At 35.9% G+C, this 288,358-nt stretch overlaps 2 protein-coding genes across 4 annotated transcripts; one reads left to right on the forward strand and one right to left on the reverse strand.

Annotated features, from left to right (window-relative positions):
• Positions 1-5,802: 5,802 nt before the first annotated feature.
• thumpd3 (THUMP domain containing 3) lies at positions 5,803-12,081 on the reverse strand. Of its 2 annotated transcripts, none has more exons than XM_015347072.2 (10): positions 11,973-12,081; positions 11,044-11,286; positions 10,872-10,949; positions 10,046-10,600; positions 9,536-9,666; positions 9,310-9,379; positions 8,653-8,768; positions 7,980-8,087; positions 6,845-6,968; positions 5,803-6,317 (listed from the first exon to the last, which is right to left on the reverse strand). In XM_015347072.2, exons 2-10 carry the CDS (start codon positions 11,242-11,244, stop codon positions 6,144-6,146), a joined length of 1,557 nt encoding a protein of 518 aa, XP_015202558.2. In that variant the 5' UTR covers positions 11,245-11,286; positions 11,973-12,081; the 3' UTR covers positions 5,803-6,143. The 2 variants fall into 2 exon arrangements, with proteins under 2 accessions (XP_015202558.2, XP_015202559.2); XM_015347073.2 differs by lacking the exon at positions 11,973-12,081 and adding an exon at positions 11,696-11,877.
• Positions 12,082-38,006: 25,925 nt separating this feature from the next.
• Positions 38,007-139,384, forward strand: srgap3 (SLIT-ROBO Rho GTPase activating protein 3). Of its 2 annotated transcripts, none has more exons than XM_015347226.2 (22): positions 38,007-38,603; positions 73,028-73,223; positions 83,109-83,271; positions 96,203-96,265; positions 102,791-102,976; positions 105,752-105,880; positions 109,319-109,540; positions 110,090-110,191; positions 111,044-111,241; positions 111,725-111,809; positions 114,295-114,322; positions 116,288-116,390; positions 117,910-117,970; positions 119,135-119,212; positions 120,357-120,491; positions 121,427-121,532; positions 122,541-122,768; positions 123,371-123,450; positions 127,355-127,535; positions 128,822-128,971; positions 130,509-130,836; positions 132,032-139,384. In XM_015347226.2, the coding sequence occupies exons 1-22, from the start codon at positions 38,516-38,518 to the stop codon at positions 132,446-132,448; spliced, it is 3,327 nt and encodes a 1,108-aa protein (XP_015202712.1). In that variant the 5' UTR covers positions 38,007-38,515; the 3' UTR covers positions 132,449-139,384. The 2 variants fall into 2 exon arrangements, with proteins under 2 accessions (XP_015202712.1, XP_015202713.1); XM_015347227.2 differs by lacking the exon at positions 116,288-116,390 and adding an exon at positions 117,398-117,428.
• The last annotated feature ends 148,974 nt before the right edge of the window (positions 139,385-288,358 follow it).

Consider the following 288,358-nt stretch of genomic DNA (forward strand, 5'->3'; position numbering starts at 1 on the left):
CTGCACTGGTAAGATGCGACACCGAAGATATGATTAATAACCTTTTAAATCTGAAGGGAGATCTGAAGGGATCCCCCCCCACACACACACACAATAGAAGCAGGAAGCAGAAGCAGGGACCATTGTCAGAGGGGAAGAAGATGACTATTCATTCTTATCAAAAATGACTTTGATTTGATCATGTTGTGATATTTTGAAATATAAAAGTCAATTGATTGTCCATAATATTGCTATTCTATTTTTTCGAAGAAATGTTTGTTAAAGAAAAGTCACAGCACCAGCTGGATTTGAACACACAACCCATGAGGTGGTAATCAGGCACATAGACCAGTGGGCTACAGGGGAAGTCCCACGAGAAAAGAGGCGAAACAGCCCTACACAGCCCTGTCGCAGTACACGAATATAATCATATCGTTATTAATTTCTTTAGATACGCGATTCCATATTATATTAGCAGAAAAGCTTAAAACTACCACTTTTTTACACGCTATTTCACGTTAGTTAAATACTTCGATGCTTAAAATGTTCCATAATATCTGGTATACGGAAAAGAAAGCGTTGATAAAAAAAGCCTGGATTCTCATGTATCTGATACAAGTATCTTTTAATACAGTCTTTGATGTGCTCTTGAGGATCCTTGTGATATTTTGAGCTCTTGTTGAATGATAAGTGTCACATTTTAAATAATTTTCGTAGTTAGAAATTATGAAATGCCCTGTTAAAAGCAAGGGAGTTTTTATGTCCGTTGAAGGAAAAGAAAATGCCTGACAAAGTAGGGCTTGGACAGATTCCAAGTGCTTGTACAAATGTGCTAAAGAAATTATACTTTGAGTATACAGCTTGTCCAAAGTCATTCATTATTAATACTATTAGTAATCTCTTCAGTAAAGGCTTTGATGCATAAATATTTCTGATAAAGATAGGTTGTGTACTTTTGTCCAACTAAGCAATCTTGCTTTCATAAAATATACCAACATTTTAATGACTGATGATTAACATGCTGTTATTCACAGTTTAAATTTAAAAGCTCAAATGCTGTACATGAGAGGTTAAGCTCCTCCTGGCGGTTTTACAAGGTGATGCTGGATACTTTCCGGCATGACGTCAAATGACGCGATTAACCCCATGATACTGCGTGATACCGCGACACGCCCACCGGGGTATACCGCAAAATACCCCACCCATTTTGAATGGCTGCATCTGCATGAAAAAAAATTGCAAAACTACTGTCGCGGGTCTGGAGGGGACAACAAATGTGTTCTTTGCATCCCAGGTTATACAGATATTAAAGTCTTATTTTATTGTATTTGTTTTTGAGTCTTTATAACTTCTGTTACATTACACATTCCTGTCAAATCAGAAACAATCCGCTCCTCTAATAAATATTGCAGAAAATGATAAGTTGTTACTTTGTTACGTTTTGCAGTATAAATAATACATGTATTTATGATATAATTGAAATACAGCAAAAACAAAACAAATGTAATAGTATGCAGGAAATGATTGTTAATTTGCCTTATTGTTGACTTAAAAGGTACAGTAGTGAGCTCAGAAACATAGCCTTTCATTTCAGATAATGGCCTGAAAAAAATCCACCCAAATCTTAGGTTAGCCAGGAAATCTGTAACAAAAAGCACATATTGAATATTGTAAAAATTAGTAATACATGCTGCGTATAATGTAAAATAAATACAAGTTGATTTTCTTTGTGTACAGTATATGTACTGTACTACATGGAATACCTAGGGCTGTATTATAAAAACTACAGTATATACTGTATATCAGTGTATTGCAGTGAGTAAAATATGTTTTTATTTAATAAACCTAGCAGTAAAACTCAGTATGTTATTATTTAGCAAGGGCAGTATCTCCATTTATTGTGCTTCTACCTGCTTGTATCTTTGTCTTCACAAAGTCCACGTGAAATCAGAATACCACATACTGTAAGGAGTAGTTTCACAAGCCTTTTTCAGCCATGGTAGTCCAGGGGTAGTGATAATTAGGATCAGGGAAACCACAATAAAATGTAGAAACTCAAAAGTTACATTTTAATTTACTGAACATACTGTAACTTGGTTACGTTTAAGCAAACCTAAATGCCAAATAAAATAGGCAAAGCAGCTAAATAAAAGCAATCTTGTCAATAGAACCAATGGAGATAGTGCTACTAAATTTTGAAAACTGCAAATTTTAAAGGTGACGGCTATTAATATACAAATGAGCAAGATAAGATTTTTTTATTATGCCACAGTGCCAATCTGGTGACCAAAATAGTACATAATATTCTAAATGATGTCTTACTTGTGCAGTATAGTTTAAGCATAACATCACTAGATTGATTCAAATTTAATGCTTTTAACTTTTATACTGTATGTTAATATTTCAGGTGGGTAGCTGCATCAGCATGCGTAGGCTGCAAAGGAACAAGTAATAGGTTTATTCCATGCTGAAAAAAAGAAGAAAGAGAACACAACGTTTCGGCCGTGGAGCCTTCTTCAGGTGTGAGAGAGACAGGGCAGTAGGCAAAGGTAAAGTAGCAGGAGAACAAAGGTTGAGAGGGAGGAGGAGTGAGAGGCGGGAGCAGGGGACAGAAAGAGAGGCCAATCAAGAGGTTTTCAGCATGGAATAAACCTATTACTTGTATGTTAATATTGTTTGCTTTACGTAATGTCCTAAGCAAAAGGCTTTAATAATTAAGTGTATAAATCAAAATGATCATTTAAGCTTTATATGCAGATGATTTTTACTTTGAAAAATACATTTTAAAGTATGTTTCTGGTATTATTAAATAAATCCCAGTTTGTATATTCTACATTATACTGTAGCTTTAAACTCTACTGATAATTCATTTCTGGAGTGCATGCTGTTGCTGAATGCAAGTGTTTTACAGTTTACAGAATATTTAATATATAACATTCATAAAAAAAAAACTTTGTAAAGTTTATTATAAATTCCCTAAATGTAATAAATTCATGCAATTACTGTGGAAAACATTCCAGAGTTACAAATAGAGTTCACAGATATGCCCAAAGTGGGTTACCATTTAAGATTTTCCACCGTAAATTTATTTAGGTAATAATTAAAAATGTCTTTGTATTATGTAAGGCTTTTCATCCCAAAGGATCTCAAAGTACTCTATGCAAAATAATAATCTGCTTCATCCATCACAGAAGTGCTACACCCACCTGGTGACACGCAGCAGCCATTCTGGGCCAGCAGTCCCACTAAACTTCAGGTAAAGAAATGAGAAAATGCTTCACTAATTGAATTAAGGGGGGAATCTGGATTTGCTGTGTTGTACATGATGAGGTTTAAAACCCCTACTCATCTGAAGCACTGGAAATCCTATATTGGAGTGTCCTTGGTATGTGTTTTTAGTCTATCACTTAAAATTTTACTGTGTGTGTGAGACTGTTTAAAATCCCCTGCATGTTTTTTAAAGTACTTAAAAATCCACTGTATTTTGCATTGATTATCATCATTCTTATATTACCAGATTATTTATTTATAAGGAAGAGAAATCTGAACTAGATGGTTACATAGGCATATAAAAGAAAACTTGTGACATTGAACTGGTTTTGCATCCCAACTGTGTCTGAGACAAACAGTTGCAGTACTGGGAACAATTTGATGGCTCTTTCAAATTACTGTATGATAAGTTTATACTCTACAGCAAAAGGCCAAATTTAAGTACAAGTCTCCTGGGGTTTGATTTTAACCTGTCACACAAGAGGATGCTGGAGCCATTGTATTTGTGTGACATCTCAAAGGCAGCATGAACATCAGCTGGCTGATTTCATGCTGGCATTAGACCTACTGTATATGCTAACATTTTTTCTGGTATTCAGAAAAATCCCTTTTATCTTTCTCATTTCTAACACCTTCCTAGCAGTCTCCCTTTTAATTAAAGATAAAAATACCTCAACATATGGCTTTTAGAATTGCAGTTACCTACACATAATTATGCATATGAGCATAAAATTAATATATCCAACTCTCAATAATCCTTATTAAGAGGCATTTTAAATATAACAATCTTTTCTAGTAATTCGACGACATGTAATCAAAGATAAAGTTGACACAAAATGAACAGCATCGAATCTGGTTTCAAACCCAAGAAGACTGCTTTTTGAAAGTGACTTACAGAGAAACTGTTAAAAACTGGAAAATACCAAAGCATAATTATTTGAAAAATTATGTATAATAATAATAATAATAATAATAAACTTTTATTTATACAGTAGCTTTACAAACCCCAGAACAATGAAGTGATTGCATTTGCTTGGAACATAACCCAACGGTAATGCTTTGACAGGTATATGGTACAGACACCTGTACCATATTACATCTTAACAGATGATTCTTAGCTATCAATTAAACTATCATCTAGCTAAAGCTAACCATCCATCCATTTCCTAGCCACTTTATCCAATACAGGGCTGCAGGGGAGCAGGAGCACAAGGCAGGAAACACCCTGGATGGGACGCCAGTCCATCATGGGCAGACACTCACACCACAGGACCAATTTTCCCAGTACCCAATTAACCTACCAGTATGTCTTAGGATTGTGGAATGAAACTGGAGAAAACATGGAAAAACAAATTTTTATGCAGATGGCACCCCAGAATGTCAACCTAGGGCTCCAGTGATTTGAGGTACTGTAACAATGCTCGACGCTATCTCAAACCAATGCACATTCTTGTTCATTTCAATTAAATAACTTAGCAGAAACAGAACTACTGCCCACTTACCGTTTTAAAAACAATAACAAATTAATGCTGCAATTCATGTTAATCAAAACAACAAGTGAGGACAAAGCTCATTTTATTACGTCACACTGTTTAATGTGAACCTTTATCATTTAATCAAGAAATCTAATCATTTGTGCAGCGGTCTTCAATTCTACGCTTTAAAAGAACAGGCAAGTACAATTTAAATGCAACAAAGTATTTAGCTTAAAGCATAAGCAAAAAAAGAACCTGCATGGTATTGATGTTTCTGAGTACGTTTCTGAAGCACACTTCAGGTTTATTTGATAAACTTTCAACTTTCAAGATTTATGTCTTCCAAATTAAAGTTCCTATTTGTTGTTAATATATTATGTTAAAAGGACACTGCAATTAAGAGAATGCTGCAGGTAACGGTCATTGTGTGCAGCCATGAACCTGTATGTTAGTATACACACATCTCACTGTTACTACAAGTAACAAACCAATAACCAAAACCATATTCGGCTTATACTGAATATAACAATTCTGCATGCCCTTGAGTATAGATAAGAAGCCCAACACTATAAATATTTCTTTTAAAAATAGTTAACATCTGATATATTTGAATCCCTCCAAAACGATTTTCTCGAAAAAAAAAATTACACTACAAAATCACCACTTTTATGAGCAGAAAACTGAAACAAGCAAAGCCATAAGATTTGAAAGCCATAAGAAAACATTGTTAAAAATCGAATTACCATAGGTGCAGGTTGTACTCTGGAAGCAAAGGAGGATTTCAATGGAGAAGATAAAAGAAGCTGTTCTTTGAACTTATTTGTTAAGCATGAAGAGATAGAGGCGTAAGTACAGAACACATAAATTATTTTCAATCATAGCAGAGAACAATCATGACCACTTCCACTTCAAAACTAAGAGAAACTAGTTCTAACCACAACTGTTCCAGAGTTCTAAGATTTATTTAAAAACTTTAATTTTTAACCTTCAATTACTGAAGGTAATGGCTTAGGTGTTTACAAAGAAAAAAAAATAAAGTTGTGAAATAATTGAACATTTAAGAAAAGGCAGACCCCAGTAAAAAAAAATCATTTATTCCACAATCCTCTATATCCTTAAGGTGTCAATTTGGAAACATATGATCTGAACTGAAAAAAAGTAATATAAATTTTTAGAATAATTTTAAAATGACAGACCTCACTGAAAAAATATGCCAAATTATAAGGTCCTTTATTAAAAATTAAAGATATTAAGAAGGTGTATATGAAAGGTGAAAGTGTTTAAATGCAAGGTGGATCACCGTTAGGCTTTAGACTTCATTACAGCTATTTTTGTAAGTGTATAAGATCACCAGGCCTTTTAAGCATAAACACATCACATCATATCCATTTTGACACTTGAGAAACAGTTGTTTCAAAATTATTTTTCTTCACTTCTGGTTTCATCAGCTTCTTCCTTATTCTCACTTGTATCTTCAGCATTTCCATAGCTCAGACCAGTACGTTTCAGGAGATAAACAGCAGCGTGAAGCCCACCGACATTCACCCACACAGTGTGGGACTTCCGCCAAAGGTATCCCATCTTAGACACAGCCTAAAAAAAAAAAAACATGCAGTAAAAACAATTAGATAGCATCTACCTCCTTTGTCTTAATGCTGTGTTTCAGTAATTCCAAAGCACCTCTATTTGTCCTGTTGAATAACCTATTTCAAGATAACATCAACTTCCTCGGGTGGCACGGTGACACAGTGATTAGCATTGCTGCCTCACAGTGCTGGGGTCCTTGGTTCAATTCTGACCTGGGGGCCCAATCTGCACAAAGTTTATATGCTCTCCCCAGGTTCACATGGGTTTCCTTCCACAGACCAAAGACCTACTGGTAGGTTATTTGGCTTCTGGGACAAATTAACCCTGGTGTCAGTTTGTACACTGTGTCTGTGTGTCTGCCCTGCAGTGGACTGCTGTCCTGTGCAGGGTATACCCAGCCTTGTGCCCATTTCAATGCTGACAGTACTAGCTCAAGCAGAACAGAATTTCCTTTTTACTTATAGGTGCAGTAACAAAAAAAAAAAAATCGAAATATTAAAGGCGGTAAAAAATTGAAATCATAAGGTCACCACCTTAGCAAAGCATTTCTTGTCTTGAGTTAACAGCACAGCCTTCCCTGATCCTGGTCTGCAGACTCGTCCCATTTCTTTCAGGCAGGAGGGATATAAATCCCAGTTCTTCTTTTTAGAGCCCATTCTTCAGTAATCAAATACAATAATTAGTCAGATAATAGCATTGTAATTTCATAATATTACACGTATTTTCAAAGGGTTTCAAAAATATTCCTTTAATAGGGGATTTTAAAAACATTTTATTCTAGGGAGGGCAAAATATACCCACTAAAAGTATTTTTTGGAAAATAATTAAAACAATAACCATATACTATAGATACAGAACAACACAATGACGATATTAAATATAATGAGTGACAGACTTTTCTGTTAAATTAATTTTTTAATATTATATTATATTTTAGCTCAGAACCCATTTATCATTTATGTATTTGCCCTAGTGCTTAGGTGGAGCATAATGTCTTAAATATTGTCTTGCTTAATGCGCAGTTACAATCTGGCACTCAATGCCAGCTGAAGGAAGGACAAACACCAAAGTTCATAATGCATAATTACAATATACTGATGAGCCCCTGTCGAGATACAATTTGAAGTGCTGGGTACTGGACCAAAATAGCAAAAAAATCTTCCTTTTAATTTTCTTATCACGGAGATTTATAAGTTCATCAGAAAAGTTTAGATAATGTCACTGGAAAACATTAAAGAAACCTAAGACATTGTGCTGTACATTTCATGTGTTGTTTCAACCTTTAATTGAGAAACAAAGCTATTGCCACCTGCTGGCACTCTCCTAAACCAGTAGTTAATCATTTATAATTCTAACTCAACTGTGTGTGTGCGTATGGCAACACTGTATGTGGAAACTCTAATACTGAATAATATTGAAATGACTATTACCCTGGGAAATAAAGTAGATCTTAAAAAGCTGTGGATCTTTTTAATAACTATAACAAGTAAAATGCATTTTTTACTGTTTTTGGGCAACTGCAGGTTAATCATGGTTTATTAAAAGGAGAGAGAATAAATGCAAATTGAAGTGAAAAACCTTATTTGAAGCTCCTGCTTTAGACTAAGAACCTAGAGGTTTAAAGCTGTTCTATTTTTTTTTTAAAGCAGCAGCAGTCAAGCACTTTACCTTTTCCCAAAAGGCATGTCCGTTATGATAATATCCACAGAGCCAGTCTTCATAGGAAGATTGCACAAGTCCCACTGTACAGTATCTATAGGTAGACCCCAGGCAGTACTGGATATAAAAGTACCAAATAACATTTCATACCAAATAATGCAGCAAAACACAATTTGTAGTATAGATCACCAAGTAGAGAGATAACCATGTAATGGCACATCGTACATCATTTTGAATTGTTTTCCTCCATATTTATCACATAGCCACACAGCTTTTATTTCTTATTTTCAAAACTCCTTCAGATGCTCTAGAGATCAGGTATAGATGCAAACATCTTAAGCAAGTCTTGTTCTGCACCCTGCATGCTCCTTTCTTCTGATTATTAGGCCTCTGTTTCAAAATACTACACAGATTTACATTAACAGGGACTTGGGTTTCAAGAAGCAACACATCCCAAGTGCTTCTGCTCATTCCAGCTAATCTCTAAGGGTAGAGCAACAAACTGTGTGGGCTAAATCTAATTTCATTTTCAACTGTTCACTGACAATAAATGTGCTGCCCAAGTAAAAAAACAGAAATGCAGAAATTAAAATCTACCTCAGAAATTAGGTAGATTTTATATCCATTTTAAAAACAGATTTACTAGTTTTAAACATTCAATATTTAAATAGTGTTCCCTTACCCTTCCTTGCTTTGTCTTTTCTTATGGATATGATTAATATTATTCCCAGTCCGGTTTACAGCCATTCCATTGTTGTCTCCAGCCATATAGAAAGAATGTGGCCATTCAAGTGCCCCCTGATCAAACAGCATATTTAATTCAATTAGCTGTCACTCTAGTATCACTTTTACTGCTGTAATTTTCAATAGTACTTACTGAAGTAATTTTCATCAGTGGAATTTATGTTGTCTGAAACATTAAGCCAAGAATAAAATAAAGTTTAAACTGATATATTCAACCTTAAAGCTATATTGGTCAAGTGCGGATTGTCGCACGAAGATGAGAATAGGCTGAAGCTAGAAGTGACACAGTAAGGCAAGTTTCTATAATGCACCCACACTCCTCTTTTTCTATTTGAATGTCTCTTGGTGGATTTGGAATTATTTCTGGGAACTAATGTTTGAAATGCGTTCAATGTACTTCATTGTATGCACCAAACAGAACTGTGCAGTACTTCTAGCAAATAAGGAATACAATCTGGATTGTAGTGTAAGAAGCACCTTCATCTAAAGCGTTACAATTGTGCAAAAGCAAAATGCAAAAACACAGGACAGCAAATATTGTAATTAATGAAAATATAACAAATGGCCTAGAAGGCATGTAGACAAAAAAACATACCTCTAAAGGTATTGCTCCACTTCCACACATTGGATCAACTATAACATCTGATATTTGGGGATTACAAAGCCTGTATTAAAGAGAATGAAATAACAATCAAAGCCTGCACATTACTCTGTGGTAAAAAAAAAAAGTTAGTCAAACAAAATCCACAAAAACAGTTTCCACAATCAAAACTCAAACCCTACAGCTTTGTATTTTAAAATATGGTTTACTTGTAAATAACCTCAGCATTCCATAAGCCAGAGTGGATCGAAGGGTCGTCGGCCCAAAATGAGTTATGTTTCTTCTGTGAAGGCTCTCTTCGGTTAGGGCAATGCCAACCACCACCTCATTATTATGGATATTTAGCAGAACCTGAAGGAGATGTTTTTTAATTAGAAAAAGATCTACTGGTACTTGCATTGGAACAAATGTTTGTGGGGAAACAAAAGCTTTCATTTTTGCTTTCTAAACTACAAAAGATCGGTCTTCTAGGAAAATACAAACTACATGCTATGTTCCTTAGCTAAGAACATGACCTGTAAGTTTTAGTAATCTTGTATTTTCAAAAAGCACCAACAGTTTTTGGTTAAGAAACACTGCATGTTTTTGGTGATTTCTATGTAATTAAATGGCATTGCAGAAGCTAAGGAATATTCTAATTAAGTGAACAGGGACCACTGTAATTTATAAGCCTTCAACTTGTGTACCTTCATTTTACTGGAATGATGATAATACAAAAGCATGAGGATACCTCTATGTCAAACCTGGTCATATCTGGTTTCCACTGGAAAAGGTCTTGTACAGCTCCCCCAAAGTCTCTTGCAGCATCATTTGAAGTAAAATTGTGTTTGTCACCAGCCCTGTTACAAGTCACACGAAATTTAAGCAGCTTAGATGAGCCCTCTGCCTCTGGCCCTTCACAGTCTTTACCACCTTCAACCACATCACCATTCCCTGAGGCTGAAGCAGTTTCTGCAGATATCATTTTCTTCCTATCTTTTACATCTTGAACATCATCTTTTTTCTCATCAAGATCACTAGAGATTTCACTGGATTGTTTTGACTTCGTGTGGCTGCCTTCTGCTTCTGTATGCGAGTCCTCCCTCTTGACCTGTGTTTCAGAACAAGAATCTTCACTGCCATTTTCTTGAACTGCAGCAACCGAGGCTTCCTTAGCAGATGCTGTCTGACTTATTTTCTGTCGAGATCGCTTTTTCTTTAAAGAATTATTTATTTTCCACACTTCCAAAGGCCATTTCCAAGGGAGTTTAGCAGCAAGCTTCTGGAAGTCTTCCAGAGTTTCCTCCTGTCATGAGGAAGAATAAAATGAATTGGGCATACCAGAATCTACTAGATCAAATGCTTTGTAACAAAACATAGTGAAGGGTGGGTCATGCATTTTTTCCCCACTCATAAAGGAATGTTCTTAGTAGGTACCATAAATCACTGCAGAGTAGGGCAGTATTAAAATAAAACAAATGACTGCAGGTTTCAGATTAAGCAATCCCTACATACTAAAATCCATCAAAGGGATTTTTTGTTGGCATTTGGAAACTACAACATCAGACCAAACATACCTTTGTGTCTTTAAAACAATAATCTGAAAACTCCTCCACCACAACGAACAAATTGTCGACTGATCTCAGGCGATGAATCTAAAAACAAAACGAGATGAAAGGTGAGAAATCAATTACCTTCGTTATTAAAGTACCGGTTGAAGAAGTAATGTATGCAAATCACAGTTCTTACCTGAGGCAAATTTACATGAGTGGTTTTGAAGTATATCCTACCACGGTCCTTACTTATTCGAACATCAGTGCCTATTTTTTCCCTGACTTCTTCTGCGGCCGAATGCTCAAATCCAGTAGGAACTGTGGCCCCAATCGTTACGGTTATTGGATCTTCTGGATCAGGGCCTTCACCAGCACGTTCTAGCCCTTCTGCAGACATTGTAACTGATTTACCACCTTCCTCCTTCAGTGACTATGATTGCTGAGTAACAAAGGAAGAAAATGCCAGTCAAAGTGCACATGAAATATAGCATACATTTAAACAGAAGATCCAGCTACTGTTGCACTCCAAATGGATGTAGAATCAAAACCCAACATGAATAAAGGATGGCTCATCATTCCATACGTTTTTTTCCCCGCTTCATTTTGTTGTTGGATGAATTAAACTTTTAATTTATTTTCATACACATGCAAGATAACGTCACCAAACGTGAAAGCTGTGTACATTCCTAACGTAAAGCACTAGTATTATTTAGGTACTCCCGGACTGCAAGTTTTGTAAATAAAGGTAAACAGGTGACCTAACAGAAAATAATATGTAGCAAAAAATAACACTTTTTTTTGGTGACTCAAGTTTTTCCTTTGCTGGCTGGTTACTTGCCGAGTCCTACCTTTCATTTTGTGACAGCAATTTAAAAAAAACGATGCTATGTTAATTCGTAAAACCGGATGAATTAAATTCAATTAAGCCTGTTTACCGTTAACGAGGACAGAAAATAATTAAATATCCGCATTCCAAAATGCACAGTATTTTGAAAACGCAAAAGAAAAGGTAGGAAGATTGATTCATAAAGTGAGTGATGTTTGCGGCGATACATTAATATTGTTTTCAAAGAAATAATCTTTTTAAAACTTATTTAAAAACATGCTTTCATTTCATCGACTCACCTTCCTCTTCCTCCGTCCATGTGCGCAATGAAGGAAGTACTTCCGGTGTGAACAAAAATAACACGCATACCAAAGCGCACCTTTTTATTTGCGTACACCCTTACTTAATATAGTCAATTGATCACTAAATTGTTTCGTTTTTTAGTTTTTGGTTTTATGTTTATTCAAACAGTGTGTTTCTGTCTACTAAAATTCAAACTTATAACACTATGAATCCCATGCCTACCGAAGATTATCTCATGATCAACATAACATAGAAACTGTAAATCCAGTTGTATTTTTGCAATCATAGTGATCACGTTTGTCTTGTTTTTTAAAAAAATCCACTACTAGACCAATTCAACAGAGCTGAATACATCTTGCAAATAAGACGCGGTAATAGTAACCGACCGGTAGAGGGAACTGTTGCTCGTCAAATCGAAATCAATTGCGGTTGTTTACTACATGGTTCTTTGATTAACGATTAAATCTTTACAAAGTTAAAAAGGTAATATTTTTAATGAAGGAACTTAGAGATCATTTGGGACCAAAAAAAGAAAACCCTTCTGCCCCTAAGAACTAGAGTTGTTTAATTGAACAAATTGCTTGCTGAAATGATCAATAACTCGCAAGTGTTCCTGATCTTTAAAAACAGTAAAATTATAAATCAAAATGGATTGGGGATCTCCAGACCCAGGGCTGTCACTCTTACGTGCCTCTTTTCATTTGAGAGGAAATCTTAAAAGACACCCAAGAATAAAAAGTATTTACTTACACAATCAAAAATGTAAACTGACTTTTCTATTATTTTCTTTCCAAAAAAGCTAGTTCAGACACTAAAGAATCTAGCTAATTGAAAATCTTGTAGAAATTCTGTTCATTTTCAGTCCTGTACTTAATGTTACTAATACCATCACTAGGACAAGTGGACTGAAAGGGAATGGATGTAACCAATGTATTACGTTTTTCAAACTCTTTAGGCTGAATATGCATAAGCACAATCTCTTTCTTTTTCTAGTTCATGGGTTTCCTTGGAACTATTAGCATATAAGAGTTCAGTAGGCTCTTTTAAAAACAATAAGTATTGATGGATTCCATACTAACAAGTCCTACTCCACTGTTGACATTAATTTGTTCTAACGTTAAGCTTAAATCTTTATTTAATTAAAAAGAGCAAAGCTATTTGTTGGGGCTTTAAGTTAGGCAAACATTCAAGAGAAGAGAACAGGGGTATTGATCATTATTTTTCACTAAAATGCTAATGCATTATGCATAATGTTCCCAGTTAGCCTCTGAAACAACCTTTAAAGCACATTTTTATGCCGTTTGACCACATTCAAAGCCATAACGTTAGCAAGCTCAAGTTCAACTTCAAGTTTATTGTCATTATAGTCATATACAGGTATATGGTATATGCTATTTAGCTAGCTCTCAGACGATAAGTAGTACAAAAAAAACAATACAATTGTATAATAAAAGAAAGACAGAGACAACAGGCAGTGTGCAAAAACAACAACAGGCAATGTGCAAAACAACAAAAAGGTAACAGGTAATGTGCAAAAACAACATCAGATGTGCAAAAACATGCATCAACAGAATGAAATAAAAGGATAGAAATTGTGGGGAGTAATCTTTTTTACATGTAAGGTAGAGGGAGATTTCAATGTGTGTTTGAGTTTTTGGTAAGAAAGAAGGCACTGTGAGGTTTAGATCATAGGTGAGAGGTGAGGTGAGAGTGAGAGAGGCTGGGAGTTTAATAGTTTGATAGTGTGCGGGTAGAAACTGTCTCTGAGTCTTGCAGTCTGGGCCGGAATGCTCCGGTACCGTTTTCCAAATGGTAGAGGGTCATACAGTCTGTAGCTGGGGTGTGTGGGGTCTTTGATGATGCTTAGAGCTTTCCTCAAGCACCATCTGTCATAAATGTCCTGTATAAATGGGCGGGCAACCCAGGTGATGGACTGGGCATTTTTCACCAACCGCTGTAGGGCTTTGCAGTCAGCAATACTGCAGTTGCCATACCACACTGTAGTCCATATGTGGAATGTCATTGTAGTTAAAGGTCCAATTTGTTTTTTCTCTTTTTTACCTTGGTATAAAATGTCATCCAGGACACTTTGTAAAGTAAATCTCATTAAACATTATAGTGGTTTTTAATTTGATAAGAAGTAGGATCAAGAAAAGGTTATACACCAGTATGTTTTGCTTAGGGATTTCAAATTGTCAAGCTGAAAGGATATCAAATTGTCAAGCTGAAAGTTTTCACACGAGGAAATAATGTAAGAGGCTACACAAGACAGCGGTGGACATTCATTCTCTCAACGAATGGTCAAAATAATGCAAATGTAAAAATCCTGAAATCATTCTGTTATATTATTTATTTCTTTTATTTTTTTTCAATGCTGCCACTCAGTAGAAATCCTGAAAAAATTCCAAGTATATTCAAAATAATATTGTATTACAATTCAAATACTGGACAGCGGTTTTGTGACTGATCCTTCACAATATTTTCAGAGGTAATAACTTGCCTTTAAACTAAGACAAAGGTGTGCATATGTGCGTAAAATATACCATTGTTATAATGTTATTTTGTTTAGAAACATAATAGACCTCTAAAGTTTTATCAATTATAAAACTATGACAATGTTATATCATAGAACTGTACACAGTACAACCACTGGGTTACAAACTAAATGTTTTTATCTTATCGCATACTGTATATTCCCAACACACCTTTCCATAAAAGATATTTCTAAAATGCAACTATAGTTGACTATAGTCATCATTGACTTTGTAAAATCCATATTGATATCATATGTCTGGATTAAATGTTATTCTAAGGAAAAGACTGTAACATCTCAATTATTTCACAAATTAGGCAAAAAAAGATATTTATATGCAACAACTGTTGTCATTGGGTGCTTTCAGCTAATGGATTTTCAGTTAGCTAAAGTAATTCTGGCTCGTATGACTTCAGCACAGTTGCCTTTTTGAAAGTAACGTGAAGAATGAGAAATAAACAAAAATTTCTGCTGTTTTTAACATGCCAGTGTGTCCTAAGAAACAGATTAATTGAGTACCATATATATTTAGGGAAAAAAATCATCATCTTACAGTGTATGGACACCAGGATCTATCGTATTTATTTTCTGTAACTCTTGGAATTCTTATTTACATTAAGGTAAAGGATAACCTGGGTTAGAAGCCTGGAATACAAAATATTGATATCAATGTTTCAATCCCCCCCTTTTTGCCAAACTGTATTTGTAATGTTTTTCTTTTTGTTTTGGTACAAGTTTGATCTTAGAAATTGAAAATCTTCAATCTACACTTTAGAATCATGGCACTGCTTATTTATGTCAAAGAGTGCGTTTCAATAAAACGTTCTCTTGATAATAGATGTTATACAGTACAGCAAAACAAACTGTTACAGAGTCTACTATCAATCTGATCAACACATTCCTGCTATTTTCTAGTATTTTGCCCAAATAAGACAATACCGGAGAGACTTTTGATGTAATTTATGGGTTCTGTGTCAGCACAATATTTTCTTATTTGGGATCTGTCACTATTTTTGCCATATACTGTATTTCCTATTTTTCAGCACAATAATAAAATTATTATTAATCAGCACAGATTGATTTTAATAGAATATTTCTCTGTCTTGGGGGGAAGGGAGGTTGACGATGGTTGTGGTTGTAGTACAGTATTTGCCTGTTTGATTGCAAGCACATCAGCTAACTATTTTTAAAGAAAACTGGAACAAAAAGAAGAATATTTTACAATGTAACAAACACTTATTTTACAAAATGTATCTTCTAGATTAGCTGAACATAGTTAATTTCTTATTTAACACATTTGCTTTGTAAAATATTACTTGTGTTCTTGGTATACCCCTATCTCAATGTAGTTCAAGCTGGGGAGAAATTTGTTTTACAGCACAATCCAGTACAACAATACAACAAGGACAGAACAAATGTTACCAACAGAGAACATGGTACAATGGTACAATGGTGTTACAGGAGGTAATACTTTACATGATTTGCAGCAGGGATTAAAGATTTCCTGAGTCTGTTTCTTTTACTTCAAGGGAAACAGAGACACCACCCAGATGGGAGGAGTGTAAATTCACAATGGAGGGAGTAAGACACACACTCCATAATGCTCTTGGCCTTCTTTACAGCCTCCTGTTTGTAGATATTTTGGTTAATTTGATTTGCCTCAGTTATTTTTTCTACTTATCTGCACTAAAATACTCATTAAGAAAACTGTGTATAATGTTATGACTCGATGAACAATTCCAGACCTTAAACATTTATTCTGTATGTACAGTACAAGGAGGAATTTAATACTATGCAATGAAGTTGTTTTATTTATGTTGATGTGCTTCAAATTAAGCTGCACTACCATGCTTTAAAACATTAAAACAAAAGCTGGGGGTTTTAACATGAGTGTTTTTGACTGGAAGGAATCTCTGCAGCCAATTGCACCAAACAGTAATTTAAGATACTTTGGCCACAAAGTTGATATATTGGAACCCCAAAACAAATGTGTGATCTTAGAGAACAGTTAGGAACATACAGGACAAATGACTCCTGAATGGCTTGATATATTACTGCATGTTTTTTAACACGGCTCTAAAAGGCATTTCAGCCTGCACAGCGTCTGAATACTGGAGTAATATGTTGATTAACACGCATCCATAAGGAAAATCATTTGCAGGGTAGCCAGAAGATGGCACCAAAACAGCAAAAACAGTAAAGTGTATCAGCATTTTCTCTAGTTATGGCTATTACCTAAAAAGCAAAACTGGAGTTCAAATGATTTTTTTTCCCATCTGAATATTTTATTTATCCTTCAATTCAACACTGATAACTGATGCCTTGCTTGTGACCTCATTATATTATGTGTACTGTAGGTACTGATATTTTGTGTCCTGTTAAATATCAATATAAATGGATAATGTAAAAAACAGACCAATTTACTTATTAGAAAGGCTTTGTATGTTGCCCGCCTACCTTTCTCCCAATTAAAAAAGTGAATTAATCAAGATAAACAATAGTTATGTACACAATAGAAAGCTCATATTACTTTTTATTTATTTTTTAATGTAGAATGTGTATTTGAGTAAATATGTAAAGACAAAGACTGATTTGCTCAATAGCAGAATGAAAGTACAGTTATTACTTTCTTAGGGCTATGACTGAATATGAGGTTGATTAGTATGTCCATATTAAGTTTTGTAATTTGCAGATGTCGCCTTGTAAACATTCCAGATTTCAGATCAGATCTCAAAGTTTACCTGTACATCACATTTGCTAAACATACTTATACAGAGCACACTCAAACTCAATACATGACTCGATGGCGCACAGTGAAGCATAAAAAAGATTTTGAAAATGTATGATATACCACTCTAAAATCTGTGCTATAAGAAAAGTTACTTGTATACGCCATACTATGGTTAAGAGTCAGAAATATTTTTAAAAGTTCTTCAATAAAACTAGTAATTCTCTAAATCTGTTATCAGAAATAAATGCATAAGTCATGCAGAAATTAATTAAACTATGACATTAATCATAAACTCATGCTTCAGTTACTTAAATTTTTAACAGATATTGTTCCCAGGGAACAAATATTGCATTTTCCAAATGTATAGTATAAATAAAATTAAACATGCTCTGCACAAGTTCATCACTCGTGGCAAAAGGCTGGCATGCATCATTAAATAAATATGTGTATATCTTCAAAGAAGTAAAAGCAGATTCATTTCTAGAGGAATACTAGATTGTTGTTATGGTAATAACGTAGTATATTACTGTAGCTTCAGGCTAAAAAGTAAATTGGAGAATGGTGTCAGGGGTTATTGCGGTGTTCTATAATTGATGGTTTAAAGATTATGTAAATGGTACTACATGTCATGTAGTATATTGCAGTGGGAGAATAAAACAGTTCCTGCAAGCATGCTCTTCAGCCTCAATTCTCTTTTTAAATGATCTCTGAAGTAATTGAATGCAGTGCATAGCAAGCACTCAATTTTCAGGCAAATGTGGCAAACCCATTTTAGCAAATGTGACAAAGCATTTTAAACATTATGCTATTAGCATCTAAATAGGAAACAGCAATAACATTAGAAACACCACAACACCCTGATTATAAACATCGTTATGGTAAGTTTTCTAACTCTTCAGCTTAAGACATTTACAATTTAATTCATAATAACAAAAATGCCAGAAGGGCAAATTATGAAGCAGAAAATTACTGACTTTGATGTAATAGACAAGATATATTGAAACCAAATATTTTCAAATTGTAACCAGGTTTGCTGGTGGAAATTCCTTTGATGTATTGGTCATGGCAACAGCAGACCTGGCTAATGTGTCTTTTCAGGCAGCCCATAGGATTTATAGCCAGTTGTTGTCAAGAAAAACAATAAGCGCAAGTCAAGTAGGCAGAAAATACAGGGCTGTTACCCTGATACAGTAACCAATTGCTGTTGGTTAATAGATCCACTGTCCCCAAGGATGTCTCACTTAATCAATGTTGCAGCTTGTTTCAGTTGTAATAATTTCTGGAGGTGTACCAACTTGTTTAATTAATACCCTAATATTATGGTACAGTATATACAGTAAAATGTAGTATATGTGTGTGATTTACACTTATTAATGCTGTTCATGTTCATACAGTGTTTTAACCAAGGTTTTATACAGTACATATTAAAAACACTATTTCCTGAAAAGCTTGAACTATTACCTCAGCAACCTTGTATTTATTTGTATTTATCCAGTTTTCCATGGGTTTTATGATAACAATTCTCTAGCCTGTTTTTTAATATGTTAATAAACCTGTACTTCTTTGAGTCCATGACAGAAAAGGCAAAAATGAGTTTCGAACTGTGTGAAACTTATACAGCTGTTTAAACAAATTCTAACACTTGTAAGAGCTGTGGGTCCTGTGGGACGATGCAGAATTTTTATTCAGAAAGAAGCTGAGAGTCACAATGCCCCCAAGGTGAAGTAATATCCCATTTATTGCCCTGTAGACATATATGTTAAAGGTACTCATCTAATAACTGGGTCATAACCAAACAGGAAACCAAATATAACAGAAACAATACTGCACAAACAACAAAGGCTGAAATAGAACATCAGGGAAATCCAGTCCTGTCTTGGCAGCCCCTAGAATAAAAGGGGCTGTATCATTGCATTACATATGCATTACAGGGAAGCATGGTCTGCGTGCGAAGTCAGCCTCGGGAGACCGAGACTGATGTGGAAGTGGTGGGATGCCTTAACAGCAGGATGCCATGATGTGATCATGTCAACTGGTAGCATTTCTCCAGGTGAAGCTAAGCTGAACCCAGGAGAAGGAGTATATCGAGTATACAAATGAAGGAGTTCAGAGAAGTATGATTGCCCTAGATTATTTGAAGCCTTAAAAGTCCGAAACCAGATCTTACATTGAACATGTGACTACAGGTAACCACAGTAGAGATTTAAACATAGGAGTTACATGCTGTCAGAGTCTGGTATGAATTAGAAGTCTAGCTGGAGAGATTCAGACATATTGTAACTTACTGAGAAGAATGTTAGAGAGAGCAGAAATCAAGTCTTGATGCTATAAATGTGTGAATCAAGCACTCAGCATCGGACATGGATAAAAATTGCCTAATGCAGCTAATATTTCTAAAGCGAAAAAAGATTTTTCACATGGTGCTCAAAAGACAAGTGAAGGGAAGTCTGACTTTATTCCTATCTACAGCTAACACATTAAAATGGAAGCCATCCACTAACACTGTGAAGCTCTCTAGGTTTTGTCTCTGACTTTTGCTGTCATTTGTCCTCTTCAGAACAGTAGCCCAAGTAGACCATTCTGTCCTGTCTGATGGTTCAATTATGTCGGCAAACATCAGACACCGACTCGACCTGTCTACATTCCCCATTTGTAGTCGCAAGATGGTGGGGAACAATCCCGATAGACTGATCATGTTCAAACAGTACACCAGAACAGTGAAGTTCATGCATGTTAGTCCCAGTCTCAGCAACCTGTCCGGTCATACTTTCTCTATTCTGTCCATTAAAATAAATAACCAAGAAGCCTCCTGGCATAACAATATTTACAACTCTGTTGGTTGGGCTGTTTTTTAAGCACAGCACTATCATATTAAATCTAAGCGGATTTATATAAGACAAACCATGAAGCTTTTAAATCAGTTCTAACATCTCAATGACAGAAGCATTACTTACCTTAAAGTAGTTAATTTAAAATGGATGTTTGGTAAAATTACTGCTTGATAGATCATGCTAGACATTTATAGGAAATCCTTACCACATCGCTGATTTGAAACTACTGCTTTATGAATTCATGATAGAGTAAGAGCAGGGAAGGATTTTAAATATTAATTGGTTTCACTTTTTGGATCCAGTGAAGCAAATTATTAGAAATGTTCCAGGATGTTCCACACATTCTACTGTGGTTCTTAAAATATTTTTCTTTGGGATTAAAAAAAAATCAATTTTAACTACTGATAACATGTTAACAGAGTTTTAAAAGCAGTTTTTGTTTTAAATATTATAGTACATATACAATATGACAGAAATGCTTACATATGTTTTAGAATAAATGAAAAACATAAAACTAATTCCAAATAGGTGTGTATATTTTCCATGCATGCTGTTTTTTGTAATGTAACCAACTCTGTTGTTTAAGCAGGGACATAAACATATTACTTCTAGTATATATTAATATATTTTCTAAAAGAATATTGATTTATGGCTGTGATTTAGGTTATGAGAATAGCTGTTAAGATTTGGTAAAAATAGAAATAGTTCTATGTGCATTGCGTGATTTATCACACAGGTGAGTGCTTAGTTCAGCTACCTCCTAGAGCTATAAATACCTCAAGACAAAGCTGAAGAACACATTACAGGTTATTACAAGTTAAAGTATACAGATTTCCTCTGAAGATCACAAGCATTGATTAATGAACTTCACAAATTGAATAAGTCCTCAGTAATTAATACTGTAACTTTAGGTTTGTTTAGCAATCCTTGAATGGGAAAACTTGCTTTACTATCTCCTTTAAACCTAAATTAATTCATACAGAAAACAGAAAGGACTCACTTTGACCTGCAAATTGGTCCCAGATGGCTATCTTCTTCCACAACATGAACACATACTGTTCAACCCCTAGCAATTAACAAGCAATAACTTCATTAGTATTTCATGTACAAACCTGAAATCATTAGACCCTAAGTTACCAACAAAAAACAAGTTGACTTACTCTACTTAACAGTCACAAACTCCAAAATTGCAAAATTATTTCTGTGGCAAACAGCTCTTGAGTGTGTTTGATAGATGTATATGTAGAAACAAAATAATTAAACACCTTCAGTATGCTTCGTACAGTAAGTACTTGATGAAGAAGATTCTGTTTAAATCAGTACATCTGTAAAAGGCTTGACTTTCTTAACAAGTAGTCAGGACAGAAAATGAGCAAGAAATGGTCAGTGACCCAAAAGGCTTTTGGCAAGGCTGAGGTGAAGGCTGAAAAGTAATTTCCATTTTAAATTGTGGCTGCTGGTCTGGTTTTCAAGGGTTGATGAATAGCTCTGAAAACTATTGTTTACCAACTTTAAATCACTTTTGTTAGTTAAGGTGACTGTGAGAGAACTCTGAAAAAAAAACCCAGGGAAGAAAAAAATGTTTTTCTTGGTCATGTGACTCCTGTCTGTAGTCCAGATGGAAATGTTGGCTGGAACTAGGCCTTGAGCAGCCTGTAAGATCTGTAACACATGACTTTCACTCTGTTGTGTTTATTCTTAAATCCTGGCAGCCGTTCACGTTGCTTTCTGCCAGACTCCCTACACGTGCTGAGACTCTTGACGCTCCCCCTCCCCCCACAAAAGACTTATCAAACCTACAGTATTTATTTGACATTATTCTCTCAGATGTGCTTTTTGTGTTTAATGGCTTACTTTATGTTTATAATAAGGGAAACAGCTGAGGTTTGCCAGGCAATCAGGTCTCCTTGGCAAGACTGTGAACTCTGTATTTCCGCAAGATCTTACTTTTAGCTGAAGTAACCACTGTTTTGTTTTAAAGGACGAGGGTGTAGTTTTTCAACATATTCGTACAAACATGCCTCAGATAATTTGGAAAGCTAAAAAAACATTTAACATTTTCCTCAACAAGTACAAAGTCTTATTATTTAATCCCACAAGGCTTGTCATTTTCAAAAACAGGGAACATAGCATACTACAGTATAGGCACATTTATCAGAATCATAGTGGTAAATGAATTTAACTATGAAGACATGAGTAAAAAAAGTATTTTTTCAATAATATAAAGTTTGCCATGGTTCCACAGTGGCATTTTGATTAATTGTTAATTCTGTTAAAAACCTGATAAAGAAAAAGCAGTGAAGCTTGGCAGCATTCAGGGAAATGGTGAAATTTTTCAAATAGTGTTCAATTTACAGTATTTTTAAACATCCATCGCCCAAAGTGAAAAATCATAAATGTACCATTTTTTTTCAAAGCGCTGTTTACTGAAAACAGTGATTCAAGTAATACCCCCCTAGCTTCCAAAGTGAAATGTGGTGTGTGGCAGCAGTGTGAAATAATGGTTATAGCCCTGGACTCATAACTGGGACATTGTGGGTCACTGTTGTTGTACCCTTGAGCAAGGCCTGTCACTCAGATGGCTTCAGTAACATTCTCAGCTGTATAAATGGGTACAAGTATAAGATGCATTGGATAAAAGCTCCAATCAAATAACTTAATATATTAACTTCAATTTCAATTTGGTGTGCAATCCTATGACACATTTCTCTGCTTATTAAGGATTTATTTTTCTGAAATAATGCTTGTCCATGGAATCTGTGGCACCACTAATTCTAAATTCATTTGGCAAATGCCCCCACAACATAGCAGATTGCAGTATTTATGGTGTTAAAGTAAACAATACTGTAATCTAAATAATGAAGACCAAGATAGCGTAATATTGTAGTTGTGCATTTGTGAAACAGTTGCAAACTGTCAGGAACATTTATTAATCAGATCTTTAATGCTTTCAGACTGTTAGACCTAGAAAGTATGGATTTGTTTTGGTGCCAACGACAGTATATTCCAAAGTTGCAGGTGGTATCTGTTTCAGATTTTCTGTGTTAAAATTATTGCTCTCTGGGCTTCCATAAGGTTCTCAAAGACATTTTTTCCCTTGATATTAAGAGATTTGGCAAAAGAGCAAACGCTACCTGGCAGGCTTCAATAGATTGTTCCTTGGTTTTACTACTCTTTTGATTTTATTTTTTTTAATCTTTTTAATATAAGGAACTGTAACTGGGAAAATACTGACTGTCACATGGGGTGTGATGGAACAAATGTTTAAAACAATTAGCAACTATAATGGGACAAGGAACTTAAATTTTGAGATACTACACAGTATGTGTTTCCTTTAATGCCTTATTTTTTAGCTTATTGACATGTTTATATATTATATATTAGCACATTTTCAACAGCAATCTCCTGGAATCTGCCTGGTGTTTTCTGACAGAAAAAAGATATGTCTGTTTATGTGGAAATAAATGTCGCATTGTACTTTTGCCTATAGGGCTGAGATATTAGTACAGATATAAGTACTGTATACAAAACCTTAATACTGTACTGTAGCTATGTAAAACTTAAAAGACATTTCTCACTATTAGTTCAGGTGGGTAGCTGCGTCAGTATGCGTAGGCTGCAAAGGAACAAGTAATAGTTTATTCCATGCTGAAAAAAAGAAGAAAGAAAACATGACGTTTCGGCCTAGAGTCTTCTTCAGGTGTGTTTTCTTTCTTCTTTTTTTCAGCATGTAATAAACCTATAACTTGTTCCATTTCTCACTATTGTCTCTCAGTTAAAGACCAGGTAAAGGACATTTTTAGAAGAGACTATGACTCTGTTATTCTGTTGACTGATTCATCCAAGAGGAGGCCCATTTGTCCAATCCCAGTTTAAAAAATGTTTTCCATTCTTCCCTCTTCCACTGAAAATCTGGGTGAGAGGAGTTCAGCACAGAACATTTTGCTTTTATTCTTCTTTGCCTTTCCTGTCAGGAAATGTGACATTTTCAGTTTTAACATGACTGCAGCAACTGACAAATTACTGGTGTTTGTAATACAAAGCAGATTCATGGCTGTTGTTCAAAGAGGTGACTGGCTGCTTCGCTGAAGGTTTTGAACTCATGTTCTTTAAATGTAAAACAACCATCAACCATGTGGTATAATGGTTGGGTTCCCCTTGGATTTTTCAACTGACGTTTCCACCTGGAGGACATGAAAAGCCCTATAGCCTGGAGATTGTATGTTCTTTAAAAATGTTACCAATACTTTTATATCAGGGTTAAGGATTTTGCACTCCAATTCTGATTTCCTGACTCCAATAAAACCTCAATAATAACTCAAATATACAATAATACTTCAACTGTAAAATGCAATACTTCATGTATTACGTTAAGGAATGTAATTCCTGCTTTTCTCTTGTTAGTTTGTTACATTTGACTCATTGAAATGCCTTTAATGCACCTCTGGTTTGAGACATTAATTTTGATTTGCATTATCCGAGCTGTTTGAAAATAAGGCCATTGTTGTACTTTGTACTTTGTACTGTCCTGTACCTATAGGTACTTAAAGTCAAAGGTGGTATCTGGTTTGGAAGTTCATTTCTGTCATGTAAAATAGTTAAATAACAGTATCTGTGCTGTCTGGTTGGAATTCAGCTGTAGCCTAACATTAGTAACTTGAGTCACAAAGTCCCTGTGACCTAGTTGGAAAATTTATATCAATGAGTCATAATTTGAAATCACTGAACAGCAACAGGGCATTCTCCTTTCACTGCAGGCTGCAGCTGAAATCCAGATGTGTACTGTAAAAGAAATATGAAGGCTACAATAACAATACAGGAAATATTTAAGATGGCTGAATGAACTCATAGATTTGATCATATCTTTTGTGCTGCTTACAGTTCATATTTGGTTTGTTCCAAGCAGTGAATATAAACTGTTGACAATTATCTCTTAATAGCTATGAAATAATGAAAACCGAAAACAACACTTTTGATAAACAGACAATTATTTTCCCTCTAAAAACATACACAACTAAGAACTCATTTTTTGCTGAAAAGAACTGAGGTTGTTCACAAAAGACATTTGTCTTGTTTCCTTTTCTAGAGTCAGGAAAATTATTTGTGAGCAAGTTTGTAAAAATACATTTTTCTTAGAAGCAAACTCGGTTCACTCTGGTGGTAAATACCAGTGGGTCACTGTGCAACATACAGTTTACAGTAAGTTGAATAATTGAGATGATTGAAATGTCTTGAATTGGAAGAGGAGGTTATATACCAAGGTTAGTATCACTACCCTTACAAAAAGTGCTATTTCTATGTTATGCATTCCAGTATATGACCAAGTCTTTTTACTACATAATTCTTTTGCCACTCAAACTGTTGCCCAAAAATAACAAGCAGGTCTGTGTCATCATCATTTGTCACTCTTTGCTATTTTACTAAATAATGATCCCTGGAGTTTTACTTTAGATATTTCACAATCTGTTTCTCATCATCTCGAATTTGAGATCGTATAGGTGGAGCTGGAATGTACCCCCATAACTCATCTAACAGGGTGGCATTTTTAAAATGTCAGCACAGCCTGGGATAAACATCTGTTCTTGCATTAAGGAAACTGTCAAATTCTGAGTTTCCAGAGCTAAGCACTAACTTAAAAAATGTAAAAAAAAAGAAATGACTTTTCTTGACATTTATTGCAGATTGGGAACTTGTTTTTCAGAGCTAAGCAATGTACTTCTCTAAAACTTGTACACATGGCACAAACATTTTTGCTTTGGAGTAGTGTTTTTAGGGTATCTATGTTGTTTCTCAAATTATACAGTATACTGTAGCTTGAAATGTTATTTTTATAATAACTCATGAATTGGTGAGATTAATTTATTGACGAGCTCTATAATTGACAACCTGTTGTTGTGGATGGCCTGGGATTTGATTGTTTAAGACCATTGGTTACTGGCTGTAAAGCTTTTTTTTCCTTCCAGTATGCATGTCTTTATCTTACATCTATTTCTTTTAATTTCTGACATGGCTCGGTTGCAGCCAAAACAGAATGCGTTTTGGAAGCAGGCTGCAGCTTTGTGGATGTGATGTGACTTTTGGGGGTTATCATGCACTCTAAGGAGAGAAAATAGTTGTCCCAGTTTCTTCATGATGAACCTGGTGACTTAACATAATGATTAAAAAATTTAATCTGAACAGCATATACAGTAGGAAGGTGGATTCATGTGACAGTGTCTTTTGAGTGGTGTCCTTGTCACATGCTAAGGAGCTTTGCAGTCACTTGATTGATGGCTTGGACTTGTGTGGATGACAATATACAGAACTCCAAACCATAGCCTAGGACTAAGACCTGCCAGACAGGTTCTTCTTTCTAAAATCATCCACGATCATGGATGATCAGAGTTGTTCCTTGCAGCTATATGATTCTTTTCAGATAAGCTTTCCACCTTTCAGATATGATGTTGTTGTCAGAGATGAGTCATTGGATGTGTGCTGTTATAATTTGAGGTCAGCATTTCTTTGGTAGGTGGCAGACAGGTGATGCAATTCTAAGGTAAGTTACAGAATTCTAATGTACAGTAACTTATACCAGGATTCTATGGTGATACTGTATAAATATGTACTGTATAAACTGTGAGTCATTTAAGCATCTGGGAGGGCATCATAAATATTCTCTGCATTTTTCTGGCTAATTCCTCATGAGGCAACATTAATTTCTTTAACCAGAAATGTGGAAGGTTGACAAACTGATTCAACACTTTCCCCAGTTGCGTATTGCATGAGAGCTTTCTTCAGGTCAGATGTTGTGAACTCATGTCACGAGAAACTATTTGCTTTTCTTTCTGTTTGGGAAGCCAGTTGTTTGCGGTGTACTCCATGATGCCTAGCCTCCTCTTTCACAAAACAAGTTGTTGTGTCATGACATTTTTAGTGTGCTTATGCTTCATTTTGATCTTTCAAGACATTTTCTTCCCTGATCTTCTATAGGCTGCTGAGGTCACTCTGCATCGATTCAGTGTGAAAGATGTTTGTTCTATCATGGAGTCAAGGATGCACATTTATGATTTATGAGTTGTCTTTTTTGATGGTTGTCATTCGTAGATAATAAAAAGACTATTAGATACAGTATCTCTCTAGTAGTTTAACAGACTCCTGGCAATTTGCATACTGTAATATTTGTGCAAACAAACTGAATATATTTCTTTTGTACTTATAATTTTTTTCATAGCTCACCATGCTGAGGCTTGGGTTCTGAGAATATCAGACAAATACAGCAGGTGCTACTCTCTAAATGCAGAGTTGCACTCTTTATTGAACAGAAAAAAAAGAAATTGGCTGAACAGGAACATGAACAGGCAGGTTACAGAGACAGCAAGCACTACAGACGGTTATCTCATAGACGCCCCAGTGCTGTGAAAGGCATTTCTATTTATGCCCCCCGGGTTGGGTGTTGTAATTGTGATGTGTGTGCTCTTATGCTGGCAGACGTTTGCAAGGTAACACTCAAAAGACATGTCCTGGGGTCCTTTATTTCCCTGAAGAAGCTATCCTTTTTATTAAATAGTCATTATATAAATCTCCCAACCCTGGGGTTTTTGTGTCCCACATATAACACAGGATCGCAAAGGAAAGAAGGCCATTCCATCCTTCTAGTTTGTTTGTAAGTAACTAATTCAGCACAGCCACATGGCTGAGTAGCTTGTTTCAGATTCCTGCAACCCTTTGTAAAAAAGGTACTTCCTCTTCACAGTTATAAATGCACTTCCCCATAGGTTCCAGTGGGTTAACTCCATCAGTGCATTTAATTTGAACGCTAGAATCAGAACCCCACCATGTCCTCTGCTCAAGACTAAACCAGTTAAGCTCCTCATTCTTCTCTATGTAAGGCATGACTTCAGTTTAGTTTACGGTGATCTTCTCTGGATTTTTTTTTTGTAATGTGGTGACCACAATTCTGTACAGTATTCTGAATGAGGTCTTCTTAGAACACTGGAACATTTTAACATAAAATCCATTGATATACATTTCATACGTTTAACTCGACATCCTATTATTGTTTTCATTTTGTATTGAAAAATGAAGTGTCGGCATAAATCTAAGACTTTTCCCTCAGAAACTTTAAAAGAGCTTTGTATTACCCTTTTTATATTTGAAGCCTAGTTTTGCTCTCTATTTTGCTATACTGCCTGGTGTTTGCCCAGTCTTTAATTCTGTTTAAGATTTTTTAATAAACAATTTTATTAATATTTTTTAATTTACTTTGCAGCATTAACAGTGTCTGCTATTCCTCCTATCTTAGTATCATCGATGAACTTGACTGCTTTACTGGTTATACCAGAATTTATCTCATGGTCCATAACTTAATACTATTAATTTCCTTAAAAGTTGAGAGAATACCATATAGATTTTTGTCTATAAGCTTGTATTAGCTGTAATATTTATGTATTTTCCACGACAAAGCATTTAATTTAGAACTTCATCAATTCTTCTTAGAATTTTTCCATTACATTTTCTAACCCTTGAGACACTTTTCACCATCTATAGTCTTTCTAATGCTAGAGTATTTCCTAGTACTAGATCACTAGTTTTGCTTTGACTTTGTTACTCATAATATAAATGTGTACAATGTTTCAAGCAAAATATGTTTAAACTGTTGCCATTCATTCTGTAATGATTTCATATTTATCTTATTGTATTCAACTTCCCTTAAATACAGTATAATTTCTTCATAGTAGTCTGCTTGCCTAATTTATTTTTACAAACCAGTATCAAAATATACTTTCAAACATAACATACAGGTACAAAATGCACAAAAAGACATCATCAGCATCATCAGCATCGGGCAAATGTGGGTAAAACCGCAAACTCCAGGATTATACTATGTGTGTATTTGTCAAAGTGTAGGGCAAAACTGCAGACCAATTGACTGCAAATTTCAACCTAGGGCACATGGAGGGAGTTTTAACAAAAACAGACTTCTGAGAACTCCTCTAAGTGGGATACAGAAAACTAAAGCCTGCTGTAACAAATAAACTGTATACTGCAGAAAGCAATGGGAGAGATTGTGTTGGTGCCATATACAATAATAAACTCTGACATTAATGCTGACAATGTAGTGTGGGTGCATGAAAAGTTTTGCACCGGAAATACTTAAATTCTTTAAAATACTTGTGAAACATTTATTTCACAAACTTTATTATATTTATTTAATTTACTTCGAAATTAAAGTTTGTGTTACCATTACTTACCATTGATTATGGATGTCCATTTTTGTTGATGCATGCTATCTCCTTCAAATTGTCTTCTGATTGAAACAACTGCACAATGGAAGAGCAAATACAGCCAAAGCTATGTTAGAATGAAAGTGATGAACATGAGTAATAAAGTTGATAAGTGATGCTAAGACACATTTTGAAGTGTCACAAAAAGGCTTCTAATGTGTTATCTTCAGTCTTTAAAGATTTTAAAGTAGACACTGTCAAACACTAAACAATGGTATGAGATCAAGGTGTATTACTCAGAAAGACAGTATCCACACTCCTGAAAATATGTCGTTGGTAACAGGATGTCATTTATGTAATTAATGCTGACAATGTAGAGAACAAAAATCAAAGGAAAATAATATATATTATGAGTCTAAATAACCCACAAATAATTATTTTCCTAGATCCAATTGCCTGAAGCTATCTAGTGCATATACAGTACTGTAGACAACGTGTTTCAAGAACGAAGGGATATTAACATTGTAACTTGTGTGATATAAAAAATCTAGAACTATGCCCAAACAACTATAAAAAGAACTACATGGCAATGGTATTGTTGATTGGATTAGAAGCACATATAAGCCACATTGTTTGTCATGGGTCAGAGTACGGATCAGAGGTCAAGCTGTGTTTTCAAACTTTCTTGCCCCTGTGGCTCCTAGCTCTGCACTCAAAAAGTTTCCCCTGCATTTTCTATTTTCACAATGAAACTGCAAGAAGTTTGGGGCTGTGCATTTATTATAGAGTCTTGGGTTATAAAATTAAAGTACACACTTCATAACCTGAATACTGTTGTTAATCAAAGATAAGGATAATGCCATTACAACTTAGTGGAATTAAAAATAGAATAAAACTATCCTCTAAGCGAAAACAAAGATTTATGTAAATGTGATTTTACACTTCTGCTTGTTAAACTGTTGTGCAGTGTGGATATTGTTTCCAGCAATTGTTCAAGATTTTCATCATGTGTAAATAGTATATAATACAATGAAAAAAATATTTTTTTGCTTGTTTGTTCTCATGTCGACTTTGTGCTAACATATTTTCCTGAAGTATTTTGACTCAACAGACATACTTTTTTATAAAACTCGACAGGAATACTTTGTTAGTACATACAGACATAAAAAGTATCATATTTTGTTCAGATACCTCTGAACAAAGTTATCTGTGTGCTTATACAAACGATAAACGGAGTCAATAAAAATATTTTACCATTATAATCCAGCATATTTAATTTTATTTTTTATGAAAAATCCTTTCACTAAACCTTTTTTGCACGAATAAAATATCATTATTCTTCTGTTGTGGTTGCCAGGCTGAAGCCCTAGATCTGACATTGTTTTCCCTGAGTATCAATTTGGTGGAAGTTAGTAGTGCCTCACACTGAGGCCTTAAGAATGAATTACTGAGAAATCTGGACAATAGGGCTTTGTACCTCAAAAACAGTGAAGTCATAGTTTCCCAGGCTTTTTTCCCTGAGACGACTAGCAATGAAGGGAGAAGGAGGTGGACTTCACTGACGTTTTGTTGCAAACAAAAGAGAAAAACTTTTCCGAGTGTCTCAAAGGGCATCGTGAGGCCTCCATTGAGCTTTTAGAGTTCACTACAGCTAGATTTTGTCACAGGTGAATTTAGGGGGATAATACCACATGTTATTAAGCACAAACTAAATATAAGGTTACACAAGACTTTAGAGTTATGTGAATGTTCTAGATGACATAATGCTGAAGACAGACTTACTTTACATGCACATGGCAAGACAAATGCTTCCAGAATTCAGTAAGCTCAAAATCTTTTTAGACAAGACAGCTACAATGTGTTACCAGGGGTTTTGTCCTTTTATTATACAAATTCTCTTTCAGTGTCTGCACTAAAATTGCACATCTTTCCTGAACAGACATAACCACATCCAGTAATATTAATTTAATTAGAAAAAATGTATGGAGATAATAATTGGTTGGTAAAGTTTGCAAGTAGCACCTGTTTATTTTGAGTAATACAGTATACTGGACTGCAAAAATATGAGTCTGGTTAATGCTTTGTAATATTACCCCTCATTTTATGTGAGGAAGCAACATTCCTATTCGATGTGTAGATGAAATCAATAGGATTACAGCTCATTCACTGACCCAAGATCTGGATGAGTGAGCTTTAAGAGTTATTGCTTGAGGAAAGCCTGTCCTTTGTCAATAGTGTTCTGGTGCCCCTTTAACTTTTCTGAGAAGATCATTGACACAGACAGTCAGATGTCCCTCAGTCTAAACAAGTTTTTACTATCTTCGATCTAAAATTAAAGAAAACAAAAGAAAACAAAAATTAAAGAAAACAATCAAGGTCTCATAACTATGTTACTTAATGTTTATGAGTGAAGCATATTGAGAATTACCCTCCAAATCCTTCGTTTCTTAAAATATATTGGTTGGATTTTTTAAATCCAGAAACTTTGCTGTGAAGGGGTAAGAATAAGAAAGTGTGGGACAGATAAAAGAAGACGTAAATTAGAATGAGAACTTACAATAAGGTATTTTGGATATAATTTCTGACTCAGTGTAAGACATTTTTCGGTTAAATTAAAGATGATTAATAAAATCACTGATTTAAACCTAATCTTAATTCATTTTCTTTCATATTAAACATTTATTTATTACATGACTTTAAACAAATCCATTCTCTTAGCTTTAAATGCAGTCTCCAAAAAAGGATAGAAAGTGTTACCTTTAAAATGGGTGTAAATGACTCAATGACACATGTGAATTGGCAAAGATGACAAAACTAAGTAGTTCAGACAGTGCCAAGAGTCAGTATGATTTCTGGAGGGTGTCCTTTTCTCAATTCCATCATTTCCTCTCCTCAGGCAGAAGTTCATCATCCATAAAATATCTTGAGACAGCATTGTGTTCTAAAGGAGCTGTTAAGCCTATTTTTATATTCAGTGTTATTCAGTATCTCTGGGAAACTAGAAAACACGAAGAAAGGCACTTCAGAAAGGCAGATTAATGTGAAAAAAACATACTAAAGAATCAAGGTTTCAAATCCAATGTACAGCACATCACTTATAGCACCACTTTCATTAAAATTTGATTCATTCTTTAATTTCAGTCTATGTACAGTACCATGCATACTCAAAACATATTTTTACTTAAGAAAGGTCTGAAGTAATTGTTCAAAAGAATGGCTCCAACCCAGAGAGGCTATGGGCATTGTAATTTGCAGTAATGCATTAAAGTTACCCATCATCAGTTTATTTTCATCACATGAAAAGCAATGAATGCAGAATAACAGTAAAACAGTTAGAATTCAAGGCTATGCACTTACAGTACTGTATGTCAAAGATTAAAACATATCTTTTTAGATATGAAAATCAGAAAAAGGAAGTGCATTTATTTGAATTGATTTCCTAGTCTTAATTTACATCTGTTTTTACATTTATTAATCAAACTCTGATAAAATATAACATGTGACACACCCTTTTTCTTTTATCTAGTAAATGATGTGGTTTTGGGAGTGAATACACACCTTTCCTAAATCATAAAAGAATTACATTAGTCATGTCATTGGGTCACTGATATAACCCAGCTGCTGGATAACTCTTCCTCTTTTCATTCCTGTTAGACTTCTGTAGAGGGTGGAGTTGAAAGAAATTGAGAGCAAACACAGATTGAAGAAATGCTTCAATATGTTTCAGTGATTCAACTCATCTCCCTCTATTCCTCAACTGACAAAGGAAAAACCAACATGAAACATGGAGTACCTATATAGCTCCCATAACATTGTAATTGAATATTTAGCTTTTACAGTACTTCCTTTATTCTTTTTGAAACAAACATTCTTTCATTTTTTCTCCTGCAATGTCTGGTATTTGCATGTACTATAGTCTATAACATAAAGAGAATCCATGAATCTGATTTGGACTTACAACTTGAATATTATTTGTTTTAAATTTTTCTCAAACCTCTTGACTATTTCTTCTAAACAACTGTATCTTAAAGGGTTAAGAACTACCTTAATGTGAATTTAACACAGGCCTCAGACAATCATCCTGTCGTAGTAAATTTCACATTACACCACTTTGCACAATTTCACATTGTATTTATCATTCTGTTTGGCATTAATTTTCCTAGAAAGAGCATTAGTAAAAGTAACTCGAAGGGTGTGGTACATTTTTCAGTTAATAACTCACTGTGTACTGTATGTCACAGATATACTGTAAGGATGGCTTGCTCATTTCTTAAGGCAGGAGAACATTTCAATTTCTGAAAACTAACATATATATTTACAGGTTTTAGAGGATAACTCTCCAGATTTAAGAAAATCTAAAAAAAACATATTTTTATAACTTCAAACACTACACTGGACACATAGAGTGCATTTTCTCTACTTCACAATGTTGAATTTGGGCCCTATATACAGTATGAGGAGATAGCATTAAGAGCATTATCAATTCACTGCAAGAGTTTTCTACCTTTGTTAATATAGGTATGTTCCTTTTAGAAGGGGAGGGTATTTACCTTTAATATGCACTGACAATTTTTTTTTATTGTTTTTTTACCTATAAACAGTATTGGGAAAAGTAGACAATTACAAGTTACATGTATACATGATGATCGGTTTAAATTAATAAGACATTCAGGGATTTGTTCAGGGAAATTTGTTTTAAAATGTATGTATTAATTTGCATGATAAAGCAATGCCTCCCTCAAGTAACCTCTAATTGTAATGCTTTATACTGTACATATCTTGCCCAACACAATCTGTAAATAATTGTAGCTATCATAAATCTGTGAAGTGTATCTATCAGCAGGGATATCCTTTTTTTCCCCTTTAGTTTTTCTAACCACATTTGCTCAAACATGTTCCTTGTTGACATGGTCATGTTATGGCTAGCATCACTACCAGAAAGAACAATAAATAAAGCCACCCAGGATTCTGGGTGAACATGAACAGTGATTCTGGGATTTCTTGTCAAGGTGTTTTGTTTTAATGTTTGTAATGGTTTCACTGTTCATATCTGCCTAGGACAATATTATATTTTTGCCTTAGAAATGTTCCTGCAAAAGAACAATGCCACCCCGATGACTTTTCTTGATTTTTTATATATTTAGCTTGGCTTTGTTAATGTTGCTTTTGCATCATTTCTTCTGTTCCAGCCATTCCAAATTAACATTCTTAGGCAGTCGAGCATTATAATAAGACTAAATGCATCCTTATAAATAATATAAATACTAAATGAATTGAGTCCGGACAAAACACTAATCTTAGAGTGTGTGGATTGGGTTTGGATTTTAGAACTCTATACTGGCAGCTGATTTAAAGTTTTAGTCTCTGCTGCACTTGGAAATCTGCTTGATGGAAAATAGATACATTTATGCTGTGCACACAGACCTTAAAATTCACATCTGAGTTCCTGGAGGGCTGATCAGTCACAATGTGTGTACAATCTCCAGACTTGTTAATGCAAATGTTCAGATGAGCACAGGCAGATGATTTTTTTTTCTTGCTTAGTTACTTTAAGCAAACATTACATCTGCTTCCAGGGATGCAGAGGGGGCCACTGTCATGGAAGTAATGTGTATTAGCATTACCGGAGTGGTTAGGTTGCTATGGTAACTATATGGAGAATGTTTACTGTGCTCTTAAAGAGCATAATTCCACTGGAGAATTCTTACTGACCAATAGTTTTTAATGTATCTAGACTTAACTGAATAATATTGTTTACAGTTTCAAAAATCACAGTTTTTTCTCTATGTTTCTTTTTCTTCTTCTTTTTCACAGCCTTAGTCCCAGACTGTCCTGGGGTCAGCTGCTTTGGTTGCTCCTCTCCACTTGTCTCTGTCGAGCACATCTTACTCACTGACTTCACATACCTCCATATATTTTCTCACACAATCTATCCATCTCTTTCTAGGCCTGCCTCTTCTTCTGTTACCTTCCACCTCAAATTCCATTACCCTCTTTGTTACTTCCTCAACGTCCCTCGTCATGATATGTCCATACCACCGTAACCTCGCCTCTCGCATCTTCTCAACCACATCCACCACCCCACATTGTCTGCGGATTTCTTCATTTCTGATCTTATCCTTCATTGAAATCTGTAGAATCCATCTCAACATCCTTATTTCAGTTCTTCTCATCAGGTTCTCTTCCCTCTTTCCAACTGCCAAGCATTCAGCTCCATATAGTAGTACAGGTCTAATCACAGTCTTGTACATTTTGCACTTTAACTTTCTAGGAATTTTCCTGTCACAGATTATTCCAGTTATTTCTCTCTACTCGTTCCATCCAGCTTTCACTCTTTGTTTTACTGCCTCCAGTGTTTCTCCTCCCTTTACCAGTTTTGATCCAAGGTATTTAAAGCCATCAACTTGTTGGCTTTATGTACAGTATGTTTTATGTTTTATGCATAAACATATAGTTTTTTCTCTATGTTTATACATTACAAATTACAGTAGGTATTTACCGTATATCTGTATGATGAACTTACTGTACCTAGCACTTTTCAACAAATTCAATAAGCCCCAAAGTTACCACTGAGATTGCACTTGATTTGCTCTTAAAACAGACACATAATGGTTTGCTGAAGATCATCACTGTTGAGATTTAATTCCTTTAAATAATAATATAGTTATATATACTTTTAATCATTCCTTGATAATGAGGTCTAAAAAATTAATAAAACTAATGAAAATCTAAAACTCCAAAAACATCATACCTTAAGATAGTAAATTAGATGACAAGTAGGAAATTCCTTTTTTTTTATTTAGTTCAACATCACTACAGCTAGTATATACACTTTAGAATGGTATGGACACCTTTCTGTGAAATTCTCTTTTCATCACTTAGATCTTTGAAGCTACATTACTTGGACAAAATATTAGGAGCTCTCATCTAGCCTATGGAACATGCACCTTAATCCTGAAAAATGAAGGTCACCCTGCTAGGGGAATGGGATAAAATAGTGTGGCAAGCTTTTGTTGTTTGTAGAGGACCAAATGATATTCTGTAATATTCCCTACGTTTTGGTCCTTGAGTGAACATTACACATGCTGGCAGGAGGAAGGTCAGAGTAGTTTGGATCTATCATCTTTAATCCCTAGACAGACATTGGAAAGTGAGCTTCATTTGAGGAGCACTTTTTCAGGCCTATAAGTAAAGACCTGCAGGAGCAGCTTTTAAAAAAATGTCTGTCTCAGCCAGGGTGCTGAAGCTGTAGTTTTGGATATTGCTCTCTGCTGACTTCTTGCAGTTTGCAGTTCAAGTTTTTTTTTACAAATACATGAAAAAAAATAGTCTCTGCAGGGCAAAGGTGTTTTACAGAGAGTTCTGGAATACAGCGATTGTGTCATCAAGCTCTGCATAGCAGACATTTTCTTTTTTAATATTTCTCCCCTTCAACAAAAGGTGTTTTTGGCTGAACAGCAATACACACAATTCAAATCAAATGTAACATTTTTCTGAACCGTAATTATTAACACTGTGGTACTTGTAAAAATTAACACTCTAGTAATTTATAAGATTAAACCATAACTTTCACTACTGCTATGTAGTGTACGGTGCCACCAACTGAACAATTGAAAACAAAATCTCTTTATTATGGATAGATGACTTGTTGTTTGCCAAAGGATGCAACTTACAGAACAGGATGAAACAATAGTCCCACCTCACTGGGCTTGAAAAACAGGTCATGTAATGACTTTCTTAAGATGCCTCCATCTTGAATGTCACACAGTATCTCAAAGACATTTCATACTCCTGTTGACAGAGTTCTGTCATTAACACCTCTTTCTTCCTGCTAGCCTTTTAAATACAATTGCATTGTTCCAAGTCTTTTTTTAATGTATAACCCCAATGAACTCTTGATGTGAAAATTGATGTACAGACCTCATACTGTACACAAGCTTTTTTTATTACTTTTTGCTTGCAGGCTGGAATTAAGACTCAGCATCAATATAATGCTTTTAGAGTCGTTCCAAACAGAATTACATGTGAACAAAGTGAGAAATGGAAGTCTGAAATAACTCAATGTAGCATTAAGCTTGCTGTGACTCGGATAATTTGATTTTTCTTTGGGTTCTAACCCTTCACAATAAAGGAAATTAATAGATACAAAAAATAAGAGTTACAGTTACTATGCTTTGATTATTAGTGACTATTATGTTCTGTGCTTATGAATGAAAAATCTTAAGACACATCTTAATATTGTCAAATAAAATGTTCTTGCCTAAACGGGTCATTAGATTTGAGCCTAGTAACCAGACCGCACTCAACCCAAAGTCTTGATGATTTCTGCATTAGTTACAAGAAGGTTTTTAGATAACACCAACATAAATTCCTCAATACTTTTCATGTATTAAAGTAACAATACACGCACTAACCGTCCAATACACGGCATCTCTTTAGGATTTTTTTTCTCTTATATTCACGCTGAATAATGATTGAATGAAAAAAGGGCAGAACTGCTCTCATCTATTAACTCTTTACAAAATGGAAGTTATTGTTCTTTATTTATTCTGTGCTTTTCACCTTTCAACATTTTTCACTTGAATTATATATTTTAGAAATAGTTTTTTTCTATATTGCAGAGCATATCCTTGTTCCCCTGAGACTACAATGACTCTGTGATCACAAAAATAAAAAATAGAGGAGAAAAAAAGATGGGAGGAGTCTGGTGACGTCTGCTTCAATTCACCCTGCAGCAAAAAATCTTCTGTGTGCACAGACTTATTCAAATGAAGCAAGGCGATTGTTTTGCGCACTTACACAGTTCGTTTGAGTCTGTACTTCAAGAAAATGAACCAATAATGGAAGGACATATAAAACTGGATTTTTCGCAACCCGACTCTGTTTTGGGTTGATATAATCCACACGGCTTTCTCCCGGTTTGCAGTTAAGGTTTTTGGATGTCACGTTTATCACAAGAAAGGAGGAGTCGTTGTTTTTTTCATTGTAGCTTGGTGGTGCTTTACGTTTGAGAATACAGACTGTTAAAATCTTCAACACAGGTGAGCAGTTGTGAACGTCTTTAAAGTTTTCACTTGAAGCACCCTGTTTTGCAAACAAGAGTCTGTCTTTCGAGGGGTGCAGAACACAGCAAGGTTTTGCGCTTCTCGGGGGTGTTAACTGAAAACAGGACAATCTCAATACTGTGAAGCTGAATTTTTCCAACTGAAGTCGACCGAGCCAGGACATCGTAGGGCATCGTATGCTTCATACTTCCAGAACCATGTCTTCTCAAAACAAATTCAAGAAGGACAAGGAGATCACAACGGAATACGAAACACAAGTGAAAGGTCGGTATTTTTCTAAAACATTATTTGACGGACATAGTAATTCTCATGTTGTATCTTTGCATTGCAACTTTCCCATTCACTGTTTGTTTATTATTTCAATATTAAAATTGGACTCTAGTGTCATTCCCTTTCTGGAAAGCCTAATAAAAAAAACTTGCCGGTGGATATGAAACGCACATCTGCCGTTGGTGTGACTTTGCGCTGCATTGCAGCGGAGAGCAGTAAAACAAGGTTGGCTAGAGAGTCATTCCTATTGAGACACGTCCTTGTATCATTTTGACAGTTTCATGTTATCTGAAAGGTTGAATATTTTGGTCGATGGGCCTCCTTCATGTATTCTGTGTCTTGATTTATGTTGACACTGCCATTGGGTTACAAGGTGAATATCGCTCGTGATCTTGCGTAATATTTTTAGGCAGTTGTTACTGTATATTCCAGGTTGTATTAGATAACTGGCTTTAAATCACTTCTTGAATAACTATATTATCGTGCATGTCATATGATAGACTAAGCATTTCTCTTTGAGGTCGTTCTGGATGTACATCTAAAAGAATACCATCACGTTGACCATTATTAACAGTAGTAACAATCCTTCATAATATTAATAATTAACAGTCATAATAAAGTGGCAGACATGCCCCCTCAAGTAGTGTGACGCATGCATGAGTCAGTACGTGTTTAAATTCATATTTCACAACTGGGTTTTAGGGTACTCTACGAAGTCATGGTAAATTTGGGAGTTATTTTTTCCCCTCGTATCTACTTCCGTGGAAGTGTGCTGAATGTTCGTGTTTTTCTATCATCTCCGTGAATAGCATCTCGCGGCTTTGTTGCTGGGTAGACTGATGCTTGAAATGCCGGTCCATTTCTGCGCGAGGCTCCGAAAGCAGCCAGATGGGTGGAATTGGAGGGGGAGCTCCTTCAATTGTTTGCCTTTGTTTACGCTTTAAAGCCTTTGTAGTGGCTTTCGAGAAAGGCGGAATGAAATAGAAACTAAATACCCCCCCCACCACCACCCACCCTTACACACACACACACAAACGAGTGTTAGACTAGTGGAAACGTCTTTGCACACACATAAACTCCATTGTGAAAACAACAGCATGAACAATCTTGGAACATTGACTGAAATGTACAGTAACATCTGGGATACTGGTGGTATATTGAACCACTTGGCTGATGCACCGGGCAAAGCCTTTCTAAGCATAAATGGAGAATTGCTTTTAAAATACAGATAAGGTTTAGAATATCTCACAATTGATTCCCTGATAGTGAACAGTTCTCAAAGCTGTGTTCACTTGACAATAAAGACTGCAATAAGAACTGTGTTCCATTAAGTTTAAGGGAAGGACTAGAGAGGAGAGAGTTTGTGGGTAAGAACACTTTTGAACACTGATTTCAGTAACTCATTCCAATAGAAACTCATTCCAATTACAGACTCGACTGGTATGGCATATTCAAAAGAAAGGAAAAGATAATCCAGGCCGAGCTAGAGTAATCTGTAGTCTCCTATAGTCACTTATAAAACCCACAGGACAGCATTCTTCTCGAAAGCAGGTGTCTGTCAGGAAGTCACAGACCGCTATAGAAGCCTAGCACCAGCGAGGACATCTATCACCATTGAGATTGAGAACACCATTCACTCTTGCTTTACTGCTGTCAGTGGCAGTCGACTCATGAGAAATGACAACCATGCGTAATGGGCATTGTGCACCCTAAGGGTTATTACACAGCTCGGCCTATCAACTACAGCAGTTGTCAGGTTTGGCCACGGATCTGTTATTGCGGTACCATGCACAAGGAGCCTTAGAATGTTAATTAAAGTTGTGCATATAAAAAACAAAGGACTTTAGAAGACTTCATCATTCCTTTAATAAACAGAAGTCCGGATATTTTATTTTTTCTGTATACTGTACCAAGTATATAAGTGAAAATTTTTGCTTGCAACAATTTAGACAGCATGGGCACTTATTTCTCCTAAATTTAAAAAACGAGGAACAATTTCACAACATGGTGTGCAGATGGGCAGAAATCGGAAATTATAAACAGCTTTGGAAAGTAAGCTGTTTGAGTATGTTGCCATACTTCATAGTTAGCATACTTCATACAGCTTCATACTTCTGTTTTTTAAGCAGTGATACTTGTGGTTAAAATGATTGTATTAAACATATTTCACTGTTTTTATATGTAAATAGTAGTATTTTGTCTCCCACTTCACGTAAGGAGTTAATGCAGCGATTGATTTTGAAGTGACCTTGAAAGATGCTTGTCACAGCTGTAAAAAAAAAAATCATGTTCATTTTCACTTTGTTGTATTTCAGATTAGTGCTGATATGCAACATATATGAAAGATAAAGTCATAGGTTGTATAATTTGTCTTCATTATCTAATTATCATTGCAAGGCTTCACCTACTGTATATTCTTTAGTATCTGGCTACATGTTTTGATGTATCATGCATGTTTAAAAACAATAGGCTAATTGTTTTCTCCAGGAGGACGATAAGCAGTTTATGCATCATAACAGAAGTGGGTCTTCCTATGTTTTATCAGCATTATCTGGAAGACCCATGTTGCTGTGCATCTGTTTGAAGCAGTAGTGTTTTTTATTGCAAGTGTCCCTAGAGACAGCTAACACAGAAATGGTCCCAAATCTTTTTAACCTGCTCAGCCATGAGATAGGTCCATACAGAAACTGTTTCAGAGCTCGGCAAGGTCCAGAGAACCAAAGTCTCAACTGTTTTGTTTGATTCATTCAAGTTTCATATTTTCTACTGGGAAAAAAAGCCTGAAATAATCAGTAAAGGAAGGTAGAAAGAGAAAGAAAGATGTCATAGGTTTTTATTTTCTGTGTGATAATATTATTGTAAAATGACAATATTATTTTAGTTTTTCACAAGCTGTGACAAACAATAACCTTTGGCTGTGCCCATGGATAATTTTTAATGAAAATTATTTACAATTAACCAAAAGTGGTTAAATGTAGGAGAGTGTGTTGTATGTTTAGAAAATGTGGCTGTCTTTAATGAGGTTAATAAGGCTGCATTCATATTGTTTCCACTGAAGTATAGCTAGGTTAAAGTCAATGACAAACGAGATTTTTTTGTAGTTATGTGGGTTGCAAGTGTTCAGTGTATGATTTCTGTGGTCCTTAGCTGGCAGAATGGGATCTGTGATCACTCAGTGCAAGAATTCCAGTTTACCATCTGGGGAAAAGTTGATGTAATAATTACCAAGTGTCCAAAGGACTTTCCATAAATGAGAAGAATATGGAAAGAATATGGCATCCTGGCAGACTGCAGAAGAATGAAGAACAATGCACTTGCATAGTACATGGATCTTGTCAGATCTCGGAGGCTCAGCCAAGGTCTTTCCAGTCATTTTTGGGATTGGAGAGCTCTGGGGAATGCCAGGTGGGTCTTGTGCTTGTGGACCAGTAGGTGGTGCTTTTTCCTCTGTATTAGATTTTCAAAAGTGATGACCCAATATGGTGAACAGAGACACGGATAACGGAGATAATGCCCAATGGATATTTAACCAAGTTCCCTACTTCATGGCCTCTAAATATTCCGTGAAAATGTTTGTAAGAGGAGGGTTGTTAACTCCAGTGTCTTGACTAATTTCTGCCCTGAACTTGTGTAGTCTGACCTCCATAATCTCTCTTCTTAATTGAGTTGGTGAAGTAATTTCTAATTTCTCCATTTGCTCTGCTGTGTGGTGGGGTTTCTGGTGAAAAATAATGTTGTGCGATTTCACATAAGTGAGTGTTATACGTCCGTGACAGATGAAGTGAGTTCCTTCCTAAAGATTAGCACTTTTTATACCAAAGTGCCGTTATAAATGCAAGAAATTTAAATTCTTATTTATTGAAATATTTTAATAATAATAATAATAATAATAATAATAATAATAATAATAATAATAATATAAAACTGAAATGTTTTACTGCCTTTATTAAGTCCAATATGGTTTTATAAAAGAATACATGTTTAAATTAATTCTAACATAAAATGCTATGTGTAGTATGGTCAACTTTACCTTTGTTTTGTTTTGTTTATTAGTATTAAAATTGGGTTTTAAAATATATTTCAAATAGTAAATGGAGGCAAAAGACAGTATTGGCATTAGGTTTGATTAGCTGCTGTAGGAAGTTCTCTAGCCCAGCATGTATTAAAAAAACACCTTTTTAATTTCCTGTGCTGTACTTGAGCCAGATTATTTGTTTTTTTAACTTATAACAATTTTTAAATTAACTTTTCAGTCAGGAAGTAGGTGCAGTTATCTGCAGGCACTCCAATATCATTCTGAGTTACTGTGCTTATCACAGCATCACAGCAGTAATAGTAAAGTAACTCTTGCTAGTCTTTTGTTAATACTGTATATCTTGCTATGCAGTATGTATTGCTATTGAATTAAAGAATGCATTTGTTTTCAAAACCTGCAAAAAGCAAGCAAAATATATCCACCATCAGGTTATGCTGTGTGCTGTATTGTTTTGCTTTGAAAAACATTTTATTTTGTATAGGAGGTTGGAAAGTAAACAGACCTATTTATCCTTGACTTTAAAATGCCTTTTTAAGTGAGGAAATTAAACAGCATATTTGGTAAATATTTATCTTCTGAATAAAATAGTTTTTCTGACAGCTTGTGTTACCACTTGACTTCTTCCATGGCATGCTCAGATCTCTTGAAAAATGAATTGATTTATTCATTGATCAAATTATATTTTCTTTTCTTTTAAATGCAGCACTGTGAGGATTTGAAAAGCATAGCAGCAAGGATTGATACTTACAATTTTTTTTCAAATGTGTTACTTCAAATAGATTGAGCTTAAAATGTGGTATTGTAGATAGGGAGAGACATTGGAGCTGGCTTTGTGGTGCAGTGCTAAGCATAGCTGCCTTGCAGCACTGGGGTCCTGGGTTCAATACCTGAGGAGCTATCTGTAGGTTTTTACGTTCTCCCCTTGTTTGCATGGGTTTCTCCCAGGTGCTTCAGTTTCCTCCCACAGTCCAAAGACTAGGCCTATTGGCTTCTGAGAGAACCTGAACTGTGATGGACTGGCATCCCATCCAGAGTGTGCTCTGTCTTGTGTCCTGTGCTTTCTTGGATAGGCTCTGGCTCCTCTGCGACCTTGAATTGGAGAATTTGGTTTGAAGGTTAATGTTTTGGGTTATTTCTAGAGTCTGAGTTGTTTCCAGTGATATAAGGCAGATATGCTTAGAATCTGCAAGAGTTTTGCCAGAATGAAATGACAAGTCTAATGTAGAAGCATTCCAAGGTCATTTTCAGGATTGATGACAACTATTTCAAAAATTATTTTGTATGTTTAATTAAATAAAATTATTATCATTATTAAATAAAATTGTAAACTGAATTTGAATAAAAGACCGGAGACTAGGGTAGTAACCTACAAATTGGAATAAATTGAAAAAAATATCAGCTCCAGATTCAAATGGCAATTTTAAGACCTATACTGTAAGTTGTTTTTGTGATGATATATATAGATGTGCTATAACGTGCTATAGATGCATTACAAGTGATGTTTGTTATACAATGAAATACTGTTAAAAATAGCTTCATCTGTCTTCACAGTATGTCTATGAGGCATGCTTTTAAACATGATTAATGGGATTACAGTGCATTTAAATATCATGTAGTTTAACAACAGGGGAAATGTTCATTCAAAGGTCATAGTACTTAGTATAGAAATCATTCTTGAATATTTTAGTTAGCACTGTACCATTCATCACCAGCTGGTAGCCCCCAATTAAACACTGACAATCTATTAAGGTGCAGGTTTTTTTCAGTTAAATGATCACAAAAATGCCTGTTGATACCTGCTTTCTTAATATAGCATCTGAGTGGCTAATATCAAGGGTCAGCTTGTTTTAGCACACTGAGGAACATCTTTTCCTACTTAGAATTACAATTACACTTTGAAATTAATTTAGGAAAAGTGAAAACAGCAATGCCAAAAATAGAAGTCATTACTTGTAGATTTATTTAATGTATCTACCCTTGTTCAGTGACTACAGTGCAGCATTACTGCAGAGGTACCAGTTGCTGTTTACGGAAAGCATTTAGTCTCTGACTCTTAAAACTGAGCATTAAGCTCATTACAGTTACTTTGTGTAATAGGTAAAGCTTGTCTGCTTTAGTGGGCATGTGTTTGCTACCACACTGTTTTGCTGACTAAAAGTCCTTTTGTGCATCCAAGCATCAATTATGCTGTTTGCATAAAGTGCAGCTAGGGGTTCAGTGAAGTTATTTAATAAAACAGACCACTTGGTAAGCAGTCTTGACCTTTACAGTAAGAATGAAAAAAGATTAATGTCTCTGTGAGAGGAACCTGTTTTTCTCGTAAGGCTTCTGCAAACAAAAAGCACGGTGTCTTTGAATTAACAGACACTGTCTGGTTTCATTAGCATTATAACAATGCATCATTTTGAAACCTGAAGTATGCCATTCAGTATGAATCTGCTATTTGATGTGAAAGGATCCCACGGGGATAAAAGAAAGTTAAAATGACTTATCTGTGCATATGCAAGGGGCCACATCAACACTAAGGCAGCATCCTTCTGAAGTGCTTTTTGCTATTTTACACACAAGGTTAGTGTGATTGAGGGTTCTCAAACAATTGGGGAATGAGGAAATAGAATCAGGAGTATGTTTGAACGCGTCCAGAAATGAGTGCTGTTTCATTTTTAACATCCTTCTGCTGTCTCTCTTATTTTTGTTTTGTGGGAGGTGTTGTAAAACTGACAGGTTGGACAGGTAGGTCTCCATATAAGCTGAATGGGATGGGTGCAAGAAAGCTGCCTGGAATGTAAAAACAAGACAGTGTGAGGATTTATTCAACTGATTGTGAACTACAGCTTATATGTTTTTTTCTAGAAAATTGCACTTATTTTTCACCATTGTGCAAACATGAAGACGATAACGCACGTGTTGATATACATTTCTGTGCATCGTTGCTAAAATATGACTAAAAGCATTAAATTGACTGAACTGTACTGGATAATGCAGGCAACCACTCACATGATAGATTGATTCTCAGTCAAATTTGAGCATAGCAGGGAGTCCTGTGCTCATACAAACCTCTTCTGACATAGAACCCATGAACATGCAGATGCATAAAATCAATGCAGTGTTCTGAAGCAACACTAATTTATTTTAATGATAGAATGGTGCATTGCCTCTGACTGAATATTTTTCACATTTTCATCAACTACGCTAAAGCAGTCCACACAGGGTTACAGCGATAACAGTACAATATGTAAGTGAAAAACAGAAAAAACGCATGTACAGAATAACTTGATATATATTTGTGCACTATTGTTTAAAATATTCTAAAACACATTTTGGATATTTAAAAAAAGCAAAGCAACACTACTGTTGTAGTCAAATTAACTCATCCTTTTATTGATGCCTTTGATTCCTGAGAATTGGTTTAATAAAGAAAAACAAACAAAGCCAGGTAGTTACAGAATTACTGGTTAGTATATAAATAGACCACTGCACATATACTGTAGGATCTTTCACAATAGCTGCCTTAAAGCCTCTGCCTTACACTGTTTCCAAATGAATGGATTTAATTTAAAGTCTCTGATTTCTCACAGGAGAACAAATCAGCTTCTTGGTTAATTAAACCAGTTCAGCCATTTTCTTTTCCCCCCACTTCTTACACAGCAAATAAACAATTGCTCATCTCATTCATAAAATGTACTTCTGTGGATTTGCCCATCTGTATTGATTTGGTGGTCTTGGGTGGTGTCAGTGAGAATGTACTTTTTAGTCACTAAAGGGCTTCTACAGAAAGAGAGCTCTAAACTGCTGAAGAAGACTGCGTAGATAGAGGTATTAACCAGGCCATGTCACCTGCTTGGAGTACTAGAGCACTATTAAAGGAAGGATCCATCCACAATACTAATTTTCAGTTGAAGTTTTTATTTGTAAAAGCTGTTCTCATAGTTAAGACACAATATGTGTACAACAAAGGGATTATATATAAAACAGATGGTAATTATCAAAAATAACTTATGTGAGCCGAAACATCACTGAGTTAAAAACTGTGTTTTAGTATTGAAGCAATTGCACAAAGAATCTTAGGAGGCTGAAAATGTCAAAGATCTCAACACAATCAAGAGTTGGGATACCCAAAGTAAAGGGAGATCAATAGTAACCAGAATATATATATACAGCATAAACGTACAGGAGAGGTTATAGTAAAACAATATGAAAAGTGATTGTATTTTCAAAGATATTTCAAACAAAAATGTTGTCCCTTGCAATATTACTAATATTAATTAATCACAATACAGTATATGAAAGAGACTATCATAACTTTGCCCTCACTTGTGAGTGTGTTCAGAGCGACACCTACAATGTGATGTAATAGCATTCATTTAGATCTAATCTTTTCACAGCTATCTCACACATTCATGTCTGGGTCTTGTAAAACTAATTTGCTGCTTAAATGTCATAATTTTATTGTTGCTAACTACTTCAGTTGAAGCAGGGTGTAAGAAAGACATACTTGTGAAAATATTTGCAATAATGTGTATATTGAAATAATTTATATCTCCCAAAAGCCATTATATTTGGAGCTTGACCATGGTATCCTTTTTTTCCATGAATATTGTACTAGTGATAGGACTCTAAAGCTAAGATTTAAGTTTTTTGTAATCTGATGAATAACAAGAGAAAAAACAATTTAATTACCGGTTACCTTCTTAAATAACTGCTTATTACCAAAAATGTGAGGTTTCATCCAAAGAGAGTGGAGATTTGCTTCGTCTCTTTTGCAGTGTGTTCATGCCAAAAATTCAGCTTAAACTTAATATTTGTAAATGATTTCTATAGCTTTAGATTTACTTAGTAAACCAGGTGCCTTGAACAAAAAATAGGTGTGATAATCATAGCACAGCTATGAAGCACGCCCCTTGTGAAGTGTCACAGCATGGTTCATAAAAACAAATGGAATCACTTAAAAAAAAAAAATAAGGCCCTCCATGACTTTGCGTCAGCTGTTCTTCTTGTGTTTTCAAACTGCTCTGCAGACGAAAGGCCTGATTTGCATTTAAATGGAGAAATGTTAAACAGAGTAAAACCCAGGAGCCTCAAAAGCACGAGTTTTAATTTGCACAATGAAGGCTCTAAATGAAACTTCTCACACGCAGTCTAAATTCAGCCTCACGGAAAATAAAAAAGAGCTGTGGGTAGCAGAGGGCTGAAAGGATCCGAGCCATGCTTTTAGCCAGTGTCTCCCTTTCTCTCTCCCCTTCATTCAGAAACCCCTCTGTGGATTTTGCTTAAGCTTTACCAAACCCCACATCTGCAGATGCTTTAATCTAGTGAGCAAGAACAAAGTCGAGAGTAATTAGGAATCCCACATGGATAAGCAGCTCGTACGGTCATATACACACTAACGGGATGACAGCAGCACACATGGTCTTTCTCACATGGACAGTATAACTGCAGATTTCTGTTTTGACTCAGGCACAGGACTGTCTTTTAACAACCACCGGGGTAGACTGCATTGATGGCTTCAGCTTTCTAATCTGCGGTAGATTGGCTAGATAAAGCCTAAAAACATTTGGAATTTGCATGCCCTGTTTTTTTTTATCTGTCTAAGCCATTCGGTTGTGTATTGTGGCCATATGGTGGTGTGTGCATGGCGCGATTGTCTTTTGAATTGCTCATTTTATTAGATTTGTCTATTATTTATCTTCCGGCTGCTCTCAAAGTCTCTGTGCCCTGCTGGGCCTGGCATCAGGACAGCAGGTTGCTTGTCCTCTTGGCTGCCTTCCTCAACGTAGGCTTGTTAAAACAAGTTACTGGGAGAAGGGCAGTGTGATGTTTCCCATTTTCCCTCCCTGTTTATCTTAGACCACTTCCCTAATGAGTATCCTGGTAATTGCACAATGGATGTGTTTTTAAACTCTGGCTTTTATTAAATAGCTTGCAAATAAAGGACAAATACACAAAGTACTACTTATGCTTTAACAATCTTAGTAATTACCATTTTAGCTTTTAGCTTCTGAAAGCTTGTCAGTAATTTACATTTAGAAAAATGAGATTGTCTTGTAACAGTTACACTTTGAAGAAACCTGTAATGTTACAGATATTATAAGCAATACAACATTTTGATGAAAGTAACTGAATTGTGGTACAAGGCAAGATTTAATTAAGATCAATTGCATTTGCCAGCACTCCTGGCATTTCCCCTTTGATCTTTTCATCTCTGTCATTTCTTGAACTAGAACGTCTTCCTTTCATTAAGCTTTTGTGTTTTCTGAAAGGAAGTCTGACTCTTCAGAGTCATCTGTTGCCAATGAAGAAACATACCAATGTGGTAATTGAGAACAGCCAGTTATAAGAAATGTGTTAGAGATTCACTGTGCAGACACATCTTCATTTTTAATTATTTAGATTAGAACCAAACTGTTCAGGATGGGGGTTTGCCCATTTCATTTATGACCGTGTGTGCTAATTTCTAAACTATAAATTTGCAATAAAAACAGTGTACATTGGCAGGCTGTAGTTATGCACCTCCTGTTACATGCAGATGACATACTTAAAATGAAGAATATTCATGATGGAAACAGTGGTTTCATGATCAAAGCCAAACTACTGTAATTCTTTGGCTGAATTTGTTAGATGATGGAGAGGAAAAAGGCTTAGTTTTCTATGCACTGTAATTGTGTGCAAAACCAGTTATTTACAGTCATTCCTTCAAGTAAACAAAGCTCCCTTCTAAAAAAGTTATATCCTCATTTACCTTGCATTGACTATTAAAAAAATAACCAGACAAATAACTATTCATACATGTGCATGTTAAATCTGCTGCTTGTATCTGGGAAAATCCTGACAAGGGTTTTTGGTTAATCAAATATACACAGATTAGTAGCCACCCTATTTCCTGATAGATCAAAACTGAGGAGTATGTAGTGGGTTTTTAAGTGAATAACATAGAATAAAAAAAAACATTGTAATCAGTTTATTTAAACATGTTTAGAAGGGCTTTAACATCATGTGTATTTTCTCAGCACTTCTCTCTTTCAGTTTTCTGTATCTTTAAAATTGTATTTAATATAAGCAAACTGCTTTCTGCTGTCTTACTTGTAAATCCCAGTGGTGAGAACACAGTAAATGTAACTGGATATTATTTGTGAAAGTCTGTTCTATACTGTCAAATCTTACCATCAAATGCGAGGGATAGTGGTGCTTCCTATAATCAAATGAAATGTCAGATAAAAGTCATTTTTACATATATGCAAAGACATCTCATTCTTTCAGTGTGGTTTCAGTTCCAAGAGGCTTAGTATAGTAGTATGTGCTGTTTAGATTTGATACTATGCCCTGGGTGGGGCTGTGGCGCAGGGGTTAGCATAGCTGCCTCTCAGTGCTGGACCCCTGGGTTCAGTTCCTGGGATTCTGTCTGCATAGAGTTTGTATGATCTCCCCATGTTCATGTGGGCGTCTTCCAGGTGCTCCAGTTTCCTTCCATAGTCCAAAGACATGCTGGTCAAATGGTCAACTCAGTGACTCAGTGACAGCTCAGTGGTCAGTGGTCAAATGGTTAGCCACTGAATGAAAGGCCTTGTTCTGTGATGTGGTATGGTCATTTTAGCAAGAGCAGGTGTGATTCAACCTCCAAAATGCAGGTTATGTGTTGACATTTATAAATCATTCAGTTAACCCTGCAGACTGTTTTTCAGGTTTTGGAACCAATTGAATCATCTGAAATCTTTTGGGGATCCTGACCCATAAAATATTTAATATTATATCCTTGGTTTGTAACACAAGGGGAAACAAGAGTGCCTGAAAATCATTCTTATGCAGAAGAACATGCTGGAGAGAAATATTGTCTGGTTTGGAAAAAAAAAAACTGTTTTATCAATCCAAGGCCTGCAACTTAGACCTAATTTTTAAACCTTTTAAAAAACGTGTAAAGACGAGCGTTGGGCTCAGACTTAATATGCAGCCTCTTATGTGTAATATGAACTTCAAACCAGCAGTGTTCAGCTTTAAAATAATAATCCATAACATGCTGGTTATGTTCTCAGGAGGCATTAGCATGAAAGAAAAGGCTCTCCTCTTTGATGAAAACTTGTGCCTGGATGTGTGCCAGGCTTGTGTTCAGTTTTCTTTAATCGGGTGGTGGAGAGAGCCCCTTGAAAACGAAAGCTTTGTGTTAAGGAGGATGAAGACTTTCTAGCTGCTGCTGTCCCCCACCCCACCCCCCCATTTTAGTGCTTTGTAAGGACAAGTTGTGCCTTTTCCTTTTGAGTGAATCTTAAATGCATCATTGGATATCTAGTTTCATTTTGCAGAGATTTTTATTTTGCCTCCTGCAAGCTACCGGCCCTTTTAGGTTTAGGTTTATCCATAACCTGGATAAAAGAAAGATAAAGATTGTATTTCACACAAGACAGAACAGACCTTTAGATTTAAAAGCATGTATTCATTTGTCACTAACCTGTCTAGTTCCTTTTTTTTTCCACATGATCCATTTTACTTTAATCTGTTCTGTTGGTTTTTTTTTTTGCTATTAGTCATGTAAAGGTAAAGGAATTTGAATCCAAATGAAAACTGATCCCACCTCACAAACTACATGTCTCGGGAATTCACAAAAAAAAATCAAGATGTGGTATATACCATATGTAGGCACAAGCTCTAGCTTTGTGCCAAATGTGGTAAAAATGATTCAGCCACTTGTTCAGAAAAGACTGATAGTCCTGAATCTGTTTAGAAAGATATTTGAAGGTGTTCTACTACTTGGACAGTGGACTGTCAGTCAGTTGCAGAAGAAAAAAGACGTGATAACATTAAAAGATGTAGTATACAGTATAAGATGAAAGCATGTTAGTAGTATATGTTTTGGCTCTGATTATTTTGTCCACACCTATTTACAGTAAATCAAACTGGACATGATTTTAATCCACTTTTGACACATACCGTAGTAGGCAGTATGCAACTGACGTTAAAACACCGAGTTTCAAAGCAAATGTAACTTTGCTTTCTTTTTAAACTCTCATGTCAACCTTTTACTTTATTTTGAATTTTGACAATTACATAGAATGGAACAGTGATAGATGCGTTGGTTTTGTGCAGTTATTAGTCCTTGTGAAGCACTTTAATCTACTCTGTAAAATTATTTTTTTAGTGGATGTGTTGCCAGAGTGATAAAAACTGCATGAAACCTTAGTGTCTGAAATTATTTGATTTTAGAGAAGATATTTTTGCACAGTATGAAGAGTTTATAAGGCTTACCGTCATAAAAATGTTGTAAGTTAATGAAGGTAATGAAATTTAAATTAATATGCCCTAATTTTGAATCACAAGGAGATGAAGTGAACTCGCAGAGCAGCTTAGAATCATGATAATACCAGAGTTGTTTTGTGAAGACTAAATGCAAAGACTAGCTATTTTCAAGGATGTTTAAATAAGTAAAAAATAAAGCTCAGAAATAGTACTTTGTATTTCAAAATCACAGTATTATACCTACAGTATGTTTTTACCATATTCACTCTTTATTTGTCCCATTTTGAACTGGGATTTTGTATTCCTGCAGCAAAGAATTCTTTAGGTTAATGTTACTACGTCAGTATGGATTGAGGAGGTCATGAATGATGGAGTGGACTTTTCTAGCATTGGCACTGATTAGTCTTTGTGTTACATATCAACACTCCTGTTATCCAGCACCAGCTCCAGTTGCGCAGTGTAGGCTGGTGTGGTGACATCATATGATCTTTTTTACATCCACTTTTCAGACATTCTGCCATTTTGTATATTTTTCTTTTGGGTCTGCAGTTATGTCCGTGCAGCACAGAGGTGTTCTGTATGTTTTACTAGATTGCAGTCCAAAACAAAATGCTGTGTGCTGTTCCACCAGTTTAGTTTTCTAAAGGAGCCACCAAATTTGCCTATTAACCACAGTCTAACTAATCTGTGGGATTCCTGTTAATTTCTTTAGCAATAAATTGCCCAGGTAACAATCTCATGTTAAATTAATCTTTAAAAAGAGAGTTAATAAAGTACATTCAGTATCTTATTGAAATAACTGTATATTGTTTTATATAATACCAAAAAGTTTGTAAAATGTCAGTCACCCTTACAATAAGAGGGTCCAGATTATTTGTGTACCTTTGAAAAGCCTGTCTTTCAGTTTCTAAATTCATTAAGATCTTGTTTTTGTTTTAATTACTACAGGATTGTAAAAGACTGGTATTTTATTCAAAGCAGAATCTAAGTAGCTTTGATCTATATATTAAAAGAGATCTAAAAAAATTACTATGCCCACAGTTTTTACCCATACATTGTTGTCTTACACGGGCTCTGTCCTTGAAATTCATTCCTCATTTTTTACTGAGGATGGATAGAGTAAACAGAATCATAATAAGACACACATCACATTAAAAGAGTAGAAATGAACATTTCTTGAGTGTGTTTATTTAATTTGAAATGAATTTCACCCAGAAAAGAAGAAAATCAATGAGGTTAACCATCCATACAGACATCACAGATAAAGGACCATAGCATAATGAAACTACAGTATTCTATCACCTACTTTTTTTCATAGAATGAGATGGTGTTTTTCATGTTGTACAGCAGGAAGGCTTTAAAATGGCTCCGGCTGGAGAAAGTGATTAAACTAAACATTTGATATAAGGTCTTTAGTCTAAATGTGTATGTAATAAAGTATTTTGATTTGAATGTATTGCTTTATAGTTAAGTCCTTACCCTTAATATTGCTTTTCTGGGTATTCCACAGAAAGTGCTTTACAGGTAGCAGGGACTCTCCTCCATGTAGATGAGGCGGTGGCCGCCATACAGTAGTGTGCCAGTATGCTCACCACACATCATAAGTCAGTGGGGATTTGAACATAGTGATGAAAATGATATAATAGATGGGATTATTAGGAGGCCATGATTGGTAAAGACTGGGAGGGAAATTAGACCAGGACATCAGGGTTGATACCATTACCCTTTCGGGAAATGCTGTGGGGTTTTTATTTACTATGGAGAGTCAGGACCTTGGTTTTACATCTTATCCAATGGACGGCGTCTTTTTACAGTATAATGTTCCTATTACTATACTGGGGCATTAGGATCTACACAGACCACAGGGTGAGCACTCTCTACTAGTCCCACTAATGCGTCCTCCAGCAGCAACTTTAGCTTTCCCAGGAAGTCTCCCTTTCAGGTATAGACTAGGCTCACACCTGCGTAGCTTCAGGTTGCAAGTTGTGAGTTCCAGGGTAATATAACTGCTGTCTTAACAGTGTCTTGGAAAGGATAATCCTTTTTTAAAACTCAGGAGAATAAACCATATTAAAGATCTAGTATTAATTTGATGAGAAATAGGGCCCAACCTACCTATATAACTACCTGTAATGTATATAATGTAATTTGCTGTTTAGAAAGTAAGTTGTAATAGGGAATCCAGTTGCTTTGATTGTAAATGACAAATGGAGCAATGAATGTAAACATATTTAAAAAAAAAACAGAACAATGTTCTTATCTGTCCTTTACATTTCTGGAGGATTTGCAATTAAAGATTACCATTACCAGAAAAAGGAAAGAGACAGGCCAGTTGGCAAGATGCGGTCTCCACAATTTTTGGTTCACCTGGAAACTTCTTTTACAAGTTTTATATGCCAACAGCTGAAAAATGCACATACAATAAATTAAAACTGTAGAAGAATAGTGGGCTACTAATTTAGATGTTGAGCTATACGCTATATCAGGGGTGTCAAACTCATTTGTAAGGGGGGCCAAACTAAAAATATTTAATCATGTCGTGGGCCACACATGCAGAGATAAATACTGATTAGAGTTTTATTATAAATTTGTCCACATATGCAAGTGAATGTAGCCTATACAAACAATATTGATTCAGTATTCCTCTATTTAAGAATATGGTTGAGCATTTCATCAAATAATTTAGGTCGTTTTTTAAGAGTCTGTTTGGTTGGTACAGGTCTAATATTGTTGTCCTTTCACAATACACATTTTCCACTTCTATAGTGTGATTTTTGTCATGGTATCGTATTGTCTCTATTAAAAATGAAAATGTTATGTTATCGTAGAATGGGAGTGTACGGTGTCTTGCAAATGTATTCTGATCCTTCCTGTGGTGTCCCACTTTGAGAAATTACAAAATGATGTGCATTTTATTTAAGTTTTATTCAAAACCTGAAAGCTCAAACTGAAGACTTGTAAAGGTAGCAAGTTACAGTACATGTCAGCAAACTCTAAAGAGAAAAAACTGAAATATGTTGGTAGCATACGTATTCAGACCTGATGGTGATGTTGCCACTACCATGCTTAACTGTAAGGATGGTATTGACACATACCTCACACTTGACATTTAGACCAAAATGTTCCACATTTGCTTCATCTGACCACAATACTTTTTGCCACATTTTTGCAGGATCACTTGGATGTTTTGTTGCAGACTTCATGAAGGTTATAAGATGAGTTTTCCATTCTACCATATAGGCCAACTTTATGGAGTAACCTGGATATTTATGTCTTACTTTTTACATCTCAGCCATTGAACTCTGGTAGCTCTTTAAGAGATGTTGATGGCTTCACTGTGGCATCCTTCATTTTCTTTTTGCCTGGCTGCTTAATTTGGAGGGACAGTCTGATCTTGGCTGTGTCTGTGTCTGTGTGGTACAAAACATCTTCCATTTCCTAATGATTGAGTAGAAGCTCTCATGAATTTTGGGAGACTTTTTTCTACACCCTTCTCCTGATTTGTGACTTTCAATGAAATAGTCCTTTGAAATGATATAATGGTAATAATAATTTCAGTGATCATTGCTGATATATATTATTTTCAGATAATCCTTTGAAATCCTTCTTCATGGTTGAGTCTTTACTTGAAATTCACAATTTGACCAAGTTACCTCGCAAATACAGTTTATGTGAACCACTATTATTTCACAACTAATTACAATTTGTGGCTTCTTAAGGTAATTTTGTGCACTTAAATTAATTTAGATTTGCTCCAGCAAAGGGGTTGAATACCTCTGCATCTGTGGCTTTTCCATTTTTCTTTCATATTTCCAAGCACAATATGTGAAAACCCTGCAAGGGTCTAAAAACATTTGCAAGGCACTGTGTGCGTTCATGATGCATGTTCATACACCTTTTACATAACAAACATTTCAGGCCCCTTTAAAGCAAAAATCCATTGTGACTCAAAGCAAAGGTTTTTAATTATGGTAATAAAAAAGCTGATAAATGAGCACACTGGAAACCCTTTAACCAAAATCTGTTCCAATGAGAAAATCTGACACAGTTGGAAAGCCATACAAAAAATGATGTTGTGTTCTTTTTGCCACATTAGTCAGCTAGCTGAGGAGTTTCCATAGGCAACCAAAAAGGTTGCTCAGTTTCCAAATTTATTAAACTTATGGTAATCACAAAATGGTGGGCAGTCTGTCGGCTGCGAGGAACAACTGAAAACTATGATTACGTTCGTAGAAGATGGTAACATTTCAGTGTCATTGTGTGTTTTCTGGAGTAGCCTGACTAGTACATTTCTGCATAATAAATAACTAAAGAAAAGCAAAAGGAAACTCTTTCATTAATCACCAGTGTAATTAAATGTTGTGTTCTTCTTTATCTAACACAAGTTCAAATGGATGACTGCAATTAAGTTAAAGACCTAGCTGTTTAGACAGTGATTAGCTCTAAGAGTTGAAAAAGAGAAGTGTATTCCGAGTCCCCTTTTCCAAAACCTCAAAGGATGGTGCAAGGAAAAACCATATACTGTACTCCATTTCAGATAGAGATGTTACTGGATAGGAAAACATAAACACATAAAAGGACAGAATGTGGAAAAAAAATTGAGACAAATGCATGTACAGCATCAGTGAACCCCTTACGTTTGCAAATAGTTTTTTTTGGCTTAGAAAACATGTTCCCCTTTGAATGCTTGTAGTTTATTCAGTTAAATTAAGCAGTAGTTTCAGGTTCCCATTAGCACTAATTACAGACTGCCCTGCCTAAGATTGATTTAGATGATCGAGTCCATGACTAGTGCTAATTGGGGTGTATGGATGCAGGAAAAAAGTGTTAATGAACAATTTAGGTCCCATGGAGCCTTTACTTCAGCCCCCTTTAGTCAGAGTTACATTTGGTCTTTTCTTGTGTGGTTGACTGATGCACTTTAGCTATACTGATCTGTCAAAACCATCAGGAAGAGACAGCAGTGGATTTCCTATTTTAATTTATCAATTGCTCTTGTGCTTGGTTTGTGTTAAACCACTGTTGTGTAGCACACTGTTGTGTTGTTTAGTGGTTCTTGCTCATCAAAGTAACGGTATGGTACACTTTTCTCTACTGGTAGCTATTGGCTTTACAACAAAGAAAAAAGAGTTCTAAAACAAACTCCAAACATAATTTAAAAAAATCATATTTTTAATTCCTTAAAATAAAAAAGAGCACTAGAATACTTAAGCTGATTTAGGCAACGTCATAAACATGTACTGATTCTTTTGCCAGGCACAAAAAATTAGCTTGTTCAATGAATATCATCTAATATCATTCCTCCCTCTGGATATTACACATTCAATTGTTTTGTATATTTGTAATGATAATGCTTGTAATCTGTCAGAGATAATTCATTCCATACAGTAGTTCGAGCTTTTTAAAAATACATGAAAATACAGCATTAGCATTTAAAGAAGTAGGAAAGTGATCAGCGTATTCTTTCAAGTTTATTATTTTCTCAGATTTACAAGTTAATATTGTTTACAGGGTTTTAAGATTGTATTAGCTGTCAGAATAAACGAGAAGTGATACAACAGGTTCTTTCAAAGTTTGTCTCGCTTTATGTGAAAAGATATCCAAATGAGGAAACTGAAAGTGGGTTAAAATAAGAAACGTTTCACAGAAAAGTGTGAACATTTTACCACACTCAACTTAATACATATAAATATATGAATATATCAGTGGCAGATCTTTACAGTTATAACTGCTGATGGAATGTATTCATTTATGGTGGTAATCATAAGTTATATTATATATCAGTCTGTTTTGTAACTGCTTCATCCAATACATGGTCACAAGGGAGCAGGCGCAAGGTGGGATAAACCCTGGATAAGATGCTGGTCCTTCTCAGGGCACCCACAGACACAAACACCCACACTCTCACCAGGGCCAATCTTTCCAGAAGCCAATTAACCTACCAGTATGTCTTTGGACTGCAGGAGGAAATTGGAGCACCTGAAGGAAACCCACATGAACTCAGTGAGAACGTACAATATAGTATACATAATCTAATATTATTAAAGGTTTTCCACGGGAAATTAGCAGTGGTCCTTAAAATAACCTTCATACAGTGGCAGTAATTAGTAGTGTGGTGGCTACGGTATCCGTGCTCTGTTTTACAGTCATACAATGCAACAGAAAAGACCCCACAACATATGTTACAAATCAACCAGTCAATCCAGATTCGAGCAGAACTGGTCTCCCTCACTAATATGCATAGACGGGACTCAGATGAGATGATACATTCCTGGAAATTAACATCTGGTCAGAGTTTAGTTGAGTTAGTGAAGGCAAGCATATTATAGTGATTCTCATCAAGTTCTCTATTACCTATTTCCTTAGTCTCAATATTATATTTATAATAAATGATGCTAATGAAACTTTTTTTTATTTTATAAATTGAAAAAAGGTTTATTTTATGTGGTGCAGTTATAAAATAATCTCCATATAATGTAACTTTAATTAGGTAATTATTTCTTCCTATGGAAATATACTATTCAATACAGATTACTCAAGTGCCATGACTGAGTTGCTAATTTTGTGTACTTTATAATAAAGCAGGTTTAGTCATAAACGCTTGGTTTGAGTGCATGTTAAAATGTTGGGAAAAAAATCTAATATGTGTGCTTTAAATTAACGTGTCATTTTGGAATCAATAGCCTTTCCATTTTTTATCTGAAAATAATTTGTCATTTCCAATGGTGTAGGCAACTGTAAATAAAATGCCTTGATATAGCTCATATGTTCATGTGACACAAGGTAGGACAGTGGCCAGATAGTTGATTCTTCAGAGATCCCGGGTTCGGTTCTGGCCTCAAGTATCACTCTGTGTGGCGTTTGCATGTTCTCTCTGTGTTTATATTGGTCCCTCCCACTTAACCATGTGATACTGTCTGGATTTTGCTCGGTATTCTAAAGTGTTCCTTTTTCTGTGTACCTGTAATTCACTGGCATCCTTTCCAGAGGGAGAGCAGTCATGCATTCTCTATCCCATTTTGCACCCTGTGTTTTTGATACAGTATATGCTTTAGCTTGCTGTAACTCTTCAGGCTAATAGGTTTTCTGATAAGGAAATAGAAGGACTCCTGATAAACAGTGGATGGATGTAATGCTTTGGTAAGCTACTAACAGAACAAAATAAACCACTGCTCTATATGTCAGCTTTGCCTTGTGTATCATGCATGGCTTAATAATGTTGCTTATGTGAAGGGTTTGCCTAGTATTTTAATTTACCTGTTTATGAGAAAAATGTTCTCCTGGGGTGTGATCTTAAGGCTGTTGCTGTTTTTCACATTTTAGCTAAGCCTGTATCACTCTGTGCCATGTCAAATGACTGCAAACGAGGCTTTGTTATAGTCATTAACAAAAGAATAGCAGTTCACGAGGAAAGCTGGCAAAGCTGGTCTAAGATCATATTCACACATTACTTTGCTGTTGCTCCTTACTCTGATCAAAAACAGCTCCTTATTCAAAGAATAGAGGGAAAGGAATGTTTCTTTCCATATATTGAGTCTAATATACTGCATGTACTGTACATTTATATGTAAAGGCAACATACTCCTTTTTTAAAACAGGCACAAAATGCATATAATTTCAGTTTTCTACTGTATCTACTGTAGTTAAATGTTCCAAGTACAAATTACATGCAGTCATTTTAAGAAAAATATAGTGCTTCTCCTCAGGGAAAATACTGTATATCCCATTTAAACGTCTGTTGAATTAACTTTTATTGGTGAGCAGTCTGGTACTCTGACGATCTGGCCTTTGAATTTCATGTAGGGAGGCTATAAGGGTCTTAAGGGTGGATTAGCTCGGATTTTGAAGAGCATTACACCTGTGATGTTTGTTGATGGGAAAGACATACAGTCATACAACAGTCATATTCTCTTAATATTCAGCAGCAAGTCCAATAGTTCCAGTGGAAACATTTCTGCATTTACTGATCTTCCTATTTGTTAGAAAACTGTTAGGCTTATAGCTCATTGTTTTAAAACCTTCTCATTTTTGCATTCTGTAATGCACATTGACAAGTTGGCAAGCCAACAGAGTGGTATGAAGCATACTGCGAGTTTTAACAGATGGTATTCTAATTCTTTAAAGGTTTCAAATGCAGTCTCCTTGCTCTTGCTTTCAGTGAATCGCTTGTCTTTTCCTTGGACAGTATAGATCACAATCGTATTACTTCCAGACTGAGAAGAGGTCCCTGCTGAGGTATTTGGTTACTGTTGCAGGTGATCCTGCCCTTTTTTAAAAAACAGAAATGAATAGTGCTGTTATATATTATTTTCATTGAATAGTGCCACCATGGAATACAAGGTGATTTTTTCGGAGGGTGTGATGGTTAAAACACTTTCTCTGGCAAAAATTGTGCATGCAGCATTTTACTGAAATAGAATATTTTACATGTGGAGAAAGTTATTCAGACATGCCATGATTACAGTAGAAGGAAAATAATTCTATACAGGAATGTAGTATACTGATTTGTATAGTTTCCTGACTGCATTTGAATAATTGTTGCAGAAGATATCTTGTCTTCTCTTTGACAGTTTTCTGCTTTTTTAAACTTTGCTTATGTGTATATTTATGTAAATAAGAATGTAATAATGAACAGCAATTGCCCCTCCTATCGCCTTTTTTGTTCTAGATGATGTTTTTGTATTTAGCTAGGTTTTCTTAACAAGCAGAATAGTTTTATAGTATGTATGTACTCATTATAGTATGAACAGAGACAACAGATTAGAATCTCTTACAATAGCAAACCATAATGTTGCCTTATAATAACATTGTCTGAGAACAATATGCCACAAACTATTTAAACAGACAAAGGAAGTAAATAAATAGAAATGTTTCAGTATGAAATGTACATGCTGCAATATGATAGACATTATAGAAAAACATTACATTCTGTTTATACTCATTAAACTGTTCTGATCAAAGCTGCAGCATTGAAACAAGAAGCACTGTGGGAAATTCTGTAAAACATGAGTGGAGCACATTTCATTAGTATATTTGTTATTTGTGCTGTAATGATAGCTTATTCTGCTATTTAAGGTGCAAACCTGACATTTTTGAGCATTTTGAAGCTCTTCTTATGATTTCACAGTGCAATAGCCTATGTTTGTATATCAAAGTAAGAGTGGACCCAAAGATAGAGCTTTGATAAAATAAACTTTGATAAAGATAAAATATTTAATTAGCCTATATTTTCTTTATGGGTCACTGTTAGAGATGTGACTCTGGTTTCTTGTGAAGAGAGCAAGATGCGGAGGCTAGACCTCACCGATCATTTAATTTTAAGTGTGGTGAGAATGTTAGGTACTGTACAGTAATGCATGAGTCCTTTCTGTGTTGATATAAAAACAAAGGGATTATTCTATAGCAAGTGATAGCTGTTGTTCACCTGCTCTTATAATGTCAAGCAATATGGCGTTAAAGACTTGTATTCCGTGAAACTTTCTCAAAACAATTTCTAAATTTGTTGCTTAGTAGGGATTCTACTTTAATAGGCCAGAGCTCCTGCAGCCTAGTTGTTTATCATGTCACTAGAAATTGTTGACTAATTGTTTTAAAAGCATACATCTAGCATGTCTGTGCATTAGGTTCCCTGAAGCATTAGGCTCATATAACATGCATCAGCCATAATAACTGTATAAGAAAATCAATTCTGTGGTCAGGAAATATGGAGTAATTCATTGAACTGCATGAACCTGATCTATCTGATACTCAAATTATAATGTTGTATTGAAATTCAAAAGCTCAAATCCTATCTTCAAGGATGTTTCCTTTTGCTTTTTACAAAGCAGATAAATTACATTGTTCATCTTCCTTTTTTTGGAGTTGGGGGAAAAAAACAACTTTAGCTTTATGGAATAGAATGTTTGAAGAGAACAGCTATTTACTGTAAATGCTACAACTAGAGATAATCCCTGAAAAACTCTGTGTCATCATAAGTATAGAATACAGAATCCAATATATTGCCAGAATTTAAAAATGTAATAGTTATAATTTCAAATCATTGTTTTCTGACACTGTTTATTAAACAGCTTACTGTTTTCAAGAAAAATATAGTTAGTTGAATGGAAAAATAAAGTAATGAGAAATCAATTAATATATTAATTAACCACAATTTTATGGTGTTGTTTTTCTCTTATTCCAGTATAGGCTTCATGGTGGTGACTTTTGATTATTACCTTGTTTTAGACGACATAAAACAGTTTTTGTTTTCCTCTTCCAGTATCGTGTAAATTGTGTGGGCATATTTCTACCTCCATGAAAAGACAGAAATCATTACTGCCTGGAACTTGTTGCTTACAGCATTACAGAAGACTGTAGTGTGGAGTAGTGCAGTTTTAATTGATTTAATCTATCCATGAATGCAGGTAATTGTTTTGTAGAAAAACCATATGACATTTTCCTCTTAAATTGAATTTTAACATTTTTTGGATCGTCTTCTCCATATTAGAACAAGTTTTATTTCACAGATGTGCTTACCAAATAACACATTATGAAAGACTAACTGAAAGAGAGCACTAAAATGTACTTTTCAGGAGACTTTCAAGAGAATGTATTTCAAATTTCTATCATATAAGGATATATATCATATCCCACAAACAAAATGCCTATTTTCTTTCAGGAGCATTTAGTTTTAATAGTCTCTTGGTATGCATATTATGTAGGAATTGATTTTAATAGCAGTTATTCACAGAGGGTTGGTAATTGTGCAGATTTCATCTAGCAATTAAACACCAAGGATTGAAAATAGGGTAATTGCTATCTAATTTAAATTACACTTCAAGAAGCATTTCAGCCTTGATCACTTCTTTTTGTGTAATGACTTTGAAGTGGAACCTTGGTAGGGGTGTTCAAATACAAGAATCGTCAATAATAATATTCAAGAAGGGTCTTCCACATTTAAGCATTTTTACTTAAATTTTACTTTGAATGCCACAATCAAACGATCAATGAGCTTGTCTTTTTCAGGTTTCCAGCAGCCAATGTTTTATTGCTGAAAATAACTGTTTATTGGCATATCAGGCTGGAAAATGATCCTGTTTTTCCAAAGCAATAACTAACTGGCACACACTGATGTAGCAGAGGCCAAACCTTGGTAGAGAAAATCCACAAGGAAGGAAAAGCAGCACTAAGAATGAAAGCAGATGGGCTTGGATGGGGAAACACCTTGTTTTGTCTTTGACAAACCAGGGGAATCCATTTGTGCAAAAAAAAACTTGATTAATCTTTCAGTCAGCATGAACACAGATGATTTCTCTGAGTGTCCTTTTAGTTTCACTGATTTCCAGTCATTAATAGGTTGTGTTCTGATTATGACTCAGTGATCTTCAGTCATTGAAAACATTATAGTAATGACAAAGGTTTATATGTGGTTTTCAAAAAACTTTAAGCACTGTACAAAGAAACGCATAATTCTTTAAAGTTCAAAACGTTTGTAATGACCAAATAAAATTCAGTATTTAATGCTATATTAATACTACTTATAGACTATGCAAACCTTTCTAAAACTCTTAACTATTGGATTTGCATATTGAGTTCAATAATTCTGAATCTGTATCACAGATGCCATACTCATTCTTGTCAAACTACAAACAATCACACACGACTTGCCAATAACAACACCAATCCTGTCATTCAATCTGTTGCCGCGACAACTTGCTATGGAACACAATCAGTGCCACCTGTCAGATTCTGTTCTCATCCGGTATTTAATATGCGACTTTGCAATCTCCAGTGCTTAGTCTTAGTCATTAGTTACTAGTCTTATCATTATCCAGTCTCTTATCTTCTGTGTTTCAACCGTGCTTGCTTTCTCTATGTGCTGGATTGCCCCTGTTCTGTGCTTTGTGATTCTTCTTAATTTTGACCCTGGCTTGCTGTTTCTACTTTGCTTCCCTGTTTCCCTGTGGTACTCCACTCTGGGATTTCCTGGTTTTGACTTCTTACTGATCCTGGCTTGATTTGGATCACATTTTTGTTTTGCTTGTGTTCTGAACCTACATCTGAATCTAGTCCCCAGCCTCAGACCACTTCACTGTTACTGTGATTACCGCTGTATTACAGCAAAAGGCTTTATCACCCATTATGTGGAACCTGGTTTGAGGTAGAATAAGATTTGAATCGGCAAGACTTGAATCTCAGATTAATTGTTGGGTTGCACTTGTGCAGTTAGTCCCTAAAGTAACCTGGAAAATTTCAAAAATTCATTGCCTTATATGGAAACTGGAGAACTGTAAAAACCACTATGATGCAATATTTTAAAAAAAATGGGAATACTGAGGATGCATCCTCAGGCAATGGAAAGCTACATTGTGCTTTTCGAGGTCAAAACATCTTTTGGGAGATTAAATAAATTGAAGGCAGTGTGTTGTTCTGTAGTTATGACTTGTTGGTATTATCTCAGTCTAACAAGCCAGACTTTTTTTTCTAAGCAGTTGCTCAAAAGCAAAGAAATCTGCAGTACAGAAGTTTTCCTTTAGACATTTTTCAATGTTTTTCACTTCGTTAGAGTTGTATTATCATACTGTATACAGTATATGTATATGTTATTTTCTGAATTCAGATTTCTTAATGGAATCGAAATAGAAAAAAAGAACTTAAGTAATTTGTACAAAGGTCTGCATTTTATATCTTGTGATTTTGAGACAGTGTTCTAAATATGGTTCATGTTATGTACAGGGTTGTGTAATTCTTAGCCTTTTCTGAACAAACTGATCAGGTGGTAAAGATTAAAGGACACCACTGAATTTTAAATCTATGTAGAATTTAATTTCACCTTGTTTTATTATTTGTGAAATTTTCCCATTATTGTGGGTAAATCAGGTATTTCTGATATTACAAAGTGTTCTTTTATCAGTCTGTTAAATCCTTTAAACTGAAGGTTTACTGTACTGACAATTTAATTACTCTGTGTATAACATTTCCTTGTCCTTGTAATATTGACATATTCCAATTAATAGTGTTCTTTTGATATGTTAATATGTATACTCAATGTAAAGTGTTACTTTGTTTTGTATTATGCATTGCATAGCTGGAACCTATAACTTGTGAACTATTTGTCTTCATCTAATGACAGAGAAAGCATTGTTGTACCTAAAGTGAATTTGTTTCTTAGAAAAGTAGAGCATTGTGCTAATTAATGTAAATGTTTCAACTTTTTTCATCTTAAAAGTTGAGAACTTTAGGATTTCAGCTATGTGCTTTTTATCTGTGATATTAACCACTTTAAGAGCACTTTTAAAAGTTACTAGAGCCCTTCCCTTCACATGGAAGGATTTAACAACAAAACCTAAAATTCTGTGTGCAGAATATTATCTTTTTGAAATAGTACTGTAACTTAAATACATTAAAACTGTAGCAAATGTAGAGGCTAAAATAATAGTCTTCATCAGAACATGAAAGAAGATTTACTGTATTTCATCATTAGTCACAAACAGAATACCATACTGTATGTATTGTTATTTTAGATGCAGCTTACCAGTACTTACTGGTATTTGAGGCAAATTGGATTTTAATTTAAATCTCTATTGTTTTGTCAGTTTGCTAAATCATGGTTTTAAGACTTAGGTTATCCATCTTTTCAGACATGGAAATGCATGCAAATCGTCCTTAACTCTGTGCTTTCCTGTGGTATAAGTTTATGTTTTATATTATATTTTTAACAAGATCAGATCTGTAATGCATAACACAATAAAAGGCTGTGATGAACTATAATGCATAATTACAAAACCTTCTAAAAATGCACTTTAGAGACTGATACACAGCAGTACTCTACCAAGGATCAGTTGAACAGAGTGGTGGGTTTTACAGTCATAAATTGTAAATTGCTGTATATAAAAATGTATTGTAGCGTGAATAGAGACAGAGAGAGCTCATTAAAATCTTGGTAAAAAATGTAAAGTGTAGTTCCTATTTGCAAGGCTGATCCTGACCAAATTTCAAGCATAAATGTCGATTACACTAAATGTCAGTCGTTCACCACAGATCATATTAGAAAGATCTTGTACATATGGATGTCTAAATTGCATTTTCGCAAATCAGAGGTCACAGACATGAGGGGAACTCAAATGACACTGTCATTTGGGGGGAAAAAGCTGTTGAGAAGAGGCCTCTTGTACTGAATGCAGTAATAAAGAGCCACTTGACAGATGGTATGTGGATGTACTGTCACAGCCAAAAAAGACCTTTGATTTAAGGTTCAGCGCTCTAGCCATTTATGGCTTTTTTTTGTCTTTATTCAAGTCAGGAATTCATAGTAAAATTATGCATGTAGCATAAATACATGTACCTTTTTATCATGTAGAGGTTAATTCCTTTTCATTACAATTTACAATTTGAAGCCAAAATATTGAAGTCCCATTGAGTGAAATTGTTATTTCATTATGAATAATACTTACGGTTTTAATGGAGACTTTTACTGTGTTTTACAGTTTTTGATATTGGTTTATTTTTCTATGTCCTGTAAAGCAAAAGAGGATAGAAGTTCTGGATTACTAAATTATGTTAGTAGTAAGAAATTAAATGTCAGATCTGCATTTTCAGTTATCTTTTTTTGCAACCAGTAAAAAGTGCCATTTCAAGGAATTGCCTTTGAAAGGAAGTTTTTTTCTTCAAAAAGCAAAAAATATATATTTTTTCTTTTGTTTCTGCTTGTGACATGAATCTAATGTGGAGTAGTTATTAAAATTGTCTTGTAATTATAAAATGTTACTTTGTTGTATATGAGCTGTAATAAACACATTTTACTGTCACGATTAATCCATACAATTTAGTTAGACATCAAACCAGCTTTTATTGACGAATGCAGCCTACTTTTGTATTTGGTAATCCAAGAAAAAACCTAAATTATTTATAGACTTTTCATCCGTTGTTTTGATTGATTGTCTTATACAGTTCATAGAAATATCTGTTTTCAAGTACAAGTAGAAACATATTGTATATACAATAGTACATAATTTGTGTCCATTCATGTCTCTATTTTTTCATTGAAACATATTTTAATGGCAGCCTCCAAACATGTCCCGCAAAGAATTCAAAAGAATTTGAGCTGCTTCTCAGCACTGGCAGTGATAAGACATGTAGAAACTGCTCAGTAATTCTGGAAAGGAAATGTAAAACAAATGGTTTTTAAGAGTGTGCTTGAAAACCAAGATTGTTAAGGGTGGAAATAGGCTTCAGTAATGTGCAGCCTTTTATGACTGGACTGCATATTTCATATTACAGCTGTATACCATTTTCACTGAAAACTCAGGAAACCACAGAGGAAGATAAAGAACATCTTCGATTATATGAGATTTATTACTTGAGGGAACAACATTTAAAGCCCTGGATTAGTTCCTGAAAACCTGGGATTTGCAGTGTATTTTAATATTGTCCCCTACTTCTATTGCAGTGTTCCTGCATAGTGAACTATGCATCCAGCAGCTGATGTGAGGGTTAAGGTCAGAGGCCTTATGGATCTCATATATCCTGCTATTGTTTTCAGCAATGTTACATGTCTTTGAGAGGTGAAGCCATTCACAGCAGTTTTTTTTTTGATGGGCATAAAAGCAAATTGTGTTATGATGAAATTATTAAAGGCATTTATATAAGGTGACCTATAAAACCAGTTTCTGAACTATCCAAAATAGAGCAAAAGCTGCACAATAGTGTAATAAAAAAATAGAATTCAACCTAATGGAATTAATTTTACAATACATTAATAATTAAAATTAGTTGATTACAATAATAATTACAATAGTTGAAAGATTATAGTACATTAAACTAAAGAAACAAACAGGTTTTGGAAACAAAAGAACAGGCCATTCAGATTTAATCATATATTTGACATCTAAAATGTTACATTTGATAATGTGATCTTTTATATTGTTAAGTATTGAAGACTATAATGGTGAGGACCATTGAAGGATTGCAGGTTGAATAGGTGGTATTGAATAGGCATTGGGAGTTGATCAGAAATGATGCAGTGCCTTGAAATCTGATTCCGCCACAGGGGTTTTGGGGAGGTGAATGAACAGTGCATTATAGTGAAGAGAAGGAACAGTCGAGTGACCAGCATCATCAGAAGATGAACAGAAAGGCAATAAATTGTAAATAGGAGCAGACAGAGCACTTCTGCAAACTGTTGAAAAATACTGATTTCCTATCAGACAGATTTTATACATATATCAATACTGAAACAGTTACATGAGCCCTAAGCCTATTATTTGCCAAGCAAATAGTATTTGAAAGGACAATTTCATCTCTTTGAGAAGACGATTCACTCTTTCATTTAGCATCCTGTTTTGTAGATATTGATTGGACAAATGCATCATAAGCATGTCGAGTCATTGGTTTCTTTTGTGCAAGGCAGAAAAAAAATGTAACTATCTATAGCAATTACTGTCTTTTGGGTACTTTGTTGACGGCTTTTTCTACAGACCCTTATTTTCAGGCTATTCAGAGAATACAGCTGCTTGAAGAAGACAATTAAGCTAATGCACACTGAATGTGGTCTCTTTCAGCGCTGGGAGTATGGAACTCGTAGAGCATGCTAAAGATGTGAAACTTGCTTTCCTGACAGCCACAGGATTACACATGCTCTATGAAAAATAAACCACCCAGCACTGGAAGCAGGGTGGTACACAAGCCAAAACCATTTTCTTTAATAATGTATTATTCGTCAATACAGAAAGGCCATTCAGCTTTGAACAAGTGCATTCTTTTGTGCAAGTGAACTTTTGCCGATAGCTACTTTATACAAAGGGTTGTCTATGCTCATAATGGGTAAAAGCCAGCAACTCCACAAGCTTTTTAGAATGCCTTCCAAATAAGTTGGTAACTGCAATTACTTTAAAAAGTTATAGTATGACTAATTATTAAGAGAATGTGGCATCTGCATTCCAAAAAAACATGCCAGTCTCCAGGAGAACAAGCAATTCCAGTGGAAATATATTTGATTAAATTCTGTTTTGTCTATGATGGGAAATGGACTCCTAGAAATCAGATGCACTTTATTCAAATTCTGTGAAAAGCATTAACAGAGAATTTTTTTTTCTTTAAATTGAACACCTGCATCCAAGTCAATATAATGACAAAATGCCTGTTCAGGACGTTTCTGACTTTTGTAATACAGAAGCACATACTGTCAGGAAGAAATTAGGTCGGCACTGTCATGAGATGCCCACTCCGGATGAGCTCATGCTGTATTTAGTAGGGACATATGATTGCTTTTGTCAGCAGTTGGATAGTAGGGTGGTAAATATAAGGCTTAAAGTGTTGTAAATGCCCACTGTGCAGTTGGGTAGGAAGTGGTGCCTTAGAGCTTTTCATCCTGGCCTTTTGCCTTTTGCTGGCACTGTTGAACTGAAAGAGTGTCATATTCGCAGAGCTATCCAAGCTGGCAGAACCCCAGGCAAAGTTGGGCGGCAGAAACTTAATTGTAGAACTTGGCTTCACCAGCCTAAGGGATCCGACCACATTTCCACCATCAATATTGTCTCAAACAAATATCATATGCCAAGAGCTACATCATCACTAAATTGGTAATAAAAGGATAAAGTGGGAAGTGTGGGAGTAAACAACAGTTGTCAGAGAGAAGTAGCTTTTTTTTTAAGAATTAAAAAAATATATAAACAAGGCCTACCCAAAATTGCAGGTTGTACAAAACATCTAATTAGGTGAACTGTTGTAATTTGGGCATTTAAACTGCAGCTGTTTTCTCTTCCCTGCTGAGACTTCCTATTGCTTAGCCTTTAAGTACGCACATGGCATTGAGCAAATACACTAAATACACTACTTAAAATGATGATTTCCATTACAGAGTAGGGCACCGGATTGATAAACCAATCTTATTCATGCATGTAATTGTAACATGTAATTGTAATGGCAAGTCTATCAAGACAAATAGAGGAAGAAATTAATTGTTCTAGAAGTTGTCCCTGTGTTGTGTTCTTATGTGTTTTACTATAGTATTTTACAATAGCAAAACGGATAATTGTGAGACAGGGAATAAATTGTTCCTGTTAGAAGGGGGTTGTAAAGCAAAATGTCCAGGCACTTTCCTCACAAAATAAATATTGATTCACTAGGCTTAAAGGAGCTAAATCTTTTTTATTGCATACTGGATCGAACCATGTCGAGGTTTCATAAAGGCAAACTGACATTTGCTGATTTTTCACCAAGGTTTTAAAACCTTCAAGTAAACCACAGAGGAATTGAATTCAAGGAATCATAATTACTTCTGAATTGTTTACTTTAATTGTGAAACATTTCTGGAATCTTCCCCTGAGAAAAATGTCATTAAACCAGCTCTCTGAGATACTGAGATAAAATCTCCTCTTTTTTGCAACCTTACCATACGTGCCCTATAAGAAACTGCATGGAATGAAAATCAATAACACAGTAAAAATACTTAATACAGAACATAGTTTAGCTCAGTCGTCCAAGCCTTCATGAGAAATGATGCGTCGTGGTTCAGATATCATCACAAGGAGAGTTGGTATTTGGCATGGTCCATCATTGCACATGAACATCCTGAACGTATTGCCATGTCTCATAAATACACTAATGGTGCTTGTGACATCTGAAACTTGCTGTGATGTTCCAGCTTAAAGGATTGCATGGTACTGGATTATCATCATTAGATAATCTTGGCACCACTTTGAATGGGCTAGAAACTCTCTTGTTACAGACTTACAGGTGCATAGTACATCTGCCTAAATCCTGCACTTTGTAACCACAATTCAAGGAATTCATTGCCATACATACTGAGGCACAGTTCTTTTGAAAAATGTGTATGCTTTCAGTACATATAGTTTGTGAATCACAGATAATAACCAGATGATCTATATGGAAATGTACATTGTTAGGCATGTTTTCCTTTTGTATGCATACAGTATGTTTGGCTGACCAGTTAGCTCTATAGCTGGCCTGTCAAAAAAACAAGGACCAGTCTCTCCTGTATTGATGGTCCTTTTAGTTTGTACTTTTCACTTGACCACTAAACTCATTTAAATCACAAATCTCCTGGGTTGTTTGTACTGGTTTTCTGTTTTGTCACACTACATAATTTCTAAGAAAGCTCTCAATTAAAAATACCATGACATCTCACCAGTGCAGGGCACAGCGGAATGCTTGTGGATGTCGTTAGGAACAGGTAAGATGTGCTGGCTGTCTTGTGTTTTAAGACCACAGATACAGGGTATGAAATGGTGGCTAGGTCATAAGAAAGGGCTGGGACATTGTGGTTAGCCACAGAATGCTGCATTTTGCTAGAGCAATAATGTGACATGTCATGGAAAAAAAAGAAAAGGCTTTAATTTCCAAAGAAATTGGTTGAGTTGTTAAACCATAATTGGCAGTTTCTTTCAGAAAGTCTCCATGCTTAGCAGCCACTTTTATCCCTGTTCCCTGCTATATTTGTTAAAAAAGCATATCCTTGACATTTTATTTTATATTTGCCACGTTAGTGCTTTTCAATTAGCATGTGAAATTTGGTGAAGTTCCCAAACAAGACAAGCTGTGGCTATGCATAATCCTTCCCTATATTATGCATATAAAAATGAAACTCTTTGTGCTTCATTCTGATCAGTGTTTTTGACATACTGTTTACTGCATGTGTTTAAGGAACCTTACTAGAGGTTTGAGAAATGAGACCTGTGGAGAGAGACTTTTTAGTCTGACCCTTAGACAAGACAGGAGAGGCTTGCAGTTTACAAAATATCACTGGTGGATTAATTTTTTGCTTTACTTTCAGTTTTGATTTTCAAACTGTTCTAACTAGCAGGTTTATAGCTTATTTGGCAAGGTACTGATAATCATGAGCATAAATTGCATATACATCCAAAATCTGTACGCTGTTAAATTTGACATAGCAGAACATCACATGAAACCATTCACACACTTCTGTTTAGAGCTAGAACAGCACTCAAGCTTTTTTATGATACAGATAGTGTCTAATATACAAATGATTAATTTAATTGCATTTTTCTAGTGTACAAGTGTACATGTAGATGTGCATTACACTTAAAACAACTCTCATCTGTACTGCAGTTTCTCTTTTTTATGATAATGACTGATTTCATTTTGAGGGCCCTATGCAATTTAATAAAAGCAAAATTTATGTTCTGTTCCTTTAAAGGGGACAGGTTTTGTACAGACATGCTGCAAGCTGCAAATTATGGTACCTATTCATTTACATTTGAGCTTATGATTATATGTCTAGTATTTCAGTTAGCTGTCTGTGTACATGCCCTGGAACTTGTAGCACAGCAAGTTGTAAAGGAAACTTAGTAATGCCCAGTTTGCAAGCCTTCTCTTTTGCTGTTCTTTAAAATGAGCCAAATTTGAAGTTATTATTTCTCAGAAACAGAAGCTCAGGAATGAAGGAAATGCGTTATAAGCCTTTTGGAGCAGGTATGTGTTTTGTCTAAGCTCTGTTCAGCTCACTACACAAGTGAGAAAGTTTTCTACATAAACTTCATACATACATTTATGTAAATTAAATAAGAATTATGTCAACTATCTGACTGGCAATTTTATTTGTGTTGGTTTTCTGTCTATTCAATATTAAATGTAACTGTAGCTGCTGTAACTTTGAAATGCCTTTGTTGTGTTTTGATGAAAATGAAAAAATATTGTAGTTTTGATTTGTTATATAATTGTCTTCAGGGACTCTTATTGGATTATGTAAAGCATTTGTTTAACTTGTTCTTTTTCTCAGAAGATTTGCTGGCAATGTAGCAAACATTAGAAGCAGTATTGCAGTGCATGCCTATCACTCACAGCTGTTTTCAGGGCACAGAGAGGCAGTGCCACAGTGAGCTTCCTTTTTCATGACAAACTTATAGTTTAACACTGTATTTCATCTTCCTTTAAACCTACAATACATGATGTGTCAAAATAAAATATATGGGTGGAGATATAGGTCACACTGTGCCTAATAATGTGAAAAGTTTGTAAAATATGTAGGTAAATTTGTAGCATCTCAGATGAAACCTTGCAAATGTGGGAAAATTGTGCTACTTTTTTAGTAACTGGTCCTGAAACTTTATTTAATTTGAAAAATAAAATAAAGCTACAGTATACAAGTAGGTGAAAGTGAATTTAATCAATCCATTGTTTTTGTCTCTTTGCAAAACAGAGATTCGTAACCAATTACTGGAACAATTCAAATGCCTGGAACAACAGTCAGAGGCTCGTATACAGTTGCTACAGGACCTGCAGGAGTTCTTTCGAAGAAAATCTGAGATTGAACTAGAGTATTCCAAGAGCCTGGAGAAACTCGCTGAACGATTCTCCTCCAAAATACGCAGCTCCAGAGAACATCACCAGTTCAAGTAAGTCAAATTATGTAGACTGGATCATGAGCCACACTGCCTGGCACAAATAGGTAAACCGTATCTTAAAATGTGTACTCAAGATAATTCCAGAATTTTCAATGCTCCTTCTCTTGTTTGTCTGTTTGCACAGTCAGATTCTAATGCTTTTGAAAGCTATTTTTGTTCTTTTCTCTTAATTAATATTGTTAATCTTTTGATATGTGACTATGTTAATTGATATTAAGGTATTAGATGTTAGAAACAGAAAGGCCCACTCACTCCAATGTTTCAGCAAAAGTAAAAGAAAAATCTGTAAATTTCAATATACTGTAGTACTTCTTACAATCTTGTTTAGACTGAAGACTCAGACCATGTAAAAGATTGTCCTTTGAGGCAGGGCAGTACAATAATGAGACCCACATAATAAATGAGTTGAACTTGAATCACGTAGATGACTAATTCACTGTTCTGCGATTATGCCAGAAATATATATTTTTTCACAATATACTGTATTTAATGTGCGTTGGTAGATGAGCTTAGTGCCATGCTAAAGTATTCAGCAGTTTACAGAGTCTGTTGTGCCAAAAACAGATTTTAACCATAGTATTTTAAATGAAAACAGGTTTTATTTTCCAGTGAACAAACAAAGACCAAAAGTCTAGTATAAATTTAGAAACTATGTTGCATCTCCAAGTGTATTGCACAAAAACAAACAATTTAAATGGCTTTTGGTTGTCCAGAGTGTTAAAGCTGTTCTTAAAGCAGTGGGGATTTACATGTATAATTGAGCACAGCTGTTTGAATACATGCAGTCTATGCTAGGATCCTCCAGCCAGGCATACTGTAGGAAGCTGCAGAAGACATAGCGGTGTGCCAAATCTCTTTCAGAAAATTGCCACTGAGTTCCCGAGTCCAACTCTGCTGCATTGAAAAAAATAACAGTACTCCCGAGAATTGCATTATCAGAAACAAATAGTTGTTTATGGCACAGAGATGCACAGGACTTTGACTAATGCTGTTGGTAAATTCTTCATTTTTGATTCCATTACAAAATGTAAGATGGAAGTTTAGCAACAGAAGGAAATGAATAAACCTATGTCTGAGAAAGTATAACTTTTTAAAAGAGAATTCCAGATAGGATCATGTTTTAGTATGATAATGGTAGAATACTGAAAGGTGTCGATTGAGTGCTGGTGGTTGGAAAGGATTGACAGTGAAACATACTGTATATTCTTCTTTCTAAAGCCTAGACTTTCTAGAATTGTTGTCTTCTAAACATTAAAAATGAACTATACTAAAAAGGTAATACAAAATATGTTTCTGATTTTGTAATGTCCGCTTAAGATGACCTGTATTTATCAATAACTGCTGTATTATCTACGTGATATGTGAATATTGAAGTGCATTCGCCCCGGGCAGCAGCCGAAGAGCGCCTGGCTGGGGTACGCGGTGAGGGGCAGTGCAGCTGTCCCACAGTGAAACGGGCGTACAGTCTGGGGAGATCGCCTGTTTCTGTGTAAATAGTTCCCTGGTTCCGCAACTCTGGGTGTTACTCTCTCTTTTCTCTCTCTCGCTCTCATTCACTCACTCTCACTCACTTGGGGTGGAGCTGTGGCTCTGTGGCTGTGGATCTGCGCCTGTGACTGGAAGGTTGCCGGTTCAAATCCCGCGGCCGGCAGAGGAATCCTACTCCGTTGGGCCCTTAACCCTAACTGCTCCAGGGGCGCCGTACAATGGCAGACCCTGCGCTCTGACCCCAAGCTTCTCTCCCTGTCTGTGTCTCCATGGAGAAAAGCTGGGGTATGCGAAAAGACGAATTCCTAATGCAAGAAATTGTATAGGGCTAAGAAAGAAACATTATTATTATTATCATTACTCGCTCGCTCACTCTCTCTGGCAGGCTGTCTTGTGTGTTCCTCTGGGCGTGGGAGTGCTAGCTGGCAGGTGGTGACGGGGAAATAAATAAGGTGCCATTTTTAACTTCACAAGTCTGAGTCTCTGTGTTCGTCCTCACCGAACCCGAATTCATTGCATTGGTGTCAAAAGTGGGATGGAAAAGCCCTTCGCCGAGGGTGGCGAATTAAGCGGGGGAGAGTGTAATGCATATGGCCACCATTGCAGGTAGTTCGAGCCGGCTTACCAGTGCGGTGACGTCACCGCCCTTCCCTGTGAATAGCAGGGACCGCAGCTGTCAGGCTGATGGGAGATTTCCCTTTAGCTCAAGTGGCTGGGTCCCTGTTGAGTGACGCCGGAGGCCCGGGTTCGAGTTCCCGACGATAGGGGGCTGACCTGAGGCGGCAGTGGTGAGGGCGCAGACCCATGTGATTATTAATTACAATATTATACGTGTTACAATATATGTTTATCATATTCTGTATATCTGTTGTAATTCTCAAATTTGTTGTTTGAAGTTGTAATATCAAACAAAAAATATTTTATGTGTTTGTAAAAAAGTATTTTTTAATTTTCTGATTGTTGTTTTTATTTTTTGCTTAGCAGACACCCTTATCCTTAATAACTTTCAAAATGTACAAGTACAGTGTGGTAACAGGCCTCCCATTTCTTATGGATTAAAGTGCAGAGTGGTCTCAGTGCCCCTCTCGTTAGGATTCTTTGTTGTCTGCATTAAATAGACAGCAGTTGGGGCCTGAGTAATAAGCTGGTTGTATAGATTCGAGAGGATTTTAGCAGCCTTGTAGAATCAGGCATTTAGCATGAATTTTAAGAAGACCATGGGTATTTCTTGCTCTGTACATACTGTTCTTTACTTCTGTTTCTCAGTTGTGCATGATAATGCATGCCGATAATAATACAGTATATAGTATATAATAATATAGCATGTAAAAATATATTTTAATAATAATATGTTACTTATTTTACTTCAGTGCTGCTATATCCCCCCAGTTTATTTAAACACACATAAGGCAATAATCTGTGATTTTGACTATGCATCTCGCCCATTAGCTGGATTAACCAGAACCACCTAATCTGTAAATATTCAATGCAATCCTGGTTTTATAGAGGGGCTTTTCGCACTAAACATCATGTGAATTCTATCACTTTTAATGTTAAAAATGCCTAACATGCACTTTGAGTCAGTTTCCTTTCTTTGGTTCTTCAAATCAGCTTAATTGACATGGTTTGAAGTTGAACAGATAAAGTCTCTAAAGAATTGGCACTTTTGAAGTATGTTCAGCATGACACAGACTAATCTCTGTTTTTTAGGTTCTGTTATTTTTGGTTAAGATGTGATAAACCTAACAGAAGTGAAAGAACATCTCATCTTACCATGGCCTGGTGCAATACTCAGTTCTGCTTTTCTTAGAAAACACAATTAGTTTTCTTTTTTGAATTCACCTCCAGCTGTTTACTCTTAAATGTTCTATAAAAAACACTTCCTAAGGTGTCAGTTACCAGTGTGTCAAGTACTGAAATGACTGTTAGTTTTACATGTAAATGACATTCTGTGTTTGTTTATATCTCTTCCTTAAACTATATTCTACTTATTGTACATGCTAGAAATTAGGTAGTACCTTGATATGGAAAATGGATACAAATTAAAAGGTGCCAGTTAAATGAGTCATTAGAGAGAATAAGCACTTAACAAATTCCAGAGCAGTTTTAATATTCCACTGCTGATTATATTATGAAAGGCAAAATGCTGTTCCTGATGTAAAAAATATTTCATAGACATAGTACAGTTCATAAGGAAGGGAAATTGCACTGAAAGAGAAACAAGTCATTCTGTAAATATAGATGGCTGTAAATAAAAATCTGGCTGGAAGGCTGTCGGTTCAAATCCCACAGCTGGCAGAGGAATCCTACTCCGTTGGGCCCCTGAGCAAGGCCCTTAACCCCAACTGCTCCAGGGGCACCATATAAATGGCTGACCCTGTGGAATCCTACTCCATTGGGCCCTTTACCCTAACTGCTCCAGGGGCGCTGTACAATGGCAGACCCTGCGCTCTGACCCCAAGCTTCTCTCCCTGTCTGTGTGTCTCATGTAGAGCAAGCTGGGGTATGTGAAAAGACAAATTCCTAAAGCAGGAAATTGTATATGGCTAATAAAGTGATCTCTCTCTTATTTATTAATTGAATTCATGAATTGAATAGAGACTAGTGGCTAGCCTGTTGTAGGAAAACAGAACCTATTAAATAATTCCAGGCAGCGTTTTACCTCAGGTGTGAAATAGAAACAGGATTGAGCTATTATTTCTCTCAATAAAACAAAAAACATTAATTGTTTATTTGTTACTTGTGCTTGAACTTCATTTTGAGAATACCAAGACCTCTTTCTCTTGGTGGAAGCCTTTTTTATGTTCTTAAGTTCAACATAAGCATTCTTAAATGTGCAAAACTACAAAAAAACAGTGCCTATTGTCCTTTCTCTTAGTAATTTGTGTTTTCTGCTTTCTGAGTTGTCTAGAAAAAAAAAAATTTAATGCCCCTTTCTTCTGTGCTGTAATGGAGTTTCCTGATAATTTAAATCTTAGTTTTCTCAACATGCCCTGTCCTAATCTGTGAAGCCCCTCCCCAAACTCCATTTCACTGTTGATCTTTCATACTGTATGTGCATGAAGACTATTGAAAAGAGATGATTGTCTGCAGTTTCACAGCCTCTTTAAAAAAGACATTCCTGGCTATGTGTACAGATCTTGTCCATTTAACCTGTTTCTCTGGGTGGTGAAGTGTTACAAAGAAATGAGCAAGTTAAGATACAGTGCATTTCAACAGTTTTTGTATTTATAGGGTATTGAGTACTTTCTTTTGCCTCATTAAATAAAAGTTCAAACTTTTAGTTGAACAAAAGAGTTGTTGTACTTTGTAACATTCGTTTGGACTTTTGTTGGCCAAAAAATAGAACATGTTAAAAATAAAATTGTAACTTATTGTAACCAGACTGAATCATTTAGGTTAATGCGTTATGTGTCACCGCTAAGGAGCGACCATGTATTGAATGCAACCCCTCATACTTTCATTTTTGTTTTCACTGAGTCAGCTAAGTGTTTCTGGCCTTAATGTGCAGCAGAAGTGCATTGCTGTGGAGCTTCTGTTTGAAAGCACAGCCATGTGAAGGAGTTAGCCACAGGAAATGTGTGCTAGTTTGTTACTATAATGTGTGAAACCCGTGTGCGGTGTAATGTTCTATAGGTCTGAGGAAGCACTTTTGTTCACACTAATACCCTGTTTTTCTTTCTATGTCTCTCAGTCTCCCTTTGAGAAATTTGATGGGTATGAAACAGAGTCAAAGTGCTTTATTATGCTTTAAATGGTTTCATCCTCATACAGTATAAAACTAACCCCTTGTAGGAATGGGAGAAGCAGTTCACCATAGCTGCCTGACACAATATTGTTCACTAATTATTAATGTATGTTCATGAATAAGAAAATATGGTCACGAATGGCTCCCAGTAGAAAGCATAAGTTATTTATAGTTTTCCACAACTAGCTACTAGAAATAGCTGAGTGATAGCAACCTTCATATTCCTGCTGTTATTCATCTATGATGTGATTTACAGTACTGCACTGATTAATCAATTATCTTAGTATGTTGTAAATGAGGTGAAATGTATAAATTGCTTTATAGTCTGCCTTTTGCTTCATGCAATAACATGCCTAAAATGATTTCTCTGTGGAGAATGCTTATAGATGTGACGTATCCGACACTGGTCAGTAAGCCTTGAGCCAGACATCCAGTTTTCCACTAGATGATTGTTGTTTTTGAATTTGCTCTCCAGAGGAATGTGCCTCAGCCTCTTTCCAGGTTATTGACAGCAGTGGTTTTAATCTGTGCCATCCGTGTTATTTACTCAGTTTAATTATTTATATCCTTTTCCTTGACATCAGTAGCACGGGTAGTGAATTAGGGTCCTGAGCCAGATAACGCATGGCATGCAAGCTAAGTTTTGTACCTTGTGCCTGAGCTGGATGTTTGACAAGACCAAAATAGGCAGTGCCATCGCTGCACTGGCCTGAACATCCACAGCCAGCAGCCTGGTTCTTCAGTTTAGCGCAGCTTCCGCAGATGTTTAAGCGACTGACAGTGCGGAGCTTTGCAGCTGGATATCATCAAATTTTGGCAGGAGCCCTGCGATAAAAAAGAACAAGCTAAAAGTGCCCTAGATGCACAGATTACAGGCAGCATATTTAAGGAGCATATTTTAGCTGTGAAGTTGGCAACGTGCGAGTGTGTTTCTCCCTGGGTTTGATTATTGATGCCATCCTCTTTACTCGTGGGTTCAAAGAAATTCGGGAGACTTTGGCTGTCAAGATGAATCAAAGAACGCCCTAGGTTTCTCGGGATTTGCACTCATTTGCTCACACATTTGGTAAATGCATGCTTCTTGAGGAAGCCGAATAGATTAATATTACATTTGTTGCAATCAAATACATGTACATGTGAAATACAGTACATTACGAAAGCTCAAAATATCTTGAATGGCAGCTTCTTTCTGGGTTTCAGTGCATCCCAGGAAGTGTGTAACTTCTTTCTTGATTGCTCTATATGTACACAGCACTTCTGTTCTGAGACATTTTTATTTGGTTATTTGACTTCCAGCTAACAGCAAAATTGGTATTAAAGTTGGTATTATGTGTCCACAGAAAGTGAAAATCATATGATTGCAGCTTGGGGATATTAAGTAATTTCAAAATGGTTATTTTACAGTTTTTAGCAAACAGTTCAGGGATATTCAGAAAGGTAGATTTATATTATGAGATATTTTTTACACTGCAACATCCTGTTGTTTCAGAGGAGTCATTGTTCTCTAATGCCATTTTCCTCTGAGGTTATAAACTCACAGAAGCACATAGTGAATAACACAAAGAGGGCAGCAAGCATCTCATTTGAGTATGGGCTTTTTACTACACTGTATACTGTATTGTGAAAGAATGATGGCTTCTAAACCTTGAATGCCTCCATGGAGATATAGGAGTAGCTAACCTTATGTGCTAGATATCTTGTTAATAAGTATACTAGTGTTATTTTACTGGTCCTTTTATAAATTCACATAAAAGGATAAAAGTTTTCAGTTTAGCTTTAAAATAAAAAAGCTAAACCAGTAAAACCATATAGATTAGTATTGTATGAATTACTTTAAAATATATATAAATAAATTGCTCAGAGCAGATGTGATAATTATTATTATTTTTATGATTATTGTCACAGGCAGCTTCCACATTATTTGTAATTAAAAATAGAAAATAGGTCTATTAAGATATTGCTTGATATAGGCTAGCATTAGGGTATAAAGAATACAGAAGTATACAGATCTAAAAATGTAAAATACAAGTGCATGAATCTACCTGTAGTTGATGGGAGAGTAGTGTAGATTCACAGGGAGTTGTTTGATTTTGTGTAGTCCTAATATGTATACCTTGTTAGTCAAATCTTATTTATCACTTTGTATTGTAGTTGCTTAAAATAGCTTTGTAGCCGCAAGAAAACCATTTTATGTACAAATCAATATTGAATTTCAAAAGAATAAAGTAAGTAATTTGATGGCTTTGTTTCTATCAGAGTAAGCTGAATGTAGGTGATACCTTGATAAGTGTGGAATGCAAAAAATATTATTTTATTAAGTAAGATGCTTAATTACTTGGGAATGTAAGCATTCCTGAGCTGTAAGAGGTCTGTTTGCTTTCTTTGTGTTCTTCGGAACATACATTAGTGTTAAAGGTACAATACTTTGTATAATGGCAAGCAAAATCCATTATTATGCTGCTCATCTGACATTTTAAAGCCATTATCTAACCAGAAGAGATCTGGGATGGAAAAGTTCAAATCACATTTTGGACGTTTTAATGAAAGAAAAATCCCAAAGAAGTTAAAAATTTAAAATGTGCTCTTCCTTAAAAAAGATTTAGATAATTTTTTTTACGTATTTTTTCAGAGTAATAGCTCTCTAGGGTTTATTTAAAATTTACTAAGCTCATCTATACCAGTGGGAAGATTGCTAATTGAAACTGGCTTGATGCTGCTGCCAAGGTTTCATCTATGCATCTTTGAGTTTTGACTAAATGAGAGAAGAGATAAGACAGTGTTTTAGTAAATTCAGAATTTCGATCTTGCACTTTTCTTACTCACCTGGAATGTACAAAGATAATTAAGGGAAAATGTATCTTCATAGTGAAGTTGTTTTTCAGTAATGTATTTTAGAAGGACACTAATATTTGCTTCCATTCATCAACATGGGTCTTTTGAATTTACATTTAAGAAAACTGGTTGTAAGATAGTGGTATATTTATTTTCATGTCATGTCTACAACATAATCTAATTCCATGAAACAATAACTAATTTGTAGCTTTTGAATCTGTTGTTTTGTCAGTCACATGCTAATCTTAATCTTAAATTTAATGTTAACTTAATTTTTTAATAGAATCTTAATTAATGTCAGGGCTTTTAAGGCCCTTTTTTAATTTATAGGTTTAGGTGTGGTTTCTCTTGAAAAACATTAGTAAAATACTACTCTGTTTCCCTTTTTCAAGAAATCTAAAGAAATAGAGAGTCAGTTCAAGAGTTTATCTCTCTCCACTAGATGTTTATGGCTTTTACAGACCACAGATATGCCTCTGTTGCACAAAATATATGAATAACTGCTTTTATAAAACGGAAATAGCCTAGAACCCGATAAACAGAAGATGAAATAATGCTTTTGTTCAAGCCTTGAATGTTATTGATATTTTCTGTTTTGGGCTTTGCATTTTTATGTAGAGATAGTTAAATGAATTGCAGACAAGGGTAAATGAGCTTAGCTGTCTGGGTCTGTTAGATATTAAATTGATTTTAAATGTTTGACATTTCTTAAAACAGCAGAAGGAATTATTTTATTCTGTTCTTCCTTTTTTGAAATAATTGCATTCACTAACATTTTTTCCTCTAAAAGTCATTTAATTTGAAAACTGCATAGTTTTTTCATAGGAAAGTATTGATTCATATTTGTTTTATTTTCCAGGCAACCTTATCTAGGGGGATTTATCACCTTTACAAACTCTGACATTAAACTTGTAAATGCAGATGCAAAGAACCAAACGGATATTATTCCATGCAAGAGCAAGTACAATAATTCTAGTATAGACTAGTATATGTGATGTAGTACATAGTGCTAAACAAAGACAAAATCCGTAAATTAGGTTGCTAGTATCCTGACATAGCAAGCAGGCACGTGTAGTGCAGATACAAGCTAGTAATGTAGACCCCCTATTGGTTTGTGTTCCACATTTCCAGAGAATTAGTGCAACAAGTGTGTAACATTACCAAATTGAGAATTAAATTGAGTACAGCGTAACGTAAGAGCTGCTGAAGGATGCAGATGAGAGCTAAGAGATCACAGGTGCCAGTTTAACAGATGCATCTTGAGGAGGCACCAGAAGGTGACTGGGGACTGAGCAGTCCTCAATGCTGTAGGTGGTTCACTCCCCCACTGAGCAGTAAGGCTGAGGGAGTAGAAGAATGGATGGGGGTACAGATAAGAGAAACATATATTTTGGCATGACATTCAGGTGGCAAAGACAAAGTTTGAATGCGAGGAGCAATTATACAGTACAATCCCAGACCCTTCCAAATCTGGAAAACAGTTGTTCTGCGATGAGATTCTTCTGAAGCCTAAAACTGAAACCTTAATCAATAATCACATACCACTGACTGCACAATGTCTTTAAACCTGACCTTGTTTTGTAAAGCAGAGTTTGAGTCAAAATTGTGCTTGTTATGTGCAGTGAACTCCACCCGGATGGTGTGTAGGCATGTAGAGCTGTTATCTTGTCCACATTTGGCATGTTCTTGTTGTGAAAAAGCACTGTTCAGAAATATATCTCGGCTTTTTTTTTAACATCACGTGTATATGCACTCTGTATTTGTCTTGTCTGAAGTTTTGATTGCTGTGAACTTTTGCTCTGTTGCAGGAAGGACCAGCACCTCTTGTCCCCAGTGAACTGCTGGTACTTGGTCCTCAATCAGACAAGGCGAGAGAGCCGGGATCATGCCACTCTCAATGACATCTATATGAACAATGTGATCGTTCGGCTGTCTCAGATCAGCGAGGATGTAATCAGGTTGTTCAAAAAGGTCAGTTTAATTATTTGTATATTTTCATTTGTTCTTTTCCTATGTGCCACATAAAGTAAATTTAGACAGATTAACTTGTTTTTTGGAGATGTCATGGACTTAGTAAGGAAGAAAAGACGAGTACTATGTGTTAATTTGAAATATTTTGGCTCTTCACACCTAGAGCAGAACAATGAAAACAACTATGTCACTATTAATCTCCTTGGGAAGTTTTGTATTCCAATACAGTGATATTCATTCGGCTTCCCCACTCTGCAGCCAGGAAGAAAGCAAAGCAAGTGCATTGCAGAGATGTCTGAGGTCTTACCAAAACATTCTTCTGTGTTTGAAGTTACAGCAGTTATGTTTTCTGCAGGGGACTCCTGACATTTTCTCTCTTCCCACTTACCGTGTGTTATAGTACAAGAGCGCATACCCTCTTCCTGTAGTAGAAAAGGAATGTGCTCACAGTACTTACAGCAGTATTACACAAATCAGACATGAAGCCTTGGTTTAGCAAATGCTTACTCAAAGCAACACTCCTACAATTTTGAGGTCATTCAGACTCCTGAATACCTTTTGGATACATCTTGTTGCTTAGCCGCCTAATGCTGATAGCTGATTTCTTAGTGCTTGGGGCATTAAATATGAAAAAGTCTAATGAGCGGTTTGCTCTACAGTATATGCACATCACCCCACTCATGTTTGCTTATTTACTTTGTGTAAAGAAGTGTAGCCACTAGCTAGTTTAACTTCATATTTGTGATCTGTCTTGAATTACTGTATCTGAGCTATCTGGGATGTCTGTTACAGTAGTCTGCAATAGATAATCTGGAATTATTAGCTGTCTTTATGCTCTTACTAGTAAGTTATCTGAGTGTTTAATTTTGCATGCAGTGTTTTTTTTAATTAGCCACAGATTTTCTGTACTATTCCAATCACTCCTGTTTAGGAGAAAAAAAACCTAGTTTCTGAATTTGTGAATTATAAAGGAGATAGTCTTCACACAGATAGTGTGGGCCTAAGTGGACCTGTTGTCTTTTTTTAATAGTTCCATCTGGACCCTAGGCTCCCTCATAATCTTCTCTGTTCCACACTTAAAAAGGTTCAGTTTCTGTTGGCACAGATTTTGTCTTTTCTTCCCAAGAGCTTCTAAATAAAATACTTTGGTGGAATAAACAGCAAGACAAAATAAATATGACTTCTAAATCTCTGGTTAAATATTTTTGATAAATACAATATACATTATACAGTATGTGGTATACATGCTGCACTTTTCAATATACTAGACTAAAATGACATTCTTATGGATACCCATAGAAAGAGGCATAGAAGTGTTTTCAAATTGTGCATTGTGCAAATGTTGAAATGTCATGGTTTATGAAAGGATATAGTTGCAAATACATATTTAAAGGCTGCTTTATTGCTGAAGCAATTTAAATGGCAAACCTGTATGTTTCTTCTCTTGGTTTTGCAATGTTTTTGCTTTTAACAATTAAAACTGAGCTTCAGAATGAGTCGAAATAAACACGTGGTGTAGGGTAATAATACAGATAAGGAAAAGGAGAAGTTAGTGTTGATATTGTTTTAAGATAAAGGGCTTTGTAGCCTTTTGAAACATCTTCTGTAGTTAACATTTTCTTTCATTTGATTTTAATTGATAAAATGAAAAAAGTAAAATGACTACATAATTTTATATTATTGTGTATTGTCACAGCTGTTGAAGATCTGTTTGCCAGTGGTTTTTAGTTTGGTGTAGGTTTATGTCTTTCATTCACTAAAAAAGTCAAAATTTTCACTTCACAAATATAAAATAACTTTAGAATAGGTCACTTGTTCTTCAGCTGATGGTAAATTCTGCTGGAATACTTTGGTTAAATAACCTTTGTTTCTGATAAATAACTGGTATATGTACAGTAGTTTTGTAGCACTGTCGCATTACAAACAAAGGCGGAAATGTCATATCCTGGAACTCAGTAAATTTGTTAAAGGAACAGAAAATTGCCCTCCCATCGTTTCCTTTTATGCCATTATAGTAGACACCCCGTAATGTAAAAAATGACAACAGCTTCAGCGATGCATACTGATTGCCATCTTTGGCTGCCAAGAATTTTCCACAACACGATTTTCTCGTCGTGCAATCTGTCAAATGCAATTTGATATTTGGATAAATAGCGTAAATTGACACGCTTGTTAGGAGTTTGAGGCATACAGACCCAGAGAGGAACAGGAGAGAGAGCCTGCTGGGAGTGTTTTGCAGCATTTGTCCTCCAGCTGTATGTTCGCAGTCTCTGGAGAGCAAGATGGAGCAGGAGAGCCTGAGTGAATCACAGGCTTCTGTTCCATAGGGAGCGGCTCAGTGCCTGGCGCAGAATGCTGATCACCACTTTTGTTGGGCCTCTATATACGAAAAATGCTCCTTCTCGTATTGGGTTTGATGGAGCAGAAACTAAGGAAGAAATAGTCTCGAGTCTTTCCATTTTTTTAAGCGTCAGACGTTCCACTGGGCATAAATGAAATAGGTTATGGATTGATTTAACTGCAGATTGATGGTGTAAATTGAAAAGATCACTGAGAGTGTAACTTGAAACCTCTGTTAAGGGTGAAAAATATTTATGCCCAGTATATGCTAAACCAGCAAAAAAATGAATGCAATTTGATGTGATTGAGGGGGCCTTTTTCTAAGATTTTTTGAGATTTTAAGCTTTGAAATTAGCTCAGAAATATAATTTGCATGTTTATCTACATGAAGTATCTTTCTAGATTAAACAAATTTTGACATGCTTTTCAAAAGGAGTTTAACAATTTTTTTTTTCTTTTACATTCAGTGTTTGGTTTCAATAAATGATGGTACTTTATAAACTGTACAGGTGCTGCACTATCCTATTCAACTTCAGTAACCTTTTAGTGATTCATTTCGATTGATAAAAAGCTTGCCTGGTGCTGACTGCAGAGGACTGCTGTTCTCCCTATTGATCAAATAATATTAAAGTCTACAGTGATTTATGTACTGACATAATTTACAGAAATAATTAACTCTGGTTCCTTGGATGAGCAGCTAGTTAGACAGAGGCCTAACTGAAAGGGTTCTCTTTCAGACAACCAAAATAAATTCAGAGTAACACAAGGATCCAATACCTGCTGAGCTGAAAGATGATGCATATGTACTGTATATTTATAGAAACTTTAAGAATCATTGATTTAGGAGTGGGGAAAAGATTCTGTTATCTTTAGAATAATTCAGTATATCCTTCAACCACCTAAAAAATGTGCAGTGTTACTGTTATATTTTTATTGCTTAAATCATTTTTCAAAATTAAACCTAATTTCTACTTGATTTTAATATAGAATGTACGTTTAAGTTGTTGTTATTGTGTGATATAATACAAAACTTATTGTTTATTGTTTTTTACTGTTTTGTTTTTCATTGATGTGCATTTATACATTAATGTGCATACTGTGCATACTTCCAGTTCTAGCCAATTTCAGGATCTTTGCTCAGTATCAGAGCACAGGTGCTAGTGAGTAGTGAAAATGACATTTTTACCCTTTCCTTCACATTATTTGCACATACCTTCCTACTTCTGACCTTTTACTCTGCCTGTTGTGCCCTGAAAAAAAGACACTGACATTCATATATTATCCTTCATAACAAATGTACAAAATCAATATGTTAGTTTTAAGAGTTATTTTGTAATCACATAGCTTAATAATTGTTGTTTACTTAATAATTAATAATTGTTGTTTACTTCCCCAATGGAAAACACAATTCAAAGTAATGAGCTAGTAGAAGACTTTGTGAAGAGAAATGCATTTTCTCAACTGACTCTGTACCAGACTCCTGTAAATGCTGTTGACAAACCATGCAGTAAGTACATATTGAATATTAATATGGAATTTTACAACTAAAGGGAAATTGTGGTAGCTGAGCATAAAAATAAGAGGAGCATAACATGTCTAATTGTCATAAACAATATTAATTTAGGAATATAAACATATTATATACTCTGTATGTGGCTTGTATTGGTAGTTTAAAAAATACACACCAGTCTTCCACTTTCTTCATAAGCATTTTAAGCATGAAAGTCTTTCATTCCATTACATATTGTGGTTATTTTGGAAAGTTTTTTAAGTGTACCTTATGACTATATTAAGTTTATATACTTAATAAAAAGTTATAGTGTTTTAACCTTTTCTATGAATACTTTCGCTTGTTATCACAGTACAAAAACACATACTTTTTAGAATTTGATTAATAGGGAATATAATATGGAATAATGTGTCTAAAGAAATTAATAACGATATAATTATATTCATATAGTTCAAATTATTACCGTAGTACACTTTCTATGTAAACATCTGCATCAATTTAACTCAATTGACATCAATTCAACTGCGATTACTTGGAAACATTTTCCAGTGGTCATTGTCAAGTGGCATGTTGGTGTAATGCCTTTGGCGTGTGACTCGCATAATGGAGGTTGGGGGTTCCAACCCAGCTCTTGGCATGAGGTTTCTTTTAACAAATAAACATTTATTTGAAAAACTAAAATAGTAAATATTATCGACACTATAATTAATTTGTTGGTATTTCTAAATATCATAACATGTTGAAAGTTAAGTGATTTATTAATAACTAATAATTTCAAACTGCTTGTATTTTAAAATTGTATTTTGTTCGGAGAGATTTGTCACTGTTTTCACAACCTTCAATTTATTAAATGTCTGTTTTTGAGACAGGGTGTTCCAGGACTCTGTTTAATTTCTGAAACTCCCTCTGTTTTCCATGTTTTAACCTTTTCTATGAATATTTGCGCTCATTTTATATTATAATATTTGCACAGTAAAAAAACTCATACTTTTTGGAATCTGCTAAATAGGGAATAAAATATGGAATCGCTTATCTAAAGAAATTAATAATGATATTAATTCAAGGATCTAAATATATGTATTTATATAGCTGGTAGTATTACTTTAATCCACTTTCTTTGTAAACATGTAATTAGAATCGAGAATAACTGCGGTAAAAAATATGCCACAGAAAACATAATATGTCTTGTCATTATTAACAGTATTATTTTAATAATAATAATTTCAAGCTCCTTGTATCTTTTTCAGAGTGATTTTTTTTCTTTGGTTTTCATAACCTTTGCTTATTAAAATGCCTATTTATGAGACACAATGTTTCAGTTGTCAATAACCTTGTGAACAAATAACACAGAGCCTGCAACCTACAGTACAGGTTTAAAGATCGCGATTTGTGAAGAATTTCACAGCTTTTATTTAAACAATATCTAGTACCTGGTTGCATTTTTAGAAACCTTAGTTTGAATAAAGCAGATCCCAGGTGCAAGTGACTTCATAACGCGAGAAGGCATTATGCTATATTATGTATGCATCAGTTGAAGCCTTCTGAAGTCTCTCAAAAACATAAAAATGTAACATAATATTGTGTGGCATGATGGGCAACTGATTCTTTTAATTTGAAAGAAAATCCTAAATAAGAAAAAATGACGTGTGCGCCTAAAATAGACATTTTAAAACCCTTTAAAAAACGGGTTTAGTTAAAAACATGAAATCCACAAAAAAAAATATTCTTTGTGATCATCTTAGAATCTTTGAGTAAGCTGTAAGTTTATTTTCTTTTTAATTAACATTTTAAACACTTTAATTTTGTAAACGTAACATGCATTTCGCATAGATACAGTATAGTCACATTCTCCTGTCTTCCCGTGGTGTGAACCAAATTAGCAGGTGACTGAGAAAATAGAGCACCGTCCACTGAGCTCAGTCAGAGAAGAGACTGCAAGGAGACCGTTCCGCAGCTTGCAGTGTTTATGTATCTGCCTTTAAAACGTAATAATTGAATTTAAAGCCATCGTTAAACAAAGCAGAGGCTTATTGTACTTTCCAATGACATTACACATGGAAAGATTATACATTTTAATCGTTTTTTAATTTTTTAGAAAATTTTAGAAAATACTATTTTTGATTGTACAGACTATTTTTGGTTGTATTCCTGAATGTTATGTCACAGTGCAATATTTTATATACATCTAAATAAAGTCAGGTGTCAGGTGCATAAACTATTAGTAATCAATAATTAGTATTAAAATTCACACTGTGATAAATTGTTGCACTTCCACATCTTGTAAAAACATTAATTTGCTAGACTGTGTTCAAACATATGTTAAATCTGACTACCAAAAAAAGTAAAATACAAACCTATAAAATAAAAAATTAAGCTAAAATATAATTTAAAATTGAACCAGGATACACTTTTTTTCTGTCTCTCCCTACTCTCTCCCACCCACTGCGATTCGGACACAGAATGGTTAAAAATGGGGACAGGTCAGGCAGTCAGAGGGAAAGGGGAGGGGGGAGGCATCTTCCCACCTCTATGGCTAAAGTGCCAAAGAGGAATGGCTTGAACGACATACAGAGCCAAAAAAGTTTGGTGCCGTCTTCTCCGCTTTAAAGGTACACTCTTTGTGGAAGAATTTTCACCTTAAACGTTTTCCCACCAGCTAACACGCACAAGCAAACTGAATGTAAATTGTATTAAAACTAACACTCTATGGGCACTACACTATGAGTAGTGCTGCCCACTTAACTTCTTTCCCACAAATTTCACAGGGGCAAGGTCACGTAGCTGATTGACAGCTGGATACAATTTTATCTTGCCTCATGAAAGCAAAAATTCAGATATTTGTCAACATATTTACTAAAATTATCCATCTCGGTAATCTCACTGTACGCCCCAGTGCTCACTCAATGTTCACACTTCCAGTAAAATAAAAAAAAACGTTTTCCGCATTACCACCTCGCACCAGGGGGGAAGGAAAAGTGCTGGTGGTCATTTATTTCACTCTCCATTGCTCTGCCCAACCCCACTGGACAAATTAAAACTCATTCAAAAGGGTGTGGTGTGTTAACACAAACTCTGCTTAACAGAGCCTCTTGTAAGAGCAAGGTGACTTTCTGCTCAGTTAAATAAAACTATAGTACAGACAGATTTTAAATTCTTCAAGCAAAATTAGCTTTGTCAAAATCAGCTACTTCACTAGCAGTTACACGACTTCTCAAAGGGTACCTTTTGTCTCTCGTGCAAACTCAACAAAGGTTTATTTTTTAGAATTCCGAAATTTAAACGATATGCCTCAGGGACTCATTATAGTATTGTAGCGAAGAGAGTTCACCCCCTCCCTCCCAGCCGGGTCTCCCCTCCCGCTGTTCCAAGGCCGTATGGTTTCAAAGTATGTGTAAAATATCTTTTCTTATTCCAGTTATTAATCCGATCTATTTTTACTCATCCTGCTATGTAAAAATATATAGCCAAAAGGATCGCTGTAAAGCTTACAGTCCAAGCTGAAAAGACAAGAGTCAACGTGCCTTCTATAACTCTTCAGTTTACAGGTCATCCATGGTCATTCATTATTAATATTGTAACAAACAGCAAGCATACAGATGATACAAGCTGGGTGCAGCGCAGTGACAGTACAACCCACTCCTCCCCTGAGCATAATAGGGATGTTGGCTGCCTGGGCTAAAGAAGGTCTTCTGTAGCTCAGCCGGCAAAACCACTGTTTAGCGATGCAGGAGACCCGGGTTCGAGGCTATTTGGTGAAGGATGAACCAGTTCAGGAGCAGCGAGAGCACAACCCCAAGAACCCGAATTCGTTACAATATCATTAATAATATATTCTGTTTTGCATTTAAATTGGAATGTTTTTACAAATATAAGAAGAGGCGATACACAATGTGTAAGTATAACCCTTTTCCCTCCTTTAACTTAAAGAATTCTGTGAAGAATTCCTAAATCACGAAACCATCACTTGTAATAGTTCATCCAGATACACACACTCACACCGTGGCCAACAACAAGCTATAGTGGTGGACTATTTTTATATATTCGGCTGTGTAAGAAACAAAGCAGTTCTCTGATCGGGCTTTGAACTGCCTGGGTGCAGCACACTACATGACTGTCCATTGACTATTACCACTACCAATATATATATTTTTTAAAATGAACATCAAATGTTTCCAAAATGTCCTCTTGTGATATTTTAGCTGCTTAGTTGCACGACTCCATTAAAAAAATCGTTTTGCCCATTTTGTTGATAAGCTGTTCCCCGATTACTGGCAATTGTAAAAAAAAAAAAAAGCCTTCCCCCTCCCTCTTTTAATTAAAAGATTTCCGTGAAGAAATCCTTAGACCCTGTTAAACGACGCTGATGGACCGGGTTCAGTTCCAGGTGGTGTACTATATAGTACAGTTTAAACTTTTTTTTTTATTCCAAGTTAAATTGTTGGCTGATTACTGGCTGCTGACATTTGGATTGAGATAAAATATAGCTTTTCTCCATTCGGATGTAAACCTGAAAGGGACACATCATGTTCACAATGAGCTATAATAGTGGATTATTTTTATGCATTGGGCTATATGAGAAACAAACCGAAAGTAATGTTCTGATCGGGCTTTGAACCGCTTGGGTGCAACATTACAGTGCTCATTACCACTACAAGGACAGTAGAAGTTTTTTTTAAAAAAGAAACGAATGTCAAAATGTTTCTAAAATGTCCACTTGTGATACTTTAGCTGCTTAGTTTCACAATTCCATATTAATATATCAAGTGATGTTAAATCACTACAACATTTATCTTTTTACAATAACAGCATGTAGTGTTCTTACCACATATTCTTAGAAAAGTATAAAACGTTATAACTTTTTATGAAATACAGAATATAAGCCTAATAATGTGAGAACAAGCACGTTAAAACCAGAACCTACTGTAAGTTACCAAGTTAAAGACTGATGCATAAAATATTTATGCATAATTAAATTATTTATGATGGAGGTGGAAGGTTGTGTACTTTTGTCCAATTGAACAATCTTGCTTTTATAAAATGTACTGACTTTTTAATGTTTAATGGTTAACATGCTGTAATACACAGTTTAAAATGATTAAAAGTCTAAAAAGTATACAACTTAAATTCTTAATTGGAAAAAGATTGTCCCTCAGCAGTGACTTTGATTGGAAACCGGACATTTTCTGGCGACAGCTCAAATGCTGTACATGAGACGTTAAGCTTTATTAGCTCCACCTTGCATTTTTACAAGGTACTTCAGGATACTATTGTCCTATTTAGAAAAACATGCAGTATGTTGAATGGCTAGATCTGTATGTAGCTAAAATTCTCCAGTAATTAGAGTGATACACTGAGGGCTAGATTAACTTCTGTCTTCATTCCATTCATTTTATCAGAAACCAAAACTTAACATAAAAGGTTTGCCACTTATTAATCTGGATGTAAGAATTTGCCAACTTTAAAGAATCCAACTTTTAAGTTTAGAACTAGATTGGGATGTAGGAGATGAAAAACTAATAGTTGATACATTTGAACTTTTTAAAGTCCTCACTTTTTCAATTGGGAAGGTCATTAATTTAGAGCAACATCTACTGCACTATTAAGCAGGTCTTTGTCAAATGCAAAGAATGTAAATGGGTCATTTACTGCAGCTAAGCATTAACACCAGCTGTTCTTGTGTCCTTGAACAGATAATAGAAATTTAAAAACAGTATTTTTTAGACAGAATCAGTTTCTGTTGATTGATAATTTGACAGAGTAAGTCTAGCTATAGCCCACATTATTAATGCAAAACAGCTTTGTACAGTACTTTATTGTCCATGTTACCAATTCAGTCTACTTTGTGACACTTTTCTTTGTTGATCATTCAGTAATAGACACCTTTTCATTCATCGTCTATGTTTGATGTGACTTTCTGCAACACTTTACAACTTGTTTTTAGCACAGAACAGTCTTTTTAGGCATGGTGGTTACATTTTAACTGCTTTAAAATTGTTCCTGAATATGCTTGCTTGCAATGGCAGAAAGAGAAAACATCTATTTTTTTGAAAAACAAAAATATGTTGTGTATACTCTGAAACCACTAAATGCTGTGGACTATGAAAGCCACATGTGCATTTCACAATATAGAACTTTAAATAAATGCCAAGAAAACAAGAGTTAGTGCTACATGCAAGCAGACTTGAGCCAGCCACACTTCAACCTACACTATAAATAAAAATAGACAGCTTGTGGAGCTTGTTCCTTGTTTAAAACATCTGGGTAGATACATTAATAACAAATTAAACTTCTCAGACAACACAAAGTATGGTTTTAAAAAGGCTGTGTTGAGATTATTTCTCTCAAGAAGGTTGAGGAGCTTTGATGTAAGCAAACACATCCTAGAGCTGGCTTACACAAGTCTGGGGGAGAATGTGCTCTCTTTTCACATCTCTACTTGGTATGGGAATCTTGGTGTCAGGGATAGAGACAAGCTCTCAAGGATTATAAACATAGGCAGCAAAATTATTGTTCAGAAACGGAACCAGCTGAACCAAATCTGTACTAGGAGTGTTTACAGGAAAGCAGTGTTAATAGTAAATGACGACTCACATCCACTACACTCCCAATTTGAAAAATATACATCTGGATGATGTTGCAGAGCACCAATGGTTACAAAAAACATTTTTAAGAAGTCGTTCATTCTGAGTGCCACTACTCTTCTAAACTCTGATGTGTGAGCCCCTTTAGAGCATTGCATTGACAGCGTATAGATGCATGCAGTTTATGCTTACATATTTGTACTGTATTGTTTTACTAATTATAATGCATTAGTTGTATAAATCTGTAAAAGCTACAGAATGTTTTGTTTAGTTTCTGTTTAATGTTTTTATTATTGTTGAAGTGAGGCCAAAGAAACTTTTTCACTGTTTGTGGACAATAAATTAGATTCTGATTCTAGTCAAGGGTCATTAAATTAGCCTTTCCTACCCATGAAGCCACAGCAATCTACATGAGTATTTTTGTTTACTGTCCAAAATGGCCTGCTTTTTCTTTTTACTTTTCCTTGGCTAAAGTACAGTATTAGCATTATTGGCTAATATATTTCAGATAAGGGCTCTACAGACTTGAGGTCATGGGTTTGAAGCTATTATAGACCTTCATAGAGTATTGTTGCTCTGTTCCTTTACAGAGATAATCTTAATGAACAAGTTGATCTTCAGGGATGCTCGGTGTTCCAGTAAAACAATCCCAAAGAGGCTTATACATTTTTAATATTTTAAAATAGCAGCTAATTGGCAGCCCACTGTCACAGATTCATGATTAAAAGACATCATTAGTAATTTTCCTTTTATATAGAAGGATCCACTTCATACAGTTAAACCTCCTTAATGGTCCTTTAAGTGGAGGGAGCAAAAAGTGTGACACAAAGGGGGTTTTACTTTATCAAAAAGTTAACCACTAACTTCAAGGCTAAAAACCTATCTTGAAAATGTGGATTTGTCAACCAAGATTTCTTGAAACTTGTTAGACCCAGAAATGTTTGTCCATACTGTAATAGCAATTTATTCCTTTCCATTTTCCTGCATGGAAAATTACATCTCATAAGCAAAGTGTCTTGTCCGGAAGAGCTTTGTACAGAAGGTCTGTCTCATCCAGTATTATACGTGTTGTCTGCATAGTACCCATCTAGTAGTAAAGGCAATCTTGTATAAAATTCAGAGACATCATCCTCAAAAACAGATGCAGACTCACCAGCTGCTACTTTGATCTTACTGCTGTCTCTCTTTTTAAAGTGTTCCAAAGAAACACTTTAACAAGAGAAGTCTGAGAGTTCTTGTTCTTGGCAAAATCATCTGGCTTTTCAGCAAAAAGCAGCCAGCTAATAGATATGTTTTGGCCACTCAAGAATTTAAAGCAGTTCAGTAGTGCTTCTTCTAAATACTGATATTTTCCTGTATGCATTCTTTAAGTAGTGGAGGGAACATAAGAATTGTGATAGGAACATCAAATTGCATATCATTTTGTAGCAATCTTTGAAATCATTGATGGATGCCTGAAGAGATTGTCAGCCATAATTCCACAGCAGCCTTTGTGGCTAATGTTGCATCTCTTTACTTAAAAGCTTTTTACATTTTCATCTGAAATCAGTACAGCACTTTATTGGCATACAAATTAGGCTTAATTTGTTTTAATAATCGTGTTATACCAGAAATTATTGTGTGTCTTCAGGTTTTCAAGACCAAGTAAGGCCAGACACAAAATGTTAGTGAAAGATTAACAGTTTAAATGACTTTAAATGGCACAAGTGTTAGAATCAAGAATGTTTCTGCTGACCTTGGGGCACTTTCAACAGATACAAATAAGCAAGTAGCAGTATTAAGTGGATTTGACTGGAATTTTGAATTATTATTGTCATAATTTGAATTTGATATTATTTGAAATGTTCATCGGAAGTCCTAGGGTCATTTTATGTGGTCAGTGAATTAGATTAAATATCAGTCAAGTTTCATGTCTATATGTTTATGCAGTGATTTTTGTAATGCTAAGGTTCTTTGCTTTTTTATGTTGTTGTATAAGCCAAACTAAATACCTGAAGGTTTATAAGTTGTACATTGTAGCACAATATGTTGACAGTACCTGTATCACAGCTCCATCCTTTCTCTTGATTGGCCTCTTGACTATTATTGGCTGGAGTTTTGTTCATTTAAATCTGAGATATTGTGACATTCAGTGGACAAGGGTACAATTGTATTTTCAAAGTCTAGATATTTTTTGTTCAGGTTATGCCTCTACATACAGTCCATCCTCATTGTGGAAAAAAGTTTTAATTTTAAGGTAGCAGGTCTTGTATTGCCACTTATGGGTTATATCTTTCTGATTACTTCTTCTGGATTCTTTTTTTAATACAAAGACAGACTTTGTTACTCAAGTGACAGAAAAGGTTTTTTTGTTGGGGGTGGGAGTCTAAGCTGCTTTCTTATATGTAGAATACCTGTTTCTCTTACATACTGGTCTATGCTTCTGTATTTGCCAGTGAAGTTGAGGTTCTTTAAACTAGCATGATGGAATTTGACTCAGTTGTGTTTTTAACTTTTTCAGAGCAAAGACATTGGCTTGCAGATGCACGAGGAGCTATTTAAAGTCACAAATGAGCTCTACACGGTGAGTAAATTCATTTTGTCTTTTGATTGCCTATAACTGTTTGGAGTCTCAAGTTGTCTTATACTAAAAGCCTGTGATCACAATTTGGCTGATGAGTGTCAGTTTGGTTAGGTGGACTTAAGTATGGTTTCAGTAGGCAGAGAGGGTCTCTTAGAGCAATAAAATAGAAAAGTGTGAGTGTGTGTATGTGTTTGTGTCCCATCCAAGGCGTATAGCAGGATAGACTCCAGTTCTTCCCCGATCCTGAATTAAAGATTAAAGATTAAAGATGGTTGAATGGATAATACAGTACATACAGTATCATAGAGAGTGCAATTTCTTTCTTTATTAAATTACTTTATTTTTTATTAATTTGATTTACATTATCTTTCACAGGATATTTGCACAATGTCCACCTTCACAGGAGTGGTTGTTTGTGTCAAAGCAGGCTGTAGCATTCCAATTGCACAAAAATCATAATGTCCTATACAGCTCTGCATTTTGTTTTGCCATTTTATTTTTTCCTTTTGTTTTCTGCCACATTAAATTGCATAAAAACTTAAATATGAGGAAATGATATTAATAGATCCTGTGCTGTCACTAAGTTTCCTACCAGGCCCATTATACAGAGATGGATGTTTCAACCCATTGAAACCTGTACGTGTGCCAGACATCTGCGCCTGCCTGAGCTGAGACACGAGCGCATACTGAGTGTCAGTGCTTTTAGAGGAGGATAAGTCATTGGCATGGTTCTGTGTAGTGAAGGCTGGAGGGAGCAATGCTGTTTGATTTCTGACACTTCAGAGATTTTTCACAGGCTAATCAGAGACTTGTGGTTCAGCAAATACGCTTCATAAGCATTAAAACTCTGCAGAGATATTCTTTTGACCAGGATGAAGTGAAAGATAAAACCCCTTCCTTTTTTCTTGGAGAAATTTGCATCAAAGGAGATACTGTACTCATTTTGGCGTAGATCCAAGGCCCCTCAGCATTGTATTTAATACAAGAGTACTGAAGGGGGGATTACTTATTCATTGAATAAGCAGAAGTACAGTGTATCTTACTACATCAGTGGCTAGAGTCTGGAAAAGATCAGCATTTTTAACACTAATATTACTTATTGTCTAAGAACTATGATAACATATCTATCCAGTTCTGCCTTGGAAGTACCTATCTTTTAAATGCATGCTCAGTGTGATGAAATAAGCAAAATACAAAAATAGAAACCAATATAGCTACTGTACATTTTTTCTTACATTTCATTCGCCTATAATTATTGCGTTTTTTGTATAGGATTTATAGAGCAATGTTGCATAGATTAAAATTTTACAGTAGAAATACTATTAACTCCCAGATTAGCTGAATTTAAAAGAAAAGCCCAGTGGGCAAGATAGAAAAGAGCCTCATTATCCTTTTCAAAGTCATCCTAGATTGTGGAATATCAATCTCGGCAGCTGCCAAAATGAAACGTTAATTTTTAATGTGTATAGAATTGTATGAATCCCTCATCAAGCTCCATTTCCTGGTCACAATATATCATTCACATTAAACGATTCAATGCCTCTTATCTCATTAGAGTGTTTATGAGTACAGTTACCTGGTAGATACCTCTACTGTAACATGGTTATAGTTTGTTTAATGCTGTTACCTGATATGACTGCAGTAGAAATTGGTTTTATTTAATGGATGATTTGTTGATAGTTTAACTGCATGCTTAATCATATATTTACGATACAAAAACTTAGATGTTCTTCAGCTTGTGATATTTGACAAAATTAAAAATAGCCATAGTTTCATTTCCTTTCTGCCTCTTTTCATGTTCTGACTTTAACTGTGCTTTATTTGGGAAGTGTGAAAGGATTCCCTACTGTGCGATAGCTGAGGCCCTTAAAAAGATCCATGTCCCGGAGCAATTAGAAAATGTAACATTTGCAAAGTTCTGAAAGCATTTAAGGAAAACATGCAGTAGTTTTCTTTCACCTCTTTTCAGATGACCATACCGTTCTGCATAGTTTGCTCCAGCATGACAGAAAACAGACAGTCCACAAAAAAGATTGTAGCTCATTCAGTTCTGGCTGCCCTTTACACATCTGCTTTTGACAGGAAGAGTGATGACTTTATATCCATTGTAAATGTTGATGGAGATATGTTATACCAAACAAAAATGGAATACCAGAAAGCAGGAGGCTCTGCAAATAAACACACAAATATATTATTTCATTCATCAGTCCAAATGCAACAGGGTCTTATAACTAAGTTAAGTTTTCGGTTTTGTTTGAATTTCTCTAAATTGAATGCAAACCTGCTCGGACAGTTCTAATTTCAAACACCTAGCAATGTTCAGCCTTAGGATTCTCAGTGTCTACAAAAATGCACATTGTTGTGTCACGTTGAAAGCTTGAACTTGATGAAAACAGGATTGACCTAGGATTATTGTATATAGTATTGGGACAGGATAAAATGCTGTTTTTGCTTTACAGTCAAGAAAATGGATTTGCGATCAGGAAATTGATATGAATGATATGTACTGTAATGCCCGTTTTCATTTTGGGAGCATCCATGCATTCATTGATCATATTAGATCAAAAAATGTAACTAAAGAACTGGAACACATTCACTATAAGTAAAGTGCATAGTACTGTGCTAAGAATGATGACCTATGATTAAAAAAAAAAACTGCAATAGCAAGTTTGACTCAAGACAAAGGAAGGTTGTGTAGGTAAAGCTGTAAATCTTCACACACCACATGAACATTAGTTTTAAAACCACAGTCCTCAAAGTCTGAACCTAAAACAAAACATACAGAGCCTCATAGAAACATACATTTCTCTGCCACAGGAGCTTTAAAGAAACACTCTTGACCTCAGATCTGCCAATCAAACAGCTTTAAGCTATTTTCCTGTGAAAAAGCTGCACCTATTATTGACCAGTAATGAGGGCAACAAAGCAAAGGTACATTTCCGCTACTCTTGTTGTTTTTGCAAATTTGCTTCCTGTCCTTTGCTGGAGGTGTTTTTTTTTTCTATTCATTTTAGCAGTGTGCATCTAAGTTGCTAGGAGACCCTTTTAGTATGAGAATGAATGAGGCTGACAGCAAAGGATTAACTAAATAGCACCCAGCTTCTTCTTTAATAGTACCATTGTTTTACAATTGTAAAAACATGCTTTTTTTAGTCTAGTAATCACAAAGACAAAGGCCCTGATTTTAACCTGAAAAAAATCTAAATACTCAATGTTCAAACATAAAGTCTTTTTATGCAGTATATATTCTAACAATCAATGTTTTTCCTTTGAGAGGAAGCAGGGTTGTGTAAAGGACATCTTTCTTCCTGTATCATGGTTGATTATACAGCATTGCCGAAAGAAAATACTTTTCTTCTTGTTACTACTTTGACCTACCAAGTTAAACATGGTCTTACCGTGTTACTACTTTGTACCACCAGGTCAAATTTCAGAAACTAAGAAAAGTTATACCCGGCAGTATTGGGGGTATTACTTACTAAATCCAGGTTTCCTGGTGTTGATGGGTCACTTAGTGGCACTCCTCTCTGTGTAGAGGAATTTCCAAATAAATGCATTTGTTTGGTGCTACTGTACCACAGGAGGTGCCATTCTTTAAATATTTCACTGTTCATAAGAGTATGGGTGTTAAACCTAGGGTTCTGGCTAAATTCTTGCTTGGGCTTTCACATCTGGCCTCCTTAAGTTTCCTATTTTTTCCACTACTCTGCCTGATCTACTGTTAAGCGGATAGTTGCATGATGACTGATGTGCATCAATCAGGGGGGTCCTACACTTCAGATGTATGTATATCTTCAGATGTTCTAGCATTTTTATAACTTTAAAGTAACAAGTTTAACCGATTAGTCTTGTTATAAACTAGGATCAGATTCTTATTTTTTTTTACGTTTCTGTATTGTATATATTAAATCTACCTATGTTTTTGTGATGCCTGATATTTTCTTGGTAGAAATCTAATGAGATGCTCTCAGGGACCCACAGTAATAATAATTGCTACTTTCTGTAGCGCTTTTCTGGACACTCCACTTAAAGTACGGTACAGGTAATAGAGACTCCCCTCCACCACCAATGTGCAGCCACACCTGGATGATGCGTCGGCAGCCATAGTGCACACAGTATGCTCACCACACATCAGCTATCAGTGAAGAGGAGAACAGAGTGATGAAGCCAATTCATAGATGAGGATTACTAGAAGGCCATGATTGGTAAACGCCAATGGGAACTTTGATTAAATTACTAAATGCTGCTGTTTAGGTAAAGATCACTATGCCTCCTTGTGGAAGATACTGGATAAATCATCTTTATAGGATGAACCTATTTACACCATGGCATGCTTTCTAATTGCTTCTGTTGCTTTGCCTCATATAAGTATTTCACCCCTTTAAATTTCCTATTTTCAATGTAATATTTTGTTGAATTACAAAGTACTGTATGTATAACAGTTTTCATAGAATATTTTTAATCAGATGTGAATTTTCAAACGGAATACTTTTGTGGGTCAGAGTAATTGTCAGTAAACACTTAAAAGAAAAAGAGAACCTCATTAGGCAGTAGTGGATATTTTTTGCAAGGCATTAAACATCAATGGAGGCAATTTTACCGAAACACCTTGCCACTCTGACCCAATAACTAGAAGCGCAAATAGCTCCTGAAAGCTTTTAGGGGAGATTACTGAGGGCAGAATCAGAGATGGATAATTTGATAGAGGAGATATTGTCAATATCAAACTGTACAAAACATCACATAAAAATGACATTATAAAATTAAATACAAAACAATCCATCAAGATGTTATCAGTATTAGATTAATAATATTGATCAAAATTAATTGACGTGCAAGAATAAAATAGAGTGGATAATGCTGAAACTCTACTACAGTATGTTCTTCTATGTAGTGCATTAGCTTGTACAGTATGTTACATAGGATGTCTAGCTCTATTTAAATTGACTGCATATGTTTAAATGACTTTTTTTGTTTACATTAATACTTTTTAAATAAATATATATTCTTGGCCATTTGTGGGCTACATGCTGTCTAGAGTAGCTCTGATATTACCAGCAATACATCCAAAAGAAGCCTGAGTCTCTACGTATTCAGTTCATTTCTGTTTCAGAAGACCATCTGATTAGCATCTGGTTTCACTACTGTAAGTGAGGTCTGATGTAGTTAACCAGTGAACCTTAAATCCTTTTGTATAAACTGTGATCAAACAGAGAGGGAAGTGGCAAAATGAGCTTTTTAATTCTGAGTTTTTCTTTTAAAATAGTTTTTCCATGTTGTTGGATTTTTTCCTGGAAATATTGTTTGCTTATACCTCCTGTTGTTTTCTCACTTTTCCGTGAGCAACTTGTTCTGTTGTTTTTAGGATCTGAAGTGGTATTGTGTGAGAATGGAAAGTGTGTGAAGGGGAGAAGAGTTTCTGATTTCATCTTAAGAATGTTGACTGTTATATACACACATTCATTGTTCAAACAGTTTATACATTATTAACTATTAAGTTGCCAAGAAAATCCCTTCAGCTTTTTTGCTACTGTGAGTCATTGCCAAAACATGAATTATTTAATTTGATTTCAATTATAATTTCAACATTTATCTGTATTTTTATAGTATATGTATGGAGTTAGTACAAAATGTTATAAATTAGGGATGTATTAATCATAAAGTGTCAATAAATCCCTTATGAATGTATTAACCCATTATTCGTTAATGGGATGTATTAGTCACATTTCTTTCATAGAAAGATTTTTTAAAATCAACATGATGAAGTAAAGACCTCGATATTATCTGTAGTGCTCAGTTTGATGTGGGAGAAAAGCTGACAATTAAAAGGAAGGCAAACTGTTTTTTTCATCTGCATGGACAAAGGTGTTTTTTGTCTGTGAATAATTTTTTGTGGAGTTAAATATTGAAAGGAAATGACACAGTGTCATCAGTGGCTGGCTGAGACCCCACCTTTGCTATGCAAATAGTGTGTGCTTTGTGTTTTACCATGTGTGGTCTGGAGGAGGTGATCCCCCAGAAAGGTCAGAGCCCTTATTTCAATGAGAGAAAGGCTGCCTTCTTATTCTGGGCAAGTGTCCAGACAAGCTAAGGAGACTGGCATACTGTCTCTGCATACTGAACACTCATAAATATTAATGCAGTGCACCATGATTGTGACCATGATGGGAATATTGATGTACAGTATACGTAATTTTAAACTCTGGAGATAATGTTCTGTAACTGCAGTTAAAAGCCTATGCAGTATTCCCAGGAAGAAGAAATAATGCATTACCTTATTTTAGTCACATTTTTTGTTTCAAACAAGTGTAGATTGTTTGACAGTGTGCATTATCGATATGTTTCAGTCTTTGTTACAAATGCTTATAAACCCATAATCATTTAAATAGTTTGGAAAACATTGGTGCATATGTTGTATTATAACAGAATTTTTTTTTACTTTGTATTTCAGTTGCTGCCCTTTGCTCATAGTCCTCTGATAAATAGATTTAGACACTAAATAATAAATATTTCATTTCCTCACAGGTAATGAAAACATACCACATGTACCACACAGAGAGCATCAGCGCTGAAAGCAAACTGAAGGAGGCAGAAAAGCAGGAGGAAAAACAGTTTAGTAAGTCAGGAGACATAAACGTCAACCTCCTACGACATGAGGACCGGCCGCAGAGACGCAGCTCTGTCAAAAAGATCGAGAAGATGAAGGAAAAGGTAAGGCAAAATGGCTTTTAGGAAGTTGGCTTGTGTCTGAATAATTCTTAGCTATCGCATCCTCACATTGTTAAACATAAGAAGTGCAATTTCAGTAATGGATATACAAATGGATTATTATGGATTATTATTTTAGGTTTTTATGGGCACAAGAATTGGCAGATGATCTAAAGAAGTAAGAATGGGTTCTTTCTTTGCTGCTCAGTACAATTGTCTGTTGTCATGCTTACCCAGAATACCCTGCACTGGTTTTCTTCAGTCACTTCCAGTTCATGACTGGAGGTAAGAGGCATCCAGGGCTGTGAGTGCCCCTTTCCTGTTGTGATCTAATAGCACCTGTGATGCTTGAAGGTTCCAATCAGTAAAGTTTGACGGTGGCAGTAAAATGAGATGAGGTGCTCTGGAAAGAGATATGGCATAATTTAACAGCGCAATAATAATGCTGAGAAAAGATGGTCTCCAACTGCAGTTATATCAAAGCCACGGACAGTGCTTTATAGATAAGAGACTGTAAATTCCAGGACAGAGCCTAAATGATGCTGATTATTTGAGAAAGCAATTCATTTTTGCTGGCAGTAGTAATTATATGTTTCCCTTGATACTTATGTGAAATGCAAAGAGTGTGTATTTTTTATGATTTCAATTGTGGCTTTGGTCTTAAGCCAATCATTTTTTTCTTTTCTTAAAGACAAGCATGATTGAATGACAGATGAACTTTGACAAAGTGTGTTTTAACTGTGCATAAAAGAAGCTTAGCAGTTCTTTAAATAAAGCTCCAATATTGAAAATTAGTTTTAACCTATTGTGGAGTAATGTTTCAGTTTAAATAAACGTTCAGTTAATATGTACCAAGTGCTGTGTATCTTCATCATCTTTATTTTTTTGTCTCTAGGAATCCTTTCCACTGTATTTTGATATTTATATATGTGTGTATTTACGTTTTTTCTTATGTCAAATAATTTGAACAGTAACTCAATGATCTTGGGATACAAACCAATACAGACCTTGGAAAACTGCCATTTCTTTTTTGAGGATTAATTCTTATTTATTGTCAATGCAATTCAAATAGCAATCAGTTAATATAAATTATTTATGATTGTAATGTGGGTAAGAACATCTGAACCTGCTTTATGTACTGTACTTCTTAATCAAAATAGAATATTTCCCAGCTGAGCCTTAGCAGCTGTTTCACTTTTCCAAGTCAATATGCTGCATACCGTCTTTTTTCCTTGAACTTGGTTGTACTGCAGTGGTTAGAGAGAATTGGAAAGAGAATGTCTAGCTTATTAAATTAGACATTTTTCTTGAACTTGCCAAGCTGTCCTGGAAGTGTACATACAGTATGAGGTTTGTGTGACTACAATGTGCTTACCTTCCTGAAATGTTATTGTCTTTAAGAGAAAATATATATTATTTTGTTTATGATAATGTCCTTTTTAGGTGATTTTACAAAAGATTCATTCTGGGATTTGAAAGAACAACAATAGTGATTCTAAGACATAGTGTACTGTACAATATATGTCATTGTGTATATCAATGTATCTTACAAGGAATATCCTCTAACATAATAGTAAGTTTATACAGTAAGTGTATGTAGTTCCTAAGAATTTATTAAGAAGTTATGAATGTTAATTAACTCTTGTCATATCTATTTGTTCTGAAATGGAATCATATTACTTCTAATTGAACCTTTTTTGCACATGAAGTCCGGGCTTTTATCTGTTTTGCCCTTGTTAAGACCCACCAGTATCTATCAAGGAACACCCTTGTAATCACAGTACATGTATTCAGTCCTTGTAAAAATATTCATCCCCTACCGATAATCTAACATTGTGACGATAAGCAAATAATATATTGTTTTTTCATATGAACTTTTTGTATTCAAGCCTGAAATAATCGGACTGAGCTCTGTTACATATGAAGGAGGTTATATATCAGAAAACTCTGTAAAGAGTTCTAGACTTTCCTTCCAGAAAGTCAGTTCTGGAAGGAAGTACTTCTGGCAGCAATTACCACTGTCCCTGTTTTGCAATTCCTATCAGCTTAGGAGAATGGAATGGTGTCATTTTGTCCATTCTTCTTGGTATAATTTCTCCAGGTATTACACATTTGTTGGAGATAGCTGATGGACTGCAATTGTCAAACCTTTGCTACTCTACAGATTTTCTGTTGGATTTAAGTCAGGAGTGAGTTTAACTGGGTACCTGAAGGACATTCATTTTCTTCTGGTCAAAAAGCTTGGTGCAAATGTCCTGCTGAAATGTATATTTTAGACAGCTAATCGTATTTTGTTATTTGTTTGAAGGAGACGTCTGAAACAAGTCAGCAGTTACACACTAAATTCAGTTCTTTCTTCTATGTCAGTTTCCATTTGCTTAATTGAACCCATTAAACCCTGGTGGTAGTGACTTGTGTCTAATGAGAAGCTAAACCTGAAGTAGAGAGGTCCTTAGGGACAAGCCTTGGTCTAAAATACACAAGGCAGCTGTCATTATTAAAATAAATTGTAAAGCGCTACGAATTAATGGATGGTAAAAAGTAAATTACTTTATCCATATCATTTTACCATAATGTCACTTACTAAAGTAAATTGTCTTTTGTAACCAAAGCCTGCACACATCAAGGGGCGCAGGTGTGTTGTAATGTAAAACAAGATATTGGTATCAAGCTAGGCACAACCAGTACAGATGCTTTCAGATTACCCCATAAGGAGAGTTTCATTTGTGAATGGTCTGATTTTTTTTTTTAACCTTACATTGCCCTTCTGTTTTTCAGAGGCAGGCCAAGTATTCTGAAAACAAGCTGAAGTGCACAAAAGCTAGAAATGACTACCTGTTAAATCTGGCCGCAACCAATGCAGTTGTGGCAAAATACTACATCCACGATGTCTCTGACATGATAGACGTAAGTAATAAAGCATGTTTTTTGGGGGGGGGGTTGTGATAGAGTTAGAATTTTTCCATGGCAATAATGTTATAACCTAAAAAGATAAATTTTACCACAGTTTAATTTTAATCTGTGAACATGTATAAATTAAGTAGCATTGCAGTGCAACTCTTTTCCATAAATGGAAGAAAACACTAGATTGTCTTCACCATCTAGGTTCCGTGATAAATGCAGCCGTCGCCAGCGGATTGCAACTCTTGTGGCAACTGATGGTTTTAGAGTATATGTCACATTGAGGTAATTTAGCTGCTGTGAATGTAGTAGGGGAAACTCAGAAAGGAGTGCACAGAAAGAAGCCTACATAGTGAATTAATGAATTAGTGCATGCACTTAGAGGAGCCCAATAAGCAAAAGGCTAGTACCCTCACATGCCAGTTGGATGGTGTCCATTCTCCAATTGGACAGTCTGGGCTTGGAGAGCAGTGCCAGGAGTCTTGCCCCAAAAGATAGCAAAAAAGCTGTCTACTAACAAAACAGGTGCTGTGCACATGGGCATGGGCAACCAAGTTTTAAAGAGACTCACAATATAAACAGGAACTTATTTGTTTGAGCACTAAAATCTTTTTTTAACAGATTTAGGCGAGTTCTGGTAACTGAGAGTTATTGAGGCCAGTAGACATAATTGCTAGAGTCCACAAGCCAACAAGGTTGAGTTAAGCCTGAGAGACCTGCAGATAAGAAGCTGTAGCAGTAAAGTAAGAAAGGAACTTAATCAAAAAAGCCAGAGATCATACACCCATGAGAGCAGAGAGAGGTGGCTAGAATCATTCCAATTCAATTTAATTCATTCCTTTTGTGAAGTGTGGTGTCTGGCGAGTTAATATCCAAAACTGAAGTAATCCAAAAAATCAAGCTCAGTGAGCAAATTGTCAGGCAAGTAGTATGGTTAAAAGTAGAGTAGATAAAACTGTCACCCAGTGACTAGAAGAAGAGCAGTCTGGAGAGACAGCATGATCCTTTTGGACTCATTTACTGTAAACTTAGCAAAGTTTAGTGATGTGGTATTTCCTAATGGTGACTGCCTGCCATTCAGGATTGAAGGGTAAACTTTATTAGTGAATGGATCTTTCAGTTTGCATGCCATATCTTGTTCATCATGATTCTCCACAAACAACCTCTGAGAGAATGTCTGGATTTTTTTCCCTTTCACCCATCTTTCTTCTTTTGATAGATAAGGAAAACCATGAGATTGCTTAAGTTTGTTAAAATAATTGCTCATGTGATCTAACCTCTGTTGTTCATGTAGATTTTTTTTGCTTGTCATGAACCCAGAAATAATATTTTCTTCAGTGATAAACAAATCCCTAAGGGGAAATGCATTCAAAAGTGAGGAACCAGAGTCATACACCTCTGTCACTGCTAATTATATACAGCAGTGCATCTGCCAAGCAAAGTATGTGCAGAGTATCACATCCATGACTGGCACAGTAATGTCATGGTCTTAATTTTTTTTTCTGTTAAGTGGTTTATGCATAGAGCAAATATATAGATGCGTTGGAAAGGAAATATATAGCAATATATATATGTAGGAGTAAAGCAGGAAAATGAACTGTCAAGTTATTTGAGAAGGCCTCATTTCATGTTGTGCAAATTCGGGGTACTGTATTAACACCTGTGTTCATGACGCCATTCCATGCCTTTAATTCTTGTCTTGGATGTTGTCCACACAACCTGCTTAGTGTATTCTGCAGAGTAACTGTCTTTTGTTAAAAACAGGATTTTTGTGACATGCAAGACATCTAGGTATTATCATGTGGGGAACTTAAGGAGATGCTGAAGACTAAAAAAAGAAGCCTTTTTAACTAGAAACTAGGCAGCCAGATACAACAGCATCTAGAGGATGAGTGTGAAACGATTTCTAGATTTAGTCAAGTTCTATTATCTATGGAGGTCTTGTGGGGACACTGGGAAATAATAATAATGACACAGAATATAAACTGGGGTTAAAAGTAAATAAATGATGATTGTAAATGTTTTGGCTTGCATTGAAATGTATTTTACACATTTTGTTCTGATACTCTTATCAATACACATCCATTTCAGCTTTGATATTATGTGCCCACATACAGTATATGATTAGTGAGTTACCTATACTTTTTCAGAGCTTGTCAACAGTAATGTGCACATGATGAAGTGACTGTGCTTCTATGTAGGTGGTTTCATAAATTGGCATGACAGTGACTTAGGGTATTAAGAAACATGCATTTTCTTAACATTATATTAAGAAAATAGAACAAATTATCCTGAATATTATTATACACTTTGTCGAGGTGATTTATATTTCTTTTTTAATTGCATACAAATGTTGGCTCCCATTTATACAGCTGGAGCTATTGGGATACAGTATCTGGCATCAGAGATATACAGTAGCAGCACTGTCCTTCTTGATCACGCTCAAACTTAACCAATTCTCCACACTTCTGCCCAAATTACCACACAGGGCTAAAGGCATACTGGGTGTACATTTGCACAGATCTTTGTAGGAAATACTGTTATAATATTTACAAGTTATATGAAATAAATAAAAAAGGAAGTGGTTTCAGTATGAAACAGGCTTGCAAATGTAGAATGTAGTTGGAAATTTTTATTTTATTGAAGAATTTCTTGGGACTGCTTTTATGTCTGGTGTAAACATCAAGAAATCAACATTCAAATCTTAGTGTAGACTAACTGTGAAAGTCTTTTTCTGTTTTCATTGAATTACAAAAGAAATTGTAAATTGAATTTAAAAAATAGATTTGTGCTGTCATTGTGAGTAAATGCTAACGTTTTTTAAAGACTGTATGCCTTTAATAAAATACTAACCGCTTTTCACATTCACATTCCATGTGGTTTTGCTTTGGATTTCTTAATTTTTTTTAAGGATCATTACAAAATATCCTGTTACTCTTTTTAATGTCATAATCTTCCAATGAATTTGAATTATCTGTGTTGATAGAAGTTAAACCTGTTTTGGTTGCATACTTCAGCAAACTTAAGAGAGGTCTGTCTCATTTGTTAGTATTAATCTCAGTAAGAATGTTTATTTTAGTATTAATCTTTGTATGATTTGGCCTGCTGTCTAGGACTTACTCTGCATTAAGGTACCTACAGTACCATTGTGGTTAAAGGAGGAGTTTGTGTTCTTTCTTCTTACCTTGAAAAAAGCAAAAAATTGTATTTTTATCTCTACACTTCACACAATGAAGATCACAGAGAAGATCTCTGAGCACTTCATGGGTTGAAAGATGTGATGGTGGTATGATGGTCTTCCATAAGGAATAAAGAATTTGAGTATTTCTAATTAACTGCTTGACTCACGATAGGTGTCAATTTGAATACTTTGTGTGTCACTCAATGCTTTCCAAGTCTTGAAGACTGAGATCGCTTAACAATGAAGGAACTGTTTATTTACAGTGCTGTGACCTGGGTTACCATGCCAGTTTGGCTCGCACATTCAGAACTTATCTCTCTGCGGAGTACAACCTGGAGACTTCCAGGCACGAGGGACTGGATATCATCGAGAACGCTGTGGATAACCTGGATGCACGCAGCGACAAACACAAAATCATGGATATGCACAACCAGGTTTTCTGCCCCCCGATGAAATTCGAGTACCAACCTCACATGGGAGATGAGGTGACACAACTACCGTTCAGATTTTCAGATGCACAATTTTAATGATATAATATCTTCTCCCTCCCCTCCCCCCCAACAATGAAATATGATCAGTTAAATACAAGAGTCCTTACCTGTTCCTATATTGCATTTGCTCATTTCAGTTCCTTAGATTTTAAAGACCAGTTACAGTGAAAAGTCTCCATGCAATTCTCCAGACCTTCCAAAGTAGAGGGACTGTAAGTTATTACACATAACTTCCACCATCACTGTGTCTATGGATGAAGTGCTGTCAGAAAATGGAAGTGATGCATAATAACCCATATTTGCAGATAATATGTTCCAAGCAGTCTCCAGATAATGCCGATATTTCCTTTTCTTAATAGATTGTGATTTTAAAAAAACATTTGTATGAGATTAATAAATGTGCAGACATACTCAGATATGTTTTGTTTCTGGGGATTTAGCTTTGAAAAGTTTAATATCTATCATGCACAACTATGCTGTGAAATGCTAATGAAAAATGCTCATGAAGTTTACACCTCCTTTTTTGTGGTGCTTTTTTCTCAGGTGTGCCAAGTCAGCGCTCAGCAGCCAGTTCAGACTGAGCTCTTGATGCGATACCATCAGCTACAGTCCAGACTGGCTACCCTCAAGATAGAGAATGAAGAGGTAACACCAAAAACCAGGGAGAAAGAACAAGCATATGTGAACAACTTCAGGCACAGTTTATTGTGGGTGATGATATTAAGCATTGTGGGTGATGCTTAATATATTCCAAAAAATGTTATCGTCCCAAAGAGGAGAATAAAATGTGACTGGAGGGATTTCAATAGTTTTTTCTAATTATGGTTTCATGATTTAAGTCTTACTGATTGGAAATGATTTTAAAATAAGTTAATTCACTTGGTATGTACTTCTGTTTCTCACCCACAGCCCCTTGTCTATCATATGTGATATATAATTGATCATCACCTTCATTTCAGTGACGTGGTTCATTACTCTTTATAGCAACCTGAACCAGCCTAGAGCTATTTTTATGCACAGCCTTTATAACTGTCACACTGCTTTCATTTTCAGCTGTGTTAGTTAGACTAATGTTTGACCTCAGGTCATCTTGCATTAAACCAAGGAATGAGCATCTCTTTTAAGGCAAAGTCGCCAGTATGCAGTATGCAGTATAAAGGTGATGTATTGGCCAGTTCAGCTATCAAATAGATGGGTCAGTACTATCACCTCTAGCTCCAATTTTAACCAAGATTAACATGGGATACAAATAATAATATATCTTTTAAAATCGGCAAAGTTTTCGAAGTACAACTCCTGCTTTGTATTAACTGGTTGAAACCAAACAGCTTGTGTATAAAAAGTCATATACTGTATAGCCATGTGTCGTAACACTAATGGGCCAGAATCATAACAATTTAAATGCATTAATTTCCTCTACTTACAGTACATATATTTATAAACAGCTCCTGTGATGGTTAAAGATGACATGCAGAGAATATTTTTTTTTTTCCACAGGTGAGAAAAACCCTGGATGCAACAATGCAGACCTTGCAGGACATGTTAACTGTCGAAGATTTTGATGTGTCAGATGCATTCCAGCACAGTAGATCCACCGAGTCCATCAAGTCAGCAGCCTCCGAAACATACATGAGTAAACTTAATATCGCCAAAAGGAGAGCCAACCAGCAGGAAACGGAAGTCTTCTATTTTACTGCAAGTAGATTTTTATTTTTATTTTTCTAGAAAATGATCGATACAATACACTAAATTGAAAAATACAATACCATGGTTGACCACTCCTGAGAAATGAGGAAGTGAAACTCAAAATCTTAAACTAGCTTTAAATGAAATTCAAATATAGGATGATTAAATACCACTACTAACCTGAAGCTTACGTACCTGATGGTCATGTACAGTAGCTTTTACATGGTCATCTGTTTTGTAAAACAATATTTTGGGAATCAGAATGAAATGTCTTAAAACTTAAGATTGTGACAAGCTTAATTTTTACAGTAGTTTATTTTTGTGAATGAATTGGTAAAGCTAAGCTATTTTCTTCACAGATTCTTCTCTGTATTGCAGGTATATTTTCAAGAATGAGTTGCTGATGCTTTGTACGCTTCTACAATTTTACACCATGATATTTTCATTTTCATTTGTCATATCAGACTTCTCACCCTTGCTTTTTATTTACAGAAATTCAAAGAATACCTAAACGGGAGTAATCTCATCACTAAACTCCAGGCTAAACATGACCTCCTTAAACAGACCCTTGGAGAAGGTAAGGCATAATGAATTACAGATCAAAGCTTATGGTATACTACAGTAAACTTGGCATGTGCTGTAGCTACCTAATTATACACGGAATTCAACGATTGTCCTAAAGATTTATAAAAAGAACATTGAAGCTTTCTGATGAACAGAATGTAACAGGACAGAGGGGGCATAGGCACTTGCAGGATATTTTAGATAGAACAAAATTTATATTTTAGTGTCTTAAAGAAGTGCCAAAGGAAATGTGCCATTAAATGTCAGTGAGAAAACTACTGAAGAGAGCCTGTGTTGGCCAGTGCCTGAAGTGCAAATATGTTTCAAGGCTGTGAAGACCAGTTTACTTGTGATCTGTCTGCACCATCCCCCAGTATTAAGAATTAAGATTAATCTATAGCCCCTTACGGTACTCAGCCACGCCCCATAAATCACAAAAGCTCCCATGGACACACATACACACTACTAAGCAGCTGTTCATATAACAGGTATTAATCTAATTGATAATATGCCAGCCTTCGGCCAGCTGAGTCCAGCCACACAGATTCAAAAATCCTGCTCAGCAAGACACTATCCCATATGGTCAATTATTGTCCCATTTCATCAGCTGTGAATGTTTTGACATCTCTTTTTTGTGACGTTGTACGCAGACAGCTCTTTAGATACTGTATGCTGGGTACCATTTTTACAATTAGATGTTCATAAATGTAATACAGCATGTACTGTACATGGTTTGTAGACATATTATAGTCAAGGGAACCTGTAGGATTACAAGTTTCAGCACTTGTGTTTCAAGTGCTTCAATTGCATCTTCTGTTGTCAAAAGATTGTTAGCTGTTTAGATTCGCTCTACTAGATATTAGATTCTCTGTATATTAGTCAAAACTACAAGCTTAGGGACAAGAGGCAAGTGAGGCAAGACAATTGAGTGAACAATGCAATTCTGTAACCATTACATGTACTGTATTGTTCAGCCATGTTTTCCAATGGGGGTGTTGCAGACAAAGGCTATAGTATTTTTGGTTTCTGGTTCAGCAGATTGTCCCCCACTGGAAGCCTGTGGTTTATTGCTGTTAATAAAAATGTTCCTTGTTCTTATTTTTCTTCTGTTTACACCATTGTAGATGAGCAGAGTGCGTTTCCCATTTGTTTTGCCGAGTTATATAATCCATCAATTATTGAACTACCAAATCCTGAATAGTTGTGGACTCCTGGCAGTTGAAATAGGCCAATTATAATTTACATATAATTATAATTTAATTTTTGAATGCTTATGTCATTGTAATTGGAGTGCTGTTTAAAACAAACTTTACTGTTTTGAAATTTCATTGCAGTTAATGGACACAGTGTATGTGTGAAATAAAGACTTTGATAGGAAACAGAAATTGCTGTAGAAAGATGTACTTTAGAAAAGAGTTGGAGAAAATAGTCAAAGTTATTCGACACTTTTTCAGTCCTTTGGATTGTGTACTTCATGGTCAAATGTTGACTGAATGTTATTTGTCTGTTATTTCCTTTTAAAATATTCATGAAAAGGCTTCAATTAAAAACTACATTGAATAGGTGAAATACACAACAAAGTAGCATTGTAGTTAATTTTATTAAATTAATCTCTTATGAGAAAATTGGACTTATTTGGGTGCCATTTACTGGAGAAAGTGCATAGAAATCCATCAGTGAAATATCTAGTAGAGCTATTTCAAGAACTTCATTCATTTGCACTTGGGACCACAAAGTTCTACTTCCATGCCAAAATGTTATATTATAAAATGCCACCAGCTTCACTTGAATTGAAAGAGCTAGTGTGCAGTTCTGTATCCTTTTTATTATTTGCTTATTCCTATTTTATTATATGCACTTCATAGGTGTGCTCCCTTCCCAAAAACACATATTTGTGGGAAATAATCTTTTTTGGCATGGAAACTTATATTGAGTATAAAATCTAAAAGACTTTCTATACACAATAGAAATTATTTTTAGATTTTTAGTTTTAATTTGACAGCTGTAAAAAGATATTCACTGTTTAAGAAAAACTGTTAACAGCAAGAGACTCTCATTTTCATTAATTTCATCTCTTCCTGCATTCAGAGAGAAACAGTGATCTGACCCATGCTGACTGACCCAGTATCTTTCTTAGCTTGATTATCAGTAATTCAATGTCACGTGTTGCTTCTTTTTTGAGTGAGTGCTAGATTATTCACACCAACTGAACTCCTACAAGAGGACTAGTGTGCTCTAACAGATATTGCTCGACAGAATTAGTTCTTCTTCCCTCTAGGCTTTTTATTTTCACTATTTTACATTTAATCTCCCTACATTGTTACTTTTGTTTTCTAAGGCTACTGCAAAATATCACTATATAATGGGCCATCAATCCGTTGATATTCAGTTCACATTGACATGTTAAATTGTTTGTTAATCTTTTGTCAATGGTTTAGAGATCAATGGATAAGAATTCTATGCCATCCTAAGGCTAATGCTTTGCTTTTGCTTTTTAGGTGAAAGGGCGGAATGTGGCACAACAAGGTAAAAAATGAAATAGCAGCGCCGATTATTGTGCTCCAAGTAGCTGCTCAATATGAAACAGAAAATAATTGACTAGTTGTTGATAATTTTTATCTCCTCTAGGGAATTTAATCATCCAACATGTATCCAAATTATACTTCGTGTCATGAGAATGCTAAAATGTTATGAGACCAATAATGAATAACACCTGATTTTTTTAATGGAAGTGGAGTGTTGTTGCCACTCTTTAAAACATAGTTGTTGTTGCTAAGCTGCTACAAATAATTGGCCTGATATTAAAAAAAGGTCTCTGTTATTTTCTTGCTGCTGTATATTTCCACTTGGCTTGCTCTAGCATGCCTGCAAGTACAGTGTCAGCTCAATTTACTGAAGTTTTTCAGCTTTAGAGATTTCACTTTAAACCAAAATAAGGTTCCAGGTCTTAGAATACACCATATTGCACCTTTATTAGTGAGGTGAAGTGCTGCAGTTGGAACATTTAAAGCTCATTAAGCTGATCCTTTCTCATAAAGCTTGGCAGAATAGGGACATTCACTAAATCCCACAGAGCCGCTTGGATTACCATCATTCACTGTGCATCTTTTCCTCAGTTAGTTTTTAAAATCCCATTTTTGGAAAACTTGTGACTTTTCCATGTATTCAAGTGAAGGTTTTTTTTTGTCTGTCTTAAAGTTTTTTAATAGGCACTGTTCCGCCCTGTCTTCCTTGTTTCACTTTAATTTTTTTGTGGGGATACAAGAGCAGCTGCAAGTTTACCTACAATAAATGTGTCACAGTGGGCAGAGGGATTTAATAAAGGATTGTTTGCCAATTTGCCTGTGAGTGGCACACACAGCAAAAGTACACAACTGAGTAACCAGACCTCCCTATCCTTTGAGCCAAAACCACCAAATGTTTGTAAAGAATTTGCTAGATGCATATTTTCAACTGAATAGCTGAAATGAAAGTGTCACCAAAATATTGTTTCATGTAAAACTCTTACAGGGCAAGGAGTAGTAAACAGAGAATGCTGTTGTGTTCTTAGTGTGTAGTGAATACTATAGATCGTACAGATTAGATTATCTCTACCTATTCCAAAAATAATACACTAACTGTACATTGAAAATAAACACAATAGTAAATATTAATTTAAAATATTAGTGTCAGTACCTTCTGGAATATGCAAACTTGAATTAATAGAGGCTCTATTGATAATTTTTATAATTAGAAAAGAACTTTTATTTTGATCAGCTACTTAATGTTGTTTAATCTACAAAGAAATTAATGTTACTTTAAGTAGTTCAAAGCAATTCTGTTAAAGGTTTTTCCATCCACTTTGTATAGGTGTGTCTTCTCTAGTTTTGTCTGTTCACTTAATGTTCATAAATATACTTCAGTGTGCATTCAGTTTCACAGGTCATTGGTTTTATGCATTGCATGCAAGTGCAAGCTTGAGCTCTATACATTTGAGCCTCAAATGCTGACTGTACTGATAAAATGGCCAATTGGATTCAAATGGCAATTATTCTAAATCTAAATCAAGCGTACTTTAGTAAATTAATTTTTATCTGTTTATATTGCTGTTTGTTTTGCTCTGTGAACTACCATTATGTGCCAACAACGTAAATCATTTTGAAATCAACTCTGCTGTTCAAACAAGAAATATTTGCTTTCAGTGGCTTTTTTGTATTAATTACATGGCAAATAATGCATGATTCATGCAGCACACACAACCATACTTTTTAAAACTCTTGTTATCTGTACAGATTCATGCAGGTAGCCCAGTCATTCCTGCTTTCTCAAACTAATTTGACATTGACATTGCATTTCAGTCTTAAATCTTCCTTTCATTCTGATCTATTTAATTTTTGTAGGCCTAGCATCACATAGGACAGGCTCTCAGAAAAGGTCTCACCTAATATCTGTTTCCCATTGCAGTAATTGTGTTTTTGTATTTGGTGTTTTTGTTTTCATCATTTTTCTTAGGCCCCCAACACTTCCCCCTAAACCACAGAAAATGAGGAAGCCTAGACCTCGATCAGTGTATAATCATAAACTGTTTAACGGCAATATGGAAACATTCATCAAGGTACTCACTGGTGTGCTTGAGAGTCCCTGAATGCTAAATGGATTGGTGGCTTAGACTTACCCTCACAGCTCTCCCTCATCTTATGCCTTCTGATTAATCTCACTTGCACTTTCTTTCCATGGCTTTTCAGATTCAGGCAGTTGTGGTTGCAGCTGGGAAAGCTTTTGTGCAGGGAAAGTGAGATAACCCAAAATTTGGACTTTTGTTTGCAGTTTACGGCCTTTTCTATACCAGATACTGAACAGGCCGAAAGTATAACTTTTGTCATTCATGAATGTACATTCATGAATGCGACAACACTGAAAATGCATGCCCAGTGTATACTGGAGGGATTTTCAGTTTTAATCATTTCAAGTTCAGAATGACTGATTCCGCATACATAAGACAAGCAATTCTCTGCAGACGCCCTAGCCAAAAAAATAGGAGCACGGGGATGGCGCAGTACAGAGATTAAGAAGCTAGGGAGTGCAAGAGCATGCTGTTATGACATCTTTGACATAAAAATGTCATGGACATTTCCCCATAAGTGGTGAAGTGCAATTAACGATTTGTTTAGCAATGATTTAAACCGTCATTGCGTATTTTATGGATGGAGTTTGTCCATTCCGTTTCGTAAACGGACTTGAACGGTCCAAAAGGTAGATTTTTTTTTTTCGGATTCTGGCAAATTTTTCATGTCTCCTAAGCTAAGGCTGTATGGAAGAATGAGGCCTGTTGGAAACGCGGAAAACCCGTTTCTCTTCTGCATTGAAGAGAAGCCGCAGCAGTGGGCTTTCCTGCACGTAGTTTCCGGTTGACAAAGTTTACTTCCAATTCCGATGATAGCTCTGGAAGTGCAGGACTGGTTTCGATAGCTGTTAACACCTTTCCCTGCATCTCAAGCCATAAAGCTGCCATTGCATTTAGCTTCCTGGCCTCTCTGACGGGAAAGGTCCGTTTGCTTCTTTAACTTTTTTGGTTCTTGCTTCCCCTCTTTTGTTCCCCTGCTGTGCTGCTTTCTTTACCAGAGGAAGACGGAATGCTCGTACCAGAAACCAGGTACTATCTGAAAGAGAAATCTAGTGTTGAAAGCTAAGGTTTAAACAAGGGCACTAAACTTTCTTCTGCCTTTTCTGTGTCTCATTCAAGCATACTAATACGCCAAGTGTATTTTATAATGCATTTCAGCATTAAATTCTCGTCCATTTTCCGGATAGAAATCTGCAGAGGATCTGATCTTTGGAAGCCTGAATCTAACAATAAAATCTATTTAAAAAAAATCCAATATAAAGGTTGCCACAACTTTCATAAGAAAACAAATGCACAATAACTTAAACAAATTTACAGTGATTTTTTTTTACTTTGTATGTAGAACTATGAATGCTAATTGTGATTACTGTAATTAACATTTAGTGCAGCCTGATGCATACAAATGTAAATTATTATAAATTGTCTTCATTCAGCATTAAAAGGATCTGAATAACTAAAAACTGTGGTTTGCATTTCTAGAATAATTGAACTCTTTATGTTTTTATTTAAGGACTCAGGTCAAGTCATACCCCTTGTTGTGGAAAGCTGCATTCGGTACATCAATCTGTATGGTAAGCATAATCAATACCACTATTGCAACAATAAGAAGTTAGAAGTAAATATGTGACATAAGAAGTTAATATTTGAATTATCTTCTATTCTGAATGAATTTCCTTGAATTGTTCAGTAAGGGTTTTTCATAAAAAATATTTTAAAGATACGAGTTACTGCTGGTGGCTTGTATTTAAAAATAATCTATAGGACCCTTTTATTAGGAACTAATAAAAGTTCCTGTAGGATAATAATCAAGCTATTTCAGCGTAATAAAATATTTCTAGTCTACATACCTCGACATCTGTGCTTTTGAGTGTTTTCCATATGTTGTAGTAATGATAGAATCTCTGTAAAGATTTACATAGACTCACATTACTGCTGTCACAAGTAAGTCATAAAAATTTTCAGGCTGTAAAATGACACGGTTCTGAAATTGTTTCCCATTCCCTTTTTTCATTCATCTTCTTGGTGGCAAACTTTTAAACATTGCCTGTCAGGAGTACTCCTTGAAGAAGGTGACAGTCACCTTAATTAAAAAAGTCTGAAGAAGTGGAACTGCTTTTTATATTTAGTTTGTGTTCCCAGCTACTTATTCTTTTCAGCCTGCCAGTTTACTTAATCTTCACATCTATTATTAACGATTATTCATATCTTATAAAGATTGATAAATATCCTTAGTTCCACAACAAGGCAGTTAGTAAATCATATAACCTCAAATCCATATAATTCAAATTAAAACACCACCATCCTAAGTTTTCTTGACTTCATTTTTTTAAGTTGGAGCATGTGTTATGTGTCAGTTGGAAGATAAATTTTGCCCATTTGCCCTTACCTGCATTATCTTTTGTGCATGTATTTTAACTTTGTTATTTAGCTTTAATTTACCTTAAACTATAATAATTTAAGATGATTTAGAATAACCCACCTACAGATAGTAAGAAATAATCAATTAAACCAGAAAGATGTTTTGATATCAGGTGAATATGTTAAGATATTGAGAGGAGCTGTCTCTCAGTTTGATGTAATTTCCCAGCTCCTGTGTGATGTGATTATAACAATTTAAAGCAGTTTTCAGTTCTTGTTCTGTGCTCTGCAGGTTTCTGGATTGATTTCAATTGTCATATGCATCAGTGTCAAGATAATAATCCAGTTGACATGAGTCAATATTTTTCTTTTTTCAGGTCTTCAACAGCAGGGTATATTTAGAGTTCCGGGATCTCAGGTTGAAGTCAACGATATAAAAAATTCATTTGAAAGAGGTTAGTCTGCACTACAGGAGGTTTGTATGTCTCATTTCCAAAACCTGTCTGTCTGAAAAATAAATGCCATTAATGTAGAACAATAGTGTTTCACTCTCCCATGTTATTCTTTCCTTTTTTCTCAAACTAATTTATCATGGGAGATGTTGATGTTAAGAAACAATGTAAAGGAAGGTTAAAAAATCAGCAAAAAGTAGTACATTTACTGTGCTGCAGTACTAATTTCTAAAAGATTTAATTTCCTACACATTAGGCATAAATATTGAGAACCCCCATGAAATAATATAATGACCTGTAGTTCATTCAGCTGATTTACATTTACCTGAGTTTTGGGACCTACAGTAGATGTTCCACTGGTTCCTCTGGTTTTCTGGATTGAGATTTGATTGTTCTGGCTAGGGTAGGAAATGGGATTCTGCCTCATGGCCTTCAAATCAGACATGCACTTAGTCTGTTCATTTGACCAGTGATTCCTAATATCTCAGTCAGTAAGATCATGATTTTATGGGAATATGAATATTAATAACCTCTGTTGTTTTCAAGAGTCATGGAAATGTTAATCAGCTCGGACCATTTCACAACACTGAGAAACAGAGCCATCTAAATGAACTTCCAATTCTGTTTGCAATTGGGATTTCTGCCTCACATCAGTTTTTTGCCCCAGGGTTCTGTTCTCCTCACGTTTCTGATTGGTTTCTCCAGGTGTTCTTCCCACATTTCAAAGACATGCTGGCTAGGTGAATTAATCTCTGAATTGTTGCTGTATGTGTTTGTGTGCCCTGCAATGGCCTGGAGTCCAGGGTGTAGACCAACCCTGTGCCCTCTGTGTCTGGAACAGCCTCTAGGTTATATTGACCAGGAAGGACAGTGGTTCCGGGTTGTATAATTTCTTTTGGGATTGGGCTGTAGTACTTACAGCACCATTTATCTTTCAAGAAGTGCCATTGCTTCCTTCTAAACTTTTTCAGGAATACAGCAGTGTATTATTATATTGTAACACTTTTAGGGCTTTGATTAGTAGTTTCTGATTGGGTTTATGGAAATATACACCCTGCTATGTTGTTGATATAATAAGCAATCTATATATGAACATTATGTTCCAATAAAATAAGACATTTAGTCTGTGTTATTTTGGTTGTCTCAGGTGAGGACCCACTGACAGATGATCAAAATGAACATGACATAAACTCAGTGGCTGGAGTCCTGAAGCTTTATTTCAGGGGACTGGAAAATCCACTGTTTCCTAAGGAGAGGTTCCTGGACTTGATGTCAACAATCAGTAAGTATCCTTCATCTCAAAAAGGAAATCTTAAATGAATTGCTACATTTTCTTATAAGGCCTTAATTGACAATTACTATAAGATTTCTTATAGTCCTCTTATAGTCGTCAACATTTTTTTTCCTCTAAAATGCCCGTCTTGCATTTTCTATACTATATTATCCAGAAAACTGAATATGACTAACATCTGATGATAATGGTTATTTATTTATGTATTTATTATTATTCCTAGGTTTCCTTGCATTTTCATGTCTCTTGTTATAACACTAAGCCTTAATTTCACTTTTCTTTTTTTCCCCAGAAGGTTGAAGAATTGCCACAGTACTTTGTCTCTGTCCGTAACCTTGTGCGCTTAAGGGGTTTTATTTATGATGTTAACCTGTAGACACTAAGCAAAGACAGAACTTTTCAGGATGTCCTTATCACAGTGGAGTCACTAGAAAATCCAGATGCGGTGCAACCCGAAGCTCATGAATACATATTGGGAATCTGCTCCTTTACAAATGCTTCACAGAACCTGTGAAAACTATTTTGAGCCGAAGACCTTTACTCTTGATTTCATATAAGGAAAATTATGATGGAGATTGGGAGCACATCGGTTATTCTCATCTGATCCAGTGCAAGAAATCGTTTTATGGCCCAGCTAGCTCTATCACTTAATTAGCCGTTTGTTCTACAGAAAGGAAACCATGTGTCTGTAAATGATTTGCAGGAGTATTAGTCATGTTATTTTTCTTGACAAGTTTACATAAATCATTCATCTTTCACCCAGCGTCTTATGTGAATGCTGGCATTAGTTTACCCTAAAAGTGTGGTTGTGTTAAGATCATTATTTAACAGTTAAGAAGTAACTTGACTGAATGAAAGCTGCAATATTTTTATAAGACTTTTTGTGTAATATTAAATGAATCAATGGGTATTATTTTGTCTTCTAGAACTGGAATCTCCTGCTGAAAGAGTGCATCATATCCAACAGATTATTGTGACTCTTCCTCGGACTATCATCATTGTCATGAGATACCTTTTTGCATTTCTTAATCAGTAAGGTTGAAATTAATTTCATGTTCTGCAGCTCAAAAACAATTCATTTGTCACATACTAGATTCCCAGCTATGTCATCTTATTGCTGTCTGATGTGATTTTGTCTAGTTTTCTTTGGCTTCCAGGGGATACGATATGATGGTAAATGCAGAGAAAAATGTAACATAAAGATTTCAGGCCACTGCATTCCATCTGGCATTGCATTTTATCAATGCTTTTGAGCATCACGTTGAAGCCCCAGAATGATCTTATAAATGAGAAAAGATTACACACTTCATTCTTGATGAAAATGTTTTGTAGAATTATAAACCACAGGGAAGATCAAATTATAAATAACACTTTCTGCTAAGTACAAATACAATAACTTTCAAACTATAAAGAAAACAATTGCAGAGAAATGGGTGTTGTAATCCATGCAGAAAACATAGTAGACCTTCTCTTTTATATTCTATTTTCATTGACCTAGTGCTATCTGTGGTTGACTGCACAGCAAAACAAAATGATTTTATTTCCACCCTTATTCCTTACTTAAAGCTGTCAAAGATAGTGCATTTCCCTCCCTGTTTAGCTTTTTTCAAAGCTATCAATTACAGCCTTAGAAGACCTCCTTATTTTTATTACATTTTCATTGACTTGGTGCTGTTTGTACTTGTCTGCACAGCAAAAGATGATTTTATTTCCACATTTTGAGTCTTATTCCTTACTTAAAGCTGTCTAAAACTCAGTGCACATTCTTTCTTATCTGGCTATTTCATAAATTTGATTAAGAGCTCTTGTGAAAAAAGAAACTTACAGTTCTTCTACTCAGAATCTTTCTTATTTAGGATAGACGCTCAGTATAAATGGTGTTTACTTCACTGAGTGAAAGTGGAGCAACACTTTTCGGTTTTGAGTATGAGCCATAGTAGAAAAGTAGTGGCAAAAGAAAGATTGTCTGTTCCATAATATGCTCTTATTCTTGGTATGTATAATATACTACTTCCAGAGCTGTTACTGCTTCTCTTCCAGCTTATCACAATACAGTGATGAAAACATGATGGATCCCTATAACTTAGCCATTTGCTTTGGACCCACACTGATGCCCATCCCTGATGGTCAGGACCCAGTTGCTTGTCAGGCCCATGTCAACGAGGTCATCAAGACAATTATAATTCACCACGAGTCCATCTTTCCTGGCCATAGGGAGCTAGATGGGCCAGTGTATGAGAAGTGCATGACTGGAGGTGAAGAGTACTGGTAAGCTAAGTGAAATGTATTTAAACCCAAGAGTGAAATCAACATCCTAGTTTTTAGAAGATACGAATTATTTGCTTTCATGATCAGTGTACTTTATTGTTAGTTTCTAACAACTAAACGTCAAGATGAAGCAGTTTGCCTCCTTTCATTCCTAATTTTTGCTTATGCTCCTTACTTCTGGTAAAACCTGATGGTTTTATACCAGACATTCTGTTTATTCTGTGTTATGACATGGAATCGCTTCTCATTTATAAAAACTCTTGCTCAAAAACTATTTTAAGATGAATCTATGGAGCAATCAGTTTAGCAGAGGAAGCATTTTAATGGTCAACAGATCCTGTTCCTTGCGTGTGTGTCGTGGCACATAATACACGTGCTACCCATTGTACAGAATTCATCAACATGTCTCGAGGAGCAGTTACCTTTTGTTGATCACATACAGTATAGGACTTTGAAGCATCAAAAATGTGATTCTATCAAAATTAAACAGTTGAACAATTATGTAGGATTCATGGACTCCATTAATTAAAAACCTAGCGTACCATTTGTGTTGCTCTCTTCATTGCTGTTGTCTGAGCCTTTTCCATGGGTTTTCCCTGCAGTGACAGTCCTCACAGTGAGCCAGGAACTATTGATGAAGTGGACCATGACAATGGCACTGAGCCTCATACCAGTGATGACGGTGAGTTCCAGTGGACCTTGTAAAAGCAAATTCAGGTGACTGATATTACAAGGCTATTCAGTACTCTTGCAATTCCTGCATAAAAGTCTATATTTTTATATTTTTGTGTCTTCTTATAGAATGTTTCAAGGTTTTATTTCTAAAGGGTATTGATTTTATTTACATATTTGCTAATATAATATGATTCCAGTTTCTTGTTCATGGGAAAGGTCCTGCATTTCTGGTTTCTCTGCAGTCATTCTTAGATGTGTAATGAGCAGCTTACCATCAGCTCATTTAAGCATTTAAGGACAGTGCCTTCTGCTGTCCACTTAACCATATTGCACCTAATAAAACAAATTGCTTCTCTTAGTCACTGCACAACTACTAGAATAGTGACAAGAATCATACATGCGGAGGTTAAACCAAATCTTTGCCGAATTACTTTGAGAGTGAGTATTCGCTGTGGATTTTATGATAAATAAATGGTGTAATTTCATTTTTTAATCAAAATCCTGCTACTTCGTTTTCTTAACCCTCAATTATTAAAACGTCACTGAACCTATTTATCTCCCAGAATAAGTGGAAATAAGTTGGCAGTCCTAAGAATCTTCATTCTCAGGATTTGTGAAGAGTTTCAGTACTTTGTAACCTGATAATTATGGTGGATGGCATAGAAATTAAATGTCTGTTTTAATCAGTTGTGGTGTCTTCCTATAAAAATGTTAAAAAAAAACATAGAAAACCACAGTTTCCTGTGAAAAAAGAGGAATCAGCAAAGTAAGGGACTCCGCCAAATGCAATACCTCATTTTCTCTTGAATGTGACCCACATTCTGTAAAGGGCACAGCAAAGCTATTTTGGGAGGACAGTAACAAATCCTGCAATTGTGTCTGTTTAAAGCATAATTTAAAACACATGTGGATATGCCCATTAACTCACATTCAAATTCAATGGATAGTGATAGTATGTCATTTATTAAGTAGGCATTGTACTGTATGTTTAAAACAGGGAGTAGTAAGAAGAGAGAGTGCTTCTGTGCTAATCTTCAGTAATAGCTATAATACAGTTTACTGAAAAAATAGCAACAAAAGTGATTGTGAATAAAGTAAACTATTCCCTTCATTAGATATTGTGGTTTAAAAGTCATCTTAAATTCTGCAATGCAGTACCATACATGGTATCTGGCTTTCTGGTAATGGGTGGGTTGGGGTATGAATGGATTCACACTGAATTGACTACAGCAGAAGAAAATTAAGTAATGAACTATAATTTAATGGTATGATTACTCACTCAGATATATGAAGAGCAGTAGTGTATGAAATACACATTTTCTTTTACCCTCAAGAATTTAGAATTTTTAATGTAAAGACAAAATGTGATTAAATGTAGTTTAGCACTTCAAGATAACAAATAACCAAATCCCTGTTTGGAACAAAAGGCAGTGTTTGTACAGACTGTTGGCAGGATCTTCCTCGAATTTAGTCCCAAGTGTTCCACAGCTCTGTGTTGTTTTAGGTGAACAATACATTCCCCAGTCTGAGTTTCCTTTTTGTATTCATTTCATTTTCTTCTGAATGCTCTGACAGTGTTATTTGAATATTCACCACACTTGACTACAGCAACAAAAGCAATACTATTGAATTATGTAGAGTGTCTAAAAATGCCTGCAATACATGCAGAATACTTGGCTATAAATGCATAATGTATGTAGAAAGTGTGCAGTGTGTTTTGTTTCATATGTATTGAGATCTTTAGAAGTGGGCTAATGTCACAAGAATTTATGGGTCATATATGGGGTTTCATTTATCAGGCTCTTCATGACAAACGTTAATTGGTTCCACATTTTGAAACTGGAGAAACTAATATGGCTGAGCAGAGAGCAGACTCAGACCTCATTACATTGTTTAAATTGCACATTAACTCATTCAAGCTTCAATTTTTGTCATTATTTCAACCATAGTTTACTTGCTAATGTGACTTTTAAATGTTTCTAAATCAGGGTTATCATATAAACATTTTTAATTGTTTATGTGATATACACGTTTATGTGGTAGTTTTACTTTTACCTATACTGTATGTTGAACACTAGCCATTTAAAAGTTACAGTTTTTCCTTAATCATTGTAACATTTTATTATTATTTTTATATGGAGATACTATGGAACTGGTGAAACAGATATTCCTAGGTGAACTTGTTGTCTTTTTATACATGAGAATAGTTTCAAAAGAAGAAAATAAACAGAAGTGTTAAAACTAATTTATTAAAAAAAAAACAAGTTTTGTCACTCCCATCTTTTATAAGGTAGCTAGTGGTCAAATGTTTTCTGTAGACACTGAATATTAGATCTTAATACTTTATTTAAACATGACATTGCCTGTGTGTTACTAAATACTGATGCAGTTAGGTTAAGAGTAAAACGAGGCTGCATTTTGTTTCCTACTATTTAGGCAATTTCACCCCTCACCGGAGGCCTTAATAGAAATGATTGCGCTTTCCGGTTGACTAAAAGATACTCTGCAGAGAGCAGTTTTATTTTATACATCTGCTTACCCCCTTGACCCTTACAACTGATTAATTGAAAACATTGAAGCATGAATATTTCATTGACGGTGCAGGCCACATCACTGTCCTGTTTCAGAAAAAGGTAGCTGCTCTGAGAATATAGTGTTAGATGAGGAGTGTCCTGTGTGTATGGACATTGCTGTGTAGTTGCATCTACTAGTTTTCCAAATCTTTTCAGAGATTCATGGATGTGTGCTTGACCACAGAAAAAAAGAAATGAGCCCTGTAATTTTACTGAGATTTATTCTCAAGGATAATTGTAGAATGTTTAAAAGACTCAAAGGGAAATGTAGAAAATTTATACTTAAGGTGTTTTGTCTTATGCCTAGGTTTTGTGTATGCACCTCTGTGTTTGATGTTCTAGATAGATTTTCAACAAAAAAAAAACTTTTTCTCTGCATTTTGCTAGATCATAAGAAATTGGGATTTTTCTGATCACATTAACCACAATGTATTTTGATGTTCACACGCCCAAAATAAAATATTGATTTTGTGGGATGTGATAAGATATTTAGTTTGTAATTAAAGCAATAAAGTGCCTTTAGTTCACAATATCCAGTTGCCTTTCTCTGCTGGATGTAAGGGGAGTCCAGTATTTCCTGTATGTAGTTATGGGAACTGGAGCTTGAAATGGGATCGACATACAGCAGCTGTGTCGTCTGTTTTTCCATAGGGAGTCTAAGTAATCTGTAGCTTTCATTAATATTTCACAAAAAGATACAACTGGAGAAGAATGGATTGAAACACCATACCTTCAAGGACCAATTCACAGCATTATCCAAATAATGATGGGAGAAATTGAAAACTCCTCTGTTAATTAATCCTCCCATGAGCTGGGCACTGTATATTAATGTTGTTAATGATATTCAGTCCTCTACGTGTTTTTCTGTGATACTAGAATCGTCTGGGATGCTTTTCTTGCAACTGTTATAAAAAAAGCAATTAAACTGAAAGGGAACCCGGCTTCTCAGATCCTCTGCTGTTCCAAACCAACTTTACACTCAGAAAATATATAGACTGGAAACTCCATGTAAAAAACATTTTTTTAGAATTATCCTCTTCCAGCATCTTCAGGTTACCCTTCCTTTGTATTGTTTTCCTTTGTAGTATACATTACAAGTTTGAAGATTTTTAAAAAAAAATTATTTGGTATAAAATAAAAAAGTGACAGTTCTTTCAGATGCCATTTGAAAGGCAAATGTTGATCTTGGTAATTCTTTAGTTTTATGTCAAAGTAAAAACTAGGTATGTTGGACTGGAATTTTCCAATGACCATTTTTTGTTTGTGTTTCAAATGGGAAATAAAAGCAAACATATACCCGTATTTTTCTAACTTCTAACTTGTCCACCTTCTTTCCAGAAGTGGAACAGATTGAAGCAATTGCCAAGTTTGATTACATTGGCCGGTCGCCCCGGGAACTGTCCTTCAAAAAAGGTGCCTCCCTGTTGCTGTATCACAGGGCTTCAGAGGACTGGTGGGAAGGACGTCACAATGGAGTGGACGGTTTGATACCTCACCAGTACATTGTAGTACAAGACATGTAAGCTGGTGTTTATTGTCTGATGCGTTTAAGTTACTCAGCCTTTCTTCCTTAGTAAGGTGCATGTGCCAGGCTGGTGAACCTAAGGTTAAGATGAAAACTTAAAGCCGCTGGTACATTTTTTTAAAGGAAATGTATCATTTTTAATTATAGTTGTTGATGCGTAATTGACGGCTCAGAAAAGATTCTCTCTTTGCAGCTATAAAGGCATTTTTTTGCTTGCTCAGGCTAAATCTGCGGTATTAAAATCCCATCTATTTTGTCTAATTTAAGACCACTTTACATTTTTGGAATTGGTAGGTATTTATTTAAAATAATATTAAAGCTGACATTGATTTTATCTTTATCCACGCGTGTCTATGTATTTATAGGTATTTTTGTCTTAATTTGTTTTCCCATTGCTTTGTACAATGTCTGCAGTGTTATGTAAAAGAGAGCATAATTATACACTAAGTAAAATCTGTTTCAGCTTTGCTTAATTTGCACCATTTCATTAACATTGCAGTGATGCCGATGTGTTGCTGGTGATAATGTTATTAAAACAGGTTTATGTGTTCCTGCTAATTAGGGCGATGTGGAAACAAAATCACTGACATTTGACTGTGCAGATGACTACCTCATCATTATTCATGAGGAAATAAAACTAAAGAATTCTTGCATATATTTACATACTGAGAAGGCAATCAAATTTAACAGATCCTATTGGCTCCAGTCTTTGTCTGTTACATTTTTAATGCTTTTGAATTATCAATAAAATAATTGTAATGGTTCCAAGGACAAGGTCTTATAAACATCTTGAACATTTTGAAGGGTTTTAATTATGCCTTTACTTTTTTGATTAATGATTTGTAAGCTAAGCCAGCAGATAAAAATGTAGATGCAGATCCAACATGCTTTGGCACAAGACCATCATGACAAAATTTCAGACTCAATTTAATCTTTTGAAAATCTTATTATATCAGTTTTCTGCATAAAAAATAAAATAGGTGCTATGCAACACGAACAGCTTTATTTCAAGATAATTCATCATCTAATTTTACTGTGGTTTATCTGTAGTAGGAGCATTTACTTTACTTGGTAAAATAGTGGAGCAACTTTGCTGCTCATAAAACCCTTGTAATGTTTTGCAGCTTTCTCTGTGAATATAGAAATCAGATGTCAAATTAGCGTGTGATGGACATATTTTCTTGTATTAACTTTCCTTTAAAATGAATTGAGATGAATTGTCTGGGATGTGAGTGCTCCAACCTGACAATTGCTTGTCCCTCTCTAAAATGTGTATACAGGGATGATGCATTCTCTGACAGTCTCAGCCAAAAGGCAGACAGTGAAGCAAGCAGCGGGCCCCTTTTAGATGACAAGGCTTCGTCAAAGAATGACATCCAGTCTCCCTGCGAGCACTCTCCAGACTACAGCTTTGGTGGAGTAATGGGCAGGTGTGTACACATTACTTTGGTATAGAATGTGGTTCTTTTTTCCTTTGTTCTCATTGATGTCTGTCAGTGAGATTGAAGTATATATTTTGCGTCTTATCTCAGTTGACAAATGGTTAACTGAGATAAACCTAGAGATATTTTTTTCACATTTTATTTAGCTTTCTATTATCGTATTCTGTAATCTACGGCAAAGTGTTCAAGTATGAAAGGAATATTGATTTGTAAATTTACATTTTTAAATAATGTGTGGATTTTGAGATCTCTTTTTCTCATTGTGGAATTTTCTCTTTACTTTTTTAGTCCCCAATATTTTTTAGAAATGAAATATGCTAAATATTAAGCTTTAATTGAGAACAAATGCATGAAAAAACTTGAGCCTCTCTTTTAACCCTGTTACTGCCATTGTGTTATGCTTTACCTTAGCCGAGAGAGTCTGCACTCTGATCCTGGGCCATTTCTGGATCTTGGGTGAATCTGATTCTTAGCCAAAAATGTTCAAGCTGCTCACCATTGTGCAGCTTTGCACGTGATTAGGCTTGTTATTATAAGTCTTGTCATTATAAGGCTTAGTTTGCCTCAATAGACCTCAAGGATCCCTTTTTTATTCCAATTTGGCCTGCTCATTGGATGTACTGGTGTTTTGCTTACCAGTGCATCTCCTATAAATTGAATGTTACCATTTGGCTTTATATTAAACCACCAACCTTGTCAAAATGCATGGATGCAGTACTGTATTAGTGCATCCTTAACTCACTTTTCATCATAATATGTTTGTTATAGTTTTAAATGCCAGGGCCACATCCTCTCTAAATGAATTGGCTCCTATCCAGATGAATTGAAGAGACTGGCCTTCCTTATTGCCAGGCTGCTCAGTGTTGGTGGGGTCATTAAACACTCCAGCAGGGGTACTGCTTCATTCATGAAGAATGGCCACAGCTCCAGGATCTTGTGAGTGCCATGCAGAATTCTGCCTATGCAGAACTTCAAGACCTGTGCTACTGGCTGAATCCTCAGGGGAGACAACCTCAGCTGCCTAGATCCCAGACCTCGGCCTTTAAAACAGGACCTTTCTTTGTGATATGTAGTAAGTGCTCTTGTGCCAGCTTTTGTACACAAAACCATGCGTGGTGGTAGCATTACACGCTTGAAAGAAAACGTTTAGACTGTTCCTAGAATCCTGGTTCCCTGAAACAGAAACTTTACTAGCACACATCAAGGCCACTGCATTCCTGTGCAGCTTGATTTGGAAGCAGCCTCTGTGTCTTTCCATAGGGACCTCATTGGGCTTAATGGGAAATGTACAGTACATTAAGGACTCTCCAAGGAGCATTAATAAATAAGCCTTCCGCATTCGGGTAAAGGCAAGGGGCATAATCCATCATTCAAGGATCCAGATTTATGGGAATAACTTAGTGTTTCCACTTTGGTCTTTCCAGCTCAAAATACAGATTTAGTGTACTGTACCTGCTTGAGGTTCAGAAAGATCTGAGATCACCACTGTGAAATACCAGTGTGCCTTGTTCATTCATGTCCACAGGGTGCGTTTAAGATCTGATGGGGCTGCTATCCCTCGACGCAGAAGTGGTACTGATTCCCACAGCCCCCCCAGAGGGAGTGGTCCAGTCATTGATACTCCCCCTAGAGCTGCGGCCTGCCCAAGCAGCCCCCACAAGATATCGGTAAACAGGGGCCGTGTGGAGAGCCCTGAGAAAAGGAGGCTGGCCACATTCGGTAGCGTTGGCAGCATCAATTACCCTGACAGGAAGACCTTGCCCGATGGCCATCCCCTGAGGCCAGTGCCTACCTCCACGCGACACAGCAGCCTGGGAGACCACAAGTCACTGGAAGCAGAGGCCCTGGCAGAGGTAATGAGAGACACGTGTGTTCATTCAAGTAGACCAGGCCTGTTTATTTCAGTTAAGAACAAGGAATTACATCATTCACTTGACAGGATTTGCACACTCCTTCTTTTGTTTGACTCCAAAACTAATACTGCTGTTTCTAAAAAACAGTTACAGGTTGAAGTGACGTCATTATAAATAACAGACTTTAAAATTAATTGAGCTGCAAACATACTGTAGTAGTGATTTCATAGTGGCCATATTTTTAGCATTTAGTGAACTGAAATGTAGTAGTGGACAAAGCAAGCTGCTTAAAGTGAATTATAGCCCTTGATTTTTGTATAGCTTTTAAACATTAAAAATAGTTTAAAATTGTTGTGTAATGAAAGCAGTTTATTTTAAAGAATCTTTCTCTATGCTGATTTACATTTGGTAACTTAGTTTTCACTTGAAGATCACAGTTTCCCTCTTTTGAAGAGAAATGGTGCCTGTCAGTCAACTGTTTGAGTAGGGGGATTGGTGCAATGGGTAATGCCACTTTTTAAATAGAAATGTCAGAGTAAACTCGTAAAATTAATTTAATTTCTTACACTAAGTCAGCCAGTGCTCTTCTCCAAAACCAGTGAAACGGTGGCCCATAATGCCCAAACTTTGTTAGTGTCTGCAAACCCATTGAAATGTCAGGTGGAACTGTCCACTCTTCCAGTTGGCATTGACCCTTCTGGATGTCACCGCAGAACTTGCCACATGTCAGTAGATAAATTATTCCTTTGGAAAATGGGTTGGAAGAGTCTTCTCTTCCTTGATCCTTCCCAGCAGGTACAAGGTCAGTGCTGTAAGTTGAAACCAAAAGATGCAGTTGTTCTCTCTAGATTACATTCATTTATGTAATAAAGAGTAATTTTAAATTGTAAAATTAAGCTAACACTGGTAATTTCCTCTAAAACATGCAAACGGTGCTATAAATGGAATTCAGTGATTGAAGGTTTGACTGAAAGAATTTGACCTTGCTCTACTAAGTATAAATGGAAGTAAAAAGCTATTATTTCCCATTTATATCTTCCTCGGTCCTTGGATCTTTTCATTTACTTAGGTTTCTACTTTCTTCATTCTCATGGCCAAGCTGTTGTTTCCTCAGACCTGTACCAGATTGCTTCTTTCTCCCATTAAATGGTGCTTTAAGTTTTGTTCTAAACTTTCGAGATCTCTGTCTTCTCAGGACATTGAAAAGACCATGAGCACTGCACTGAATGAGCTTCGGGAGCTAGAAAGACAGAACACTGTTAAACAAGCTCCCGATGTTGTGCTGGACACCTTGGAGCCCATGAAGAACCCTCAGATGGGCTCTGTGAACTCGGAGCCCGCCAGCCCCCTGCACACCATCATGATCCGCGACCCTGACGCGGCCATGCGCCGCAGTACCAGCTCTACGACCGAGATGATGACCACCTTCAAGCCGGCGCTTTCCGCCAGGCTGGCTGGGGCTCAGCTTAGGCCACCTCCCATGAGGCCTGTCAGGCCCGTGGTCCAGCACCGCTCCAGCAGCAGCAGCAGTTCCGGCATGGGCAGCCCAGCCGTCACTCCCACGGAAAAGCTATTTCCCAATAATTCTTCAGATAAATCTGGCACAATGTAGCTGGAGAATAGCATCACACTGGTCACAGTAGGGTGAGGTGGCCGAGGGTAAATAAATGTCTGTTCAAGGCTGTGATTTATGTCAAGAAATGGTAGCTCAGAAGCTGAGCAAGTTGTATTTATTTTTGCTTTCTCTTGGACTCTAGGCACCTGAACTGAACCTTAATTATCAAAATAACCAGCTCTAAAGTCCAAGGTCTAACATTCATTTCAAACTAATAAACCAGATACAGCTCCAGTTGACAATTTTTGAATATTAACATGTAATGCAGTGTAATGACAACGGAGCACAAGTATGAAATACGTTACACATTTTAGTTGTAATTTTACCTCAGAAATGTACATTTTCTTTGGCTGGTCATTTTTCATGTACTGCAGATGAAGCAATACAAATGAGTCTGGCATTATTTCATGTTCTACCCCGGTCAGTTAGATGATTGACCACATTATCTTGCTCAGTCAGCCTTTTTTGCAGAGATAAGAAGCATCCTTGGGATCTGACTTCCATCTCGGACTGGATTATGAAAACATGTTAAGGACTTTGTCTCAAAGGTTGAGCTTCACGCTTACCAGTATCAGCTTTTGAGTTGTACATAGAAACAAGAGGTACTCCTTTGGTTTGTGGCATAAGGGATAAACATTCAAGTGACAGAATAGCAAAACTGCATGAGTATAAAACATGCAGATATCATACAAACCAGAAGCCAAAATACAAAATATTAGTCAGAAACCTGTGGTAAGATATGTAGTTTAACTTGTATAATATTGATGAGTAGTTTAATTTTTGGAAGTGTTTACCTTGTACAGGCCAAGACTGAACAGGCAAGGAGATGAGAATGGCATTTTGTCATACAAAAAAAATAGTGTACATTTAAACAAATTGGGTCTGAGTTCATGTTTCTTTTTTTCTCTTTTTTAACTTTTGTTTCTGCATGGAGCATGAACCACACGACAAAGAAAACCTCATATTCTGCTATTTGGACAAATAACTGTATTTTGAATATATTATATTCTTGTTTTGATGCACTTAGAAATAATGCATAAAACAAAGATCAGTATTTTTAGATTTAAACATGGTATTTGCAAAACATACCTAAAACTTTCGCTGATAAAAGACCATTAATTTATACTAGTTATTTATATTATTTTTATTCAAGTTAAACTTAACATAGATTTAAGCATTAATATTATTAGTTATTACCTTACCGTGGCAATATTTGTAACTTCAAGTTCATTTATTTCATCAGTCAAGAAACAGGAATTACATTTTTCTAGTCTATACACTATTGGAAACACTGTCCAGGTGAATTGTCATCCCTACAGTTGGTGAGAATTGGAAATCTCTGTAAAAGAGAAAAAAGACAAATTTCTAATGCAAGAAATTATAAATGGCAAATAAAGTGATCTTATCTTATCTTTTTTCATGGACTGCAACTGGTGGAAATTAAACTTTCAGTTTTACCTGCCGTATCTTTCACTAATCTTTCTTTTTGACCATTTCGGGTCACTTGCTAGATCCTTTTAAAGTTCTAAGATGCACCCAAAAAAAGCATTGCCTACCTTTTTGAACACTTTGCAATTGCTTTGGCAACAAAGTAAGGGAAAAAAAATTCACACTGAATATTTCAATTTTTTTAAAGGAAAGCAAAATTCAATGCATGTACTGATCGGGTGCCATAAAACGTGCAGATCTGGAATTAGAAGGGGAATTAATACACTGCTGTGCAAAAGTTTGAGACATTTTGCAATGTTCTGTTGTTTTAACTAGTCATTTTTCCTTTTTTATGCAGAAAAACAGTGAAATGATGATTGAAAATTAAACATCAGTGCTACTGATGTTTTAGACAATCATTGTTTCAATTAAAATCCTGGGATAGACTGGTATTTTTTAGAACATAATAGTGTGTCAGTTAGATTACGTTGGTGATAGATCCCACTGCTATTGTACTTACTCTTTGGCTTATAATCCAGTACATTATCTAACGTTTCAATAATAAGCTCTTTAAGTATTTATTTGAAAATTAGTAGGATCAATATAGTAATCAAGAGGTTTGTATTAAAGTACTGCAGTAGAGTGACCGGAGGGCTCACACATTCAGTAGTTTTGAATGAGCTACTGCAACACTTCTTATTGGCTGCTAATGTACAGTACAGTGATAAATGGCTATTGTTATATATTTGTTGTAATCGGGTATTTGAGATTCTGATTAATGTGAATAAAAGAATGCCAAAACTCAAGCTTCATCTCTTCTCAACCAAAACTGAGTTGCATTATTACCAAATTTAGTATACTGATAAACAACACTAGTGGAGTCTTTGAGAAAACTTTGAAGCTCCCAGTGTACGTACACTGTATCCACAGATTGTATCTCAGATAAGGTAAGACATTTGCAAAGCAGTGTATAACATATGACAGAGTTGATTTGTGGCAGCTGTAACGCTGTGTGATAGGCCCATTGTAAACACTTTGCTCTGCCGTAATTTGATTATAAAAGTCTGTTTTTACAAGTGTCTGGTTCAGTTATTGCTAGGGTTTCTGCCACAGAAATTAAGGGCTAAATCATAATAGGCTCAGAAACCTTTAGTATACAATTATGGTGGCCAACCCTAATGCTGGAGATCCACAATTCAGCAGGTCTTACACATTATCCTTACAAAGGACTTAAAAGACTTGAAACATATGAGTTGTGGTCAATTTAGTAAATTAGTTCAGTTAGGTCAGGAAAGGCCAGCTGTGGTCCTTATGAGTGACAGTTTTTTTATTTATTTTCATTTTAATGTTCTCTAAATGGCTTAATTGTATAAATCACTTGCTGAAGGAGTCGAAAGAAAAATTGTTCCCAGCCTTTACAAAGTGATTTAATAAAACCTGCTGGATTTTCACTCTCCAGGACCAGGGTTAGAGACCCCTGTATTCCTGCACACATTCGATTTACACAGTTGTTCATTTGACCTAGAACCAGTCTGTATTCTTATCAGGTTTAACATGAAGAACAGAAACAAATTAAGTTAGAGATTCCACATAGAGTATATCCCCAGAGCTTTACAATATTCACATCTCATTGTGTTTAATGCTTATTTAAGTGCCACGTTTTTTTATTATTTTGTGAATGTTTGGTGAAACAAGATGTTTTGCCATCTGATAAACAACTTCTTGCCTGTTCTAGTCAACTTTATTTATGTATTGCTTGTATTACTGCAAAATATGCTGGAAAGTACTGTTACACCTGTTTTCTTTAACTGTAGTAATAACCCAAAATCTAACCGATTCTAGTCAATGCCATTAATTTGCACTTAGTGATTAAAAGGCTTGATGTAATGATGAAACAATGCTTATGAATTTACATTCCAGTGTTATGCTTTCTTTACCAATCCTCCTCACTGCCTGATTGCAAGGTGATGCAAACAAATTCCTCTCTGACATCAATTATTATATCTTTAACGTTCAGCGGGGGATATCGCATAGTTCTAATGGGAATCAGAATTATATCAGACATGTACAGTAGCTCGAAATGTCACTTTAGAAGAACTTACGTCATTAAGAAGTTTTCACACTTGTTTGAAAGTGTCTTTCCTTCTTCACGCCACCATCTTACAGCATTATGGGTGCTCATTAATTAGTATGTGATGGTGCTTCAGTTCTTGAGCAAGTGAATATGTTATTGATGTAACAATGGACGCAGACTGTTTGTGGTGCCTTTCTGTTTTAACACGCACAAAGTACCTTAACCTTGCTTTTGAGAAGCTGTGCAAACAGAATCCATTGAGAGCTCACTGTCAGAACTGACAACATTGCTGTCCCAAATTTAAATGAATTTTTAAAATTGCTCATTCAGCAGTAGTTTATTTTCAGATTCTTTTAGAGGCCCATATTCTGTCCTTCAGCATTACATTATGATGACTGGAAAAAAGCTGGGATTAAAACTGGAGTTCATCATCCGAAAGTTGCTGTTCAGGTATTGCTCAATTCAATTCATGTGCTTTTCCACCTTTGGCAGACCTATTTTTAAATCTTTTTTTACCTTAACATAGCCTACATATACTGTATTTGCTAATAGCTAAGAGGATGGTGCTATAATGCCTACTATGATCACTGAGCAATACAGTTATATACTTTTTCATTTAACATCTTAAAAGTACAAATGAAAAGAATGCAAACTTTCAAATTTAAAATTTCTTCCAGATGAATAGTAAATTGACATTAAATCAAGATATATAGCAGAAATGTTTCACATTTGCATTTTGAGTACTGTTAAAACAAGTTTGTATGGTTTTACATGGCTGTCAGGATCTTTGTATTATTATTATTACTAATTTTGATGCAGGTACAGTAGGAGTCTAGATTCCTTGAAGCCACTATTTTCTATTGACATACAATATTAAAAGTTATGTGTATTTTACCTTTGTTTGTGAGAGGATTACTGTTTGATTAAATCACAGAATTGAACTGTAGACCCACTGTCAATGAACATCTACAGTGGGTTATTGGTAGAAATCTGCATGTGAGCTTTGTGCTGCAGAGCTGTTAGTTTTTTTTTGTGAAAAGATTAAGATAGGCTCTAGATTTCCCACACAAAGTCTCAGTATGTCCCAGTAATCCTCCAGTGATCTGACATCTCTAGAATGATTTTTTCATGTGAAATTTGAATTAGACAAATAGAGTTGAAAAAATGTGTTGAAATTTAAAATCTTACAGCACCATGCAAATTGGTACAACACAACAAAATAAAGCACAACATTGATCTTTCCCAGATAATGAGCAGCAAAACTGTCTTGTACATCTCTTGAAACTACCAGATATGCATTTTTAAAATAAGAATATATAAGTGTTTCATATGGGACAAGCAAATATGAAATATGTATATTAAACAACATACTGTATGGTATACTTCTGAATGTTCCTCACCATAGAGTTAGAGAAAATAAAATGTGTAGTTGATGCCTTCCCCTATATGTACAAGAACTTTAATCAGACATTGTGATATAATCCTAAAATGTTCTTGTTCCTCATGACTATTAAAGAATTGTGGTAAATCTATTGTGTGATGCAATTAGAAGGCAGTTTTGAAGGAGTATTACTAAGAAGTGTAAGCTTAGGTATATTGAGGGCGACCATTTGAAGCCTTGATTTGGGATTGGGGAGAATAGAGCATATCTTAAAAAAGATCTTATTCTGTATTTTACGATTTCTGGGTTGATGTTTTGATTGTAGCTTTCAGTGAGTTGCTAAGTAGATCATAGTGACTGTCTAATGGCAAATATAAATATTACAGCTCTCTAGCTTTCTAGCACAAATAAAGAAATTAATTAGCAAAACCTTTAAGAGGAACAGTTTCTCATGGCTCATGTATGTGAGGGTTTCCTAAATGTGATTTTTTCACAAATTGTTAATATTTAAAGTGCCACCATAAACCAATAGAATTGTCTTATTTAATTTAATTTTAATATTTAGGTATGAAAGTTTTGGACAGTTAATCTAACCAAATCACAATCTTGAAGCCTATTTCCAGTCATTAAATGGGAAACAAAAGCTGTTTTCTTTCTTGTAGCTACAATCTAACAGCAAGCACGTTATGTAAAATAGTAATGCGTAAAACAAAAAGCACAGGATGTTTTGTTCTTGATATATAAAAACTTAACCTTATTATGCTGTATTATTAACATTCATTGTTACTGTAGTATTTTGCTAATTTATTGCCTTTTTAATTTTTTGAGAAGTATTTTTTTAAAGTGCATTTTGTGCACAAGATGAGTTTTTAACAAACGTAAAATAGCTTACTTTTTTAAAACTACAGTGTACATGATCAGTAATGTTTGAATGCTGTGGTCGCTGATGGATTTTCTTTGTCTTCCTCTGATTTGTTGTCTTGCTTCAGGATCTTTATAGAGTCTGCCATTATTCATGCATCAGCTGAAGGATAAGTCTTTCAATGCTCTCACTGTATGTAATGAACCATGTTGGTATGCATTCATTCTCTGCTTGCCAGTGCAAATGACTGAAGTCAGGAAGGAACATCTAATACAGAGCATAATGCAGAACTACTGCCCCACTTTAAAGATCTCTCCTATTCAAAAGATCATTGTTAACATCATGGTATGCATAAATATCACATCAATGACAAATATGTGTCTTTTCAAACCTTTTGCTTTCTGGCATAACTGCCAGTCAACATTTTTTCTTGCCTTGAGATGTTTTACTCCTGTAAGGGGATAAACGCATATGAACATGTTTTAAAAACTTCTCTCTGGAGTTCTTGTTAAGTATATGTGGATATTAATTTGATCAGAAATAGGATTAGAAGAGGAGCGCCGCAGCTCTCATTATGTATAAAAGGCAAAGTTATAGGAAATATATTACGTTTTTTTTTTCAGTATTAAAGGTCTCTTGATACATGCTGTGTCCACCATTCAGAACAAATTGATTTCCCTTTTAAGACTTTTTTTCATCAAATGAGCTGCCTGCTTTTAAAATGGTAACCTAGTGTGACTTCTGCTTTCCACATTTACATACTACCAAGGTGATGCTTTGCAGTATTGTATGCACAGTGGGCTTGTTTTAAAAATGTCTTCTAGAACTGTAACAGGAAGTAGTGCACTTTTCTTCTCTTAATTATAAGTAACCTTTAGGGTGTGCGTTAATTTAAGGAATGTATAATAAATTAGGAGTATTGTATTTAAAGGGTATGAGAGAATACTTCTTGGCTACTGTTATAAGCTTCTCATCAGCTCTTGCCTGGCACAGCCAGATTTTTATATAGGAAAAAAAATAATTGGCTGACCTTCTATGATGTTGGATGTTACATTTAATTATATTCTTTCCTGTAATGTCTAATGAGATTCATTAATGAGTGTCTGAAACTTCTGTAATGTAATGTACACCAAGCCGTTGGTTGGATGTTGAGAATCCTAATGTCCAAATAAATATAGCTTAATTTTTTCCTGGAGTATTTTCTATAATTTATCCTTCATCCTGAGTCCTGCGAATTATCCATGTTGATTCTACATTTCTTACTATGGCTTCGTATTTATGTTCTTATAAACACAGTATACAGACTTAAGTCAGCCTGTAAAGATTAGATCTTCAAGTAGGTAGCTGCATCAGCATGCGTAGGCTGCAAAGGAACAAGTAAAGGTTTATTCCATGCTGAAAAGAAACATAATGTTTTGGCTGTGGAGCCTTCTTCAGGTGTGATTAGATTTTGCTGCTTAACATTAACCACATTTCAATATTCAACCATGGGGATCTATGTACAAAATTATGTTTTAGTAAGGGGTGTATATTATGTTAGGTAAAATTATACACTGCAGGTTTGTAAAAAAACAGCTTCTTTCAAACAGCAATAACTCTCTCATTTCTTCAGTAATGTACAGTATGTGTGTGGCTAGTAATAGGTACTACACACTCTTTACACTTCATAACACTTCTAATCTCAATCAAGTAGCTTCATCAAAAGACAGCAAAGGCATAATTTTTTAGTGTCAGACTATTACATTGTCTCTGTTGTTTGCAAGTTGCTGATAAGGATAGCTTGCTTATGCTCCAGAGAGGCCTGGCAGCTCCTCCTGTCTGAATCTGTTTTTCTTGGGCCATGCCCGCTATCTCTCAGGAAGATTAAAAGTAATCTCTGAAAGCAAAACATCACTCGTCTCACATGCTGCCAAACAGTTTGTCCCCAGTGCAGTTATTGTTTTCTACAATAGGAAAGGGAATAGTATACATTTCCTAGTGTCCTAATATCCTTCTTGTTAAATAGTCAAGAATATAAGTCAGTCAAATTAATAGGGGCTTGTATATACACTTAAATGCACGTTGAAGCCCAGACCATCACTAAATTCCTAGACAATCAGCAGTGGTTTTCTTTTCTATGCTAAACCTGCTCTTCAATGTGATGGCTTTCTTTGCGTAATTGTGTACTGTATGTCCTCACTGAAAATAGGCCTGGATAGCCCATGTACTTTACTCCTGCATACTTCTGTCTGTGATTAAATATGAGGTTAAACCTATTGTCTTGTTATCCATGCCCACATTATTGAATGCAATCACTGTCATTGCTTTAACAGAGTGAACCATGAGATTGGGCTCATGAAAGCAGACAAAATGACTCCTCGTGCTTTTGTAAAGCTCTGAATGAATATTTAAAAGGTTTATTGTTCCTTGCTTCCTAAAGGACATTTTCTAAATTTTTAATACAAAGAATGCTGTGTAGCAAATAAAACTGAGGTCTGCAATGTGTTATTTTAATTATGTATAAATGGCATGAGAAGCACGTTTACTTCCATGCTGCTTTCAAATAGAAGGTCAAGCTAAAGAGAAATACAGGCAAATTGCAGTGTTTTTAATATTTCACCTAAGACTCTATGACCTAGATCTATGATCAAAATAGTAATTCATTCTGCTTGTTTATAAAATATAGTACTCCAACTATGGCAGTGTGTTATTCATTTTTTTATTTTAATCAGTTTGAATTAAATGTTCAGTTCTCTAAGCAAATATATATTTTTTTAATTTTGAGAGATGTTCTATTTTTAAGTAGCAGTGCCAGAAGGCGGCAGCATTTTTTTATTCATACTGAGAGATGGGTAGGCAGGAGTTCCCAGGATTTTTTATCTTTTCTTGCTGGAGAACACTGTTTTAAAGAATTTTCAGTAAGGATGTCCACATAAAGTAGCCATATTACAGACTGGAAAAATTGTAAACAATATCACTATTATAGTGCTAATCGTAACAGAGTTGTATATCAACAGATTTTCCGTAAGTGTTGTTGGATGAAACACACTGTGAAATAGTTGACTATTCTACTACTAAACTGGGTTGAAGTTTCACATTGTTTGTGGGGGCCCCCTCTGCAGTATGAGGACTCCCAGGAAGACCTTTGGTTGAAACCATTGACCTAAAGTAAGTGTTGTGGATAACTGCAAGTAATATTGATGAAGATGTTTCTTTGTTGTGCTGCAACTGTTTTTTTTTTTTGTAGTAAGCAGATGTGTGATGTCACAAGTGAAAGAGTGCTTGTCAATGCTTGCAAACAAACAAAACTGTTGACGGTATATTCGGTTTGTGAGGTGTTTCAACATGGGTGGTACAAAAGAAGTCCCCAGAATATAAGTGCTTGAAGTATTTTCATACTAAAGAAGGGAAAGAGAAAAGGTCTTAAGTTTAAATGACAGTTATTTAACTAAGTTTTAAGAGTAATTGAATTGTTACACTCTCCTGGAGGGTATTGCTTCAAAGTTCACAATAAGAGAACACACAGATAAGAGGTCTCCATCAGAAATTAGCAAACTAATTAAATTGCCATCTAGCTATAATTACGGTATGTATTCTAGCATGAGATTTGATTAATTCAATGTTGCTGAATAAGACAGAGAATTAGAACGATTAAAACAAAAGGTTTGTTTAGAAAAACAAATGCAGTTCCATTTCAACCACAAGGTGGCAACCCTACCACATCAGTACAAACAAAAATTACTGACAATACAATGTACACGGAAATGGATTTTCATTTTGTGCACATGGAAATATTACATACTGTTGTTGTTCACTCCTACAATATGTTTTCCAGAGTGGGACATGCAGGTAATTACTGTATTACTGTATAATACAATTCCTTACACTTATGTATATAATGCTTTTCTGGGTATTCCACTCAAAGCGCTTTACAGGTAATAGGGACTCCCCTCCACCACCACCAATGTGCAGCAACCACCTGAATTATGTGACGGCAGCCATAGTGCTCACAGTATACTCACCACACATCAGCTAACAGTGGGGAGTAACACCCCTACTCTTTTAGAGAGACACCCTGGGAATTTTAATGACCACAGAGAGTCAGGACCTCAGTTTTACGTCTCATCCTAAGGATAGTGTCTCTGTCACTATACTGGGGCATTAGGATCCAAACAGACCTCAAGATGAGTGCCCCCTACTGGTCCCGCTAACCACTTCCAGCAGCAACTTCAGTTTTTCACAGGAGGTCTCCCATCCAGGTACTGGTTAGGCTCACACCTGCGTAGCTTCAGTGGGTTGTCAGTTGTGAGTTGCAGGGTGATATGGCTGCTGGGTATGGGATACAGGATAGCACTGTGAGTCTGTTTAGCACAGCTGCCTCATAGCACTGGGGCCCTGGGTTAAATTCCTCTAACATGTTATCCAAGCAAATTGGTGGGTTGAAACTAGTGGAGAATAAAACCTGCATACAGCACTTCTTCACAGAGCTAGGTGCTGGGTCTAATAACGTGGTATCCTACAGAGAAGGTAAAAGGTCGTACTGGTAATGTTCTGTTTTTCGTGAAAGCCAAGCTTTCTAAATGTTCTAAACAAAATACATCACAGTATTTGTTTCTGCGATTCTTCCAGCAGTGTGAATACTGGTTTATGTATTTTTGCTAAGATGTGGTAAAATGTGATTACATAACTGCTAGGATGATGAGCCTCAAGGGTAAAGGCCAACCGATACAAAATGTGAATGCTTTCTCAAGGGGTTCTACAGTTCAAAGGTGGTTTTAACAAAACTAATATCCGCTTTGCTAGAGTAATTTATTTGTAAAAGACTTCATAAGACTTTGGCCCAGCTGGCTGTTTCTACCGTGAAAGGAAGCAAAGTGGGAAAATGTAATGAAAATGTGTGGCCCTGAAAAAAAGGGAAACGGGGAATCAAAAAGGAGCTAGATCTTGGTTTTGCATTGGTATAAAACTGTAACGATCAAGATCAATTAGTGGTTCATCTCCTGAACTTGAAATTCATGTTTATAGTTAGTGTGTGCACACAACTCATTGCATTACGTAATCCAATATAATATGCACCAATATTAATAATATTACATATTGTATGTATAAACCCACAGTAATTACTTGACAGGTTATCAATATCTTGCTCACTGATATACAGTATATGCTTTTCTGGACACTGATATTCAGAGAAAACAACAATCCCCCACATTATTACAGACTCTTATGTCTGGCAGAGAAATTATGTTGTGAGTTCCTCTCCTCCTTCAAAGTGTCAAGGTGCCAACAGCATCACTTTTGTTAACTGCAAAGAGTGTTCAATTTGCACCACTAAATCAAGGAGCATATGGAGATTGTCAGTTTCCATAAAAAGAAAATGTGTTATTGGGTTAAAAACCCAGCTGCCGATTTAAAGAGGCTATGATCAAAACAATTTGCCACTCTCTTAAGGACATGAGTGCCTTAGCAAGCCCACAGTGAACTGCAAAGAATACAGTTTGTTCCTTTTGATGATCTGAGTGGCCTTTCAGGCAAAGAAACAAATCCAGCAGCATCCATTCTAAAGTAATAAGAGTGACGGATGACCTCTTGTGAGCAATGGAGCTGAAAAAGGAGGCAGCTGATATTTCTTCAACCTGAAGCCAGAAAACACTTGAACATGATGAGATGAAAAGGGTCATTACTGCACTGATAGTCAACAACAGTGTGCCTGAAGTGTACTTGTGTTCGTGTGTGTAATAACTCAAGAAGAAAAGGATGGGATGATTGATGAGTTAAGAAACATTATTGCAATAAGCAAAACCCCTTTCATCAAGCAAATGGTTTTAGAGTAATCACCTCATCCTATACTGTACATACAGTACAGTAGGTTACTGGTAGAAAGATTAGTCATGTTGATATGATCATATTATGCTTAATATAAAAATAGATAATACAGAATGATCTAGATTGCCATCTGAGCTTTTATAGTTCAGAATTTTGAAAATATTTTTAAACAAGGCTTTACAAGGGTGTACTTGGCCTAAACAACTCTGGCAGTGTTTAGAGAATCTCAGGTTTTATTAATAATCTCATAGCACCAAAGTGCAACTTTCCTAACCAATATGAAAAAATGTTATTTCAATCAAAACAGAAATGTTTCTTCTGAGATACGGTATCTTGGAAAAGGACCTATTCTTACTGACTAATGGAAGTGAATATTTTATGCTATCAATATATCAACAATTTGGTTTTTCTTTTAGGTTTTGTTGATATTTACTGTAGCTTCTTTCACCCTTTTAACAGGAAGTAGTTCGGCTTGAGCACTAAAGTTTTGATTAGAAATACTATATTCAGCTTAAGCGAAAGTGTGTGCACATCATTAATTTTTTCAAGTTCCAAATGTCTGTGCTGTTTATTGTGTCTTTCTGGCCTCCTCTGTTTGATGAATGGGTTTCGGCTGCTCATCCTCAAACCAATGGCTAGAGCATATCTATTGATCTGTAACGTCACAGTTTGGCTTGGAAACTGCAGAGCTCCCAGTCACCATTTCCAGTGCGCAGAGGTTATGGCTGCATTAAGTTCTACACACAAGGAAAGGAACAAGGACACAGAGTTACAATCAGCTCTATTAAGTTCTAATCTGACATAAATATTAATATTGTTGGTTTGAACCTCCTACATAACAGTGTGTATAATATGCAGTGTGTTATATATTCACAGCACAAGGAGGTATATTTTTTAGTTTTTAAGTGTTGTAATGAAAGTTAATAACATGTAGGTTAATTTAAAAATATTATTTGTATTCTGCAGAGTAAACAATTGAGGTTATGTACAGTACATTTTTAATATTATTAGGTTTAATGTTTTCTGAAGCTTGTAATTGCAAAAGTGAGGTTTAAGAAGTAATGTTTTTGGCAAATAAAAAAATGCTAAAAGTATTTGCTAAACTCATGTATGACATGATATGATAAAAATACAACAAAAACAGGAAACAATGCAAAAAAATGGAGAGCAGTGATGGAGAAGCTGTAGGTAACACTGTCACAGACAGGTAACACTTGTCTTTGTACACTGTATATGTGAAATTTACAGTTCCAAACAATGGAACACATGGCCACCACTTGTTGGGAGAGGCAAAACAAATCACTATACAGTACAATGTGGACACCAAACAGTAACAAAAGCAAGCTGTCCCCTATGTCTACAGTGAACAGTGAACAACCACCAAACCACACTGCGTCTGAGAGTCGAGGACACAGTGAAAAAGAGACCACAGGTGAGCACTAAGCAGGTAAGGTCAGGAAATTGAGATTGTTGAAAATATTTTGTGTGCAGATAACCATTTTTTTTGCTGATGTGAGTACATGCTGCAAATATCCGGTTTTGGCCAAGCTAGAACTTCTTGGCATAATTAAAAAGAAGTGTCTGGTCAAAATGTCTTGTTACGTGCTCACATTCATGATTCTTGACTGGGGATCAAAGAGGGCTGCAAAACAACCAAAAACATAATAGACCCCCCTGCAATATTTGATAATGGGCATGAGTGTTTTCCTAATATGAATTTCATCTGTTTACATCTGGTCATTGGACATTATTTCAATTATCATTCAAATGATGTTCGACAAGTTTGAGTCACCTCTTTTTGTGGTTCAATTTTTGTGTTTTCAAGGTTTCTTCATTGCAACCACATTCATTCAGGCAGTTTGCGATCTGGAGATACACATATTCCAGCTGTTGTTTTGGAATTTACAGTTGCATCTCAAATCACTTGTTTCACAGTCTGTGGTGGCAAGATAAACTTACCAGTAGCCTTTAATTTCTTCATAATGGGTGCTTCAAAAAGGTGTTAGATTCAACAATTGTTCCTATTTCATCAGAGGTATGAATACATCTGATGAATATAGATCTCAAAATTTACAAAAAAGCATTAAGGATGTATTGTAATCACCATTAAATCACACTAGTTACAGAACTGTATTGGATGTGATAGAATATACTTTTGTCATACTGTATATGAGCAAATAAACCACATTATTTGTTATAACAAATTATAATACTAATGCTACAATATGTTGGTCCTTATTTAGCGAGCTCAAAAAACAAGAGCTTTCTGTTTTATTAAAAGTACACAACATACTATAAAATCAAATTAGATATGTTTTTTTTTCTAATCTCCAGATGTTCTTGTTAACTAATCCCCTATTGGTATGATAGAAAAAAAAACATTTCAAAAGCTAAAAACTGTGATAACAATGAGTTTTTAATTCATCCTACATTACATTTCCAAAGAGATCACCACAGACCTTTGAGAATCTGACAAAAGTATGCAAAAAAGCAATATGATTAACTGTGCTTCATCAATAAACTCCCGAGGAAGCCAGATAAATCATTTGTTGTACTACAGTGTATAAGTAAAATATTGCAGAGCTTTCATCTGTATTCAAAGAAGAAAGAGACTGTCACAGCTGGTCTGGAGTTGGGAGTTATCAGGCACAAAGTACGGCCAATTACCTTTTAATGCAGACGTCTTATGTACAATTAGAGAGTGCAGTTCTCTGTAATCCATCATTATAAAGATTAAATGGAAACATTGTTTCTTTCCAGTTAATGTGTTTAAATACAACAATATCAATAAAACTATGGTGTTTTTGACTTTTTAAGCTGCTACTTGCTGTAAACTTTAAATGCAAATTTAACAAATCACCCAGAAGACAGTTATCTAATAGCACCATGTACGTAGGCTAGCTTTTGTCTTCATCTTTGTTCTTTGTTAGCTTTGAAACACAATGTTGTGTTATTAGTACATGAATATTAAGGACAATGTTACCCTGAAAGTTGCTTTTCCTGTCCATTTTTACAATTTCTTTTTGCTCATTTATTGATATTAATTTTAATTTTCTTTGGAATAAAACTTTGTGACATAACATGGGCTACGAAAAAAAAAAACAGTCTTTCTCTCTTTTGGCTGGGAAAGTCAGAATTTAGTACTAATGTTTTTTTTCCAATTCAGCAACATTTTGTGCTTCACTTGTAAAAGTAGAGAACTCCTGTTGGCATTTTTATTATGACTCTTTTAAAATGTAAGATAAATAAGGACAGGCATTCTGATGCACACACTCAGCTGTTTCAACATAGCCAGTGGGAAGTAGGGATGTGTGCTCAGAAACTAGGGCACCTTGTAAAAACACACACGAAACTTGGTAATAGCTGCAGTAAGGCATGAATGCAACAAAAGAAAGAGGTATTGTATATGTTGTAGGAACCCATGTGTTGCAGCATAAATCAGAATCAGTTTTCATTATGCTCTACAAATTGTTGTTTTGCAACATAATGACTTGACATAAAATTCGAATTTCCAAATATGTCCGTATAAGGAAAAATAAAATTGAACTAGGACAATAACAGTATACTCTGGATTTCTGTTCAGTAAATTCCAAGGATTTCGTGCTATACATCACCCTGTTGTGTAACCTCAGCAGCTTATGATAAGTTCTGTTAATAAATGTTAATTGATATGTTATTTTAGGTAGGAAACAAGTGACATTAAATTTGTATTACTCCAAATCTTCGCTTTGTAAGCACTATTACCTGAGTATTGCTTTGCTGTAAATATTATTTAAAAGAGGTAAACAATGGACTTCAAAAGGTCTTATCTTCTTGATGGAAACATTATATAGCTCTAAACATTACAAGATGTCAGTGGTGGAGTAATACACAGCACTGTTTAATACATCCAGAGAACTCAACATGCTGATACCATATAATAATGCCAGTAATATTAACTATATATTTTTTTTGTACAGTGATGAACACTGAAGAATGTACTGCAGCATGTGAGAACTCTGAAGCTAAATTAAAGTTTTATTTGGGACAAGGAGCTCTTAGATATGGCTCCTGCCGTTATTGGATTTGCACCTGGTTGTGATACACATCGACTCACAAGTGTGCGTGGTAAGTTTTTGTTTTATATTTGGTTATATTTACTTTACTTGGTTTACTACCTTCATAAACCCTTTTGACAACTACAAAAGTAAATAGCTTCACTTAGAGCGGTTTTTGGTTTCCTTGTTTTTCTGCTTGGCATGGTATGTCATTTTTTTCTATCAAAGGATTCAGGGATACAGGGATGCATTCAGAGCTGCAGTTCTTCCTGAGAATTCAAGGGCATGACAACAGATAAAGCAGTGTCAGTGTTTGGCACTTTCCCCAGTTGACTTAGCCATGCAGAGACCTGAAAATAATGTGCAAATGTTGAAGAAAACCTGTACAAATGGATTTCAGAACCTTTCCCACTTGACCAAGTATAAAGGTTTTTAAGAATTTCAACCTTGGTGATACATGTGGTGAGAGATTAAAAAGAATTTAATTCTGAAAAGTATAAGTATGATAAATATATGTTAATTGGCTTCTAGGAAATATAAATGTGTGTCTCTGTGTCTGTGTGTGCCCTGTGAAGGACTGACATCCTGTTCGGGATATATCCTGCTTTGTGACAGTTTCTTGTCGGGATAAGTTCTGGTTCCCCTGCAGCCCTTTATTGGATAAAACAAATAGAATATGGGTGGATTATGACATTGGTTACTGACAGTGAAGAGAAAGGAGATTTAAAATTCACCAGGCCATTCATATTATGGTCTGGAATCACCGTACATACTTTTCATATACTGTGTCATTAACCCATAATTTCCTGTTTCTTTTAATATCCTGTCAGGCAGTGCTTTTTAAACAGAATTTCAATAATGGCCATTAACCACGCTTTCAACCATGTAAACTGCGTAAAATATTATTGGAAGTTTAGGAAAGGACATTTTTGCCTTATATATTTTTGCAATATAAAAAAATGACTGCAAATCTTTTTTGTGCTTTTTATGTTTTATATATTAAAGGGGGTACACTGTTTCGGGATAATTTAATATATTTTGGCCTGAATTCCCCTATTTGTTCCACTTAAACAAATTTCAGGCATTTACTGCTCTGTATTCTAGACTGATAGAAGGGTTGTCGTAGCCTTGAGCGTTACTCATTGCTTAATGCTGCTGAATCTCCATTAGCACTCTGACTTATTTCAGTCTTTTCAGACTGATTCTTCAAATACCACTCTTTGGTTGAAGCATTATTAAAAAATACGCCTTGTGGATCTGGAATATAACACCTGGCACTATTAATATAACATACAGTATACTGTATGCTATAGAGACCATTTCACTCAAAATCAAAATGAGCAGTTATTTATTTGTAGGAAATGCACAGGGAAACCCTCAAACCTAATGTACATATATGGTGTGCTATTATAAAAAGCACATGTACTGTACTTTAATATGTAAAGCAGGACTTACTGTATAACTCAGGTATAAAATGTCTCTGCAATTGCTATCATTACATTAGCATTACAGTGCTCAATCAGTGATATGACTTAACTTTAACTTATTAAAAATACAAAGATATACTGTATATACAGTGTATGGTTATTTCCTCCTCAAAGCTTGAAATACTAAAACTATAAAAAATATCTGGGGGGTAAGGGGTTAACAGTAAGAACATCTATTCCGTTGCTTAGCATGTTCAGTGAGGGAGTGTTATCTGAAATTGGTAGTCAGGATGCGTTAATTCTTTAAATTGAATCTAAATGAAGGACATTGCCTGCTGGAGCGTACAACCAGGTGAACATTTGATAACCCAGGGTTGCAAACAACATCTGGGGTTGATGTGTGTTCCCAGACAGAGTGGAGCAAGGTTAAAGCTACATCAGCCATTAGTACCTTCATCAATCACCTACTTAGCAAAAGGTCCAAGACAAAAACAAAAAAATAAAACACTGAAGTCTTTAATTTCCTAACTTACAGAAGTCTCTACAAAAGAATATTCCAGTTTTAAAGGCAGCACCAGTGCTCTAAAAAAGTATTTTGTTTATCTCATTAAAAAATTATTGCTTAGAACCGGTTATATTTATTGATCACTGGAGAACTCCATTGTAATTTACCTAATAATAATTTACCTTTCATCACACATTCACAATGCAGTCATAAAGTAATTAAGCATCTGAAGAATTTAAGACTTAATTATTACAACAAAATGGTAATTCCCATCAAATAATGTAATCAGGGCATAAGAGAGTCATTTTTAACATGCAATATGTGATGGAAAAATTCAATAAAGATGTGTCATTGTGAGTTTTAGCAAGAGTTATGTTTAAAAAGACCAGTTTAACTCTTTCACTCACATTTATGTATACATTTCCCTAAGAAGATTTTATTGTAGCTCATCTGAACAGGTGAAGAGTTTAAATGGACTGAGGCGAGGCAGGATACCTTTGACACATAGTAGAGTAGAGAGAGTAGAGTAGTTTATTGCCATATGTACGCGTACATTAGAATTCTTAATCACGCTGATCTCTTGGGATATACACAGTACAATGTACAACACCACACAATGTAGACAGTACATTACAAACATAATCAATAATAACAGGAACAATAAATATGTTGTGGAAAATAAATATGTAGTAGTGAGAAAAAAAAACATGGTAGACCATGCAAAAAGTGCATAGTGCAGATGGGTATTGAGTCTGAGGCAATTAGCTGTTGAGGATGTGTACTGAAATGGAATAGAAGCTGTTCTTGAATCTAGTGGTCCTTCCTTTAAAATTGTGGTACCACTTGCCAGAGCGCAGGGGGGAGAACAGTTTGTGGCCGGGATGGTTGGGATCCTGAATGGTGGATTGGGCTTTATTGGAACAGAGGATGGAGTGAATCTCACCGATTGATGGTAAATCACATAGTATAATCCTCTGTGCCATTGCCACAACCTTTTGTAGTACAGTACATCTCTGTCATGCATTGTAGTATTGCTGTACCACACAGTGATGCCACCAGTGAGGACAATTTCTATGGTTTTGCAGTAAATGTTCATGATAAACTGCTTCCCCATACTGCATTTCTTTAAGCACCGCAGAAAGTGCAGGCACTGTCGTGCCTTTTTCAGACTGGCTACAGTGTTGTGAGACCAAGCCAAGTCGGTAGAGATCTGCAGGCCAAGGAACCTGGAGGAACTGCTGTGCCATCAATGCTGATTGGGGCGTAACTCCCTCTGGGTCTCCTGAAGTCCACAATGAGTTATTTTGTCTCACTGACATTCAGGGCCAGATTGTTGTCAAGGCATGATCCTGCATGCAGACTCATCATTATGGTTGATCAGCCCAATAATAGTGGTGTTATCTAGAAACTTAATAATGTGTTTGTTGTTGTAAGGTGGCTGTACAGTCGTAGGTGAACAAGTATAGCCTGAGACTGAGACAGCAGCCTTGGGGAGCTCCCAAGGTTGCTACTTTTCGCCACCTGAGGTCTGCCTGTCAGGAAATCCAGTTGCAGATAGTGTTGGATGAGTCCAGTTTCCTGTGTTTTGGGACCAGCTTGGTGGGAGCAATTGTGTTGAAGGCAAAGCTGTCATCTATAAACAGCACCCTAACATACAGTACATGCCCTGCCTGTCAAAATGTTCTAGGACACTCCAGTTCTAGCCGACCCAAACCTCAAGCTACAGTTCGTCCTCAACACAGATGCCAGTCATGCACAACTGGGAGCCATACTGTCGCAGAACACAGATAAGGAGAGAGAACTACTACAGCCTGACACTAACACCCATGGAACACAATTACCGTGTGACCTGCTTAGATTTCCTGGCTGTCGTGAATGCATTAGAATTCTTCCATCACCACATCTGCAGCCTTCCCTTCGTCCCCTGCATGGACTATGCTGCCGTTCTTTGGCTTCTGTCTTTAAAGGAGCCCAAAGGTCAGATTGCCAGTCTAGGCCTCCCAGTCTATGGTTCAGCACTAACCCTGCATCGTAAAAAAGTGGATGCCCTGTCTCGAAGACCCTGTGCCGCAGATGACTTGACTTGCACTGTGCACAGTCAAAGCAGTCAAAATGATAGTGAAATTCCCATTGACCATGAGCTGTCCGATTGAACTAACAGGCTTCACCCCAGACTGGGATAAGTGTCAAGAAAATGAACCCGAGCTCCACTTTATCCTATAGTGGGTTAAGACCTCCCTGCCTGGGAAGAGGTGGGAGGATAACCGTTGTCTAGTGAGGCCCTTTGTGTACACTGGTCAGGTCTTAGGTCCATGTCTTGAGTAAGGAGTTCTGCACTGGATACACTCAATGTTGGGAGAGACCCCAGATCTTGAGGACCTGCCACAGGTCACCGGGTATGGGCCACTTTGGTGTCAACAAGATACTCCGACATTTCCAAGTGGCCTTTTACTGGGGGTACATCTGTCAAGATGTAGGAGACTTCTGTCACCGATGTGATGCTTGCATCGCAAGGAAGGGCGAAACGGGACAGTCGAGAACAGCCCTTCAACCCTTTCCTGTAAGTACACTGATGGAGTGAGTTGCTGTGGACATTCTTGGATGCCTGCCTAGGACACATGCCCTGCCAGACCAGAAAGCCAAGACTGTGTGCAATGTCCTGATAGAAGGCTTCTTCAGTCAGTTTGGAGTCTCTGAAGAGATACACATAAACTGAGCCAGGAACTTCCGAGTCCACAGTCTTTCCTACTGTGTGTCAGCTCTAGGGATCAAGAAAACTCTGACCACACCTGGATCCCCAAGAAAACGGTTTAGTAAAGTACTTTATGAGAATGATAGGAATACAACTGTCCCTCGTGGTGAGCCAACACCAGAAGGACTGGTGCAGACCCCGCAGAGATGGCATTTGGCACCCCGCCAGACCAACTGCCAATGACTGAAGGCCCTGAGTCCAGCACAGCTGCAACAGTGCCTGGAGGTGGTACACCAGTTCTTGGTAAAGCAGACCGATGAAGTAGAATAGCAATTCAGGCACAACTACAATGTGAGAAAGAAGGACTGACCGCACAGTCCTCAAGAATGGGGTCTAGGAACCTCATCAAGTCTGAGATTGCTATCCAAAGCTTAGAAGTAAATGAGTGGTGCCCTGTGAAGGGATGGAGTGAGTGGGAGAGATGGCATACAGAGTGTCTATCCCTGAGGGGCCTGTTGGAGATCCTATAACAGGATCAGCTGGCCCCCTACAGATATCAGAGCATACGTCCAACAGTCTGTTCCTGCTGTCCTAGCCCAGGTCCCCCAAACGAGCCAGAGCCATCTACAGAGGAGGGTCCTAAGACAGTCAAGCCTGATTCTGTGATGCTTGTACCTCCAAGAAGGTTCCAGAAGAACAGACGAGAGCCGCCCATCAACCCTTTCCTGTGAGCACACTGATTCCAAGTTTCAAAGGATTCCAAGGTCTTTCCCTTCAACCGGTATCCATCTCCAATATCTCCCAAACCAGATCAACAGCTCATTTAGCGCCACTCCATCTGCAGGAAGCACCAACCAGCCCATCTCCAGGATTTCCAAGTGTTCATGAGGATGGGAAATCAGAGAGGGGGGCTATGTAGTGTTCAGGTGCCTAATTATTGACCTTTGCCCCATGACCTTGTGACGCTTCCCTCTCCTGCTGTACCCTGTAAAAGTGGGACACCTTTAACGCTCACCCTCTTTGTGCTTCATGGCATGCTATGGGAAACTGCACTCCCCTTTTCTCTCTACCTTTCTCTCTTCCTTTAACTCTCCCTGGTGAATATCACACCTTTGTAACTAAGAGAACAATAAACCCTCTGTCATTGCGAAGCTGTCTCCAGCCTAACTCTGTTGTCATCCTCTCTGCTGAACTGTGTTTGGACCGATTTGGCACTGTATGATGCACATTAGCATCCAAAATAGCATGAAAGTCCAACTTATAGTATGTACCGCCTTATCTGAGGATTGTAAAATAGTAGAAGACTTGGCCTTTGCCTGTGAGATTCTCTATGGAAAGTTACAGTAATTAAATTGATAAATTGTAGGAGTAAGACAATTGTTAGACAAATCTAACACTCCCTTGCTGTTTATTCCATGTTTATATGTAATTAAGTGCAATTATTAAGTTACATGACCAGTTTATGAATTAAACACATCAGTGCAATAGAATGTAAGAGTTATTGAAGCATGTAAAGGAGAACTGAGAGATCAAAGATGATGTCTAAACAGATTAATCTTGAGCCAGTGCCAAATGTTAGTCAAGGATTAAGCAGTTCTGATTTTTGTTGGTAGATCATTCCACTGAGAATAAAAGAGCTGTGGAAGTGGGAAAACAGAGGATACAGAAAATCTGGTTGAATAAATGGAGCAGAGAGAGTAAGAGTGCTGTAAGGAGGAATAAGAAACTGGAGATACTATAGGCAGAAGCAGAGTGACTGAGACAGTGGGTGAGAACTAAAATCTTATAGCAAAAGGGAGCTAGTGGAGAGACTGGTGTAATGGTGTATTAGGAGAAAAATGAGGAAGAAAAAAGTCAAAGCTGCATAATTAGGAGGTACTGTATGTGTGACATTAAATTAAAAATGTAAGGATTTCATCCAGTAGGAAGGCAGTGAGGCAGGCAAAGATACAGCAGGATACCAGAATATAAGTGGGAGGAAAAAAGCAGAAGATTTTAGCATAATCAGCCTACAAAGCACAGAAAAGCTTTGGGAAGGGATGAGGTCCTTGGGCGAGAGAACAGAACTTCGGGAGACACCAGTGGAGAGAGAGTTAGGAGCAGAGAGCAAGCCTCACCAAGAGATTAAGCATGAGTGGTATGTGGGGTAGGAGGAGACCTGGATGTGAGCAGTGCCAGAAATAACCAGGTTAGTAAATGTTGATGGGAGGAAAGAATAAAGAGATCAAGAAGGATTAAGACAGAGAAAGTGAAGGCAGCACAAATTAGTGAAGGGCATCAGAAACAGAGTGGACCTCTAGCATCTGTCAACTGTGTTAACAAAAAACTAGACTGGAGTGAGTGAGTGTTGCAAGAGGAAATTGGAGGGTTGTTGGTGCACCACCTGCTAGAGGGTTTTAAAGAAAAAGAGGAGAGAGGAGGCAAGTCAATAGTTCTTGAGGGATGATGGATCGGGGTGGGTTAGATAGCATCAAAGTATTATTGTCAAGGACAGTAGTTGGCACATGCACAGACTCCAACAGGAAATGTACAGTACATTTTAGGCCACAAGAAGGAGCTGAATCTCCATTCCACATCATGCATTAGTTGAGTGGTCCTATATCTCCATGGACATCAGTGAATATCTGGAGTCCTATCTAGAGTTAATATTGCTCATGTTGCAGCAGTTACTGACACCGGAGGCTGAACTTCATACTTCTGGGGGTTATTCTATTATGTTTTGGTAAAACATATTGCTGTGAGGAAAAGAACAATAAATTTCAACTATGTAAGCAAGTGCAGAAATGTAGAAAGATTACTTCAGTCTACACTATTTATTTTCCTTTTTGTGATAGGAAGTCCTATTAAAGCCAAATATTGAAACTCCAGTACCAAACTATAATTCAAAAGGGTTCCTTGTACTGATAGCAGTGTCAGCTAACTAGAGTGCTCATCTCATTAAAATGAAGATCCATCATGCCAAGGTGATCATTAAGGTGCTCTCCTTGAAGGATGCAGGCAGGGAGCCATGGTGTCATTCTAGGGTCATGTGAAAAAATTAAGTTATCTTTTTCCCTGCAGCAACCTAAAACAGAAACAGATTTGGGGTGACTGCTCTGCCAACTGTCTTACATAACTACAGCTCTGCATGTGTACTATGTTTTGACATTGCTTGTGATACCTGTATATCACAAAAAAGAAAACAGTCTGAAACAATGCCGTATTTAGTGTTTGTGTCCACTGACTGAAACTGGAATCATTCCATATGCTTTCAGTTCTCTGTATATCATAGTGTTATCATTCACTTTCTTTTGAAGCAGTACTTACAGTATCAGAATGGTACTGTAGGTCCTTGGTTTTTAGATTTTCCTACTCATCCTATGTGTTTCGTAATTAAATACAGTCTGTACACTGGCATTCTTTTTTGACTTTTGTACAGTTTCAGATTTATTAGTACACTGCAGGTCAAGTTACTCTAAAAACAAGTATATACAGTATTTATATGAAAAAGAAAAGGAAATGTTTATTTAGTTCACAAGGTTTACAGATGTTTAGAAATGTAACCACAGCATAGTAAACCTGTTGTTCAAAACTATGTATGATGCAATGGTGATAGCAGAAAAGAACATTAATGTTCTTTAAAGGTTTCAATCTACTCTGTAAAATTCCAACAATACAACTACACAGCTGAAAATATGAGTGCAATACTCAATTAGCTAACTCAATTAACAAGTTGAGTTAATTTAAATAACCATTATACTTAATTAACAGATACCTTTAGTTAAGATATCGTGTTCCTGTATTTGAGTTGATAATATACACTGTATATATTATGTACTTAATGTACTATACAATACATTAATATACCATGAGTTATCAACTTAATATACTATATAGTACTATATACTGTATATATACTGTACTGTATATAATGTTATGTACTCTCTTGACCATACTGTATATACTGATTTACAATGAAAACATACCAGTATAAGTTAGACATCAAATTCCCATTCAGCATGTATTTTTATTTGTATTTAACATACAGAGCATATAGGTCCATTAATTTGTTTGATTAGTACTGGTACTTGAAATAAAAATACTGAGCTTAGGTGATTTAATAAAAACAGCAGGTGCTGAGTGTTTGGCGTACATATTAGGAATCTCTATAAATAGCCATTCAAAAAGCAAGGATCGCCTGTCTGTTTTAATTGTGGTCAGTCTCCAAGTGAGCTTGGAGATGTCCTTTTCCAACAGACTACTCTTCAGAAATTAGAAACCTGCTCTGTGAGAGGCGGGCAGAAACACTCAACACTGGCCCAGGACCAATCTGATCCACCTGTGTTAACATACACAGACTGTAGTGTCTAGAGCATTCCAAGGAGATCAGAATCTATTTGGAGGCTGCCCATCTTAGATGGGTGGAAAGAAAACTGAAGAGTATATTATTCACCAATGAATGCCATTTTACCTTTAACTGACCTGATAGAAGTATGTATGGAAAAAATGTGCTACATTGATTGTTACATTGTTCTTGGCAACTGGTAGGGCAGTGAAAGTGTGATAACAAAGCCTGTTTAGAAGTAACTTATTTGATCTGGTGATGACATTTGTCAAAAGAAGCCAGAAGATTGGCTTTATCAATATGACTGCATAGCTTAATTCATGCTCCCACAGCCCTGTTTCTCAAGTTTAAAATTCTCTTCTATGTATCCTCTTGTTTGTATATTTCTAAGTTTCTTTTGCACATCAGTATGGTTATATAAACCCCAGTGAATTTTTTAAACTTTCAGGTCTCATAGTTTAATCAGCTAGAACGTCTTTAGCTATAAATCAATAAACTGTAAAACAGATGTTTAGTATTTCCAGTCTACATGGTCTTACTAAATACCTTTCCACTCAACTCTGCCACACAGTCGACGGAATTATATGGAGTTTGTAACGAAAGTTCAGGAGGGATGACATCAACCGAGTTCTATCAGACTCGTCAGTAATTACCAATCGCTCCCTTGCATATGTCTTTTGCATCCCACCTCCACCCCATCATCTCCACCTCTGCCGCCACCCCTTAGTCACTCCTTACTCTGCATGGGGGTCTACCCTCCTAATCATAAGGCCAGGAGGTCAGCCCTCAGCCAAGTGGGTTAAGCTAAATTTTCACTAAACATTCCATAATCCTTTCAGTACACTTAATTCCCGGGTATTATTATTCCTAGTGAACAATGTTTTATGATTCGGTTTAAAACCCATTGCAAGAGAGTTTGTTTACTTAAAATCAACTTAAGATCAACTGCTACCAAACACAGAAACGTGCTCATTTGAGTCATTGGAGAAAGTTGAGCAAAACCTCTTTAACTGTACATCTATAAAGCATTCCAAGTCATAGTTTTAAAAACAGTTAAGCAGTCCATATATAACAGACCTTATTTTGTCATTGTACTTTGCACTGTATAGGCATTGGTGGTAATTTATACAAAGTTGTCAGAAGAATAAGGGTGAATAGCTAAAGAACACCATAAGATGACAGTGCCCAGCTGGATGTGGTGACAGGGAGTAAAAGGGAGAACATTTCAATTTGTTACTTTCATTCCAGGTGTTAATTCTTAAGGAAATGGAAACAGTATGCTTTCCAACAGTTACAGAACAGGGATTTGAGGTCATCACTACATTATTGAAAGCAGACACTTACTGTAAGATCATGTTTAGACATGGACTTGCTCACATGTGCAAATAGGATCTGAAACCTCAAAAATATGTCTAAATTCTTATTTGTGCAATCTGCTTTCTTTAACGTAGTGATTTCTTCCATAGTCCTGGTAACTGTTAGCTATAGCAATGCATTTAATTGTTCTCAATACAGTAAATCATTCAGTATTGCTCAATCGCTTGCAAACATTCTTGTCTATCAAAGGCATTGTTTTTAACTAGTTCCACTCACATCTGACTGTCAGGAAGCATTTTGTTTTCCATGGCCCCACATTACAGTATGCTGCAAGGTTCAGTCTTGGTCCTATTGTTTTTTATTATGTATACATTTACTCTCAGTCAGATTATATGCAAACGGTCTGTGTCATTGCTATGAAATGAGACTCAGATTTACCGTACAATAAAACCTCTTTGCCCTCTGATCTCCCCTCTCCATCACTTATCTCTTGCCTATGTGACATCAAGCTCTGGTTGACATCAAATTTCTTGAAGCTAAATATTGACAAAATAGACATTTTACTGGTGGGCAACAAAACAGAGCTTCACAGTAATATTGGATGGCTTCCTTAAGTACAGTACTGTTTGTGTCAACTGTAGTCAGGCATCTGGGAGTCTTACTTAATTGTCTCCTGTCTTTTGAACCACATGTGAAAATTTGATTGAGACCATTTTTTTCACTCTAGAAATATTGCCCGCATTAGGCAATTTCTATGAATGTCTGATGCTGATTGTTTAATTCATGCTTTTATAACATCACAACCAGATTTCTGCAATCTTTGGGTTCCCTAATACTCTTTTCAATAATTTGCAGTATGTCCAGATTTCTCCAGCTAGACTTCTAACCCACACCAGACCCTGACAGCAGATCACTTTTATCATTACTTTGGTTACCTACTGTATATAGTCACATCATCAATATAAGATCTTGTTCCTGTCATGTAAGGCTTTAAATAGTCTGGATCCATTTAATGTACTGGATACAGTACATTTTTGAACTCCTACATGTTTACCACTTCCTTCCAAAGGCTCAATTGTGGCTGCTCCTTTGCTTAATGTACCTAGGACTAAATAATTTTGTGACCATGCCTTTTCTGTCACTGCTCCATTGGTATGGAATGTCATTTCTCTGACTCTGTCAGAAACAAATTCTTTGACTCTCTTCAAGTGTTACCTTAATATGAGGGTCTGTGTCTGAATGCCCTAAAGTTTATTAAATTGCTTTTTTTTTCTTTTACTTTATATTGTATTTTTCTTCATTTACCACTATGTGCAGCATCCTTGGGTTTGGAAAGGCACTTTATAAGCAAAAGTTGTTGTTATTATTATTATTTTAAAGGAAGTTCTCTTCAGTGGCTTTAGTGGCATTTTTTGTTTGTTCTCTGATAGGTCATAGTTTGAAAACATCTCAACTCTGACCCCTTCTACCAGATCAGCTTTCTTGATTTTGCTCTGAATTTCTTTTACAGTTCACAAGCTTTCCATATTAGTTCTTTTCAAAATTCTTTCTGATTAACTTGAAACAAGTAGATCACTTCCCATGATATTCTCAATGCAGACAGCCAATTAAGCAAAGCCTGGCATGTGATTCTACTGTGCTGGAAGGATTACAATTGTGTTAAAACCTTTACATTTGTTGTTTTATTCTTAGCAGGTTTTAATCTGATCTTTATAAATGATGATGTATTGGACAGTTTTGAGGTTATTTTTTTAGGAAAAATAACTGTTTAATGGATATGCCTTAATAGAAGTTGGCTTAAGAAAGATTATACTGTTTGAAGTATTATATCTGATTTAATCGAGTCTGTTATATTTTCTTTTTCAAAGAAATAATTGAATCTGAGATAATAGTTTATGTGTAAGATCATGATTCTGGCTTGGGTTGATTGATTCAGATTTGTTCTTATTGCCATTCACTATTCTGTACCTTTGTTTCTGTCTTTGCTCTTGTTTTGTATTGATTCATTTAATGCTTTATTGATTGATTATAACAACAGTATTCACGGTACGAGTAGTAATTAAAGCAAATGTCCTTGCAAGTGAGGCGATTATTCTAGTTAGCTTCCAGTTTGGCGGTTTAATTGCATTTAGGTTTGGAAAACTAAGTTACAACATTTTCAGGCTTAAATGGCAATGTTCTTGAAGTGAGTCAGAAAATACAATATAATAGATTTTAAAACTTTTCTCATCACTATAACCAAAACCGTATCCTAAATTGACATTTTATTTCATTAGAATTTGCCCACAAAGCACAATTAGATATGCCTATACAGTATGTACATCAGTATGAATGTTAATTAACTCCTTGTGATATTGATATTGCATCTATTGAATTAACTGAGAAACGTGATTCAGAACTCTGATACAGTTGTCAGTTGGTTCCTATAATTAGTACAAGAGAACTAGATAAATGTCCCCTTGAATACTGTATGTACATTGAGCGATTTACCTTGATTTTTATCCATGCTTGGCATCTCCCTTATACTGGCAATAGCACATGGTTGGAATCACTTCAATCTCATCTAGTGTAATGACCTTTTTTTAGATTAAAGATGAGAACTCTGTGACTAACATCCCTGGGCCATTTTTGATATAAAACAGCTATGAACCCAAAGGGATTTTCAAAGGATATACGGTTTCACATGTACAATGCATTTTCATGAGTTTCCTCTGTAATCAAAATGAGTGCTAGTAATATTCACAGATTTCACGGGTATCATCTTAATATTAAATACAGCTGCAAAATAATTTTGAAATAAGTTTCCCACATTTTTTTCTTATGGAAAATTCCAGATAGTTTAAGCAGAATATGTTTTAATTTGGCTTTCTGTAAACACTGTTAAAGTTTTAAATCCAAGGCTTTGTGATTTCTGCATGTTCAAAGAATATTAGTATTATCATTTAGTGGATGCCTTTATTCATGGTGACTTACTTCTAGATTTGAAACTATCAACAAAATCAATGATGTAAGCATCTACTGTAGCTCCAAGCAAAGGTCAGCCTTTGTGATCCAGAAGTCCCAAGTTCAAAATATGGTCATGTCATTAGACAGCTGTAACACGGATTCCCCTAGCAGTAGCCCACCACTGCCTGAGCAAAACCTAGTATAGGGGTGAGTAAGGCAGGAAAAAGTAGCCCTGATCCTGGAGTGTCACATTCATTTCTTGCTTTAATTTCCCTCTCAGAACTTAAGTGAACAGAAAGAAAATTAATCTGTTTCTTAATCATCTGCAAATTGAAAGGTGCCTCTAAAACTTACATTAATGCCTTCTTGCCCAGCTGTTCCCTTATAAAAAAGATTTTGTAAAATCGTGTACTGTAACTTCAAGATCATTTAACGGTTATATGACACTTTACAGGAGGCTGTGATTGAAATGGAAACTGTTAGGTGAAGGTTCAAGGGGAGAAGCTGGGGGTGCTTTGCTCCTTCCTCTATCATTCAGTTTTCTCTTTCCTATTTAAACCTTAACCATGCTAACGCACACATCTAAAGTTTTTAATTCCCTCCTCCTCTTCTTTCTTTTGTGTTGCTTTTGCATCCAGGTTCCCTCTGGGGCGTCAGTGAAGATCACTTCCCCAACCTCAGGATGGCAGCGCCACCTTGATCCCTTCTGGGGAGGTTGAGGTACCGTGAGGCAGAGGCCACTTTATTTTTGGCAGCTCTAACTTAATAATTTTCCTTCCCTCGGTCCCCTGAGGGCCTAGCCCATTTGCGAGGCACCGCCTCAAAAGCGACTCTCAGCGAGTCGGGGGATTTCTTTTGCTTCCTTCTTAAGCAGCTTTCTCTGCATTCTCAACCCCTCGGGCAGCACCTCTCAAAGTGATTCCTCCAGTCAGGGGTTCTTTCTCTTTCCCCTTTACGGATTTGTTCCCAGTTGCGAGGCAGTGCCTCTCACGCGACACTCAGCGAGTCAATGGGGTAACTCCTCCTTTATGTCCCCTGAGGGCATAGCCTGGTCATGAGGCAACACCTCTCAAGCGACACTCAGCGAGTCAAGGGGTTATCTCCTCCTTTCTGTCCCCCGAGGGCATAGCTTGGTCGTGAGGAGGCGCCTCTCAAGCGACACTCAGCTAGTCAGGGGTGTTTATGTTTTCATGCTGTCGAGTCAGCCAACGCAAACGGACCACTTAGGTTCCCCGTGCAGTCTGGGTGCAACTTCTCTCTACTTTACTATCCCTTGCTTCTCCCCTTGAAACAACGACAGAAGTCTTACAAAGTTTGTGATATGCCTGGATTCTACTTTCTAACTGACACGGAACAATCGTAATATGAAAGCTTTGTTTTTCTTAAACTTGATTTCAGTGGATCATGTTTGCATTGAGGTAAAAAAACTGGCTGAATTGCATTCCCCTGTTAAATTATTAATGATGCATTAGCTTTTCTGCAAAGACATTTGGTATTTCATACAGTGCATGTTGTTGTTAATAATTTCTGAATGAAAAAAAATGATATAATATTAAATAGTATATAAATATTAAATAACATCTTCTTTAAATGAATTTTTGTAGCATATGCAATCAACATAAGAATAAACTAAAAGATAGCAGACATTTTCTGGGTTTCTTTGATATTTTGCAGCAGTGTAAAATGACAAACTGATAGTTTGGTGTGCTTGATTAAGCATTTCTGACAAATAACATGTGTCAGTGAAGTATATTTTGCAATCAAATGAGTGGAAGGTTACATTAATGCTTTGAAGAAATTGTGAGCCCTAACCCTAACACTAACCTGGCACAAACCCATAGCAAAGGGTAGGATTCCTGCAAAACATAGATACTTTTTGATGGCATGGCTGTGTTTTAAGGCAGAAATGATATTTAGGAAAAGTGTTGTTTCCATGATATCTGCAGAATTAGTTTCTTCCATTTTTAGCTGCACTGCATTGCTTAAAATTGGAATTTTGCCGAAAGTACCCTAAGGCAAAGGTTTGAAAAATGCTTAAAATACCAGTGAAAATCTTACCTCTGGCATTAAGTGCACATGCATATTATCAAATAAAGCCCAGATTCTAGGGGTTTTGTTGATTCTTACATCAGTTAACCCTGAAACCAAGCTCATTGAGATCACCTTCCAAAACAATATGTCCAATAGTAGAATACTTGCCAAATATAGAATTTTACTCTTTTTAGTACGTTCTCATTAGTTTGGTGGGCTTGCTTAACCACTGGTGACCAATATTTTGTTTCAGGGAAGTATATTTTGCCCTCAATTGAGTGAAAAGGGTTGCATTAATTCTTGGAGGAAATTCTGAACCCTAAACCTAACTTGCAAACCCAGAGCTAGGGTTAGGGTTAGGATTCCTGCAAAACATAGATACTTTTTGATGGCATAGCTGAGTTTTAGGGCAGAAATGATATTTAGGACAATTGTTGTTTCAGTGATATCTGCAGAATTGTTTTCTTCCATTTTTAGCTGCCCTGCATTGCTTAAAATTGGAATTTTGCCGAAAGTGCACTAAGGCAAAGGTTTGAAAAATGCTTAAAATACCTGTCAAAATCTTACCTCTGGCATTGAGTGCACATGCATATTATCAAATAAAGCCCATATACTTGGGGTTTTGGTGATTCTTACCCCAGTTAAGCCTGAAACCAAGCTCATTGAGATCACCTTCCAAAACAACATCTCCAAAAGTAGAATACTTGTCCAAATATTGAATTTTACTCTTGTTGGTACGTTCTCATTAGTTTGATGGGCTTGCTTAACCATTTGTGACCAATATTTTGCTTATGAGAAAGTATATTTTGCCCTCAATTGAGTGAAAAGGGTTGCATTCATTCTTGGAGGAAATTCTGAACCCTAACCCTAACTTGCAAACCCAGAGCTAGGGTTAGGGTTAGGATTCCTGCAAAACATAGATACTTTTTGATGGCTTAGCTGTGTTTTAGGGCAGAAATGATATTTAGGACAATTGTTGTTTCAGTGATATCTGCAGAATTGTTTTCTTCCATTTTTAGCTGCCCTGCATTGCTTAAAATTGGAATTTTGCCGAAAGTGCACTAAGGCAAAGGTTTGAAAAATGCTTAAAATACCTGTCAAAATCTTACCTCTGGCATTGAGTGCACATGCATATTATCAAATAAAGCCCATATACTTGGGGTTTTGGTGATTCTTACCCCAGTTAAGCCTGAAACCAAGCTCATTGAGATCACCTTCCAAAACAACATCTCCAAAAGTAGAATACTTGTCCAAATATTGAATTTTACTCTTGTTGGTACGTTCTCATTAGTTTGATGGGCTTGCTTAACCATTTGTGACCAATATTTTGCTTATGAGAAAGTATATTTTGCCCTCAATTGAGTGAAAAGGGTTGCATTCATTCTTGGAGGAAATTCTGAACCCTAACCCTAACTTGCAAACCCAGAGCTAGGGTTAGGGTTAGGATTCCTGCAAAACATAGATACTTTTTGATGGCTTAGCTGTGTTTTAGGGCAGAAATGAAATTTAGGACAATTGTTGTTTCAGTGATATCTGCAGAATTATTTTCTTCCATTTTTAGCTGCACTGCATTGCTTAAAATTGGAATTTTGCCGAAAGTACCCTAAGGCAAAGGTTTGAAAAATGCTTAAAATACCAGTGAAAATCTTACCTCTGGCATTGAGTGCACATGCATATTATCAAATAAAGCCCAGATTCTAGGGGTTTTGTTGATTCTTACACCAGTTAAGCCTGAAACCAAGCTCATTGAGATCACCTTCCAAAACAACATCTCCAAAAGTAGAATACTTGTCCAAATATAGAAGTTTAATCTTGTTGGTATGTTCTCATTAGTTTGATGGGCTTGCTTAACCATTTGTGACCAATATTTTGCTTATGAGAAAGTATATTTTGCCCTTAAATGAGTGAAAAGGGTTACATTAATTCTTGGAGGAAATTCTGAACCCTAACCCTAACTTGCAAACCCAGAGCTAGGGTTAGGGTTAGGATTCCTGCAAAACATAGATACTTTTTGATGGCATAGCTGGGGTTAGGGTTAGGATTCCTGCAAAACATAGATACTTTTTGATGGCATAGCTGTGTTTTAAAGCAGAAATGATATTTAGGACAATTGTTGTTTCAGTGATATCTGCAGAATTATTTTCTTCCATTTTTAGCTGCACTGCATTGCTTAAAATTGGAATTGTGCCTAACGTGCACTAAGGCAAAGGTTTGAAAAAAGCTTAAAATACCTTTCAAAATCTTACCTCTGGCATTGAGTGCACATGCATATTATCAAATAAAGCCCAGATTCTTGGGGTTTTGGTGATTCTTACCCAAGTTAAGCTTGAAACCAAGCTCATTGAGATCACCTTCCAAAACAACATCTCCAAAAGTAGAATACTTGTCCAAATATAGAATTTTACTCTTGTTGGTACGTTCTCATTAGTTTGATGGGCTTGCTTAACCATTTGTGACCAAGATTTTGCTTATGAGAAAGTATATTTTGCCCTCAATTGAGTGAAAAGGGTTGCATTCATTCTTGGAGGAAATTCTGAACCCTAACCCTAACTTGCAAACCCAGAGCTAGGGTTAGAGTTAGGATTCCTGCAAAACATAGATACTTTTTGATGGCATAGCTGTGTTTCAGGGCAGAAATGATGTTTAGGACAAGTGTTGTTTCAGTGATATCTGCAGAATTATTTTCTTCCATTTTAAGCTGCACTGCATTGCTTAAAATTGGAATTTTGCCTAAAGTGCACTAAGGCAAAGGTTTGAAAAAACCTTAAAATACTTTTCAAAATCTTACCTCTGGCATTGAGTGCACATGCATATTATCAAATAAAGCCCAGATTCTTGGGGTTTTGGTGATTCTTAAACCAGTTAAGCTTGAAACCAAGCTCATTGAGAACACCTTCCAAAACAACATCTCCAAAAGTAGAATACTTGTCCAAATATAGAAGTTTACTCTTGTTGGTACGTTCTCATTAGTTTGATGGGCTTGCTTAAAAATTTGTGACTAATATTTTGCTTATGAGAAAGTATATTTTGCCCTCAATTGAGTGAAAAGGGTTGCATTAATTCTTGGAGGAAATTCTGAACCCTAACCCTAACTTGCAAACCCAGAGCTAGGGTTAGGGTTAGGATTCCTGCAAAACATAGATACTTTTTGATGGCATAGCTGTGTTTTAGGGCAGAAATGATATTTAGGACAATTGTTGTTTCAGTGATAACTGCAGAATTATTTTCTTCCATTTTTAGCTGCCCTGCATTGCTTAAAATTGGAATTTTGCCGAAAGTGCACTAAGGCAAAGGTTTGAAAAAAGCTTAAAATACCTTTCAAAATCTTACCTCTTTCATTGAGTGCACATGCATATTATCAAATAAAGCCCAGATTGTTGGGGTTTTGGTGATTCTTACACCAGTTAAGCCTGAAACCAAGCTCATTGAGATCACCTTCCAAAACAAACATCTCCAAAAGTAGAATACTTGTCCAAATATAAAATTTTACTGTTGTTGGTACGTTCTCATTAGTTTGATGGGCTTGCTTAACCATTTGTGACCAAGATTTTGCTTATGAGAAAGTATATTTTGCCCTCAATTGAGTGAAAAGGGTTGCATTAATTCTTGGAGGAAATTCTGAACCCTAACCCGAACTTGCAATCCCAGAGCTAGGGTTAGGGTTAGGATTTCTGCAAAACATAGATACTTATTGATGGCATAGCTGTGTTTTAGGGCAGAAATGATATTTAGAACAATTGTTGTTTCAGTGATATCTGCAGAATTATTTTCTTCCATTTTTAGCTGCCCTGCATTGTTTAAAATTGGAATTTTGCCGAAAGTGCACTAAGGCAAAGGTTTGAAAAAAGCTTAAAATACCTTTCAAAATCTTACTTCTTTCATTGAGTGCACATGCATATTATCAAATAAAGCCCAGATTCTTGGGGTTTTGGTGATTCTTACCCCAGTTAAGCTTGAAACCAAGCTCATTGAGATCACCTTCCAAAACAACATCTCCAAAAGTAGAATACTTGTCCAAATATAGAATTTTACTCTTGTTGGTACGTTCTCATTAGTTTTATGGGCTTGCTTAACCATTTGTGACCAAGATTTTGCTTATGAGAAAGTACATTTTGCCCTCAATTGAGTGAAAAGGGTTGCATTAATTCTTGGAGGAAATTCTGAACCCTAACCTTAACTTGCAATCCAGAGCTAGGGTTAGGGTTAGGATTTCTGCAAAACATAGATACTTTTTGATGGCATAGCTGTGTTTAAGGGCAGAAATGATATTTAGGAAAAGTGTTGTTTCAATGATATCTGCAAAATTGTTTTCTTCTATTTTTAGCTGCCCTGCATTGCTTAAAATTGGAATTTTGCCGAAAGTGCACTAAGGCAAAGGTTTGAAAAAAGCTTAAAATACCTGTCAAAATCTAACCTCTGGCATTGAGTGCACATGCATATTATCAAATAAAGCCCAGATTCTTGGGGTTTTGGTGAATCTTACCCCAGTTAAGCTTGAAACCAAGCTCATTGAGATCACCTTCCAAAACAACATCTCCAAAAGTAGAATACTTGTCCAAATATAGAATTTTACTCTTGTTGGTACGTTCTCATTAGTTTGATGGGCTTGCTTAACCATTTGTGACCAAGATTTTGCTTATGAGAAAGTACATTTTGCCCTCAATTGAGTGAAAAGGGTTGCATTAATTCTTGGAGGAAATTCTGAACCCTAACCTTAACTTGCAATCCCAGAGCTAGGGTTAGGGTTAGGATTTCTGCAAAACATAGATACTTTTCGATGGCATAGCTGTGTTTAAGGGCAGAAATGATATTTAGGAAAAGTGTTGTTTCAATGATATCTGCAAAATTGTTTTCTTCTATTTTTAGCTGCCCTGCATTGCTTAAAATTGGAATTTTGCCGAAAGTGCACTAAGGCAAAGGTTTGAAAAAAGCTTAAAATACCTGTCAAAATCTTACCTCTTTCATTGAGTGCACATGCATATTATCAAATAAAGCCCAGATTCTAGGGGTTTTGTTGATTCTTACACCAGTTAAGCCTGAAACCAAGCTCATTGAGATCACCTTCCAAAACAACATCTCCAAAAGTAGAATACTTGTCCAAATATAGAATTTTAATCTTGATGGTATGTTCTCATTAGTTTGATGGGCTTGCTTAACCATTTGTGACCAATATTTTGCTTATGAGAAAGTATATTTTGCCCTCAATTGAGTGAAAAGGGTTGCATTCATTCTTGGAGGAAATTCTGAACCCTAACCCTAACTTGCAAACCCAGAGCTAGGGTTAGGGTTAGGATTCCTGCAAAACATAGATACTTTTTGATGGCATAGCTGTGTTTTAGGGCAGAAATGATATTTAGGACAATTGTTGTTTCAGTGATATCTGCAGAATTATTTTCTTCCATTTTTAGTTGCACTGCAATGCTTAAAATTGGAATTTTGACGAAAGTGCACTAAGGCAAAGGTTTGAAAAAAGCTTAAAATACCTTTCAAAATCTTACCTCTGGCATTGAGTGCACATGCATATTATCAAATAAAGCCCAGATTCTAGGGGTTTTGTTGATTCTTACACCAGTTAAGCCTGAAACCAAGCTCATTGAGATCACCTTCCAAAACAACATCTCCAAAAGTAGAATACTTGTCCAAATATAGAAGTTTAATCTTGTTGGTATATTCTCATTAGTTTGATGGGCTTGCTTAACCATTTGTGACCAATATTTTGCTTATGAGAAAGTATATTTTGCCCTTAAATGAGTGACAAGGGTTACATTAATTCTTGGAGGAAATTCTGAACCCTAACCCTAACTTGCAAACCCAGAGCTAGGGTTAGGGTTAGGATTCCTGCAAAACATAGATACTTTTTGATGGCATAGCTGGGGTTAGGGTTAGGATTCCTGCAAAACATAGATACTTTTTGATGGCATAGCTGTGTTTTAAAGCAGAAATGATATTTAGGACAATTGTTGTTTCAGTGATATCTGCAGAATTATTTTCTTCCATTTTTAGCTGCACTGCATTGCTTAAAATTGGAATTGTGCCTAACGTGCACTAAGGCAAAGGTTTGAAAAAAGCTTAAAATACCTTTCAAAATCTTACCTCTGGCATTGAGTGCACATGCATATTATCAAATAAAGCCCAGATTCTTGGGGTTTTGGTGATTCTTACCCCAGTTAAGCTTGAAACCAAGCCCATTGAGATCACCTTCCAAAACAACATCTCCAAAAGTAGAATACTTGTCTAAATATAGAATTTTACTCTTGTTGGTACGTTCTCATTAGTTTGATGGGCTTGCTTAACCATTTGTGACCAAGATTTTGCTTATGAGAAAGTATATTTTGCCCTCAATTGAGTGAAAAGGGTTGCATTAATTCTTGGAGGAAATTCTGAACCCTAACCCTAACTTGCAAACCCAGAGCTAGGGTTAGAGTTAGGATTCCTGCAAAACATAGATACTTTTTGATGGCATAGCTCTGTTTCAGGGCAGAAATGATGTTTAGGACAAGTGTTGTTTCAGTGATATCTGCAGAATTATTTTCTTCCATTTTAAGCTGCACTGCATTGCTTAATATTGGAATTGTGCCTAACGTGCACTAAGGCAAAGGTTTGAAAAAAGCTTAAAATACCTTTCAAAATCTTACCTCTGGCATTGAGTGCACATGCATATTATCAAATAAAGCCCATATTCTTGGGGTTTTGGTGATTCTTACCCCAGTTAAGCTTGAAACCAAGCTCATTGAGATCACCTTCCAAAACAACATCTCCAAAAGTAGAATACTTGTCCAAATATAGAATTTTACTCTTGTTGGTACGTTCTCATTAGTTTGATGGGCTTGCTTAACCATTTGTGACCAAGATATTGCTTATGAGAAAGTATATTTTGCCCTCAATTGAGTGAAAAGGGTTGCATTAATTCTTGGAGGAAATTCTGATCCCTAACCCTAACTTGCAAACCCAGAGCTAGGGTTAGGGTTAGGATTTCTGCAAAACATAGATACTTTTTGATGGCATAGCTGTGTTTAAGGGCAGAAATGATATTTAGGAAAATTGTTGTTTCAGTGATATCTGCAGAATTATTTTCTTCCATTTTTAGCTGCATTGCATTGCTTAAAATTGGAATTGTGCTTAACGTGTACTAAGGCAAAGGTTTGAAAAAAGCTTAAAATACCTTTCAAAATCTTACCTCTGGCATTGAGTGTACATGCATATTATCAAATAAAGCCCAGATTGTTGGGGTTTTGGTGATTCTTACACCAGTTAAGCTTGAAACCAAGCTCATTGAGATCACCTTCCAAAACAAACATCTCCAAAAGTAGAATACTTGTCCAAATATAGAATTTTACTGTTGTTGGTACGTTCTCATTAGTTTGATGGGCTTGCTTAACCATTTGTGACCAAGATTTTGCTTATGAGAAAGTATATTTTGCCCTCAATTGAGTGAAAAGGGTTGCATTAATTCTTGGAGGAAATTCTGAACCCTAACCCTAACTTGCAAACCCAGAGCTAGGGTTAGGGTTAGGATTTCTGCAAAACATAGATACTTTTTGATGGCATAGCTGTGTTTTAGGGCAGAAATGATATTTAGGAAAAGTGTTGTTTCAGTGATATCTGCAGAATTATTTTCTTCCATTTTTAGCTGCCCTGCATTGCTTAAAATTGGAATTTTGCCTAAAATGCACTAAGGCAAAGGTTTGAAAAAAGCTTAAAATACCTTTCAAAATCTTACCTCTTTCATTGAGTGCACATGCATATTATCAAATAAAGCCCAGATTCTTGGGGTTTTGGTGATTCTAACCCCAGTTAAGCTTGAAACCAAGCTCATTGAGATCACCTTCCAAAACAACATCTCCAAAAGTAGAATACTTGTCCAAATATAGAATTTTACTGTTGTTGGTACGTTCTCATTAGTTTTATGGGCTTGCTTAACCATTTGTGACCAAGATTTTGCTTATGAGAAAGTACATTTTGCCCTCAATTGAGTGAAAAGGGTTGCATTAATTCTTGGAGGAAATTCTGAACCCTAACCCTAACTTGCAATCCCAGAGCTAGGGTTAGGGTTAGGATTTCTGCAAAACATAGATACTTTTTGATGGCATAGCTGTGTTTTAGGGCAGAAATGATATTTAGGACAATTGTTGTTTCAGTGATATCTGCAGAATTATTTTCTTCCATTTTTAGCTGCCCTGCATTGCTTAAAATTGGAATTGTGCCTAACGTGCACTAAGGCAAATGTTTGACAAAAGCTTAAAATACCCTTCAAAACTTATCTCTTTCATTGAGTGCACATGCATATTATCAAATAAAGCCCAGATTGTTGGGGTTTTGGTGATTCTTACACCAGTTAAGCTTGAAACCATGCTCATTGAGATCACCTTCCAAAACAAACATCTCCAAAAGTAGAATACTTGTCCAAATATAGAATTTTACTGTTGTTGGTACGTTCTCATTAGTTTGATGGGCTTGCTTAACCATTTGTGACCAAGATTTTGCTTATGAGAAAGTATATTTTGCCCTCAATTGAGTGAAAAGGGTTGCATTAATTCTTGGAGGAAATTCTGAACCCTAACCCTAACTTGCAAACCCAGAGCTAGGGTTAGGGTTAGGATTTCTGCAAAACATAGATACTTTTTGATGGCATAGCTGTGTTTTAGGGCAGAAATGATATTTAGGAAAAGTGTTGTTTCAGTGATATCTGCAGAATTATTTTCTTCCATTTTACGCTGCACTGCATTGCTTAAAATTGGAATTTTGCCTAAAGTGCACTAAGGCAAAGGTTTGAAAAAACCTTAAAATACTTTTCAAAATCTTACCTCTGGCATTGAGTGCACATGCATATTATCAAATAAAGCCCAGATTCTTGGGGTTTTGGTGATTCTTACACCAGTTAAGCTTGAAACCAAGCTCATTGAGATCACCTTCCAAAACAACATCTCCAAAAGTAGAATACTTGTCCAAATATAGAAGTTTACTCTTGTTGGTACGTTCTCATTAGTTTGATGGGCTTGCTTAAAAATTTGTGACCAAGATTTTGCTTATGAGAAAGTACATTTTGCCCTCAATTGAGTGAAAAGGGTTGCATTAATTCTTGGAGGAAATTCTGAACCCTAACCCTAACTTGCAAACCCAGAGCTAGGGTGAGGGTTAGGATTCCTGCAAAACATAGATACTTTTTGATGGCATAGCTGTGTTTTAGGGCAGAAATGATATTTAGGACAATTGTTGTTTCAGTGATATCTGCAGAATTATTTTCTTCCATTTTTAGCTGCCCTGCATTGCTTAAAATTGGAATTTTGCCGAAAGTGCACTAAGGCAAAGGTTTGAAAAAAAGCTTAAAATACCTTTCAAAATCTTACCTCTTTCATTGAGTGCACATGCATATTATCTAATAAAGCCCAGATTGTTGGGGTTTTGGTGATTCTTACACCAGTTAAGCCTGAAACCAAGCTCATTGAGATCACCTTCCAAAACAAACATCTCCAAAAGTAGAATACTTGTCCAAATATAAAATTTTACTGTTGTTGGTACGTTCTCATTAGTTTGATGGGCTTGCTTAACCATTTGTGACCAAGATTTTGCTTATGAGAAAGTATATTTTGCCCTCAATTGAGTGAAAAGGGTTGCATTAATTCTTGGAGGAAATTCTGAACCCTAACCCTAACTTGCAAACCCAGAGCTAGGGTTAGAGTTAGGATTCCTGCAAAACATAGATACTTTTTGATGGCATAGCTGGGGTTAGGGTTAGGATTCCTGCAAAACATAGATACTTTTTTATGGCATAGCTGTGTTTTAAAGCAGAAATGATATTTAGGACAATTGTTGTTTCAGTGATATCTGCAGAATTATTTTCTTCCATTTTTAGCTGCACTGCATTGCTTAAAATTGGAATTGTGCCTAACGTGCACTAAGGCAAAGGTTTGAAAAAAGCTTAAAATACCTTTCAAAATCTTACCTCTGGCATTGAGTGCACATGCATATTATCAAATAAAGCCCATATTCTTGGGGTTTTGGTGATTCTTACCCCAGTTAAGCTTGAAACCAAGCTCATTGAGATCACCTTCCAAAACAAACATCTCCAAAAGTAGAATACTTGTCCAAATATAGAATTTTACTGTTGTTGGTACGTTCTCATTAGTTTGATGGGCTTGCTTAACCATTTGTGACCAAGATTTTGCTTATAAGAAAGTATATTTTGCCCTCAATTGAGTGAAAAGGGTTGCATTAATTCTTGGAGGAAATTCTGATCCCTAACCCTAACTTGCAAACCCAGAGCTAGGGTTAGGGTTAGGATTTCTGCAAAACATAGATACTTTTTGATGGCATAGCTGTGTTTTAGGGCAGAAATGATATTTAGGACAATTGTTGTTTCAGTGATATCTGCAGAATTATTTTCTTCCATTTTTAGCTGCATTGCAATGCTTAAAATTGGAATTGTGCTTAACGTGTACTAAGGCAAAGGTTTGAAAAAAGCTTAAAATACCTTTCAAAATCTTACCTCTGGCATTGAGTGTACATGCATATTATCAAATAAAGCCCAGATTGGTGGGGTTTTGGTGATTCTTACACCAGTTAAGCTTGAAACGAAGCTCATTGAGATCACCTTCCAAAACAAACATCTCCAAAAGTAGAATACTTGTCCAAATATAGAATTTTACTGTTGTTGGTACGTTCTCATTAGTTTGATGGGGTTGCTTAACCATTTGTGACCAAGATTTTGCTTATGGGAAAGTATATTTTGCCCTCAATTGAGTGAAAAGGGTTGCATTAATTCTTGGAGGAAATTCTGAACCCTAACCCTAACTTGCAAACCCAGAGCTAGGGTTAGGGTTAGGATTTCTGCAAAACATAGATACTTATTGATGGCATAGCTGTGTTTTAGGGCAGAAATTATATTTAGAACAATTGTTGTTTCAGTGATATCTGCAGAATTATTTTCTTCCATTTTTAGCTGCCCTGCATTGCTTAAAATTGGAATTTTGCCGAAAGTGCACTAAGGCAAAGGTTTGAAAAAAGCTTAAAATACCTTTCAAAATCTTACCTCTTTCATTGAGTGCACATGCATATTATCAAATAAAGCCCAGATTCTTGGGGTTTTGGTGATTCTTACCCAAGTTAAGCTTGAAACCAAGCTCATTGAGATCACCTTCCAAAACAACATCTCCAAAAGTAGAATACTTGTCCAAATATAGAATTTTACTCTTGTTGGTACGTTCTCATTAGTTTTATGGGCTTGCTTAACCATTTGTGACCAAGATTTTGCTTATGAGAAAGTACATTTTGCCCTCAATTGAGTGAAAAGGGTTGCATTAATTCTTGGAGGAAATTCTGAACCCTAACCCTAACTTGCAATCCCAGAGCTAGGGTTAGGGTTAGGATTTCTGCAAAACATAGATACTTCTTGATGGCATAGCTGTGTTTAAGGGCAGAAATGATATTTAGGAAAAGTGTTGTTTCAATGATATCTGCAAAATTGTTTTCTTCTATTTTTAGCTGCCCTGCATTGCTTAAAATTGGAATTTTGCCGAAAGTGCACTAAGGCAAAGGTTTGAAAAAAGCTTAAAATACCTGTCAAAATCTTACCTCTGGCATTGAGTGCACATGCATATTATCAAATAAAGCCCAGATTGTTGGGGTTTTGGTGATTCTTACACCAGTTAAGCTTGAAACCAAGCTCATTGAGATCACCTTCCAAAACAAACATCTCCAAAGGTAGAATACTTGTCCAAATATAGAATTTTACTGTTGTTGGTACGTTCTCATTAGTTTGATGGGCTTGCTTAACCATTTGTGACCAAGATTTTGCTTATGAGAAAGTACATTTTGCCCTCAATTGAGTGAAAAGGGTTGCATTAATTCTTGGAGGAAATTCTGAACCCTAACCCTAACTTGCAATCCCAGAGCTAGGGTTAGGGTTAGGATTCCTGCAAAACATAGATACTTTTTGATGGCATAGCTGTGTTTTAAAGCAGAAATGATATTTAGGACAATTGTTGTTTCAGTGATATCTGCAGAATTATTTTCTTCCATTTTTAGCTGCACTGCATTGCTTAAAATTGGAATTGTGCCTAACGTGCACTAAGGCAAAAGTTTGAAAAAAGCTTAAAATACCTTTCAAAATCTTACCTCTGGCATTGAGTGCACATGCATATTATCAAATAAAGCCCAGATTCTTGGGGTTTTGGTGATTCTTACCCCAGTTAAGCTTGAAACCAAGCTCATTGAGATCACCTTCCAAAACAACATCTCCAAAAGTAGAATACTTGTCCAAATATAGAATTTTACTGTTGTTGGTACGTTCTCATTAGTTTGATGGGCTTGCTTAACCATTTGTGACCAAGATTTTGCTTATGAGAAAGTATATTTTGCCCTCAATTGAGTGAAAAGGGTTGCATTAATTCCTGGAGGAAATTCTGAACCCTAACCCTAACTTGCAAACCCAGAGCTAGGGTTAGGGTTAGGATTTCTGCAAAACATAGATACTTTTTGATGGCATAGCTGTGTTTTAGGGCAGAAATGATATTTAGGACAATTGTTGTTTCAGTGATATCTGCAGAATTATTTTCTTCCATTTTTAGCTGCCCTGCATTGCTTAAATTTGGAATTTTATCGACAGTGCACTAATGCAAAGGTTTGAAAAAAGCTTAAAATACCTGTCAAAATCTTACCTCTGGCATTGAGTGCACATGCATATTATCAAATAAAGCCCAGATTGTTGGGGTTTTGGTGATTCTTACACCAGTTAAGCTTGAAACCAAGCTCATTGAGATCACCTTCCAAAACAAACATCTCCAAAAGTAGAATACTTGTCCAAATATAGAATTTTACTGTTGTTGGTACGTTCTCATTAGTTTGATGGGCTTGCATAACCATTTGTGACCAAGATTTTGCTTATGAGAAAGTACATTTTGCCCTCAATTGAGTGAAAAGGGTTGCATTAATTCTTGGAGGAAATTCTGAACCCTAACCCTAACTTGCAATCCCAGAGCTAGGGTTAGGGTTAGGATTTCTGCAAAACATAGATACTTTTTGATGGCATAGCTGTGTTTAAGGGCAGAAATGATATTTAGGAAAAGTGTTGTTTCAATGATATCTGCAACATTGTTTTCTTCTATTTTTAGCTGCCCTGCATTGCTTAAAATTGGAATTTTGCCGAAAGTGCACTAAGGCAAAGGTTTGAAAAAAGCTTAAAACACCTTTCAAAATCTTACCTCTTTCATTGAGTGCACATGCATATTATCAAATAAAGCCCAGATTCTTGGGGTTTTGTTGATTCTTACCCCAGTTAAGCTTGAAACCAAGCTCATTGAGATCACCTTCCAAAACAACATCTCCAAAAGTAGAATACTTGTCCAAATATAGAATTTTACTCTTGTTGGTATGTTCTCATTAGTTTTATGGGCTTGCTTAACCATTTGTGACCAAGATTTTGCTTATGAGAAAGTACATTTTGCCCTCAATTGAGTGAAAAGGGTTGCATTAATTCTTGGAGGAAATTCTGAACCCTAACCCTAACTTGCAATCCCAGAGCTAGGGTTAGGGTTAGGATTTCTGCAAAACATAGATACTTTTTGATGGCATTGCTGTGTTTAAGGGCAGAAATGATATTTAGGAAAAGTGTTGTTTCAATGATATCTGCAAAATTGTTTTCTTCTATTTTTAGCTGCCCTGCATTGCTTAAAATTGGAATTTTGCCGAAAGTGCACTAAGGCAAAGGTTTGAAAAAAGCTTAAAATACATTTCAAAATCTTATCTCTGGCATTGAGTGCACATGCATATTATCAAATAAAGCCCAGATTGTTGGGGTTTTGGTGATTCTTACACCAGTTAAGCTTGAAACCAAGCTCATTGAGATCACCTTCCAAAACAAACATCTCCAAAAGTAGAATACTTGTCCAAATATAGAATTTTACTGTTGTTGGTACGTTCTCATTAGTTTGATGGGCTTGCTTAACCATTTGTGACCAAGATTTTGCTTATGAGAAAGTATATTTTGCCCTCAATTGAGTGAAAAGGGTTGCATTAATTCTTGGAGGAAATTCTGAACCCTAACCCTAACTTGCAATCCCAGAGCTAGGGTTAGGGTTAGGATTTCTGCAAAACATAGATACTTTTTGATGGCATAGCTGTGTTTTAGGGCAGAAATGATATTTAGGACAATTGTTGTTTCAGTGATATCTGCAGAATTATTTTCTTCCATTTTTAGCTGCCCTGCATTGCTTAAAATTGGAATTGTGCCTAACGTGCACTAAGGCAAATGTTTGACAAAAGCTTAAAATACCCTTCAAAACTTACCTCTTTCATTGAGTGCACATGCATATTATCAAATAAAGCCCAGATTGTTGGGGTTTTGGTGATTCTTACACCAGTTAAGCTTGAAACCATGCTCATTGAGATCACCTTCCAAAACAAACATCTCCAAAAGTAGAATACTTGTCCAAATATAGAATTTTACTGTTGTTGGTACGTTCTCATTAGTTTGATGGGCTTGCTTAACCATTTGTGACCAAGATTTTGCTTATGAGAAAGTATATTTTGCCCTCAATTGAGTGAAAAGGGTTGCATTAATTCTTGGAGGAAATTCTGAACCCTAACCCTAACTTGCAATCCCAGAGCTAGGGTTAGGGTTAGGATTTCTGCAAAACATAGATACTTTTTGATGGCATAGCTGTGTTTTAGGGCAGAAATGATATTTAGGAAAAGTGTTGTTTCAGTGATATCTGCAGAATTATTTTCTTCCATTTTTAGCTGCCCTGCATTGCTTAAAATTGGAATTTTGCCTAAAATGCACTAAGGCAAAGGTTTGAAAAAAGCTTAAAATACCTTTCAAAATCTTACCTCTTTCATTGAGTGCACATGCATATTATCAAATAAAGCCCAGATTGTTGGGGTTTTGGTGATTCTTACACCAGTTAAGCTTGAAACCAAGCTCATTGAGATCACCTTCCAAAACAAACATCTCCAAAAGTAGAATACTTGTCCAAATATAGAATTTTACTGTTGTTGGTACGTTCTCATTAGTTTGATGGGCTTGCTTAACCATTTGTGACCAAGATTTTGCTTATGAGAAAGTACATTTTGCCCTCAATTGAGTGAAAAGGGTTGCATTAATTCTTGGAGGAAATTCTGAACCCTAACCCTAACTTGCAATCCCAGAGCTAGGGTTAGGGTTAGGATTCCTGCAAAACATAGATACTTTTTGATGGCATAGCTGTGTTTTAAAGCAGAAATGATATTTAGGACAATTGTTGTTTCAGTGATATCTGCAGAATTATTTTCTTCCATTTTTAGCTGCACTGCATTGCTTAAAATTGGAATTGTGCCTAACGTGCACTAAGGCAAAGGTTTGAAAAAAGCTTAAAATACCTTTCAAAATCTTACCTCTGGCATTGAGTGCACATGCATATTATCAAATAAAGCCCAGATTCTTGGGGTTTTGGTGATTCTTACCCAAGTTAAGCTTGAAACCAAGCTCATTGAGATCACCTTCCAAAACAACATCTCCAAAAGTAGAATACTTGTCCAAATATAGAATTTTACTCTTGTTGGTACGTTCTCATTAGTTTGATGGGCTTGCTTAACCATTTGTGACCAAGATTTTGCTTATGAGAAAGTATATTTTGCCCTCAATTGAGTGAAAAGGGTTGCATTAATTCTTGGAGGAAATTCTGAACCCTAACCCTAACTTGCAAACCCAGAGCTAGGGTTAGAGTTAGGATTCCTGCAAAACATAGATACTTTTTGATGGCATAGCTGTGTTTCAGGGCAGAAATGATGTTTAGGACAAGTGTTGTTTCAGTGATATCTGCAGAATTATTTTCTTCCATTTTAAGCTGCACTGCATTGCTTAAAATTGGAATTTTGCCTAAAGTGCACTAAGGCAAAGGTTTGAAAAAACCTTAAAATACTTTTCAAAATCTTACCTCTGGCATTGAGTGCACATGCATATTATCAAAGAAAGCCCAGATTCTTGGGGTTTTGGTGATTCTTACACCAGTTAAGCTTGAAACCAAGCTCATTGAGATCACCTTCCAAAACAACATCTCCAAAAGTAGAATACTTGTCCAAATATAAAATTTTACTGTTGTTGGTACGTTCTCATTAGTTTGATGGGCTTGCTTAACCATTTGTGACCAAGATTTTGCTTATGAGAAAGTATATTTTGCCCTCAATTGAGTGAAAAGGGTTGCATTAATTCTTGGAGGAAATTCTGAACCCTAACCCTAACTTGCAAACCCAGAGCTAGGGTTAGAGTTAGGATTCCTTCAAAACATAGATACTTTTTGATGGCATAGCTGGGATTAGGGTTAGGATTCCTGCAAAACATAGATACTTTTTTATGGCATAGCTGTGTTTTAAAGCAGAAATGATATTTAGGACAATTGTTGTTTAAGTGATATCTGCAGAATTATTTTCTTCCATTTTTAGCTGCACTGCATTGCTTAAAATTGGAATTGTGCCTAACGTGCACTAAGGCAAAGGTTTGAAAAAAGCTTAAAATACCTTTCAAAATCTTACCTCTGGCAATGAGTGCACATGCATATTATCAAATAAAGCCCATATTCTTGGGGTTTTGGTGATTCTTACCCCAGTTAAGCTTGAAACCAAGCTCATTGAGATCACCTTCCAAAACAACATCTCCAAAAGTAGAATACTTGTCCAAATATAGAATTTTACTGTTGTTGGTACGTTCTCATTAGTTTGATGGGCTTGCTTAACCATTTGTGACCAAGATTTTGCTTATGAGAAAGTATATTTTGCCCTCAATTGAGTGAAAAGGGTTGCATTAATTCCTGGAGGAAATTCTGAACCCTAACCCTAAGTTGCAAACCCAGAGCTAGGGTTAGGGTTAGGATTTCTGCAAAACATAGATACTTTTTGATGGCATAGCTGTGTTTTAGGGCAGAAATGATATTTAGGACAATTGTTGTTTCAGTGATATCTGCAGAATTATTTTCTTCCATTTTTAGCTGCCCTGCATTGCTTAAAATTGGAATTTTATCGACAGTGCACTAATGCAAAGGTTTGAAAAAAGCTTAAAATACCTGTCAAAATCTTACCTCTGGCATTGAGTGCACATGCATATTATCAATTAAAGCCCAGATTGTTGGGGTTTTGGTGATTCTTACACCAGTTAAGCTTGAAACCAAGCTCATTGAGATCACCTTCCAAAACAAACATCTCCAAAAGTAGAATACTTGTCCAAATATAGAATTTTACTGTTGTTGGTACGTTCTCATTAGTTTGATGGGCTTGCTTAACCATTTGTGACCAAGATTTTGCTTATGAGAAAGTACATTTTGCCCTCAATTGAGTGAAAAGGGTTGCATTAATTCTTGGAGGAAATTCTGAACCCTAACCCTAACTTGCAATCCCAGAGCTAGGGTTAGGGTTAGGATTTCTGCAAAACATAGATACTTTTTGATGGCATAGCTGTGTTTAAGGGCAGAAATGATATTTAGGAAAAGTGTTGTTTCAATGATATCTGCAAAATTGTTTTCTTCTATTTTTAGCTGCCCTGCATTGCTTAAAATTGGAATTTTGCCGAAAGTGCACTAAGGCAAAGGTTTGAAAAAAGCTTAAAACACCTTTCAAAATCTTACCTCTTTCATTGAGTGCAAATGCATATTATCAAATAAAGCCCAGATTCTTGGGGTTTTGGTGATTCTTACCCCAGTTAAGCTTGAAACCAAGCTCATTGAGATCACCTTCCAAAACAACATCTCCAAAAGTAGAATACTTGTCCAAATATAGAATTTTACTCTTGTTGGTACGTTCTCATTAGTTTTATGGGCTTGCTTAACCATTTGTGACCAAGATTTTGCTTATGAGAAAGTACATTTTGCCCTCAATTGAGTGAAAAGGGTTGCATTAATTCTTGGAGGAAATTCTGAACCCTAACCCTAACTTGCAATCCCAGAGCTAGGGTTAGGGTTAGGATTTCTGCAAAACATAGATACTTTTTGATGGCATTGCTGTGTTTAAGGGCAGAAATGATATTTAGGAAAAGTGTTGTTTCAATGATATCTGCAAAATTGTTTTCTTCTATTTTTAGCTGCCCTGCATTGCTTAAAATTGGAATTTTGCCGAAAGTGCACTAAGGCAAAGGTTTGAAAAAAGCTTAAAATACCTTTCAAAATCTTATCTCTGGCATTGAGTGCACATGCATATTATCAAATAAAGCCCAGATTGTTGGGGTTTTGGTGATTCTTACACCAGTTAAGCTTGAAACCAAGCTCATTGAGATCACCTTCCAAAACAAACATCTCCAAAAGTAGAATACTTGTCCAAATATAGAATTTTACTGTTGTTGGTACGTTCTCATTAGTTTGATGGGCTTGCTTAACCATTTGTGACCAAGATTTTGCTTATGAGAAAGTATATTTTGCCCTCAATTGAGTGAAAAGGGTTGCATTAATTCTTGGAGGAAATTCTGAACCCTAACCCTAACTTGCAAACCCAGAGCTAGGGTTAGAGTTAGGATTCCTTCAAAACATAGATACTTTTTGATGGCATAGCTGGGGTTAGGGTTAGGATTCCTGCAAAACATAGATACTTTTTTATGGCATAGCTGTGTTTTAAAGCAGAAATGATATTTAGGACAATTGTTGTTTAAGTGATATCTGCAGAATTATTTTCTTCCATTTTTAGCTGCACTGCATTGCTTAAAATTGGAATTGTGCCTAACGTGCACTAAGGCAAAGGTTTGAAAAAAGCTTAAAATACCTTTCAAAATCTTACCTCTGGCATTGAGTGCACATGCATATTATCAAATAAAGCCCATATTCTTGGGGTTTTGGTGATTCTTACCCCAGTTAAGCTTGAAACCAAGCTCATTGAGATCACCTTCCAAAACAACATCTCCAAAAGTAGAATACTTGTCCAAATATAGAATTTTACTGTTGTTGGTACGTTCTCATTAGTTTGATGGGCTTGCTTAACCATTTGTGACCAAGATTTTGCTTATGAGAAAGTATATTTTGCCCTCAATTGAGTGAAAAGGGTTGCATTAATTCCTGGAGGAAATTCTGAACCCTAACCCTAACTTGCAAACCCAGAGCTAGGGTTAGGGTTAGGATTTCTGCAAAACATAGATACTTTTTGATGGCATAGCTGTGTTTTAGGGCAGAAATGATATTTAGGACAATTGTTGTTTCAGTGATATCTGCAGAATTATTTTCTTCCATTTTTAGCTGCCCTGCATTGCTTAAAATTGGAATTTTATCGACAGTGCACTAATGCAAAGGTTTGAAAAAAGCTTAAAATACCTGTCAAAATCTTACCTCTGGCATTGAGTGCACATGCATATTATCAATTAAAGCCCAGATTGTTGGGGTTTTGGTGATTCTTACACCAGTTAAGCTTGAAACCAAGCTCATTGAGATCACCTTCCAAAACAAACATCTCCAAAAGTAGAATACTTGTCCAAATATAGAATTTTACTGTTGTTGGTACGTTCTCATTAGTTTGATGGGCTTGCATAACCATTTGTGACCAAGATTTTGCTTATGAGAAAGTACATTTTGCCCTCAATTGAGTGAAAAGGGTTGCATTAATTCTTGGAGGAAATTCTGAACCCTAACCCTAACTTGCAATCCCAGAGCTAGGGTTAGGGTTAGGATTTCTGCAAAACATAGATACTTTTTGATGGCATAGCTGTGTTTAAGGGCAGAAATGATATTTAGGAAAAGTGTTGTTTCAATGATATCTGCAAAATTGTTTTCTTCTATTTTTAGCTGCCCTGCATTGCTTAAAATTGGAATTTTGCCGAAAGTGCACTAAGGCAAAGGTTTGAAAAAAGCTTAAAACACCTTTCAAAATCTTACCTCTTTCATTGAGTGCAAATGCATATTATCAAATAAAGCCCAGATTCTTGGGGTTTTGGTGATTCTTACCCCAGTTAAGCTTGAAACCAAGCTCATTGAGATCACCTTCCAAAACAACATCTCCAAAAGTAGAATACTTGTCCAAATATAGAATTTTACTCTTGTTGGTACGTTCTCATTAGTTTTATGGGCTTGCTTAACCATTTGTGACCAAGATTTTGCTTATGAGAAAGTACATTTTGCCCTCAATTGAGTGAAAAGGGTTGCATTAATTCTTGGAGGAAATTCTGAACCCTAACCCTAACTTGCAATCCCAGAGCTAGGGTTAGGGTTAGGATTTCTGCAAAACATAGATACTTTTTGATGGCATTGCTGTGTTTAAGGGCAGAAATGATATTTAGGAAAAGTGTTGTTTCAATGATATCTGCAAAATTGTTTTCTTCTATTTTTAGCTGCCCTGCATTGCTTAAAATTGGAATTTTGCCGAAAGTGCACTAAGGCAAAGGTTTGAAAAAAGCTTAAAATACCTTTCAAAATCTTATCTCTGGCATTGAGTGCACATGCATATTATCAAATAAAGCCCAGATTGTTGGGGTTTTGGTGATTCTTACACCAGTTAAGCTTGAAACCAAGCTCATTGAGATCACCTTCCAAAACAAACATCTCCAAAAGTAGAATACTTGTCCAAATATAGAATTTTACTGTTGTTGGTACGTTCTCATTAGTTTGATGGGCTTGCTTAACCATTTGTGACCAAGATTTTGCTTATGAGAAAGTATATTTTGCCCTCAATTGAGTGAAAAGGGTTGCATTAATTCTTGGAGGAAATTCTGAACCCTAACCCTAACTTGCAAACCCAGAGCTAGGGTTAGAGTTAGGATTCCTTCAAAACATAGATACTTTTTGATGGCATAGCTGGGGTTAGGGTTAGGATTCCTGCAAAACATAGATACTTTTTTATGGCATAGCTGTGTTTTAAAGCAGAAATGATATTTAGGACAATTGTTGTTTAAGTGATATCTGCAGAATTATTTTCTTCCATTTTTAGCTGCACTGCATTGCTTAAAATTGGAATTGTGCCTAACGTGCACTAAGGCAAAGGTTTGAAAAAAGCTTAAAATACCTTTCAAAATCTTACCTCTGGCATTGAGTGCACATGCATATTATCAAATAAAGCCCATATTCTTGGGGTTTTGGTGATTCTTACCCCAGTTAAGCTTGAAACCAAGCTCATTGAGATCACCTTCCAAAACAACATCTCCAAAAGTAGAATACTTGTCCAAATATAGAATTTTACTGTTGTTGGTACGTTCTCATTAGTTTGATGGGCTTGCTTAACCATTTGTGACCAAGATTTTGCTTATGAGAAAGTATATTTTGCCCTCAATTGAGTGAAAAGGGTTGCATTAATTCCTGGAGGAAATTCTGAACCCTAACCCTAACTTGCAAACCCAGAGCTAGGGTTAGGGTTAGGATTTCTGCAAAACATAGATACTTTTTGATGGCATAGCTGTGTTTTAGGGCAGAAATGATATTTAGGACAATTGTTGTTTCAGTGATATCTGCAGAATTATTTTCTTCCATTTTTAGCTGCCCTGCATTGCTTAAAATTGGAATTTTATCGACAGTGCACTAATGCAAAGGTTTGAAAAAAGCTTAAAATACCTGTCAAAATCTTACCTCTGGCATTGAGTGCACATGCATATTATCAATTAAAGCCCAGATTGTTGGGGTTTTGGTGATTCTTACACCAGTTAAGCTTGAAACCAAGCTCATTGAGATCACCTTCCAAAACAAACATCTCCAAAAGTAGAATACTTGTCCAAATATAGAATTTTACTGTTGTTGGTACGTTCTCATTAGTTTGATGGGCTTGCATAACCATTTGTGACCAAGATTTTGCTTATGAGAAAGTACATTTTGCCCTCAATTGAGTGAAAAGGGTTGCATTAATTCTTGGAGGAAATTCTGAACCCTAACCCTAACTTGCAATCCCAGAGCTAGGGTTAGGGTTAGGATTTCTGCAAAACATAGATACTTTTTGATGGCATAGCTGTGTTTAAGGGCAGAAATGATATTTAGGAAAAGTGTTGTTTCAATGATATCTGCAAAATTGTTTTCTTTTATTTTTAGCTGCCCTGCATTGCTTAAAATTGGAATTTTGCCGAAAGTGCACTAAGGCAAAGGTTTGAAAAAAGCTTAAAACACCTTTCAAAATCTTACCTCTTTCATTGAGTGCAAATGCATATTATCAAATAAAGCCCAGATTCTTGGGGTTTTGGTGATTCTTACCCCAGTTAAGCTTGAAACCAAGCTCATTGAGATCACCTTCCAAAACAACATCTCCAAAAGTAGAATACTTGTCCAAATATAGAATTTTACTCTTGTTGGTACGTTCTCATTAGTTTTATGGGCTTGCTTAACCATTTGTGACCAAGATTTTGCTTATGAGAAAGTACATTTTGCCCTCAATTGAGTGAAAAGGGTTGCATTAATTCTTGGAGGAAATTCTGAACCCTAACCCTAACTTGCAATCCCAGAGCTAGGGTTAGGGTTAGGATTTCTGCAAAACATAGATACTTTTTGATGGCATTGCTGTGTTTAAGGGCAGAAATGATATTTAGGAAAAGTGTTGTTTCAATGATATCTGCAAAATTGTTTTCTTCTATTTTTAGCTGCCCTGCATTGCTTAAAATTGGAATTTTGCCGAAAGTGCACTAAGGCAAAGGTTTGAAAAAAGCTTAAAATACCTTTCAAAATCTTATCTCTGGCATTGAGTGCACATGCATATTATCAAATAAAGCCCAGATTGTTGGGGTTTTGGTGATTCTTACACCAGTTAAGCTTGAAACCAAGCTCATTGAGATCACCTTCCAAAACAAACATCTCCAAAAGTAGAATACTTGTCCAAATATAGAATTTTACTGTTGTTGGTACGTTCTCATTAGTTTGATGGGCTTGCTTAACCATTTGTGACCAAGATTTTGCTTATGAGAAAGTATATTTTGCCCTCAATTGAGTGAAAAGGGTTGCATTAATTCTTGGAGGAAATTCTGAACCCTAACCCTAACTTGCAAACCCAGAGCTAGGGTTAGAGTTAGGATTCCTTCAAAACATAGATACTTTTTGATGGCATAGCTGGGGTTAGGGTTAGGATTCCTGCAAAACATAGATACTTTTTTATGGCATAGCTGTGTTTTAAAGCAGAAATGATATTTAGGACAATTGTTGTTTAAGTGATATCTGCAGAATTATTTTCTTCCATTTTTAGCTGCACTGCATTGCTTAAAATTGGAATTGTGCCTAACGTGCACTAAGGCAAAGGTTTGAAAAAAGCTTAAAATACCTTTCAAAATCTTACCTCTGGCATTGAGTGCACATGCATATTATCAAATAAAGCCCATATTCTTGGGGTTTTGGTGATTCTTACCCCAGTTAAGCTTGAAACCAAGCTCATTGAGATCACCTTCCAAAACAACATCTCCAAAAGTAGAATACTTGTCCAAATATAGAATTTTACTGTTGTTGGTACGTTCTCATTAGTTTGATGGGCTTGCTTAACCATTTGTGACCAAGATTTTGCTTATGAGAAAGTATATTTTGCCCTCAATTGAGTGAAAAGGGTTGCATTAATTCCTGGAGGAAATTCTGAACCCTAACCCTAACTTGCAAACCCAGAGCTAGGGTTAGGGTTAGGATTTCTGCAAAACATAGATACTTTTTGATGGCATAGCTGTGTTTTAGGGCAGAAATGATATTTAGGACAATTGTTGTTTCAGTGATATCTGCAGAATTATTTTCTTCCATTTTTAGCTGCCCTGCATTGCTTAAAATTGGAATTTTATCGACAGTGCACTAATGCAAAGGTTTGAAAAAAGCTTAAAATACCTGTCAAAATCTTACCTCTGGCATTGAGTGCACATGCATATTATCAATTAAAGCCCAGATTGTTGGGGTTTTGGTGATTCTTACACCAGTTAAGCTTGAAACCAAGCTCATTGAGATCACCTTCCAAAACAAACATCTCCAAAAGTAGAATACTTGTCCAAATATAGAATTTTACTGTTGTTGGTACGTTCTCATTAGTTTGATGGGCTTGCATAACCATTTGTGACCAAGATTTTGCTTATGAGAAAGTACATTTTGCCCTCAATTGAGTGAAAAGGGTTGCATTAATTCTTGGAGGAAATTCTGAACCCTAACCCTAACTTGCAATCCCAGAGCTAGGGTTAGGGTTAGGATTTCTGCAAAACATAGATACTTTTTGATGGCATAGCTGTGTTTAAGGGCAGAAATGATATTTAGGAAAAGTGTTGTTTCAATGATATCTGCAAAATTGTTTTCTTCTATTTTTAGCTGCCCTGCATTGCTTAAAATTGGAATTTTGCCGAAAGTGCACTAAGGCAAAGGTTTGAAAAAAGCTTAAAACACCTTTCAAAATCTTACCTCTTTCATTGAGTGCAAATGCATATTATCAAATAAAGCCCAGATTCTTGGGGTTTTGGTGATTCTTACCCCAGTTAAGCTTGAAACCAAGCTCATTGAGATCACCTTCCAAAACAACATCTCCAAAAGTAGAATACTTGTCCAAATATAGAATTTTACTCTTGTTGGTACGTTCTCATTAGTTTTATGGGCTTGCTTAACCATTTGTGACCAAGATTTTGCTTATGAGAAAGTACATTTTGCCCTCAATTGAGTGAAAAGGGTTGCATTAATTCTTGGAGGAAATTCTGAACCCTAACCCTAACTTGCAATCCCAGAGCTAGGGTTAGGGTTAGGATTTCTGCAAAACATAGATACTTTTTGATGGCATTGCTGTGTTTAAGGGCAGAAATGATATTTAGGAAAAGTGTTGTTTCAATGATATCTGCAAAATTGTTTTCTTCTATTTTTAGCTGCCCTGCATTGCTTAAAATTGGAATTTTGCCGAAAGTGCACTAAGGCAAAGGTTTGAAAAAAGCTTAAAATACCTTTCAAAATCTTATCTCTGGCATTGAGTGCACATGCATATTATCAAATAAAGCCCAGATTGTTGGGGTTTTGGTGATTCTTACACCAGTTAAGCTTGAAACCAAGCTCATTGAGATCACCTTCCAAAACAACATCTCCAAAAGTAGAATACTTGTCCAAATATAGAATTTTACTCTTGTTGGTACGTTCTCATTAGTTTTATGGGCTTGCTTAACCATTTGTGACCAAGATTTTGCTTATGAGAAAGTACATTTTGCCCTCAATTGAGTGAAAAGGGTTGCATTAATTCTTGGAGGAAATTCTGAACCCTAACCCTAACTTGCAATCCCAGAGCTAGGGTTAGGGTTAGGATTTCTGCAAAACATAGATACTTTTTGATGGCATTGCTGTGTTTAAGGGCAGAAATGATATTTAGGAAAAGTGTTGTTTCAATGATATCTGCAAAATTGTTTTCTTCTATTTTTAGCTGCCCTGCATTGCTTAAAATTGGAATTTTGCCGAAAGTGCACTAAGGCAAAGGTTTGAAAAAAGCTTAAAATACCTTTCAAAATCTTATCTCTGGCATTGAGTACACATGCATATTATCAAATAAAGCCCAGATTGTTGGGGTTTTGGTGATTCTTACACCAGTTAAGCTTGAAACCAAGCTCATTGAGATCACCTTCCAAAACAAACATCTCCAAAAGTAGAATACTTGTCCAAATATAGAATTTTACTGTTGTTGGTACGTTCTCATTAGTTTGATGGGCTTGCTTAACCATTTGTGACCAAGATTTTGCTTATGAGAAAGTATATTTTGCCCTCAATTGAGTGAAAAGGGTTGCATTAATTCTTGGAGGAAATTCTGAACCCTAACCCTAACTTGCAATCCCAGAGCTAGGGTTAGGGTTAGGATTTCTGCAAAACATAGATACTTTTTGATGGCATAGCTGTGTTTTAGGGCAGAAATGATATTTAGGACAATTGTTGTTTCAGTGATATCTGCAGAATTATTTTCTTCCATTTTTAGCTGCCCTGCATTGCTTAAAATTGGAATTGTGCCTAACGTGCACTAAGGCAAATGTTTGACAAAAGCTTAAAATACCCTTCAAAACTTACCTCTTTCATTGAGTGCACATGCATATTATCAAATAAAGCCCAGATTGTTGGGGTTTTGGTGATTCTTACACCAGTTAATCTTGAAACCATGCTCATTGAGATCACCTTCCAAAACAAACATCTCCAAAAGTAGAATACTTGTCCAAATATAGAATTTTACTGTTGTTGGTACGTTCTCATTAGTTTGATGGGCTTGCTTAACCATTTGTGACCAAGATTTTGCTTATGAGAAAGTATATTTTGCCCTCAATTGAGTGAAAAGGGTTGCATTAATTCTTGGAGGAAATTCTGAACCCTAACCCTAACTTGCAAACCCAGAGCTAGGGTTAGGGTTAGGATTTCTGCAAAACATAGATACTTTTTGATGGCATAGCTGTGTTTTAGGGCAGAAATGATATTTAGGAAAAGTGTTGTTTCAGTGATATCTGCAGAATTATTTTCTTCCATTTTTAGCTGCACTATATTGCTTAAAATTGGAATTGTGCCTAACGTGCACTAAGGCAAAGGTTTGAAAAAAGCTTAAAATACCTTTCAAAATCTTACCTCTGGCATTGAGTGCACATGCATATTATCAAATAAAGCCAAGATTCTTGGGGTTTTGGTGATTCTTACACCAGTTAAGCCTGAAACCAAGCTCATTGAGATCACCTTCCAAAACAAACATCTCCAAAAGTAGAATACTTGTCCAAATATAGAATTTTACTCTTGTTGGTACGTTCTCATTAGTTTGATGGGCTTGCTTAATCATTTGTGACCAAGATTTTGCTTATGAGAAAGTACATTTTGCCCTCAATTGAGTGAAAAGGGTTGCATTAATTCTTGGAGGAAATTCTGAACCCTAACCCTAACTTGCAATCCCAGAGCTAGGGTTAGGGTTAGGATTTCTGCAAAACATAGATACTTTTTGATGGCATAGCTGTGTTTAAGGGCAGAAATGATATTTAGGACAATTGTTGTTTCAGTGATATCTGCAGAATTATTTTCTTCCATTTTTAGCTGCCCTGCATTGCTTAAAATTGGAATTGTGCCTAAAATGCACTAAGGCAAAGGTTTGAAAAAAGCTTAAAATACCTTTCAAAATCTTACCTCTTTCATTGAGTGCACATGCATATTATCAAATAAAGCCCAGATTCTTGGGGTTTTGGTGATTCTTACACCAGTTAAGCTTGAAACCAAGCTCATTGATATCACCTTCAAAAACAACATCTCCAAAAGTAGAATACTTGTCCAAATATAGAATTTTACTGTTGTTGGTACGTTCTCATTAGTTTGATGGGCTTGCTTAACCATTTGTGACCAAGATTTTGCTTATGAGAAAGTATATTTTGCCCTCAATTGAGTGAAAAGGGTTGCATTAATTCTTGGAGGAAATTCTGAACCCTAACCCTAACTTGCAAACCCAGAGCTAGGGTTAGGGTTAGGATTTCTGCAAAACATAGATACTTTTTGATGGCATAGCTGTGTTTTAGGGCAGAAATGATTTTTAGGAAAAGTGTTGTTTCAATGATATCTGCAAAATTGTTTTCTTCTATTTTTAGCTGCCCTGCATTGCTTAAAATTGGAATTTTGCCGAAAGTGCACTAAGGCAAATGTTTGAAAAAAGCTTAAAATACCTTTCAAAATCTTACCTCTTTCATTGAGTGCACATGCATATTATCAAATAAAGCCCAGATTGTTGGGGTTTTGGTGATTCTTACACCAGTTAAGCTTGAAACCAAGCTCATTGAGATCACCTTCCAAAACAAACATCTCCAAAAGTAGAATACTTGTCCAAATATAGAATTTTACTGTTGTTGGTACGTTCTCATTAGTTTGATGGGCTTGCTTAACCATTTGTGACCAAGATTTTGCTTATGAGAAAGTACATTTTGCCCTCAATTGAGTGAAAAGGGTTGCATTAATTCTTGGAGGAAATTCTGAACCCTAACCCTAACTTGCAATCCCAGAGCTAGGGTTAGGGTTAGGATTCCTGCAAAACATAGATACTTTTTGATGGCATAGCTGTGTTTTAAAGCAGAAATGATATTTAGGACAATTGTTGTTTCAGTGATATCTGCAGAATTATTTTCTTCCATTTTTAGCTGCACTGCATTGCTTAAAATTGGAATTGTGCCTAACGTGCACTAAGGCAAAGGTTTGAAAAAAGCTTAAAATACCTTTCAAAATCTTACCTCTGGCATTGAGTGCACATGCATATTATCAAATAAAGCCCAGATTCTTGGGGTTTTGGTGATTCTTACACCAGTTAAGCTTGAAACCAAGCTCATTGAGATCACCTTCCAAAACAACATCTCCAAAAGTAGAATACTTGTCCAAATATAGAATTTTACTGTTGTTGGTACGTTCTCATTAGTTTTATGGGCTTGCTTAACCATTTGTGACCAAGATTTTGCTTATGAGAAAGTATATTTTGCCCTCAATTGAGTGAAAAGGGTTGCATTAATTCTTGGAGGAAATTCTGAACCCTAACCCTAACTTGCAAACCCAGAGCTAGGGTTAGAGTTAGGATTCCTTCAAAACATAGATACTTTTTGATGGCATAGCTGGGGTTAGGGTTAGGATTCCTGCAAAACATAGATACTTTTTTATGGCATAGCTGTGTTTTAAAGCAGAAATGATATTTAGGACAATTGTTGTTTAAGTGATATCTGCAGAATTATTTTCTTCCATTTTTAGCTGCACTGCATTGCTTAAAATTGGAATTGTGCCTAACGTGCACTAAGGCAAAGGTTTGAAAAAAGCTTAAAATACCTTTCAAAATCTTACCTCTGGCATTGAGTGCACATGCATATTATCAAATAAAGCCCATATTCTTGGGGTTTTGGTGATTCTTACCCCAGTTAAGCTTGAAACCAAGCTCATTGAGATCACCTTCCAAAACAACATCTCCAAAAGTAGAATACTTGTCCAAATATAGAATTTTACTGTTGTTGGTACGTTCTCATTAGTTTGATGGGCTTGCTTAACCATTTGTGACCAAGATTTTGCTTATGAGAAAGTATATTTTGCCCTCAATTGAGTGAAAAGGGTTGCATTAATTCCTGGAGGAAATTCTGAACCCTAACCCTAACTTGCAAACCCAGAGCTAGGGTTAGGGTTAGGATTTCTGCAAAACATAGATACTTTTTGATGGCATAGCTGTGTTTTAGGGCAGAAATGATATTTAGGACAATTGTTGTTTCAGTGATATCTGCAGAATTATTTTCTTCCATTTTTAGCTGCCCTGCATTGCTTAAAATTGGAATTTTATCGACAGTGCACTAATGCAAAGGTTTGAAAAAAGCTTAAAATACCTGTCAAAATCTTACCTCTGGCATTGAGTGCACATGCATATTATCAATTAAAGCCCAGATTGTTGGGGTTTTGGTGATTCTTACACCAGTTAAGCTTGAAACCAAGCTCATTGAGATCACCTTCCAAAACAAACATCTCCAAAAGTAGAATACTTGTCCAAATATAGAATTTTACTGTTGTTGGTACGTTCTCATTAGTTTGATGGGCTTGCATAACCATTTGTGACCAAGATTTTGCTTATGAGAAAGTACATTTTGCCCTCAATTGAGTGAAAAGGGTTGCATTAATTCTTGGAGGAAATTCTGAACCCTAACCCTAACTTGCAATCCCAGAGCTAGGGTTAGGGTTAGGATTTCTGCAAAACATAGATACTTTTTGATGGCATAGCTGTGTTTAAGGGCAGAAATGATATTTAGGAAAAGTGTTGTTTCAATGATATCTGCAAAATTGTTTTCTTCTATTTTTAGCTGCCCTGCATTGCTTAAAATTGGAATTTTGCCGAAAGTGCACTAAGGCAAAGGTTTGAAAAAAGCTTAAAACACCTTTCAAAATCTTACCTCTTTCATTGAGTGCAAATGCATATTATCAAATAAAGCCCAGATTCTTGGGGTTTTGGTGATTCTTACCCCAGTTAAGCTTGAAACCAAGCTCATTGAGATCACCTTCCAAAACAACATCTCCAAAAGTAGAATACTTGTCCAAATATAGAATTTTACTCTTGTTGGTACGTTCTCATTAGTTTTATGGGCTTGCTTAACCATTTGTGACCAAGATTTTGCTTATGAGAAAGTACATTTTGCCCTCAATTGAGTGAAAAGGGTTGCATTAATTCTTGGAGGAAATTCTGAACCCTAACCCTAACTTGCAATCCCAGAGCTAGGGTTAGGGTTAGGATTTCTGCAAAACATAGATACTTTTTGATGGCATTGCTGTGTTTAAGGGCAGAAATGATATTTAGGAAAAGTGTTGTTTCAATGATATCTGCAAAATTGTTTTCTTCTATTTTTAGCTGCCCTGCATTGCTTAAAATTGGAATTTTGCCGAAAGTGCACTAAGGCAAAGGTTTGAAAAAAGCTTAAAATACCTTTCAAAATCTTATCTCTGGCATTGAGTGCACATGCATATTATCAAATAAAGCCCAGATTGTTGGGGTTTTGGTGATTCTTACACCAGTTAAGCTTGAAACCAAGCTCATTGAGATCACCTTCCAAAACAAACATCTCCAAAAGTAGAATACTTGTCCAAATATAGAATTTTACTGTTGTTGGTACGTTCTCATTAGTTTGATGGGCTTGCTTAACCATTTGTGACCAAGATTTTGCTTATGAGAAAGTATATTTTGCCCTCAATTGAGTGAAAAGGGTTGCATTAATTCTTGGAGGAAATTCTGAACCCTAACCCTAACTTGCAATCCCAGAGCTAGGGTTAGGGTTAGGATTTCTGCAAAACATAGATACTTTTTGATGGCATTGCTGTGTTTAAGGGCAGAAATGATATTTAGGAAAAGTGTTGTTTCAATGATATCTGCAAAATTGTTTTCTTCTATTTTTAGATGCCCTGCATTGCTTAAAATTGGAATTTTGCCGAAAGTGCACTAAGGCAAAGGTTTGAAAAAAGCTTAAAATACCTTTCAAAATCTTATCTCTGGCATTGAGTGCACATGCATATTATCAAATAAAGCCCAGATTGTTGGGGTTTTGGTGATTCTTACACCAGTTAAGCTTGAAACCAAGCTCATTGAGATCACCTTCCAAAACAAACATCTCCAAAAGTAGAATACTTGTCCAAATATAGAATTTTACTGTTGTTGGTACGTTCTCATTAGTTTGATGGGCTTGCTTAACCATTTGTGACCAAGATTTTGCTTATGAGAAAGTATATTTTGCCCTCAATTGAGTGAAAAGGGTTGCATTAATTCTTGGAGGAAATTCTGAACCCTAACCCTAACTTGCAATCCCAGAGCTAGGGTTAGGGTTAGGATTTCTGCAAAACATAGATACTTTTTGATGGCATAGCTGTGTTTTAGGGCAGAAATGATATTTAGGACAATTGTTGTTTCAGTGATATCTGCAGAATTATTTTCTTCCATTTTTAGCTGCCCTGCATTGCTTAAAATTGGAATTGTGCCTAACGTGCACTAAGGCAAATGTTTGACAAAAGCTTAAAATACCCTTCAAAACTTACCTCTTTCATTGAGTGCACATGCATATTATCAAATAAAGCCCAGATTGTTGGGGTTTTGGTGATTCTTACACCAGTTAATCTTGAAACCATGCTCATTGAGATCACCTTCCAAAACAAACATCTCCAAAAGTAGAATACTTGTCCAAATATAGAATTTTACTGTTGTTGGTACGTTCTCATTAGTTTGATGGGCTTGCTTAACCATTTGTGACCAAGATTTTGCTTATGAGAAAGTATATTTTGCCCTCAATTGAGTGAAAAGGGTTGCATTAATTCTTGGAGGAAATTCTGAACCCTAACCCTAACTTGCAAACCCAGAGCTAGGGTTAGGGTTAGGATTTCTGCAAAACATAGATACTTTTTGATGGCATAGCTGTGTTTTAGGGCAGAAATGATATTTAGGAAAAGTGTTGTTTCAGTGATATCTGCAGAATTATTTTCTTCCATTTTTAGCTGCACTATATTGCTTAAAATTGGAATTGTGCCTAACGTGCACTAAGGCAAAGGTTTGAAAAAAGCTTAAAATACCTTTCAAAATCTTACCTCTGGCATTGAGTGCACATGCATATTATCAAATAAAGCCCAGATTCTTGGGGTTTTGGTGATTCTTACACCAGTTAAGCCTGAAACCAAGCTCATTGAGATCACCTTCCAAAACAAACATCTCCAAAAGTAGAATACTTGTCCAAATATAGAATTTTACTCTTGTTGGTACGTTCTCATTAGTTTGATGGGCTTGCTTAATCATTTGTGACCAAGATTTTGCTTATGAGAAAGTACATTTTGCCCTCAATTGAGTGAAAAGGGTTGCATTAATTCTTGGAGGAAATTCTGAACCCTAACCCTAACTTGCAATCCCAGAGCTAGGGTTAGGGTTAGGATTTCTGCAAAACATAGATACTTTTTGATGGCATAGCTGTGTTTAAGGGCAGAAATGATATTTAGGAAAAGTGTTGTTTCAGTGATATCTGCAGAATTATTTTCTTCCATTTTTAGCTGCCCTGCATTGCTTAAAATTGGAATTGTGCCTAAAATGCACTAAGGCAAAGGTTTGAAAAAAGCTTAAAATACCTTTCAAAATCTTACCTCTTTCATTGAGTGCACATGCATATTATCAAATAAAGCCCAGATTCTTGGGGTTTTGGTGATTCTTACACCAGTTAAGCTTGAAACCAAGCTCATTGATATCACCTTCAAAAACAACATCTCCAAAAGTAGAATACTTGTCCAAATATAGAATTTTACTGTTGTTGGTACGTTCTCATTAGTTTGATGGGCTTGCTTAACCATTTGTGACCAAGATTTTGCTTATGAGAAAGTATATTTTGCCCTCAATTGAGTGAAAAGGGTTGCATTAATTCTTGGAGGAAATTCTGAACCCTAACCCTAACTTGCAAACCCAGAGCTAGGGTTAGGGTTAGGATTTCTGCAAAACATAGATACTTTTTGATGGCATAGCTGTGTTTTAGGGCAGAAATGATTTTTAGGAAAAGTGTTGTTTCAATGATATCTGCAAAATTGTTTTCTTCTATTTTTAGCTGCCCTGCATTGCTTAAAATTGGAATTTTGCCGAAAGTGCACTAAGGCAAATGTTTGAAAAAAGCTTAAAATACCTTTCAAAATCTTACCTCTTTCATTGAGTGCACATGCATATTATCAAATAAAGCCCAGATTCTTGGGGTTTTGGTGATTCTTACACCAGTTAAGCTTGAAACCAAGCTCATTGAGATCACCTTCCAAAACAAACATCTCCAAAAGTAGAATACTTGTCCAAATATAGAATTTTACTGTTGTTGGTACGTTCTCATTAGTTTGATGGGCTTGCTTAACCATTTGTGACCAAGATTTTGCTTATGAGAAAGTATATTTTGCCCTCAATTGAGTGAAAAGGGTTGCATTAATTCTTGGAGGAAATTCTGAACCCTAACCCTAACTTGCAAACCCAGAGCTAGGGTTAGGGTTAGGATTTCTGCAAAACATAGATACTTTTTGATGGCATAGCTGTGTTTTAGGGCAGAAATGATATTTAGTAAAAATGTTGTTTCAATGATATCTGCAAAATTGTTTTCTTCTATTTTTAGCTGCCCTGCATTGCTTAAAATTGGAATTGTGCCTAACGTGCACTAAGGCAAAGTTTTGAAAAAAGCTTAAAATACCTGTCAAAATCTTACCTCTGGCATTGAGTGCACATGCATATTATCAATTAAAGCCCAGATTCTTGGGGTTTTGGTGATTCTTACACCAGTTAAGCCTGAAACCAAGCTCATTGAGATCACCTTCCAAAACAAACATCTCCAAAAGTAGAATACTTGTCCAAATATAGAATTTTACTCTTGTTGGTACGTTCTCATTAGTTTGATGGGCTTGCTTAATCATTTGTGACCAAGATTTTGCTTATGAGAAAGTACATTTTGCCCTCAATTGAGTGAAAAGGGTTGCATTAATTCTTGGAGGAAATTCTGAACCCTAACCCTAACTTGCAATCCCAGAGCTAGGGTTAGGGTTAGGATTTCTGCAAAACATAGATACTTTTTGATGGCATAGCTGTGTTTAAGGGCAGAAATGATATTTAGGAAAAGTGTTGTTTCAGTGATATCTGCAGAATTATTTTCTTCCATTTTTAGCTGCCCTGCATTGCTTAAAATTGGAATTGTGCCTAAAATGCACTAAGGCAAAGGTTTGAAAAAAGCTTAAAATACCTTTCAAAATCTTACCTCTTTCATTGAGTGCACATGCATATTATCAAATAAAGCCCAGATTCTTGGGGTTTTGGTGATTCTTACACCAGTTAAGCTTGAAACCAAGCTCATTGATATCACCTTCAAAAACAACATCTCCAAAAGTAGAATACTTGTCCAAATATAGAATTTTACTGTTGTTGGTACGTTCTCATTAGTTTGATGGGCTTGCTTAACCATTTGTGACCAAGATTTTGCTTATGAGAAAGTATATTTTGCCCTCAATTGAGTGAAAAGGGTTGCATTAATTCTTGGAGGAAATTCTGAACCCTAACCCTAACTTGCAAACCCAGAGCTAGGGTTAGGGTTAGGATTTCTGCAAAACATAGATACTTTTTGATGGCATAGCTGTGTTTTAGGGCAGAAATGATTTTTAGGAAAAGTGTTGTTTCAATGATATCTGCAAAATTGTTTTCTTCTATTTTTAGCTGCCCTGCATTGCTTAAAATTGGAATTTTGCCGAAAGTGCACTAAGGCAAATGTTTGAAAAAAGCTTAAAATACCTTTCAAAATCTTACCTCTTTCATTGAGTGCACATGCATATTATCAAATAAAGCCCAGATTCTTGGGGTTTTGGTGATTCTTACACCAGTTGAGCTTGAAACCAAGCTCATTGAGATCACCTTCCAAAACAAACATCTCCAAAAGTAGAATACTTGTCCAAATATAGAATTTTACTGTTGTTGGTACGTTCTCATTAGTTTGATGGGCTTGCTTAACCATTTGTGACCAAGATTTTGCTTATGAGAAAGTATATTTTGCCCTCAATTGAGTGAAAAGGGTTGCATTAATTCTTGGAGGAAATTCTGAACCCTAACCCTAACTTGCAAACCCAGAGCTAGGGTTAGGGTTAGGATTTCTGCAAAACATAGATACTTTTTGATGGCATAGCTGTGTTTTAGGGCAGAAATGATATTTAGGAAAAATGTTGTTTCAATGATATCTGCAAAATTGTTTTCTTCTATTTTTAGCTGCCCTGCATTGCTTAAAATTGGAATTGTGCCTAACGTGCACTAAGGCAAAGTTTTGAAAAAAGCTTAAAATACCTTTCAAAATCTTACCTCTGGCATTGAGTGCACATGCATATTATCAAATAAAGCCCAGATTCTTGGGGTTTTGGTGATTCTTACCCCAGTTAAGCTTGAAACCAAGCTCATTGACATCACCTTCCAAAACAACATCTCCAAAAGTAGAATACTTGTCCAAATATAGAATTTTACTCTTGTTGGTACGTTCTCATTAGTTTGATGGGCTTGCTTAACCATTTGTGACCAAGATTTTGCTTATGAGAAAGTATATTTTGCCCTCAATTGAGTGAAAAGGGTTGCATTAATTCTTGGAGGAAATTCTGAACCCTAACCCTAACTTGCAAACCCAGAGCTAGGGTTAGGGTTAGGATTTCTGAAAAACATAGATACTTTTTGATGGCATAGCTGTGTTTTAGGGCAGAAATGATATTTAGGACAATTGTTGTTTCAGTGATATCTGCAGAATTATTTTCTTCCATTTTTAACTGCCCTGCATTGCTTAAAATTGGAATTTTGCCAAAAGTGCACTAAGGCAAATGTTTGAAAAAAGCTTAAAATACATTTCAAAATCTTACCTCTTTCATTGAGTTCACATGCATATTATCAAATAAAGCCCAGATTCTTGGGGTTTTGGTGATTCTTACACCAGTTAAGCTTGAAACCAAGCTCATTGAGATCACCTTCCAAAACAAACATCTCCAAAAGTAGAATACTTGTCCAAATATAGAATTTTACTGTTGTTGGTACGTTCTCATTAGTTTGATGGGCTTGCTTAACCATTTGTGACCAAGATTTTGCTTATGAGAAAGTATATTTTGCCCTCAATTGAGTGAAAAGGGTTGCATTAATTCTTGGAGGAAATTCTGAACCCTAACCCTAACTTGCAAACCCAGAGCTAGGGTTAGAGTTAGGATTCCTTCAAAACATAGATACTTTTTAATGGCATAGCTGGGGTTAGGGTTAGGATTCCTGCAAAACATAGATACTTTTTTATGGCATAGCTGTGTTTTAAAGCAGAAATGATATTTAGGACAATTGTTGTTTCAGTGATATCTGCAGAATTATTTTCTTCCATTTTTAGCTGCCCTGCATTGCTTAAAATTGGAATTTTATCGACAGTGCACTAATGCAAAGGTTTGAAAAAAGCTTAAAATACCTGTCAAAATCTTACCTCTGGCATTGAGTGCACATGCATATTATCAATTAAAGCCCAGATTGTTGGGGTTTTGGTGATTCTTACACCAGTTAAGCTTGAAACCAAGCTCATTGAGATCACCTTCCAAAACAAACATCTCCAAAAGTAGAATACTTGTCCAAATATAGAATTTTACTGTTGTTGGTACGTTCTCATTAGTTTGATGGGCTTGCATAACCATTTGTGACCAAGATTTTGCTTATGAGAAAGTACATTTTGCCCTCAATTGAGTGAAAAGGGTTGCATTAATTCTTGGAGGAAATTCTGAACCCTAACCCTAACTTGCAATCCCAGAGCTAGGGTTAGGGTTAGGATTTCTGCAAAACATAGATACTTTTTGATGGCATAGCTGTGTTTAAGGGCAGAAATGATATTTAGGAAAAGTGTTGTTTCAATGATATCTGCAAAATTGTTTTCTTCTATTTTTAGCTGCCCTGCATTGCTTAAAATTGGAATTTTGCCGAAAGTGCACTAAGGCAAAGGTTTGAAAAAAGCTTAAAACACCTTTCAAAATCTTACCTCTTTCATTGAGTGCAAATGCATATTATCAAATAAAGCCCAGATTCTTGGGGTTTTGGTGATTCTTACCCCAGTTAAGCTTGAAACCAAGCTCATTGAGATCACCTTCCAAAACAACATCCCCAAAAGTAGAATACTTGTCCAAATATAGAATTTTACTCTTGTTGGTACGTTCTCATTAGTTTTATGGGCTTGCTTAACCATTTGTGACCAAGATTTTGCTTATGAGAAAGTATATTTTGCCCTCAATTGAGTGAAAAGGGTTGCATTAATTCTTGGAGGAAATTCTGAACCCTAACCCTAACTTGCAATCCCAGAGCTAGGGTTAGGGTTAGGATTTCTGCAAAACATAGATACTTTTTGATGGCATTGCTGTGTTTAAGGGCAGAAATGATATTTAGGAAAAGTGTTGTTTCAATGATATCTGCAAAATTGTTTTCTTCTATTTTTAGCTGCCCTGCATTGCTTAAAATTGGAATTTTGCCGAAAGTGCACTAAGGCAAAGGTTTGAAAAAAGCTTAAAATACCTTTCAAAATCTTATCTCTGGCATTGAGTGCACATGCATATTATCAAATAAAGCCCAGATTGTTGGGGTTTTGGTGATTCTTACACCAGTTAAGCTTGAAACCAAGCTCATTGAGATCACCTTCCAAAACAAACATCTCCAAAAGTAGAATACTTGTCCAAATATAGAATTTTACTGTTGTTGGTACGTTCTCATTAGTTTGATGGGCTTGCTTAACCATTTGTGACCAAGATTTTGCTTATGAGAAAGTATATTTTGCCCTCAATTGAGTGAAAAGGGTTGCATTAATTCTTGGAGGAAATTCTGAACCCTAACCCTAACTTGCAATCCCAGAGCTAGGGTTAGGGTTAGGATTTCTGCAAAACATAGATACTTTTTGATGGCATAGCTGTGTTTTAGGGCAGAAATGATATTTAGGACAATTGTTGTTTCAGTGATATCTGCAGAATTATTTTCTTCCATTTTTAGCTGCCCTGCATTGCTTAAAATTGGAATTGTGCCTAACGTGCACTAAGGCAAATGTTTGACAAAAGCTTAAAATACCCTTCAAAACTTACCTCTTTCATTGAGTGCACATGCATATTATCAAATAAAGCCCAGATTGTTGGGGTTTTGGTGATTCTTACACCAGTTAATCTTGAAACCATGCTCATTGAGATCACCTTCCAAAACAAACATCTCCAAAAGTAGAATACTTGTCCAAATATAGAATTTTACTGTTGTTGGTACGTTCTCATTAGTTTGATGGGCTTGCTTAACCATTTGTGACCAAGATTTTGCTTATGAGAAAGTATATTTTGCCCTCAATTGAGTGAAAAGGGTTGCATTAATTCTTGGAGGAAATTCTGAACCCTAACCCTAACTTGCAAACCCAGAGCTAGGGTTAGGGTTAGGATTTCTGCAAAACATAGATACTTTTTGATGGCATAGCTGTGTTTTAGGGCAGAAATGATATTTAGGAAAAGTGTTGTTTCAGTGATATCTGCAGAATTATTTTCTTCCATTTTTAGCTGCACTATATTGCTTAAAATTGGAATTGTGCCTAACGTGCACTAAGGCAAAGGTTTGAAAAAAGCTTAAAATACCTTTCAAAATCTTACCTCTGGCATTGAGTGCACATGCATATTATCAAATAAAGCCCAGATTCTTGGGGTTTTGGTGATTCTTACACCAGTTAAGCCTGAAACCAAGCTCATTGAGATCACCTTCCAAAACAAACATCTCCAAAAGTAGAATACTTGTCCAAATATAGAATTTTACTCTTGTTGGTACGTTCTCATTAGTTTGATGGGCTTGCTTAATCATTTGTGACCAAGATTTTGCTTATGAGAAAGTACATTTTGCCCTCAATTGAGTGAAAAGGGTTGCATTAATTCTTGGAGGAAATTCTGAACCCTAACCCTAACTTGCAATCCCAGAGCTAGGGTTAGGGTTAGGATTTCTGCAAAACATAGATACTTTTTGATGGCATAGCTGTGTTTTAGGGCAGAAATGATATTTAGGACAATTGTTGTTTCAGTGATATCTGCAGAATTATTTTCTTCCATTTTTAACTGCCCTGCATTGCTTAAAATTGGAATTTTGCCAAAAGTGCACTAAGGCAAATGTTTGAAAAAAGCTTAAAATACATTTCAAAATCTTACCTCTTTCATTGAGTTCACATGCATATTATCAAATAAAGCCCAGATTCTTGGGGTTTTGGTGATTCTTACACCAGTTAAGCTTGAAACCAAGCTCATTGAGATCACCTTCCAAAACAAACATCTCCAAAAGTAGAATACTTGTCCAAATATAGAATTTTACTGTTGTTGGTACGTTCTCATTAGTTTGATGGGCTTGCTTAACCATTTGTGACCAAGATTTTGCTTATGAGAAAGTATATTTTGCCCTCAATTGAGTGAAAAGGGTTGCATTAATTCTTGGAGGAAATTCTGAACCCTAACCCTAACTTGCAAACCCAGAGCTAGGGTTAGAGTTAGGATTCCTTCAAAACATAGATACTTTTTAATGGCATAGCTGGGGTTAGGGTTAGGATTCCTGCAAAACATAGATACTTTTTTATGGCATAGCTGTGTTTTAAAGCAGAAATGATATTTAGGACAATTGTTGTTTCAGTGATATCTGCAGAATTATTTTCTTCCATTTTTAGCTGCCCTGCATTGCTTAAAATTGGAATTTTATCGACAGTGCACTAATGCAAAGGTTTGAAAAAAGCTTAAAATACCTGTCAAAATCTTACCTCTGGCATTGAGTGCACATGCATATTATCAATTAAAGCCCAGATTGTTGGGGTTTTGGTGATTCTTACACCAGTTAAGCTTGAAACCAAGCTCATTGAGATCACCTTCCAAAACAAACATCTCCAAAAGTAGAATACTTGTCCAAATATAGAATTTTACTGTTGTTGGTACGTTCTCATTAGTTTGATGGGCTTGCATAACCATTTGTGACCAAGATTTTGCTTATGAGAAAGTACATTTTGCCCTCAATTGAGTGAAAAGGGTTGCATTAATTCTTGGAGGAAATTCTGAACCCTAACCCTAACTTGCAATCCCAGAGCTAGGGTTAGGGTTAGGATTTCTGCAAAACATAGATACTTTTTGATGGCATAGCTGTGTTTAAGGGCAGAAATGATATTTAGGAAAAGTGTTGTTTCAATGATATCTGCAAAATTGTTTTCTTCTATTTTTAGCTGCCCTGCATTGCTTAAAATTGGAATTTTGCCGAAAGTGCACTAAGGCAAAGGTTTGAAAAAAGCTTAAAACACCTTTCAAAATCTTACCTCTTTCATTGAGTGCAAATGCATATTATCAAATAAAGCCCAGATTCTTGGGGTTTTGGTGATTCTTACCCCAGTTAAGCTTGAAACCAAGCTCATTGAGATCACCTTCCAAAACAACATCCCCAAAAGTAGAATACTTGTCCAAATATAGAATTTTACTCTTGTTGGTACGTTCTCATTAGTTTTATGGGCTTGCTTAACCATTTGTGACCAAGATTTTGCTTATGAGAAAGTATATTTTGCCCTCAATTGAGTGAAAAGGGTTGCATTAATTCTTGGAGGAAATTCTGAACCCTAACCCTAACTTGCAATCCCAGAGCTAGGGTTAGGGTTAGGATTTCTGCAAAACATAGATACTTTTTGATGGCATTGCTGTGTTTAAGGGCAGAAATGATATTTAGGAAAAGTGTTGTTTCAATGATATCTGCAAAATTGTTTTCTTCTATTTTTAGCTGCCCTGCATTGCTTAAAATTGGAATTTTGCCGAAAGTGCACTAAGGCAAAGGTTTGAAAAAAGCTTAAAATACCTTTCAAAATCTTATCTCTGGCATTGAGTGCACATGCATATTATCAAATAAAGCCCAGATTGTTGGGGTTTTGGTGATTCTTACACCAGTTAAGCTTGAAACCAAGCTCATTGAGATCACCTTCCAAAACAAACATCTCCAAAAGTAGAATACTTGTCCAAATATAGAATTTTACTGTTGTTGGTACGTTCTCATTAGTTTGATGGGCTTGCTTAACCATTTGTGACCAAGATTTTGCTTATGAGAAAGTATATTTTGCCCTCAATTGAGTGAAAAGGGTTGCATTAATTCTTGGAGGAAATTCTGAACCCTAACCCTAACTTGCAATCCCAGAGCTAGGGTTAGGGTTAGGATTTCTGCAAAACATAGATACTTTTTGATGGCATAGCTGTGTTTTAGGGCAGAAATGATATTTAGGACAATTGTTGTTTCAGTGATATCTGCAGAATTATTTTCTTCCATTTTTAGCTGCCCTGCATTGCTTAAAATTGGAATTGTGCCTAACGTGCACTAAGGCAAATGTTTGACAAAAGCTTAAAATACCCTTCAAAACTTACCTCTTTCATTGAGTGCACATGCATATTATCAAATAAAGCCCAGATTGTTGGGGTTTTGGTGATTCTTACACCAGTTAATCTTGAAACCATGCTCATTGAGATCACCTTCCAAAACAAACATCTCCAAAAGTAGAATACTTGTCCAAATATAGAATTTTACTGTTGTTGGTACGTTCTCATTAGTTTGATGGGCTTGCTTAACCATTTGTGACCAAGATTTTGCTTATGAGAAAGTATATTTTGCCCTCAATTGAGTGAAAAGGGTTGCATTAATTCTTGGAGGAAATTCTGAACCCTAACCCTAACTTGCAAACCCAGAGCTAGGGTTAGGGTTAGGATTTCTGCAAAACATAGATACTTTTTGATGGCATAGCTGTGTTTTAGGGCAGAAATGATATTTAGGAAAAGTGTTGTTTCAGTGATATCTGCAGAATTATTTTCTTCCATTTTTAGCTGCACTATATTGCTTAAAATTGGAATTGTGCCTAACGTGCACTAAGGCAAAGGTTTGAAAAAAGCTTAAAATACCTTTCAAAATCTTACCTCTGGCATTGAGTGCACATGCATATTATCAAATAAAGCCCAGATTCTTGGGGTTTTGGTGATTCTTACACCAGTTAAGCCTGAAACCAAGCTCATTGAGATCACCTTCCAAAACAAACATCTCCAAAAGTAGAATACTTGTCCAAATATAGAATTTTACTCTTGTTGGTACGTTCTCATTAGTTTGATGGGCTTGCTTAATCATTTGTGACCAAGATTTTGCTTATGAGAAAGTACATTTTGCCCTCAATTGAGTGAAAAGGGTTGCATTAATTCTTGGAGGAAATTCTGAACCCTAACCCTAACTTGCAATCCCAGAGCTAGGGTTAGGGTTAGGATTTCTGCAAAACATAGATACTTTTTGATGGCATAGCTGTGTTTAAGGGCAGAAATGATATTTAGGAAAAGTGTTGTTTCAGTGATATCTGCAGAATTATTTTCTTCCATTTTTAGCTGCCCTGCATTGCTTAAAATTGGAATTGTGCCTAAAATGCACTAAGGCAAAGGTTTGAAAAAAGCTTAAAATACCTTTCAAAATCTTACCTCTTTCATTGAGTGCACATGCATATTATCAAATAAAGCCCAGATTCTTGGGGTTTTGGTGATTCTTACACCAGTTAAGCTTGAAACCAAGCTCATTGATATCACCTTCAAAAACAACATCTCCAAAAGTAGAATACTTGTCCAAATATAGAATTTTACTGTTGTTGGTACGTTCTCATTAGTTTGATGGGCTTGCTTAACCATTTGTGACCAAGATTTTGCTTATGAGAAAGTATATTTTGCCCTCAATTGAGTGAAAAGGGTTGCATTAATTCTTGGAGGAAATTCTGAACCCTAACCCTAACTTGCAAACCCAGAGCTAGGGTTAGGGTTAGGATTTCTGCAAAACATAGATACTTTTTGATGGCATAGCTGTGTTTTAGGGCAGAAATGATTTTTAGGAAAAGTGTTGTTTCAATGATATCTGCAAAATTGTTTTCTTCTATTTTTAGCTGCCCTGCATTGCTTAAAATTGGAATTTTGCCGAAAGTGCACTAAGGCAAATGTTTGAAAAAAGCTTAAAATACCTTTCAAAATCTTACCTCTTTCATTGAGTGCACATGCATATTATCAAATAAAGCCCAGATTCTTGGGGTTTTGGTGATTCTTACACCAGTTAAGCTTGAAACCAAGCTCATTGAGATCACCTTCCAAAACAAACATCTCCAAAAGTAGAATACTTGTCCAAATATAGAATTTTACTGTTGTTGGTACGTTCTCATTAGTTTGATGGGCTTGCTTAACCATTTGTGACCAAGATTTTGCTTATGAGAAAGTATATTTTGCCCTCAATTGAGTGAAAAGGGTTGCATTAATTCTTGGAGGAAATTCTGAACCCTAACCCTAACTTGCAAACCCAGAGCTAGGGTTAGGGTTAGGATTTCTGCAAAACATAGATACTTTTTGATGGCATAGCTGTGTTTTAGGGCAGAAATGATATTTAGGAAAAATGTTGTTTCAATGATATCTGCAAAATTGTTTTCTTCTATTTTTAGCTGCCCTGCATTGCTTAAAATTGGAATTTTGCCGAAAGTGCACTAAGGCAAAGGTTTAAAAAAAGCTTAAAATACCTTTCAAAATCTTACCTCTTTCATTGAGTGCACATGCATATTATCAAATAAAGCCCAGATTGTTGGTGTTTTGGTGATTCTTACCCCTGTTAAGCTTGAAACCAAGCTCATTGAGATCACCTTCCAAAACAACATCTCCAAAAGTAGAATACTTGTCCAAATATAGAATTTTACTGTTGTTGGTACGTTCTCATTAGTTTTATGGGCTTGCTTAACCATTTGTGACCAAGATTTTGCTTATGAGAAAGTATATTTTGCCCTCAATTGAGTGAAAAGGGTTGCATTAATTCTTGGAGGAAATTCTGAACCCTAACCCTAACTTGCAAACCCAGAGCTAGGGTTAGGGTTAGGATTTCTGCAAAACATAGATACTTTTTGATGGCATAGCTGTGTTTTAGGGCAGAAATGATATTTAGGACAATTGTTGTTTCAGTGATATCTGCAGAATTATTTTCTTCCATTTTTAGCTGCCCTGCATTGCTTAAAATTGGAATTGTGCCTAACGTGCACTAAGGCAAAGGTTTGAAAAAAGCTTAAAATACCTTTCAAAATCTTACCTCTGGCATTGAGTGCACATGCATATTATCAAATAAAGCCCAGATTCTTGGGGTTTTGGTGATTCTTACCCCAGTTAAGCTTGAAACCAAGCTCATTGACATCACCTTCCAAAACAACATCTCCAAAAGTAGAATACTTGTCCAAATATAGAATTTTACTCTTGTTGGTACGTTCTCATTAGTTTGATGGGCTTGCTTAACCATTTGTGACCAAGATTTTGCTTATGAGAAAGTATATTTTGCCCTCAATTGAGTGAAAAGGGTTGCATTAATTCTTGGAGGAAATTCTGAACCCTAACCCTAACTTGCAAACCCAGAGCTAGGGTTAGGGTTAGGATTTCTGAAAAACATAGATACTTTTTGATGGCATAGCTGTGTTTTAGGGCAGAAATGATATTTAGGACAATTGTTGTTTCAGTGATATCTGCAGAATTATTTTCTTCCATTTTTAACTGCCCTGCATTGCTTAAAATTGGAATTTTGCCGAAAGTGCACTAAGGCAAAGGTTTGAAAAAAGCTTAAAACACCTTTCAAAATCTTACCTCTTTCATTGAGTGCAAATGCATATTATCAAATAAAGCCCAGATTCTTGGGGTTTTGGTGATTCTTACCCCAGTTAAGCTTGAAACCAAGCTCATTGAGATCACCTTCCAAAACAAACATCTCCAAAAGTAGAATACTTGTCCAAATATAGAATTTTACTGTTGTTGGTACGTTCTCATTAGTTTGATGGGCTTGCTTAACCATTTGTGACCAAGATTTTGCTTATGAGAAAGTATATTTTGCCCTCAATTGAGTGAAAAGGGTTGCATTAATTCTTGGAGGAAATTCTGAACCCTAACCCTAACTTGCAAACCCAGAGCTAGGGTTAGGGTTAGGATTTCTGCAAAACATAGATACTTTTTGATGGCATAGCTGTGTTTTAGGGCAGAAATGATATTTAGGAAAAATGTTGTTTCAATGATATCTGCAAAATTGTTTTTTTCTATTTTTAGCTGCCCTGCATTGCTTAAAATTGGAATTGTGCCTAACGTGCACTAAGGCAAAGTTTTGAAAAAAGCTTAAAATACCTGTCAAAATCTTACCTCTGGCATTGAGTGCACATGCATATTATCAATTAAAGCCCAGATTCTTGGGGTTTTGGTGATTCTTACACCAGTTAAGCCTGAAACCAAGCTCATTGAGATCACCTTCCAAAACAAACATCTCCAAAAGTAGAATACTTGTCCAAATATAGAATTTTACTCTTGTTGGTACGTTCTCATTAGTTTGATGGGCTTGCTTAATCATTTGTGACCAAGATTTTGCTTATGAGAAAGTACATTTTGCCCTCAATTGAGTGAAAAGGGTTGCATTAATTCTTGGAGGAAATTCTGAACCCTAACCCTAACTTGCAATCCCAGAGCTAGGGTTAGGGTTAGGATTTCTGCAAAACATAGATACTTTTTGATGGCATAGCTGTGTTTAAGGGCAGAAATGATATTTAGGAAAAGTGTTGTTTCAGTGATATCTGCAGAATTATTTTCTTCCATTTTTAGCTGCCCTGCATTGCTTAAAATTGGAATTGTGCCTAAAATGCACTAAGGCAAAGGTTTGAAAAAAGCTTAAAATACCTTTCAAAATCTTACCTCTTTCATTGAGTGCACATGCATATTATCAAATAAAGCCCAGATTCTTGGGGTTTTGGTGATTCTTACACCAGTTAAGCTTGAAACCAAGCTCATTGATATCACCTTCAAAAACAACATCTCCAAAAGTAGAATACTTGTCCAAATATAGAATTTTACTGTTGTTGGTACGTTCTCATTAGTTTGATGGGCTTGCTTAACCATTTGTGACCAAGATTTTGCTTATGAGAAAGTATATTTTGCCCTCAATTGAGTGAAAAGGGTTGCATTAATTCTTGGAGGAAATTCTGAACCCTAACCCTAACTTGCAAACCCAGAGCTAGGGTTAGGGTTAGGATTTCTGCAAAACATAGATACTTTTTGATGGCATAGCTGTGTTTTAGGGCAGAAATGATTTTTAGGAAAAGTGTTGTTTCAATGATATCTGCAAAATTGTTTTCTTCTATTTTTAGCTGCCCTGCATTGCTTAAAATTGGAATTTTGCCGAAAGTGCACTAAGGCAAATGTTTGAAAAAAGCTTAAAATACCTTTCAAAATCTTACCTCTTTCATTGAGTGCACATGCATATTATCAAATAAAGCCCAGATTCTTGGGGTTTTGGTGATTCTTACACCAGTTGAGCTTGAAACCAAGCTCATTGAGATCACCTTCCAAAACAAACATCTCCAAAAGTAGAATACTTGTCCAAATATAGAATTTTACTGTTGTTGGTACGTTCTCATTAGTTTGATGGGCTTGCTTAACCATTTGTGACCAAGATTTTGCTTATGAGAAAGTATATTTTGCCCTCAATTGAGTGAAAAGGGTTGCATTAATTCTTGGAGGAAATTCTGAACCCTAACCCTAACTTGCAAACCCAGAGCTAGGGTTAGGGTTAGGATTTCTGCAAAACATAGATACTTTTTGATGGCATAGCTGTGTTTTAGGGCAGAAATGATATTTAGGAAAAATGTTGTTTCAATGATATCTGCAAAATTGTTTTCTTCTATTTTTAGCTGCCCTGCATTGCTTAAAATTGGAATTGTGCCTAACGTGCACTAAGGCAAATGTTTGAAAAAAGCTTAAAACACCTTTCAAAATCTTACCTCTTTCATTGAGTTCACATGCATATTATCAAATAAAGCCCAGATTCTTGGGGTTTTGGTGATTCTTACACCAGTTAAGCTTGAAACCAAGCTCATTGAGATCACCTTCCAAAACAAACATCTCCAAAAGTAGAATACTTGTCCAAATATAGAATTTTACTGTTGTTGGTACGTTCTCATTAGTTTGATGGGCTTGCTTAACCATTTGTGACCAAGATTTTGCTTATGAGAAAGTATATTTTGCCCTCAATTGAGTGAAAAGGGTTGCATTAATTCTTGGAGGAAATTCTGAACCCTAACCCTAACTTGCAAACCCAGAGCTAGGGTTAGAGTTAGGATTCCTTCAAAACATAGATACTTTTTGATGGCATAGCTGGGGTTAGGGTTAGGATTCCTGCAAAACATAGATACTTTTTTATGGCATAGCTGTGTTTTAAAGCAGAAATGATATTTAGGACAATTGTTGTTTCAGTGATATCTGCAGAATTATTTTCTTCCATTTTTAGCTGCCCTGCATTGCTTAAAATTGGAATTTTATCGACAGTGCACTAATGCAAAGGTTTGAAAAAAGCTTAAAATACCTGTCAAAATCTTACCTCTGGCATTGAGTGCACATGCATATTATCAATTAAAGCCCAGATTGTTGGGGTTTTGGTGATTCTTACACCAGTTAAGCTTGAAACCAAGCTCATTGAGATCACCTTCCAAAACAAACATCTCCAAAAGTAGAATACTTGTCCAAATATAGAATTTTACTGTTGTTGGTACGTTCTCATTAGTTTGATGGGCTTGCATAACCATTTGTGACCAAGATTTTGCTTATGAGAAAGTACATTTTGCCCTCAATTGAGTGAAAAGGGTTGCATTAATTCTTGGAGGAAATTCTGAACCCTAACCCTAACTTGCAATCCCAGAGCTAGGGTTAGGGTTAGGATTTCTGCAAAACATAGATACTTTTTGATGGCATAGCTGTGTTTAAGGGCAGAAATGATATTTAGGAAAAGTGTTGTTTCAATGATATCTGCAAAATTGTTTTCTTCTATTTTTAGCTGCCCTGCATTGCTTAAAATTGGAATTTTGCCGAAAGTGCACTAAGGCAAAGGTTTGAAAAAAGCTTAAAACACCTTTCAAAATCTTACCTCTTTCATTGAGTGCAAATGCATATTATCAAATAAAGCCCAGATTCTTGGGGTTTTGGTGATTCTTACCCCAGTTAAGCTTGAAACCAAGCTCATTGAGATCACCTTCCAAAACAACATCTCCAAAAGTAGAATACTTGTCCAAATATAGAATTTTACTCTTGTTGGTACGTTCTCATTAGTTTTATGGGCTTGCTTAACCATTTGTGACCAAGATTTTGCTTATGAGAACGTACATTTTGCCCTCAATTGAGTGAAAAGGGTTGCATTAATTCTTGGAGGAAATTCTGAACCCTAACCCTAACTTGCAATCCCAGAGCTAGGGTTAGGGTTAGGATTTCTGCAAAACATAGATACTTTTTGATGGCATTGCTGTGTTTAAGGGCAGAAATGATATTTAGGAAAAGTGTTGTTTCAATGATATCTGCAAAATTGTTTTCTTCTATTTTTAGCTGCCCTGCATTGCTTAAAATTGGAATTGTGCCTAACGTGCACTAAGGCAAAGTTTTGAAAAAAGCTTAAAATACCTTTCAAAATCTTACCTCTGGCATTGAGTGCACATGCATATTATCAAATAAAGCCCAGATTCTTGGGGTTTTGGTGATTCTTACCCCAGTTAAGCTTGAAACCAAGCTCATTGACATCACCTTCCAAAACAACATCTCCAAAAGTAGAATACTTGTCCAAATATAGAATTTTACTCTTGTTGGTACGTTCTCATTAGTTTGATGGGCTTGCTTAACCATTTGTGACCAAGATTTTGCTTATGAGAAAGTATATTTTGCCCTCAATTGAGTGAAAAGGGTTGCATTAATTCTTGGAGGAAATTCTGAACCCTAACCCTAACTTGCAAACCCAGAGCTAGGGTTAGGGTTAGGATTTCTGAAAAACATAGATACTTTTTGATGGCATAGCTGTGTTTTAGGGCAGAAATGATATTTAGGACAATTGTTGTTTCAGTGATATCTGCAGAATTATTTTCTTCCATTTTTAACTGCCCTGCATTGCTTAAAATTGGAATTTTGCCAAAAGTGCACTAAGGCAAATGTTTGAAAAAAGCTTAAAATACATTTCAAAATCTTACCTCTTTCATTGAGTTCACATGCATATTATCAAATAAAGCCCAGATTCTTGGGGTTTTGGTGATTCTTACACCAGTTAAGCTTGAAACCAAGCTCATTGAGATCACCTTCCAAAACAAACATCTCCAAAAGTAGAATACTTGTCCAAATATAGAATTTTACTGTTGTTGGTACGTTCTCATTAGTTTGATGGGCTTGCTTAACCATTTGTGACCAAGATTTTGCTTATGAGAAAGTATATTTTGCCCTCAATTGAGTGAAAAGGGTTGCATTAATTCTTGGAGGAAATTCTGAACCCTAACCCTAACTTGCAAACCCAGAGCTAGGGTTAGAGTTAGGATTCCTTCAAAACATAGATACTTTTTGATGGCATAGCTGGGGTTAGGGTTAGGATTCCTGCAAAACATAGATACTTTTTTATGGCATAGCTGTGTTTTAAAGCAGAAATGATATTTAGGACAATTGTTGTTTCAGTGATATCTGCAGAATTATTTTCTTCCATTTTTAGCTGCCCTGCATTGCTTAAAATTGGAATTTTATCGACAGTGCACTAATGCAAAGGTTTGAAAAAAGCTTAAAATACCTGTCAAAATCTTACCTCTGGCATTGAGTGCACATGCATATTATCAATTAAAGCCCAGATTGTTGGGGTTTTGGTGATTCTTACACCAGTTAAGCTTGAAACCAAGCTCATTGAGATCACCTTCCAAAACAAACATCTCCAAAAGTAGAATACTTGTCCAAATATAGAATTTTACTGTTGTTGGTACGTTCTCATTAGTTTGATGGGCTTGCATAACCATTTGTGACCAAGATTTTGCTTATGAGAAAGTACATTTTGCCCTCAATTGAGTGAAAAGGGTTGCATTAATTCTTGGAGGAAATTCTGAACCCTAACCCTAACTTGCAATCCCAGAGCTAGGGTTAGGGTTAGGATTTCTGCAAAACATAGATACTTTTTGATGGCATAGCTGTGTTTAAGGGCAGAAATGATATTTAGGAAAAGTGTTGTTTCAATGATATCTGCAAAATTGTTTTCTTCTATTTTTAGCTGCCCTGCATTGCTTAAAATTGGAATTTTGCCGAAAGTGCACTAAGGCAAAGGTTTGAAAAAAGCTTAAAACACCTTTCAAAATCTTACCTCTTTCATTGAGTGCAAATGCATATTATCAAATAAAGCCCAGATTCTTGGGGTTTTGGTGATTCTTACCCCAGATAAGCTTGAAACCAAGCTCATTGAGATCACCTTCCAAAACAACATCCCCAAAAGTAGAATACTTGTCCAAATATAGAATTTTACTCTTGTTGGTACGTTCTCATTAGTTTTATGGGTTTGCTTAACCATTTGTGACCAAGACTTTGCTTATGAGAAAGTATATTTTGCCCTCAATTGAGTGAAAAGGGTTGCATTAATTCTTGGAGGAAATTCTGAACCCTAACCCTAACTTGCAATCCCAGAGCTAGGGTTAGGGTTAGGATTTCTGCAAAACATAGATACTTTTTGATGGCATTGCTGTGTTTAAGGGCAGAAATGATATTTAGGAAAAGTGTTGTTTCAATGATATCTGCAAAATTGTTTTCTTCTATTTTTAGCTGCCCTGCATTGCTTAAAATTGGAATTTTGCCGAAAGTGCACTAAGGCAAAGGTTTGAAAAAAGCTTAAAATACCTTTCAAAATCTTATCTCTGGCATTGAGTGCACATGCATATTATCAAATAAAGCCCAGATTGTTGGGGTTTTGGTGATTCTTACACCAGTTAAGCTTGAAACCAAGCTCATTGAGATCACCTTCCAAAACAAACATCTCCAAAAGTAGAATACTTGTCCAAATATAGAATTTTACTGTTGTTGGTACGTTCTCATTAGTTTGATGGGCTTGCTTAACCATTTGTGACCAAGATTTTGCTTATGAGAAAGTATATTTTGCCCTCAATTGAGTGAAAAGGGTTGCATTAATTCTTGGAGGAAATTCTGAACCCTAACCCTAACTTGCAATCCCAGAGCTAGGGTTAGGGTTAGGATTTCTGCAAAACATAGATACTTTTTGATGGCATAGCTGTGTTTTAGGGCAGAAATGATATTTAGGACAATTGTTGTTTCAGTGATATCTGCAGAATTATTTTCTTCCATTTTTAGCTGCCCTGCATTGCTTAAAATTGGAATTGTGCCTAACGTGCACTAAGGCAAATGTTTGACAAAAGCTTAAAATACCCTTCAAAACTTACCTCTTTCATTGAGTGCACATGCATATTATCAAATAAAGCCCAGATTGTTGGGGTTTTGGTGATTCTTACACCAGTTAATCTTGAAACCATGCTCATTGAGATCACCTTCCAAAACAAACATCTCCAAAAGTAGAATACTTGTCCAAATATAGAATTTTACTGTTGTTGGTACGTTCTCATTAGTTTGATGGGCTTGCTTAACCATTTGTGACCAAGATTTTGCTTATGAGAAAGTATATTTTGCCCTCAATTGAGTGAAAAGGGTTGCATTAATTCTTGGAGGAAATTCTGAACCCTAACCCTAACTTGCAAACCCAGAGCTAGGGTTAGGGTTAGGATTTCTGCAAAACATAGATACTTTTTGATGGCATAGCTGTGTTTTAGGGCAGAAATGATATTTAGGAAAAGTGTTGTTTCAGTGATATCTGCAGAATTATTTTCTTCCATTTTTAGCTGCACTATATTGCTTAAAATTGGAATTGTGCCTAACATGCACTAAGGCAAAGGTTTGAAAAAAGCTTAAAATACCTTTCAAAATCTTACCTCTGGCATTGAGTGCACATGCATATTATCAAATAAAGCCCAGATTCTTGGGGTTTTGGAGATTCTTACACCAGTTAAGCCTGAAACCAAGCTCATTGAGATCACCTTCCAAAACAAACATCTCCAAAAGTAGAATACTTGTCCAAATATAGAATTTTACTCTTGTTGGTACGTTCTCATTAGTTTGATGGGCTTGCTTAATCATTTGTGACCAAGATTTTGCTTATGAGAAAGTACATTTTGCCCTCAATTGAGTGAAAAGGGTTGCATTAATTCTTGGAGGAAATTCTGAACCCTAACCCTAACTTGCAATCCCAGAGCTAGGGTTAGGGTTAGGATTTCTGCAAAACATAGATACTTTTTGATGGCATAGCTGTGTTTAAGGGCAGAAATGATATTTAGGAAAAGTGTTGTTTCAGTGATATCTGCAGAATTATTTTCTTCCATTTTTAGCTGCCCTGCATTGCTTAAAATTGGAATTGTGCCTAAAATGCACTAAGGCAAAGGTTTGAAAAAAGCTTAAAATACCTTTCAAAATCTTACCTCTTTCATTGAGTGCACATGCATATTATCAAATAAAGCCCAGATTCTTGGGGTTTTGGTGATTCTTACACCAGTTAAGCTTGAAACCAAGCTCATTGATATCACCTTCAAAAACAACATCTCCAAAAGTAGAATACTTGTCCAAATATAGAATTTTACTGTTGTTGGTACGTTCTCATTAGTTTGATGGGCTTGCTTAACCATTTGTGACCAAGATTTTGCTTATGAGAAAGTATATTTTGCCCTCAATTGAGTGAAAAGGGTTGCATTAATTCTTGGAGGAAATTCTGAACCCTAACCCTAACTTGCAAACCCAGAGCTAGGGTTAGGGTTAGGATTTCTGCAAAACATAGATACTTTTTGATGGCATAGCTGTGTTTTAGGGCAGAAATGATTTTTAGGAAAAGTGTTGTTTCAATGATATCTGCAAAATTGTTTTCTTCTATTTTTAGCTGCCCTGCATTGCTTAAAATTGGAATTTTGCCGAAAGTGCACTAAGGCAAATGTTTGAAAAAAGCTTAAAATACCTTTCAAAATCTTACCTCTTTCATTGAGTGCACATGCATATTATCAAATAAAGCCCAGATTCTTGGGGTTTTGGTGATTCTTACACCAGTTAAGCTTGAAACCAAGCTCATTGAGATCACCTTCCAAAACAAACATCTCCAAAAGTAGAATACTTGTCCAAATATAGAATTTTACTGTTGTTGGTACGTTCTCATTAGTTTGATGGGCTTGCTTAACCATTTGTGACCAAGATTTTGCTTATGAGAAAGTATATTTTGCCCTCAATTGAGTGAAAAGGGTTGCATTAATTCTTGGAGGAAATTCTGAACCCTAACCCTAACTTGCAAACCCAGAGCTAGGGTTAGGGTTAGGATTTCTGCAAAACATAGATACTTTTTGATGGCATAGCTGTGTTTTAGGGCAGAAATGATATTTAGGAAAAATGTTGTTTCAATGATATCTGCAAAATTGTTTTCTTCTATTTTTAGCTGCCCTGCATTGCTTAAAATTGGAATTTTGCCGAAAGTGCACTAAGGCAAAGGTTTAAAAAAAGCTTAAAATACCTTTCAAAATCTTACCTCTTTCATTGAGTGCACATGCATATTATCAAATAAAGCCCAGATTGTTGGTGTTTTGGTGATTCTTACCCCTGTTAAGCTTGAAACCAAGCTCATTGAGATCACCTTCCAAAACAACATCTCCAAAAGTAGAATACTTGTCCAAATATAGAATTTTACTGTTGTTGGTACGTTCTCATTAGTTTTATGGGCTTGCTTAACCATTTGTGACCAAGATTTTGCTTATGAGAAAGTATATTTTGCCCTCAATTGAGTGAAAAGGGTTGCATTAATTCTTGGAGGAAATTCTGAACCCTAACCCTAACTTGCAAACCCAGAGCTAGGGTTAGGGTTAGGATTTCTGCAAAACATAGATACTTTTTGATGGCATAGCTGTGTTTTAGGGCAGAAATGATATTTAGGACAATTGTTGTTTCAGTGATATCTGCAGAATTATTTTCTTCCATTTTTAGCTGCCCTGCATTGCTTAAAATTGGAATTGTGCCTAACGTGCACTAAGGCAAAGTTTTGAAAAAAGCTTAAAATACCTTTCAAAATCTTACCTCTGGCATTGAGTGCACATGCATATTATCAAATAAAGCCCAGATTCTTGGGGTTTTGGTGATTCTTACCCCAGTTAAGCTTGAAACCAAGCTCATTGACATCACCTTCCAAAACAACATCTCCAAAAGTAGAATACTTGTCCAAATATAGAATTTTACTCTTGTTGGTACGTTCTCATTAGTTTGATGGGCTTGCTTAACCATTTGTGACCAAGATTTTGCTTATGAGAAAGTACATTTTGCCCTCAATTGAGTGAAAAGGGTTGCATTAATTCTTGGAGGAAATTCTGAACCCTAACCCTAACTTGCAATCCCAGAGCTAGGGTTAGGGTTAGGATTTCTGCAAAACATAGATACTTTTTGATGGCATAGCTGTGTTTAAGGGCAGAAATGATATTTAGGAAAAGTGTTGTTTCAGTGATATCTGCAGAATTATTTTCTTCCATTTTTAGCTGCCCTGCATTGCTTAAAATTGGAATTGTGCCTAAAATGCACTAAGGCAAAGGTTTGAAAAAAGCTTAAAATACCTTTCAAAATCTTACCTCTTTCATTGAGTGCACATGCATATTATCAAATAAAGCCCAGATTCTTGGGGTTTTGGTGATTCTTACACCAGTTAAGCTTGAAACCAAGCTCATTGATATCACCTTCAAAAACAACATCTCCAAAAGTAGAATACTTGTCCAAATATAGAATTTTACTGTTGTTGGTACGTTCTCATTAGTTTGATGGGCTTGCTTAACCATTTGTGACCAAGATTTTGCTTATGAGAAAGTATATTTTGCCCTCAATTGAGTGAAAAGGGTTGCATTAATTCTTGGAGGAAATTCTGAACCCTAACCCTAACTTGCAAACCCAGAGCTAGGGTTAGGGTTAGGATTTCTGCAAAACATAGATACTTTTTGATGGCATAGCTGTGTTTTAGGGCAGAAATGATTTTTAGGAAAAGTGTTGTTTCAATGATATCTGCAAAATTGTTTTCTTCTATTTTTAGCTGCCCTGCATTGCTTAAAATTGGAATTTTGCCGAAAGTGCACTAAGGCAAATGTTTGAAAAAAGCTTAAAATACCTTTCAAAATCTTACCTCTTTCATTGAGTGCACATGCATATTATCAAATAAAGCCCAGATTCTTGGGGTTTTGGTGATTCTTACACCAGTTAAGCTTGAAACCAAGCTCATTGAGATCACCTTCCAAAACAAACATCTCCAAAAGTAGAATACTTGTCCAAATATAGAATTTTACTGTTGTTGGTACGTTCTCATTAGTTTGATGGGCTTGCTTAACCATTTGTGACCAAGATTTTGCTTATGAGAAAGTATATTTTGCCCTCAATTGAGTGAAAAGGGTTGCATTAATTCTTGGAGGAAATTCTGAACCCTAACCCTAACTTGCAAACCCAGAGCTAGGGTTAGGGTTAGGATTTCTGCAAAACATAGATACTTTTTGATGGCATAGCTGTGTTTTAGGGCAGAAATGATATTTAGGAAAAATGTTGTTTCAATGATATCTGCAAAATTGTTTTCTTCTATTTTTAGCTGCCCTGCATTGCTTAAAATTGGAATTTTGCCGAAAGTGCACTAAGGCAAAGGTTTAAAAAAAGCTTAAAATACCTTTCAAAATCTTACCTCTTTCATTGAGTGCACATGCATATTATCAAATAAAGCCCAGATTGTTGGTGTTTTGGTGATTCTTACCCCTGTTAAGCTTGAAACCAAGCTCATTGAGATCACCTTCCAAAACAACATCTCCAAAAGTAGAATACTTGTCCAAATATAGAATTTTACTGTTGTTGGTACGTTCTCATTAGTTTTATGGGCTTGCTTAACCATTTGTGACCAAGATTTTGCTTATGAGAAAGTATATTTTGCCCTCAATTGAGTGAAAAGGGTTGCATTAATTCTTGGAGGAAATTCTGAACCCTAACCCTAACTTGCAAACCCAGAGCTAGGGTTAGGGTTAGGATTTCTGCAAAACATAGATACTTTTTGATGGCATAGCTGTGTTTTAGGGCAGAAATGATATTTAGGACAATTGTTGTTTCAGTGATATCTGCAGAATTATTTTCTTCCATTTTTAGCTGCCCTGCATTGCTTAAAATTGGAATTGTGCCTAACGTGCACTAAGGCAAAGTTTTGAAAAAAGCTTAAAATACCTTTCAAAATCTTACCTCTGGCATTGAGTGCACATGCATATTATCAAATAAAGCCCAGATTCTTGGGGTTTTGGTGATTCTTACCCCAGTTAAGCTTGAAACCAAGCTCATTGACATCACCTTCCAAAACAACATCTCCAAAAGTAGAATACTTGTCCAAATATAGAATTTTACTCTTGTTGGTACGTTCTCATTAGTTTGATGGGCTTGCTTAACCATTTGTGACCAAGATTTTGCTTATGAGAAAGTATATTTTGCCCTCAATTGAGTGAAAAGGGTTGCATTAATTCTTGGAGGAAATTCTGAACCCTAACCCTAACTTGCAAACCCAGAGCTAGGGTTAGGGTTAGGATTTCTGAAAAACATAGATACTTTTTGATGGCATAGCTGTGTTTTAGGGCAGAAATGATATTTAGGACAATTGTTGTTTCAGTGATATCTGCAGAATTATTTTCTTCCATTTTTAACTGCCCTGCATTGCTTAAAATTGGAATTTTGCCGAAAGTGCACTAAGGCAAAGGTTTGAAAAAAGCTTAAAACACCTTTCAAAATCTTACCTCTTTCATTGAGTGCAAATGCATATTATCAAATAAAGCCCAGATTCTTGGGGTTTTGGTGATTCTTACCCCAGTTAAGCTTGAAACCAAGCTCATTGAGATCACCTTCCAAAACAACATCTCCAAAAGTAGAATACTTGTCCAAATATAGAATTTTACTCTTGTTGGTACGTTCTCATTAGTTTTATGGGCTTGCTTAACCATTTGTGACCAAGATTTTGCTTATGAGAAAGTACATTTTGCCCTCAATTGAGTGAAAAGGGTTGCATTAATTCTTGGAGGAAATTCTGAACCCTAACCCTAACTTGCAATCCCAGAGCTAGGGTTAGGGTTAGGATTTCTGCAAAACATAGATACTTTTTGATGGCATTGCTGTGTTTAAGGGCAGAAATGATATTTAGGAAAAGTGTTGTTTCAATGATATCTGCAAAATTGTTTTCTTCTATTTTTAGCTGCCCTGCATTGCTTAAAATTGGAATTTTGCCGAAAGTGCACTAAGGCAAAGGTTTGAAAAAAGCTTAAAATACCTTTCAAAATCTTATCTCTGGCATTGAGTGCACATGCATATTATCAAATAAAGCCCAGATTGTTGGGGTTTTGGTGATTCTTACACCAGTTAAGCTTGAAACCAAGCTCATTGAGATCACCTTCCAAAACAACATCTCCAAAAGTAGAATACTTGTCCAAATATAGAATTTTACTCTTGTTGGTACGTTCTCATTAGTTTTATGGGCTTGCTTAACCATTTGTGACCAAGATTTTGCTTATGAGAAAGTACATTTTGCCCTCAATTGAGTGAAAAGGGTTGCATTAATTCTTGGAGGAAATTCTGAACCCTAACCCTAACTTGCAATCCCAGAGCTAGGGTTAGGGTTAGGATTTCTGCAAAACATAGATACTTTTTGATGGCATTGCTGTGTTTAAGGGCAGAAATGATATTTAGGAAAAGTGTTGTTTCAATGATATCTGCAAAATTGTTTTCTTCTATTTTTAGCTGCCCTGCATTGCTTAAAATTGGAATTTTGCCGAAAGTGCACTAAGGCAAAGGTTTGAAAAAAGCTTAAAATACCTTTCAAAATCTTATCTCTGGCATTGAGTGCACATGCATATTATCAAATAAAGCCCAGATTGTTGGGGTTTTGGTGATTCTTACACCAGTTAAGCTTGAAACCAAGCTCATTGAGATCACCTTCCAAAACAAACATCTCCAAAAGTAGAATACTTGTCCAAATATAGAATTTTACTGTTGTTGGTACGTTCTCATTAGTTTGATGGGCTTGCTTAACCATTTGTGACCAAGATTTTGCTTATGAGAAAGTATATTTTGCCCTCAATTGAGTGAAAAGGGTTGCATTAATTCTTGGAGGAAATTCTGAACCCTAACCCTAACTTGCAATCCCAGAGCTAGGGTTAGGGTTAGGATTTCTGCAAAACATAGATACTTTTTGATGGCATAGCTGTGTTTTAGGGCAGAAATGATATTTAGGACAATTGTTGTTTCAGTGATATCTGCAGAATTATTTTCTTCCATTTTTAGCTGCCCTGCATTGCTTAAAATTGGAATTGTGCCTAACGTGCACTAAGGCAAATGTTTGACAAAAGCTTAAAATACCTTTCAAAATCTTATCTCTGGCATTGAGTGCACATGCATATTATCAAATAAAGCCCAGATTCTTGGGGTTTTGGTGATTCTTACACCAGTTAAGCCTGAAACCAAGCTCATTGAGATCACCTTCCAAAACAAACATCTCCAAAAGTAGAATACTTGTCCAAATATAGAATTTTACTCTTGTTGGTACGTTCTCATTAGTTTGATGGGCTTGCTTAATCATTTGTGACCAAGATTTTGCTTATGAGAAAGTACATTTTGCCCTCAATTGAGTGAAAAGGGTTGCATTAATTCTTGGAGGAAATTCTGAACCCTAACCCTAACTTGCAATCCCAGAGCTAGGGTTAGGGTTAGGATTTCTGCAAAACATAGATACTTTTTGATGGCATAGCTGTGTTTAAGGGCAGAAATGATATTTAGGAAAAGTGTTGTTTCAGTGATATCTGCAGAATTATTTTCTTCCATTTTTAGCTGCCCTGCATTGCTTAAAATTGGAATTGTGCCTAAAATGCACTAAGGCAAAGGTTTGAAAAAAGCTTAAAATACCTTTCAAAATCTTACCTCTTTCATTGAGTGCACATGCATATTATCAAATAAAGCCCAGATTCTTGGGGTTTTGGTGATTCTTACACCAGTTAAGCTTGAAACCAAGCTCATTGATATCACCTTCAAAAACAACATCTCCAAAAGTAGAATACTTGTCCAAATATAGAATTTTACTGTTGTTGGTACGTTCTCATTAGTTTGATGGGCTTGCTTAACCATTTGTGACCAAGATTTTGCTTATGAGAAAGTATATTTTGCCCTCAATTGAGTGAAAAGGGTTGCATTAATTCTTGGAGGAAATTCTGAACCCTAACCCTAACTTGCAAACCCAGAGCTAGGGTTAGGGTTAGGATTTCTGCAAAACATAGATACTTTTTGATGGCATAGCTGTGTTTTAGGGCAGAAATGATTTTTAGGAAAAGTGTTGTTTCAATGATATCTGCAAAATTGTTTTCTTCTATTTTTAGCTGCCCTGCATTGCTTAAAATTGGAATTTTGCCGAAAGTGCACTAAGGCAAATGTTTGAAAAAAGCTTAAAATACCTTTCAAAATCTTACCTCTTTCATTGAGTGCACATGCATATTATCAAATAAAGCCCAGATTCTTGGGGTTTTGGTGATTCTTACACCAGTTAAGCTTGAAACCAAGCTCATTGAGATCACCTTCCAAAACAAACATCTCCAAAAGTAGAATACTTGTCCAAATATAGAATTTTACTGTTGTTGGTACGTTCTCATTAGTTTGATGGGCTTGCTTAACCATTTGTGACCAAGATTTTGCTTATGAGAAAGTATATTTTGCCCTCAATTGAGTGAAAAGGGTTGCATTAATTCTTGGAGGAAATTCTGAACCCTAACCCTAACTTGCAAACCCAGAGCTAGGGTTAGGGTTAGGATTTCTGCAAAACATAGATACTTTTTGATGGCATAGCTGTGTTTTAGGGCAGAAATGATATTTAGGAAAAATGTTGTTTCAATGATATCTGCAAAATTGTTTTCTTCTATTTTTAGCTGCCCTGCATTGCTTAAAATTGGAATTGTGCCTAACGTGCACTAAGGCAAAGTTTTGAAAAAAGCTTAAAATACCTGTCAAAATCTTACCTCTGGCATTGAGTGCACATGCATATTATCAATTAAAGCCCAGATTCTTGGGGTTTTGGTGATTCTTACACCAGTTAAGCCTGAAACCAAGCTCATTGAGATCACCTTCCAAAACAAACATCTCCAAAAGTAGAATACTTGTCCAAATATAGAATTTTACTCTTGTTGGTACGTTCTCATTAGTTTGATGGGCTTGCTTAATCATTTGTGACCAAGATTTTGCTTATGAGAAAGTACATTTTGCCCTCAATTGAGTGAAAAGGGTTGCATTAATTCTTGGAGGAAATTCTGAACCCTAACCCTAACTTGCAATCCCAGAGCTAGGGTTAGGGTTAGGATTTCTGCAAAACATAGATACTTTTTGATGGCATAGCTGTGTTTAAGGGCAGAAATGATATTTAGGAAAAGTGTTGTTTCAGTGATATCTGCAGAATTATTTTCTTCCATTTTTAGCTGCCCTGCATTGCTTAAAATTGGAATTGTGCCTAAAATGCACTAAGGCAAAGGTTTGAAAAAAGCTTAAAATACCTTTCAAAATCTTACCTCTTTCATTGAGTGCACATGCATATTATCAAATAAAGCCCAGATTCTTGGGGTTTTGGTGATTCTTACACCAGTTAAGCTTGAAACCAAGCTCATTGATATCACCTTCAAAAACAACATCTCCAAAAGTAGAATACTTGTCCAAATATAGAATTTTACTGTTGTTGGTACGTTCTCATTAGTTTGATGGGCTTGCTTAACCATTTGTGACCAAGATTTTGCTTATGAGAAAGTATATTTTGCCCTCAATTGAGTGAAAAGGGTTGCATTAATTCTTGGAGGAAATTCTGAACCCTAACCCTAACTTGCAAACCCAGAGCTAGGGTTAGGGTTAGGATTTCTGCAAAACATAGATACTTTTTGATGGCATAGCTGTGTTTTAGGGCAGAAATGATTTTTAGGAAAAGTGTTGTTTCAATGATATCTGCAAAATTGTTTTCTTCTATTTTTAGCTGCCCTGCATTGCTTAAAATTGGAATTTTGCCGAAAGTGCACTAAGGCAAATGTTTGAAAAAAGCTTAAAATACCTTTCAAAATCTTACCTCTTTCATTGAATGCACATGCATATTATCAAATAAAGCCCAGATTCTTGGGGTTTTGGTGATTCTTACACCAGTTAAGCTTGAAACCAAGCTCATTGAGATCACCTTCCAAAACAAACATCTCCAAAAGTAGAATACTTGTCCAAATATAGAATTTTACTGTTGTTGGTACGTTCTCATTAGTTTGATGGGCTTGCTTAACCATTTGTGACCAAGATTTTGCTTATGAGAAAGTATATTTTGCCCTCAATTGAGTGAAAAGGGTTGCATTAATTCTTGGAGGAAATTCTGAACCCTAACCCTAACTTGCAAACCCAGAGCTAGGGTTAGGGTTAGGATTTCTGCAAAACATAGATACTTTTTGATGGCATAGCTGTGTTTTAGGGCAGAAATGATATTTAGGAAAAATGTTGTTTCAATGATATCTGCAAAATTGTTTTCTTCTATTTTTAGCTGCCCTGCATTGCTTAAAATTGGAATTGTGCCTAACGTGCACTAAGGCAAAGTTTTGAAAAAAGCTTAAAATACCTTTCAAAATCTTACCTCTGGCATTGAGTGCACATGCATATTATCAAATAAAGCCCAGATTCTTGGGGTTTTGGTGATTCTTACCCCAGTTAAGCTTGAAACCAAGCTCATTGACATCACCTTCCAAAACAACATCTCCAAAAGTAGAATACTTGTCCAAATATAGAATTTTACTCTTGTTGGTACGTTCTCATTAGTTTGATGGGCTTGCTTAACCATTTGTGACCAAGATTTTGCTTATGAGAAAGTATATTTTGCCCTCAATTGAGTGAAAAGGGTTGCATTAATTCTTGGAGGAAATTCTGAACCCTAACCCTAACTTGCAAACCCAGAGCTAGGGTTAGGGTTAGGATTTCTGAAAAACATAGATACTTTTTGATGGCATAGCTGTGTTTTAGGGCAGAAATGATATTTAGGACAATTGTTGTTTCAGTGATATCTGCAGAATTATTTTCTTCCATTTTTAACTGCCCTGCATTGCTTAAAATTGGAATTTTGCCAAAAGTGCACTAAGGCAAATGTTTGAAAAAAGCTTAAAATACATTTCAAAATCTTACCTCTTTCATTGAGTTCACATGCATATTATCAAATAAAGCCCAGATTCTTGGGGTTTTGGTGATTCTTACACCAGTTAAGCTTGAAACCAAGCTCATTGAGATCACCTTCCAAAACAAACATCTCCAAAAGTAGAATACTTGTCCAAATATAGAATTTTACTGTTGTTGGTACGTTCTCATTAGTTTGATGGGCTTGCTTAACCATTTGTGACCAAGATTTTGCTTATGAGAAAGTATATTTTGCCCTCAATTGAGTGAAAAGGGTTGCATTAATTCTTGGAGGAAATTCTGAACCCTAACCCTAACTTGCAAACCCAGAGCTAGGGTTAGAGTTAGGATTCCTTCAAAACATAGATACTTTTTGATGGCATAGCTGGGGTTAGGGTTAGGATTCCTGCAAAACATAGATACTTTTTTATGGCATAGCTGTGTTTTAAAGCAGAAATGATATTTAGGACAATTGTTGTTTCAGTGATATCTGCAGAATTATTTTCTTCCATTTTTAGCTGCCCTGCATTGCTTAAAATTGGAATTTTATCGACAGTGCACTAATGCAAAGGTTTGAAAAAAGCTTAAAATACCTGTCAAAATCTTACCTCTGGCATTGAGTGCACATGCATATTATCAATTAAAGCCCAGATTGTTGGGGTTTTGGTGATTCTTACACCAGTTAAGCTTGAAACCAAGCTCATTGAGATCACCTTCCAAAACAAACATCTCCAAAAGTAGAATACTTGTCCAAATATAGAATTTTACTGTTGTTGGTACGTTCTCATTAGTTTGATGGGCTTGCATAACCATTTGTGACCAAGATTTTGCTTATGAGAAAGTACATTTTGCCCTCAATTGAGTGAAAAGGGTTGCATTAATTCTTGGAGGAAATTCTGAACCCTAACCCTAACTTGCAATCCCAGAGCTAGGGTTAGGGTTAGGATTTCTGCAAAACATAGATACTTTTTGATGGCATAGCTGTGTTTAAGGGCAGAAATGATATTTAGGAAAAGTGTTGTTTCAATGATATCTGCAAAATTGTTTTCTTCTATTTTTAGCTGCCCTGCATTGCTTAAAATTGGAATTTTGCCGAAAGTGCACTAAGGCAAAGGTTTGAAAAAAGCTTAAAACACCTTTCAAAATCTTACCTCTTTCATTGAGTGCAAATGCATATTATCAAATAAAGCCCAGATTCTTGGGGTTTTGGTGATTCTTACCCCAGTTAAGCTTGAAACCAAGCTCATTGAGATCACCTTCCAAAACAAACATCTCCAAAAGTATAATACTTGTCTAAATATAGAATTTTACTGTTGTTGGTACGTTCTCATTAGTTTGATGGGCTTGCTTAACCATTTGTGACCAAGATTTTGCTTATGAGAAAGTATATTTTGCCCTCAATTGAGTGAAAAGGGTTGCATTAATTCTTGGAGGAAATTCTGAACCCTAACCCTAACTTGCAATCCAAGAGCTAGGGTTAGGGTTAGGATTTCTGCAAAACATAGATACTTTTTGATGGCATAGCTGTGTTTTAGGGCAGAAATGATATTTAGGACAATTGTTGTTTCAGTGATATCTGCAGAATTATTTTCTTCCATTTTTAGCTGCCCTGCATTGCTTAAAATTGGAATTGTGCCTAACGTGCACTAAGGCAAATGTTTGACAAAAGCTTAAAATACCCTTCAAAACTTACCTCTTTCATTGAGTGCACATGCATATTATCAAATAAAGCCCAGATTGTTGGGGTTTTGGTGATTCTTACACCAGTTAAGCTTGAAACCATGCTCATTGAGATCACCTTCCAAAACAAACATCTCCAAAAGTAGAATACTTGTCCAAATATAGAATTTTACTGTTGTTGGTACGTTCTCATTAGTTTGATGGGCTTGCTTAACCATTTGTGACCAAGATTTTGCTTATGAGAAAGTATATTTTGCCCTCAATTGAGTGAAAAGGGTTGCATTAATTCTTGGAGGAAATTCTGAACCCTAACCCTAACTTGCAAACCCAGAGCTAGGGTTAGGGTTAGGATTTCTGCAAAACATAGATACTTTTTTATGGCATAGCTGTGTTTTAGGGCAGAAATGATTTTTAGGAAAAGTGTTGTTTCAATGATATCTGCAAAATTGTTTTCTTCTATTTTTAGCTGCCCTGCATTGCTTAAAATTGGAATTTTGCCGAAAGTGCACTAAGGCAAAGGTTTAAAAAAAGCTTAAAATACCTTTCAAAATCTTACCTCTTTCATTGAGTGCACATGCATATTATCAAATAAAGCCCAGATTGTTGGTGTTTTGGTGAATCTTACCCCTGTTAAGCTTGAAACCAAGCTCATTGAGATCACCTTCCAAAACAACATCTCCAAAAGTAGAATACTTGTCCAAATATAGAATTTTACTGTTGTTGGTACGTTCTCATTAGTTTTATGGGCTTGCTTAACCATTTGTGACCAAGATTTTGCTTATGAGAAAGTATATTTTGCCCTCAATTGAGTGAAAAGGGTTGCATTAATTCTTGGAGGAAATTCTGAACCCTAACCCTAACTTGCAAACCCAGAGCTAGGGTTAGGGTTAGGATTTCTGCAAAACATAGATACTTTTTGATGGCATAGCTGTGTTTTAGGGCAGAAATGATATTTAGGACAATTGTTGTTTCAGTGATATCTGCAGAATTATTTTCTTCCATTTTTAACTGCCCTGCATTGCTTAAAATTGGAATTTTGCCGAAAGTGCACTAAGGCAAAGGTTTGAAAAAAGCTTAAAATACCTTTCAAAATCTTACCTCTTTCATTGAGTTCACATGCATATTATCAAATAAAGCCCAGATTCTTGGGGTTTTGGTGATTCTTACCCCAGTTAAGCTTGAAACCAAGCTCATTGAGATCACCTTCCAAAACAAACATCTCCAAAAGTAGAATACTTGTCCAAATATAGAATTTTACTCTTGTTGGTACGTTCTCATTAGTTTGATGGGCTTGCTTAACCATTTGTGACCAATATTTTGCTTATGGGAAAGTATATTTTGCCCTCAATTGAGTGAAAAGGGTTGCATTAATTCTTGGAGGAAATTCTGAACCCTAACCCTAACTTGCAAACCCAGAGCTAGGGTTAGGGTTAGGATTTCTGCAAAACATAGATACTTTTTGATGGCATAGCTGTGTTTAAGGGCAGAAATGATATTTAGGAAAAGTGTTGTTTCAGTGATATCTGCAGAATTATTTTCTTCCATTTTTAGCTGCCCTGCATTGCTTAAAATTGGAATTGTGCCTAACGTGCACTAAGGCAAAGGTTTGAAAAAAGCTTAAAATACCTTTCAAAATCTTACCTTTGGCATTGAGTGCACATGCATATTATCAAATAAAGCCCAGATTCTTGGGGTTTTGGTGATTCTTACCCCAGTTAAGCTTGAAACCAAGCTCATTGACATCACCTTCCAAAACAACATCTCCAAAAGTAGAATACTTGTCCAAATATAGAATTTTACTCTTGTTGGTACGTTCTCATTAGTTTGATGGGCTTGCTTAACCATTTGTGACCAAGATTTTGCTTATGAGAAAGTACATTTTGCCCTCAATTGAGTGAAAAGGGTTGCATTAATTCTTGGAGGAAATTCTGAACCCTAACCCTAACTTGCAATCCCAGAGCTAGGGTTAGGGTTAGGATTTCTGCAAAACATAGATACTTTTTGATGGCATAGCTGTGTTTAAGGGCAGAAATGATATTTAGGAAAAGTGTTGTTTCAGTGATATCTGCAGAATTATTTTCTTCCATTTTTAGCTGCCCTGCATTGCTTAAAATTGGAATTGTGCCTAAAATGCACTAAGGCAAAGGTTTGAAAAAAGCTTAAAATACCTTTCAAAATCTTACCTCTTTCATTGAGTGCACATGCATATTATCAAATAAAGCCCAGATTCTTGGGGTTTTGGTGATTCTTACACCAGTTAAGCTTGAAACCAAGCTCATTGATATCACCTTCAAAAACAACATCTCCAAAAGTAGAATACTTGTCCAAATATAGAATTTTACTGTTGTTGGTACGTTCTCATTAGTTTGATGGGCTTGCTTAACCATTTGTGACCAAGATTTTGCTTATGAGAAAGTATATTTTGCCCTCAATTGAGTGAAAAGGGTTGCATTAATTCTTGGAGGAAATTCTGAACCCTAACCCTAACTTGCAAACCCAGAGCTAGGGTTAGGGTTAGGATTTCTGCAAAACATAGATACTTTTTGATGGCATAGCTGTGTTTTAGGGCAGAAATGATATTTAGGAAAAATGTTGTTTCAATGATATCTGCAAAATTGTTTTCTTCTATTTTTAGCTGCCCTGCATTGCTTAAAATTGGAATTGTGCCTAACGTGCACTAAGGCAAAGGTTTGAAAAAAGCTTAAAAAACCTTTCAAAATCTTGCTTCTTTCATTGAGTGCACATGCATATTATCAAATAAAGCCCAGATTGTTGGGGTTTTGGTGATTCTTACACCAGTTAAGCTTGAAACCATGCTCATTGAGATCACCTTCCAAAACAAACATCTCCAAAAGTAGAATACTTGTCCAAATATAGAATTTTACTGTTGTTGGTACGTTCTCATTAGTTTGATGGGCTTGCTTAACCATTTGTGACCAAGATTTTGCTTATGAGAAAGTATATTTTGCCCTCAATTGAGTGAAAAGGGTTGCATTAATTCTTGGAGGAAATTCTGAACCCTAACCCTAACTTGCAAACCCAGAGCTAGGGTTAGGGTTAGGATTTCTGCAAAACATAGATACTTTTTGATGGCATAGCTGTGTTTTAGGGCAGAAATGATATTTAGGAAAAGTGTTGTTTCAGTGATATCTGCAGAATTATTTTCTTCCATTTTTGCTGCACTATATTGCTTAAAATTGGAATTGTGCCTAACGTGCACTAAGGCAAAGGTTTGAAAAAAGCTTAAAATACCTTTCAAAATCTTACCTCTGGCATTGAGTGCACATGCATATTATCAAATAAAGCCCAGATTCTTGGGGTTTTGGTGATTCTTACACCAGTTAAGCCTGAAACCAAGCTCATTGAGATCACCTTCCAAAACAAACATCTCCAAAAGTAGAATACTTGTCCAAATATAGAATTTTACTCTTGTTGGTACGTTCTCATTAGTTTGATGGGCTTGTTTAATCATTTGTGACCAAGATTTTGCTTATGAGAAAGTACATTTTGCCCTCAATTGAGTGAAAAGGGTTGCATTAATTCTTGGAGGAAATTCTGAACCCTAACCCTAACTTGCAATCCCAGAGCTAGGGTTAGGGTTAGGATTTCTGCAAAACATAGATACTTTTTGATGGCATAGCTGTGTTTAAGGGCAGAAATGATATTTAGGAAAAGTGTTGTTTCAGTGATATCTGCAGAATTATTTTCTTCCATTTTTAGCTGCCCTGCATTGCTTAAAATTGGAATTGTGCCTAAAATGCACTAAGGCAAAGGTTTGAAAAAAGCTTAAAATACCTTTCAAAATCTTACCTCTTTCATTGAGTGCACATGCATATTATCAAATAAAGCCCAGATTCTTGGGGTTTTGGTGATTCTTACACCAGTTAAGCTTGAAACCAAGCTCATTGATATCACCTTCAAAAACAACATCTCCAAAAGTAGAATACTTGTCCAAATATAGAATTTTACTGTTGTTGGTACGTTCTCATTAGTTTGATGGGCTTGCTTAACCATTTGTGACCAAGATTTTGCTTATGAGAAAGTATATTTTGCCCTCAATTGAGTGAAAAGGGTTGCATTAATTCTTGGAGGAAATTCTGAACCCTAACCCTAACTTGCAAACCCAGAGCTAGGGTTAGGGTTAGGATTTCTGCAAAACATAGATACTTTTTGATGGCATAGCTGTGTTTTAGGGCAGAAATGATTTTTAGGAAAAGTGTTGTTTCAATGATATCTGCAAAATTGTTTTCTTCTATTTTTAGCTGCCCTGCATTGCTTAAAATTGGAATTTTGCCGAAAGTGCACTAAGGCAAATGTTTGAAAAAAGCTTAAAATACCTTTCAAAATCTTACCTCTTTCATTGAGTGCACATGCATATTATCAAATAAAGCCCAGATTCTTGGGGTTTTGGTGATTCTTACACCAGTTAAGCTTGAAACCAAGCTCATTGAGATCACCTTCCAAAACAAACATCTCCAAAAGTAGAATACTTGTCCAAATATAGAATTTTACTGTTGTTGGTACGTTCTCATTAGTTTGATGGGCTTGCTTAACCATTTGTGACCAAGATTTTGCTTATGAGAAAGTATATTTTGCCCTCAATTGAGTGAAAAGGGTTGCATTAATTCTTGGAGGAAATTCTGAACCCTAACCCTAACTTGCAAACCCAGAGCTAGGGTTAGGGTTAGGATTTCTGCAAAACATAGATACTTTTTGATGGCATAGCTGTGTTTTAGGGCAGAAATGATATTTAGGAAAAATGTTGTTTCAATGATATCTGCAAAATTGTTTTCTTCTATTTTTAGCTGCCCTGCATTGCTTAAAATTGGAATTTTGCCGAAAGTGCACTAAGGCAAAGGTTTAAAAAAAGCTTAAAATACCTTTCAAAATCTTACCTCTTTCATTGAGTGCACATGCATATTATCAAATAAAGCCCAGATTGTTGGTGTTTTGGTGATTCTTACCCCTGTTAAGCTTGAAACCAAGCTCATTGAGATCACCTTCCAAAACAACATCTCCAAAAGTAGAATACTTGTCCAAATATAGAATTTTACTGTTGTTGGTACGTTCTCATTAGTTTGATGGGCTTGCTTAACCATTTGTGACCAAGATTTTGCTTATGAGAAAGTATATTTTGCCCTCAATTGAGTGAAAAGGGTTGCATTAATTCTTGGAGGAAATTCTGAACCCTAACCCTAACTTGCAAACCCAGAGCTAGGGTTAGGGTTAGGATTTCTGCAAAACATAGATACTTTTTGATGGCATAGCTGTGTTTTAGGGCAGAAATGATTTTTAGGAAAAGTGTTGTTTCAATGATATCTGCAAAATTGTTTTCTTCTATTTTTAGCTGCCCTGCATTGCTTAAAATTGGAATTTTGCCGAAAGTGCACTAAGGCAAATGTTTGAAAAAAGCTTAAAATACCTTTCAAAATCTTACCTCTTTCATTGAGTGCACATGCATATTATCAAATAAAGCCCAGATTCTTGGGGTTTTGGTGATTCTTACACCAGTTAAGCTTGAAACCAAGCTCATTGAGATCACCTTCCAAAACAAACATCTCCAAAAGTAGAATACTTGTCCAAATATAGAATTTTACTGTTGTTGGTACGTTCTCATTAGTTTGATGGGCTTGCTTAACCATTTGTGACCAAGATTTTGCTTATGAGAAAGTATATTTTGCCCTCAATTGAGTGAAAAGGGTTGCATTAATTCTTGGAGGAAATTCTGAACCCTAACCCTAACTTGCAAACCCAGAGCTAGGGTTAGGGTTAGGATTTCTGCAAAACATAGATACTTTTTGATGGCATAGCTGTGTTTTAGGGCAGAAATGATATTTAGGAAAAATGTTGTTTCAATGATATCTGCAAAATTGTTTTCTTCTATTTTTAGCTGCCCTGCATTGCTTAAAATTGGAATTTTGCCGAAAGTGCACTAAGGCAAAGGTTTAAAAAAAGCTTAAAATACCTTTCAAAATCTTACCTCTTTCATTGAGTGCACATGCATATTATCAAATAAAGCCCAGATTGTTGGTGTTTTGGTGATTCTTACCCCTGTTAAGCTTGAAACCAAGCTCATTGAGATCACCTTCCAAAACAACATCTCCAAAAGTAGAATACTTGTCCAAATATAGAATTTTACTGTTGTTGGTACGTTCTCATTAGTTTGATGGGCTTGCTTAACCATTTGTGACCAAGATTTTGCTTATGAGAAAGTATATTTTGCCCTCAATTGAGTGAAAAGGGTTGCATTAATTCTTGGAGGAAATTCTGAACCCTAACCCTAACTTGCAAACCCAGAGCTAGGGTTAGGGTTAGGATTTCTGCAAAACATAGATACTTTTTGATGGCATAGCTGTGTTTTAGGGCAGAAATGATTTTTAGGAAAAGTGTTGTTTCAATGATATCTGCAAAATTGTTTTCTTCTATTTTTAGCTGCCCTGCATTGCTTAAAATTGGAATTTTGCCGAAAGTGCACTAAGGCAAATGTTTGAAAAAAGCTTAAAATACCTTTCAAAATCTTACCTCTTTCATTGAGTGCACATGCATATTATCAAATAAAGCCCAGATTCTTGGGGTTTTGGTGATTCTTACACCAGTTAAGCTTGAAACCAAGCTCATTGAGATCACCTTCCAAAACAAACATCTCCAAAAGTAGAATACTTGTCCAAATATAGAATTTTACTGTTGTTGGTACGTTCTCATTAGTTTGATGGGCTTGCTTAACCATTTGTGACCAAGATTTTGCTTATGAGAAAGTATATTTTGCCCTCAATTGAGTGAAAAGGGTTGCATTAATTCTTGGAGGAAATTCTGAACCCTAACCCTAACTTGCAAACCCAGAGCTAGGGTTAGGGTTAGGATTTCTGCAAAACATAGATACTTTTTGATGGCATAGCTGTGTTTTAGGGCAGAAATGATATTTAGGAAAAATGTTGTTTCAATGATATCTGCAAAATTGTTTTCTTCTATTTTTAGCTGCCCTGCATTGCTTAAAATTGGAATTTTGCCGAAAGTGCACTAAGGCAAAGGTTTAAAAAAAGCTTAAAATACCTTTCAAAATCTTACCTCTTTCATTGAGTGCACATGCATATTATCAAATAAAGCCCAGATTGTTGGTGTTTTGGTGATTCTTACCCCTGTTAAGCTTGAAACCAAGCTCATTGAGATCACCTTCCAAAACAACATCTCCAAAAGTAGAATACTTGTCCAAATATAGAATTTTACTGTTGTTGGTACGTTCTCATTAGTTTTATGGGCTTGCTTAACCATTTGTGACCAAGATTTTGCTTATGAGAAAGTATATTTTGCCCTCAATTGAGTGAAAAGGGTTGCATTAATTCTTGGAGGAAATTCTGAACCCTAACCCTAACTTGCAAACCCAGAGCTAGGGTTAGGGTTAGGATTTCTGCAAAACATAGATACTTTTTGATGGCATAGCTGTGTTTAAGGGCAGAAATGATATTTAGGAAAAGTGTTGTTTCAGTGATATCTGCAGAATTATTTTCTTCCATTTTTAGCTGCCCTGCATTGCTTAAAATTGGAATTGTGCCTAACGTGCACTAAGGCAAAGGTTTGAAAAAAGCTTAAAATACCTTTCAAAATCTTACCTTTGGCATTGAGTGCACATGCATATTATCAAATAAAGCCCAGATTCTTGGGGTTTTGGTGATCTTACCCCAGTTAAGCTTGAAACCAAGCTCATTGACATCACCTTCCAAAACAACATCTCCAAAAGTAGAATACTTGTCCAAATATAGAATTTTACTCTTGTTGGTACGTTCTCATTAGTTTGATGGGCTTGCTTAACCATTTGTGACCAAGATTTTGCTTATGAGAAAGTACATTTTGCCCTCAATTGAGTGAAAAGGGTTGCATTAATTCTTGGAGGAAATTCTGAACCCTAACCCTAACTTGCAATCCCAGAGCTAGGGTTAGGGTTAGGATTTCTGCAAAACATAGATACTTTTTGATGGCATAGCTGTGTTTAAGGGCAGAAATGATATTTAGGAAAAGTGTTGTTTCAGTGATATCTGCAGAATTATTTTCTTCCATTTTTAGCTGCCCTGCATTGCTTAAAATTGGAATTTTGCCGAAAGTGCACTAAGGCAAATGTTTGAAAAAAGCTTAAAATACCTTTCAAAATCTTACCTCTTTCATTGAGTGCACATGCATATTATCAAATAAAGCCCAGATTCTTGGGGTTTTGGTGATTCTTACACCAGTTAAGCTTGAAACCAAGCTCATTGAGATCACCTTCCAAAACAAACATCTCCAAAAGTAGAATACTTGTCCAAATATAGAATTTTACTGTTGTTGGTACGTTCTCATTAGTTTGATGGGCTTGCTTAACCATTTGTGACCAAGATTTTGCTTATGAGAAAGTATATTTTGCCCTCAATTGAGTGAAAAGGGTTGCATTAATTCTTGGAGGAAATTCTGAACCCTAACCCTAACTTGCAAACCCAGAGCTAGGGTTAGGGTTAGGATTTCTGCAAAACATAGATACTTTTTGATGGCATAGCTGTGTTTTAGGGCAGAAATGATATTTAGGAAAAATGTTGTTTCAATGATATCTGCAAAATTGTTTTCTTCTATTTTTAGCTGCCCTGCATTGCTTAAAATTGGAATTGTGCCTAACGTGCACTAAGGCAAAGGTTTGAAAAAAGCTTAAAATACCTTTCAAAATCTTGCTTCTTTCATTGAGTGCACATGCATATTATCAAATAAAGCCCAGATTGTTGGGGTTTTGGTGATTCTTACACCAGTTAAGCTTGAAACCATGCTCATTGAGATCACCTTCCAAAACAAACATCTCCAAAAGTAGAATACTTGTCCAAATATAGAATTTTACTGTTGTTGGTACGTTCTCATTAGTTTGATGGGCTTGCTTAACCATTTGTGACCAAGATTTTGCTTATGAGAAAGTATATTTTGCCCTCAATTGAGTGAAAAGGGTTGCATTAATTCTTGGAGGAAATTCTGAACCCTAACCCTAACTTGCAAACCCAGAGCTAGGGTTAGGGTTAGGATTTCTGCAAAACATAGATACTTTTTGATGGCATAGCTGTGTTTTAGGGCAGAAATGATATTTAGGAAAAGTGTTGTTTCAGTGATATCTGCAGAATTATTTTCTTCCATTTTTAGCTGCACTATATTGCTTAAAATTGGAATTGTGCCTAACGTGCACTAAGGCAAAGGTTTGAAAAAAGCTTAAAATACCTTTCAAAATCTTACCTCTGGCATTGAGTGCACATGCATATTATCAAATAAAGCCCAGATTCTTGGGGTTTTGGTGATTCTTACACCAGTTGAGCCTGAAACCAAGCTCATTGAGATCACCTTCCAAAACAAACATCTCCAAAAGTAGAATACTTGTCCAAATATAGAATTTTACTCTTGTTGGTACGTTCTCATTAGTTTGATGGGCTTGCTTAATCATTTGTGACCAAGATTTTGCTTATGAGAAAGTACATTTTGCCCTCAATTGAGTGAAAAGGGTTGCATTAATTCTTGGAGGAAATTCTGAACCCTAACCCTAACTTGCAATCCCAGAGCTAGGGTTAGGGTTAGGATTTCTGCAAAACATAGATACTTTTTGATGGCATAGCTGTGTTTAAGGGCAGAAATGATATTTAGGAAAAGTGTTGTTTCAGTGATATCTGCAGAATTATTTTCTTCCATTTTTAGCTGCCCTGCATTGCTTAAAATTGGAATTGTGCCTAAAATGCACTAAGGCAAAGGTTTGAAAAAAGCTTAAAATACCTTTCAAAATCTTACCTCTTTCATTGAGTGCACATGCATATTATCAAATAAAGCCCAGATTCTTGGGGTTTTGGTGATTCTTACACCAGTTAAGCTTGAAAGCAAGCTCATTGATATCACCTTCAAAAACAACATCTCCAAAAGTAGAATACTTGTCCAAATATAGAATTTTACTGTTGTTGGTACGTTCTCATTAGTTTGATGGGCTTGCTTAACCATTTGTGACCAAGATTTTGCTTATGAGAAAGTATATTTTGCCCTCAATTGAGTGAAAAGGGTTGCATTAATTCTTGGAGGAAATTCTGAACCCTAACCCTAACTTGCAAACCCAGAGCTAGGGTTAGGGTTAGGATTTCTGCAAAACATAGATACTTTTTGATGGCATAGCTGTGTTTAAGGGCAGAAATGATATTTAGGAAAAGTGTTGTTTCAGTGATATCTGCAGAATTATTTTCTTCCATTTTTAGCTGCCCTGCATTGCTTAAAATTGGAATTGTGCCTAAAATGCACTAAGGCAAAGGTTTGAAAAAAGCTTAAAATACCTTTCAAAATCTTACCTCTTTCATTGAGTGCACATGCATATTATCAAATAAAGCCCAGATTCTTGGGGTTTTGGTGATTCTTACACCAGTTAAGCTTGAAACCAAGCTCATTGATATCACCTTCAAAAACAACATCTCCAAAAGTAGAATACTTGTCCAAATATAGAATTTTACTGTTGTTGGTACGTTCTCATTAGTTTGATGGGCTTGCTTAACCATTTGTGACCAAGATTTTGCTTATGAGAAAGTATATTTTGCCCTCAATTGAGTGAAAAGGGTTGCATTAATTCTTGGAGGAAATTCTGAACCCTAACCCTAACTTGCAAACCCAGAGCTAGGGTTAGGGTTAGGATTTCTGCAAAACATAGATACTTTTTGATGGCATAGCTGTGTTTTAGGGCAGAAATGATTTTTAGGAAAAGTGTTGTTTCAATGATATCTGCAAAATTGTTTTCTTCTATTTTTAGCTGCCCTGCATTGCTTAAAATTGGAATTTTGCCGAAAGTGCACTAAGGCAAATGTTTGAAAAATGCTTAAAATACCTTTCAAAATCTTACCTCTTTCATTGAGTGCACATGCATATTATCAAATAAAGCCCAGATTCTTGGGGTTTTGGTGATTCTTACACCAGTTAAGCTTGAAACCAAGCTCATTGAGATCACCTTCCAAAACAAACATCTCCAAAAGTAGAATACTTGTCCAAATATAGAATTTTACTGTTGTTGGTACGTTCTCATTAGTTTGATGGGCTTGCTTAACCATTTGTGACCAAGATTTTGCTTATGAGAAAGTATATTTTGCCCTCAATTGAGTGAAAAGGGTTGCATTAATTCTTGGAGGAAATTCTGAACCCTAACCCTAACTTGCAAACCCAGAGCTAGGGTTAGGGTTAGGATTTCTGCAAAACATAGATACTTTTTGATGGCATAGCTGTGTTTTAGGGCAGAAATGATATTTAGGAAAAATGTTGTTTCAATGATATCTGCAAAATTGTTTTCTTCTATTTTTAGCTGCCCTGCATTGCTTAAAATTGGAATTGTGCCTAACGTGCACTAAGGCAAAGGTTTGAAAAAAGCTTAAAATACCTTTCAAAATCTTGCTTCTTTCATTGAGTGCACATGCATATTATCAAATAAAGCCCAGATTGTTGGGGTTTTGGTGATTCTTACACCAGTTAAGCTTGAAACCATGCTCATTGAGATCACCTTCCAAAACAAACATCTCCAAAAGTAGAATACTTGTCCAAATATAGAATTTTACTGTTGTTGGTACGTTCTCATTAGTTTGATGGGCTTGCTTAACCATTTGTGACCAAGATTTTGCTTATGAGAAAGTATATTTTGCCCTCAATTGAGTGAAAAGGGTTGCATTAATTCTTGGAGGAAATTCTGAACCCTAACCCTAACTTGCAAACCCAGAGCTAGGGTTAGGGTTAGGATTTCTGCAAAACATAGATACTTTTTGATGGCATAGCTGTGTTTTAGGGCAGAAATGATATTTAGGAAAAGTGTTGTTTCAGTGATATCTGCAGAATTATTTTCTTCCATTTTTAGCTGCACTATATTGCTTAAAATTGGAATTGTGCCTAACGTGCACTAAGGCAAAGGTTTGAAAAAAGCTTAAAATACCTTTCAAAATCTTACCTCTGGCATTGAGTGCACATGCATATTATCAAATAAAGCCCAGATTCTTGGGGTTTTGGTGATTCTTACACCAGTTGAGCCTGAAACCAAGCTCATTGAGATCACCTTCCAAAACAAACATCTCCAAAAGTAGAATACTTGTCCAAATATAGAATTTTACTCTTGTTGGTACGTTCTCATTAGTTTGATGGGCTTGCTTAATCATTTGTGACCAAGATTTTGCTTATGAGAAAGTACATTTTGCCCTCAATTGAGTGAAAAGGGTTGCATTAATTCTTGGAGGAAATTCTGAACCCTAACCCTAACTTGCAATCCCAGAGCTAGGGTTAGGGTTAGGATTTCTGCAAAACATAGATACTTTTTGATGGCATAGCTGTGTTTAAGGGCAGAAATGATATTTAGGAAAAGTGTTGTTTCAGTGATATCTGCAGAATTATTTTCTTCCATTTTTAGCTGCCCTGCATTGCTTAAAATTGGAATTGTGCCTAAAATGCACTAAGGCAAAGGTTTGAAAAAAGCTTAAAATACCTTTCAAAATCTTACCTCTTTCATTGAGTGCACATGCATATTATCAAATAAAGCCCAGATTCTTGGGGTTTTGGTGATTCTTACACCAGTTAAGCTTGAAACCAAGCTCATTGATATCACCTTCAAAAACAACATCTCCAAAAGTAGAATACTTGTCCAAATATAGAATTTTACTGTTGTTGGTACGTTCTCATTAGTTTGATGGGCTTGCTTAACCATTTGTGACCAAGATTTTGCTTATGAGAAAGTATATTTTGCCCTCAATTGAGTGAAAAGGGTTGCATTAATTCTTGGAGGAAATTCTGAACCCTAACCCTAACTTGCAAACCCAGAGCTAGGGTTAGGGTTAGGATTTCTGCAAAACATAGATACTTTTTGATGGCATAGCTGTGTTTTAGGGCAGAAATGATTTTTAGGAAAAGTGTTGTTTCAATGATATCTGCAAAATTGTTTTCTTCTATTTTTAGCTGCCCTGCATTGCTTAAAATTGGAATTTTGCCGAAAGTGCACTAAGGCAAATGTTTGAAAAAAGCTTAAAATACCTTTCAAAATCTTACCTCTTTCATTGAGTGCACATGCATATTATCAAATAAAGCCCAGATTCTTGGGGTTTTGGTGATTCTTACACCAGTTAAGCTTGAAACCAAGCTCATTGAGATCACCTTCCAAAACAAACATCTCCAAAAGTAGAATACTTGTCCAAATATAGAATTTTACTGTTGTTGGTACGTTCTCATTAGTTTGATGGGCTTGCTTAACCATTTGTGACCAAGATTTTGCTTATGAGAAAGTATATTTTGCCCTCAATTGAGTGAAAAGGGTTGCATTAATTCTTGGAGGAAATTCTGAACCCTAACCCTAACTTGCAAACCCAGAGCTAGGGTTAGGGTTAGGATTTCTGCAAAACATAGATACTTTTTGATGGCATAGCTGTGTTTTAGGGCAGAAATGATATTTAGGAAAAATGTTGTTTCAATGATATCTGCAAAATTGTTTTCTTCTATTTTTAGCTGCCCTGCATTGCTTAAAATTGGAATTTTGCCGAAAGTGCACTAAGGCAAAGGTTTAAAAAAAGCTTAAAATACCTTTCAAAATCTTACCTCTTTCATTGAGTGCACATGCATATTATCAAATAAAGCCCAGATTGTTGGTGTTTTGGTGATTCTTACCCCTGTTAAGCTTGAAACCAAGCTCATTGAGATCACCTTCCAAAACAACATCTCCAAAAGTAGAATACTTGTCCAAATATAGAATTTTACTGTTGTTGGTACGTTCTCATTAGTTTTATGGGCTTGCTTAACCATTTGTGACCAAGATTTTGCTTATGAGAAAGTATATTTTGCCCTCAATTGAGTGAAAAGGGTTGCATTAATTCTTGGAGGAAATTCTGAACCCTAACCCTAACTTGCAAACCCAGAGCTAGGGTTAGGGTTAGGATTTCTGCAAAACATAGATACTTTTTGATGGCATAGCTGTGTTTTAGGGCAGAAATGATATTTAGGACAATTGTTGTTTCAGTGATATCTGCAGAATTATTTTCTTCCATTTTTAACTGCCCTGCATTGCTTAAAATTGGAATTTTGCCGAAAGTGCACTAAGGCAAAGGTTTGAAAAAAGCTTAAAATACCTTTCAAAATCTTACCTCTTTCATTGAGTTCACATGCATATTATCAAATAAAGCCCAGATTCTTGGGGTTTTGGTGATTCTTACCCCAGTTAAGCTTGAAACCAAGCTCATTGAGATCACCTTCCAAAACAAACATCTCCAAAAGTAGAATACTTGTCCAAATATAGAATTTTACTCTTGTTGGTACGTTCTCATTAGTTTGATGGGCTTGCTTAACCATTTGTGACCAATATTTTGCTTATGGGAAAGTATATTTTGCCCTCAATTGAGTGAAAAGGGTTGCATTAATTCTTGGAGGAAATTCTGAACCCTAACCCTAACTTGCAAACCCAGAGCTAGGGTTAGGGTTAGGATTTCTGCAAAACATAGATACTTTTTGATGGCATAGCTGTGTTTAAGGGCAGAAATGATATTTAGGAAAAGTGTTGTTTCAGTGATATCTGCAGAATTATTTTCTTCCATTTTTAGCTGCCCTGCATTGCTTAAAATTGGAATTGTGCCTAACGTGCACTAAGGCAAAGGTTTGAAAAAAGCTTAAAATACCTTTCAAAATCTTACCTTTGGCATTGAGTGCACATGCATATTATCAAATAAAGCCCAGATTCTTGGGGTTTTGGTGATTCTTACACCAGTTAAGCCTGAAACCAAGCTCATTGAGATCACCTTCCAAAACAAACATCTCCAAAAGTAGAATACTTGTCCAAATATAGAATTTTACTCTTGTTGGTACGTTCTCATTAGTTTGATGGGCTTGCTTAATCATTTGTGACCAAGATTTTGCTTATGAGAAAGTACATTTTGCCCTCAATTGAGTGAAAAGGGTTGCATTAATTCTTGGAGGAAATTCTGAACCCTAACCCTAACTTGCAATCCCAGAGCTAGGGTTAGGGTTAGGATTTCTGCAAAACATAGATACTTTTTGATGGCATAGCTGTGTTTAAGGGCAGAAATGATATTTAGGAAAAGTGTTGTTTCAGTGATATCTGCAGAATTATTTTCTTCCATTTTTAGCTGCCCTGCATTGCTTAAAATTGGAATTGTGCCTAAAATGCACTAAGGCAAAGGTTTGAAAAAAGCTTAAAATACCTTTCAAAATCTTACCTCTTTCATTGAGTGCACATGCATATTATCAAATAAAGCCCAGATTCTTGGGGTTTTGGTGATTCTTACACCAGTTAAGCTTGAAACCAAGCTCATTGATATCACCTTCAAAAACAACATCTCCAAAAGTAGAATACTTGTCCAAATATAGAATTTTACTGTTGTTGGTACGTTCTCATTAGTTTGATGGGCTTGCTTAACCATTTGTGACCAAGATTTTGCTTATGAGAAAGTATATTTTGCCCTCAATTGAGTGAAAAGGGTTGCATTAATTCTTGGAGGAAATTCTGAACCCTAACCCTAACTTGCAAACCCAGAGCTAGGGTTAGGGTTAGGATTTCTGCAAAACATAGATACTTTTTGATGGCATAGCTGTGTTTTAGGGCAGAAATGATTTTTAGGAAAAGTGTTGTTTCAATGATATCTGCAAAATTGTTTTCTTCTATTTTTAGCTGCCCTGCATTGCTTAAAATTGGAATTTTGCCGAAAGTGCACTAAGGCAAATGTTTGAAAAAAGCTTAAAATACCTTTCAAAATCTTACCTCTTTCATTGAGTGCACATGCATATTATCAAATAAAGCCCAGATTCTTGGGGTTTTGGTGATTCTTACACCAGTTAAGCTTGAAACCAAGCTCATTGAGATCACCTTCCAAAACAAACATCTCCAAAAGTAGAATACTTGTCCAAATATAGAATTTTACTGTTGTTGGTACGTTCTCATTAGTTTGATGGGCTTGCTTAACCATTTGTGACCAAGATTTTGCTTATGAGAAAGTATATTTTGCCCTCAATTGAGTGAAAAGGGTTGCATTAATTCTTGGAGGAAATTCTGAACCCTAACCCTAACTTGCAAACCCAGAGCTAGGGTTAGGGTTAGGATTTCTGCAAAACATAGATACTTTTTGATGGCATAGCTGTGTTTTAGGGCAGAAATGATATTTAGGAAAAATGTTGTTTCAATGATATCTGCAAAATTGTTTTCTTCTATTTTTAGCTGCCCTGCATTGCTTAAAATTGGAATTTTGCCGAAAGTGCACTAAGGCAAAGGTTTAAAAAAAGCTTAAAATACCTTTCAAAATCTTACCTCTGGCATTGAGTGCACATGCATATTATCAAATAAAGCCCAGATTCTTGGGGTTTTGGTGATTCTTACCCCAGTTAAGCTTGAAACCAAGCTCATTGACATCACCTTCCAAAACAACATCTCCAAAAGTAGAATACTTGTCCAAATATAGAATTTTACTCTTGTTGGTACGTTCTCATTAGTTTGATGGGCTTGCTTAACCATTTGTGACCAAGATTTTGCTTATGAGAAAGTATATTTTGCCCTCAATTGAGTGAAAAGGGTTGCATTAATTCTTGGAGGAAATTCTGAACCCTAACCCTAACTTGCAAACCCAGAGCTAGGGTTAGGGTTAGGATTTCTGAAAAACATAGATACTTTTTGATGGCATAGCTGTGTTTTAGGGCAGAAATGATATTTAGGACAATTGTTGTTTCAGTGATATCTGCAGAATTATTTTCTTCCATTTTTAACTGCCCTGCATTGCTTAAAATTGGAATTTTGCCGAAAGTGCACTAAGGCAAAGGTTTGAAAAAAGCTTAAAATACCTTTCAAAATCTTACCTCTTTCATTGAGTTCACATGCATATTATCAAATAAAGCCCAGATTCTTGGGGTTTTGGTGATTCTTACCCCAGTTAAGCTTGAAACCAAGCTCATTGAGATCACCTTCCAAAACAAACATCTCCAAAAGTAGAATACTTGTCCAAATATAGAATTTTACTCTTGTTGGTACGTTCTCATTAGTTTGATGGGCTTGCTTAACCATTTGTGACCAATATTTTGCTTATGGGAAAGTATATTTTGCCCTCAATTGAGTGAAAAGGGTTGCATTAATTCTTGGAGGAAATTCTGAACCCTAACCCTAACTTGCAAACCCAGAGCTAGGGTTAGGGTTAGGATTTCTGCAAAACATAGATACTTTTTGATGGCATAGCTGTGTTTAAGGGCAGAAATGATATTTAGGAAAAGTGTTGTTTCAGTGATATCTGCAGAATTATTTTCTTCCATTTTTAGCTGCCCTGCATTGCTTAAAATTGGAATTGTGCCTAACGTGCACTAAGGCAAAGGTTTGAAAAAAGCTTAAAATACCTTTCAAAATCTTACCTTTGGCATTGAGTGCACATGCATATTATCAAATAAAGCCCAGATTCTTGGGGTTTTGGTGATTCTTACCCCAGTTAAGCTTGAAACCAAGCTCATTGACATCACCTTCCAAAACAACATCTCCAAAAGTAGAATACTTGTCCAAATATAGAATTTTACTCTTGTTGGTACGTTCTCATTAGTTTGATGGGCTTGCTTAACCATTTGTGACCAAGATTTTGCTTATGAGAAAGTACATTTTGCCCTCAATTGAGTGAAAAGGGTTGCATTAATTCTTGGAGGAAATTCTGAACCCTAACCCTAACTTGCAATCCCAGAGCTAGGGTTAGGGTTAGGATTTCTGCAAAACATAGATACTTTTTGATGGCATAGCTGTGTTTAAGGGCAGAAATGATATTTAGGAAAAGTGTTGTTTCAGTGATATCTGCAGAATTATTTTCTTCCATTTTTAGCTGCCCTGCATTGCTTAAAATTGGAATTGTGCCTAAAATGCACTAAGGCAAAGGTTTGAAAAAAGCTTAAAATACCTTTCAAAATCTTACCTCTTTCATTGAGTGCACATGCATATTATCAAATAAAGCCCAGATTCTTGGGGTTTTGGTGATTCTTACACCAGTTAAGCTTGAAACCAAGCTCATTGATATCACCTTCAAAAACAACATCTCCAAAAGTAGAATACTTGTCCAAATATAGAATTTTACTGTTGTTGGTACGTTCTCATTAGTTTGATGGGCTTGCTTAACCATTTGTGACCAAGATTTTGCTTATGAGAAAGTATATTTTGCCCTCAATTGAGTGAAAAGGGTTGCATTAATTCTTGGAGGAAATTCTGAACCCTAACCCTAACTTGCAAACCCAGAGCTAGGGTTAGGGTTAGGATTTCTGCAAAACATAGATACTTTTTGATGGCATAGCTGTGTTTTAGGGCAGAAATGATTTTTAGGAAAAGTGTTGTTTCAATGATATCTGCAAAATTGTTTTCTTCTATTTTTAGCTGCCCTGCATTGCTTAAAATTCGAATTTTGCCGAAAGTGCACTAAGGCAAATGTTTGAAAAAAGCTTAAAATACCTTTCAAAATCTTACCTCTTTCATTGAGTGCACATGCATATTATCAAATAAAGCCCAGATTCTTGGGGTTTTGGTGATTCTTACACCAGTTAAGCTTGAAACCAAGCTCATTGAGATCACCTTCCAAAACAAACATCTCCAAAAGTAGAATACTTGTCCAAATATAGAATTTTACTGTTGTTGGTACGTTCTCATTAGTTTGATGGGCTTGCTTAACCATTTGTGACCAAGATTTTGCTTATGAGAAAGTATATTTTGCCCTCAATTGAGTGAAAAGGGTTGCATTAATTCTTGGAGGAAATTCTGAACCCTAACCCTAACTTGCAAACCCAGAGCTAGGGTTAGGGTTAGGATTTCTGCAAAACATAGATACTTTTTGATGGCATAGCTGTGTTTTAGGGCAGAAATGATATTTAGGAAAAATGTTTTTTCAATGATATCTGCAAAATTGTTTTCTTCTATTTTTAGCTGCCCTGCATTGCTTAAAATTGGAATTGTGCCTAACGTGCACTAAGGCAAAGTTTTGAAAAAAGCTTAAAATACCTTTCAAAATCTTACCTCTGGCATTGAGTGCACATGCATATTATCAAATAAAGCCCAGATTCTTGGGGTTTTGGTGATTCTTACCCCAGTTAAGCTTGAAACCAAGCTCATTGACATCACCTTCCAAAACAACATCTCCAAAAGTAGAATACTTGTCCAAATATAGAATTTTACTCTTGTTGGTACGTTCTCATTAGTTTGATGGGCTTGCTTAACCATTTGTGACCAAGATTTTGCTTATGAGAAAGTATATTTTGCCGTCAATTGAGTGAAAAGGGTTGCATTAATTCTTGGAGGAAATTCTGAACCCTAACCCTAACTTGCAAACCCAGAGCTAGGGTTAGGGTTAGGATTTCTGAAAAACATAGATACTTTTTGATGGCATAGCTGTGTTTTAGGGCAGAAATGATATTTAGGACAATTGTTGTTTCAGTGATATCTGCAGAATTATTTTCTTCCATTTTTAACTGCCCTGCATTGCTTAAAATTGGAATTTTGCCAAAAGTGCACTAAGGCAAATGTTTGAAAAAAGCTTAAAATACCTTTCAAAATCTTACCTCTTTCATTGAGTTCACATGCATATTATCAAATGAAGCCCAGATTCTTGGTGTTTTGGTGATTCTTACCCCTGTTAAGCTTGAAACCAAGCTCATTGAGATCACCTTCCAAAACAAACATCTCCAAAAGTAGAATACTTGTCCAAATATAGAATTTTACTGTTGTTGGTACGTTCTCATTAGTTTGATGGGCTTGCTTAACCATTTGTGACCAAGATTTTGCTTATGAGAAAGTATATTTTGCCCTCAATTGAGTGAAAAGGGTTGCATTAATTCTTGGAGGAAATTCTGAACCCTAACCCTAACTTGCAAACCCAGAGCTAGGGTTAGAGTTAGGATTCCTTCAAAACATAGATACTTTTTGATGGCATAGCTGGGGTTAGGGTTAGGATTCCTGCAAAACATAGATACTTTTTTATGGCATAGCTGTGTTTTAAAGCAGAAATGATATTTAGGACAATTGTTGTTTCAGTGATATCTGCAGAATTATTTTCTTCCATTTTTAGCTGCCCTGCATTGCTTAAAATTGGAATTTTATCGACAGTGCACTAATGCAAAGGTTTGAAAAAAGCTTAAAATACCTGTCAAAATCTTACCTCTGGCATTGAGTGCACATGCATATTATCAATTAAAGCCCAGATTGTTGGGGTTTTGGTGATTCTTACACCAGTTAAGCTTGAAACCAAGCTCATTGAGATCACCTTCCAAAACAAACATCTCCAAAAGTAGAATACTTGTCCAAATATAGAATTTTACTGTTGTTGGTACGTTCTCATTAGTTTGATGGGCTTGCATAACCATTTGTGACCAAGATTTTGCTTATGAGAAAGTACATTTTGCCCTCAATTGAGTGAAAAGGGTTGCATTAATTCTTGGAGGAAATTCTGAACCCTAACCCTAACTTGCAATCCCAGAGCTAGGGTTAGGGTTAGGATTTCTGCAAAACATAGATACTTTTTGATGGCATAGCTGTGTTTAAGGGCAGAAATGATATTTAGGAAAAGTGTTGTTTCAATGATATCTGCAAAATTGTTTTCTTCTATTTTTAGCTGCCCTGCATTGCTTAAAATTGGAATTTTGCCGAAAGTGCACTAAGGCAAAGGTTTGAAAAAAGCTTAAAATACCTTTCAAAATCTTATCTCTGGCATTGAGTGCACATGCATATTATCAAATAAAGCCCAGATTGTTGGGGTTTTGGTGATTCTTACACCAGTTAAGCTTGAAACCAAGCTCATTGAGATCACCTTCCAAAACAAACATCTCCAAAAGTAGAATACTTGTCTAAATATAGAATTTTACTGTTGTTGGTACGTTCTCATTAGTTTGATGGGCTTGCTTAACCATTTGTGACCAAGATTTTGCTTATGAGAAAGTATATTTTGCCCTCAATTGAGTGAAAAGGGTTGCATTAATTCTTGGAGGAAATTCTGAACCCTAACCCTAACTTGCAAACCCAGAGCTAGGGTTAGGGTTAGGATTTCTGCAAAACATAGATACTTTTTGATGGCATAGCTGTGTTTAAGGGCAGAAATGATATTTAGGAAAAGTGTTGTTTCAGTGATATCTGCAGAATTATTTTCTTCCATTTTTAGCTGCCCTGCATTGCTTAAAATTGGAATTGTGCCTAACGTGCACTAAGGCAAAGGTTTGAAAAAAGCTTAAAATACCTTTCAAAATCTTACCTCTTTCATTGAGTTCACATGCATATTATCAAATGAAGCCCAGATTCTTGGTGTTTTGGTGATTCTTACCCCTGTTAAGCTTGAAACCAAGCTCATTGAGATCACCTTCCAAAACAAACATCTCCAAAAGTAGAATACTTGTCCAAATATAGAATTTTACTGTTGTTGGTACGTTCTCATTAGTTTGATGGGCTTGCTTAACCATTTGTGACCAAGATTTTGCTTATGAGAAAGTATATTTTGCCCTCAATTGAGTGAAAAGGGTTGCATTAATTCTTGGAGGAAATTCTGAACCCTAACCCTAACTTGCAAACCCAGAGCTAGGGTTAGAGTTAGGATTCCTTCAAAACATAGATACTTTTTGATGGCATAGCTGGGGTTAGGGTTAGGATTCCTGCAAAACATAGATACTTTTTTATGGCATAGCTGTGTTTTAAAGCAGAAATGATATTTAGGACAATTGTTGTTTCAGTGATATCTGCAGAATTATTTTCTTCCATTTTTAGCTGCCCTGCATTGCTTAAAATTGGAATTTTATCGACAGTGCACTAATGCAAAGGTTTGAAAAAAGCTTAAAATACCTGTCAAAATCTTACCTCTGGCATTGAGTGCACATGCATATTATCAATTAAAGCCCAGATTGTTGGGGTTTTGGTGATTCTTACACCAGTTAAGCTTGAAACCAAGCTCATTGAGATCACCTTCCAAAACAAACATCTCCAAAAGTAGAATACTTGTCCAAATATAGAATTTTACTGTTGTTGGTACGTTCTCATTAGTTTGATGGGCTTGCATAACCATTTGTGACCAAGATTTTGCTTATGAGAAAGTACATTTTGCCCTCAATTGAGTGAAAAGGGTTGCATTAATTCTTGGAGGAAATTCTGAACCCTAACCCTAACTTGCAATCCCAGAGCTAGGGTTAGGGTTAGGATTTCTGCAAAACATAGATACTTTTTGATGGCATAGCTGTGTTTAAGGGCAGAAATGATATTTAGGAAAAGTGTTGTTTCAATGATATCTGCAAAATTGTTTTCTTCTATTTTTAGCTGCCCTGCATTGCTTAAAATTGGAATTTTGCCGAAAGTGCACTAAGGCAAAGGTTTGAAAAAAGCTTAAAATACCTTTCAAAATCTTATCTCTGGCATTGAGTGCACATGCATATTATCAAATAAAGCCCAGATTGTTGGGGTTTTGGTGATTCTTACACCAGTTAAGCTTGAAACCAAGCTCATTGAGATCACCTTCCAAAACAAACATCTCCAAAAGTAGAATACTTGTCTAAATATAGAATTTTACTGTTGTTGGTACGTTCTCATTAGTTTGATGGGCTTGCTTAACCATTTGTGACCAAGATTTTGCTTATGAGAAAGTATATTTTGCCCTCAATTGAGTGAAAAGGGTTGCATTAATTCTTGGAGGAAATTCTGAACCCTAACCCTAACTTGCAAACCCAGAGCTAGGGTTAGGGTTAGGATTTCTGCAAAACATAGATACTTTTTGATGGCATAGCTGTGTTTAAGGGCAGAAATGATATTTAGGAAAAGTGTTGTTTCAGTGATATCTGCAGAATTATTTTCTTCCATTTTTAGCTGCCCTGCATTGCTTAAAATTGGAATTGTGCCTAACGTGCACTAAGGCAAAGGTTTGAAAAAAGCTTAAAATACCTTTCAAAATCTTACCTTTGGCATTGAGTGCACATGCATATTATCAAATAAAGCCCAGATTCTTGGGGTTTTGGTGATTCTTACACCAGTTAAGCCTGAAACCAAGCTCATTGAGATCACCTTCCAAAACAAACATCTCCAAAAGTAGAATACTTGTCCAAATATAGAATTTTACTCTTGTTGGTACGTTCTCATTAGTTTGATGGGCTTGCTTAATCATTTGTGACCAAGATTTTGCTTATGAGAAAGTACATTTTGCCCTCAATTGAGTGAAAAGGGTTGCATTAATTCTTGGAGGAAATTCTGAACCCTAACCCTAACTTGCAATCCCAGAGCTAGGGTTAGGGTTAGGATTTCTGCAAAACATAGATACTTTTTGATGGCATAGCTGTGTTTAAGGGCAGAAATGATATTTAGGAAAAGTGTTGTTTCAGTGATATCTGCAGAATTATTTTCTTCCATTTTTAGCTGCCCTGCATTGCTTAAAATTGGAATTGTGCCTAAAATGCACTAAGGCAAAGGTTTGAAAAAAGCTTAAAATACCTTTCAAAATCTTACCTCTTTCATTGAGTGCACATGCATATTATCAAATAAAGCCCAGATTCTTGGGGTTTTGGTGATTCTTACACCAGTTAAGCTTGAAACCAAGCTCATTGATATCACCTTCAAAAACAACATCTCCAAAAGTAGAATACTTGTCCAAATATAGAATTTTACTGTTGTTGGTACGTTCTCATTAGTTTGATGGGCTTGCTTAACCATTTGTGACCAAGATTTTGCTTATGAGAAAGTATATTTTGCCCTCAATTGAGTGAAAAGGGTTGCATTAATTCTTGGAGGAAATTCTGAACCCTAACCCTAACTTGCAAACCCAGAGCTAGGGTTAGGGTTAGGATTTCTGCAAAACATAGATACTTTTTGATGGCATAGCTGTGTTTTAGGGCAGAAATGATTTTTAGGAAAAGTGTTGTTTCAATGATATCTGCAAAATTGTTTTCTTCTATTTTTAGCTGCCCTGCATTGCTTAAAATTGGAATTTTGCCGAAAGTGCACTAAGGCAAATGTTTGAAAAAAGCTTAAAATACCTTTCAAAATCTTACCTCTTTCATTGAGTGCACATGCATATTATCAAATAAAGCCCAGATTCTTGGGGTTTTGGTGATTCTTACACCAGTTAAGCTTGAAACCAAGCTCATTGAGATCACCTTCCAAAACAAACATCTCCAAAAGTAGAATACTTGTCCAAATATAGAATTTTACTGTTGTTGGTACGTTCTCATTAGTTTGATGGGCTTGCTTAACCATTTGTGACCAAGATTTTGCTTATGAGAAAGTATATTTTGCCCTCAATTGAGTGAAAAGGGTTGCATTAATTCTTGGAGGAAATTCTGAACCCTAACCCTAACTTGCAAACCCAGAGCTAGGGTTAGGGTTAGGATTTCTGCAAAACATAGATACTTTTTGATGGCATAGCTGTGTTTTAGGGCAGAAATGATATTTAGGAAAAATGTTGTTTCAATGATATCTGCAAAATTGTTTTCTTCTATTTTTAGCTGCCCTGCATTGCTTAAAATTGGAATTTTGCCGAAAGTGCACTAAGGCAAAGGTTTAAAAAAAGCTTAAAATACCTTTCAAAATCTTACCTCTGGCATTGAGTGCACATGCATATTATCAAATAAAGCCCAGATTCTTGGGGTTTTGGTGATTCTTACCCCAGTTAAGCTTGAAACCAAGCTCATTGACATCACCTTCCAAAACAACATCTCCAAAAGTAGAATACTTGTCCAAATATAGAATTTTACTCTTGTTGGTACGTTCTCATTAGTTTGATGGGCTTGCTTAACCATTTGTGACCAAGATTTTGCTTATGAGAAAGTATATTTTGCCCTCAATTGAGTGAAAAGGGTTGCATTAATTCTTGGAGGAAATTCTGAACCCTAACCCTAACTTGCAAACCCAGAGCTAGGGTTAGGGTTAGGATTTCTGAAAAACATAGATACTTTTTGATGGCATAGCTGTGTTTTAGGGCAGAAATGATATTTAGGACAATTGTTGTTTCAGTGATATCTGCAGAATTATTTTCTTCCATTTTTAACTGCCCTGCATTGCTTAAAATTGGAATTTTGCCGAAAGTGCACTAAGGCAAAGGTTTGAAAAAAGCTTAAAATACCTTTCAAAATCTTACCTCTTTCATTGAGTTCACATGCATATTATCAAATAAAGCCCAGATTCTTGGGGTTTTGGTGATTCTTACCCCAGTTAAGCTTGAAACCAAGCTCATTGAGATCACCTTCCAAAACAAACATCTCCAAAAGTAGAATACTTGTCCAAATATAGAATTTTACTGTTGTTGGTACGTTCTCATTAGTTTGATGGGCTTGCTTAACCATTTGTGACCAAGATTTTGCTTATGAGAAAGTATATTTTGCCCTCAATTGAGTGAAAAGGGTTGCATTAATTCTTGGAGGAAATTCTGAACCCTAACCCTAACTTGCAAACCCAGAGCTAGGGTTAGGGTTAGGATTTCTGCAAAACATAGATACTTTTTGATGGCATAGCTGTGTTTTAGGGCAGAAATGATATTTAGGACAATTGTTGTTTCAGTGATATCTGCAGAATTATTTTCTTCCATTTTTAGCTGCCCTGCATTGCTTAAAATTGGAATTGTGCCTAACGTGCACTAAGGCAAAGTTTTGAAAAAAGCTTAAAATACCTTTCAAAATCTTACCTCTGGCATTGAGTGCACATGCATATTATCAAATAAAGCCCAGATTCTTGGGGTTTTGGTGATTTTTACCCCAGTTAAGCTTGAAACCAAGCTCATTGACATCACCTTCCAAAACAACATCTCCAAAAGTAGAATACTTGTCCAAATATAGAATTTTACTCTTGTTGGTACGTTCTCATTAGTTTGATGGGCTTGCTTAACCATTTGTGACCAAGATTTTGCTTATGAGAAAGTATATTTTGCCCTCAATTGAGTGAAAAGGGTTGCATTAATTCTTGGAGGAAATTCTGAACCCTAACCCTAACTTGCAAACCCAGAGCTAGGGTTAGGGTTAGGATTTCTGAAAAACATAGATACTTTTTGATGGCATAGCTGTGTTTTAGGGCAGAAATGATATTTAGGACAATTGTTGTTTCAGTGATATCTGCAGAATTATTTTCTTCCATTTTTAACTGCCCTGCATTGCTTAAAATTGGAATTTTGCCGAAAGTGCACTAAGGCAAAGGTTTGAAAAAAGCTTAAAATACCTTTCAAAATCTTGCCTCTTTCATTGAGTTCACATGCATATTATCAAATAAAGCCCAGATTCTTGGGGTTTTGGTGATTCTTACCCCAGTTAAGCTTGAAACCAAGCTCATTGATATCACCTTCAAAAACAACATCTCCAAAAGTAGAATACTTGTCCAAATATAGAATTTTACTGTTGTTGGTACGTTCTCATTAGTTTGATGGGCTTGCTTAACCATTTGTGACCAAGATTTTGCTTATGAGAAAGTATATTTTGCCCTCAATTGAGTGAAAAGGGTTGCATTAATTCTTGGAGGAAATTCTGAACCCTAACCCTAACTTGCAAACCCAGAGCTAGGGTTAGGGTTAGGATTTCTGCAAAACATAGATACTTTTTGATGGCATAGCTGTGTTTTAGGGCAGAAATGATTTTTAGGAAAAGTGTTGTTTCAATGATATCTGCAAAATTGTTTTCTTCTATTTTTAGCTGCCCTGCATTGCTTAAAATTGGAATTTTGCCGAAAGTGCACTAAGGCAAATGTTTGAAAAAAGCTTAAAATACCTTTCAAAATCTTACCTCTTTCATTGAGTGCACATGCATATTATCAAATAAAGCCCAGATTCTTGGGGTTTTGGTGATTCTTACACCAGTTAAGCTTGAAACCAAGCTCATTGAGATCACCTTCCAAAACAAACATCTCCAAAAGTAGAATACTTGTCCAAATATAGAATTTTACTGTTGTTGGTACGTTCTCATTAGTTTGATGGGCTTGCTTAACCATTTGTGACCAAGATTTTGCTTATGAGAAAGTATATTTTGCCCTCAATTGAGTGAAAAGGGTTGCATTAATTCTTGGAGGAAATTCTGAACCCTAACCCTAACTTGCAAACCCAGAGCTAGGGTTAGGGTTAGGATTTCTGCAAAACATAGATACTTTTTGATGGCATAGCTGTGTTTTAGGGCAGAAATGATATTTAGGAAAAATGTTGTTTCAATGATATCTGCAAAATTGTTTTCTTCTATTTTTAGCTGCCCTGCATTGCTTAAAATTGGAATTGTGCCTAACGTGCACTAAGGCAAAGTTTTGAAAAAAGCTTAAAATACCTTTCAAAATCTTACCTCTGGCATTGAGTGCACATGCATATTATCAAATAAAGCCCAGATTCTTGGGGTTTTGGTGATTCTTACCCCAGTTAAGCTTGAAACCAAGCTCATTGACATCACCTTCCAAAACAACATCTCCAAAAGTAGAATACTTGTCCAAATATAGAATTTTACTCTTGTTGGTACGTTCTCATTAGTTTGATGGGCTTGCTTAACCATTTGTGACCAAGATTTTGCTTATGAGAAAGTATATTTTGCCCTCAATTGAGTGAAAAGGGTTGCATTAATTCTTGGAGGAAATTCTGAACCCTAACCCTAACTTGCAAACCCAGAGCTAGGGTTAGGGTTAGGATTTCTGAAAAACATAGATACTTTTTGATGGCATAGCTGTGTTTTAGGGCAGAAATGATATTTAGGACAATTGTTGTTTCAGTGATATCTGCAGAATTATTTTCTTCCATTTTTAACTGCCCTGCATTGCTTAAAATTGGAATTTTGCCAAAAGTGCACTAAGGCAAATGTTTGAAAAAAGCTTAAAATACCTTTCAAAATCTTACCTCTTTCATTGAGTTCACATGCATATTATCAAATAAAGCCCAGATTCTTGGGGTTTTGGTGATTCTTACACCAGTTAAGCTTGAAACCAAGCTCATTGAGATCACCTTCCAAAACAAACATCTCCAAAAGTAGAATACTTGTCCAAATATAGAATTTTACTGTTGTTGGTACGTTCTCATTAGTTTGATGGGCTTGCTTAACCATTTGTGACCAAGATTTTGCTTATGAGAAAGTATATTTTGCCCTCAATTGAGTGAAAAGGGTTGCATTAATTCTTGGAGGAAATTCTGAACCCTAACCCTAACTTGCAAACCCAGAGCTAGGGTTAGAGTTAGGATTCCTTCAAAACATAGATACTTTTTGATGGCATAGCTGGGGTTAGGGTTAGGATTCCTGCAAAACATAGATACTTTTTTATGGCATAGCTGTGTTTTAAAGCAGAAATGATATTTAGGACAATTGTTGTTTCAGTGATATCTGCAGAATATTTTCTTCCATTTTTAGCTGCCCTGCATTGCTTAAAATTGGAATTTTATCGACAGTGCACTAATGCAAAGGTTTGAAAAAAGCTTAAAATACCTGTCAAAATCTTACCTCTGGCATTGAGTGCACATGCATATTATCAATTAAAGCCCAGATTGTTGGGGTTTTGGTGATTCTTACACCAGTTAAGCTTGAAACCAAGCTCATTGAGATCACCTTCCAAAACAAACATCTCCAAAAGTAGAATACTTGTCCAAATATAGAATTTTACTGTTGTTGGTACGTTCTCATTAGTTTGATGGGCTTGCATAACCATTTGTGACCAAGATTTTGCTTATGAGAAAGTACATTTTGCCCTCAATTGAGTGAAAAGGGTTGCATTAATTCTTGGAGGAAATTCTGAACCCTAACCCTAACTTGCAATCCCAGAGCTAGGGTTAGGGTTAGGATTTCTGCAAAACATAGATACTTTTTGATGGCATAGCTGTGTTTAAGGGCAGAAATGATATTTAGGAAAAGTGTTGTTTCAATGATATCTGCAAAATTGTTTTCTTCTATTTTTAGCTGCCCTGCATTGCTTAAAATTGGAATTTTGCCGAAAGTGCACTAAGGCAAAGGTTTGAAAAAAGCTTAAAATACCCTTCAAAACTTACCTCTTTCATTGAGTGCACATGCATATTATCAAATAAAGCCCAGATTGTTGGGGTTTTGGTGATTCTTACACCAGTTAAGCTTGAAACCATGCTCATTGAGATCACCTTCCAAAACAAACATCTCCAAAAGTAGAATACTTGTCCAAATATAGAATTTTACTGTTGTTGGTACGTTCTCATTAGTTTGATGGGCTTGCTTAACCATTTGTGACCAAGATTTTGCTTATGAGAAAGTATATTTTGCCCTCAATTGAGTGAAAAGGGTTGCATTAATTCTTGGAGGAAATTCTGAACCCTAACCCTAACTTGCAAACCCAGAGCTAGGGTTAGGGTTAGGATTTCTGCAAAACATAGATACTTTTTGATGGCATAGCTGTGTTTTAGGGCAGAAATGATATTTAGGAAAAGTGTTGTTTCAGTGATATCTGCAGAATTATTTTCTTCCATTTTTAGCTGCACTATATTGCTTAAAATTGGAATTGTGCCTAACGTGCACTAAGGCAAAGGTTTGAAAAAAGCTTAAAATACCTTTCAAAATCTTACCTCTGGCATTGAGTGCACATGCATATTATCAAATAAAGCCCAGATTCTTGGGGTTTTGGTGATTCTTACACCAGTTAAGCCTGAAACCAAGCTCATTGAGATCACCTTCCAAAACAAACATCTCCAAAAGTAGAATACTTGTCCAAATATAGAATTTTACTCTTGTTGGTACGTTCTCATTAGTTTGATGGGCTTGCTTAATCATTTGTGACCAAGATTTTGCTTATGAGAAAGTACATTTTGCCCTCAATTGAGTGAAAAGGGTTGCATTAATTCTTGGAGGAAATTCTGAACCCTAACCCTAACTTGCAATCCCAGAGCTAGGGTTAGGGTTAGGATTTCTGCAAAACATAGATACTTTTTGATGGCATAGCTGTGTTTAAGGGCAGAAATGATATTTAGGAAAAGTGTTGTTTCAATGATATCTGCAGAATTATTTTCTTCCATTTTTAGCTGCCCTGCATTGCTTAAAATTGGAATTGTGCCTAAAATGCACTAAGGCAAAGGTTTGAAAAAAGCTTAAAATACCTTTCAAAATCTTACCTCTTTCATTGAGTGCACATGCATATTATCAAATAAAGCCCAGATTCTTGGGGTTTTGGTGATTCTTACACCAGTTAAGCTTGAAACCAAGCTCATTGATATCACCTTCAAAAACAACATCTCCAAAAGTAGAATACTTGTCCAAATATAGAATTTTACTGTTGTTGGTACGTTCTTATTAGTTTGATGGGCTTGCTTAACCATTTGTGACCAAGATTTTGCTTATGAGAAAGTATATTTTGCCCTCAATTGAGTGAAAAGGGTTGCATTAATTCTTGGAGGAAATTCTGAACCCTAACCCTAACTTGCAAACCCAGAGCTAGGGTTAGGGTTAGGATTTCTGCAAAACATAGATACTTTTTGATGGCATAGCTGTGTTTTAGGGCAGAAATGATTTTTAGGAAAAGTGTTGTTTCAATGATATCTGCAAAATTGTTTTCTTCTATTTTTAGCTGCCCTGCATTGCTTAAAATTGGAATTTTGCCGAAAGTGCACTAAGGCAAATGTTTGAAAAAAGCTTAAAATACCTTTCAAAATCTTACCTCTTTCATTGAGTGCACATGCATATTATCAAATAAAGCCCAGATTCTTGGGGTTTTGGTGATTCTTACACCAGTTAAGCTTGAAACCAAGCTCATTGAGATCACCTTCCAAAACAACATCTCCAAAAGTAGAATACTTGTCCAAATATAGAATTTTACTGTTGTTGGTACGTTCTCATTAGTTTTATGGGCTTGCTTAACCATTTGTGACCAAGATTTTGCTTATGAGAAAGTATATTTTGCCCTCAATTGAGTGAAAAGGGTTGCATTAATTCTTGGAGGAAATTCTGAACCCTAACCCTAACTTGCAAACCCAGAGCTAGGGTTAGGGTTAGGATTTCTGCAAAACATAGATACTTTTTGATGGCATAGCTGTGTTTTAGGGCAGAAATGATATTTAGGACAATTGTTGTTTCAGTGATATCTGCAGAATTATTTTCTTCCATTTTTAGCTGCCCTGCATTGCTTAAAATTGGAATTGTGCCTAACGTGCACTAAGGCAAAGTTTTGAAAAAAGCTTAAAATACCTTTCAAAATCTTACCTCTGGCATTGAGTGCACATGCATATTATCAAATAAAGCCCAGATTCTTGGGGTTTTGGTGATTCTTACCCCAGTTAAGCTTGAAACCAAGCTCATTGACATCACCTTCCAAAACAACATCTCCAAAAGTAGAATACTTGTCCAAATATAGAATTTTACTCTTGTTGGTACGTTCTCATTAGTTTGATGGGCTTGCTTAACCATTTGTGACCAAGATTTTGCTTATGAGAAAGTATATTTTGCCCTCAATTGAGTGAAAAGGGTTGCATTAATTCTTGGAGGAAATTCTGAACCCTAACCCTAACTTGCAAACCCAGAGCTAGGGTTAGGGTTAGGATTTCTGAAAAACATAGATACTTTTTGATGGCATAGCTGTGTTTTAGGGCAGAAATGATATTTAGGACAATTGTTGTTTCAGTGATATCTGCAGAATTATTTTCTTCCATTTTTAACTGCCCTGCATTGCTTAAAATTGGAATTTTGCCGAAAGTGCACTAAGGCAAAGGTTTGAAAAAAGCTTAAAATACCTTTCAAAATCTTACCTCTTTCATTGAGTTCACATGCATATTATCAAATAAAGCCCAGATTCTTGGGGTTTTGGTGATTCTTACCCCAGTTAAGCTTGAAACCAAGCTCATTGAGATCACCTTCCAAAACAAACATCTCCAAAAGTAGAATACTTGTCCAAATATAGAATTTTACTCTTGTTGGTACGTTCTCATTAGTTTGATGGGCTTGCTTAACCATTTGTGACCAATATTTTGCTTATGGGAAAGTATATTTTGCCCTCAATTGAGTGAAAAGGGTTGCATTAATTCTTGGAGGAAATTCTGAACCCTAACCCTAACTTGCAAACCCAGAGCTAGGGTTAGGGTTAGGATTTCTGCAAAACATAGATACTTTTTGATGGCATAGCTGTGTTTAAGGGCAGAAATGATATTTAGGAAAAGTGTTGTTTCAGTGATATCTGCAGAATTATTTTCTTCCATTTTTAGCTGCCCTGCATTGCTTAAAATTGGAATTGTGCCTAACGTGCACTAAGGCAAAGGTTTGAAAAAAGCTTAAAATACCTTTCAAAATCTTACCTTTGGCATTGAGTGCACATGCATATTATCAAATAAAGCCCAGATTCTTGGGGTTTTGGTGATTCTTACCCCAGTTAAGCTTGAAACCAAGCTCATTGACATCACCTTCCAAAACAACATCTCCAAAAGTAGAATACTTGTCCAAATATAGAATTTTACTCTTGTTGGTACGTTCTCATTAGTTTGATGGGCTTGCTTAACCATTTGTGACCAAGATTTTGCTTATGAGAAAGTACATTTTGCCCTCAATTGAGTGAAAAGGGTTGCATTAATTCTTGGAGGAAATTCTGAACCCTAACCCTAACTTGCAATCCCAGAGCTAGGGTTAGGGTTAGGATTTCTGCAAAACATAGATACTTTTTGATGGCATAGCTGTGTTTAAGGGCAGAAATGATATTTAGGAAAAGTGTTGTTTCAGTGATATCTGCAGAATTATTTTCTTCCATTTTTAGCTGCCCTGCATTGCTTAAAATTGGAATTTTGCCGAAAGTGCACTAAGGCAAAGGTTTGAAAAAAGCTTAAAATACCTTTCAAAATCTTACCTCTTTCATTGAGTGCACATGCGTATTATCAAATAAAGCCCAAATTATTGGGGTTTTGGTGATTCTTATACCAGTTAAGCCTGAAACCAAGCTCATTGAGATCACCTTCCCAAACAAACATCTCCAAACGTAGAATACTTGTCCAAATATAGAATTTTACTGTTGTTGGTACGTTCTCATTAGTTTGATGGGCTTGCTTAACCATTTGTGACCAAGATTTTGCTTATGAGAAAGTATATTTTGCCCTCAATTGAGTGAAAAGGGTTGCATTAATTCTTGGAGGAAATTCTGAACACTAACCCTAACTTGCAAACCCAGAGCTAGGGTTAGGGTTAGGATTTCTGCAAAACATAGATACTTTTTGATGGCATAGCTGTGTTTAAGGGCAGAAATGATATTTAGGACAATTGTTGTTTCAGTGATATCTGCAGAATTATTTTCTTCCATTTTTTTAGCTGCCCTGCATTGCTTAAAATTGGAATTTTGCCGAAAGTGCACTAAGGCAAAGGTTTGAAAAAAGCTTAAAATACCTGTCAAAATCTTACCTCTGGCATTGAGTGCACATGCATATTATCAAATAAAGCCCAGATTCTTGGGGTTTTGGTGATTCTTACACCAGTTAAGCCTGAAACCAAGCTCATTGAGATCACCTTCCAAAACAAACATCTCCAAAAGTAGAATACTTGTCCAAATATAGAATTTTACTCTTGTTGGTACGTTCTCATTAGTTTGATGGGCTTGCTTAACCATTTGTGACCAAGATTTTGCTTATGAGAAAGTACATTTTGCCCTCAATTGAGTGAAAAGGGTTGCATTAATTCTTGGAGGAAATTCTGAACCCTAACCCTAACTTGCAATCCCAGAGCTAGGGTTAGGGTTAGGATTTCTGCAAAACATAGATACTTTTTGATGGCATAGCTGTGTTAAAGGGCAGAAATGATATTTAGGAAAAGTGTTGTTTCAGTGATATCTGCAGAATTATTTTCTTCCATTTTTAGCTGCCCTGCATTGCTTAAAATTGGAATTGTGCCTAAAATGCACTAAGGCAAAGGTTTGAAAAAAGATTAAAATACCTTTCAAAATCTTACCTCTTTCATTGAGTGCACATGCATATTATCAAATAAAGCCCAGATTATTGGGGTTTTGGTGATTCTTACACCAGTTAAGCCTGAAACCAAGCTCATTGAGATCACCTTCCCAAACAAACATCTCCAAAAGTAGAATACTTGTCCAAATATAGAATTTTACTGTTGTTTGTACGTTCTCATTAGTTTGATGGGCTTGCTTAACCATTTGTGACCAAGATTTTGCTTATGAGAAAGTATATTTTGCCCTCAATTGAGTGAAAAGGGTTGCATTAATTCTTGGAGGAAATTCTGAACCCTAACCCTAACTTGCAAACCCAGAGCTAGGGTTAGGGTTAGGATTTCTGCAAAACATAGATACTTTTTGATGGCATAGCTGTGTTTTAGGGCAGAAATGATATTTAGGACAATTGTTGTTTCAGTGATATCTGCAGAATTATTTTCTTCCATTTTTAGCTGCCCTGCATTGCTTAAAATTGGAATTTTGCCGAAAGTGCACTAAGGCAAAGGTTTGAAAAAAGCTTAAAATACCTGTCAAAATCTTACCTCTGGCATTGAGTGCACATGCATATTATCAAATAAAGCCCAGATTCTTGGGGTTTTGGTGATTCTTACACCAGTTAAGCCTGAAACCAAGCTCATTGAGATCACCTTCCAAAACAAACATCTCCAAAAGTAGAATACTTGTCCAAATATAGAATTTTACTGTTGTTGGTACGTTCTCATTAGTTTGATGGGCTTGCTTAACCATTTGTGACCAATATTTTGCTTATGGGAAAGTATATTTTGCCCTCAATTGAGTGAAAAGGGTTGCATTAATTCTTGGAGGAAATTCTGAACCCTAACCCTAACTTGCAAACCCAGAGCTAGGGTTAGGGTTAGGATTTCTGCAAAACATAGATACTTTTTGATGGCATAGCTGTGTTTTAGGGCAGAAATGATATTTAGGACAATTGTTGTTTCAGTGATATCTGCAGAATTATTTTCTTCCATTTTTAGCTGCCCTGCATTGCTTAAAATTGGAATTTTGCCGAAAGTGCACTAAGGCAAATGTTTGAAAAAAGCTTAAAATACCTTTCAAAATCTTACCTCTTTCATTGAGTGCACATGCATATTATCAAATAAAGCCCAGATTCTTGGGGTTTTGGTGATTCTTACACCAGTTAAGCTTGAAACCAAGCTCATTGAGATCACCTTCCAAAACAAACATCTCCAAAAGTAGAATACTTGTCCAAATATAGAATTTTACTGTTGTTGGTACGTTCTCATTAGTTTGATGGGCTTGCTTAACCATTTGTGACCAAGATTTTGCTTATGAGAAAGTATATTTTGCCCTCAATTGAGTGAAAAGGGTTGCATTAATTCTTGGAGGAAATTCTGAACCCTAACCCTAACTTGCAAACCCAGAGCTAGGGTTAGGGTTAGTATTTCTGCAAAACATAGATACTTTTTGATGGCATAGCTGTGTTTAAGGGCAGAAATGATATTTAGGAAAAGTGTTGTTTCAGTGATATCTGCAGAATTATTTTCTTCCATTTTTAGCTGCCCTGGATTGCTTAAAATTGGAATTGTGCCTAAAATGCACTAAGGCAAAGGTTTGAAAAAAGCTTAAAATACCTTTCAAAATCTTACCTCTTTCATTGAGTGCACATGCATATTATCAAATAAAGCCCAGATTCTTGGGGTTTTGGTGATTCTAACCCCAGTTAACTTGAAACCAAGCTCATTGAGATCACCTTCCAAAACAACATCTCCAAAAGTAGAATACTTGTCCAAATATAGAATTTTACTCTTGTTGGTACGTTCTCATTAGTTTTATGGGCTTGCTTAACCATTTGTGACCAAGATTTTGCTTATGAGAAAGTATATTTTGCCCTCAATTGAGTGAAAAGGGTTGCATTAATTCTTGGAGGAAATTCTGAACCCTAACCCTAACTTGCAAACCCAGAGCTAGGGTTAGGGTTAGGATTTCTGCAAAACATAGATACTTTTTGATGGCATAGCTGTGTTTTAGGGCAGAAATGATATTTAGGACAATTGTTGTTTCAGTGATATCTGCAGAATTATTTTCTTCCATTTTTAGCTGCCCTGCATTGCTTAAAATTGGAATTTTGCCGAAAGTGCACTAAGGCAAAGGTTTGAAAAAAGCTTAAAATACCTGTCAAAATCTTACCTCTGGCATTGAGTGCACATGCATATTATCAAATAAAGCCCAGATTCTTGGGGTTTTGGTGATTCTTACACCAGTTAAGCCTGAAACCAAGCTCATTGAGACCACCTTCCAAAACAAACATCTCCAAAAGTAGAATACTTGTCCAAATATAGAATTTTACTCTTGTTGGTACGTTCTCATTAGTTTGATGGGCTTGCTTAACCATTTGTGACCAATATTTTGCTTATGGGAAAGTATATTTTGCCCTCAATTGAGTGAAAAGGGTTGCATTAATTCTTGGAGGAAATTCTGAACCCTAACCCTAACTTGCAAACCCAGAGCTAGGGTTAGGGTTAGGATTTCTGCAAAACATAGATACTTTTTGATGGCATAGCTGTGTTTTAAGGCAGAAATGATATTTAGGACAATTGTTGTTTCAGTGATATCTGCAGAATTATTTTCTTCCATTTTTAGCTGCCCTGCATTGCTTAAAATTGGAATTTTGCCGAAAGTGCACTAAGGCAAATGTTTGAAAAAAGCTTAAAATACCTTTCAAAATCTTACCTCTTTCATTGAGTGCACATGCATATTATCAAATAAAGCCCAGATTCTTGGGGTTTTGGTGATTCTTACACCAGTTAAGCTTGAAACCAAGCTCATTGAGATCACCTTCCAAAACAAACATCTCCAAAAGTAGAATACTTGTCCAAATATAGAATTTTACTGTTGTTGGTACGTTCTCATTAGTTTGATGGGCTTGCTTAACCATTTGTGACCAAGATTTTGCTTATGAGAAAGTATATTTTGCCCTCAATTGAGTGAAAAGGGTTGCATTAATTCTTGGAGGAAATTCTGAACCCTAACCCTAACTTGCAAACCCAGAGCTAGGGTTAGGGTTAGTATTTCTGCAAAACATAGATACTTTTTGATGGCATAGCTGTGTTTAAGGGCAGAAATGATATTTAGGAAAAGTGTTGTTTCAGTGATATCTGCAGAATTATTTTCTTCCATTTTTAGCTGCCCTGCATTGCTTAAAATTGGAATTGTGCCTAAAATGCACTAAGGCAAAGGTTTGAAAAAAGCTTAAAATACCTTTCAAAATCTTGCCTCTTTCATTGAGTGCACATGCATATTATCAAATAAAGCCCAGATTATTGGGGTTTTGGTGATTCTTACACCAGTTAAGCTTGAAACCAAGCTCATTGAGATCACCTTCCAAAACAACATCTCCAAAAGTAGAATACTTGTCCAAATATAGAATTTTACTGTTGTTGGTACGTTCTCATTAGTTTTATGGGCTTGCTTAACCATTTGTGACCAAGATTTTGCTTATGAGAAAGTATATTTTGCCCTCAATTGAGTGAAAAGGGTTGCATTAATTCTTGGAGGAAATTCTGAACCCTAACCCTAACTTGCAAACCCAGAGCTAGGGTTAGGGTTAGGATTTCTGCAAAACATAGATACTTTTTGATGGCATAGCTGTGTTTTAGGGCAGAAATGATATTTAGGACAATTGTTGTTTCAGTGATATCTGCAGAATTATTTTCTTCCATTTTTAGCTGCCCTGCATTGCTTAAAATTGGAATTTTGCCGAAAGTGCACTAAGGCAAAGGTTTGAAAAAAGCTTAAAATACCTGTCAAAATCTTACCTCTGGCATTGAGTGCACATGCATATTATCAAATAAAGCCCAGATTCTTGGGGTTTTGGTGATTCTTACACCAGTTAAGCCTGAAACCAAGCTCATTGAGATCACCTTCCAAAACAAACATCTCCAAAAGTAGAATACTTGTCCAAATATAGAATTTTTCTCTTGTTGGTACGTTCTCATTAGTTTGATGGGCTTGCTTAACCATTTGTGACCAAGATTTTGCTTATGAGAAAGTACATTTTGCCCTCAATTGAGTGAAAAGGGTTGCATTAATTCTTGGAGGAAATTCTGAACCCTAACCCTAACTTGCAAACCCAGAGCTAGGGTTAGAGTTAGGATTCCTGCAAAACATAGATACTTTTTGATGGCATAGCTGTGTTAAAGGGCAGAAATGATATTTAGGAAAAGTGTTGTTTCAGTGATATCTGCAGAATTATTTTCTTCCATTTTTAGCTGCCCTGCATTGCTTAAAATTGGAATTGTGCCTAAAATGCACTAAGGCAAAGGTTTGAAAAAAGATTAAAATACCTTTCAAAATCTTACCTCTTTCATTGAGTGCACATGCATATTATCAAAAAAAGCCCAGATTATTGGGGTTTTGGTGATTCTTACACCAGTTAAGCCTGAAACCAAGCTCATTGAGATCACCTTCCCAAACAAACATCTCCAAAAGTAGAATACTTGTCCAAATATAGAATTTTACTGTTGTTTGTACGTTCTCATTAGTTTGATGGGCTTGCTTAACCATTTGTGACCAAGATTTTGCTTATGAGAAAGTATATTTTGCCCTCAATTGAGTGAAAAGGGTTGCATTAATTCTTGGAGGAAATTCTGAACCCTAACCCTAACTTGCAAACCCAGAGCTAGGGTTAGGGTTAGGATTTCTGCAAAACATAGATACTTTTTGATGGCATAGCTGTGTTTTAGGGCAGAAATGATATTTAGGACAATTGTTGTTTCAGTGATATCTGCAGAATTATTTTCTTCCATTTTTAGCTGCCCTGCATTGCTTAAAATTGGAATTTTGCCGAAAGTGCACTAAGGCAAAGGTTTGAAAAAAGCTTAAAATACCTGTCAAAATCTTACCTCTGGCATTGAGTGCACATGCATATTATCAAATAAAGCCCAGATTCTTGGGGTTTTGGTGATTCTTACACCAGTTAAGCCTGAAACCAAGCTCATTGAGATCACCTTCCAAAACAAACATCTCCAAAAGTAGAATACTTGTCCAAATATAGAATTTTACTGTTTTTGGTACGTTCTCATTAGTTTGATGGGCTTGCTTAACCATTTGTGACCAATATTTTGCTTATGGGAAAGTATATTTTGCCCTCAATTGAGTGAAAAGGGTTGCATTAATTCTTGGAGGAAATTCTGAACCCTAACCCTAACTTGCAAACCCAGAGCTAGGGTTAGGGTTAGGATTTCTGCAAAACATAGATACTTTTTGATGGCATAGCTGTGTTTTAGGGCAGAAATAATATTTAAGACAATTGTTGTTTCAGTGATATCTGCAGAATTATTTTCTTCCATTTTTAGCTGCCCTGCATTGCTTAAAATTGGAATTTTGCCGAAAGTGCACTAAAGCAAAGGTTTGAAAAAAGCTTAAAATACCTGTCAAAATCTTACCTCTGGCATTGAGTGCACATGCATATTATCAAATAAAGCCCAGATTCTTGGGGTTTTGGTGATTCTTACACCAGTTAAGCCTGAAACCAAGCTCATTGAGATCACCTTCCAAAACAAACATCTCCAAAAGTAGAATACTTGTCCAAATATAGAATTTTACTGTTGTTGGTACGTTCTCATTAGTTTGATGGGCTTGCTTAACCATTTGTGACCAATATTTTGCTTATGGGAAAGTATATTTTGCCCTCAATTGAGTGAAAAGGGTTGCATTAATTCTTGGAGGAAATTCTGAACCCTAACCCTAAATTGCAAACCCAGAGCTAGGGTTAGGGTTAGTATTTCTGCAAAACATAGATACTTTTTGATGGCATAGCTGTGTTTAAGGGCAGAAATGATATTTAGGAAAAGTGTTGTTTCAGTGATATCTGCAGAATTATTTTCTTCCATTTTTAGCTGCCCTGCATTGCTTAAAATTGGAATTTTGCCGAAAGTGCACTAAGGCAAAGGTTTGAAAAAAGCTTAAAATACCTGTCAAAATCTTACCTCTGGCATTGAGTGCACATGCATATTATCAAATAAAGCCCAGATTCTTGGGGTTTTGGTGATTCTTACACCAGTTAAGCCTGAAACCAAGCTCATTGAGATCACCTTCCAAAACAAACATCTCCAAAAGTAGAATACTTGTCCAAATATAGAATTTTACTGTTGTTGGTACGTTCTCATTAGTTTGATGGGCTTGCTTAACCATTTGTGACCAATATTTTGCTTATGGGAAAGTATATTTTGCCCTCAATTGAGTGAAAAGGGTTGCATTAATTCTTGGAGGAAATTCTGAACCCTAACCCTAACTTGCAAACCCAGAGCTAGGGTTAGGGTTAGTATTTCTGCAAAACATAGATACTTTTTGATGGCATAGCTGTGTTTAAGGGCAGAAATGATATTTAGGAAAAGTGTTGTTTCAGTGATATCTGCAGAATTATTTTCTTCCATTTTTAGCTGCCCTGCATTGCTTAAAATTGGAATTGTGCCTAAAATGCACTAAGGCAAAGGTTTGAAAAAAGCTTAAAATACCTTTCAAAATCTTGCCTCTTTCATTGAGTGCACATGCATATTATCAAATAAAGCCCAGATTATTGGGGTTTTGGTGATTCTTACACCAGTTAAGCTTGAAACCAAGCTCATTGAGATCACCTTCCAAAACAACATCTCCAAAAGTAGAATACTTGTCCAAATATAGAATTTTACTCTTGTTGGTACGTTCTCATTAGTTTTATGGGCTTGCTTAACCATTTGTGACCAAGATTTTGCTTATGAGAAAGTATATTTTGCCCTCAATTGAGTGAAAAGGGTTGCATTAATTCTTGGAGGAAATTCTGAACCCTAACCCTAACTTGCAAACCCAGAGCTAGGGTTAGGGTTAGGATTTCTGCAAAACATAGATACTTTTTGATGGCATAGCTGTGTTTTAGGGCAGAAATGATATTTAGGACAATTGTTGTTTCAGTGATATCTGCAGAATTATTTTCTTCCATTTTTAGCTGCCCTGCATTGCTTAAAATTGGAATTTTGCCGAAAGTGCACTAAGGCAAAGGTTTGAAAAAAGCTTAAAATACCTGTCAAAATCTTACCTCTGGCATTGAGTGCACATGCATATTATCAAATAAAGCCCAGATTCTTGGGGTTTTGGTGATTCTTACACCAGTTAAGCTTGAAACCAAGCTCATTGACATCACCTTCCCAAACAAACATCTCCAAACGTAGAATACTTGTCCAAATATAGAATTTTACTGTTGTTGGTACGTTCTCATTAGTTTGATGGGCTTGCTTAACCATTTGTGACCAAGATTTTGCTTATGAGAAAGTATATTTTGCCCTCAATTGAGTGAAAAGGGTTGCATTAATTCTTGGAGGAAATTCTGAACCCTAACCCTAACTTGCAAACCCAGAGCTAGGGTTAGGGTTAGGATTTCTGCAAAACATAGATACTTTTTGATGGCATAGCTGTGTTTAAGGGCAGAAATGATATTTAGGACAATTGTTGTTTCAGTGATATCTGCAGAATTATTTTCTTCCATTTTATTAGCTGCCCTGCATTGCTTAAAATTGGAATTTTGCCGAAAGTGCACTAAGGCAAAGGTTTGAAAAAAGCTTAAAAGACCTGTCAAAATCTTACCTCTGGCATTGAGTGCACATGCATATTATCAAATAAAGCCCAGATTCTTGGGGTTTTGGTGATTCTTACACCAGTTAAGCCTGAAACCAAGCTCATTGAGATCACCTTCCAAAACAAACATCTCCAAAAGTAGAATACTTGTCCAAATATAGAATTTTACTCTTGTTGGTACGTTCTCATTAGTTTGATGGGCTTGCTTAACCATTTGTGACCAAGATTTTGCTTATGAGAAAGTACATTTTGCCCTCAATTGAGTGAAAAGGGTTGCATTAATTCTTGGAGGAAATTCTGAACCCTAACCCTAACTTGCAATCCCAGAGCTAGGGTTAGGGTTAGGATTTCTGCAAAACATAGATACTTTTTGATGGCATAGCTGTGTTAAAGGGCAGAAATGATATTTAGGAAAAGTGTTGTTTCAGTGATATCTGCAGAATTATTTTCTTCCATTTTTAGCTGCCCTGCATTGCTTAAAATTGGAATTGTGCCTAAAATGCACTAAGGCAAAGGTTTGAAAAAAGCTTAAAATACCTTTCAAAATCTTACCTCTTTCATTGAGTGCACATGCATATTATCAAATAAAGCCCAGATTATTGGGGTTTTGGTGATTCTTACACCAGTTAAGCCTGAAACCAAGCTCATTGAGATCACCTTCCCAAACAAACATCTCCAAAAGTAGAATACTTGTCCAAATATAGAATTTTACTGTTGTTTGTACGTTCTCATTAGTTTGATGGGCTTGCTTAACCATTTGTGACCAAGATTTTGCTTATGAGAAAGTATATTTTGCCCTCAATTGAGTGAAAAGGGTTGCATTAATTCTTGGAGGAAATTCTGAACCCTAACCCTAACTTGCAAACCCAGAGCTAGGGTTAGGGTTAGGATTTCTGCAAAACATAGATACTTTTTGATGGCATAGCTGTGTTTTAGGGCAGAAATGATATTTAGGACAATTGTTGTTTCAGTGATATCTGCAGAATTATTTTCTTCCATTTTTAGCTGCCCTGCATTGCTTAAAATTGGAATTTTGCCGAAAGTGCACTAAGGCAAAGGTTTGAAAAAAGCTTAAAATACCTGTCAAAATCTTACCTCTGGCATTGAGTGCACATGCATATTATCAAATAAAGCCCAGATTCTTGGGGTTTTGGTGATTCTTACACCAGTTAAGCCTGAAACCAAGCTCATTGAGATCACCTTCCAAAACAAACATCTCCAAAAGTAGAATACTTGTCCAAATATAGAATTTTACTGTTGTTGGTACGTTCTCATTAGTTTGATGGGCTTGCTTAACCATTTGTGACCAATATTTTGCTTATGGGAAAGTATATTTTGCCCTCAATTGAGTGAAAAGGGTTGCATTAATTCTTGGAGGAAATTCTGAACCCTAACCCTAACTTGCAAACCCAGAGCTAGGGTTAGGGTTAGGATTTCTGCAAAACATAGATACTTTTTGATGGCATAGCTGTGTTTTAGGGCAGAAATAATATTTAAGACAATTGTTGTTTCAGTGATATCTGCAGAATTATTTTCTTCCATTTTTAGCTGCCCTGCATTGCTTAAAATTGGAATTTTGCGAAAGTGCACTAAGGCAAAGGTTTGAAAAAAGCTTAAAATACCTGTCAAAATCTTACCTCTGGCATTGAGTGCACATGCATATTATCAAATAAAGCCCAGATTCTTGGGGTTTTGGTGATTCTTACACCAGTTAAGCCTGAAACCAAGCTCATTGAGATCACCTTCCAAAACAAACATCTCCAAAAGTAGAATACTTGTCCAAATATAGAATTTTACTCTTGTTGGTACGTTCTCATTAGTTTGATGGGCTTGCTTAACCATTTGTGACCAAGATTTTGCTTATGAGAAAGTACATTTTGCCCTCAATTGAGTGAAAAGGGTTGCATTAATTCTTGGAGGAAATTCTGAACCCTAACCCTAACTTGCAATCCCAGAGCTAGGGTTAGGGTTAGGATTTCTGCAAAACATAGATACTTTTTGATGGCATAGCTGTGTTAAAGGGCAGAAATGATATTTAGGAAAAGTGTTGTTTCAGTGATATCTGCAGAATTATTTTCTTCCATTTTTAGCTGCCCTGCATTGCTTAAAATTGGAATTGTGCCTAAAATGCACTAAGGCAAAGGTTTGAAAAAAGCTTAAAATACCTTTCAAAATCTTACCTCTTTCATTGAGTGCACATGCATATTATCAAATAAAGCCCAGATTATTGGGGTTTTGGTGATTCTTACACCAGTTAAGCCTGAAACCAAGCTCATTGAGATCACCTTCCCAAACAAACATCTCCAAAAGTAGAATACTTGTCCAAATATAGAATTTTACTGTTGTTTGTACGTTCTCATTAGTTTGATGGGCTTGCTTAACCATTTGTGACCAAGATTTTGCTTATGAGAAAGTATATTTTGCCCTCAATTGAGTGAAAAGGGTTGCATTAATTCTTGGAGGAAATTCTGAACCCTAACCCTAACTTGCAAACCCAGAGCTAGGGTTAGGGTTAGGATTTCTGCAAAACATAGATACTTTTTGATGGCATAGCTGTGTTTTAGGGCAGAAATGATATTTAGGACAATTGTTGTTTCAGTGATATCTGCAGAATTATTTTCTTCCATTTTTAGCTGCCCTGCATTGCTTAAAATTGGAATTTTGCCGAAAGTGCACTAAGGCAAAGGTTTGAAAAAAGCTTAAAATACCTGTCAAAATCTTACCTCTGGCATTGAGTGCACATGCATATTATCAAATAAAGCCCAGATTCTTGGGGTTTTGGTGATTCTTACACCAGTTAAGCCTGAAACCAAGCTCATTGAGATCACCTTCCAAAACAAACATCTCCAAAAGTAGAATACTTGTCCAAATATAGAATTTTACTGTTGTTGGTACGTTCTCATTAGTTTGATGGGCTTGCTTAACCATTTGTGACCAATATTTTGCTTATGGGAAAGTATATTTTGCCCTCAATTGAGTGAAAAGGGTTGCATTAATTCTTGGAGGAAATTCTGAACCCTAACCCTAACTTGCAAACCCAGAGCTAGGGTTAGGGTTAGGATTTCTGCAAAACATAGATACTTTTTGATGGCATAGCTGTGTTTTAGGGCAGAAATAATATTTAAGACAATTGTTGTTTCAGTGATATCTGCAGAATTATTTTCTTCCATTTTTAGCTGCCCTGCATTGCTTAAAATTGGAATTTTGCGAAAGTGCACTAAGGCAAAGGTTTGAAAAAAGCTTAAAATACCTGTCAAAATCTTACCTCTGGCATTGAGTGCACATGCATATTATCAAATAAAGCCCAGATTCTTGGGGTTTTGGTGATTCTTACACCAGTTAAGCCTGAAACCAAGCTCATTGAGATCACCTTCCAAAACAAACATCTCCAAAAGTAGAATACTTGTCCAAATATAGAATTTTACTGTTGTTGGTACGTTCTCATTAGTTTGATGGGCTTGCTTAACCATTTGTGACCAATATTTTGCTTATGGGAAAGTATATTTTGCCCTCAATTGAGTGAAAAGGGTTGCATTAATTCTTGGAGGAAATTCTGAACCCTAACCCTAACTTGCAAACCCAGAGCTAGGGTTAGGGTTAGGATTTCTGCAAAACATAGATACTTTTTGATGGCATAGCTGTGTTTTAGGGCAGAAATGATATTTAGGACAATTGTTGTTTCAGTGATATCTGCAGAATTATTTTCTTCCATTTTTAGCTGCCCTGCATTGCTTAAAATTGGAATTTTGCCGAAAGTGCACTAAGGCAAATGTTTGAAAAAAGCTTAAAATACCTTTCAAAATCTTACCTCTTTCATTGAGTGCACATGCATATTATCAAATAAAGCCCAGATTCTTGGGGTTTTGGTGATTCTTACACCAGTTAAGCTTGAAACCAAGCTCATTGAGATCACCTTCCAAAACAAACATCTCCAAAAGTAGAATACTTGTCCAAATATAGAATTTTACTGTTGTTGGTACGTTCTCATTAGTTTGATGGGCTTGCTTAACCATTTGTGACCAAGATTTTGCTTATGAGAAAGTATATTTTGCCCTCAATTGAGTGAAAAGGGTTGCATTAATTCTTGGAGGAAATTCTGAACCCTAACCCTAACTTGCAAACCCAGAGCTAGGGTTAGGGTTAGTATTTCTGCAAAACATAGATACTTTTTGATGGCATAGCTGTGTTTAAGGGCAGAAATGATATTTAGGAAAAGTGTTGTTTCAGTGATATCTGCAGAATTATTTTCTTCCATTTTTAGCTGCCCTGCATTGCTTAAAATTGGAATTGTGCCTAAAATGCACTAAGGCAAAGGTTTGAAAAAAGCTTAAAATACCTTTCAAAATCTTACCTCTTTCATTGAGTGCACATGCATATTATCAAATAAAGCCCAGATTCTTGGGGTTTTGGTGATTCTAACCCCAGTTAACTTGAAACCAAGCTCATTGAGATCACCTTCCAAAACAACATCTCCAAAAGTAGAATACTTGTCCAAATATAGAATTTTACTCTTGTTGGTACGTTCTCATTAGTTTTATGGGCTTGCTTAACCATTTGTGACCAAGATTTTGCTTATGAGAAAGTATATTTTGCCCTCAATTGAGTGAAAAGGGTTGCATTAATTCTTGGAGGAAATTCTGAACCCTAACCCTAACTTGCAAACCCAGAGCTAGGGTTAGGGTTAGGATTTCTGCAAAACATAGATACTTTTTGATGGCATAGCTGTGTTTTAGGGCAGAAATGATATTTAGGACAATTGTTGTTTCAGTGATATCTGCAGAATTATTTTCTTCCATTTTTAGCTGCCCTGCATTGCTTAAAATTGGAATTTTGCCGAAAGTGCACTAAGGCAAAGGTTTGAAAAAAGCTTAAAATACCTGTCAAAATCTTACCTCTGGCATTGAGTGCACATGCATATTATCAAATAAAGCCCAGATTCTTGGGGTTTTGGTGATTCTTACACCAGTTAAGCCTGAAACCAAGCTCATTGAGACCACCTTCCAAAACAAACATCTCCAAAAGTAGAATACTTGTCCAAATATAGAATTTTACTCTTGTTGGTACGTTCTCATTAGTTTGATGGGCTTGCTTAACCATTTGTGACCAATATTTTGCTTATGGGAAAGTATATTTTGCCCTCAATTGAGTGAAAAGGGTTGCATTAATTCTTGGAGGAAATTCTGAACCCTAACCCTAACTTGCAAACCCAGAGCTAGGGTTAGGGTTAGGATTTCTGCAAAACATAGATACTTTTTGATGGCATAGCTGTGTTTTAAGGCAGAAATGATATTTAGGACAATTGTTGTTTCAGTGATATCTGCAGAATTATTTTCTTCCATTTTTAGCTGCCCTGCATTGCTTAAAATTGGAATTTTGCCGAAAGTGCACTAAGGCAAATGTTTGAAAAAAGCTTAAAATACCTTTCAAAATCTTACCTCTTTCATTGAGTGCACATGCATATTATCAAATAAAGCCCAGATTCTTGGGGTTTTGGTGATTCTTACACCAGTTAAGCTTGAAACCAAGCTCATTGAGATCACCTTCCAAAACAAACATCTCCAAAAGTAGAATACTTGTCCAAATATAGAATTTTACTGTTGTTGGTACGTTCTCATTAGTTTGATGGGCTTGCTTAACCATTTGTGACCAAGATTTTGCTTATGAGAAAGTATATTTTGCCCTCAATTGAGTGAAAAGGGTTGCATTAATTCTTGGAGGAAATTCTGAACCCTAACCCTAACTTGCAAACCCAGAGCTAGGGTTAGGGTTAGTATTTCTGCAAAACATAGATACTTTTTGATGGCATAGCTGTGTTTAAGGGCAGAAATGATATTTAGGAAAAGTGTTGTTTCAGTGATATCTGCAGAATTATTTTCTTCCATTTTTAGCTGCCCTGCATTGCTTAAAATTGGAATTGTGCCTAAAATGCACTAAGGCAAAGGTTTGAAAAAAGCTTAAAATACCTTTCAAAATCTTGCCTCTTTCATTGAGTGCACATGCATATTATCAAATAAAGCCCAGATTATTGGGGTTTTGGTGATTCTTACACCAGTTAAGCTTGAAACCAAGCTCATTGAGATCACCTTCCAAAACAACATCTCCAAAAGTAGAATACTTGTCCAAATATAGAATTTTACTCTTGTTGGTACGTTCTCATTAGTTTTATGGGCTTGCTTAACCATTTGTGACCAAGATTTTGCTTATGAGAAAGTATATTTTGCCCTCAATTGAGTGAAAAGGGTTGCATTAATTCTTGGAGGAAATTCTGAACCCTAACCCTAACTTGCAAACCCAGAGCTAGGGTTAGGGTTAGGATTTCTGCAAAACATAGATACTTTTTGATGGCATAGCTGTGTTTTAGGGCAGAAATGATATTTAGGACAATTGTTGTTTCAGTGATATCTGCAGAATTATTTTCTTCCATTTTTAGCTGCCCTGCATTGCTTAAAATTGGAATTTTGCCGAAAGTGCACTAAGGCAAAGGTTTGAAAAAAGCTTAAAATACCTGTCAAAATCTTACCTCTGGCATTGAGTGCACATGCATATTATCAAATAAAGCCCAGATTCTTGGGGTTTTGGTGATTCTTACACCAGTTAAGCTTGAAACCAAGCTCATTGACATCACCTTCCAAAACAACATCTCCAAAAGTAGAATACTTGTCCAAATATAGAATTTTACTCTTGTTGGTACGTTCTCATTAGTTTGATGGGCTTGCTTAACCATTTGTGACCAAGATTTTGCTTATGAGAAAGTACATTTTGCCCTCAATTGAGTGAAAAGGGTTGCATTAATTCTTGGAGGAAATTCTGAACCCTAACCCTAACTTGCAATCCCAGAGCTAGGGTTAGGGTTAGGATTTCTGCAAAACATAGATACTTTTTGATGGCATAGCTGTGTTTAAGGGCAGAAATGATATTTAGGAAAAGTGTTGTTTCAGTGATATCTGCAGAATTATTTTCTTCCATTTTTAGCTGCCCTGCATTGCTTAAAATTGGAATTTTGCCGAAAGTGCACTAAGGCAAAGGTTTGAAAAAAGCTTAAAATACCTTTCCAAATCTTACCTCTTTCATTGAGTGCACATGCGTATTATCAAATAAAGCCCAAATTATTGGGGTTTTGGTGATTCTTATACCAGTTAAGCCTGAAACCAAGCTCATTGAGATCACCTTCCCAAACAAACATCTCCAAACGTAGAATACTTGTCCAAATATAGAATTTTACTGTTGTTGGTACGTTCTCATTAGTTTGATGGGCTTGCTTAACCATTTGTGACCAAGATTTTGCTTATGAGAAAGTATATTTTGCCCTCAATTGAGTGAAAAGGGTTGCATTAATTCTTGGAGGAAATTCTGAACCCTAACCCTAACTTGCAAACCCAGAGCTAGGGTTAGGGTTAGGATTTCTGCAAAACATAGATACTTTTTGATGGCATAGCTGTGTTTTAGGGCAGAAATGATATTTAGGACAATTGTTGTTTCAGTGATATCTGCAGAATTATTTTCTTCCATTTTTAGCTGCCCTGCATTGCTTAAAATTGGAATTTTGCCGAAAGTGCACTAAGGCAAAGGTTTGAAAAAAGCTTAAAATACCTGTCAAAATCTTACCTCTGGCATTGAGTGCACATGCATATTATCAAATAAAGCCCAGATTCTTGGGGTTTTGGTGATTCTTACACCAGTTAAGCCTGAAACCAAGCTCATTGAGATCACCTTCCAAAACAAACATCTCCAAAAGTAGAATACTTGTCCAAATATAGAATTTTACTCTTGTTGGTACGTTCTCATTAGTTTGATGGGCTTGCTTAACCATTTGTGACCAAGATTTTGCTTATGAGAAAGTACATTTTGCCCTCAATTGAGTGAAAAGGGTTGCATTAATTCTTGGAGGAAATTCTGAACCCTAACCCTAACTTGCAATCCCAGAGCTAGGGTTAGGGTTAGGATTTCTGCAAAACATAGATACTTTTTGATGGCATAGCTGTGTTAAAGGGCAGAAATGATATTTAGGAAAAGTGTTGTTTCAGTGATATCTGCAGAATTATTTTCTTCCATTTTTAGCTGCCCTGCATTGCTTAAAATTGGAATTGTGCCTAAAATGCACTAAGGCAAAGGTTTGAAAAAAGCTTAAAATACCTTTCAAAATCTTACCTCTTTCATTGAGTGCACATGCATATTATCAAATAAAGCCCAGATTATTGGGGTTTTGGTGATTCTTACACCAGTTAAGCCTGAAACCAAGCTCATTGAGATCACCTTCCCAAACAAACATCTCCAAAAGTAGAATACTTGTCCAAATATAGAATTTTACTGTTGTTTGTACGTTCTCATTAGTTTGATGGGCTTGCTTAACCATTTGTGACCAAGATTTTGCTTATGAGAAAGTATATTTTGCCCTCAATTGAGTGAAAAGGGTTGCATTAATTCTTGGAGGAAATTCTGAACCCTAACCCTAACTTGCAAACCCAGAGCTAGGGTTAGGGTTAGGATTTCTGCAAAACATAGATACTTTTTGATGGCATAGCTGTGTTTTAGGGCAGAAATGATATTTAGGACAATTGTTGTTTCAGTGATATCTGCAGAATTATTTTCTTCCATTTTTAGCTGCCCTGCATTGCTTAAAATTGGAATTTTGCCGAAAGTGCACTAAGGCAAAGGTTTGAAAAAAGCTTAAAATACCTGTCAAAATCTTACCTCTGGCATTGAGTGCACATGCATATTATCAAATAAAGCCCAGATTCTTGGGGTTTTGGTGATTCTTACACCAGTTAAGCCTGAAACCAAGCTCATTGAGATCACCTTCCAAAACAAACATCTCCAAAAGTAGAATACTTGTCCAAATATAGAATTTTACTGTTGTTGGTACGTTCTCATTAGTTTGATGGGCTTGCTTAACCATTTGTGACCAATATTTTGCTTATGGGAAAGTATATTTTGCCCTCAATTGAGTGAAAAGGGTTGCATTAATTCTTGGAGGAAATTCTGAACCCTAACCCTAACTTGCAAACCCAGAGCTAGGGTTAGGGTTAGGATTTCTGCAAAACATAGATACTTTTTGATGGCATAGCTGTGTTTTAGGGCAGAAATAATATTTAAGACAATTGTTGTTTCAGTGATATCTGCAGAATTATTTTCTTCCATTTTTAGCTGCCCTGCATTGCTTAAAATTGGAATTTTGCGAAAGTGCACTAAGGCAAAGGTTTGAAAAAAGCTTAAAATACCTGTCAAAATCTTACCTCTGGCATTGAGTGCACATGCATATTATCAAATAAAGCCCAGATTCTTGGGGTTTTGGTGATTCTTACACCAGTTAAGCCTGAAACCAAGCTCATTGAGATCACCTTCCAAAACAAACATCTCCAAAAGTAGAATACTTGTCCAAATATAGAATTTTACTGTTGTTGGTACGTTCTCATTAGTTTGATGGGCTTGCTTAACCATTTGTGACCAATATTTTGCTTATGGGAAAGTATATTTTGCCCTCAATTGAGTGAAAAGGGTTGCATTAATTCTTGGAGGAAATTGTGAACCCTAACCCTAACTTGCAAACCCAGAGCTAGGGTTAGGGTTAGGATTTCTGCAAAACATAGATACTTTTTGATGGCATAGCTGTGTTTTAGGGCAGAAATGATATTTAGGACAATTGTTGTTTCAGTGATATCTGCAGAATTATTTTCTTCCATTTTTAGCTGCCCTGCATTGCTTAAAATTGGAATTTTGCCGAAAGTGCACTAAGGCAAATGTTTGAAAAAAGCTTAAAATACCTTTCAAAATCTTGCCTCTTTCATTGAGTGCACATGCATATTATCAAATAAAGCCCAGATTATTGGGGTTTTGGTGATTCTTACACCAGTTAAGCTTGAAACCAAGCTCATTGAGATCACCTTCCAAAACAACATCTCCAAAAGTAGAATACTTGTCCAAATATAGAATTTTACTCTTGTTGGTACGTTCTCATTAGTTTTATGGGCTTGCTTAACCATTTGTGACCAAGATTTTGCTTATGAGAAAGTATATTTTGCCCTCAATTGAGTGAAAAGGGTTGCATTAATTCTTGGAGGAAATTCTGAACCCTAACCCTAACTTGCAAACCCAGAGCTAGGGTTAGGGTTAGGATTTCTGCAAAACATAGATACTTTTTGATGGCATAGCTGTGTTTTAGGGCAGAAATGATATTTAGGACAATTGTTGTTTCAGTGATATCTGCAGAATTATTTTCTTCCATTTTTAGCTGCCCTGCATTGCTTAAAATTGGAATTTTGCCGAAAGTGCACTAAGGCAAAGGTTTGAAAAAAGCTTAAAATACCTGTCAAAATCTTACCTCTGGCATTGAGTGCACATGCATATTATCAAATAAAGCCCAGATTCTTGGGGTTTTGGTGATTCTTACACCAGTTAAGCTTGAAACCAAGCTCATTGACATCACCTTCCAAAACAACATCTCCAAAAGTAGAATACTTGTCCAAATATAGAATTTTACTCTTGTTGGTACGTTCTCATTAGTTTGATGGGCTTGCTTAACCATTTGTGACCAAGATTTTGCTTATGAGAAAGTACATTTTGCCCTCAATTGAGTGAAAAGGGTTGCATTAATTCTTGGAGGAAATTCTGAACCCTAACCCTAACTTGCAATCCCAGAGCTAGGGTTAGGGTTAGGATTTCTGCAAAACATAGATACTTTTTGATGGCATAGCTGTGTTTAAGGGCAGAAATGATATTTAGGAAAAGTGTTGTTTCAGTGATATCTGCAGAATTATTTTCTTCCATTTTTAGCTGCCCTGCATTGCTTAAAATTGGAATTTTGCCGAAAGTGCACTAAGGCAAAGGTTTGAAAAAAGCTTAAAATACCTTTCCAAATCTTACCTCTTTCATTGAGTGCACATACGTATTATCAAATAAAGCCCAAATTATTGGGGTTTTGGTGATTCTTATACCAGTTAAGCCTGAAACCAAGCTCATTGAGATCACCTTCCCAAACAAACATCTCCAAACGTAGAATACTTGTCCAAATATAGAATTTTACTGTTGTTGGTACGTTCTCATTAGTTTGATGGGCTTGCTTAACCATTTGTGACCAAGATTTTGCTTATGAGAAAGTATATTTTGCCCTCAATTGAGTGAAAAGGGTTGCATTAATTCTTGGAGGAAATTCTGAACCCTAACCCTAACTTGCAAACCCAGAGCTAGGGTTAGGGTTAGGATTTCTGCAAAACATAGATACTTTTTGATGGCATAGCTGTGTTTTAGGGCAGAAATGATATTTAGGACAATTGTTGTTTCAGTGATATCTGCAGAATTATTTTCTTCCATTTTTAGCTGCCCTGCATTGCTTAAAATTGGAATTTTGCCGAAAGTGCACTAAGGCAAAGGTTTGAAAAAAGCTTAAAATACCTGTCAAAATCTTACCTCTGGCATTGAGTGCACATGCATATTATCAAATAAAGCCCAGATTCTTGGGGTTTTGGTGATTCTTACACCAGTTAAGCCTGAAACCAAGCTCATTGAGATCACCTTCCCAAACAAACATCTCCAAAAGTAGAATACTTGTCCAAATATAGAATTTTACTGTTGTTTGTACGTTCTCATTAGTTTGATGGGCTTGCTTAACCATTTGTGACCAAGATTTTGCTTATGAGAAAGTATATTTTGCCCTCAATTGAGTGAAAAGGGTTGCATTAATTCTTGGAGGAAATTCTGAACCCTAACCCTAACTTGCAAACCCAGAGCTAGGGTTAGGGTTAGGATTTCTGCAAAACATAGATACTTTTTGATGGCATAGCTGTGTTTTAGGGCAGAAATGATATTTAGGACAATTGTTGTTTCACTGATATCTGCAGAATTATTTTCTTCCATTTTTAGCTGCCCTGCATTGCTTAAAATTGGAATTTTGCCGAAAGTGCACTAAGGCAAAGGTTTGAAAAAAGCTTAAAATACCTGTCAAAATCTTACCTCTGGCATTGAGTGCACATGCATATTATCAAATAAAGCCCAGATTCTTGGGGTTTTGGTGATTCTTACACCAGTTAAGCCTGAAACCAAGCTCATTGAGATCACCTTCCAAAACAAACATCTCCAAAAGTAGAATACTTGTCCAAATATAGAATTTTACTCTTGTTGGTACGTTCTCATTAGTTTGATGGGCTTGCTTAACCATTTGTGACCAATATTTTGCTTATGGGAAAGTATATTTTGCCCTCAATTGAGTGAAAAGGGTTGCATTAATTCTTGGAGGAAATTGTGAACCCTAACCCTAACTTGCAAACCCAGAGCTAGGGTTAGGGTTAGGATTTCTGCAAAACATAGATACTTTTTGATGGCATAGCTGTGTTTTAAGGCAGAAATGATATTTAGGACAATTGTTGTTTCAGTGATATCTGCAGAATTATTTTCTTCCATTTTTAGCTGCCCTGCATTGCTTAAATTTGGAATTTTGCCGAAAGTGCACTAAGGCAAATGTTTGAAAAAAGCTTAAAATACCTTTCAAAATCTTACCTCTTTCATTGAGTGCACATGCATATTATCAAATAAAGCCCAGATTCTTGGGGTTTTGGTGATTCTTACACCAGTTAAGCTTGAAACCAAGCTCATTGAGATCACCTTCCAAAACAAACATCTCCAAAAGTAGAATACTTGTCCAAATATAGAATTTTACTGTTGTTGGTACGTTCTCATTAGTTTGATGGGCTTGCTTAACCATTTGTGACCAAGATTTTGCTTATGAGAAAGTATATTTTGCCCTCAATTGAGTGAAAAGGGTTGCATTAATTCTTGGAGGAAATTCTGAACCCTAACCCTAACTTGCAAACCCAGAGCTAGGGTTAGGGTTAGTATTTCTGCAAAACATAGATACTTTTTGATGGCATAGCTGTGTTTAAGGGCAGAAATGATATTTAGGAAAAGTGTTGTTTCAGTGATATCTGCAGAATTATTTTCTTCCATTTTTAGCTGCCCTGCATTGCTTAAAATTGGAATTGTGCCTAAAATGCACTAAGGCAAAGGTTTGAAAAAAGCTTAAAATACCTTTCAAAATCTTACCTCTTTCATTGAGTGCACATGCATATTATCAAATAAAGCCCAGATTCTTGGGGTTTTGGTGATTCTAACCCCAGTTAACTTGAAACCAAGCTCATTGAGATCACCTTCCAAAACAACATCTCCAAAAGTAGAATACTTGTCCAAATATAGAATTTTACTCTTGTTGGTACGTTCTCATTAGTTTTATGGGCTTGCTTAACCATTTGTGACCAAGATTTTGCTTATGAGAAAGTATATTTTGCCCTCAATTGAGTGAAAAGGGTTGCATTAATTCTTGGAGGAAATTCTGAACCCTAACCCTAACTTGCAAACCCAGAGCTAGGGTTAGGGTTAGGATTTCTGCAAAACATAGATACTTTTTGATGGCATAGCTGTGTTTTAGGGCAGAAATGATATTTAGGACAATTGTTGTTTCAGTGATATCTGCAGAATTATTTTCTTCCATTTTTAGCTGCCCTGCATTGCTTAAAATTGGAATTTTGCCGAAAGTGCACTAAGGCAAAGGTTTGAAAAAAGCTTAAAATACCTGTCAAAATCTTACCTCTGGCATTGAGTGCACATGCATATTATCAAATAAAGCCCAGATTCTTGGGGTTTTGGTGATTCTTACACCAGTTAAGCCTGAAACCAAGCTCATTGAGACCACCTTCCAAAACAAACATCTCCAAAAGTAGAATACTTGTCCAAATATAGAATTTTACTGTTGTTGGTACGTTCTCATTAGTTTGATGGGCTTGCTTAACCATTTGTGACCAATATTTTGCTTATGGGAAAGTATATTTTGCCCTCAATTGAGTGAAAAGGGTTGCATTAATTCTTGGAGGAAATTCTGAACCCTAACCCTAACTTGCAAACCCAGAGCTAGGGTTAGGGTTAGGATTTCTGCAAAACATAGATACTTTTTGATGGCATAGCTGTGTTTTAAGGCAGAAATGATATTTAGGACAATTGTTGTTTCAGTGATATCTGCAGAATTATTTTCTTCCATTTTTAGCTGCCCTGCATTGCTTAAAATTGGAATTTTGCCGAAAGTGCACTAAGGCAAATGTTTGAAAAAAGCTTAAAATACCTTTCAAAATCTTACCTCTTTCATTGAGTGCACATGCATATTATCAAATAAAGCCCAGATTCTTGGGGTTTTGGTGATTCTTACACCAGTTAAGCCTGAAACCAAGCTCATTGAGATCACCTTCCCAAACAAACATCTCCAAACGTAGAATACTTGTCCAAATATAGAATTTTACTGTTGTTGGTACGTTCTCATTAGTTTGATGGGCTTGCTTAACCATTTGTGACCAAGATTTTGCTTATGAGAAAGTATATTTTGCCCTCAATTGAGTGAAAAGGGTTGCATTAATTCTTGGAGGAAATTCTGAACCCTAACCCTAACTTGCAAACCCAGAGCTAGGGTTAGGGTTAGGATTTCTGCAAAACATAGATACTTTTTGATGGCATAGCTGTGTTTTAGGGCAGAAATGATATTTAGGACAATTGTTGTTTCAGTGATATCTGCAGAATTATTTTCTTCCATTTTTAGCTGCCCTGCATTGCTTAAAATTGGAATTTTGCCGAAAGTGCACTAAGGCAAAGGTTTGAAAAAAGCTTAAAATACCTGTCAAAATCTTACCTCTGGCATTGAGTGCACATGCATATTATCAAATAAAGCCCAGATTCTTGGGGTTTTGGTGATTCTTACACCAGTTAAGCCTGAAACCAAGCTCATTGAGATCACCTTCCAAAACAAACATCTCCAAAAGTAGAATACTTGTCCAAATATAGAATTTTACTGTTTTTGGTACGTTCTCATTAGTTTGATGGGCTTGCTTAACCATTTGTGACCAATATTTTGCTTATGGGAAAGTATATTTTGCCCTCAATTGAGTGAAAAGGGTTGCATTAATTCTTGGAGGAAATTCTGAACCCTAACCCTAACTTGCAAACCCAGAGCTAGGGTTAGGGTTAGGATTTCTGCAAAACATAGATACTTTTTGATGGCATAGCTGTGTTTTAGGGCAGAAATAATATTTAAGACAATTGTTGTTTCAGTGATATCTGCAGAATTATTTTCTTCCATTTTTAGCTGCCCTGCATTGCTTAAAATTGGAATTTTGCCGAAAGTGCACTAAGGCAAAGGTTTGAAAAAAGCTTAAAATACCTGTCAAAATCTTACCTCTGGCATTGAGTGCCAATGCATATTATCAAATAAAGCCCAGATTCTTGGGGTTTTGGTGATTCTTACACCAGTTAAGCCTGAAACCAAGCTCATTGAGATCACCTTCCAAAACAAACATCTCCAAAAGTAGAATACTTGTCCAAATATAGAATTTTACTGTTGTTGGTACGTTCTCATTAGTTTGATGGGCTTGCTTAACCATTTGTGACCAATATTTTGCTTATGGGAAAGTATATTTTGCCCTCAATTGAGTGAAAAGGGTTGCATTAATTCTTGGAGGAAATTCTGAACCCTAACCCTAACTTGCAAACCCAGAGCTAGGGTTAGGGTTAGTATTTCTGCAAAACATAGATACTTTTTGATGGCATAGCTGTGTTTAAGGGCAGAAATGATATTTAGGAAAAGTGTTGTTTCAGTGATATCTGCAGAATTATTTTCTTCCATTTTTAGCTGCCCTGCATTGCTTAAAATTGGAATTTTGCCGAAAGTGCACTAAGGCAAAGGTTTGAAAAAAGCTTAAAATACCTGTCAAAATCTTACCTCTGGCATTGAGTGCACATGCATATTATCAAATAAAGCCCAGATTCTTGGGGTTTTGGTGATTCTTACACCAGTTAAGCCTGAAACCAAGCTCATTGAGATCACCTTCCAAAACAAACATCTCCAAAAGTAGAATACTTGTCCAAATATAGAATTTTACTCTTGTTGGTACGTTCTCATTAGTTTGATGGGCTTGCTTAACCATTTGTGACCAAGATTTTGCTTATGAGAAAGTACATTTTGCCCTCAATTGAGTGAAAAGGGTTGCATTAATTCTTGGAGGAAATTCTGAACCCTAACCCTAACTTGCAATCCCAGAGCTAGGGTTAGGGTTAGGATTTCTGCAAAACATAGATACTTTTTGATGGCATAGCTGTGTTAAAGGGCAGAAATGATATTTAGGAAAAGTGTTGTTTCAGTGATATCTGCAGAATTATTTTCTTCCATTTTTAGCTGCCCTGCATTGCTTAAAATTGGAATTGTGCCTAAAATGCACTAAGGCAAAGGTTTGAAAAAAGCTTAAAATACCTTTCAAAATCTTACCTCTTTCATTGAGTGCACATGCATATTATCAAATAAAGCCCAGATTATTGGGGTTTTGGTGATTCTTACACCAGTTAAGCCTGAAACCAAGCTCATTGAGATCACCTTCCCAAACAAACATCTCCAAAAGTAGAATACTTGTCCAAATATAGAATTTTACTGTTGTTTGTACGTTCTCATTAGTTTGATGGGCTTGCTTAACCATTTGTGACCAAGATTTTGCTTATGAGAAAGTATATTTTGCCCTCAATTGAGTGAAAAGGGTTGCATTAATTCTTGGAGGAAATTCTGAACCCTAACCCTAACTTGCAAACCCAGAGCTAGGGTTAGGGTTAGGATTTCTGCAAAACATAGATACTTTTTGATGGCATAGCTGTGTTTTAGGGCAGAAATAATATTTAAGACAATTGTTGTTTCAGTGATATCTGCAGAATTATTTTCTTCCATTTTTAGCTGCCCTGCATTGCTTAAAATTGGAATTTTGCCGAAAGTGCACTAAGGCAAAGGTTTGAAAAAAGCTTAAAATACCTGTCAAAATCTTACCTCTGGCATTGAGTGCCAATGCATATTATCAAATAAAGCCCAGATTCTTGGGGTTTTGGTGATTCTTACACCAGTTAAGCCTGAAACCAAGCTCATTGAGATCACCTTCCAAAACAAACATCTCCAAAAGTAGAATACTTGTCCAAATATAGAATTTTACTGTTGTTGGTACGTTCTCATTAGTTTGATGGGCTTGCTTAACCATTTGTGACCAATATTTTGCTTATGGGAAAGTATATTTTGCCCTCAATTGAGTGAAAAGGGTTGCATTAATTCTTGGAGGAAATTCTGAACCCTAACCCTAACTTGCAAACCCAGAGCTAGGGTTAGGGTTAGTATTTCTGCAAAACATAGATACTTTTTGATGGCATAGCTGTGTTTAAGGGCAGAAATGATATTTAGGAAAAGTGTTGTTTCAGTGATATCTGCAGAATTATTTTCTTCCATTTTTAGCTGCCCTGCATTGCTTAAAATTGGAATTTTGCCGAAAGTGCACTAAGGCAAAGGTTTGAAAAAAGCTTAAAATACCTGTCAAAATCTTACCTCTGGCATTGAGTGCACATGCATATTATCAAATAAAGCCCAGATTCTTGGGGTTTTGGTGATTCTTACACCAGTTAAGCCTGAAACCAAGCTCATTGAGATCACCTTCCAAAACAAACATCTCCAAAAGTAGAATACTTGTCCAAATATAGAATTTTACTCTTGTTGGTACGTTCTCATTAGTTTGATGGGCTTGCTTAACCATTTGTGACCAAGATTTTGCTTATGAGAAAGTACATTTTGCCCTCAATTGAGTGAAAAGGGTTGCATTAATTCTTGGAGGAAATTCTGAACCCTAACCCTAACTTGCAAACCCAGAGCTAGGGTTAGGGTTAGGATTTCTGCAAAACATAGATACTTTTTGATGGCATAGCTGTGTTTTAGGGCAGAAATGATATTTAGGACAATTGTTGTTTCAGTGATATCTGCAGAATTATTTTCTTCCATTTTTAGCTGCCCTGCATTGCTTAAAATTGGAATTTTGCCGAAAGTGCACTAAGGCAAAGGTTTGAAAAAAGCTTAAAATACCTGTCAAAATCTTACCTCTGGCATTGAGTGCACATGCATATTATCAAATAAAGCCCAGATTCTTGGGGTTTTGGTGATTCTTACACCAGTTAAGCCTGAAACCAAGCTCATTGAGACCACCTTCCAAAACAAACATCTCCAAAAGTAGAATACTTGTCCAAATATAGAATTTTACTGTTGTTGGTACGTTCTCATTAGTTTGATGGGCTTGCTTAACCATTTGTGACCAATATTTTGCTTATGGGAAAGTATATTTTGCCCTCAATTGAGTGAAAAGGGTTGCATTAATTCTTGGAGGAAATTCTGAACCCTAACCCTAACTTGCAAACCCAGAGCTAGGGTTAGGGTTAGGATTTCTGCAAAACATAGATACTTTTTGATGGCATAGCTGTGTTTTAAGGCAGAAATGATATTTAGGACAATTGTTGTTTCAGTGATATCTGCAGAATTATTTTCTTCCATTTTTAGCTGCCCTGCATTGCTTAAAATTGGAATTTTGCCGAAAGTGCACTAAGGCAAATGTTTGAAAAAAGCTTAAAATACCTTTCAAAATCTTACCTCTTTCATTGAGTGCACATGCATATTATCAAATAAAGCCCAGATTCTTGGGGTTTTGGTGATTCTTACACCAGTTAAGCTTGAAACCAAGCTCATTGAGATCACCTTCCAAAACAACATGTCCAAAAGTAGAATACTTGTCCAAATATAGAATTTTACTCTTGTTTGTACGTTCTCATTAGTTTTATGGGCTTGCTTAACCATTTGTGACCAAGATTTTGCTTATGAGAAAGTATATTTTGCCCTCAATTGAGTGAAAAGGGTTGCATTAATTCTTGGAGGAAATTCTGAACCCTAACCCTAACTTGCAAACCCAGAGCTAGGGTTAGGGTTAGGATTTCTGCAAAACATAGATACTTTTTGATGGCATAGCTGTGTTTTAGGGCAGAAATGATATTTAGGACAATTGTTGTTTCAGTGATATCTGCAGAATTATTTTCTTCCATTTTTAGCTGCCCTGCATTGCTTAAAATTGGAATTTTGCCGAAAGTGCACTAAGGCAAAGGTTTGAAAAAAGCTTAAAATACCTGTCAAAATCTTACCTCTGGCATTGAGTGCACATGCATATTATCAAATAAAGCCCAGATTCTTGGGGTTTTGGTGATTCTTACACCAGTTAAGCTTGAAACCAAGCTCATTGACATCACCTTCCAAAACAACATCTCCAAAAGTAGAATACTTGTCCAAATATAGAATTTTACTCTTGTTGGTACGTTCTCATTAGTTTGATGGGCTTGCTTAACCATTTGTGACCAAGATTTTGCTTATGAGAAAGTACATTTTGCCCTCAATTGAGTGAAAAGGGTTGCATTAATTCTTGGAGGAAATTCTGAACCCTAACCCTAACTTGCAATCCCAGAGCTAGGGTTAGGGTTAGGATTTCTGCAAAACATAGATACTTTTTGATGGCATAGCTGTGTTTAAGGGCAGAAATGATATTTAGGAAAAGTGTTGTTTCAGTGATATCTGCAGAATTATTTTCTTCCATTTTTAGCTGCCCTGCATTGCTTAAAATTGGAATTTTGCCGAAAGTGCACTAAGGCAAAGGTTTGAAAAAAGCTTAAAATACCTTTCCAAATCTTACCTCTTTCATTGAGTGCACATGCGTATTATCAAATAAAGCCCAAATTATTGGGGTTTTGGTGATTCTTATACCAGTTAAGCCTGAAACCAAGCTCATTGAGATCACCTTCCCAAACAAACATCTCCAAACGTAGAATACTTGTCCAAATATAGAATTTTACTGTTGTTGGTATGTTCTCATTAGTTTGATGGGCTTGCTTAACCATTTGTGACCAAGATTTTGCTTATGAGAAAGTATATTTTGCCCTCAATTGAGTGAAAAGGGTTGCATTAATTCTTGGAGGAAATTCTGAACCCTAACCCTAACTTGCAAACCCAGAGCTAGGGTTAGGGTTAGGATTTCTGCAAAACATAGATACTTTTTGATGGCATAGCTGTGTTTTAGGGCAGAAATGATATTTAGGACAATTGTTGTTTCAGTGATATCTGCAGAATTATTTTCTTCCATTTTTAGCTGCCCTGCATTGCTTAAAATTGGAATTTTGCCGAAAGTGCACTAAGGCAAAGG

This window comes from Lepisosteus oculatus, chromosome 4 (genome assembly GCF_040954835.1).
Source record: "Lepisosteus oculatus isolate fLepOcu1 chromosome 4, fLepOcu1.hap2, whole genome shotgun sequence".
Lineage (NCBI taxonomy): Eukaryota > Metazoa > Chordata > Actinopteri > Semionotiformes > Lepisosteidae > Lepisosteus > Lepisosteus oculatus.

Bases quoted from the DNA above. Each gene is read 5' to 3' on its own strand.
- thumpd3 (XM_015347072.2), bottom strand. From the start codon at position 11,244: ATGTCTGCAGAAGGGCTAGAACGTGCTGGTGAAGGCCCTGATCCAGAA. The intron at 10,601-10,871 runs GTATGTTTGGTC...TCCTCATGACAG, and splicing joins ATTGTTTTAAAGACACAAAG to GAGGAAACTCTGGAAGACTT. The intron at 8,769-9,309 runs GTATGTTTTTTT...CTGTTTGATCAG, and splicing joins GTGGAGCAATACCTTTAGAG to GGGGCACTTGAATGGCCACA.
- srgap3 (XM_015347226.2), top strand. From the start codon at position 38,516: ATGCTTCATACTTCCAGAACCATGTCTTCTCAAAACAAATTCAAGAAG. The intron at 111,242-111,724 runs GCAAGTAGATTT...TTTTATTTACAG, and splicing joins CGGAAGTCTTCTATTTTACT to AAATTCAAAGAATACCTAAA. The intron at 127,536-128,821 runs GTAAGCTGGTGT...ATGTGTATACAG, and splicing joins TACATTGTAGTACAAGACAT to GGATGATGCATTCTCTGACA.